Genomic DNA, 249,423 nt, shown 5'->3' with positions numbered 1-249,423 from the left:
TCTTGGCCTGGATAGACAGGTCTTGAAAATATTTTTCTATAATTTACTGCTCATTTCACCTCCCATATACAGTGATTTTGTATTGTTTTGCTGCTCTGCATCCTCTCGAGCTCAGTCAGACCATTCAATAACATGAGATGTTTCAATTTCTCCATCCTCTCCTCAAGATGAGGAAAAGGCCTGTCCTCCACATTCACCTCACTGTTCGTGAAAGCACCCAAGTGGAAAAGGGGATGAAAATCCTTCACTGCTGCCTTTCCAACTTGTTCCACTCTGGAGGGGACATACAAGTGCTTGGGTCATTTGGGAAGGAAAAAAATCAGATTTTGTCATCTTGGCCTTTGTCCTTAGAGGTTCACATGTATCTTTTCGCCTCTAATACAGCAGAAGTATAGTCAATAATCGCAAATACACGGGAGTCAGCATTTAAATAGGCCAATGCCATACTCTCCAATTCAGCTCATATGGCTTAAATGCACACCTGCAATGGTATTTGGTTGTGGCTGCCCAATCTTGACACCTCTTGCTCACCACCCCAACATCCACAAGTAGTTGAGATGATAAATCTGAACTGATCAAACTCTCTATAAGGAAGTTTTAATGCACATGCAATACCAGCCTGTCATCAATGCTGCAGTCGGAGAATATAATGGAGAACAGTAACTGGCCATGCGACCCCTGGCGGGAATCACTGCTTACCACCCCAGCTGTACTTTATAAGCTTCCAGGGTGCAGGTTTAATTAAAAAAAAAAAAGTTACTGTTTACACTTACAAGTATTAACTTCTCATAATTTACTGGAACTGGAAAAAGGTATAACAAAATGTATACAATTTAGTAATTGTACAAAACATTAATTGAGCAAGATGATATTGGTTATTCACCAAAACGAAGACTCAACATGTTTTCCACTGCCACTTCTCTGGAAAGTTCAGGTAAGTAAGAAGTCACTGGCTGAAAAGTCACAACAGAAGCAAGTTCAAGTTTACAGACAGCTTCCACCAAGAGACTGCAGGCGTGGCCACTCGGAGGCACTCATGCTGCCGTGACAGCCACTGCTGGAATGTTCTCCAGAGTCCATCTTCCACACGAGCCATCGGCCCTCCAAGACCAACAGTTGAAGCATCAGATGTAATACAAAATAAGAACTTCTTTTATTACTTATACAAAACTTGTACATTAAAAAAAATGAAGATCCAACAACTCCACCGACCCCCTGAGAAAGCTGAGCGCTTCTATGGATCCACCAAAGAGCCGTACGTGCGGGTCTCAGTCACCAGCCTCCTGGCCACAGGAACAAGGCACACTCCTCAGGGCCATTCACACAGCGCCTTCACTGGCGCTCACCCCGACACACCCTTTCACTGGGCTCCTCCAGCGAGCCAGGGCTTCCTGGACAGCACTAAAGAACACTATCGTCTCTGGTCTAAGCACAGAGTGTTTTTATCAGTATACAGTTTGATTTTTATTTATTCCTTGAACACTTTCAATAAACTGTCAAAAGCTTACAACATACACAGATTTGATACAGTCCTTTACAAAAATCTGTCTAGATTTTTCAGCTAAATAATAAATTTAAGCGTCATTTAAGAAATTAAAGTTGATTTAGAGAAATGGCATTTTTCTGTCAAACCTAATTTTCTATCCTCTGAATTCCGAGAGGGGTCACAGACTTGTGTGTTCTTGAGAAACAGAGTCACCTTTGTCTAAGCCAGCGATTTTCAACTTGGTGTGCCACAAGAATTTTTAAAGCATGCAGTACCTATTGAGTCAGGGATACTGACCTCTTTTCCCTTAGAGAGTCAAATGAAAAAATGACAACAGCCAACACAACAACAGCCATCTGGAGTGAGCGACTCAAAGTTATACCTGTTTTTTTGTCAGATTGGCAAAAAATATATTTTTTGGTGTACAGCAGAATTTTAGTAATGTTTATATATGCCACAAGATGAAAAAGGTTGAAAATTGCTGGTCTAAGCAGTATTAAGAGCTCTGGTATCTTTAATAAAGAACACAAACTCTGTTTCTTAAAGCCTTATACTGAAAGATATGTTATAGCCAACTAGACATACATTTACATTTCGACAAGAGGCCTCTCTGAACAAACAGCCTGCAGAGATAAATGTAGTGATTTGTTTTCCTGATAGAGAACTATTCTGCACTGCACAGCACATTATTCTGTGGTTGGTAATAAGAGGAATTCTTTGCTTGAAGAAAGGTTCTCTTCTGAAGAATCACATTGGCTACCCCAAAAAAGACCAGCACCAAATAAAGTATCAGTTTACAAAAAATAAACATATTTCTTAAAGTTCTACAATCAAGGCTTAATAAATTACTAAGAAATCAGGAGTTTTGTCAGCTACAGTATAATTTAAAAATCCATTTTCAACCCAGGGTGGTGGGGGTGTGGGAGAAGGGTCAACTCATACTGATCACCATGAACTCCATAAATTTCATCAAAAGAAAACACTTTTTCCCCCACGTGTTTTCTCTTTCAGAGGTGAGCTGTCGGTTACCATCTGTGACGCTTGAAAGCATAATAGCCATGTTGAGATCTTTCCAAAGAGCACAGCACCTAACGCACTAAGCTGTCTTCAGAGCTGAGGAACATGCATGGAGAGAAGGCCCTCAGACCCTCCTGAAAGAGCCAAACACCACGCAGTCGTCTCACTGATCACATCTATTCATCCTCAACAAGACACAGCCTTGAGCTTTTTAATTCACAGATTTTATGTTAGTCCTTTAGAACACAACACCCGTATTTCAGTTCAGAACTGTCAGGCTATTCAAGCGGCCTGCTTGGTGCAAGTTCCTTGGAGGTCTTGTAAATTTATCTTTGACCTGTGGGAAAAAAAGACAGTGAGAAATACAAAATATCAATACTGCAGAATTTTAATTGGGGCTATTGTATGTGAACACTAGGTTTTTATACTGCCTATTTTAAGAACAAACTACGTGCTAAATAAATCGTTCTGTCTTACCTGTTGTGAATCATGTGACTTTTGACAAGATGTCCTGCTGCCAACGCTGCAATCAGTGACAATTCCCCAGCCATCACCGTACCACACACAATTCTGGCGAGCTGCCGGGCGTTCTCCCCAGGATTGTCTTTGCACGCTCCTTGGACACCAAGCATCTGCAGCCAGAGGGAGACACAGCAGGATTCACCCTTAAAGTCATGGCAGCCATTTCCTACTCAGTCAACAAAAGTGAGGGCAACTACATGACATTAGAATAGAGCTAGACTCCCCTTAATTTCCCAAGATTTGATGGCCAGTACTGACAATGTATGCACCACACATAGTTAACACACACCCACTGCCTAGCTGGCAGCACTTAGAGTACATGACCATTCCTCTGCATTTGTAACCTACTTGCTCAATTTACCAAGCATATGCCTGAAGGTGCTGACTTGGACTAGGCTGATGGGAAACAAAAGAATGAAAAGACAGCTAAAATACAGAGGTGAGTCACATGCCATGTCAGGCAGAAACAGATCTCTAGCCCTAGAGAACTAGGCTCGAGGTCACCGACGCTTCATACCTGCAGACAGGCTTGCTGAGGGAGCAGGTTGGTCCCGCCACCCACAGTTCCTATTTCTATAGAGGGCATGGTGCAACTGATATACAGATCTTCATTGGTGGGACCACTTGCTTCCATCAAAGTGATACAGTTTGAACTACCAACATTCTGTGCTGCATCCTGGGGAAAGGAAAAAAGGAAAACTATAAAACTGCTCTTACTTAGAACAACAGAAGAGAGAAGTGGAGGCTGGGGCCCTCACCTGGCCACAGGCAATGTAGATGGCAGTGACAATGTTGGCTGCATGGGCATTGTAACCTCCAATGCTCCCGGCCATGGCAGAACCCACCAGGTTCTTATTAATATTCACCTCAACCATAGCTTCTGTAGTAGTCTTCAACACCTAGAAAAGAGAGGTGCACACACCTTACATTTCCCCCCAGAAGACCCAGGGGTGCGTTACTCCTATCTGTCTGTACCTCCAGAAAACAAGGTAGTTCAGGTGTGGCCCCCGTGTCAGCCCTGTCCTCAGTAAAGAGCCCATCAGTTAAGTCTGTTCCTGTGAACACCACAGACGGACAGGGGGCGAGACATGACCAACAGTCATCTTTAATGCAAACATACACCCTTATATTAAACTTCACTTAAAATGTTAATGCTCTTTTCTCCAATTTTTTAATCGAATTAAAGATTAATACAATAAAATATTTATCCAGTCACTCACTTCTCTGACAACCTTGGCCGGAATGACAGCTTCACAAACAACAGACTTTCCTCTCCCCTCGATCCAGTTTATAGCAGCAGGTTTCTTGTCGGTACAGTAGTTACCACTAACCGCAAGAACCTGCATTTCAGGGAAATACTCATGGAGTTTCAGAAGTGCTTTCTCTGTACCCTGAAAACAACAACAACAAAACATTACATTAAAATGCAGTTATTCACAGATCAGAGGCTTTATTTGTATCTAATAGTAATACTTTTAAGTACAGTAACTACAATAATCTTAGCTTCTAATACAATAACTATACTTGAAATAAACTGAGCACAAAAGTAACAACTTAGGTGTAGATTCCTAATGGTTCTTTCTAGGTATGAGAACAAACGTCTTTCTAGTGAATGATGAATAGAATGTACTTATGAATATTAAAAAATACTCAATGAGAGTATAATAATTATATTCATGCCACTGGGGAGGGTGTTACCCAACCTATGATCAACATTTAATAAATTCCTTCTTCTGGTTATTAAATTATTATCAAAAGCCCAATTTACAAAGCCTGGAAGGAGAGGTTACATATGAAAGTAAATCTCATTGTTAATAGAAAGTTGACGGGGTTTATAGTACATGAAATATAAACAAGGCCTCTAAATAATTTCTAATTAAGTGAAATTAATTCAGTTAACTCACACCTCAATAACCCAAAACATACTTACAAGAAATTAAAAAATATTTTTAAATTGTGGTAAAATACACATAACATAGAATTTACCATCTTAACTATTTTCAAGTTTATAGTGAAGTAGTTTTAAGTGTGTCCACCTTGTTGTACATCGAATCTCCAGAACTCTTTCTATCTCGCAGAATTGAAACTCCATACCCATTAAATAACTCCCCATCCCCCTTTCTCCTTAGCCCCTGGCAACCACTATGCCACTTTCCATCTCAATGAATTTTACTAACCTAAGTATCTCTTAAGTGGGAACCATACAATATTTATTTTTTTGTAACCAGAGTATTTCACTTACCAAGTGAACCTCAAGGTTCATCAACATTTAGCATGTCAGAATTTTCTTTATTTTCAGGGTTAAATAATATTCCATTGTATATACACACCACATTTTGTTTATCCATTCACCCATCAATAGACACTTGGGCTGCTTCAACCTTTTGGTTATTGTGCATAATGCTGCTATAAATGAGGGTGCACAAATATCTCTTTGAGACCTCCCTTTCGATTCTTTTGGATATACACCCAGAAGTGAGATTGCTGGATAATAGTAAATATATTTTTAATTTTTTGAAGAACCACTGTACTACTGTTTATTGGCAATTTTTAAAGCTTATGCATTCATCCCTCACTGGAGTACTGGTGTGGCTCAGTGGGTTGGTGTCATCCTGCAAACAGCAAAGTCACTGGTTCGATTCCTGGTCAGGGCACGTACCTGGGTTATGGGCCATGATCCTGGCTGGGGGCGTGCTGCTTCTCGCACACATCAGTATTTCTCTCCCTATCTTTCTCCCTCCTTCCCCACTCTCCAAAAAATAAATAAATAAAATCTTAAAAAAAAAAAAACTTTTCATTTAATCACTATGCTCTCTCTTTCCAAAAAGTTTTATAAACGGGTAAACCAAAAAATAAATGTTGCTAGCCTAATTGACTTTAACGTTTTGTATTTGTGCCTGGTAAATAACAAATATCAGTAGAATAAAATGTAAGCCATAAACAATCTTTTTATAAAGGAGATAAATAAAATAAATGGACTACACACAGAAGGGTGGCCTCTTAAACACAAGTCTTAAAGTTCCTGAAAGAGGTCAACTTTCAAGGTTTATAGGGCAAAGTTCTGAAGTGGGAACCCCAAGATTCTTCCCATCCCCTCTGAGCAGACCCAGAACACGTATAATGCCAAGTCTAAATTAAATGTATCAAATCCAAACACCACCAATCGACAAATGCCTGATTTACATAATGAGTTATATGAAAAACCTTTCAATCAATGAACTCTTTGAGTAAACAGATGCACGTGATATAATATGAAAAGTACAGGAGGGCACTAAGTGGATAGCAAGTCTGCACCCGACTCCTGTCTCCCTGACACTGAGGTCCCCTTTCCTGGGACACCTTTGCAAGCTCTGGTGGAGCATATCTTGACTTACCTTGGAAATCATGTTCATCCCCATGGCGTCACCTGACCGGGACTGGAAACGAATATACAGGTTGCGCCCAGCCATACTCATATGGAGCTTCTGCAGACGTGCAAACCTGTAGACAAAAGAAGCAAAGATTTTTTTTAAGAAGATGGATGTTATCTTAAAATCTAATTTAGTGGGTTCATCTTATTCATAAGAGAAATCCCACGGAGATTCTTTATTAATGTGTTTTCTTCTTTATGCATGATATTAGAATACTGTATCAACTCTCTCATTCTTAGAGCTGCAAGGAGGGAGGGCTACAGACAGTCACTTCATCATAGATGAAGTTTAAAAAGCCAAATAAAGGCAAGCATATATGCTTGAACTATACTGGGGTTATCATTTGTATTGCTTATTCAAAGTAAATCAACTATACTAATATTTACTCCTCCTTCTATCCTGCTTCCAAGATCTTTTTCTCAGGCAATTCTGCCCCTTGACAATCTACATTAAAACATTTTTAGAGCAAAGTTAACAGTCTAATCAAAGTGAGCCTTATAAAAACCCCCCACACAAACTTACTAGCTCACACTATAGTTTTCTAATTCCCTTCTACGGAGGTATTCATTTAGATTAACATTCTGCTCCCCCACCCCAAACCAAGCATTAACATTACTAACTCTGAATAATTTGATTTGAAGTTGATATTTTATGTCATTTTAAGCTGGCAATATGTTACATTTAGTGGTCAAAGAAGATGGCACTGGTTCTGAAACAGACATAAATGCACTTACAACACTCCCCCCCACACACACCTGCTGGTGCTGTCGAATGCTTCCTTTATCACTGTGAACCCTTCAGGTGTCTCAAGCCAGGCCTTCACTTCTGCAGAGTCAGAAGCACGGGGGAGACGCACCACCGGGCCACGCGTCATCCCATCGGCAAGGATTCGGCTGCTGGCGCCCCCACCGAGCTATGCAGAGCATGTTAGAGAAGCACACATTAATGTTGAAAATACTTATGCTCATTGCAATAGGCGTGTCCCCGATGGTCCCCCGCTTCCTCCCATCGCCTGGCCTACAGTGCTTCCTAAAGCAGGCAACTATGAAAAATGCCAACGTACGCCTATCGCTCTGCAGCCTCTGTTGGTGCTGGCCACAAGGCAGCCTTCTGTTGTTGCCATTGGAACCTGAAACTCTCTTCCATCCAGGCACAGAGGCCCCGCCACTCCAACAGGGATGGGCATGTACCCAATGACGTTTTCGCAGCAAGCGCCCATAACCTAAGAGAGAAAGTCAGGAACCGAGTGAAAATCTGTATTGCAAAAACACAGTTCTTGTCACTAAAAACTTTCTTCAACTTTACCCTTTAGTGTATTTTTCAAAAAAATTTTTATTTACTCTTTAAAAGTATTTAAGATACTAAATATCTGAGTAATGACTAAAACAACAGGAAGAATATTTTGAATTTCTATGACCTATATCATAAGCAGAATACAAAATTACAGTGAGACGACTTTAAAAGGAAAGTATTTTATAAAACTACGTACTCATGTAAAAGACCAGTCGGGGAGAGTGGGAGAAGCTAAAGACTAAAACTACAACAGTAATAAGTTACAAAGCAAACCTTCTAAAATCAGTAAAATAACATACCAAGGAGTAATTATAGTCCCTATAAGGTAGATACTGGAGAGAAGAAGGCTCTGGAAGTTTTCTGGAAAGTAACTGTCGGCGAATAGATACACCTCGCTCGTGGCTTTCCATCAGAGTCTCCAATTTGTACGCTGGGATGTGCTTAGCATTGACTAACTGGATGATCTCAGCATCACTAAGGAATTTTGCACCTTTCTAAAGAAATGGGGAAAAAATGGAAGGGAGTTGAGGGAGAGAGATGACAAAAGACTCCAAAGAACTGTACTTCACAGTATTCATATTAAATACACCATTTAATACAAATAATGCTCTCAACAGAGCTAAACACAACAGTAGAACCTAATCATATTCAAAGCATATGATTTGAGAAGAAATAAGAATATCAAAATGAAAGCAAATTCTTCATGCAAATGTGACAATTAAACAAATATAAGACCAAAACACTAAATTTTGCAAGTAAGGTTCATAGGAAAAAAACTCCTAATTGAAATTCTGACACCCACCCTACAGATTTTGATAACCCTAAACGTAGCAGGACAGCTGAGATACTGCTGCACACGTTAACAGGATGAGGGAGAGTGAGAGAGAAAACAGACACAACTCTATTCTCACTCCCACGTGCAGAAATTAAAAATGAACCAGATGGAGCAGATATGGACAGAACACAGCATCACACTAAAGCAGGAGCGAACTCTTACAATCACATAGGCAGGAATCCTGTTCAAATCTCAGAAAGGAAAATAAACTTCTTCATGAGCATTAAGCTTACTTTAAAGAAAAACAAAAACAAAACCTTGTATCTCTGAGGCTCGTTTCTATGTTAAACCTTCTCTAGGCCTCAACACACATACGAGAGTAAAGCAGCTGCTCTTCCCCGCGATAAACTAATAAAATAGAAAGAGCACTGACTCTGGAGCCAGTAAATCTTGGACACCACTTGGTCCCAGCTTTACCATTTTCTAGATGTATTTCTTTGGGAAACATTTAAACTGCCTGGCGCCTCAGCTTGCTCATCTCAAAAAGGGGTAATTCCACCCAACAAGGCAGTGCAGAATAAACAAGACCAGTACCTGTAAACCATGTAACACAGTGCCTAGAACTTAGTAGGTGCTCAGTAACTATAACTTCCTTTCTTCCTTCACTAAAAAAGCTCCTTTTCTTAAGAAAGTTACCAAGTCTGAGTGTATTTCTTTTTCCTCACCTGTGCATTCCCAAGGATCTGTAGACATTCTTCATTAGGCCGAGGCTCCTTGGGAAGTTCAACTTCAGGCTCCTGGGCCTCTGGTTCTGGTGGAGCACTGATGGAGGAGGAGTCGCCGACCACAAATGTAGCTCTGTTTGAGGCGTCAGTTTCTGCCACTAAGGGTTTTATAACCTCAGCTGTTCAAAAAATCAAACAAAATCTCACAACTCTGAGCGTTAAGTTTTAACACTGACTCCACTTCTTAACAAATTAGCATTTAAGAAAGCAAAATGAAGAGAACAAGAAATCACCTTTTCTTTCCCTGTTTGCCTTTGCCTCCTCCTCCACTGCCTGGAATTTCTGGTTATTTCTGACCACAATAGGGTCACGCCTACAACAATCGTCTGGGACTTTCTTTTGGGCCATTACAGGAGATGTGATAGGGTTTTTTAATGAAAGTGTAGATTCCGTCTCTGCTTGTTCAAAGAAGATGTACTTGACAGCCAGAAGGAGAGCTAAACTTAGGGTGATAACTTGTTCAATATCCATGCTGATCATTCTAAATAAAAGAAAGCAAATTAAAATGTTATTACTCGAAAATGCAAAAGGCACAACCTAAACTTTTAGTAGCACAGAGTAGTACCAAGATTAATATGCAACAAAGTAGGTCTCAGGTAACTTACTTAGAGAGATAAAATTGCCAGAGGGAAACACTTGGTTCAATTCTCTTGGACACATTTTCATCCAATCCTAAGGGAACCTTAGAATTTTCTGCTGTACTGTTTTGAGGAGAAGGATCAGCTATCCAGCGACTGTGAGCATGAACAAGAACCAAACCTAGGGACTGAAATAAAATTTTTAAAAGATTATGTATTTTCTGCATATCAGTGAAACCTAAACTTCTCATCCTTAGCAACTGGATAACCAGATACTATTCCTTGGCCTCCCCTTAGCGTGAAAAGGCCCAGGCTTGCTGTGTGACTTAAGGACTGGCCTCACTGGGTGACTGAACACATTCCAAAGAACAAGTTTTCAGTGAGAGAAAGTGGAGGAACCTGAAAAATCTGTTTAGGTGAGAGACACTAAGAAAGACCAGGAGCTTCTAAGAAATGAGAAACAACAGAAAAGGGGAAGAGAAATACCGGTAAAAGAGCCAAAAATTAAAGAAAGATGGCAAAAGAAGAAGAAAAATCAAAACTGAAAAATGGAGTATGATATTGGAACAGAAGCTACTGAAGGGAGAAGAAAACTATGTAATTACCATAATCATCTTAACCCTCTGAGTAACAGGATTCGGTTTATTTTCCTCTTCTTCTAAAACTCGGGCAAAATGGCTGAGCTGCCAAATTGGACGACCCTCGCGGCTCTCCCGAGAAAGCTACAAAGTAAGTCAGTGTTGCATTAGAAGATATTGCTTTTATTTAAGTAAACTCACATAATGAGAAATATTACTCTTCTATTAACGTTGCCATAAGAACTGCTCTTACCTCCAAAACCAAGGACACACACGCGGGGAAGAAAGTCATGAACACGAAGTAGTTGGCAAGAACTGACATACAGCCAAAGCAGCACATAATTTCAAGCTGACGCACCCCTGGTAAGATAAAAATCAAATATACAATTATTAAAGTAAGTGTATTTTTGATGCTGTATCTATATCACAAGACTCTTCCCGCAGGTATAAAAACATATGAGAATATTAGTGTATCACTCTCTCTGTCATCCCCTGGAAAGAGAATCAGGAACTCAGTGGTGATCTCAAGCCTGAGAGCACAGATGATCATCTCCTGTGTCACCAAAATCACAGTGCCAGGCAGTATGGCAGTATTTAATATATATTTAATAATTGACATTTTAAAATTCTATTTTGACATAATGATATCTAATGAAGCAAACCTTCCATAGTTTTATACTATTGATCCAATTCCACTTGTTATCACAAAAGCAATTCACCTGTGGACACAGGACTTTTTATACAAGTAAAACATATTGCCAGTTACACCTTTCCTGATATAATGATGTAGTAAATATTTTATGTCTACTACTAAACTCTAATTTCAACATAACCTCTATGGTACCTATTGATGTCCTTATATTTTTGGTGAAATTCATTGCTCTGTTTGAAAAATGACATAAAGCAAAAAGACAACTCAAGGTACAAAAATAACAACTGTCCCACTAGAAAATGGTTAAGGTATCATTTAGTAATCTTCTCAAATAGAAAGTAACAGAATTATAGAGCTGGGAAAGACTTCAGATAACCAAATCCTACTCCTTCACTTTCCAAATAAACTTGAATATAAAACATATTTCTGATGTCACTAATATTAAATGTAAAAATATTTTAAAATGCAAAAATGATTTTTTTAATAAAAACTGCCAAACAGAATACAAAAAACTTGGTTTTATTTTCTGTATTGTAATAAACCATTGGACTAATTAATAGAATAAGAGTATAAACTGTATTTTCTAAAATTCCATAGCAATTCCTCTCAAACATGGAAATTTGGGAGACTATAAAATTATAATAACAAAAGCATTAGAAAGAGCTTACATTTTAAATGGCAGTCAAATATAACCTTTTCATCCCTGAGATCATGGAAACTATACTTAACCAGTGCTTTTTACAACCTGCAACCTCCCGTTTCCCCTGGACAATAGCAACTCCTGTTGCCCCGTGTGCTCCGTGCACTCTTCCCTACAGGCAGCGTCTCTGAGCCACTTCGCTACTGTGCAAAGAGCATTAATCTATATACTTCCAGAGTTAAGGCTTTTTCCTTTTTTATTGGTTCCCCAAAGGGTTACACTTCCTAGTTAAAATGTGTTAAATCTGTCCTTAAAAAATTTTTTTTACCTTAATCCAAATCCCTAACAATTACACCTTTTCTATACAGCTATGCATGTCTCCTGACTGGCTTCTCCAACTACAATCTAATGGCTTCACTTGTCCACTTCTCTGACCTCCCACGACAAAACTCATCCCCCTACTTTCCACATCAGCTTCAAAAGATTAATCCTGGGTTTCATGGCCTACTACTAGTTTCTGGCTGATCTTCCTCTCATCCTCTTACATATTCCTTTGCTTGAATAAAACCAACAGGTACATTCTCACCTAATCAAAGCATTTTTCTTGATTGTCATGGTAGTTACATGACTATATCTTTGTCAAAACACAGAACTTTATCCAAAAGGAGATTTTAAATAATGTACATTTATAAAATTGTTTAAAAAATATCTTCTTTACTAAAACACTGACCCTCAGAAAGTTTTAATTAATGTTATATATATCTCAATATGATATACTACCTAGTGAAAAGACCTCAACTAATAGACAACTAACCACTGTCTTAAAAGTATTTTGCTTCTGAAAGAATGAATCCCCTTGATATTTAACATCTAATTCTCTACTGTCGAACTGAGGATATACCACAGACTATCTAATTAAATCTTCTCAAACATCCTATTAGGAGGATCTAGCTTAGTTTTACCCGACTCCTAACTCTCGTGCCATCTTCTACGTGACGCAACATGAGCAACCGAGTCAGTAACTTATTACAGTGTAGGTGGCAGCAGGGTCTGGAAGGAGCTTTCCAGAAAAGCCCTGGAGCACACTCTTTCAAAACCAAAGAACAAAAACACCACAGACAAACTCATCAGAAAGTGGTGCACTGTAAAAGATGGCAAGAGGAAACAATAAATCAGTAATCTACTACTAAGTTTATATTAAAACAAACAGATATAACCACATACTCACACAATCAAAACATTTTAAGAGTCAGGATTTAAGAATAACCAATGCAATCTAACATGTTCTTTTTTTCTCTGTATTACAAACTTATTTTAAAATATACTACAAATTGCTCACAAACCTGACATGGTACCAACTCCAATCACAAGACATTCTACGAGAGCATCAAGAGTGAACGTAGGGCCTAAAATGGCCATTCCACGAGCAATGTTTTCCCGTACTTCATCCTGAAACACAGACCAAACATATCAATGAAGGTAAGACAAAAAACAACTTTTAAAAATGTTAAAGAGCATGTTAGCAATCTAACTTACTATGTGAAGAATAAAATATACAATATGACAAGACTAACAGGCATTCTAAATGCAAAGTACACCAACAAAATAATGGACTTAAAAGAAAAACATATACGGTACTCTGTTCTTCCTTTATACCCAGCAAGATATTTCTTGGAAAGATTCCTTTGAGGTGGTGCATTAATTCTGCCATATAAACCTCACATAATTAAATTTTACAATATTTTATATTTTTGCTACCATTGACAAAAGTTTAGTTGCAAAAATTTTGAGACCATGTTACTGTTATGAACCTAAATCATATCCTTCTCAAATGGTCATAACTATTCATCAGATACATAATCAAGGCAGAAGTACATGCTATTTTATACTCAGATACTCTCATGGAATATTGTTTAAAATGTTAGATTCTTTAAAGAGACTAAAGAACACCAAGATAAAACTTTAGGTGGGAAATAATGCTAGTGTTTTCAAAGGGTTTAGAAATAAATCTATCCTGAGGCATCTTTTTATTAGATCATATCCTGTGTTTCACTAGGTAGATAGTCATATTTACCCAAAAGTCCAAAATATAACCTTTATTTTTGAAACCTTCAAAAAAGTAAATGGAAAAGATTCCAAATTCCAGAGGCTATGGAACTATAATTGAGTTTTCAAATAAATAGGACAGTTCCTAGGACACTTAGGAAGGCCAGTCTTAGGACTTTATAAATTAAATTCACAATTATAGAAAGACTTCTGGTCAAGATGGCGGTGTAAGCAGACATGGCTACCTCTTCAGACAACTACAACAAAATTACAAATAAAATTTAAAATAACCATCACAAATTGAGTCTGAATAAAAGTCTGATGACTACAGAATTAAAGAAACCACATCCATCCAGACCACAGCGGGGACACACAGGTAAAATGGGATGGTCCCGCACCCACATATGGCGGATAAAAATCGGAAAGGAATATCTCAGGAGCAAGGAGTTCCAGCCCCACGCCAGGCCCCCCAGCCCAGGATTCCAGTGCCAGGAAGGTAAGTCCCTTTTGGCTGCAAAAACCAATGGGGATTGAGTCCATGGAAGAAACTGCTGGGACCCCAAGCAGTTCCTCTTACAGAATCCACACATAGATTCACCTGTTCAGACTCACTCCCTCTAAGCTCCAGCACTGGGCTAGCAGCTTGGAAGGCACCGGTGGCATACAGGGAAGAATTGAAGTGTCTGGCATCAAGGTATACAAAGGACACTGTCCTTTCTCTGGACCCTCCCCTGAAACAGCTGGCAACCTAATGCCATATCTGAAACTCTATCAACCTGACTAACACCCTTTGACCAGCCTTGGACATCAGCAGAGACTCCACCCCACCCAACTAACAGACCCACCCAAGCTGCTTTTCCATATGAATGGCTGGTCTTGGCTCATGTTGCATAACTTCCTAGATCTTATCAAATGGGCAATAGCTGGCCTCAGTGAGCCCCAGGCCTGGCACTAGCAGCAGCCAGCCTAGATTCACAGCTTGGCTTTGCCTGGGAGTCTTCAAACCTAGCACAAGTGGCAGCCATCTCAGATTGCTTTATAGCTCAGGCAGGGTGGCCCTGGGCAGCACACAAGCTGGGGCTTCCCTTGGCCTGCATCACCCAGGAAACCCCAGGGCCAGCGCACCCAGCAGACAGCTACAGACCATGTCGGAGTACCACCACCCTGCCCCTACACAGCTGATCCTCCACAGAGGACAGAGGTTGTTGATCAGTTGGTCACAGCCAATCCTTAGAGCTGACCAGCCTGGGTAAATCTCTCCCACTGATCTGCCAACAGCAACCAAGGCTCAACTACAAGAGGAGGGTGTACTCAGCCCACACAAAGGGCACACCTTGATTACCCACCTAGGGTGATGAGGGAGGCTATGCCACTGGGCCCTACAGGACACCTACTATATTTGGCCACACTACCAAGACATGGAGTCAAAGCAGCTCTACCTAATACATAGAAACAAACACAGGGAGGCTGCTAAATGAGACAAAGAGACACAGCTCAAAGTAAAGGACAGATCAAAACTCCAGAAAAAGAACTAAATGAAATGGAGATAAGCAATCTATCAGATACAGAGTTCAAAGCACTGGTTATAATAATGCTCAAGGAACTCAGTGAGGACCTCAACAGCACAGAAAAGATTCAGTCGGAAATGATAGATACAGTAATTGAAATAAAGAACAAATTTTAGGGAAATAGCAGAGTGGATGAAGCTGAGAATCAAATCAATGGCTGGGAACATAAAGAAATAAAAAACAACCAATCAGAAAAACCAGAAGAAAAAAGAAATTACAAAAAAATTAGGAAAGTATAAGCAGCTTCTGGAACAACTTCAAGAGATCCAACATTCACATCATCAAGATGCCAGAAGGAGAAGAGAAAGAGCAAGAAACTGGAAATCTATTTGGAAAAAATAATGAAAGAAATCTTCCCTAATTTGATGAAGGAAATAGACACATAAGTCCAGGAAACAGAGAGACTGCCAACAAGATGGATGCAAAGAGGCCCACTTCAAGACACATCATAATTAACATGCCAAAGGTTAAAGATAAAGAGAGAATCTTAAAAGCAACAAGAGCCAAGTAGTTAGTTACCTACAGAGGAGTTCCCACAAGACTGTCAGCTGATTTCTCAAAAGAAACTATGCAGACTAGAAAGGATTGGCAAGAAATATTCCAAGTCATCAAAAGCAGGGACCTATAGCCAAGATTGCTCTACTCAGCAAAGCTATCATTTGGAATCAAAGGGCAGATAAAGAGCTTCCCAGACAAGAAACTAAAGGAGGTCCCCATCACAAAACTACTATTATATGAAGTGGTAAAGAGACTTATTTATAAAAAAGATCAAAACTATAAACAAGAAAATGGCAAAAAATACGTATTTATCAAAATTGAATGTAAAAAACAAACTAAACAAACAAGAACAGAGGCAGAATTATGGATATAATGAGTGTTTTGATGGTTGCCAGATGGAAGGACAGTGTGGGGAAATGGGTGAAGAGGTGAGGGGATTAAGAAGTACAAACAGGTAGTTACAGAATAGCTGTGGGGATGTAAAGGACAGTACAGGAAATGGAGTAGCCAAAGAACTTACACACATGACCCGTGGACATGAACAAAGGTGAAGGGATTGCCTGAGGGAGTGTAAGGTGATGGGTGGAGGGGGGCAAAGGGGGAAAAATTAGGACAACTGTAATAGCGTAATAAATAAAATATAATTTTAAAAATAAAGTAAAATAAATTTACAATTATAGGTGATTCCTAAATTTTGGACTACAAAGAAACTCTATTATATCCTTCTTATTAATGTAAACAAATTGAACAAAAAAGAGTGCTATTAATATATATGTCTTATGGCCCTGGCTGGCATAGCTCGGGATTGAGCACGGGCTGCGAACCAAAGTGTCGCAGGTTCGATTCCCAGTCACGGCACATGCCTGGGTTGCAGGCCATGGCCTCCAGCAACCGGACATTGATGTTTCTCTCTCTTTCTCCCTCCCTAAAAATAAATAATCTAAAAAAATAAATAAAATATATATATATCTTATAAATAATATTTACCTGTGAGTTGGAGCTGAGGGCAAACTTTGCTAGTGCACTTGCTCTGGAAAGGTCAATCAGAAGAAGGAAAAAAGGCAAAGCTTCACTGGAAAAAAAAACGAGATGATGAGGTACATTTAACAGAGGAAAACATATAGCTTTAAAATTCTTTCTAAAACAAAACTTTCCCCTGCTTACTCTGTATGATTCTCTAATGTGTGTGCCTTTTTGTAGATCAAAAGGTCTACACCCTATATTCCTCTGACATCCTCAAAGGTATTAATGTTTTAGTTGTTCAAAACATTTGTTAAAAATGTAAATGTATTTATACAGAAACACTTTTTGATAATTTTATACCAAAATATCACTTAGTAAATAATGTCTCCTTGAATTAGCATGAGGAAAAAAGAATATGCATAATTTTCTCTTATTCATCATTACTTCTGAGAGGATAAAGTAAACAACCTTACTGCAGAGTAAACTGGCAAAAATGGCACTCGAAAATCCTACTTACTGTACACAACCACTGTCTCATTCCTAAAAATGTATCTTAACAACTATGAATATGAATAAAAATTTATCTGCAAAAACACTCTTGTTATTAATGGAGGAAATTAAATAACCTAACAATCCAATTCTATATGATTAAATAAATAAACCACAATATATACATACATAGCTATTAATACTAGGCAGCCACAACAAATAACTTAGTTTAGCATTACGGACATGCAAAGATGTTGATAAACTATTATTTGGTGAAAAGAAGTTATAAAGCAGTATATATAGTATGATCTCAGAAGTTTTCTTGAAGTATTAAAAAAATGGCAAAGGATATATACCAAAATGTTAACAGTTTTTAAAAATAGCTAAATGATTACATAAAAACTTCCCTCATATTTTCTAAAACTTCTGAAAATTTATATATTACAACTTTGTAAGTTCTTAATATTGAAAAAATACATATAAATGTATAATATATAAAAATATTTTGAAAAAAGTATACCTCTGCTTTCAATACTTACTTCAAGCCTGTCAATTCTTTATCTAGGAAATGAATGACAACTGTACTGAATACAAAACTTGAGAAAATTGTGAAGAGGCCAGCAATACCTAAAACAACAAAATTCAACAAACTGAAAATTTTCATCCTTTATTACACAAGTACCAACATATAGTCCTATCAATATTCTGAAATATTATTTTCTCCAGATTCTTAAGGTCTCAAATATCAGAATGTTTCACTCCCACTAATGACAAAGTAAACTACTGAATGCATGCAGCACACTGTAAGCAGTACACACATTTCCAGACATGTGATTTGAATAGACAGGTGTACGGCCACAGCAAATAAAAAAATATGATGGCACACAAAAGTCAAATGTATAATCCTGACAGGTGTGGCTAGTGGACTGGGTGTCTTCCCACAAACTCAGGGTCGCCAGTTCAATTCCTGTCCAGGGCACATGCCTGAATTATGAGCCCAATCCGGTTGCAGTGTGTGAGAGGCAATCGATTGATGTTTCTCTCCGCTTTCTCCCTCCCTTCCCCTCGCTCTAAAAATAAATAAATATCTTTTAAAAAAGAAGTTAAATATATAAAAGGATTACCCAAAATATATTTTGATCCAAGCTGACGCAAATTCTGGAACTGGAAGTAAATATACAGGATTGCTATGCATCGCGTTATTGTCAGAATTATAATGTCACTGCTCAGAACATCCTATAGGGAGAGACAGGAAAAAAAATCGTAATAGTTATAGCTTTTAAAATAAGCAATCAAAAACAAAAATTTTTATTTTGTATGCATCCTTAGTATACATACTATGATAATATTATAGGCATATTGTAGGCATAATACAAGTCAAGTAAAAATATTAAATATGCAAATCAAAAATTAAATCCAATTTTTATATAATCCATTGTTTAAGCCAATCACTTTCCCTGTTAATTATAAAAACTATATTTCTCAAGTCAATTACACTCATTTCAGTAGAAAAAGGCAAAAGAAGTGTTTCTAGTGCATTTCTATACTATATAAATACATGATAATTTGAAGTAAATTTATAAATACTATAATATTTTAGTCATAACTTTTTTGGTAATATAGTCTTTAAAAAAGATACTCTTTAGAAATTGAAAATTTAATTTGCTTGAGCTAATATTAAATTAATTTCACAAACCTCTTCAAACTTTGGACACTCATAATTCCAACCACAGATCTTATTGTTGCCGGTAAACATGTTCATGGACATCATACAGATGGTCAGTGTCACCGTCCCCACTATGACTTCCCAGGGGTGGGAGGCCACAAAGAGGCCATGCATTCGGAAAAGTCTTGACAACATTGTTAACTACAGAATCCTTGGATCCTGGAAGGAATACCAAGTATGAGCAATTAGTATACAGCTCCCTGTATTTTTAGGAAAAATGTTGTAAACCCTGCTATAGTATGCACAGTGTCTTGTACATATGAATAGTGTTCCTTATAGTGTACATATTTGATAGTGTTCCTTATAATTGTTTACTCACAACACTTACATCCTCTATTATTCATTAGCAACCAACTTAAAAGCAGGTATTTCTTATAAATTGTATGAATTCAGGCATTTAAAATCAAACCAAATAAATATCTCAGCCCTTGATATTATCTGAGCCAAGGAAGAAAGCAATAAAGTAGAAAACAAAAGTCAGAAACAACTCTTCATATTTCTTTTCTAATTACCCTGATGTAAAATGTATACAAGCACCCTGTTCATTCTCCACATTCTGGCTATGCAAAATGTAAATGCCAAAGAACCTACTCTTTGACACCTATAAATTATCTTAGTTTATAAAGCTCCTCAAGGGAGGGGCCCATGACACTTTAACATTCCACCCAACATATGGCATAATGTCACCAGCCAAATGATGTTTAATAAACTTTCTTAATGTTGCAGTCACCAGAGAAAAGCCTTTTCCCACAGTTTTACTGCTCATCAAAACACTAGAGCATTACTAAAAGAAGATGGCTGACCCAAGGAGGTGTCTACAGCATCCAAAAATTCCCTACTGAACATAAAGTAACTTTGATCTAGACTACTATGACTAAAGTTCCCCACATTTGCTGGCTAAGTAGTAATAATAATTTTGATATTCTGGTTTTTTAAAAATCGAATACAGTCATTGATCCCTAACATAAGAACTTGCAATTCTTACTTCTTACTCTAAAATTAATGCTTATGATAAAGCATATAAACTACCCATAAAAATCAATTAAAAATAAGATGTAAAAAGTAAGTTGACTGACACACTAGCACACTAACAAGAATTCAAATGAATTTCACATTTATGACAATAACTAAGAAGGTGATTCATTCATTGAAGACAGAAAGTAAAAAGGGAACAAACTGAGATAAAGAAAGCATTAATCAGTCTAAAGGGACCAAATCTATCTAAAGAAACCAAAGCAGTCACTCTCACTACATTCCTCTATGTTCTTTATATTTCAACCATACCAGGCCACCGGCCAGGTATCTGGTTTTCAAAGTTCAGGGCGCTGGGTCAATTAGATTATGAAATCAATTTAGAGTCAGGAAAAATAAACTTTTTAAAAATAAAATAAAATAGAAAACACCTGTGGGTAAGAAATTACTTCTTGAAACTTTCTGTTTCATGAAACTCTACATACGTGAGTGTGTGTATATAACATGTACACACCCCCCACACACATAGATTTCACACTATGGGCCTCAATATTAAATGTCTGGTGGTCACTAAAGTATATAAATGTGCCATGCATCTGCCTGTGTTTATTCATGCTTTTTCAACCTTCCCCCCGGCCCCGAGTCTTACGCTTTTATCCTCAGCACTTGCACTAATATATAGCAGTTGCTCAACAAATACCTGCTTAATTAAAAATATATTCTTAAACAGTAGCATGTGTTTTGCTACTGAAACAGACCTGAAGATTTCTTTTTAAAAAATCTTCACCCTAGGATATGTTTATTGATTTTAGATAGAAAAGGGGGGCGGGAAGAGATCAATGTGAGAGAGAAACACTGATCAGTTGCCTCCTGTATATACCCTGATGGGAGATTGAACCTGCACCCTAGGTATGTGCTCTGACAGGGGATCAAATTCACAACCTTTTGGTGTATGGGACAATGCTCCAACCAGCTGGGCCACCCAGCCAGGACAAGATTACTTTTTTTTTTAAGTCACCAAAATATAAAGATAACCCTAACCCCCTTCTTGTTCCCCAATTAAAGGCTGAATGCACAGCATTCAGGGAATATATTAAAGGGAGACGAGGTAGGGAAGAGAGGAAACATTTTATATATCAATAGTATTCTGGAAAATAAGCAGTAACAACAACACTTTCTATTAAATTAGCAGGGACTTGGCCTTAAAGTATTAGAGAGTATTAATCATATCTTAGACTTGAACCCCACTTCATTACAATCAAAAGCCTCACAGAAGACTAGCTTTTTGTGATGGTCTTCTGTCACATAATTTCTTTCTTGTATTAAAAAACATGCAAAACAAAAACGAAACTGTCTAAAGAACCAAATTAAGTCAATGTTTCAGAAAATGTGCTAAAAACACATTTCAAAACTAGGTTAAAATGAGTTCTAACACTTCCTCTCCGAAAACCCCTCAATTAGGTTAATCCCTATTGAGTCAACATATCCTTCACTATTAAAAAATTAATTCAGTTGAATTAAAATCTGACCTGCTAGCATGAAGGTACCCCAATTTGATCACATATCAGTTTAACATTATTAACCTATAATTATATATTAGGCACTTATATATTAATTATATATTTTCCCTCAAAAAGATTTCACAGTAGCACTTTCAATTCTGTGTTCCTGAGATCCTGTGAACTATACCCAAGGCACAGAGAATCTGACTTATTTGGAAACAGAAACTAAGTAATGGAATGTACAAAGGTGCATCAAAATAATCATAACTGTAAACTCATTTCTCATGAGCAAGCACTCTCCCCATTTCACTGTGATTATGCTGTAAAGCACTTAAATGCCATGGACTCAAATCCTCCACCTTCATCAGCAGTTGCAAGTGGCACTGGCAGGCTACAGGAGGGCTCATGCAAATTCAATCGGGCAGTTATTTATGCCATGCTGCAATAAAAATAAAATTTACTTTAAAAATCAGGTTAAACAGGCAATGCATGCCTTGCTTATTCAGAATGAAGTATGATATAAACATTTCACAACACTTTTCAAAAAAATGGATAATTTAAATACAATGGAATCCTCAAACTCTAATCTAGTATGCTATAGAAACCACCTACCATGGCTGATTGCAGAAAAGGATGCTTTCACATCCTACTCTAATTCTTTCCTTTGACTCAGCACCACTCCTGTGCTACACATTCCAGTATTTGATTAAACACTTGTTTACAATGCTCTCAAATCAATTGCTGTGTATATTATATTAATTGAAGGCAAGCACCTTGCCTTATGCTGAGCCATTTTTAATTCCAACAGAATTTAACATCTGTTGTTCAACCTACCATCCTGGGGAAAAGATAATTTCTTGAACTGAAAATCAGGAAACCTGGATTTTTACATCCAATTCTATTACATGCTACCTGCTTGTAAGTCACATCTCTTCTTCATTCACTTATAAAGCTAGAGGTCCAAACACTTAACCAAGTGTTAAGTGGAACTATATGAAACTAGGTAAGAAACAGTCAAATTTCAAATATCATCCATTTCATATGGGTAAAAGGATATCCATATACAGGATATGGCAAAAGTAGATTTACAGTTGTGAGTACGCAAGAGTTTATTGTTGCGTACTCATTTATCATTGTATTTATCATTGATATTTTTTTCATTGTATTATTTTCCAAAAGAACTGTAAACCTGCTTTTGCCTCACCCTGAAGATGGATTATCCATGGTCTATAAACTATATCATACAAGATTAAAAAAAGCAAACACAGCCATCCCCACACAAACTTTATCTTGAAATAATCATGCCACACATCAGTTGGATGTAATGATGTAACCTTCGAACAATTTTTTTAAACCTTCATATTCCTAATCCCCATTTGTCCTTACCAGCAAGTTTATCATAAATTCTGGAAAGACACTACAACAAAGCGGGTCCTTAAAATCCAATCTACCTACACGCCAATGTACACTAGGCCTTTGCTAGATCACCTCTAAATTACAAAATGTCTTTCTTTGGAGGGAAAAATAAATTCACAAGCAAACAAAAAATACATTCTCTACATTGTGAGATGCTGACATTATTTAGCATGGCCCGGAAACAAATGTTTCCTATAACTTTTCCGGCACCAAGTCTAAGAAGTCACGTCCTCAAGCCCTGAAACATTTCAACAGACCACTTAAGATGGAGTACACATCAACTTTCTCCTACCGCAGAAAACTGTCCGTATTTGAATCTCCAAGGTAGGTTTTTCCCTAACTAAAACCAAGTAGTTCCGAAAAAACGTGAAGTTCTGGACTAAAGGACATCAGCACCAAAGAAACTACACCCCTTACAAAAAAAGAAAGAAAGAAAAGAAAAAGAAGACTCCTTTAAGTTCCTGGGCGACTTCCTACATTGGATTCCGCATCCTTTCAACCCGTTTATCCTAGCCATCACCGGACACAGCTATGCAGATCCACGGTTTTCTCACGGCTCTGAGTGAGTTCGTTGCATCATTTATAGACCTCTTCCACATCACTTTAAAGAAAGGTGCTGACGAACAGCACCGCCTGGGCGTGGAAGACTGCACAGAAAAGACCTCGCGTGCTCTCGACGAGCTGTGGCTGGGTCATCCTCCAGCCGCCCAGTACTTCTCGAAACAAGGGTCCTCCAAAATCACCCTCCTGGGACCCTTTCCGCCCAGATGATAGTGACCGCGCAGCCAGCACTGTTTAGATCGAACAGAGACGGCAAAGGCTGCTCCACCCCGCCGCCCACCGCTCGGGCCCAACCTAGCTCCCAGGCTCCCCGCGCTTTGGTGTCAGCCACCTCTCCGCCAGCCCCGCATCAGGGTCGTCAAACCGAAGTCCCTGCGGGACAGGGCTGCCACACCCGCAAATCCACCACCGCAGCTCCCGCCAGGTCCGCAGGAGATGCCTGCTGCCCCTTCCCAAGGCCTAGTGGAGATTGAGAACCGCCGCCAACACAGCCCAAATCCCGCTGCCACCCACCGCTGCCCGGCTCCCGCCGACGGATTCCCCTTCGCGGCCACTGTCCGCCTCACCTCCTGATCTCACTAGAGGTCACCGAACACCGGCACCGCCGGCGCTCCCCTTGTCTCTAGTCAACAGAGACGCCGAGCGGAAGGAACCTTCAGCTGACGCACTCTTGGAGCCAGCCGAGCCTGAGACCAATGAGAAAGGATCGTCCGATCATATAGCCAATCATCTGGAGGCTACTCGGCCTGGTGGCTCTACGTCACGAACGGTCGCCTTAACAACCTCCCATAGCTCTCACCCTCGCAGAGATCCGGCACCGCACCATCTCTCACCACGGCTCGGCCAACCAATAGCGAGTCGAGTACTAGCAGTAGGGCCGGCCTATTGGTCGAAGAGCCGAGAGGCGCAAGCCTCGAAGCTGCTCGGGCGAAGATGGGTGGAGTAATTCAGGTGGAGTGTTCTATAGCCCAGGACCTGAACTGTGTCATCCTGGCAATGAGAGTACTGTGAGAAGAAATAGCGAAGTGTGAAGATAAACGCAGGTCAGGCTGACGGTAGAAAGCTGCATGACTTAGAAGGGAGAGATGGAAGGAAGTGGAGGTGGCCCTGAAAAAGGGATATAAAAAGGGGAAGATGGCAGCGAGGTGCAACCCAAACCTCAAATGTACCAATATCCAAAACCTAAACCAACATTATGCTGGGACTTAACCATTCGTGTAAAGACCTTGTCTGCCCGGTCATTGACTAGTCTCTTGGTTTCTCTCCCTACCCCACCACGTCCACTGCCAGTGTGAGGCAGTCGTCACGTACTGTCAGTTCTCTATGAAATGTGCCTCTCCCGCATCTTTGCATTCCCTCTGCCCTCCCTCTGATGCAGGCCTTTATTATCTCTTACCTGAAATAATGCAATAGCCTCTCCTAACTGGTCTCTCCACTCCTGGCGCTTCCACCTTCCAATCCTATTACAGTATCCCACAGGCCTGCCTCCTAACCATCAAGAGTTACCCATTGTCTGCTAGGTTGAAGTAACTGGCACCGCCAGTATGGCCCCACCCACATTTCTTGCGTATCTCTCACTGTTTCCCTGTGTCAACCCTACATTGCTGCGAGAAGAGTCACACTCAGTACCTTTTATTCAGTCACACTCAGAACCTTTTTTCTCCCTGCATATGATTCTGTGTGTAATATGGGTATGTCTATGCATTTTAATTGTTGAAATCTTAACTATCCTTCAAGGACCATTTCACATGCCACCTCCTTTCCTGATTTCCTCAAGAACACTCCATCTTTCCCTACTTTGAACACCCATAAGATTTTGTGACTTGTCTTATTGTCTTATGTGGAAATTTATTAAGAACAAGAATTGTAATCCATTCGATTTTTGAAGCCGGGTATTTTGAAACACAGCACCTAGGAAATACTATATATACACACAGTTTTCACTATTATATTGATACATTCTTATAATCCTTATAAAATAGACATTACCTCCATTTACCAAAAAATATGGTTGATTAAGCAACTTGCTGTAAATCACACAGATAAAATTGGAAAAACTAGGATTTGAATCCAAATCTAAAACTTTTGCTGGTTCTATAATGCTCCACTGCTTTAGTATGAAACCTTTATTCATATCCCTTTACCAGATACTTTCAGAATGCCCATTGTGTGAAATGTACCATACTTGACACTGAGATAATAATGATAATAATGACAATATGAAAACTGCCTTTATGAACCTTACATCCCTTCACAAAATAGATGATTATTAAACACTTGTTGAATTGATTACCATGAAAGGAGCTTTCACAGTGAAAAAGACCAAGGTGAACTAAAGATCACAATATTCTATTATTAATCTTATCCAAAGGAAGAAGAAAAGAAAAATCTGTAAGTACTAAAAGCCTAGAAAATTTGTCATACTTTTAATGTTCCTAGAAGTTTAAAGGGTCAGATATCTCAGAATCAGAGTCATAGAATATGTAGATGCTTACTGATATAAATTCAAATAAGGATTATGAAGGTGTTTCCACAAAAGGCCTTAGACCAAGATTTGGAAACTTCTATTCCTAAACTTTGCTTAATTGAGAACTCCAGTGAGCATATAAGTTTAAAAGCAAGCAATAAATAAATTCTAATTGTTCTTAAAACAACTTCTATATAATTTCCAAAATGTATTTCAAAAGAATCTTCATTGCACTTAACTAGTAATTTCTATTTAATGATAAATCACAAAATTTGGCCTGGACATGACATACAGGGATCGGTAAGGGGCAGGGCCAACAGAATCTGCGTCTTCTTCTCTTGTGGGCTTATCCTCAGAGCAAAGAGTTTATAAAAGTATAATTTTCAGAGCCTCTTCTAAAGTAGTGAGTGACCCACCCTGCAACCTCACATTGCCCTTAGCATTTACTTGTATAAATGTACTAGACCTGCAACCTTCACTTGTCCTTCTTTTTGTGGTCAAGGATCCTACTTTAAGAAGGGAAATTACAACAATAACAATAATAAATAAGACTTATATTGCTATTCTTATGTACCAGCCCCTTTTCTAAGTGCTTTATTTATACTTACTCCTTTAATTCTCATAACAGTTCCATGAGGAAAGTATTAGTAGCATTTGTATTTTACAAATGATGAAGCTACAGAAACAGAGAAATTAAATAACCTGCCTAAATTCACACGGCTTGGAAGTGGCAGAGCTAGAATATGAACTTGGAAATGTGACTCCTAGACATGCTCTAAACTACTCCACTGTACCATCTTTTTGCATTAGCATAAAGTGCAATACTTTATATTAGCACATATCAGGATGATTTAATCTTCTGACCCTCCATTGTAAAAAACCTTTCATAATATCGAGTTTTACTTATCTATTTCCCATTCACAGCTCACAGCTGTGTTCAAATTTATATCTTCCAGTCTTAGGTAGTTTTCTCTCTTTTTCTGGCACAATCTTTCTTTTATTTTTTTTTTATTTCAGGGACAATTTTTTTAACTAGTATGTTTCAAGCAATTAATTCATCACGTAGCTTTTGGCAGATACTGTGATTGATTATCACGTCCTTCCCAAAGTCAAAAAAAAATTCACTGAGAAACAACTCTGTGCTAGTCAAATGGCTAGGCACTCAAGGTACATAGTTAAATAAGAAAACTTACGTGAATAGATCCTTTCCAGATAACATGGTAAGTGTTCTGAGTGAGGTGTGGAGAGGGTCCACCGAGAAAAGAGGTCGTGGAGTTTGGAGTGTGGAATGTTTTGAACAACAGGAGGAAGTGCTTCAGCAAAAGGCTATTCCAGCCATAGAGCCAAGATTGTGAGCATGAGAGTGGGGGTAACATAGATACAGGAGCCGAGAAGCTAATTGCACAAAACTCTTAAAGTACTGTAGAGTGTGAGAGATCTGAAAGGCGAGGAACTCCTGAGTAGGCTGGCAATGATCTCCAGTTTCTACTGGTGACATCTCACATGGGCTAAAAGTCTTGGCCATTCCCCTTCTTTTTGCTACTTTACTTCAATATCAAAACTTAAAATTCTGCTTCTTCTTGTTCCTAAAACTTTCAAAACTGAAATCAGCAGCTGGAGCCTCTCTTGAAGTTAGGAGCAAAGGTCCCTATGGGGGATGGTACACACAGTGAAAGATTTCTTATGTCCAGAGATTGCTTTCACTGTTTAACTGTGTTTTTGTTTTCTTCTTCACAGTTCCCTATTCCTCTCTTTAGGTCTTTCCCAAGCTTTGTAGAATCAGTTGGGGAGTAGGTATGAACTGTACTGGAATACATTTTTTTTTCTTTTAAAGGGATTTACTGTCCTCATGGAAAAAAGAATACTCACACAACATAGAAACAGCCTATCTATAATTGGAAGTGAGAGTCCATCCCTAAGATTCTCGGGGATTCTTGGCTAAGGTGACTCATTCTCAAAGGAGTCAATGAAAGACCAGAAAAGGAGGTAAAGAAAAAAAATTCTGACCCAAGTACGAGCACTATTTTTTTTTCTCTCAATAGCAAACCTGGTCCTGGTTTCAGTCGATAAGAGTGAAGTGAACCATTTACTACAAGGCTGGATCCAGCTCAGTTGTCAGGTACCAATTCCCTTCCTCCATTTGCTTTCATCCTCCCAGTTCCAGCTTCTCCCTCAAGCTTTGTTTAGCTCCCAGCTGAGAGAGACCAGAGGAAATTATAATTGGAGGGGGGTGGGGGGGGTCTGAGGAAGCCTGGAAGAAGGTAACTAAGATTTTACCAGTCAAAAGTGAGAGAAAATGAAGGAAAATGGCCCAAGGGGGCTCTCCTTAGTCTTCCTGAGCAACCCCATTGAAGCAGAAGCCGAAGGCCAATTCCTCAAGACTGCACACTGTAGGCAATCTTTTGATACAGAAGAACTGTCACAGGTAAAAGTGGCCCAGACAGGGTACAAGACCCTAACTCTATCTGCTACAGATTGCAATGAATTTGGCTACAAGTAACAGAAAACCTAAAATAAAAGTGGCTTAAACAAGGAAAGCATTTCTTTCTTTCTCGGATAAGGGACACTGGAGATAGGCAGTCTAGGATTAGCATGGCAGCCCAGGATGCTCTCGAGGACCCTCTCTCAGTCCCTCTGTTCCACTATCCTCTGCATGTGTCTTCTACACTCAAGGTCACCTTACTGTCCAAGATGGCCTCTGAAGCTCCTGCCTTCATATCTGCTTTTCAATCTTTCCAAAAACAAAAAAGAACAAAAGGGCAAAAAAGGGCCCTTCCCAGTTGAGTCAGCTCCATTCTCATAGTTTATTTTTTCAAGGCCAGAAGTGCAAGGCTGTACCTAGCAACAAGGGAGCTGGGGAATGTGTTCTTTATTTTTGGCAACAATGGGTCCAGCTTAAAACTGAAGAAAAGCTCTCACTTATATATCTTCCATGGTGTCCCCATACTGGGTGAGCACACAATAAGTACCCAATACAGTTGTTGATCACTTAATTCAAAAATAGGAAACAATCTTAATATCAAGATTTTAGGGTCATAAGAAATGACATAAACCTGAGATCAAAGATCTGTATTTTATAAACATTAGCTTCGAAGTCTCATTAACACCTACATTTGACTTAGCTAAATTCACCAAAAATATATAATGTTATAAATGGTCCAACATAAGGAAGCCATTTGGGAACTTAGCAAAGTGGGCTGGATTTTTAGAATAAAGGGCTTCACTGATCTTACTCATTTCTCTGTCTCCAACACCTGTAACATTAAATACATGAGTTACAGCAACTTCCCACCAGACTGTGGTCTTGATTTCCAGATACGCTGCTTATTCCTCAGCATTTTTAATACCTAGCAGGATTTCAGTTGCCTCCTCTTGCTCTGAAATTTATTAGGCCTGTGAGTTTTGCCTCCCTGGAAAGGTTTCCAGCTCCTTCCACATTTCTCTCAGCGTGACTGAACTAAAGATACAGTTACTGCCCTGACCAGTGTGACATGGTTGGGCGGTCATCCCACGATTCCTGGTTGGGGCTAATGCCTAGGTTGCCGGTTTGGTCCCTGGTCAGGCTGTGTACTGGAGATGGCCAATCGATGTTTCTCTCTTACATCCATGTTTCTCTTCCTCTCCTTCTCCCTCCCTTACCCTCAATAAAATAAAATAAAATAAAATAAAATAAAATAAAATAAAATAAAGAGACAATTATTGATGCTTCTAAAGCCCATGTCTTTGGAGGCTCAGCAAGCACTGATAAGTCTTCTGGCTTTGGCTCATCCCTAAAATCTTACTTTTTAACTTTCACTTTGCACTTTACAGGCTTTGGGTAACTAGTTATTACAAAGACAAATTACTTCATTGGTACTTCTTGTAACTTCAATGACAGCATGTTCCTAGCAGGGTGCTAACATCCCTAACTTACTTTTCCTTCTCATGGACAGTGAAAGGGATTAGTAAGCTACCCACCTTTCTCAAGACAGGCATTGCCAAGGTCTCTGTGCTTCCTGCAGAAATATAGATTGCTCATCTTTCCCAAGGGAGGACACAGAACATCTGTGCAGACTCTGCTTAATACCTGTTTGCACAGAACACCCACTTTCTTGTTTTTTTTTTAATATGTGTCACTATAAATAATTTAGGAAGAAATTTGACCCACGTACCCCAAGGAAATTGTAATTTATGTCACCGTGGGCTGATAATTTTTGCTTTAAAGAAGGTAGTGAAAGCAGTCAGGACAACCCCTCCCCTTGCCCAGCCCTGTATTGAAACAATTGCCCTGGGAATTCTACCAGGGCTGGGCTGTGGGCTGTGGGCTGTGGGCAAAACCATGTGCCTCTACCCCATTCCTTGCCAAGGGAACTATCTTTCTTTTGGAATCTAGGACTGACTGGACCACCGATAATCCCAATGTCCATAAAGAGCTCAAACCTTGTATTCTAATATTTGACCATTGCTTGCCATTGTATTTCATAGGGGATAAAGGGAGAATGAAACCGTTTGGCTGGTCTCTGTCTTTAGGTGCCCTTCTCATTCCAATAAAAAAGAAAAAGATAGAAGTGTAGTCTGGCACAGAGAAGAAAGACATCCTGATATTGGCAGGCCTTAAATATAGGAGACGCTCTCCTTTCCCCCCTCTTCCTGCATAAGTGTTAGAGACTACTCTGGTTTCCGAGACTGTAGCCCTGTGAGAGCAAGCTCTGAAAGGGGCAAATCTCCCTGGAAAACCAGGCAAAAACGCAGGTGGCAGACATGACCCAACTCCAACACCGAGGGTTCCCGTAGGAATCAGGCCCGATAAGTACATTTATCCTTTGAAGCTTGCTTTGCTTAGTATAGCCCTGCCCATATAAACTGGATGTTTAAGTTCAATGCATAAGGAATAAACTCCTTCTCTCATGAAATATGTCTTACAGACACTCTGGCATCAGCATGACTAACAGACCCTGACCTATGACAAATCTCTGTGTTCCTTCAACTGTTATCTATAGATAGTGCCTGGTTTTGTATGACTATAGTCTTTTGACATTGATTGATGAGCTATGCACGTATGCTGTGTACACCTACACATACCATTCCCAATAAAAGCTGCCTGGGAGAAGGGCTTGAGGCATTCTCCACTAGAGGGAATTGCCAACCCCTTTCCTGCCAGAACAGCAAGATTGTGTCCGGGACGACTTATTTCTCATCCATGGCAGACAGGAGGATTCTGTGGGCCAGAGTTAATCCCATACATAAGTATGATAGTCTTACTTTTTTCTGACCCACTCTTCTTTTCAAGCAAGCCAAACTGAGTCTAAAACTTCAACCTGTTTCTTCCATTGATCCTGTTACTCCTTTACCATGAGTAGGACCATATTGGTTTGGGTTCTGCCCAAGGCAAAGACTGAGATAAAAACCAGGGCGCAATAGCTCGTCTTGGGGATGACACTAGGGTGTCAGAATGTGAGTGCAAAGTGTAACAGGGAGGAAGGAAAGGTGAGTGTACAGTTAGTTACCATTGTGGGGAACTGGCCTCAATCTTGCTGGGGACCCACTGAAGAACCCTATAGGAAGCACCTGTGAAGGATGGCGGGGCGGGGGAGGTGGGACCACTTATCTACCAGCTCCAGTCACTCTTTGGTTGAGAAATGTCTGCTGGGGCATACTTCCAGCTGCATGTGTGGAAGGGCTGGTAAACAGAGGCTTTGGAAAAGCCCAGAGGCAAAAAAGAGTTGAAAGACTGGATGGTAGGCACTCGAGAGGGAAGGCTTCAGCCTGCCAGGAGCAGTCTGCCTTACTTGGCAGGTTAAGGTACTGAACACATAAGCAGAAGATGTGGCAAAGGGTAGCTTTCTGCTGTGAGGATGGTATTATGGGTCACTCTATCAGCCTTTTCAGTCCTTTTCCTTTCCCATTGGGCCTCTTTTAATTACACACCTTAAACAGTTTTAGAAGCTGGCCCTGTTCCACCTGAAACTTTTATAATGCCTTGCCAGTGCCGGGGCAGTAGGGTTCCACACACAAACCGCATTCTAGAGACCTCTTATTTTCTCACTCTGGGTGTCCTTGGTCTCTGAATAGGACTGGTTCTCATAACTGGTGGCCATCAACATTTTTAAGCTTACAAATACTCTAGTTTACACCCGGAAAGTGGTCAATATATGTTTGTTGATGATTCTAACAATAGTGAAAACCTGACTGATAAATACTGTTAGTCAGGAACTTGTCTGGTCAAATGAAGTCAACAAATGTTTCTTGCAAAAAAGTATTTCAAAGAAAGGATGAGAAAGCTGATGGCAGTTAGGTAGGAATTTGAGAAGCTAATACATACAGGTAGAGTTACAATGTTTCTGATATCTAAAAATCTCATGTTTGTCATACAGAAGAGGCATCTTATTTGTTAGGATCTAAAATGTAAAAAAAGGAACTCCGGCAGGATCTCAAGGTAGGGAGGGAAAATGTCAGAATCAAAAGTATTCTTGAAATCTCTTTGTGTTTCATAAAAATAGTGTGCATATTTTATTTTACGCTGACAGAAATTCCTGTGCATACCATGTTCTGAGGCCCCTGACAGAAGAGCTGATCTATAGACACTTGAGCATTCCAACATTTCTACCCATGAGATTGAACTATTAAATTCTAAAATGAGTGGGAGTTAGGCAGCAAATGCTAATGTGTTTCTGCTTGCCTACAAGGTTGCTCTAATCCAGCAATTTCCAACCAGTGAGCCACAGAATTTTTAAAACATGCGATACTTGACTATTTAGTCAGAGGCACTGATCTTTTTCCCCTTAAATTGTCAAATAAAAAGATTGCAACAGCCAAAGCAACATAGCTGTCCAGTGTGAATGAATCAAAATTATACCTATTTTTTGTCAGATCAGCAAAAAATATATTTTTGGGTGTGCTTCAGAATTTTAGTAATTTTATGTGTGCCATGAATGAACAATGTTGAAAATTACTGCTCTAATCTCTGTCTCTGTTACTCCTCTTCTATGCTATTAGATTTGAAATGTGCTTCTTGTTAAGACTATCAGTCCATTATTTGTGACATAATGGCACAAATAATGCCCCTTTTTTATTACAAAATCATAAGCATGTAATTCTGTAACATAACAATATCACACTCAAGCACACCATATGACATTTTAGGTGTAATGTTCAAATTAAAATTAGAAATTATTACACCCATGTTACTACCCTACCAACCACACACATACAGGCATTACTTCTGCCAGACCCTGTATTTAGCAAGTTTTTTCTTCCAGTTTCTCATTCGATTTGGCTTCTGGTGATTTTTGCTGCACCAGAAGTTTTTTTTTTTTTTTTAATGTAGTCTTTTATTACATCTGGATTTTGAATTATAGTTCAAAAGCCTTACCCACACCAAGGTTATAAAGGAATTCATCTGTGTTTTCTTTTAGCACTTGTTTGGTTTTGTTCTTTACATTAAGATCCCTGATCCTTTGGACTCTATTCTTGGGTGGAGTGTGAGGTGTACATCCGATTTAATCTTTTGAGCAGTGGTTATATTCTCGACAGCCACACACCTATGGGCTCTTTCTTAGGGTGAGCCACTTCTGCATATAGTGAATCACATTATGTTTACTATGCGTTAGTTGCATGTATACTCTTGAAGGCCTCATAGAACTAGTAGGATTTCCATTCTGGGTTACTGCCTAAATGCCAGCCGGTATTTCGCTGCACTAGGACAATCAACCTTTATGGAGGAGTTGTTTTTGAATTATTCATTTCTATTTTTTCTTTTTATTAAATTTATTGTGGTAACCTTGGTTAATAAGATTATATGGGTTTCAAGTGTACATTGAAATGTACTATGATACATTTCAGCTACAGGTAATGAAGAACTTGACTCACAGAGACTTAAACATTTTTTCCCCTTCTCATATCAAGAAATCCAGGAGTAGGTGGTTACTAGCACTGGTTCAGCAGCTGGACATTGTTAGGGAAGCACCTTTACTGTTCTGTCAGCCTTTGACACATGTGAGCATTTGCTGCCTAACTCCCACTCACTTTAGAATTTAATAGTTCAATAGTTCCAACATGGCTGCTGAAGCTCCAGGTATTCCATCTGGCTTCTGAAGAATAGCAGAATATACTACCCCAAAACATGCCACTTTGGCATAGGACTACTTTGAGCTACAGGCATTTAAAGAATAGCAGATGCAAAAGGGCACTCTAACTTCTCCTTTTCCTCCTGAACGAAAGAGTTAAAATTCCCTTCTAAAAGATGTCCTCCCCATACCAAGAGAAGAGCTTTATCATCAGAGATGGGGAGCTGAGGCCAGGAGAAACCTGTAGAGACTTTGTTAAAAATAACCCTTATCTTCCTTTAGCTTCCCCATATATTTTAGTTACATTTTCACAATTACTACTACTCTTTGTTCAACCTGGTATAATAAGTGCCTTAAGTCTAAATGCTTTTTGGGTCTTCACTTTCCTGTGAAGGTTTTCATGTAAAAGTAACATTTGAATGCTTTTCTCCCTTAATCTGTCTTATGGCAATTTAATTCTTAGGCCCAGCCAGAGGCCTTTGGAAGGCTGAGAAAAGTTTTGCCTTCCTTATGGTTCAAAGGAAGAGTAAGGCGAAGGGGCATACCAGCTGCATCTGTCTCTTTTATCAGGAAAAAACTTTTCCTAGACTTCTTCAGAAGACTTATGTTTCCTTGCCCAGGACTCTATCACAGGCCAGCCCTAGATGCAAGAGAAGCAGGGAAACAGAACACTTGTGTTTTTAAATTTCTATCAAGAGAAACAGCAAGGGAGAGAAGGTTGGGAAGCTACTCAGTAAGCCAACCAATGGACTTGGCCACAGTGAAGTATCTCATTTCAGCTTGCTGAAAACAATGTCTAGTATGGTATAAATCTGAATATGTAGGGCCAGATCTTAACAAATCTCTTTAAATAGGGCAATTGCATGTGCTATTAGGTAGGAATATCTTGATTCCCAGTTTCAGAAACTTAGTAGGTGATGAGCTTGTTAGTGTTCATTTTGTTTGGGATACTGTGATATAATATTTTTTTAAAAAAGCAAACATTTGGCCTTTGTTCCTCGTTTCTGTCACAGAGCTACTAAAAACCTTGGAATCTCTGGAGTGATGAAAGTATGTTTAGTATGCTAATGAGATGACCAGTGCTGGGGGCTCCTAGGTAACATCAGGACGCTTTCTGTCACCAGAAAGACCAAGGCATGATTAGAGGGTGGAATTTTTAGCTCCCCTCCCACCTCCAAGAAGGAAAGAGGAGCTAGAGATTAAGCTAATCACGCATGGCTGATGATTTAGTCAATCATATCTATGTAATGGAAACTCCAGGGGAATCCTTAAATGATGAGGCTCCGAGGCTTCTGGGTTGGTGAACAGATGAAGGTGCTGGGAGGGTGGCGCACCCAGGGAGGTCGTGGGAACTCTGCGACTCTCCCCTCACACCTTGCCCTATGCACCTCTTCCATTTGGCTATTCCTGAGTTGCAGGCTTTCTAGTAAATCAGGTCATGCAAGTATTTTCCTGAGTTCTCTCAGTTATTCTAGTGAATTTTTAAACCTGAGGAAAGGTTTATGGGAACCCCCAAATTTATAGCCAGTGGATTAGAAGCACCTGTAACAACCTGGGACTTGAGACTAAGATCTGAAGTGGGGTGGTCTTATGGGACTGAGCCCTTAACTTGAACTGACTCTGATTCCAGGTAGATCATATCAGAATTAAATTGAATTGTAGGAAAGCCAGCCGATGTTGGGGAGTTGGAGAACTGGTGTTGGAACAGACACCACACATTTGGTGTCAGAAGTGTTGTGAATAAAAATAGCTCGGAAGTACCAACAGACAAAAAAGTAGATAACATGAGGTAGAATAACTCTGGAGGCCTCCCACTCTAACAAATTTGAGCCAGCTTACTCAGCCAGAGGGTAGTGGCCTTGACCTGTAATAGTGCGTCAAAAGGACAGATGGTGGTGGAGTTAAGAAAGAGAGACAATGCTTCAGAGAGATCAAGGATAATAGCTACTGATAAAAAGGCGTTGAAAAGACTTAAGGCATGTGATGCAAGTTGATTCATGGCTCTGAGGTAGATATTTTTGACAAACTATGGGGCTGAGGTCAGAGGCTTGAAAAGTAGACCAGGAATAGTAGGCTGGCCATGTCAGAGCCCAGAATGGGTGACATACTAAGGGCCAGAGTAGGTGGTGAGGAACCAGTGTCAAGGAGGGAAATGAGCTCTAAGTCATGTCCCTGAAAATAATTTCTTAAAAAGCCAGCTTGTCAAATGATCAATTTGCAGTAAGCCATCAAACACTATAAATGAGTCTGCAACAATGTCAGGTTCCTATCTTTCAGAAACCAGAGCAAACTGCAGGAATATTGTGGATTTGGCCATCTTATTGGGTCAGATGTCCTCAGCCTACCCCAAGTGGGTTAGCCACTGTTTGAACTCCAAGAAACACATAACTGCAAAATTATTTTCCCATCAATTAATGGTAGCTAATGCAGGTATGGAATTAAACAGATGAAGAAATTCACAAAATTTCTTGCATACTTCAGGGCCTTCTAGGACCATTAGCATTTGGGTGGCAGCTATAGAGAAAACTGCTCTTGTATATCTGCCTTTTTATTTTCCACTCCTTTGGCCCACATCTCAGAAGTGGTTCCCAGATGGTCTAGGCCAGCTTTTTGTTCTCTCATGAACTACCACTGTGCAAGAAAAACCTGCTGGCAGATATAAACAGCATTTGTGGAGATGACCCTCTCCTGGCTGTGAGAAATGAGTGTTTGTGTCTCACCGATAGCTCTGTGGTTACTCAGTCTAGCAAACTGCAGAGAAGTCCCAAATGCAGCACTTACAGGGAGTGTAGTGTTTTTGTGGCTCCTTCCCTGCCACAGTATTTTGGCTCTTGACTGGACTGTTCTTGTGGAGACATCTCTCTCGTCTCAGCCTTCTTCCTTGGGGTGTTGTTAAGATGAAAAGACTGTGTCTATTTGTTGCAGATGGAGATGGGGTCCAGGCAACTGCACTTGAACAACAACAACAACAACAACAACAAAGAATTGGACTCACCACACATATTTTATAAAGCAAAGCAAGTGGGAAATTTATTCAGGAAAGTATACTTCCCAAGACAGTGGAGCGAGTCATCTCTGACCAGGGAATGGCTCCCTTCTATTGAAGGGGTACAGGATTTATAGAGTTTTTACTTAAGCTTCTATATATGTGATTTTCTACAATCCTCCTCTATTGTCCACTCAGAGAGAAAAACCACAATGCTAATTATTATCAGGTGTCACAAGGCAATTCTCAGAAATGAGATGCTGACTGATGACAGCTGCTGTGTCTCAGGGTTTCCTATTCTTGCTCCTGCATCAAATTCACTCTGAGAGACACGGTTTTCAAAAATTCTTTTTTGTGGTTGCTGAGGAAGGATGGTCAATCTTCTGTATCGAGTTCCTGCTGGAATGGAACAGTAGACCCTGAAACTCTTGCCCTGTCTTATCTAGTGATTGGGAAGGAATTTCTGAGTTCGGCATGGATGCTGGGTGCTGTAAGGTGTTGGTGTCAGATTCCTTAGGGACTGGTTGAAAACCCTGGAGCATCATCATCTGGATATGGCAAGTCTGGAAGATATAAATTTAACCAACAGGTTAAAGATGCAAGGGCCAAAGATTAATAAGTCCCAACACAAGTAGAAACCAAGTTACTGAGAAAATGTATCCCTTAATGCAATTCCAGGTAGTTTTGGGGTTCCTGGGATATAATCCTTTTAGTCACGTTGCTTGCTGTAATATTTTGTCAACACTTGTTTCCATTTACCCTGATGAGATAATAAAGAAATATTAGCTAGGGTACCCTCATAAGCCAATAAGTAATCTACTTAAAAGTCCGCTTGGGTTTATGGGCTGGCAAGAGTACTTTGAGGCTTGGATTGTGTGTTAGTTCATTTGGCCCAAAGAACTGTTAGGAATATTCCTCCTAATGCTGCCCAGATTCTCTGTCTTTGCCCAGGTCTGGGTGCTGAAGTTGGCATGACTGACTAGTTTCTCTGTCAGGTTGCCCACTATATTGTGGTTGGCAACAGCAAATGCAGCAATTGTTAAAAGTATTGCCCCAGAGCAAATCCCGGGTAATTTGGAAAAGAGAGTTATTGACCCAAGGAGTAGCAAAGGTGCAGATTGTTAGCAAGAAGAGGTTTCATATTGACTTATCTTTAAGGCCTCTTCTTCTTGAACAGGTATTTGAGGGCTTCTAAGAATTCACAGGTGTAGGCGGAGTCCAGATTCTTCTGGTCTGGGAGAGGACCTGCTGATTTTACTCTAGAAATATGGACCCAACTACATATCCCTAGCAGCTTCACAGCCATTGGGGTACTTAGAACATCCTAGTAGGGTCCGTCTTCACTGAATAAGCTCTAACAGTGAGGATTAAAATAATAATAATAATAATAATAATAATACTATAAATTAAATAAAACAAAAGTTTAAAGATTAGATGGTAAAAAAGAATGTACTAAAAAAGGAAATTGCAGTGTTTCAGAAATGAATCAAGTTCTAAAATAATACCACTATAGAATTAATAAATTATAAATATCAAAGAACTGACTAGACAGGGTTAAATATAGAATCACTGATAAAGAGAAAGGCTTGAGAGACCATAGAAAATAGAGAGCACCCTGGCTAGTGTGGCTCAGTGGATTGAGTTCCGGCCTGCGAACCAAAGGGTCACCAGTTTGATTCCTGGTCAGGGCACATGCCTGGGTTGCAGACCAGGTCTCCAGTAGGAGGCTTATGAGAGGCAACCACACATTGATGTTTCTCTCCTTCTCTTTCTCCCTCCTTTCCCCTCTCTATAAAAATAAATAAATCTTTTAAAAAATTTTTGAAAAGAAAATATAGAATAAAAAATCAATTAAAGCAATTAGATAATAGAATATAAATGTGTATTAGCTAAAATGAGGATAAGTTGCTATCCTTAAAGTAAACAACTTTCCAAATAAAATGAAATGAGTATTCAGAAACAAAATAGTAGGATGATGATAGTGATGCTGGATGATGGATAGATGGGATACCATTATCATTCCCTCTACATCTGTGTAAGTTTTTAAAAACATCCAAAGACAGTAGAAAAATATATTTATAAACTCAGCCTATTGATTTGCCAGATGAAAGGGCATGCAATGGATTAGAAAAAAATAAAAGAAAGAATGGTTGTAATCAAGACATTGGTTTAGTTGCTAAAATTTATTTTATTTTATTTTATTTTTTTAAAGACTTTATTTATTTATTTTTAGAGAAAGGGGTTGGGAGGGAAAAAGGGAGAGAAACATCAATGTGTGGTTGCCTCTTACACACTCCCAACTGGGGACTTGGCATATGCCCTTGACTAGAAATTGACCTGGCGACCCTTTGGTTCACAGGCCTGTGCTCAGTCCACTCAGCCACACCAGCCAGGGCTAGTTGCTAAACTTTACATATAAAGAAAGAACTCTTCGGATCCAAGGCACAAAAACATAAGAGGAAAAAATGTTTACCTCAGATTTCTTCTGTTCCATTGATCTATATGTCTGCTTTTATGCCAGTACCATGGTGTTTTGATTACTATGGTCTTGTAGTATAGTTTGATATCAGGTAGTATGATTCCTCCAGTTTTGTTCTTTCTCAAGATCACTGTGGCTATTTTGGGTCTTCTGTAGTTTCGCATACATTTTTGGGTTATTTGTTCTAGTTCTGTGAAATATGCCATTGTTATCTCAATGGGAACCCACACATTTTTAAAAGATAAACAATAGCAAGCATTGGCAAAGCTTTAAAACAATGGGAACTCTGATATGATGTCACTGGGAACATAAATTGGTACAATTTTTCTGAAAAACTATTTGGTACTATCTACCAAAGCTTAACATATGCATATTTTATAACCAGGCAATCCTACATATGTGTGTAACAGAAGTTTGGAATCTGTACAACAAAATATAAGCATGAGAATATATTTAATAATCGAAAGTTGGAAACTACCCAAATTTTCACAAATAGTAAGATGGAGAAATAATTTGTAAATGATATGTACACAATAAAATACTATATAGCAATAAGAATGAATGAGCTACAATACAGGCAACAATGTAAATAAATTTGACAAACATAATTCTGAACTCAAAGTAGCCAACACAAAATAGTATACTGTATGACTTAACTTACATGAAGTTTCAAAACAATCAAACAAATCTCTGTTGTCAGAAGTCACAACACTGCTTTTATGAGAGTCAGGGAGGGACTAGGGTATGAGAAGGGGCTCCTGGACCCTGGAAAATTCCATCTCTTAAGTTGGTTTCTAAGATGTCATTTTGTGAAGCTTTCTATATCTGTGATTTGTGCACTTTTCTTCAATGATAAAACAATTTTTAAACTATACTGAGGTACTATTGTTCAGCTATTAGATTGGTAAAAATCTAAAAGTTAGACAAAACTGTATAACAGCAAGGCAATGGAGAAACAGGCACTCTCCTATGTTGGTGGTGGTGTAAAGTACATTGGTGTAAATTGTGGTAACTCTTATGGAGAGCAACTTGATAATATATGTCAAAATTATAAATGCATGTACCCTTTTACCCAGAAGTTCTACCACTGGGAATCTACTCAAAGTTAGACAGTGGTACCTCGGTACTTGTCAGCTTCAGAACTCATCAAACTTGGTACCTGTTGCATTTTGACAAGAAAAATGTTTCGGCACTTGGTGCTTGCTCGCCACTCATCGCACTTGCTAGAACTTGTATGAGTCACAGTGCCACCCCTCAAGAGAAAATGCTTCATCAATCCTTGCTTGCTCACCACTCATCAGGATGAATTAATGATGAGTACGAGGTACCATTGTATCTGCATATAAAATGATTGATGTACGAGATTATGCATTGCATGTTTTTTGTAATAGTAAATTATTGACAATAACCCATTTCCAGGAATTGTTTATCAGTAATATATCATGTTACATTCACACTAAAGAATACTATGTAACTGTTAAAAGAAGGTTCCTATGTGCTACAGAATATTACCATCTATTAAGCAGGGTGAATTAGTCCCTAAATTCTGGGGTTTGGTTACCTGCTTTTACATCCAGCCTCACTACCTATTTTTCTATGCCTTAGTGTCCTCATCTATAAAATGAGGATATTAATAAGTACCTATCAGTAGAATCAATGTGATAGTAATTAAATAATTAATTAATTTATATAAAGCATTTAAGAACAGTCCTTGGCACAAAGTAAGCACTGTATTGTTTTTTTTTTATTGTTACTAATATGGCAAGATACACTATATGTATACATATATATATATTTATTTTAATTTATTTTCAGAGGCAGAGAGGGGATGGAGAAAGAGAGGGAGAGAAACACTCATGTATGAGAAACATCAAATGGTTGTCTCTTCCATGCCCACAACCAGGAACCTGGCTTGCAACCCAGGCATGTGCTCTGACAGGGAATTGAACCAGTGACCTTTTGGTTTGCAAGCCAGTGCTCAATTCACTGAGCCACACCAGCCAGGACTACAGTATATATTAAGGTTTTAAAAAGTGCTGAACATAGTATTTAACATCCTTTTTTTGTGTCTAAAAAGGGAGTATATAAATATATATGTACAATATATATATGAGAGATACATAAGAAACCCCCAAATGGGGAGCAGGGAACAGTGCAGATGGAACAGATTGTTAAACTTTTTATGCATTATAAGTTTTGAACCATAATTGTATTACCCATTCAGATAATTTACAGAAAAAAGAGGGAGCATTAGCTACGGAGTCACAAGGTTTATGTGCCATTTCAGCTCCACCAACCAACAGTATTTCATTTCACAATTTTTTTAAAACTTTTCTGAGGCTTAAGTTCCTATGAGTCACTGAGAAGCAGTGATCATAGTGAAAACAAATTTATAAAACATATATCTGCTGGGACTCTGGGTTGTTAAATTCAGTGCAAACTGGCTTGCCTCAAAAAAGGAATTTGTTGATTCACTTTACTGAAAAGTTCAGGAGGTAGATCTGACTTCAACTCAGCTACGTTCAGGCCTCCAAAGATATCCCAGTCTTCACTTATCCCTAATTCTCTGCTCTGCCTTCTGCTATGCTGGCCTCTTTTTTTTTTTTTTTTTTTTTTTTTTTGCAGTGGGGAGGAGTGCTCCAAGTAGAGCCCCAACCATCTCCAGATGTTTCCTAATGGTGACAAGATAGTTGTGGGTACTCTATCCTCAAAAGCTCTCAGGTTCAAGTTTAGCAAGAAGAGTAAGAGAAGCTACTTGTAGCTTCCATCCAAGTGTTGAGATTTACTCCAGTGGGCTCAAGTCATGTTCTGAGGGAGGGTGCAGGGCTTTGATTCCCTGGGCTTGATCCCTGAAGGTGATAAGGGCTGCTCTCTAGGAAAATAACCTTTGTCAACAATATGCACTGGACAGCAATGTGGAGAGTGCTGGAGGGAGTGATGGTGGGGGAAGGTGGAGGAGGGTATGGGGACAATAAATGGTGATGGATGGAGACTTGCTTTGGGGTAGTGGACACATAATACAGTGTACAGATGGTGTGGTTGGTGGTCTAATCTTCAAATCTTCCCAGGAGGTGAGGTGTAAATATTTTAATTCCATTTTTATTGTCTAGAAAGGGGAAAAGCATATAAAAATTATGTTTCACATTTTAAAAGTCTGAATATTCATATTGTGGGAGAGAAAAAACTCCTTTCCCTCTACCCTTCTAGGTTTCTGAGGCCCTGTAAATTAGACTGACAAAAGACAGACTAACAAACAGAAGCTCATTAGCATGTGCATTGAGCATCCATGTGAGAACTCAATAATGAGTAACTCAAAGGGGTGGTTACTGCTTGAATTTTAATAGCATCTTAACAAAAGAACAATAAATATTTAGAGAAATGGTAAGTCAAAGGGGAAAATTGCATTTCTAGAGCAGCAAACTGTGGGAAGGTAAATATTGGGGGAACTAATGGAAGATAAGGACTAGTTAGTCAAGTTTGTTATGTAGATTTCTCTCCAAGTCTCTAAGCTGATAAGGGTCTAGAGTTGTCTGTGATGTTCATTCCTGTCCTTCCAGGTAGAAAGATGTGATACTGTGACATAATAAACAATATATATATATATATATATATTTTGGTCTTTGTCCACAGCTCCTGGGTCACAGCTCCCAAAATCCTTACAATTTCTTAAATTATTAGAGTAATGGGAGCATCTTTTGTTATAATGTTTGGTCTTTTGTCCTCAAATAGCTCTAGTTCCTGAAATAGTTATTTTGTTATTCATAACATGTCCCTGGACTACACATGAGTTTATGTTAATAAAGTAACTTTTGGAAAGCCACTAGATAGGGGCTGATTGCTGGAGGAACCAATTATGTGACTAGTGGATTGGAACTCTCAGCTCCATCCCCAAATTATAGGGAGGGGAGAGAGTCTGGAGGTTGACTCAATCACCAAAGGCCAATGTAGTAATTAATGATGGGAATGACTCTTACATGATAGAATTCAGAGAGCCTCTAGCTTGTCGGTGAACACCTGGAGGTGCTGACAGGGTGGCACACCTGGACAGGGCATGGGGGCTCTGCACTCCTTCCCACATACCTTGCCCTGTGCTCTCTTCCACGTAGCTGTTTCTGAGTTGTATTCTTTCATAATAAACAGTAATCTAGTAAGCAAACTGTTTTCCTGAGTTCTATAAGCCATACTAGTAAATGATCACACCTGAGGAAGGGGTCCTGGGAACCTCCGATTTATAGCCTGTTGGTTAAAAGCACAGGCGACAACCTGGACTTGCGAGTAGCGTCTAAAGGGGCAGTTTTACAGGACTGAGCCTTACTTGACCTGGGGGACCAGTGTCAGAATTGAGTTAAACTGTAGGACACCAGCTGGTGTCTGAGAATTGTGTTGTGGGAAACCCCACACACACATCTGGTGTCCGAGTATTCTTAAAGTAGAATGTGAGAATAAAGAAGAAACGTGAGAATTTTTCCTCTTCAAGAGGAGAGGGGAGCACCTTTGTAAATTTATGTCCTGCTTTTAAGCAAATGAGGGAGGACAGAGCTTTTTTGTATCTGCTTTTTTTCGGTTGCCTTCAGCTCAGAATAATCCTTAGGCCAATGTGGAATATTTTGGGGTGCCACATTTCAATATTTTGACACAAGGTTTATCAGAATCTTGGATTATAATAATTCAGAGCTCTTCTCAATTTTGATATACTACTCAATTCTCAGTATTATAAATGTTTTCTTAAAAAGTGTATCCTAGCTTTTAGATGATCACTTTTATAAAAGAGAATGTTCTTTCACTGTTAGATGGACTCAAACATTACTTGTGTTTAATTTCAGATCAGTTTAAATTTATTGAAAAGGTCTGCGGTCCACAGACACAGAAATTTAAGACATGATTATTAATCAGCATTTTAATTTTGGATTTTCAGAAATGGTAACTTAATTATTTCCACCCAATAGCTATGCAGTATATCAGTCTGTGATTTCATTGAACTAATGGTAACTAAGCAAAGAGAAAGATTCATATGTTCAATTTCTTCTTTAATAATCCATCTGTCTGATTTGAATACCCACATTCCTTCAAGCAGCACTCTTGATCCCAAGGGGATCCAATGGTATAACAGTCAGTGCTGAGCTTCAGGCACTGACTGTTAAGCTGGAACTGGGAGCAGATCTGTTCTACGCCTCTTCATTGCCCTTCACTCACTTACTATTTCTATGATTTGGGGCGAATTGACTCACTGCTCTGAACCCCCTCTTCACCTGTAACATCAGGCGACTTACGACATGATGCGGTCCGGCTGCAGCTGGGTCCAGGGGCTCCTGAAAGGTGGGTAAGGCGTCGGCGATGGGAGACAGACGACAACACAACTCAGAGGACGGTGAAGCTCTGTTCCGTTTATTGCAAGTACAGCAGGTTTTTATATTTTCATTTTTGGTAGTGATTAACATTTGCAGTTAGGCAAAGCAGGAAATTTTCTACCCGGATATTGGGTCATGCCAGTCTAGTGACCTCAGACAATTAGAAATAGCTGTATGTACAGAGTTTGAATGTCTTATTGTTTATTAAAGTTCTTAGAAAAAGGATACGCTAGATTGAGTAGAGGTTATAGGAAATTCATTATAAGGCCTTTGTGATGTCTAACTTAGCTATCTATTTTTTCTATTTAAAATGTTTCTCTATATACTACGGACTCTGACTCCCTGGTAATTGTTTCTACATGCTTAGTTTGTAATAGCTAACCAGCTTCTCTTATTTCTTTGCCTGTATAATTCTAATTGATATATATTCCTATTCAAGATAAAGGAGGGGCTGTTACTCCAACAACTTTTAGACATTCAGGGGCTATTTCATTAGAGGGGATTTTATTCTCTGGTCAAGAAATTATTTTGTACAACTTCATTGGAATTATGCGAATCAATAAACCTGAAATACAGGTGTCTAACAATCCCACCACCTTTTGATCACCAAAACAAACAGGTAAGGAGAGATAAACAGGAAATCCAGCCACAGTAAATTCTTTTATGGGAACAGTCAGGGATAATTTCTTACTCAGGTTTATAAACACCTTATTTAAACAATTTGGGTATGATTCAATAGTCTGGAGATAACTAGTTGTCCCTTCAGAATTTCTCTCAAAGTTACTTATTGACTCACTTTGAGCCTCTTTCTCCTCATGGCCTGTTCTTAAAGTAAGACCATGATTAATATCAGCAAGGAAATTATTAAGAGCAATCCCCAGGAAAATTACCACTCCCCTTTGTATGCCACATTCTCTTCCAGGAAGATGGATTCCTTGAATTCCTTCTTTCCACATTCGGACCTTGTCAGACAACATGGTTGGAAGAGGATGTGGCAACGATGTAGCAGGGCTTTTGTGAGGTTGAGTGTATACATAGTAATTGGCATGTTCTTGCTCAGTAAATGGTTATGACTATAACTCTATCTTAGAACATTCCCAAACAATATTTCCCAGATTTTCTACAACCTAGCCATTTGACAACATTCAACATTTGGCAAACTATACCTCCACTCTTTGCTTTAACTGCTTTAGAATATTCCATGTAGTGCTGGCCTCAGAGTGGGAGCATCTTTATACCACTGGTTCAAGCAAGTCTTAATGTGGTGAAGCAGAGGGCCTTGTGAACTGAAGAAATTCCTGGGAAAAAGTTGTTCTTAACCTCAGGAGTTAGGCCACTAGAGGTTGGTCAGAAAGAATTAGGCCCTGTGGGAAGGGGTAATCATGAAGTTGGTAGGATATGTGCTGACCTTACCCCTTAGAAGGACTTGAAGAAAAGTGAAAAGGAAAAGAATCGGTGCCACTTTCACCTCAGTGCTACTCTGCAGTCTGGGAACTATACATAGGGTGAAGTGTAGAAGACAGAGGACAGGCCACCATGGTTGTGGGGTCTGTGCAGCCAACACCAGGAGCCTGAGAAGGCCCCAGAAACCAGGAGTGGAACCACACAATGGCAGGCAATGTCAAGTAATGGCCAAGTGTCCTTCAACCAATTGCACAGGCAGATTAAGAGAACAGAGAAGCACCCTAGATGACTTCCTGTAGTGTGTTGAAAGGTATCTGAATTGATGGAGGAAGGGCATTCACCCAATTTATCATGGATAGTTGAACAGAGGACTCTTGTTTGAAATTACTTTAGCCCTGCTCTGAGCTGGCATGACTTGGAAAAGGTGGGTTTCATAATCAGCTGATCCCAGATAGATACGCAAATGACACAATCACAGCCACTTTTTTTATCATGCAATAAATCTGACTTGCAAAATTTGCACAAACTGTACAAATGAGTGGTGCAATGGCAGCTTAGACACCTACCTGCACTTTGACCTGAATAAATGTTGAAATTAAGACAAACATTATTGCTTATTCTCTTGAGCAACTTTGCCACGTTTAGACTAGTTTTATACAAAATCATATGGGATGCTTACTAAAAATACTGTTGAGTCTTTCTCCTGGATGATTAGGCCTTATCAGTTAACATATGAGAGCTAATTATATATTTTTACATGCTCTACCAGAAAACTTAAGGTATGTGCCATAACTGAGGTGGGTCATGCAAGCTCTGCTGATACAAGGCATCAGGAACCCAATGAAAGGACTCTAAAAATACCTTCCTCCATCATCACCCTCTGATCAAGACGCAAAATTACATTCAGACACGTGATGTCTGGACATGGAAAGGGGGAGAGAGAATGTCTCTCTTTCATCCTTCTTTGTTCCAGCATGGGATTGTCTGCATTTCTCACCATGTTTGCTTGGCCAAGAAAACCTGCTTTTGGTTAAGAGAACAATGACTGGAGTGCTATTATCATAAACCTGCCACCCTTCTCTTCTTCCTGTGTTCCCTCCCACATCCCTTCCCTTTTGTTCTCTCTTCTTTCTTCCTCCCTGCTTATATTCCTGGAAACTTCTGTTCTTACAGATGCCATTCTACCCAAGTTCTTATTTTTTGCTTTTGAGGTTTTGACACTGCTCTGGTCTCTTGCTTAGGGCCTGTTATATGGTTCTCCATGATAATGCTCATTATATAATGTAGTAATGACTGTTTTTTAAGCTTACAGCAGGCTAGATGGGGAAATGCCAGATATATTTGAAGGGCTTATATACACACCCATGTATGCAAAGTGATTTAATCACAGGAGATATCATATTTCTCTTGAGGATTTAAGACCTTTTCTTTGCTAAGTCAGATTTGTTGTCAAAGCTGTTGCTCTTTAAATTACGTAGGAAAATGTTTGCCTTGTCCTTATCTTTGAATACCCACTAGATGTTGCTAAAGAGTTATGGAAAAGGCAACCTTCATTTTTTCATCCAAGGTTTCTGAGCTACTAAATTAGAGCTCAAAGGAACCTTAGAGCTGTCAGAAATAGTTAAGATAAAAGCCTAAACACAGAAAATGGAAATATATCTTTAAAAGATAGACAAAGTAAAACTGACTAAGGAGGACTGAATATTAAAGGCACCGTTGGCAGAGTTGAAACTTGTGTGTTAGCATTTTGACATATATTTTTCAGCTAAATGACAATGTTAACTCTTTAGAGATTATTCCTCCCAGAGCATCTAAAACTTGGCTGAAGTTTCCAGTCAGGTTTCAAAAAACAATACAGACATCCTAGAGATCCTAAAATTTTTTAATCTTTAAAGTTGCCTTTTTTTCTGATTATAAAAAATACTACATGACCATTTAAGCAGTTCAGAAAATGTAGAAAAGTATAATGAAGAAAATTTCCCAGAACTGTACCACTCAGGATTAGCATTTTAGCAGATTTTTTCCTAACCTTTTAAAACTATAAAATATTTCATAATATGGTGTGTATATATATATATACTTTTGATTATATATTGTATATGTTCCACATGTATACACATATACATCTTGTGGCAGCTACAAAACATAATAACAAAATAGACATCTGTGGTGCACTACACAATTCAAGACAGAACATTACCAATTCTTCTGCATTTCCTGTGAACTCTTTCCTATACTGTTCCTCTGCTTCTCCCAGAAAGGTAATTACGACCCTGTGTTTTCTTTTTAAATTATTCCTTTGAGTTTTACTACATGTGAATGGGTCCTACATAATGTATTGTTTAGTTTTCTTTGTTTTTAAACTTTGAAAGACTGGTTTCCAAAACTCATCCATGTTGACATGTTCATTCTTTTTGTCAGTGTGTAAGATAGCCCGTTATACAATACACACAAATTATCTATCTTTTCTCCTGACGAACATTTATGTCTGTTCTCTCATGGAAGGGTAATTAGGTTGTCTACACTTTGGGGCTATTATGAATGATGTACACGTGCCTGGTACCAATACACCGATACTTCTCACTAGGAGTAGAATTGCTGAAGTATAGAATTCTTGTTCTGTGATTTACCTCAAATTACTTTTTGTCCATGTAATGAGGGAGGGAACAAGGTTCATCTTGTTTCTCCATACAAATATCCTGTTGTTCCAGTACATTGTGTTGAAAAGGTCAGACTTTATTCTGACTTGGCACTTCCACTTATTTTTAAAACAGTCATGGCATGTTCCCTCATGTATGACAGCTGCCAGAGTTAAATATTGATGAAGCATATTTACACTATTAGGTGAGGGTTGGTCTCTTCTTCTACCATCTGTATTACAAAAAAATGTGAATGTGCGTCCTTTAGTTTAAAATATCACAGTGTAAACCATGATTATGAAGGGGGACGTATGGCTCGGTAGAGGAAAGCATTAAATGAGATGAGGGAAGATGGAGCAGTTTTCCAGACAGAGAAAAGGGAAGAGACATTCCAAGTAGAAAGACTGGACATCATAGCACAGGCCCAAAATGCCATAATGCATTTGGATCTTCAGTTGCAGTGCATCCTAATAAAGAAAAAATAACATGATTTCTTTATGGCAGTTCAAAACTGACATCTAGTTAGTCACTAAACAAGCCAGTTACATGATTAAAGATGTAACAGTCAACCAGCGTTGGCAAGCCTTGGCTGAGGTGCATCATGCACAGTAAATGCGATCACAATTAATATAAACCCAAGTAGAGTGGCCATTATTTTGTTTTGTCACCTTTCTCCTTCAATATTCATTTTACCTTGTTTTTCTTTCTTACCTGCCACCCTGCAGCCTTCCTCTTTTTACACAGTCTTCCTAATATAGTGTTCATATTGTTAAGTGAAGGACAAACTCACTTCCCCCAAGTAGGAAACTCAAAGAACGGAGAGTTCCAAAACGTATTCTACATATTATTATTTATTTTCTGGTTCTCCTTGTCCCCTTAGCTAAGGGCAAAGTTTAACCCTCCAGGATTGCAGTGTGAGGCAGACAGGAAGACTGGGGGTGGAGGGCAAGGCAGGAAAGTCCTTACTAGAGTAGCGTCAAAGGTGTACTGGAGCCAGCTTCTACTAGGTTGTAAGAGCCGATTGTTAAATTTTCAAGAATTTGTAAGTCAATTTTTAAATGCAGTCACTATTTAAAATTAAAGTATATGAAGTTATTATTGAACAAATCACATTAAAAATGGCAATAGATACAAAAACTTATCAGTTACTAATTATTCTTTTATATTTCACCAAGAATTGTCAGCAAAACCAGAAGCTAAGAAAAAGATATGGAATAGATTCTCTTCTAGAACCTTCAGAGAGAGCATGGCCTAGCCAGAATTGTGAAATAATAAATTTCTGTTATTTTAAGCCACCCAGTGTGTGATAATTTGTATGGCAGCCCTAGGAAACTAACATAAACACTAACCATAAAATAAAAAATTAATAAACTGGACATCATCCTTTTTGCTGATCAAAAAAATCACTAAGAAAATGAGTACACAAACCAGAAACTAATAAAAAATATTTATAATACATATATCTGACACAGCCTCATATCCAGAATATGTAAAGGACTCCTACTAATCAACAACAGAAACATAAAGAGCCCAGTTGAAAAGTGGGGAAAAAATCTTGGATACTTCATAAAAGATATACAAAGAGCCAAAAAGCACACAGAAGTCTGGCATCATTAGCCAGTAGGATGAGATACTATTTCATACCCACCAGAATGGTTAACACATTAAAGATTGACAATATCAAATGTTTGTGAAGATATGAAGCAAATGGAGCTTCCATACATTGCTGGTGGGAGTGATACTCCTTTTAGAGTACTGAAAATCAGCTTTTTATAAAGTAAAACATACATCCACCATGTGACCCAGCAGTTTCTTCTTTAGATATTTACCTAAGAGAAATGAAAACATGCATCCACAAAAACACTTCAACTAGAGTGTTTATGACAGCCTTTTTTATAATAGCCTCCAAACTGGACAGAACTCAAATGTCTATCAACAGGAAAATTGACTAAGCAAAGCTGGTATGTTTATACAATGAAATAGTACTTAGCAACAAAGAGGAATGAATTGATACAGTGACATGGGTTAATCTGAAAAACTTGTATCAGTAAAAGAAGGCAGTTTAAAAAGATGCATACAGTATGATTCCAGTGGTGATTGAAAAACTACTTTACATGATAAAAAAAATCAGAAAATGTTTGCTAGGGGTAAATATTGAGGAAAGGCAGGAAAGATGGAAATTATCTTGTTTTAAGTGGTGGTTACACACACACACACACACACACACATACACAACATGAAATCTGTCTGTGAAAAGTCCAACCATTGTTAATATAATGGGATGGTTTGAACAACATTGATGTAACCTGGCAGCCAAGGAGAGTGGACTGGAATGCATGTGCATGAACAATGATAACCTCACTGTACTAAGTGGGTGTGGTAGACACTGTTGAGTAAGCAGTGTACTGTGTGGCCATTCCATTCAAAATGACTGAACAAGTAGAACAATGAATCTGCATCAGATATTGCATTAAGCTTGAACAGTCCTCTGCTGGGAACTACTGGATGACTCAGAAGGCTGCAGCTATGGGGAACTGGTGATTGGCAACTTCATCACAACAATACACCCACTCATATGCATCACGTCTCGTGCAGAGATTTTTGGTGAAACATCAAATCACCCAGGTGACTGAGCCCCAAAACAAATCTGTAGGCCCAGATTTGGCGACCTGCAACTTCTGGCCTTTCCCAAAACAAAAATCACCTTTTAAAGGGAAGAGATTTCAGACCATTGATGAGATTCAGGGAAATATGACAGGGCAGCTGATGGAGATTGGGAGAACTGTGTGAGATCCCAAGGTTCCTACTCTGAAGGGGACTGAGATGTCATTGTCCTACGTGCAATGTTTCCTATATTTTGTATCTTCAATAATGTTTCTATTTTTCATAGTACATGGCTGGATACTTTCTGGACAGACCTCACATATATTCAAAATTATCGAATTGTATTTACTACATTAAAATTCTGATTAATCTCGGTGGCTAGGATTTTTGTGTCTTTTTTTTCTACATTGACATAACTGCTAATACATTAGCCTAAACATGTTCAGAACGCCATTTTAGTTGTGCATAAAGATGATCCCATTACCATGTGTAAATCTAGCAATCCCATCAGTCCCAAATCAATTTAAATTTGTATTTTTATTATGTATTTATTTATGTAAATTATACATTAGTGATTTGAGGTACTGCTTGTACATTACCTTTTCTCCACCTATAGCTCCCATTTTAAGGGCCCTTCCTTTATTGGCCCTGCCATCTAATGGATGAGGCAGACAATAAACAAGTATATGAATGAATGAAATAATTCAGAGAGTGATGTGCGCCTGAAAGGAAAAAAACAGGTTGCTGAGATAGAGAACACAGTTAAAAGATGGCCTCTCTGAGGAGGTGATGTTTGACCTTAGACCTAAAGCGTGAACATCAGTGCAAACGCTCTGAGACATCCTAGAAGAACAAGAAGGAGGCCTATGTGCCTGGAGTTGGGGAGAAACAGGAGAGTGATATGAAATGAAGCTTAAGCACTAGAAAGTAGAATGTACACACTGAATGTAATCAGACTTGTTTAAAAGAGTGGATTTTGGAAAACAAGTCTTACTGGTTATACGATACATATTGCTTTTTAATTAAAAAGATTTCCTGCCTATAGCTTCAAATCATTTATATACCCTCAAGGTTATTTTAGATCCCAGAATTGTGAGAGACGAGACTTTCATAGAAGATCTGAATTATCATAAATATCACACAACATGAACCTCCGATAGTATTATTTAGATTTTCCATCTAAATAATATCCCCCAAATAGTTATATAAAGTGTTTTACCAAATATTCTATAAGTATTTTAAAATACCTTTCCCCAAAAGACCCTCCATTTTCTCAAAAATGTAAACATTCTTTTAAAAAAAAAATATGACCTAAGTAGTAAAATGGTAATAATAATGGTAAAACCGCTTCATGTGTTTAAGAGTAGTGAATGAGGGAGTCAGCCCCAGTTCCACCCATTTTCTCACAAATCTTTAAAGACCCAATATGTGCTAGACACTGGGGATTCCAAGGCGAATATTATATAAACACTTGTTATATCCATAAGAGGTTCTGTCTTATCCTGAATCTTTCTCTCATATGGCAGGTGGAGCTCACTTGGCTTTGTTTTCAACAGTTTCAATTAAAAACTTCCAAACAGATTGAAATTAGACAAATACACAAAGACTTAGAGATTCATTTAAAAATAATAATTGGCTAGGCACCACTATTATTCTAAAAATTAATACATAGGGAAAAGAAAGCATTTATCCTGCCTTTCCTACACAATTTATATTACAGAGTGACCGAAGAGTTGAAGTTAAAATACAAATACTACAATACACCTCAAATGGATTGGTTGATGACCTAAAAACTTCTGACAAATGTTCTTGTTTTGCCTACCTCAGATTACAGTTGGGGAAGGGATGTCACAGGGATTAAGGACAAAAGCAGTTTTTCGTGGACTGCAAAAACACTTTGGGGTCTCAGGTAACACCCTGGCTTCCGAATGTCGGATTCCGAGCCGGGGTGCTGGGTCCCGCAGGAGCTGGCGGTTATTTCCGGGTCTGGGTCTCCAGCATCTGGTGCGCCGCAAGAGCTCTGACCCGGGACTCCCTCCCTGCCGAAGGCTCTAAGAGAGGCCGGCGGTGTGTCCTCCGCACTTCCGCTTTTCTGGTCCTCGGGGCCCCACACTGCCGAGCCTTCTGAGAAGATGCAAGTGATCTCCTAAAGCAGCGCTACCGCGAGCCACACCCAACACGACCCGGAAAGCCAAAGCGGGGGGGGGGGGGGGGGGTGGGGCGCGCGGCCGGCGACGTCCGGCGGCGACTCAGGCCCCGCCTAGGGAGTTGTGGGGGCGGGGGCGGGCCTCTACCAGCGCGCGACTATGGCGCAGCTCGCGGCTCCCCCTGCCGGCGACGGCGTGCATCGTCGTGCGGCGAGACCTGTGTGCGGCGAGGCCGCCGTGTGGGGCCGCCTACTCAACGACGACCTTCGAGGTCCACTACCCCTTCAGCTCCCAGTGTAACGTCGGGCCTTTGCTGCGAATTTTATTTTTAACTCACAACTTATTCCAGCGCTCAGAGCGTTTTGTTTGTTTTCGCGCCAAGGGGAGAGTTAGAGATGGAGAATAGGAAGATAGCCACGTGTGACGTGAAGATGGAGGAAGGCGCCCAGGCTTCAGACTGGGACAGCGATGAAACTGTGATCGAGGGGTCGGTGACAGAGAGTGACCTGGAAGAAGAGGAGCTGCCCTGGAGAAGGTGATCACCGTTACCGCTGGGAGAAAGTGACCACCGTTAGGCCTGGACATAGGCATCAGTGGCCCTCTCAGATATGCGTAGAAATTATTACCGGTCTAACGTAGATCTTGTGAGGCAGCCAGGCCCAAGCTAAGAACTTGTAAATAAACAAGGCCGCAAACCCTCAGTTTAGGACAAAATGAGCTTTATAGTAGCTGGCTTTATGACATTAAAAAAAAAAAAAAAGCCTTTACCCATAGCCTGGGTATGCACATCTTTTTGGATGGACCAAAACGTGTTGTTAGGTCTAACTCAAGTGCATCTTGTTTCAGACAGCTTGTAACTCAGGTCTAGGAGATGGCCTGCCTTTGAGAAACCTGCAGGCCAGGAAGGACACGTAAAGAGATAATGTCAATGTAATGTGGGGAGTCCAGGCATGGAAGTGTGCCCAGGCTGGCTTAGCACAGAAGGTCTTTTATCCCAACCTGGGTGGCCTTCAGAGTTTGTTAGGGTCGACTTCTGAGTAGAGCCTTGAAGATGGGTTGGAAATTAGCCAGGCGAGGAACAGGTACTCTAGGCCTAGGGAATTGCGTGGGTAAAGGTGTAGCTGTGGAACATACTGTGATACCTGTGTTGAACATACGGTTTAAGTCTTAAGTAAGTGAAGTGCTAAATGACGAGATGGGGAGGGGTGAAAGATGGGCCTGGAGAGGAACGTAGGGAGAGGTCTTGTAGGGCCTCCTGTGTCCTGCTTTTGTCTAGGTAGGGTGCTTGTGAGGTATTAAGTGGAGGAGCAGCATAACTAGGTTTTTGTTCATTTTAGCATGCCCTAGGCTAGACTTTTCAAATTTTAATGCCCTTATAAATCACTGTAGAATCCTGTTAAAATGTGGGTTCCAATTCAGGAGTTCTGTGGTGAGGTTTGCGATTTGGCATTTCTAGCAAGTTCCAGGTTAAAGTTCAGAGAAAGGGTCACCTTTCGCAAAGCAAGGCTACAGAGGTTAGTTTTGGGATCAGAGTAGTGGCAGACTGGGATGATGAAAGCTCAGCTAGGAAGACACAATGTGAATGGAGGGAAAAGGGAAAACTTGAGAAATCTTTAGAAAGTATATTTGGCAAGAGATGGTGGTTAATTAAATATAGAGGATGATACCCAGGTTTCTGGCATAGTTATGTATGTATGCGTATACAGTAATATTTGCTCTAGTTGGTGTCCAGGGAACATTTTGACTAATACGTGGAATCTTATAACAAACACCACAGTCAAGGTCCAGAACAGTAGTTTCATCACGCAAAAAAAAACTCCCTTGTGCTGCCTCTTGGTAGTCAAGCCCCCCCCCAATTTAAATAATTGTTTCTATATTTGTATATATTATCTTTGGTTCTTAGCAGTTTGATTATATGATCTGTCTGGGCATGATTTTCTTTGTGTTTTTCCTGTTTAGGGTGCACTGATCTTGAATCTACAAATGTATGTCTTTCACCAAACTTGGAAAGTTTTTGGTCATAATTTCTTCGTATATATTTTTTCTGTACCAATTTCTTCTTCTGGGACATAAAATGACATAAGTGTTTGACTTTTTGATATGGCCTCCCAGATACCTAAGGCTTTATTAATTATTTTAATTCTTCAGACTGTATAATTTCTATTTCTCTGTCTTCAGGTTTACTTACTCTGTCCTTGGTCATCTCCATTCTGTTGTTGACCCCATCCAGTGAAATTTGCATTTCCATCTGATTCTCTTATACTTTTTATTTCTCTACTGAGAACAATGTTTTCATCCATTTGATGCATATTCAACTTTATCTCAAAAATAATGATTATAAAAGCTGCTTTAAAGTCTTTGTAATTGCAACATTTGAGGGGGCGGGAGACATCTGTTAATTATATTTTCTCTGAAGAATTACTCAGGTTTTCCTATTCTTTGCATGTTGAATTATTCTGGATTATATCCTATATATTTTGAATATTATGTTCTTGGATTTTGGTTTTTGTTTGTTTTGACAGGCAGTCAATCTGACTAGGTTCTGACTGCACATTCTGTTTTGCCTTCTGTAGGTGGTGGTTATATCAATCCATTTTCAGAGCCCTGCCTATGCTGATAGATCTCTTTGACTCGTGTGCCACTCAGGAGTTAATCTGGAATGTGGGCAGTAGTTATTATCATTGTTCAGTTCTCTAAGCCTTTGTTATGCTTCTTTGAATCTGCCGTGCATGTGGACAGCTCAGGGTTGATCCTGGGACTTAGTGTTGGATCATATACAGAGTTAGATTATTCCCCTTTGGTGCTGTCTGTTCTCCAGGATTCTCATGCACCCTTTCCTCTCTCTACCCACATGCTGGTTCATGTGACCAGAAAGGCAGATTTCTCTAAGAGTGTTAGCCTTCTCACTGTGGAGCAGGTACCCACAATGGGGGCCGGTACCTTCAGGGCAAAGTGATAAGGCAGAGAAAAAAATAAAAGAGATTTTCTCCATACTGTTCCGTGTGTAGGTATGGTTACTCTAGCTAGAGAGGCAGGTTTTCTCTTGGGTTTTAAGTGCCCAAGCTTCCACAGTTGGTAGCAGTATAGCTCTGAGGCCAAAGAGAGAAAACTAATAAAGAAAACCCAGGATTTCCCCCCACACTTTCTGGCATTCAGGGCTTCCTTTCCTAGTCTTCTGGATAGAGATAGAAAGTTTCTTCTGGAGTTTTTGCTCTCTGTATTCACTGTACAGTTCTGGAATTAGACCTTGGATTAAAGCTATAGGCCAAAAACCAAACAAAACAAACTTGAAACTCAGTAATACAAGATGGTTTTATAAATTTTTACTTCAGTCACCAATCTACCTTTTATCAGTTACTCAGGTAGCTTTTAAAAACTTTCCTACCAGTTTTTAGTTGTAATGAGTGGAGAAATAAGCTCAGTCTGTCTTGGCTGGCCAATCTTTTGGTTTTCCCTCTGATTTATTTTAAAATGCTTCTTTGCAATGCCATAGAAACATCATTCTTTCAGACCTCATAAACTGAGTTTAAAAATTAGTGCTCTTTTTATTGGAGCTGTTATTGCCATTGCTGGTTTTTTGGTTTTTGGTTTTTGGTTTTGCTTCCTTCCCCCCTTTATCCTCTTTGATTACTTGTATGCAGTGCATTCTGGCTGTTTTTCATGTACAAGCTTCCAATTTAGATGGGAATGAGGAGAACATCTGGTAGAGCAGAGATCCCCAACAGGTAAAACATGATACAGTTTCACATCACTAAGTAATCCTTAAATGTTACAACTATCCAAGGTCATTTTGCTAAGCACTGAGAAAGGGTTTGGTAACCTTTGGGACTAGAAAAGGCAAGGCTGTCAAAGAATCAGGATGCCAGGATCTCACTCTTTGAGAGCCTGGACTTGGTCCTAGCCCCACCTCTGGAAACAGTGTCCTAAAATGCATCCAGTCCTTTTTTGTGGCTCAGTAGGTGTGCTACTAATCTCTAAATAGTCAGGTTGCTGATGATAAGGCTTTGTTTGCTTGTAATTTGTTTTCTAAGTGGCAAGACTCTTTTTTTAAAATTATGTGTCATTGGGAACTTTTAATCCTTATTTTCTGTTTCAGCCTCTGGTAATATTAACAAACTGTTCAATACCATTGAGGGATGTATCTCAAATACTATTCAGCACATTTAAACAGAACCACCTTCTAAAACAGTTCATTGTTACATGGATTTGTGCATTTGTTCAGGTCAAATCATGTACTCTGAACATTATAATTGCATGTAGTAAAAGGCTAATTCAGCATAATTACTCTGTAAGGTGGGTGTTAATTCTAACACTGATTGCATGTGAATTGTCTAGATAGAATATACTCACCTTATAATTCCATTTTAATATTGAAGATGGAAGAAAACAAGCAACATTTTTGGCATATTATACTTTATTATTTCAGGAAAAGTAAAAATGCAACTAAAATGCAAAAAAAAGATTTGTGCAGTATATGGAGGAGGTGGTGTGACTGATCGGAGGTGTCAGAAGTGGTTTGCAAAGATTTGTGCTGGAGATTTTTCACTGGACACTCCCAGTAGACCAGTGAAATTGAAGCAGTCAAAATTGAGACATTAATTGAGAACAATTAACATTCCATCATGCAGGAAATAGCTGAAATTCTCAAAATATCCAAATCAATATTGGTGAAAATGAAGAAGGTGTCTTTTATTTTATAGAAAAAACTAAAAGGACTTTTTGGCCAACCCACAGATTATTAGATACCAGTCATATTAGATTAGGTTCCCACCCTTATAATTTCATTTAACTTTAATTGCCTCATTTTAAGGCCCTGTTTCCATGTGTAGTCACATTGGGGGTTAAGGCTACAACATAGGAATATGGGGGGAGGGACACAATTTAGTCAATAACAAGTGATTTCAGGTCAAACAACACCTGAGCCACTTTAACCAGGCTCCCACTAGCTAAAAATGGGGCAGTTTGAGCATTGATAAGAACAGTAACAGCAGTAGATTTAAATCTATGAGTTTGCAATGGTTTTTAAAAACTTATTTCAATATTCTGAAAACCAATAAGGAAAGAGAAAGAAACAGACATTAATCTTGCCTTTCCTTTGCAAACTGTACCTAAGTTATCTGACTGAGTTAGCATGGCTTGATGGAAAGTAATTGTATAGTTGATGAGCAAAAATTTTTTAAAAGTATGTATCTCTATTAATCATTGAAGACAGTGATAAAGAAGAATATTGCTATTTTATATAATCCCAATAATGAATGTCCTAGGCAGTGGTTATCAGTGGTCACTAACATGACAAAATGAGTTACAACCATTTTGTTGAGCAAGCAGCATGTTGCCTATCACCAGGAGTGGAATCCAGACACCTCTGTCCACTGCATTTTGGTATCAGCGTCACCAATGCAAACACAGTGCAGTAAAGCACTGGCCAGAACAACACTTTATCATAGAGAAGAAACAGAGCAAGATTAGCTTCAATAGTGGACATTGGTCCCCCAAGGCTAGCAGCTGATGATGCAGAGCCATCGGCTTGCACACTCCCCTCTTGTGCCACAGAATGAAGAACTTCATCCTCTCCTCACAGGAGACAGATATAGTAGTGGGGTTGGCTAGATGCAATATGACACTTAAATAGAGCAAAGGAGTACAAATTCTGTCTGAAACAGTGAAAGGCATTCCCACACAAGGTAATAGGTCCAGCACAGCCTGGGGGAGGACTCTTTATCTCTTGTTAAGAAAGTGTTCCTGGCCCAAGGTGGTTGATAGCATACACAAGACTGCCTTTCCCAACACACACCATTTTTTTTAATCTCCTATAGAAAGTACACATATGCTTCTCCAAGTGGTACCTGAATAAGATGAATAAGCAGTTTACAGGAAATATACAGGACAGAGGACCATGTTAATTGACATGCAATCAGTAAATCCAAAATATAGAAAACCCTACAGGAAAAACAACCCAGTTTCCTAAAACAAATAAATTGCAAAGGAGTCAGGGAGATTGGGGGTATTTTGTAGATTTAAGAAGAGACTTAAGAGACATAGCAACTAAATTCAATGTGTATACCTTGTTTGGATCCTGATTGAACAAAATAACTATAAATAGAGACAGTTGGGGAAATGTGACTACCATCTGTTTATTAGTTTTTCATTGCTGTGTAACAACTTCAAAACTTGGCATCTTAAAACAATAAGCATTTGCCTTCTTGGTTTCTGAGGGTCAGGAATCCAGGAGTTGCTTAAGTCATGCTCAGAGACTTCCAAGGGTGCATTCATCTCAAGGCTGCCTGAGAAGGATCCACTTTCTATATGGTGGTTTCAAGAATCAGTACCTTTCTGGCCTTAGTTCACCTCTGTTAGTTGGAGGCCTCTTTTACCTTCTTGCCACAGAGGCTTCTCCACATGGTGAAGGGCATTTCACAACATGGTGAGCCAGCCTCCATGAGAGGGAAGAAGTAAGAGATTGGGAGAGGGAGACAAGATGGAAGCCATTGTCTTTTTGTAACCTAATCTCAGAAATAACATTCCAACATATTAACAGTGGTATGACTAAGAATTATAGCAAGTTTAGATATTATCAAAATGACAGTTAAAGGTTTCATATTTTTATGGCCAAGTTGTATTCCATTGTATGTATGTGCCACCACTTTTTCATCCACTCATCTATTGATGGGCACTTGGCAGGTTTTCAGATCTTGGCTACTGTAAATAACACTATAGTGAACCCAGAGTGCATATATCCTTTCAAATTAATGTTTCATGTTTCTTCAGATAAATCCTCAGAAGTGAAATCGCTGGGTCATAAGGCAGTTCCATTTTTAATTTTTTGAAGAAATTTCATGATGTTTTCCATAGTGGCTGCACCAATCTGCCTTCCCACCAACAGTGCATGAGGGTTCCCTTTTCTTTACATCTTCACCAACACCTATCATTTGTGGATTTATTTTATTTCATTTTTATTTTATTTTATTGATTATGCTGTTACAGTTGTCCTATTTTTCTCCCCTGTATTCCCTTCCACTCTGCACCCACATCTCTCCAACACCTCTACCACCCTTAGTTCATGTCCATGGGTCATGCATATTAAGTTCTTTGGCTTCTCTATTTCCTATACTATTCTTAACCTCCCCCTGTCTATTTTGTACCTACTAATTATGCTTCTTAATCCCTGTACCTTTCCTCCCATTCTCCCCCTCGCCACTGATAGCCCTCCAGGTGATCTCCATTTCTGTGATTCTGTTCCTATTCTAGTTGTTTACTTAGTTTGTTTTTGTTTTTACTCTTTTAGGTTCAGTTGATAATTATGAGTTTGTTGCCATTTTACTCTTCATAGTTTTGGTCTTCTGTTTTTTAGGTAAGTCATTTTAACAATTCATACAGTGAGGGCGTGGTGATGATAAACTCCTTTAACTTGACCTTATCTGGGAAGCACTTATCTGTCCTCCCATTGTAAATGAAAGCTTTGCTGGATAGAGTCATCTTGGATGTAGGTCTTTGCCTTTCATGACTTTGAATACTTCTTTCCAGCCTCTTCTTGCCTGTAAGGTTTCTTTTGAGAAATCAGCTGATAGTCTTCTGGGAACTCCTTTGTAGGTAACTGTCTCCTTTTCTCTTGATTCTTTTAGGATTCTCTATTTATATTTAATCTTGGGTAACTTAATGATGATGTGCCTTGGTGTGTTCCTCTTTGGGTCCAACTTCTTTGGGACTCTCTGAGTGTCCTGGACTTGCATGTCTAGTTCCTTCATCAGATTGGGGGAGTTTTCCTTCATTATTTTTTCAAATAAGTTTTCAATTTCTTGCTCTTCCTCTTCTCCTTCTGGCACCTCTATGATTTAGATGTTGGAAGGTTTAAAATTGTCCCAGAGGTTCCTAAGCCTCTCCTCATCTTTTTGAATTCTTGTTTCTTCATTCTATCCTGTTTGAATGTTTATTTCTTCCTTTTGTTCCAAATCATTGATTTGAGTCCTGGTTTTCTTCCCTACACTATTGGTTCCCTGTATATTTTTTCTTTATTTCACTTTGTATAGCCTTCACTTCTTCCTTAATTTTGTGTCCACATTCAATCATTTCTGTGAGCATCCTGACTACTAGTGTTTTGAGCTCTGCATCTGATGGGTTGGCTTTCTTGTTGTCACTTAGTTCTTTCTCTGGAGTTTTGATCTATTCTTTCATTTGGGCCATATTTCTTTGTCTTGGTGCACCTGTTACATTGTGAGGAGCAGAGTGTTAGGTACTCGTCAAGGTGGGGCAACCCATGTCACTGCATTGTGGCTACATGTGGGGGAGGGGTCAGAGAGGGGATAATGCCCTCTCTGCTTGGCTCTCACCCTACTTTCAGTCACTTCCCCTGCTACCAAAAGCGAATTGTGCTCTTCTGGTGCTGATTCTTGGGTGGGTGGGTTTGTGTATGTTCTAGGATTCTGTGGGCCTCTTTAACAGACTCTTCTGTGAGACTGGGAGTTTCTCCCACTCCCATAGCCCCTACATGTTTTTACAGTCAGAGATTTTGAGGCTTTATTTCCCTGTGCTGGAACCCTTGGTTGTGTGGTCTGTCTCACTTCCCAGTTGTTCCTCCTGGTTTATCCACACATGAATGTGGGACCGTCTGGTCTGCCAGCCGCCACCTCACCCACCAGGTCCACCAACTGCTGCCTTGCCAAACATTCTCTCCGCCCCTTCTCCACCCCTCCTACCAGTCTGGATGAATGTTTCTTCTTTAACTCCTTGGTTGTTGGGCTTGCATTCAGTTCAATTTTCTGGCAGTTCTGGTAGTTTTTTGTTTTTAAATTGGTTGTTTCCTTCTTTTGGTTGTGTGAGGAGCAAAGTGTATCTACCTACACGTCATCTTGGCTGGAAGCTGTGTTTTATATTTCTCAGGGCATACATACATCAAACTGCTGCTGGGTGACAGCTAGACTGGTTACTAGTTTTGAGCACACAACATTCCTTTTTCCAGGTTCTTAACCACATTATTCCTAAGCACAGATTTTCTGAAAGGAGGCAGAAAAGTAGAGAAGTGACAGTAAGAAGCTAATGAGCCACACTTCATTTTGCTGTAAGGCTCAAAGTGGATTTGTGGATTTATTGATGATAGCCAGTCTGACAAGTATGGTGGTATCTCATTATGGTGTTAATTTTCATTTCTTTGATAATTAGTGATGTTGAGCATCTTTTCATATGTCTATTGGCCATCTGTGTGGCCACTTTGGAGAAGTGTCTGCTCAGATCCTCTGCTCATTTTTTAATTAGATTGTTTGTTGTTGTGACAGCATCATTGGACCTAGAGGGTATTATGCTCAGTGAAATATGTCAGTCAAAGAAAGATAAATACCATATGATTTCACTTATACGTGGAATCGAAAGAACAAAATGAATGAACAAACAAAATTGAAACAGACTTATAGACACAGATGGATGCCAGAGGTGAGGGAGTTTAGGGGACTGGGTAAAAAAGGTGAAGGGATTAAGAAGTATACATTGGTGGTTACAAAATAGTCGTGGGGATATAAAGTAAAGCATAGAGAACATGGTCAATAATATTGCAATAACTATGTGTGGTGCCAGGTAGGCACTGGAAATATGGAGGGGAACACTTTGTAAAGTATGTGATTGTCTAACTAGTAAACCATACACCTGAAACCACTATAAAATAAAACTGATAGTAACTTGTAAAAAAAAAAAACCCTGACAGTTAAATTCTTAATCTTTGTTTAGGAAACATGATAACAATCTGTACCTTCATTTTGGTATTTGAAAGGTTGCTCTTTGATCAAGACACATCTCTTAGATCTGAGTTCAGTCTCCATCCTGATATAAATGGAACATGCAAAGGTGAGGAATAATTCTTTTCACCAATAGTCCCTTTTATTTCCCTGGTGGTGTTATTCCATTACTATCTCCTTTTATATTTAGTCTTGTTCTTTAACTTTACAGAGTTAGTTTCTTTTAGGTATCTGTAATAGACCCTAAAGCCTATTACTATGAGGACAACAATGGGGATCATAACTTCTGGAAGATGTTTGCAGCTCCTAGAGAGGCAACAGAGATATGGAAGTGGTGCTCAGATAACTCTTCTCCCTGCCTCACCACACCCCCAGTTTAACCCTAGAAGCTGCCTATTTGCAAAAGTAAATTGTACTTTTTAATAACCAGTCTGATTCTTTTAGACAAAATTAAGTTTCAAATATCCTTGGTGTATATTTTTATTTATTTTTATTTTATAGTATTATTTTTATTGAAGTATAATTGACACATAACATTTTTAGGTGTACAAAATAATGATTCAATATTTATATATATTGTGAAATGATCACTACAGTAAGTCTAGTTAACATAGTCTATTATATTAATCTAGTTAACCTAGGCACACAATAAGTCTAATTATATATCTCTTTTTAAAAAGTGCCTTTTACCTACCTATAATCCATATTTCCTGAGTCCACTTCTAGATCAACTAAAAAATGCATCTACAAAAGTCTATCACTAATTGTTACTGTTCAAGAAAGATCAGTTATGCAGTAGTTGTTTAAATGGTAGATTATTTCCATTTATTATTTCTTCCTGTGATCATTTTCATTTTGGAGGATGTCTGGAAATAGGTGTAGAATAGAAGAAAATTTTCCTAAACATCATGAAGATCTTTTTGTTGTGATTTACAAAGTTTCTTCAGTGCACACTACCTTACCTGATACCCCAGTGGCAAGTTACAGTTTCATCTTGGAGTGATTTTTCTTACTTGTAATTGGAAAGAACAGTGTAATATTGGTCTCCAGAATGTATTCTTTGATGTGTAAAATGCCACAAGGAAAAAGCTAGAGGTCTGTTTTAATATTCCGGCCAAGTTTTTTCTTTCCTTTTCCAAAAAGATAGACCTTTATTATTTTTGCTAAGTATTTAAAAAGTATAAATATTTAGAAAATACATAATTGTATGGAAAATGAAAGGTGCTATCTAATATTCTTTCCTATAATTCCACTCCCAACAATGCCAGTGTTTAGTATTTGTATATCCTTCTAGATTTTCATATGCCAACATAAACATTTCTTTTCATAATTGTCATTGTACTACATAATATATTTCTTTCCTTGTTATATTGATCTACCTCAACCTTTTAAATTGCTAAATATTATTTTGTATGAGTATACCCTTACTTAATGAATCGATTACCTTTTTGATGTTCCTCAATACTACAACAAATATAAATACTCTAATGCTTATACCTTGCCTAGTTTTTAATTATTTCTTTAGAATAAATAACTAGCTAACATTAGATTTGTCTTTAAAGAATGTATTCTAATTTTAAAGGATCTGACATGTGTCAGATATTGACATATGAGGTCTGTCCAGAAGGTACCCAGCCATGTAATGTGAAAAATAGAGACATTTATTGAAAAAGATGTAAGATACAAGAAACATTGTACACAGGACAATGATGCCTCAGTCCTCTTCAAAGTAGGCCTCTTGGGACCTCACACAGTTCTTCCAATAGCCATCAACTGCCCCTTCATAGTTTCCTGAATCTCACTGATGGTCTGAAATCTCTTCCCTTTCAAAGGTAATTTTAGTTTTGGGAAGAGTCAGAAATTGCAGGTCACCAAATCTGGGCTGTGTCACCTGGGTGATTTGATATTTCGCCAAAAAACTCTGCACAAGACATGATGCATGAGCAGGCACATTGTCATGATGAAGCTGCCAACCGCCAGTTGCCCATAGCTGAGGCCTTCTGAATCATCTAAATAGTTTCCACAGAAGAATGTTCAAGCTTAACACAAAAGCTGATGTACATTTATTGCTCTACTCATACAGTCATTTTGAATGTGATAGCCACACAGTATACATACTCTACACATACTCAATGGCATCTGCTGACCCCACTGACTAGTACAGTGAAGTCATCATTGTTCATGCATGTACATTTTAGTCCACTCTCCTCGACTGCCAGGTTACATCAGTGTCGTGCAAACCATTCTCATTACATTAACAATGTCTGAACTTTTTCTCCATAGACCTCATATACAGCTCCCTAAAAAAGATTGCTTTTTCCTCTCTAGATCCAACACAGGATATATTCAGTCTTTGCAAAACTGGTAAATAAAAAGGATCTGAATATTTTAATTTGCATTTTTGAGAATATACATTTTAATATTGACTATTCATAGGGTTTTTTAATGATTTTCCTTATATATCTCCTAATTTTTCTCATTTTATTATTGATTTATAAGAGCATTTTGCATAATAAAGATAACAAAAGTTTTGTCATATGTGTTGCAAATAGTTGTATGCAGTTTCCAAGTTATATTTTAATGTTATTAATGATATATTTTGTATTGCAGTACTTTTAAGTTTTTATCAATATATAGTAAAATCTCTTGGTCTTTTAGGGTTTATTAGTTTTTTCAAATTTAGAAATAGTTTACCTACCTCAAGACCATAAAGATATTTTCTTTTATCTTTATTTCTACTTATTATATTTATAACTTTTACAAATTATTTTTGAAATATTTTAGCATATAGGGGAACATAGTTCTCTAAATTCATTTTTTCAAATAGTTAACCAACTTTTCGATATTATTTATTGAATACTCATCTCAGTGCCCCTGTATAAAATACCATTATTGTTACATATTAAATTCCTGGGTATATATACTTTTTTTTGTTTCATTGATCTTTTTGAGTATTTCTACTTCTGTTCCATTATTATATTATTTTACCAACTTCAGCATTTAGTACATTTCGATATCTGGTCAGGAAGATATCCTCCCACACAGATTAGCTGGCTATAACATTCATCCTAAACATCTTTGCTACAAACAGCAAGCTCAGTGAAGTATGAAACTATCCACTGTGAACTTATAATTTACCCTCTTCCATCTTTTGTTGGTGAGATTTGCTCTGAACTGGGTGGTTCTCAACAATTCTGATTCCATCAGAATTTCTTCCGAAATCCATGTAATTACTTCTGAAGGACCTACTCCTTTTCCTATGTTGAGTGGCAAGCTGTTTACTAAGTTTTGATTTCTCTGTAATCCATTTTTTCTTTTTTTATAGAATATCTACTTTATTCTTTTTTTAAGATTTTATTTATTTATTTTTAGAGAGGGAAGATTTTATTTATTTATTTTTAGAGGGGGAGAGAGAGAGAGAGAGGAGAGAGAGAAACATCAACGTGTGGTTGCTGGGGGCCGTGGCCTGCAACCCAGGCATGTGCCCTGACTGGGAATTGAAACTGCGACACTTTGGTTCGCAGCCCACGCTCAATCCACTGAGCTACGCCAGCCAGGGCTCTCTGTAATCCATTTTAATCTTCTAATCTATAAAGGATATATTTCCTTTTTTACCATTGCTGCTTCAGATTTTAAAAACTAATCATTTCTTTGGATTCTTGATAGGAACTGGGAAGGGGAGAAAGTTAAAATATGAGCTAAATTTGCCATCTTTCAACAGAAACTTTGAATTTTCTTGAATTATATATTAGCATGGTGGGTTTTTAAAAAGACCTAAAATGAATTTTTAAAAAGAAGTATTCTTTCTAGTGTGATTTAAGTCTGTATAAAAATATATATATAATATATATCCTTTTCATCATTCATCCTGAAAAAGGAAATATCAAGTATTAATTTATTCAATGTAATGTATATGTTTCTTCCTAGTTAATAAGTTAAAAATCATAACACATAAAAGTGACAGGAAATTATAATTTACAAAATGATCTTTAAACACATTTTTACTATCTTTAAATCCTTAGGTCATTGTCAAAGCAGAGCAGTAAAGCTGTTATGAATGACTTATGATTATATCTCATTTTAGGCACACGTTCTCCTGAGATTCAACTTAGGTTCAAGCTCAGAGAGGATCCACAAGAGCAAGTAAGTAAAAAGAAGATGATGCCTGTCCTTAGAGAGGATGCAGTCTTACAGGTGATAAGCATATTGATTAAATATATACTTATTGAAAATTGGAAATGCTATTAAAAGAGTACAAACTACTAATGATTACTTCTTTCGTCTATTATTTTGCTTCTTCTTTCTTCTCATATTCAGTTTTTTTCTCTTTTCTTAGCTAACCATTCTATTTCCTTGCTGCAAATTTGTTGAAAGACAGTTGTTTTAGGAGGAGGTGTTTAATATCTTCCCTTTCCCTCTTTCCTTTTTTTTTCTCTCTTTCTGGTATAGATTTGAAAATGAGAGAAACAGTGTTAAAATAGGTAAAATTGGGATATAATAATTATAGTTTTCATCTGCATTGTATGTCAGAGGTCATTTTAAATTTGTGAAGAGGATACTACTCAATGTGATATATAGTATGGACCACTGAAAGGCATTTCTGTTGTCCTATATATGTGAGTACGTGTTTGTGTATACACACTTATATACACAAATTTTTGTTTCTTTGTTATGTAATCACTTGGGGGAAAGGTAAGGGGTAATTTAGTTAGGACCTTGGCATAAATAAGCTAGCTAACCAGATACCTACAAAGTCTTGAGGAATGGAAAGGAAGATACATTTTAATAGCAGAAATTGACAAAAATTCCAAAGAGTTGACCATGAGGATCTATTTAATATTGTACTTAGGGACGTGTATCACTTGAATGATCTCTGATTAAAAGTAAATGTTAATATCAAATATTTTTTCTTGAAGCTGAAATGTCTATATTTAATTTCTAATCATGAGAAATTAAAAATCAGTTCTGCAATATTTGAGTTAAGAAAAAAGAACATATTTTCCTTTAGTTTCAGTAACTGAAATGGGAGATAATATTTTTAGTTTATTTCAGAAGCATTTGCTACATGAATATTGTAATTCAGAACAGTGATATTGAATGTTTATTATTAGACTCATTTGGATAGCTATTAAAAAATGTATAGACTCTTGGACTGGACTTGAGTGAAACTTAGGAATCTCTGCTTTTTGAAAGCTCTTGAGTAATTTCTGATGATTAACCGTCTTGGAACAGTTGCCTTACAGGACTTTAGGAATTAATGAATGTATATTTCAAAGACTGGACATCAGATAGTAAATCAGCCATTTGCTGGTTCTGGGCTTATAAAATTAAGATAAGAAGGAAAAATGAATTATTTGTCCCTCTTTTTTCACCTTCATGGGAATTCATTGGTAATAAAATAGATACCTCCTTTAACTTCTCCCTGCCCCTCTTTTTTTTTGTCTACAATAAAAGTTAGACCATATAATCAAAGTATTTAAAAATCTATAGTGAATTGTAATATTTAAAAAATTGACATACGTTGCTCTTACAATTTTTACTTTTATTCTATGAAAATATGCCTTTAGGGGGAGGGAAATATTCTTTTCTCCCTCTTGAAAAAACAGACCCCAACATTTTCCCACTGTTATTCTTTATATCCCAACACTCAGAATTCTTATGACATTAGCCTGTGGGGGCTTGTGGTTGTGTAAACCACATATGGAAATCCAGGTGGGCTTCGGCCAAGGAGACAGACTTGAGTCTCTTTCCTTCAGCCTTGACATATGGTCAGCTTGAAATAAAAAGTCCACTCTGGAAGGAAAAAAAAAGAAAACAAACTTTTAGTAATTTAACTATATGAGAAAAACTGATTTTATCAAATAAAGAGATAGAGAGAACAGAAAAGATGCTTTCCCAGAAGTATTTTAAAAGAATAAAATATATTGCTTTATACCTTGACTATAGTTTCTAAATAAATTCTAAGTAATTACTAAATGGATTTCTAAATAAATTCCTCCTTAGTACTCAGATACAACATTGACATTTCAATTCAAAACAGGCTATTTTAGAAATGATGGGCTATTTTAAATAAGGAGAAACTATGTAGAAATAGAGGAACTTCAGTTTGTTATACACCATACTAATTTTTACTTTTTTATTTTTCATTGTTATTCAAGTGCAGTTGTCTCCATTTTACCGGCACTACTCCCCCTCACCCCATCCACCACCACCTCCCATCCCTGATTCCACCACACCTTGGTTTGGTCCATGTGCCCTTAATTTTTAAAAATAAAGGTAGCATCTTTTAAAATATTTCATATTCACCATTTTTGTTGGGTCTTGTTGCAATACCTTATTACTTACAGGTGCTGTAAGGCAAGCAGCTTTTATTTTTTAATTTTTATTTTATTTGAACATTTATTTTCATTGGTATATACAAGGTGAGGAATAGTAGGTTTACAGTTGAGAGTATGTGAAAAATTTATTCTTGTATTATTATTTATTAATTATTGTATTATTTTTCATATGAACAAATGCAAACCTACTTTTACCCCACCCTGTGTAGTACCTTATATTTCTGGCTGACTTTTTTTTTTTTTTTTTTTTTGGCAAGCACCTTTTAAACTTTACATGGAAAACTTATTTTGTTTGGAGAGTTTAGTTTGGAGAACTAATATGTTTGGAGAATAATTTGAGATGTTGGTGTCTATCAAAATTAGGAGGTGCAATGGTTAATTTTATGTGTCAGCTTGGCTGGACCATGGGGTGCCCAGATATTTGATCAGACATTATTCTGGAAATTTCTATGAAGACGTTTTTGCATGAGATCAACATTTAAATCATGGATATGAGTAGAGCAGATTGCCCTCAATAATGTGGGTGGGCCTCATCCAACCAGTTGAAGGCTTTATTAGAACAAAAACACCAGCCTCTATGTGCAAGAGATGATTCTCCAGTAGGTAGCCTTTGGACTTCATCTGCATTATCAGCTTACCTGAGTCTTGAGACTCGTGGCCTGCACTGTACATTTGGACTTGCCAGTCCATAAAACCGATTCCTTATAATAAATCTCTTTCAGTATATATGTGCATATTCTATAGTTTTGTTTCTTTGAAGAACTGTGATTAATGCAAGGGCATCACTGGTCTTATTATCATCAGTTTTTGATCATCTGGAAAATCCTTGTTTAATAGGGAGTAATGATTAATTCATTCTTAGGGATATTTCTGTGGTGGATACCATCCAGCAGTATCCATCTCAGCCGCAGATGTTCATCGAAACACGAGAAAAAATATACACAGAGACAACCAGGTCCTGTGGGGAAATAGGAACAGAAGGGCCACTCTCTCTAGTGGAGAGAGCCCCGACTCCTTTCCCAAGCAGATTTTTATTGAGAATACAGACTTAGTTTGTGGATTCACAGTCTGGCAGAAAAGATCAAAAGAAGTAGGTGACTTACAAAGGTGCAGACAGAACTCCTGCTGTGATTCTGGGCAGAAATTGGAGTTTTAACATATGAAAGGACTACAGGTTCCAAAGGTTTCCTGTCTGTGCCTTTAAATTCCAAGTTAATAACATCTTCCAGCAAACAGATCTCACAGGATCTTGCATATTCTATGTCCTAGGCCTGATTACTCCGGGGGTCTGCCGTTTCTGGTCTGGGCTGCACCATCCCTGCAGGCCTGAGTTAACAGAGAAGACAAAGGCATCCAGGAGTCTTGGATTTCTCACAAGGACTCAGGCTTTGACAAAGCCAAGGGGGAAGGGGTTGATGTCCATCACCCCTTCATATCCACAGCCCTGAGTCTCTTCCCTTAGGGCATTCCCACGTGATCACGTCTGTCTTAGATTCATTCTCTTTCTTAGAGAATTGTTACCCATCATTGACTGCTGATCATGCAAAAGGGAAGCCAGGCATTAGAACAGGCAGCATTCATGCCAGGGAAATAAGTTTTGTCTCCTTAGTGACTCCTGGTCTGGAGGTCTTTCAGCCTAAGTCACGGGGGGTTACAGCTCCCTGAGACCAGGCAGGGTGGTCCCCAACATATTTCCAGCACACTGCTTCTTCTAACTTCTGCTCTCTGAAATGTGGTACTCTTTATCTGAGTGGTGTGAATCCAGGTTGAATATCACTTTTCTTCTTTTACCTTCCATCCTTACCCATATGTAAAGGTGAAAGCAGTTAAAATGAACATTAATGAGAGCCCTGAAGGAAATGAACAACCACAGGCTTGTTTGTTGATCATATAATAGAAGAAGGATTGTGGTTGGCAAGTCCAGAGCTCATGGGGAGATTTATATGTATACATAGTACCTGTTTTATTATATATCTAGCTGACATATGTGTGTGTATCAGTCTTTTTAAGCCCCAGTATGCAGGTAACATTCTTTCTTACTAGCTACCTCTCTGGGGCATAAATTGCTGGACCATCTAAATGCAGGATGATCAGAATTCTTGCTTATTGCTGGTGGGCATTTTAGAATGGGTCCAGTCTCTATGGAAAATGTATGGTGACTCCTCAAAAAATTACACATAGAATTACCATGTGATCCAGAAATTCCACTTCTGGGTTTACGAGGTCTGTCAGAAAAAAGTTCAACCATTGTTAATATAATGAGGATGGTTCGAACAACATCAATATAACCTGGCAGCCAAGGAGAGAGGACTGGAATGCACATGTGTGAACAATGACGACTTCACTGTATTAGTGGGGGCACTGGATGCCATTGAGTGAGTATGTGTACTGTGTAGCCATCACATTCAAAATGACTGGGCAAGTAGAACAATGAATCTGCATCAGATTTTGCATTAAGCTTGAACATTCTTCTGCGGAAACTATTAGATGATTCAGAAGGCTGCAGCTATGGACATCTCGTGACTGGGACCTTCACCATGACAGTGCACTTGCTCATGCATCATGTCTCGTGCAGAGTTTTTTGGCAAAACATAAAATCACCCAGGTGACTCAGCCCCACTACAAATCTGTAGGCCCAGATTTGGCAACCTGCAACTTCTGGCCTTTCCCAAAACAAAAGTCACCTTTGAAAGGGAAGAGATTTCAGACCATTGATAAAATTCAGGAAAATACAATGGGGCAGTTGATGGCTATTGGAAGAACTGTGTGAGGTCCCAAAGGTGCCAGCTTTGAAGGGGACTGAGTCATTATTGTCCTGTGTACAATGTTTCTTGTATCTGGTATCTTCTTCAATAAATGTCTCTTATTTCTCATACTATATGGCTGAATACTTTCTGGACAGACCTTTGTGTACCTAATATAAATGGAAACAGGGACTTGAAAATATATTTGTTTACCCATATTCATAGAAGCATTATTTACAACAGCCAAAAGGTGGAAGTAACCTAAGTGTCTACTGACAGAAGAGTGGTTAAACAAAATGTGGTAGATACAATGGAATATTCTTCAGCCTTAAAAAGGAAGTAAATACAGGTACATGCTGCAACATGGATGAACCTTGACTACATTCTACTAAGTGAAATAAACCAGTCATAAGAGGACAAATATAGTATAATTTTTTAATAAGATACTTAGAGCCAGAAAGTAGAAGGGTAGATATTGAATGTTGGGAGAGGGGTGAGTGCACAATTAGTGTTTAATTGGTATGTAGCTTTGGTTAGGGAATATGGACAGATTCTGGAGATGGATGGTGGTGATGAGTGTACATCATTGTAAATGTGTACCATACCATAGAACTGTTTGTGGTTAAAATGGTAAATTTTATGTATGTTTTACCACAAAAAATGCTAAGTTTTAAAAAAGATGCTAAGAGAGATTACCATTTGAACTACCTCAAATGTTAAAGTTTTAGTGTGTTGTGTTGGGTTAGCATTCATCAGTTGGAAAAAAATCTACTATTTTTTTTTTCTAGGAACCTCAAGATGAAATGGAACAAAGTCAAGTTCTATTACAGTAAGCATTCTAATTTTTGGATTTTTATTTTTTGCACATCTGAAATGAATCTTCATTTTCTTAAGAGTTTTGGAATTATGTTTTTGAAAAATTACCCCTTTATAAGCAACATAAATCTATAGTATTTTACAAACATTCTCAATAAGTTTTATTTCACAAGAGAGATTGATCAGATTAAGTTGATTCTGTGTATTAATATTATTAAAAAATTTAAAGCATAGCATGAAATAAGAATTTGTAGAGCTTATTGAAATTGGACTTCATACAACTATTGTACTTGAGGAGACTTTATCCTTTCAGTTCTTTTAAAACAATGATTTGCAAAATATGGTCTATGAGCCCCCTAGGAATCTTTGAGACTCTTTCCTGAGGGTATGTATGTAAGGTCAAAATTATTTTCATAATACATACCAACACGTGATTACCTATTTCATGGTATTGACATTTGCACTTACAGTGCTAAAAGCAAATGGGTAAGATTCTGGAGCCTTAGATAGGAGTCAGGACAGTGGCACCAAATAGCACTAGTAGTCACTGTGTTTTTCACTGCCATGTACTAGCAGTTAAAGAAAAAATAGTTTCACTTAATGCATTTGTTGAAGTAGAAAAGTTATTAGTTTTATTAAATCTAATGAAGTGGGAAGTATGCTTAAAGTACTTTTGTGCATACCGAAGTGTTATGGTTGTATACAGGACAACACTTGTTTGAGTTGTAAGCATTGTATGAAAACTAGCCTCACTTTATTTATTAAATTGAAAAAAATGATAACAGACAAACTAGTATTCACACTTGGGTATATGGCAGACATTTTCTTGAAAATGAATGAAGTAAGCCAGTTACTTCAAGGAAAATAGCTAATAGTTTTTGTTGCCAATGAAAATATTCAGGCTTTCAACAGAAAATTAGAGTTTAGAAAAACCTGTTTATCACTTTGACTTTAGTGGCTTTCTAATACTTAAATTTTTCTGGTGAGATCAGTGGTAATATTTTCTGAGGGTGATATTTTTGATATTTTATAACTGAGATATACATAAATTTACTATAATTTCAGTATTTTTTAAAAGACCAGTGCATGTTGCCACAAAATCAGGCCCAGATAAAAGATCTGTTCAAGGTGCAAGTAGATCAAAGGGTTGTAATGTAACAGGATACAAAAAGTTCATTGACTTTTCATTTCAGATTTTACATTTTCAATAACCTTTATGGAAGTTACTGCTTTGAGAGTTTTGGTGGGATATCAAAAAAGAATATCTACAATTATCCAAAAAGGCTACTAAAGAACTATTTTCTTTTCCAAGTGCATATCTTTGTTAGACCAGATTTCCATTATATATGTCAAACAAAATATGTGGCAAAAGATCAAAAGCAGTGGCACATATGAGATGATAGCTGTCTTCTATTAAGCCATGAAGAGATTTGTAAAAATATGAAACATTTTGAAAATATAGTAATTTTGATAAAATATATTAGTGTGTTACTAAATTATTATTGTTACTTTTAAATTGATTATTTAAAATTTTTCTCCATTTTAATTTCTAATATGTAAATGTATAAATATAAGCCACACAAACAAAAACTTTTTAAGAGTACAAAGGAGTCCAAAATCAAAAGGTTTGAGAATTGCTGTTTTAAAAAGACCCTTTTACTGGTTATATCAGCAATATAAATTCATCTGTAGAATAGAAAAAAGAAAAGACTAAGGAAGACTAACAAAGCATCCATAATCTCACTGCCTGGGGAGAATCATTGTTAACATTTTGTTACATTTGGTTTTAGGCTTTCTGTATATTTTTGTTTTTGTTCATATTTTCTACAAAATCAGGATCATTCTGCAGATAATTTTATTTCTTGTTTTTAAGTATTAAGTAATGGTTTATCATAATTATTTTCTTTATAAACATGGATTTTAACGGCCTCATGTTTTACTGTATAACCTGATTATACTGTAATTTATTTAATCATTCTCTGTCAGACTTGTACACTGTTTGCAGTTTTGCCTAATATAAATAATTATTTTAATAATTTAGATGAAAATTTGCTGTATTTTTAGACTTATGCCTTAAATTCTCCTTTCTCATTAAGGAAAAAATCTGTTACTGACTCAAACTATGATTTTATTTTGTTGTCAATCAGCTTATTCTAAAAAAATTACCATGGTTAGGGGGAAAAAACAACATTCAGTTCTGTTTGCCTCATAGCAAATTATTTTACATGAGCAGTTGTCTTTCCAAGATAGCATATATTGGTTACATCTATTTTTAGAAAGGAGAGAATGTTCAATTTATTATTCTTGCTTAGGATTGAAGTAAATATGCCTGGTGCATAACAACTCTTAAACCAACTGAAAATAGAGGCTTTTCTTTTTTGTAAAGGAAGATATCTTGATTGCATTTGTGTAGTACATTAAACTGAGAAAAAGTTAACTGATTGATTTTCTTCAATGAACTTTTAATATCTTAAGGCAGATGATCAAATTGCAGATTAGGCATGACTCTTATTTTGCCTTCACAGCCTCCCCTTCAATATTTCCTGCCTTTGCCTACTGTGAAATACAAGAATGATAATGTCATTAGTTACTTTCACTTACATCTTCAACTATAATGACAAACTTTCAAAGTAGTTGAAGATTTAGATAGCCAAACTATGTCAGAGCAAACTTTTTTCCTGACCCCACCACACATATTTGGCAGATAGTCATCTCCAAAGTTACTTTCAGAACTAATGTGGTTAAGCATGTTTATACCCCTGAAGTTCATCCATTCATTTTTAAGCCGCATCCTTCATTTTTGCAACCACTTGAAATAATGTTAACAAATTGGTAGTAATTGTAAAAGTAATTAGAATGATGTAGCAATAAAAACAACTTATCCTATTTTGAAATTCCATTAAATGAAAGGAAAAGTTTAAATTGTATGAGTGAGAAAGTGTTTTTTTTTCTTTCCATTTAAAAATTTTATTTATTTATTAATTGGTTTATGTTTTAGAACTGGAAAATGTCCAATGTTCACTGTGTCATTTCCCCAGTCTGACCTTTCACTGAACCACAAAAGCATTCAAGGTATGTTTTCATGGGTAAAGTCATTGAAAATAAATTTGTCTTGGTCTAAAAATACAAGGCCTAATTAGATATACATTTGTTTAGAACTGGGCTAGTCTGCTACACATTGCTATAATACATTTTTACATATGAAGTCAATGTTGCTGTTGACCTTGGATCATGCTGCATAGTCTCCCATATGAGAAGCAGCTCAGGTGCAGTCAATGCCTGCTACTGCAAAAGTCTACTCTTTTGACTTATAATTTTGGGATTCCAATTGAAAACAAGGTTTGTTTTCTCTGTTCATAGCATTTTTAATTTTATGTTTGTCATCTCTTTCTTGACAGGCAATCATGCAGGCCATTTAACTGAGATTCAGATGTATTAGAGAATGGCTGTCATTGTCTCTGAGGTGTCTCTTAGTGACTCCTCCAGAGTGAATATTATGTATGTTGTGTGGCAGTGTAGTAAATATTCTTGGTGGCCAGTGAAACCTGGTATTATAATAAAAGGACACCAGAACATGGTAACTTGAAATTGAAAAAGTTAAATCTTAAAAGCTCTGTCTTCTCTTACTTTGTTGCTACTACAAAAAATAGCCATTTATGCCCATCACCACATTCTTCCTTACACTCTTAGTGCCTAGATTTTGGTCTGTAGTATTTATTCATATTTTTAACAGATATTTATTGAGGTCTACTGTGTACTAGGTATATGGGTGCTGTGAGTGTATGGAATGCTGAATAGACCAGGAATCCTTACAGGACAGCCGACCTGTCTCGGAACATGAAGATATTAGAATGGGTCTGAAACATCCCACTGTTGTTGGAAAGCAAGAATGCTTTTGTAACACTGGCCAAGAATGCTTTCCAACATGTCCAGAAGTGCAAAATGGAGAAAGAGCTAGGTCACTGGTGCTCCAACTGGCCAAGCTATGACAAATTAAGTAGAGAAAAAAATCCAGCAGTAATTTTAGTTCATGGAAATAAGTGTGGACAAAAAAAACATGAGTTAATAATGATACTCATAAATGTTAATAGTGTTCAAAAGGTAGTCTCAGTGCAAAAATAAAAGCCACTATAGTGGAGTGTTTAAAACATTTTAATGACTTTAAGAAAGAGAGGCCTGTTAATACATGTGCATTGTATTTTCTCTATTAAATACCTATCTGTTTATAAAGCATAGGATATTTTTGTTTATCACTGTGTAAGTAGAGAAGAAAGAAAACAGACTTGTTCAATAGGTCAGGTAATCCGGGATAAGAATTGTAACAAGAAAAAGAAGACCGTATAGCATCAGCGGTTCATACATAAAAACATGTAAGCAATTGGGTCTAATTATGTCCCAAGATGGCAGATTAACTTTATATACAATTAAGGAGGCTTTCTGCACAGATTAGATCCCCCATCTCTAAGGAAATTAAAGTGATGGCCACTGCTAATCATGATAAGATTTTTTAAAATTTGAGTGTCAAAAGATACTCAATAAATTAAAAGAAAGCTTTTTAATTTATTGCTGTTCAGTTTACAGTTATCTCACCTTTTTCCTCATTGCTCAACCCTACCTGGTCCCCCGCACTCCCACAGTCAATGCCTCCCATGTTCATGCCCATGAGCCCTCTCTTCGTGTTCCTTTCCTTGATATTAAAAGAGCAGGCGTAAGCTCACAACAATGCTAATAGAACACGTCAGTATATAATCAGCACAAAAGCTTTTGTAACACTGGCCATGTAAAAAAACATAAAGATAGCATTCTTGGGCAAAACATTAGATTTCACAAAAAAATAACCTTTGTAAAGTTTAAGGCAGTTACTTATTATTAAGTAAAGCCAGATAACTGGCTGTACTTTGAATTTCCTTGGAGGAAGCTGGTACCATGACCCAACAAAAATCAGTTGGTCAGCCCATGTTTCTCTTTCACATCAATGTTTCTCTTTCTCTCTCTCCCTCCCCCCCTTCCCTTCTCCCTTTTCTCCTTTCCTCTCTATCTCTAAAATCAATAAAGCATTTTTGGATCTCATACAATTTCTTAATCCTGTAGAGGTACCAAAATAAATATGATTTTAATCTTAAGAAAACATAGGAACAAGTATAGAAATAATGTAGAATAAATTACACCAATGTATTTTTATTTTAGAGTTATATTAAGAGCAATAAGTTTTCATAACTATCATATTTGTGTGTGTTTTGTCTAATAGGGTAATATGTTTGAAGAGGTAAAATGTTAAATTTGTAGTTTTAAATTATTTAAGGGAATGTAAGTTTGTAATTAATGTTCAAGTGTTAAAGAACAGTAGTTTCAAGTTTTCCTGTATTAGATATAGTAGTTTTAAAAAGTTGACATTGAAAAAATATAATATGAATAATAATGGGTGTTTCCAAGTGAAAAGCTTTGTGGTTTTTTAAGTTGCCTAATCAATAGTAAATAGGCTAATATATTCAAAGTATGCCAAACATACCTCCAAATGTGGTGAAACCTATTTAGCATCTTTTACAAGATGCAGTTTATAGGTCTAGTGTAACAATCATGAAGCTATAGAGGTACCATCTATAGCTTAGAGGTTTGAAGTCCTTTTTTTGAAAGTGTGTCTTGAACAGTTGAGACAGAGGTGATACAAGTGACAGCATGCCTTGGGCATTTCACTTTTTTGAGTTTTGATCATGATAACAGGTGTCAGCAACAGTTAGAAGTTCTATTCTCATTTTTCTCATAGTCAATCCAGGGAAAACAGGGATCCCACTCTGTTCTGCATTTCCTACACTTCCAACCTCCTATCCATTTGATCTTCCTAGGGCCATCAGTACCTTATGATACTATAGGTATCCGTGCACTGTTGCCCCACCAGTCGCATCATAAGGCACTCATTGAAGTCCTAGTCACAAATCTTACTGGCTGTTCCTTTAAAACTACCATGGACACCAGAATTATAACTTTGTGGTATTTCTGCTACCCATGAAGCTTTTGTAACTGAGACCCAAGAAATGGTAATTCCTTTCCCTTCTAGCCATTCCTTACAGCCCTCTTGCCTTAACCCTTTCAGAGAGTTGAGAACCGGAAGCTAATTTTGTTACATCCTAGACATGGGTTGATTTACATATAAAGAAACTATTAAATTGTTAGCTAGTATAACTGACTCTGTTCTAATACAGTTCTATCTTCTCCCTCTCATTTCAGAGTAATTCCAACCAAATGTAGGCTGATCAAATTAAGTAAATATCTTTACCAAGTATAACGTTGGCCGTAAAATAGTTTGTCTAGAAGTTAAAGTTCAGCTCCTCTGAATATTTTCTTTTCATTTGGCACTTTAGAATTATTTCCCATACGGTTACATTTTATCTCTTTCAAGTGGTAAGTAGAAAATGTACAAAATCTTTTAATAATTTATTAAAGGACGGGACAAGGATTCAAGGAAAAATGCTTTTTTTTTAATTTGTAAGAACTGTTTTAAGTAAATTTTGTAGCCAGAAAATGAGCGTTCTTCTAATATGTTTTTAAGTATAGTAATCAAATTCTATAATATACTTTATATAGTACATTTTTACCAAGTTTTAAAATAGAAACTATTTAGCATAGGAAGAATGTATCTTTTTATGTTGAGGTGGTTAAACACAACATAGAAAAAGGGACTTTAAGGTTCTTTCTTTACACATTCACAGAGAAGTAGGAAGAGGATAAAATGTTTTTTTTTTTTTTTTACTTTAACACCACCAGGATCTGAGAGTTTGTTAAATTACAAAAATTCTACTTGCAAAGTAATTGACGATGTATCTATTGTTTTAAAATGTTCCTTTATGGTATTAAATTTTAAGAAAACCAGAGATATAAAAATCAGATAGAGTGTAATATATCATTATTGCTTGGCACAAAGGACTGTAGTGCAAGAATAAGAAATGTTTTATTCTTATCACTTATTGCTTATCATCCTGTGAGGGACTGGAATACTGTGATACTATTAATCCTTCTAGCCGATCTTCATAGCTTTTCATTATCAAATGGTAAAAGTGAAGCAAAATAATAATAATAATAATAATGTTTTTTTGCAGGATATAAAGCTCAGTAAGCTTATAAGCTCAGTATGCTTATCTTTTTCCCTGAGAAACCTGTCTTACGAGGATGCATTCTGAGGTTCAGAAGATAATTACTTGCTTATACTTTAGTTGTAGACATTGTGTAATAAAAAAAAAACCAAAATAATGACTCAAACATATGCCAGTGAGCCCTGAATTCCTACCTAAGTATGTTAGAGTGCCAGGGCCTTGATGGTGAAGGTAGAAGGCAAGGGGAATGGAATAGGAGAAATACCTTCTTTCTTGACCCTCGTTAACTTTGTGGGAATTGCTGTCAGCCGGCTCACTTTAGAGGCAGCAGACCAGGTAAGGAATCGTTGGTGAAGGTGAAGTCACATTTAAGACAAATCTCCTGACTCCTTTTGGCTCCTGTATGGGGCACTCCTTTTCATGCCTAACTCAACAGCATAAATTGATTTAAATTCTATTACCTATAATGGAAGAGATAATAACACTGTGAAAGTAGGCATGGTTTTTCCTCATGTAGTTATTTTTTTAAACAATTCTTCTTTTTCTTAAAAAATATTTTATTTTATTTAGTTTTAGAGAGAGGGGAAGGGAGGGAGAATAGGAGAGAAATATCAATGTGTGGTTGCCTCTCATGTGGTCTTCACTGGGTACCTGGCCTGCAGTCCAGGCATGTGCCCTGACTGGGAATTGAACCGGCAACCCTTTGGTTCACAGCCCACGCTCAAGCCACTGAGCTACACCAGCCAGGGCTCTCATGTAGTTATAAATAATTAGAATATCTCAGCCAAAATAGTAAGGTTGGCTTTTAGCTAAACTCATCTCAAATAATTAGAATTTTTCTTGGCTTCATGTAAAATATTTTAAGAAATGGCAAATTTATTTTATGCCAACATAATGATATTTTAATATCAAATTGGTATTATATTTATAAATATTTGAAATGTTACATGAATATCTGAGGAAATCTTTTCAAGTTATGAGATTAAGCAATGCCAAGTGAGAAGGTATGTATGTTTTTAGTATTTTAAGAAAACTGGAATGTAAACATACGCTATTATCTTCTAGGGCCTAAGGCTGAAATTCCTGACCTTTTGCCAAACCCAGAAAAGGTTAGTATATATAATTGAGATTAGCTATGAAGATCATAGGTTTATATATATATATATTTAAAATTATGTTTATTAAAGTCAAGCCCGTTTAGACTCTTTTTTTAGGCAGGAATATGACTAAACCATTTCAATAGGTAGAAATCTAATCTTGTCTAACAACCTCTTCCAGTATTTATTCTTCCTATCTCTAACAACAATAGTATTTTCTGACTATGTTCCTTCACTTGATCTTAGCCAAAAGACCGAGAAGTGATTGACTGTTTCTTATCTAACATTTAAGTCTGTTATTCTTTATCTAGAGGAAAAAGATATAACTTATTATAAGACTAGTTGCTGAGATGATTGTAGCAGAAATGCCTGATGAAATGCTGTTCTTTTAATATTTCCTTGTACATACCACTTTCCCATCTTCTACTTGCTAATGGTAACCATTGTATTGAGTTGTTTAGGCTTTGCTTTCTTCTTGGTGCTATGAGTAATCAGAGGATTGTAAGACTGGCTCTGCCCACAGTGGACTCATGCAGTCAAGGATCACCCCAGGTCAACACTACTATACCTTTACCTTACTTTACATCAGTTGTACCTTACACATTCCTGGCTCCATGATTTTATTCAGCTCAAGAACCAGAAACCAAGGGAAAGAGCATAAAATTTGGAACCAGATAGGTGTGTTCCAAGAGCAGATGTGTCATTTACATGTGTAAAATGCCACTAGTACTATTCATTTCACAGGATTATTGAGAGGACTGAGAGCAATGATAGTTCATCGTTCCTGGCCCTAGTTGGTGCTTAATAAATATGTGTTTCTCCCTTATTTCATTCATTCACAAGTCATTGATTTTTAGCTCAAGTCCTTTTTTTTCTGTGACTCTGTCTCAGATAACTCTGGTGATTTCTTTTTTATTGTTCAAGTACAGTTGCCTCCATTACTCTGGTGATCTTTGTTTTTGCAATCATTTTTTAAAATATATTTTATTGATTATGCTATTACAGTTGTCCCATTTTCCCTTCACTCCCCTCCACCCTGCCCCCCCCCTCCCACCCACATTCCCCCCTTTAGTTCATGTCTATGTGTCATAAGTTCTTTAGCTTCTACATTTCCCATACTATTCTTGCCCTCCCCCTGTCTAATTTCTACCTACCATCTATGCTACTTATTCTCTATACCTTTTCCCCCTCTCTCCTCCTCCCACTGCCTTGTTGGTAACCTTCCATGTGATCTCCTTTTCTGTGGTTCTGTTCCTGTTCTGTTTGTTTGCTTTGTTTGCTTTTGTTTTAGGTATGGTTGTTACTAACTGTGAGTTTGATGTCTTTTTTTACTGTTCATATTTTTTATCTTCTTTTCTTAGATAAGTCCTTTTAACATTTCATATAACAAGGGCTTGGTGATGATGAACTCCTTTAACTTGGCCTTATCTGAGAAGCACTTTATCTGCCCTTCCATTCTAAATGAAAGCTTTGCTGGATAGAGCAATCTGGGATGTAGGTCCTTGTCTTTCATGACTTGGAATACTTCTTGCCTGCCCCTTCTTGCCTGCAAGGTCTCTTTTGAGAAATCAGCTGACATTCTGATGGGAACTCCTTTGTAGGTAACTGTCCCTTTATCTTTTGCTGCTTCTAGAATTCTCTCCTTCATTTTTACCTTGGGTAATGTAATTATGATGTGCCTTGGTGTGTACCTCCTTGGTTCCAACTTCTTTGGGATTCTCTGAGTTTCCTAGACTTCCTGGAAGTCTATTTCCTTTGCCAGATTGGGGAAGTTCTCCTTTATTATTTGTTCAAATAACTTTTCTACTTGTTGTTTTTCCTCTTCCCCTTCTGGTACCCCTATAATTTGGATGTTGAACATTTAAAGATGTCCTGGAGGTTCCTAAGCCTCTCCTCATTTTTTTGAATTATTTCTTCATTCTTTTCTGTTTGGTTGTTTCTTTCTTCTTTCTGGTCCATCACTATTGGTTCCATGTGCATTTTTCTTCATTTCACTTACTGTAGCCTTCATTTGTTCATCTAATTTACGACCAAAATCAACCAATTCTGTGAGCATCCTGATCGCCAGTGCTTTGAATTGTGCATCTGATAGGTTGGCTAGCTCTCAGTCACTTAAAAGTACTGGCTGTGGGGCTTTTAATTCTGTTTGAGCTATCTTTTTTTTTTTTTTTTCCTTTGGTCTGGTCATGCCTGTTACGTATGAAGGGCGGAGCCTTAGGTGTTCACCAGGGCAGGGCATGCCAGTTGCTGGGCTGTGGCATTGTATGTGGGGGCAGGGTCCAAGAGGGAACAATGTCGCCTGCTCCGCTCTCTCTAGGACTTCAGTCCCTTCTGCCACTTCCCACAAGCAGATTGGGCCCTTCTGGTGCTGGCTCCTGGGCGGGTGGGCTTGTGTACTTTCTAGGACTCTGTGGGTCTCCCCAAGGAGCTCTCCTGTGAGGCTGGGAGAGTCTCCTGGCCTCAACCCCACAGGTGTTTTCAATCAGTGCTTTTAGGCTTTATTTCCCGGTGTTGGGTCCCTGGGTTGCACGATATGTGTCGCTGCCCATTTTCACCTAGTTTATCTGTGCGAGAATGTGTGACTGCAGACAGCCAGCTGCCTGGTGCACCTCACTGGGTCTGCTCATTGCCTCCCACACCCAGGGTCTGCCACTGGGTCCACCAACTGCTGCCTGGGCCCTGCGTGCCCGCATCTGTCAGCCACGGCTTTTTCCTGCCAGGACCCCTCAACCCCTCTCTGTAGGCCTCCGACTCCGCCCCTCCTTACTGGTCTGGATGAATGGTTGTCAGACTTCCGTTCAGTTCATTTCTCTCTGTTCTGGTTGGTTTTTTTTTGTTTCTAAATTTTTGTTGTCCTTAGTTTTGGTTGTGCGAGGAGGCACAGTGTGTCTGCCTATGCCTCCATCTTGGCCAGAAGTCTACTCTGGTGATCTTAACCAAAGTAATTGCTTCCCTTCTAGCATTCATTATTCACTGACTATATCAGTATTTCCCAATCACTTACATCCTATAATATTAATAGATCATTAGAAAAAAAGGATTTTTTTGAATAAAGAAGTTTGGAGAACGCTGTATCCTAACGTTTCTCAGATTTATAATGTGCAAGCTGTGAAAATTCTTGTAAAGAAATCTGTTTAACTTCATTTAACTGAGCATTTTTAAAGCAATCATGAAAGCTCACAACATACTCCCCTTTCTGCGCCGCCCCCAAAACCGTCTTGTAACACACTAGGCTCTATGGTTTATGCCATTCATTTGAGTTCATACAGTGTTTTTGACATTATTTACACTTTATTTAATGTCATATATTCATGCTTTAAATCTTCAGTTAGAAATAGAATTTCTTTAGGGTAGTGACCAAGGTATATACTTGATTACATCTATGGCCTTGAATTAATAGATAGAAGGACTTCAAATAGAAGGGAGACCTTGACCTATGACTTAAAGAATGGATAGGATCTGGTGTTTTTAATTCCTTCTAAATTCCTTTTATCTTTCAGAGCAAATAACAGTTTGCATTACTGCTAAATAAGTATATCTTTTTAGGCTTTATGTATTATGTATGGAGAAGATAATTGATGGCAGGTAGAAAAGGAAGAGGGAGAATAAAATAGTTTTCACCTCTCTTATTCAGATCAAATCAGAATATTAGAGGCTTACAATTTACAGTTCATTGTGTTGGAGTGGTGAGTCGATGGAAGGTGGATTTGATTTTAGAGACAGACAAGTCATTGAGACCCATTCAGTTATTTAAGGTCAAGCAAATAAACAGTTTTTATTGTTGAAAAGAAGTTCAATGCCTTTAAAATACTGAGACTGATTTTCTTGAATGGCTTATAAAAAGATATGAAAACACTTTAAAAAGAGGAAGTCTAATAACTTTGAGCATTAGAAATATTGTGAGAATAAGTATAACCTATTAAGATTATGTCTTTGAAAAATAATAGTCATTTAGAAATACAGGTTTTGTGTTTTTTTGTTTAAAAGAAGCACAACCCAGAACCATTTATTTGCAGCCAGTGCTCATAATATTTACAAAGAACTGTGTCCTCATTTCTTCTCTTTTTCCTTCTGACCTTCTTCTCTTTTGTCCTTTTTACTTCACATTAACATATTCATACAGAGGTGGGAAATAAAAAGGTGAAACTATACAGATTTTATTCCTGGTTAATAATTTTTATAAAATTCAATAGATTTTTGAAGCCCTGGCTGGCGTAGCTCAGTTGATTGAGTGCAGGCTGCGAACCAAAGTGTCACAGGTTTGATTCCCAGTCAGGGTACATGCCTGTGTTGCAGGCCATGACCCCCAGCAACCACACATTGATGTTTCTCTCTCTCTCTATCTCCCCCTCTTCCCTCTCTAAAATAAATAAATAAATAAATATCTTTTAAAAAATTCAATAGATTTTTAACTAGGTTTTTGAGAACCATTTACTGCAGGGAGGTCTTGAGATCATTGGTTAACTCCCCATGCCATCTCTGCTTCTATTAGCACATTAATTTAAGCTTAGCTGAACAGATAATTTGCCATTTGTAATAACAGTCCAGCCAATTTTGCTCTTGGTCCACTATTCTATATTTAGCCATATGTTTAGAGTCATCAGTTATTTGGTATAGGAAAGTAGTAAAGGGTATTTTTATTTATAGAAGAGGAGGAAAATTGATAAAACTTTTTGGTGATAACTTAGCAGCATGATAAACTGGAAAACTATAACATTTTCATTTTAAATACTTCTTTGTATGTGCTATACTGATGGAATTTCTTTTTGGAATACACAGGAACTAAATGCAGACAGAGATGCTCCTGAAATTAGTCTTCTTTCAGATACTGGTATTAAAGTATGTGATGTGGTTGCTGAAAAGGAGAAATCTTTAATAGAGCCACAGATCATGGCAACACCAAATACATTTTCTGAGTCTGGAAAAGAAGTCACATTGACCATGACTTCTGAAGAAACCAAAGATGAAGAAAGTTCTCTTGAAACTTTTGTGTCTGCCTTAGAAAAGTTACTAACACCACCAGAAAGCACCCAGGAGGAAAGATTGTTTGAAATAATGAGTGATTTTGAACCTAGAGAGTTGATGAACCTATCAAGCAACTCTCCGAATTCCACATCAATACCATTGACTTGCCACAGGGATTTACTAGAAAAAACAGAGGATGATTCATTGCCAGCTGAGTTGTTAGCAGCCCTGAACACATTGTCAGAAGCCAAGGGGGAACCCATCTGTCACAGAAAAGAGGGAGGCAGCAGTCTCAGTGCTGGAAATGAATGTTTAGGGATAGAGCTCAACATGTCTCAGACTGATGAAGATTGTACACAAGTAGCAGAGGTGAATATTGAGTCTCACTCTTCTACTCCACCATTTAAACAAGATTCCAAATTAGCTGAGCTACAGGACAAGCATCTTTCAGTGCAGCAAGTAAGTGCAAGTATGAATCTATGATTTTTGCCTCTTATAGTGACCTTTAACAAGTCTTCATTTCCCATATACTTGACTTTAAATTCAAACCTTCTATACAAATATCAATGCTCAGAAATTACATTTTGACTTGGAAGCATACAGTGATCTTTTAGATATTCTTAGGGTAGAGTTCTCAAGGTGTAGAAGTTAAAGTAGATAAGTTTCTCCCCAGAATACCTGAGCATTGTTAGATTGCTCATATATGGGAAAGAAAGAATTTTTTTACCAGAATTTTACCTATTAGCTTGAAAATCACTATGTCTACCCAAGTCAGAATAGAGATGAGATACCCCACATTAATTTCTAGTTGGACATATAATATATGCAGTTGGGCTGCTGAGAGAGGGAAAAATTATGTATGGCTTCAGCAGAACTTTGCATTCTGTGTCTGAGGATACTGCCAAGGGCACAGTTCCTATAGTACAATGCCTGGAGACCCTGCAGTGGCCCGCTTGCCAAGTCCCTTTTTCATGTTGACAATTAAACAATAATAATCTTTATTGTTTTTTCTTATTAAAATAGTAATACATCCTTGCCCTGGTCAGTGTGACTCAGTTGGTTAGAGTGCTATCCTATGATCAAAAGGTTGCAGTTCAATTCCCAGTCAGGGCACATGCCTAGGTTGCAGGTTTGATTCCTGGTCCAGGTGCATACGATCTTCAGTCCAGGCAAGAGGCAGCCAATTGATGATTCTCTCATTGATGTTTCTCTCTCTCTAAAAGCAGCAAAAATATATCCTCAGGTAATGATTTAAAAAAAGTAATACATCCTCATTATAAAAAATTTAAACACTACAGTGATAAACAATAATATATATAGTTTCCCACAATTCCACTTTCCAGGGTAATCACTGTTAACAGCTTGGTGTATCTATCTCCATTTTTTTCTGTGAATTTTCTGTGTAATTTTATTTTATGCAAATAGGATTATAATACATATAATATAAACATATAACTGGTTTTTTTAATTTATCAATAATCTTGGTTATCTTTCTGTGTCAGCAAATGTAGCAGTACTTAAATATTTTTTCTTACTGCATGGTATTTCATTATATGGATTTTTTTATGTGTGTGCATGCATATAGTTTATTTGACCAATTTATTAATTATGGTTATTTGGATTATTTTTCTTTCTTTTTGTGTGTGTGTGTGTGTATTACTAAAATGCTTCTGTGAACATCCCTGGGAAGATTTAAATAACATTATACTAAGGTCATATTGTAACACACACACATCTAGAATCATAATATTATATGTAATTCTGGTAAAATTTTTCAAAACAGACATAATAGGACTAAAAATATTCAGAAAAATAGAAACTAATCACAGAAATAGGGCATGATGATTAAACATTTGGGTGTTGTATCTGAAATGAGGCGATATAAGTAAAGTATAGGAAATTATGATAGAGTAGGCATGAATTTAGCAAGTCTTCCAGAAAAAAAACATTTTTTAAGAAAAAGAGCTGACAGCTCAGCAGGGGCTGGGGAGTATGGATAGGGGGTGGAGGGATTGAGCAAAAAAGAAAATGAACCCATGGACAACAATGTGGTGATTGTAGGGGTGGGTAGGGGTTGGAGGTGGAAGAAGATATAAGGGGGATAAATGGTAATGGAAAAATTCAATAAAAAATAAATTTTAGGAAAGTAGAAAGAACAAATTCTTTTACATATTGCTAGAGTTTGCTGATTTACTTTTGATAGATAGAACCTCTTTGTGCAGTGAGTTTTGTCTCAGTGACATTAAATAATCATAGTTGATTATTGGTTGTTTATTGAATATTGTATTTAATAATTATAACCAATACCATATAAACTATTACCAATAAAAAGTGTTAATGTTAAAAGAAACCATGATTAAAACAGATATCACTCAAAAAATAAATGAAATTAGAAAGATTGATTTAGAACAAATCCAATGCTCTTTTACACAGCTATAATAAAAGTATGGACCTTGTTACCTTGAGAAGCTTTGCAACTGGATATATAAATAATTCAGGAAAGGTTTACATGGTATTTATTCAAAAATATGTCATTATAAAAATTAAATCTATAATGATTTATTAAGGGGAAGTTAGAGCTATTTATATCATACTGTTAACCTTTTAAAATCAATATAATAGAGGTTATATATTATCTTGTTCCTGCTGCTGTCAAATTAGAAAACACTAGGCTTAATAGAACATAGATCTGGCCTAGTGTGACATCTCTACCCTTTGTATGTGTCTCTCATCATCCTATGCTGCCCTTCTCCTGTGAAATTAAAGTACCCAAAGTTACATTTACCATTGAGTTCTAAGTAATGAATATTGATAAAAATAATTTTTACTTAGGTTCTGCTTGCCTTAGGCTTTTAAATGTACATTGTCCTTTATTATATTGATTATACAGTTTTTCATTATATTCACATATGTCTGGGTTTTTGTACTTTCATCTTGTAAGAGACATTTTTATGTAATCAAAAAACAAGATAAAACTTAATTTCTCTTAGTTTTAATATTTTTGTATTTTTTTCTATATGTATTTATATTGTATTACAGACTCTAGAAGGTCCAAATCCATTTGGATTGCAGACTTTGGTTTACCAAAATGCAATCTGTTGTAATGCACTAAATAGTAAGAGAAATTCAAATCCAGTGGAAAGTAGCTCTGACCAGCACACTCCATGTGTATTGAGGAGATCATCCAGAATGAAAGTAGGCAGATATACAAAGGACACAGATGACATGTATAAGATGCCAGAAGAGATTTTACCAAAAATACTTGGCTGTGAGAATCAAACAAATAATAACTCTTCAACTGAGACTTTCAGGTATGCTATGAAATTATACTTTTCTACCCAGGTATGCTGCAGAACTTATAAATAATTCTGTGTTTGGGACATTTATAAGAGTCAGTGTATAGTTAACCCTAGGTAAAGAACTTTACTTTTTAGTGTTGTTAAATTTTTATTTGGCAGTTGCTTTTTTTAAAACTAGAAAACTTACTTTTTTATTTTTAAGACAAAATAATGGAGATTTGTTGTATTTCAGCCTAATGTTAATTTTGTATCATTTTAAAAATAAGTTTTAGATAACATTCATCAACACACAGTTAGTTTTTTTTAACCTGATAAGATCTTTCAAGATTTACTGTCTTAGCAACATTCAGATATACAATACAGTATTGTTAACTGTAGCCACCATGCTGTACATTTTATCCCTCGGTCTCATTTATGTTTTTAAAAAATTTTATTAAATTTACTGGGGATGACATTAGTTAATGAAATTATGTAGATTTTAAGTGCACAATCTAAAATACATCATCTGTGTATTGCGTTGTGTGTTTACCACCCAAAGTCAAGTCTCCTTCCATCACTATATAGTTGACCCCCTTTCTCTTTTATGATTCCCCCAACTCCCTTCCTTCTGGTTACCACCATACTGTTGTCTGTGCCTATGAGTTTTTGTTTTTTTTCTTGTTTGTTCATTTGTTGCTCTCAGTTTTTATATCCCACATATGAGTAAAAATCATATCATTTTTAACTATTTGTGTCTGACTCATTTCGCTTAGCATGATAGTCTCAAGATCCATTTATATTGTCATAAATGGCAATATTTCATCTTACAGCTGAGCAGTATTCCATTATACATACGAGTATGTGTCACATCTATTTTTTTTTAAATCCTCACCCGAGGATATGTTTAGAGAGAGGAAGAGACAGAGAGAGACAGACAGACAGACATCCATGTGAGAAAGAAACATTGATTGGTTGCCCAGACTAAGAACTGAACCCACAACATAGATTATGTGCCCTGACTGAGAATTGAACCCACAACCTTTTGGTGTAGGGGACAACACTCTAACCAACTGAGCCACCAGCTAGGGCTTTGCCACATCTTCTTTACCCAGTCACCCATCTAAGGACTCCTCAGTTGTTTCCATGTTTTGGCCACCATGAATAATGTTGCAATGAGCATAAGGGTGCATATATGTTTGTGAATAAATGTTTTCAAGTTTTCAGGTAATACCCAAAAGAGGGATTGCTGGGTCATATGGTAACTCTACCCTCACTTTTTTTAGAAACGACCATACTGTTTTCCTTAGTGGCTGTACTAGTTTACATTCCTACCAGCAGTGAATGAAGGTCCCTTTTTCTCTACAATCTCCCCAACTCATGTTATTATTTGTTTTGTTGATAATAGTAATTCTAACAGGTGTGAAGTGGTATCTCATTGTGCTTTGGATTTGCATTTCCCTAATACCTAGTAAAGTTGAGCATCTTTTCATATATCTGTTGGCCATTTGTGTATCTTGGGAGAAGTGTATGTTCAGGTCCTCTGCCCATTTCTTAATTGGATTATTTGTTTTTTTGTTGTTGAGTTGTATGAGTTCTTTATATATTTTGAATATTAAACCCTATTGGAGGTGATGTTTGCAAATATTTTTTCCCATTCTGTTGGCTGCCTTCATGTTTTGTTGACAGTTTCTTTTGCTATGCAGCAGCTTTTTAGTATTATATGGCACCGTTTGTTTATTTTTGCTTTACTTACCTTGTCTTTGAAATCAAATTCATAAAATCCTAAGACCAAGGTTTATAAATTTAGCATGTATATTTCCTTTTATGTAATTTATTGTTTCAGGTCTTGTATTTATGTCTTTGATCCGTTTTGAAGTAATTTTTGTATATGGTGACAAACAATAAACAAATACATAAAGTTGCAGGATGCAAAATTGATGTACAGAAATCCATTGCATTCTTATATATTAACAATGAAGTTTCAGAAAAAGAAGTGAAAAAAACAGTTGCTTTTGCAATTGCAACAAAAATAATAAAATATCTAGGAATAAACTTAACAAAGGATTTGAAGGACCTATACACTGAAACTATAAAACATTATTAAAAGAAATTAAAGAACACACAAAGAAATGGACAAATATTTTATGTTCATGGGTTGGAAGAGTCAAGATAATTAAAATGGCCCTATTACCCAAAGCAATATACATATTAAATATAATCTCCATCAAAATCCCAAAGGCATTTTTTAAAAAAATAAATAAAACAAAAAATAATCACACTTGTATGGAACCACAAAAGACCCCAAATAGCCAAAGGAATTCTGAGAAAAAAGTACAAAGCCAGAGGCATCACACTCCCTAACCTCCAATTATACTACAAAAGGCACTAATCAAAACAGCATGGTATTGGCAGAAAAAACACACACACAGAGGAATGGAACAGAATTGAGAGCCCAGAAACAAACCCATTATATAAACAAATAATTTTTGACAAAGAAGCCAAAAATATATAATGAAGAAAATAAAGCCATTTCAATAAGTGGTACTGAGAAAATTGAAAAGCCACATGCAAAAAATCAAACTGTACTACTATTTGTCATCATATACAAGGACTTATTTATCGTGTAACTGGAAGTTTGTCCCTTGTTACCACCTTTACCCATTTTACCCATCAACCTCTGGCAACCACCAGTCTGTTCTCTGTACCTATGAGTTGTATGTTTGTTTGTTTTTTTTTAATTTCACATATGAGGAGATTACACAGCATTTGTCTTTGTCTGACTTATTTCACTTAGCATACTACCCTGAGGTCCATTTATGCTGTCAAAAACTGGCAGGATTTCCTTCCTTTCTATGTCTAAATAATATTACTATGTATGTATACCATGTTTTCTTTATTCATCCATCCATCAATATAGGTTGTTTCCATGTCTTAGCTATTATAAATAATGCTGCAAAGAACATGGGTGCATCTGTCTTTTTGAGATAGTGATTTTGTTTCCTTTGGATAAATACCCAGAAGTGGAATTGCTGGAACATGTGGTAGTTCCATTTTTAATTTTTTTGAGGAACCTCTATAATGTTTTCCAGAGTGGCTGCACCAATTTATATTCTCAGCAGTACACAAGGGCTTCCTTTTCCACATCCCCACCAACATTTGTTATTTCTTGTCTTCGATAATAGCTAAACAGGTGTGACGTGTTATCTCATTGTGGTTTTGATTTGCATTTCCTTGATGGTAGTGATGTTGAGCACCTTTTTATGTACATCCATTGGCCATATGGATGTCTTTTTTGGAAAAATGTCTTTTTAGTTCCTCTCCAATTTTTTAATCATGTTTTTGTTTGCTATTGAGTTATATGAGTTCTTTATATATTTTGGATTTTAACCCCTTATCCGATATTGCATGGTTTGCAAATATTTTCTTCCATTCAGTAAGTTACCTTGGCTCTGCAGAAGGTTTTTAGTTTGATGTAGTTTCAGTTGTTTGTTTTTGCTTTTGTTGCCTTTGCTTTTGGTGTCAAATTCAAAAAATAATTGCCAAGTATGGCAATTGAAAGACCAGTATGACCAGTATGAAAGTGCTAACCCTCTATGTTTTTTCCTATGAATTTTATGGTTTTAGGTCTTACCTTCAGATCTTTCATGCATTTTGAGTTAATTTTTTTATATGGTGTATGATCACGATCCAGTTTCACTCTTTTGAAGGTGGCTGTCCAGTTTTCTCAATACCATTTATTAAAAAGACTCTTCTTTCTTCATTGTATATACTTGGCTCCTTCATCATAAATTAATTGATCATATATGCATAGTTTTATTTTCTGGCTCTCTATTCTGTTCCTGTGAACCATGTTTCTGTTTTTGTGCCAGTATTTTGCAGTTTTTCATCAGTACCTTGCCACATGGCAAGTTCTTTTCTTCTTGCAAAGTGTCTTCCTCGTTTTCCCTAGAAGGTGAATAGAGTGGATAGTCACATGTCAACTTGGAGAGTTGAGGGGCAAGAGACTCAGAATACATTTGTAGGCAACTGCCCCTAAAGGAGAGAAGTACACAGGTGGCACAAAGAAAAGACTAGCAACCATAGTGACTAGCATGACTGTGACAGGTTTATCTGCTGTTTACTCAAGAGCCATCTCTATATTTTAAACTGCTATGCTGTTTGAGAACAGTTCAGTAAAATACTTTTGAGTTTCAAAAATTTAGTCAAAATTTGCTGTGGCTCTCTGTGAATGGTTGTAGAGAACATAAGAGTAATTTAAAAACATTTATTTTTCAAGAATGCAGGGTCCTGGTTTGATTGAAGGTAAAAGGAAGAATATACATTCATCCAGATCCAAGACTGGAGAACAAATAAGGAAAAATAGAAAAATTGCAAGAAAAAATGGTGAGACATATTTTTTTTTAATTTTAATCATTGTTCAAGTACAGTTTTCTCCCCCCTACTCCCATTCCAGCCCACCCACCCAACCCTCCCCCGAGACATGTATTTTTTTAAGTAAGTAACTTATAGAAACATGGAATTCTGGTGCTAAAAAGGATTCAGAGATTATCTATCTCAGCTTTGTCATTTTACTGATGAGGAAGTTCAAGGAGGTTAAGGATTTTTCCCAGCATTGCACAGCTCATCAGTGGCATAACTAGGACTTGATCCTGAACTTTTGGCTTTTGGGCTGATATTTTTTTTCTATCCTTGTATTTTGGAGTGAATACTTATAGAACCCTTTTAAAATTTACATGTCTGATCTATTTGTTGAGTGACCAACATAGAATGAGGCTTTGAGAAATCATACCATGAGGAATAAAATGGCAGAAAGGAGAAGACAAAATTTATTATTCTTAGTCCTAGATATTATTTCTGTATTCTTATAAAGCCTCAAAGAATGAGCTAAAAAACTATCAGAAAGAAACAATAAGAATCTAGAAAGACTGGTTAAAAACAATAGATAGTGGGGCAGTTGGTAAAATTGAAATACGGACTGTAGATTAAATAATAATGTTTATCAGTGTTAAATTTCCCTGAATTTAATAATAATTTGGTTATGTAAAAGGATGTCTTTGTTTTTGGAAAATGTACACTTAAATATTAGCAAGTAATGGGGCATGGTGTATGCATGTTATTTGTTATGTATATGTGTGTCTGTATGCATGTGTATGTGTATGTAGAGAGGGCAATAGAAAGGTTTAAAAGGGGTGGCAAAATATTAACAATGGGCAAATCCTTTGTTCTATATTTACAACTTTTTGTCAGTCTGAAATTATATCCAAACAAAAAATTTTTAAAAATTCAATAAACAAAAGAAGACAGCCCTGGCTGGCATAGCTCAGTGGATTGAGCGCGGGCTGGGAACCAAAGTGTCCCAGGTTCAATTCCCAGCCAGGGTACATTCCTGGGTTGCAGGCCATAACCCCCAGCAACCGCACATTGATGTTTCTCTCTATCTCTCTATCTCTATCTCTATCTCCCTCCCTTCCCTCTCTAAAAATAAATAAATAAAATCTTAAAAACGAAAAACAAAAAACAAAAGAAGACAAAGTAAATAGCTTTCATGTATAAAATATCACCTAGTAAGAAAATAGAACATCGTATTTATAGTCACAAAAAAGAGAAAAATATCTGCTTACATACCTAATAAAAAATGGGCCATACCTATAAGAAGAGGGTTTAAAAATTGTACTGAGGGACATAAAAAATTGAATAAATGGAAAGAACAACCTTATTCTTGACCATAAAGATTCAATGTTATGAGAAACTTACTTTTCCCTAAATTTTTCTATAAATGCATGAGAGCTCAATCAGAAACAAATTTTTATTTGTTAATTATTTTATTTTATTTTATTTTGCTTTATAAGGCTGGAGGTTAGCTATGAGAATGAGGTTAGCTGGAGATTATATGATACCAAATTTCAACTGGAAAAATAAATATGAAAAACTAACCAAGAAAATTCTGAAAAGTAAAACCCAAGGGAGAATGGGGTAGGAACCTACTCTACATAAAATGAAAGTAATTAGGAAGTCAGAAATTAAAATAATGTGGTACTGGAACAGGAGCAGACAGACAAATCAGTGAAACAATAAAGAGTTTAGGTGTAGAAGCCAGATAAAGTGGGAGTATGGGGGCAGGTATGTGATTAAGATGGAATGTTAAATTGGTAGCAAAAAGGGACTAAACAATAAGTAGTGAAAAATATAAAATTGCATCCTTATAACATTTCTTTCTTTTTATTTCTTTATCCTTACCCAGGGTCATGCTTATTCATTTTAGAGAGAGGGCAAGGGAGTGGGGGAGAGAGAGAGAGGGAGAGAAACAATGATTTGAGAGAGAAACATGGATCAGTTGCCTCTTGTACATGCCCTGACTAGGGACCAAACCCACAACCTAGGCCTGTGCTCTGACTGGGAGTACAACTACAACCTTTTGGTTTATGGGACAATGCTCCAACCAACTGAATCACACCAGCCAGGGCATAACATTCTTATGGTACTAAATTTAGTTCTAGTTTGCCCAAAGATTTAAAAGAAAAGAAAAAATTCTAGAATAAAACATAAATGAATTTTTTGTGATCTTGAAGTAGAAAAAGACTCTTTAAAAAGTGGTTCAGCCCTGGCTGCTATAGCTCAGTGGATTGGGCATGGGTCTGTGAACCAAAGGGTTGCTGGTTCGATTCCCAGTCAGGGCACATGCCTGGATTTCAGGCCAAGTCCCCAGTGAGAGGCACATGAAAGGTAACCACACATTGATGTTTCTCTTCCTCTCTCCTTCCTTTCCCCTCTCTCTAAAAATAAAGAAATACATTTTTTAAAACGAAATGATTCAAACTCAGAATCTAAGAGGGAGAAGAATGTTAAAATTTAGTACATATCATACATTTTTAAAGATTGCTTGGGAAAATACACTAAAGAAAACCAAACATCAAACACAGAAAAAGTATGAGTAATATATGTCTGGGGTTAATTTCATTAGCATGCAAAGAGCTTTTAGAAAACAGGGTAAAGGATAAAGAAAAATAGGTAAGGGACATGAACAAGCAGTTCACAGGAAATATATATATGTGTACCATATATATATATATAAAGATTAACTTCTCATTCATAATTAAAGAAATGCAAATTAAGAAGTATAATCTTAACCTAAGAGAATTCTAAACATTTGAGAATTCCCAGTGGTGAGAATGTAGAAAAAGTAAACATTCTAATGTGTTGTCAAGAAGAATTTAAGTTTGTTCAGTCTTTTTACAGAACAGTTTATTTACATCTATCACAATTTAAGTTACAATTCTTTTCTAACAGCAGTTCTTATAGTGAGTATTTATATAACTGCACTTGCTTAGATACATAAAGATATTTTATAACCATATTTCTCACTGCCTTGTTAATTGTAATAACAAGAAACAATCTAAAGTAGGTGAATAGTTAGTAAATTATAATATAACCAATGAAATAATATTTAGACATTTAAGAAATCAGAAGAATATGTGATATGAAAGGTCTATCTGGAAAAAGACGAGCCATTGTTAATATAATAAAAACGGTTTGTGTAACATCAGTGTAACCTGGCAGCCAAGGAGAGTGGACTGGAATGCGCATATGTGAACAATGACAACTTCAGTGTACTGGTCATTGAGGGGAGTAGATGCCATTGAGTGAGCATATATACTATGTGGCCATCACATTCAGAATGACTGAGCAAATAAAGCAATGAAACTGCATCGGATTTTGCACTAAGCTTAAACATTCCTCCACTGAAACTATTTGGATGATTCAGAAAGCCACAGCTATGGGGAACTAGTGATTGGCAGCTTCATCATGATAACGTGCCTGCTCATGCATCATGTCTTATGCAGAGCTTTATGTTTCTTGTATCTTGTGTCTTCTATAATAATTGTCTCCATTTTTCACATTACGTGGCTGGGTACCTTCTGGACAGACCTCATATATGTGCTGATAAGGAAAAAAGGCATGTTATGTATAGAACAGAGATAAGAATGATATCAAAGTTCTTGTTGGAAACAATGCAAGCAGTAAGATTGCTGAGCAGCAACTAAAAGTTCTAAAAGAAATTTTATTCCTAGTATTCTGTAACTAGAACCTAGAATTTAATATCCAGAAAAATATCTTTCAAAAATAAAGGTGAAAGAAAGCTTCAGACATACAAAAGCTGGAAGAATTCATCACTATGTATAGTATTTAACATACTATAGGAAATGTTAAAGGACATTCTTCTGGCAGAAGAAAGATGATACTTGATAGAAATCTGAGTCTACATGAAGGAATTAGGATTACTAGAAATGGTAACTAAATTGATAAAAATACACAATTCTTATTTATAAGTCAACTTTAAAGGGAAGTTGACTTAAACAAAGATAACAACAGTGGATTATGAGGTTTTAACATATAAAAGTAAAATTTGTGACAACAAAGAAATAAAGAGAAATGGAAATAAAATATTGTAAAATATATCTGAAGATGCTATTTGAAGACAGACTGTAATAACTGAAAAGTATATACTATAAAACCTAAAGGAACCATTATAACAAAGGAAACCAGTTACAGCTAGTAAACCACCAAAGAAAATAAAATAGAATAACAAAAAATATTCAGTGTTAACCCAAAAGAAGGAATAAGAAGAAGGGAAGGGGAACAAAGAGCAGGTAGAAAGGGCAGAAAACAAATAGCAAGGTGATACAACTAAGCCTACCATATTTTGCCATGTATAATGTGCATCCATGTTTCTGTGTGCATTGTGCACAGGATTATTATACCCATGGTATGTAATCATTATACTCATGTATAATGCACATCCTTATTTTTCCCTCAAAAATTTGGGCAAAAAAGTGTGCATTTTACATGGCAAAATATGGTAACCACATCAACAATTACTTGAAATGTAAATGGTCAAGATACTTCCAATTAAGAGGCAGAGATTGTCAGAGATTGGCTGAAAAAGCAAGACTCAACTACATGCTGACTTTAAGAAACATACATGGAATAAATAAAGACACAAATAGGTTCAAATTAAAAGGATGAGGAAAATATACTTTGCAAACATCAATTGCATTAGTTTTCTATTGTGGTAATAATTTACCACAGAATTAGTGACATAAAACAACACAACTTTGTTCCTCGTACAGTCCTTAGGTTAAAAGTCCAAATGAATAAGGGGTTAAAATCAAGGTGTCAACAGCAGGGGTTCCTTTTGCGGACTCCAGGAGAAAATCTGTTTCTTACCTCTTCTAGCTTCTAAAAGCTGTGGCATTCCTTTGGTGCTGCCCACATACAAGCCTCTGCTTCTGTGGTCACAGTGCCTTCTGCTCTTTTGATCTTCTTGCTTCTCTCTTGCTTTCTCAAGATCCATAACATAACCATATTACAAAGTTGCTTTTGTTATATTGGGTAGCATTCTCATGTTCTGAGGATTTAAGATATAAACATCTTTGGAGAACCACTATTTACTTACCGTACTACACCAATCAAAAGAAATTTGTTTACAATGGGAAGGCAAGTCACAGTAGTTATTTAGTCATGACTGGAAGTGAACGTCTTCCACAACTTAGTTTTCATTTCAAATTTTATATGGTTAATTTATTTTATTTTAACTTAATCTTTATTGTATTTTATTCCATTACCATTTAGTCCCCTTATACCTCTTTCCCCTCAGTAATCACCACATCGTTGAGTCCTTTTCCCTTTTTGCTCAATCCCTGCACCCCTAACCTCCTTCTTACAGCTGTGATCCTGCTCTTCATCTATAAGTCTGTCCCCATTTTCCTTGTTAGTTCACTTTGTTCATTAGATTGCACATACAAGTGAAATCATATACTATTTGTCTTTCTCTGATAGGCTTATTTCACTTAGCATAAATCCATATCCATCTCCATCTCCATCCAAAATGTGGCAAAGTGTGAAATTTTCTTCTTTTTATGGCCTAGTAGTATTCCTTTGTATAAATGTCCCATAGTTGTTTATCCACTCAGCTACTGATGGACACTTGGGCTGCTTCCATATCTTGGTGTTTTTAAATAGGGCTGCAGTCAACATAGGGCTGCTGTGTTCTTTCAAATTAGTGTTGAGGGTTTTTTCAGGTATATTCTCAGAAGGAGAATAACTAGGTTGAAAGGCAGATCCATTTTTAATTTTTTGAGTATCTTCATACTGCTTTTCACAATGGCTGCACCAGTCTACATTCCCACCAACCATGCAAAAGGGTTCCCCTTTCTCCGCATGCATCCCAGCACTTGTTGTTTGTTGATTTATTGGTGCTAGCCATTCTGACAGGTGTGAAATGATGTCTCACTGTGGTTTTAATTTGCATTTCTCTGATGATTAGTGGCATTAAGTAAGAAAAGATTATGAACAACTGTATGCCAACAAATGAATCCTAGGTGACATGGATAAATTCCTAGAAACATACAAGCTTCCAAAACTAAACCAGGAAGGATTAGAGCATCTGAATAGATAGATTATGCATAGTAAAACTAAAGCAATGTTAAAAAAAAAAAAAACCTAACAGGGAAAAGCTCTGGACCAGATGGCTTCACAGGTGAATTTTACCAAACATTCCTAGAATTACCTCTCCTCAAACTATATCATAAAATTCAAGAGGAGGAAATGTTCCCAAACTCATTTTACAAGGCTAGCATTATCCTAATTCCAAAACCAGATAAAGACACTACAAAGAAAGAAAATTATAGGCCAATACCTCTGATGAACATAGATGGTAAAATCCTCAACAAAATATTAGCAAACTGCATACAACAATGCATCAAAAAGATCATAACCAAGGATCCAAGATGGTGGAGGAGTAAGTGAAAGCTACACTAATCTCCTCTCAGGACCAGTCTGGAATTACAACTAAATTGTAGAGAAATCATCCAGAATAAACAACTGAACAATAGTAGGAGGGAAACCTCATAACCACAGACATACAAAGAAACAGCTTCGCCATAATGTGACTAGTGTGGAGAGCAGAGGAGACGCAAGAGTTTTGGCTGAATGGCAGCTGAAGTGCTGGAGGAATATTCAGCAATTGGGGGGTTCCCCCTGAGAAGTATGGTGTCTAAACTCCAAGCTGCCCAGAACCTAAGCCTACAGAACCAGAGCCCAAAAAGAACCCAGATAACCCAGACAGCTGAAGTCACAGAAAGCCTTTTAAAGGGTAATGCATAAAATTTCATTTGCGCTCGTTTATCCTGGGCTCCAGCAAAGAGGGGTCAGAGTAGACTAGAGATGCTTGAGGAGAGACTGGGGGTGGTGGCTTTATGGAGAGAACTGAGGGAGCAGCTGCCAGGATCCTGGTGCTGAGTCATCCCCTACACTCCAGGAGCCATCTCAACATACAGTTTATCTGGTGGGGACAAAATACTTTGTAGTCCGGGATAGAGGAAGGTAGGCTCAAATGTTCAGCAGTTAGTTTGTTTTACAGTGGAACTGAGTGGAAGAAATCAAATAAAAGGCAAATCATGATCTGCTAAGAAGTCTGCTGCAGCACTCAATTACCTTTGTAAGGTTTTAGGATGAGGCAGGTTAGGTAACTTAAAATGGGAAAAGCTGTCATCAAAGCTATTCTGAAATTCAAGGAAACCAAATGAATATTATCCACAAAAATTGACAGGATTTGGAGTATCTAAATGAGGAGTTACCGTATTTTAGGAAGCACAGTGGAAAAATGATGCATAACCTGGTAAACTGTTTTGACTGTATATTTCCTGGCTTAGGAAATCAAAACTGTTACACAAATTAAGATCATAGTTCTTTAATGACAGTTACTTTTAGCAAAGAAAAAAAATTTAGCATTCTCCTTTCTGGTTTCACTGGGGTTAATTTTTGTATTTTGTACCTTTTGTAATTATGTACTTTTAAATTTTCTTTTTATGGTTTTTATAAGACATTTTGGTGTACAAGAATGATATTATACAACATTTTGTTGGGTTTAATAGCATTTAATTCTAGATTTAAATAATCTTTTTCACTGGAATTTTTAAGAAAATAATCTGTTAATCTCATATATGCACCTTTCATGGGGTTTCAGTCAACATAAACTGCTCAGATGATTTATAACTTCTACAAATATTTTCCAACTAACAAAATTTGTCTCTTTCATCCTATTATATGGAGATACTATGGTTGGATCAATGGATAAAATACTCTTTTATAATGTAGTGTACCTCTATTCCAGAATGTTGACTGGGTTCACCCTGTTACCTGTATTCTTCCTGATTTTCAATAAGGATTATTTTTTTGACCCTTCCCTCATTTCAGAAAAAATGAAGATCAATAAAATATCTCTTTCTGTCATTAACCGGAGAAACATTTTTGGAGAGAACCTACTGTATAAGGCTGCACTGCACAATGATATTCATCTTGTTCATTACTGTATTGAAAAAGGAGGAAATGTTAATCAACCAAGTTATGCTGGTAAGTTGGGGTTACCACCCACAGTTATCTTGAAAGTGATTTGTAGTTTTAGAAGAGTCCTTCCAGTGGATGTATGGCAAACTGGGCCTAAGGCAAGTCTCAAAGCTTCCACGCAAAGCTTCCACGCAATTTTCCTACAAGGTAGCCCTTCACCATCATCTCCCAGGGAAATGTTAAGGGCAGAGGGAACAAAAGAAGAGCATTATATTTCTCCTTCAGTGATTATGCCTGCCTGTGGGCTGTGTGCAATGGCATTACACAGGAGGGTGGGGTTCCTGAGGCTGGCTTGCTCCCTGTGCCCTGGGCACCTCAGCTTTGAATGGAAGAGAAATGAGGTCAAAAGCTGAAAGAAGCTAATGATACATTGAACTTGAGGGAAACTGATGATAAAATGGTAGATGTACAGAAATAGCAATGGCCAGGGAAATGGAGAGAAGAGAGTATGAGGTAGAGAGGGTTGGACAGAGAAGTCAGAAAGAAGAGTCTCCCTGGTATCTCTGGTACAGTTTTCTTTGTGGGGAGAACCTGACATGTTCTCCTGGAAATGAATGATTCTTTGAAAGGATTTAAGTAACTATGCTACACTGAGCTGGCCTGGATAGGACTTTTTGTGTCCATACTTTTACTATTATGTCTAGACTTCCTCAGCTTATGAAACAGTACAAAAAGTCTTATGGTGTGCTGAGATCAATACCATAGTCCGTGGACAGGCAGGTGATTACTAGTGCCTCCTCAATACTTAACTTTAGCAAGGTCTGGGTTTCTCCTGTAATCAAGTTTTAACAGGTTGTAATTCCCAACCTTATACCCAGATGAACCACCATCTTCCTCTTACCCTCAATCTTTGCTCCTTATTTGCTAGATAAAGCACTTGTTCCCTTGATTTTGAGAAATATGTGGTTCTTTCTGTTAGTGTCTGTCTATTCCTTACATTTAGGAGTAGCCCTACATGCAGCTAACTGGACTTTGTGGATTTCCCAAGCATCTCTTGACCTGTGTTTTCTCATTAGCCCCCACCCTTTTTTCTGTGCCATTGTTAACATGCTTGGAGGCTGTGCCCTGCTTGTGTTCAGCCAGTTAATGTACACCTTTTCCTCACAGGTACTTCTGTGACCTTCATGAATTCTTTATCTTTCCCATATTCTCCAGGCTTTTTGAACTCTTATTTATTTTTTTAAGTTTATAAATGATTCTTTAAAAAAATTTTTCTGTTGTATTTTTTTCATTGCCATTTATCCCCCCTGTGAACTCTCTTGTTTTCTACTTTCCTTCTCTCTTTGCATCTTAGCTCAGATCATTATACTTCTGGCTATTACCTCCCACAGGTTGCAGAGGGCAGTGTTTCCAAGGGCTGTCTCCAAACCATTTCCATCAATCACCTGCAACGTTTTGTTTAAAATGAACCTTTAATTCCACCCCCAAAACACACACACAGACACACACACACACACACACTCCCTCTCTCTCTCTCTCTCTCGATAAAAATCTTTAGGTTAAAACCTGGAAATCTTCATTTTTAACAAGTTCCCCAGGTGATTTTTATTCTCATTAAAGCTCAAGAACTACTGGCAAGAGGTGTATGATCTCCACATAACATACCAGTTCAAAGTTGTGAACTTTCCCAGTGTGCCTCCTATGTGCCAGCTACTCTGAAAACAAATATAAATAATATCTATTAGAAAGCCTTAAATATATTTTGTGATACAATATAAAAAAGGCTTAAGTGCTTTTTGAGAAATTACAAAATGTACAATAACAAACCAATGGTTTTTTTAATAGGTGCCATTTATATTTAATGTCTTCATATACATTTTCATATTTTTGGTTTTAAAAATCAATTGGAATAATTTTTTACCTATCAAAAGCAATAGATGTTCCTTGGTGACAACCAGGAAGTAGGCTGAAGAAACTCTTAATACCCAACATAGATCTCAAAGCTTCTTTGCTAAAACCCTCTCAGACAAAGGCCTCGAGCATTATTTTTCATAGAATTCTGATTCCTATGCCTATGACACATTAGAACTGAGAAGAAAATTTGGTATGGACCAGAATATCGACAATAGTAAGAAGTTTAAACCAACATCAAGGCAAGTGACAGATAAAAACATAAATGAGAGGCAAAATTGTTGAGGACTATATATTTGGGAAGAAGTACACTTCGTACCTCTGTAGGTGTTAGCAATTGCTGCATGAGGACATAAAACTAACATTATGATCTTGAATCTTTATTAAGCATGTATTAATTATATTCTCTTTATAGGAAATTCATAACCCTATAAAGCTTTAAAGAGATTTGCTCCAAAATGGTTAAATATTTGGAAAGAAAAAATATTACTTAAGGATCTGCCAACCTGCAGATTCAGGAGTTAATAAAAGATCTGTTGTAAATTATACTCTACCTTTACTTTGGAGGCATGGAATCACAGAAGGAATAACTCTAGGGAAAGGGAAATTCTTGGTTACATTTGATTTCTTTCTATAATATGTAGCTCTTTCTATGGTCTACAGTGGCCCTATCTGCAGAATAAAGGTCCTTTTGGGTTTACTGATGCTGAAAATTTCTTTCAGCCCTGAGACTGCTCATTACTGGATCATTCTTGCTTAGGTCTTACTTAAAGTAGTATTCTCTGTCTCCTTTTTTAAAATCCTCACCCAAGGATATGTTTATTGATTTTTGTCTTTGAGAGAGAGAGGAACATCAATGTGAGAAACATTGATTGGCTGCCATCTCACGTGCTCCGACTGGATATTGAACCTGCAACTTGGATATGTGCCCTGACCAGGGATGATCGAACCTGCATACTTTTGGTGTGCAAGATGATGCTCCAACCAACTGAGCCACCTGGCCAGGGCAGCAGTAACATTCATTTTTAACCTCCCCTTCCCCACAGGCTCCACCATTTACTCTGAATTACTCACATGCACCTTGTCTTCTTGGGGAATTTTTTGTAGTAAATTTAAAATACGAGATTGGGTTTCCTTGGAAAACAAACCATTGTTTTACATTTATCTTATCTTTCTGTCAATCTGGGCTCAGGGAAAACAATCTTTTGTTGCGGTTATTTTCTCATGCCTATAGCAGCCATTTTGTCCCCTTTAGGAAATCAGTTTTTATTGTAGTTTATGGAAACCTAAATGAAGAAAGGAGATTTCTAAAAAGATCATCATCTGCATTCCAAAATTAATAACTTTTGGATTTCTGATACTTCATTTTTCATCCAACAAGCCTTGACCTATGGCAGATAATCAAGTTAATCAGTGGACACATCAATAAGCAAATTTCCAGTCGTCTGCAGGTCTCAATACTCAAATACCCATGAATTCACATTTTGTATCAGAAACAGTACTTTGAGGGAGATAGTTTTATATTATTAAAAAAAACAGGCAGTTCTTAAATGTAGGTATTCCAAAGGTTCACATGTAAGTTGTTTATTTAAATATTTTTATGAAATTGTGAAAATTTTCAAACATAGAAAAGTTGAAAGGATTATACAGTAAACATCCATATACCTAATACCTAGATTCTACGTATTTGTTTTCATCACATACTTACTGTAAAGGAGAAACACTCATGTGTTTTTCTTCTACTCACACTCACATCAGTACTTCCGACACCAGGTGTCTGGGTTTTCAACCTGTTAAGCAGTTCTCTGACACCAACTGAGTGTCAGTTCAGTTCAATTCTGACACTAACCCACATTAGCACAGACCCTACAGATTAAGGGCTCCGTTCCACAAAACTGCCTCCCATTTAAATGCCAAATAGTAAGACCCCAGGTTACCTATAACTTCTGTTCAACTTCTGTGCCCATGGAATAGGGGGTATGCTACCTCCCAGCAAATAAATGTGTCCACCAGCCTGGAAAAGCTCTCCAAATCCCATACTTTTGGGAATTTTATGGAGGCTCCATCATGTAGGCAAGATCAATTATGAAATTCATTTCCAGCCGCTCTCTTCTCTCCAAAGAATTAGGGTGGGAGGGGGAGCTGAAAGTTCCAAGTTTCTAATCATGGTTTGGTCTTCTGGTGACCAGCTCCCATCTGTCAAAAGTTGCCTCATTAGAACAAAAGACACTTCCGCCACCCAGGAAATTCCAAGAGGTTTAGGAGTTCTGTGTCAGATGCTCCTGCTACTCAGGAAATTACAAAGATCTTGGAGGTTCTGTATCAAGAACTGGGGTCAGAAGCTAAATACTAGAACAAAATGTTCTCCTAGTATCCCTGTTTACATGGGTTTTAGGAGCTCCATGTCAGAAACCATGAAGTAAAGACCATTATATATTTCTTATTGTTTTATACCTATCCATCTATAAATCTCTGTTCATCCATCAATCCATCTGTATGTTGAAATATTTCAAAGAAAGTTACAGAGATAAGTATATTTCACCACTAAATAGAGTTCAATAGTTTTTTTTCTTTGAGGTAAAAGTTTCATACAATAAAATGCCAATTCTTAGATGTGCCATTTGATGAATTTTGACATACTCACCTGTGTAATCCAAACCTTGATTAAGAGATAGAATATTACCAAAATTATACAAAAATCCATCATACCTTTCCTCAGTTGTTCCCCACACCCACTCTCTGGAAGCCACTACTATTCTGATATTATTCACTCTACATTAGTTTTGCCTCTTTAATATTTAGTAATAAGCATGATGTTAGCTGTAGGCTTTTGTAACTGCTCCTTATATTGAGGAATCCATTTCCAATTTGCTGAGGGTTTTTATGAGGAATAGATGCTTGGTCATGACATATTACTATTTTTTTATATTGCTGGATTCAATTTGCTAATAACGCTATGTTAAAGATATTTTGTATCAATGTTGATAAGTAATATTGGTCTATAATTTTCTTGTAATGTCTTTGGTTTTGGTATTAAGGTTTTGTAGACCTCATAAAATGAGTTAAGTAGTATTCTCCCTTCTAGTTTGTGTAAGATTGAGGTATTTTTCTTGCTTAAATGTTTGACAGAATTTAAGAGTAAAACTATCTGAGCTTGTAGTTTCCTTTGTGAGAAGATTCTGATAATAAATTAAAATTCTTTAATAGGTGTGGGCTATTCAGTTTTCTGTTTCAGTTTAGGTAAATTGTATTTTTAAAGGAATTTGTCTTCATCTAAGTTATAGAATTTATTTATGAAGTTATTTATAATAGTCTCCTGTAATCCTTTTAGTATCTGAAAAATTTTAGGAATACTTTATCTTTTATTTCTTATGCTTTCATTTATCTTTCATTATCTTCCTCCCTACTCAGCTCCCTTTCTTCTCTCCCTTCCTCCATTTTTCTCTTTTTCTTCCATCCTTCCTAAGCTAGAGGATTATCAGTTTTTTCTCTATTATCTGTTTTGTATTTCATTTCTACTCTTTTTCTGACTTCTACTTATTTTTGGTTTTCTTTGTTCTTTTTCTAGTTTCTTAGGGTTGAAAATGAGGTCACAAATTTTTGTACCTTTTTTCCTACTGTAAGCATTTAAAGCTTTAAATTTTCCTCTAAACGCTGTTTCTGCTGCATCCCACAGATTTTGGTATATTGAATTTTCATTATCACTCAGTTTGAAATATTTTTCATTTCTTGTATTATTACTTCTTTGACCCCAGGATTAATTATATTGGAAGTTATTTAATTTTTAAATAGTTGAAGATTGTCCAGATGTCTTTCTGTTATTGATTTCTAACTTAATCCCATTATGGTTGAAGGATACACTTTCTATGAATTTGATCCTTTTACACTTATTGAGAATTGGTGTATCGTCTAGTATATGGTTTTTCTTGGGGAATAACCCTGTGCACTTGAATGTTTGTTCTTCACTTGTATGTGATGTTCTGTAAATGTCAGTAAGATGAAGGTGGCTGGTAATGTTCAGAACATCCTATCTATACTGATGTCTAGTTGACCTATCATTTCCTGAGAGGGGTATTAAAATGTTCATAACTGTGATTGTGGACTTGTCTATTCATCCCTTTAATTCTGTCAAATTTTGCTTCTAATATTTTGAATCTCTGTTATTAGATACATACATAGTTATAATTGTCATATCTTCTGATAAAATGACCATTTAATTTTTATGAAATATCTCTCTTTATATCTGGTAAAACTTTGTCTTAAAGTTTATATGTTAATATATACATTACAGTCTTATGTTTCTTGTCTATTTGCTATGTCTTTTTAATCATTTATTTTGAACTTATGTCTTTATATTTTAAATATATTTCTCGTGTCATGCTATTTTATCCATTCTGCCAGTCTCTGCCTTTCATAATTTTATTTTTATTTTTCATTTTTTTTCCTCACCCAAGGACATGGTTATTGATTTTCAAGAGAGGGGAGGGGAAGGAGAGAGAGAGGGAGAGAAACATCGATGTGAGAGAGAAACATCGATTGATTGCCTCTTGTGTGCACCCTGACCAGGAACCAAACCTACAACCCAGACATGTGCCCTGACTAGGAATCAAACCCATGACGTCTTGGTTTACAGGATGATACCCAGCCAAATGAGCCACACCAGCCTGGGCAATCTCTGCCTTTTAAGTAGGGAGACTATTCAAGTTTCACAGAATATAAATAGTCAAATTTAGGATTACCATTTTACTAATTGTTTCTTGTGAGCTTCATCTGTTTTTTTGTTTGTTTGTTTCCTTGTCTATGTTATTTTGTAGTGGATAGTATAGGAATTACAATATACATCTTTAATGTTTTACAGTCTTTTTAAAGTTAATATTGTAATTCTTCACATAAAATGTATTAATATTGAACATATTTCCCTTATCCTTTGTGTAATAGATGTCACATATATGTATGTACCTTTGTAAACCCCCAAATATAATGTTATAATTATGGGCCAATATTATTTATCAATTACTTTAAATAGCCATGTGCATTTTAAGGAAATTTATAGGAAGAACCTTTATTAACTACATATTTACCATTTTTGGTGCTCTTCATTTTTTCCTCTAGGCTTTCTATTTAATACTAAAAGAGAAACTCCTCCTATAACATTTTATGGCTACTGTTCTTGACTGGGGTGATTTTGCCTCTAAGGGGATATTTGGCAGGTTCCTGGAAACATTTTTAGCTTACAACTGGGAAGAGGGGTTGATTGATACTGGCATTTGATAGAATGCTCAGAACAATAAAAATTGTTCAGCCCAAAATATTAGTGCAGAAATTGAGAAACCCTCATTTATGGAGAAGTTTCTGGAAAGAGTGAAACATACTTTTAACATGGCTGCTTTTAGGTTTTCTTACATCAATCATATGATTTATTGGAATTTAAAAAATATGTATTACTTATAGCATTGTCTCTACCTGACAGAATATTTATTTGGATGACTTGTTTTCTTGGAGCATTTTGTGGATGTTTGTTGAACTGTAAATAGCTTTTTGCAAGTAAGGAGAAAGAACTGATTCTATGTAGTCCTGTCAGCTGGGTTACTTTAATGAAAGTACCTTGAGTTAGAAATAAAGCTCTTTTCCCCCTCTTCTCTGCAGAAGAATAGCCTGCAACAAGCATTCTTTATGAGCTGTAATGACCCCCTCCCCTTACAGCTTTTTTATTTGAAGAAGGCAGGAACGGTTTTAAATATTTTACTTTTTATATTTTTCTACAATGGAGTTGGAGGTAGATATTTGGTTTGTCTGTTAGGTTTATTGAATTCATCAAATAATACAGGTTGTTTTCATGGTGAGATTATCTTGTCGTATATAATCATATTTTTTTAAAGAAACAGCTTAGAATTTGAGTTTTTATTTTAAGGCTAAGCACAAAACATTATTAAGATGCTAGATGTAAACAAATACCATTTCCTTTTTGTGTAATAGGTTGGACAGCACTTCATGAAGCAAGTGTAAGAGGATTTTATGAGACAGCGAGTGAACTAATAAAAGGCGGAGCAGATGTAAATATCAAAGGAATGTACCAGATCACTCCCCTACATGATGCTGTGATGAATGGACATTATAAGGTACTCTAATGCTTTTGTTTACAGATTAAATACCATATTCTGCAAGTATTAAAATCTCTGGGACCAAGCAATAGGAAAATAGACAGGAATTCAGTGTCAGTTCATTCTGCTAATCAGTATTCAGAATTTATACTAAAATTTTACTGTGTGATTGTTTGTGTCTAATATGGCTGGTGACATTTTACATGTAAGTCTTAATGACTATAGAACATTTTTGTTTATACATGGTATTTTTTAAAACTTGTACTTTTTAAAAACCCTTTTTGTGTGGTGCTTTATAGACTTTAAGGGAATATCTCCTTCTGTAAAGTGTTACACAATGATGTTCAATCTCTATATAAGACATACAGTTTTATGGAGTCTAGTGTCATTTTCATAGTCAGTATCAGATAGCCTTCCAGGCTTAATGGTCAACCAGTACACACCAACACAGATGTACCATGGTTAAATATCAAAATACTGTAATTCCATATAAGTTGATAAGTAGTAACTGCAGTTATAATAATTCTCATTGAGATTAAGAATTTTAGCACATAGAGTTTATCTCAGAAGTCATATATGCTGTGAGGTTCCTAGACGTTTTTTGGTTCAGGCACCACATTACAGGACCAAGATACTTGCTGAAAATATCTTCTTTATTTCAGTATTGAGTTCCATCAGGGTTCAGAACTCCTAGGATAGGAAAGAGGGCTAATCACCTGGGCTCAGGAAGATCTGTTCTGTATATTTTCAGAACAAATGCCTGACACAGGTAGAATTGTGGAAGGCTACTGGGAGGTATGGACATAGAAAGATAGGGCATATTCCTTCTTAATGTGGAATAGTACTTTAGGAGAGTTTAGGTAGTTTTGCTTTTTTGATAATGTATCACCTGCTAGTAAGTGATTACTGCACATTATGTAGAGGGTTGGAAAGAGGGAATTCTGCTTGGGACCTAATTTAATGGCCAGGAGAATGCAGGTTTAGACAGGTAATGGTATGTGCTCTCTCTGTCCTTTATTTATCCCTTTACACCTGGGCTCCCACAGTGAAAACTTAAAGTTAGAGTACTTCTCCCCTCTCCTCTTGTCAGGACTGACCCTTCCTGGACAAGAACCTTTTCTCCCTTTAGTCTATGTGATCTCTTTACTGTTTTTTTTTTTCTTTCTCAGTTCTTCCTTTGCTTCAGCTGGTAATATGTCTCCAGCTAATTTCCACCTCATAGCTAGAACTGCCTGTCTTCCTCTAGCCTTTAAAGATACATAACCTTTTCTCGTTGCCTCAGTGAAGTAGAAGGGACCAAAGACACAGGACTCACTACCTACCACCCTCCCTTTTTGCCATCTTCTGTGTTCCTATGACTCATGGGCTCCTGGCACTGTGGCATATCCTGACTGATGGCCACAGAAAAGAGAATGACAAGGAGTAGAAGTCTGGAGAACTGTCATGAGAATTAAAAGCTAAAACCCAGTGGAATAGGGCGAAGTCATAGTCTGTCTTCTTCCTACCCTCCCTTTTAATTTACCTAGGGTGAGCCAACAAGTTACTTCACCCAGTCCAAAAGCAATTTATAAAACTCCAGGTTAGTTCTGTACTGATCTAAGAGCCAAAGCCTTGAGAATCAAAGTGGGACAGGACATGGTTTTGGAGGATAGAGTAGGAATGGTGGGAGCATCAGATGAGGATCTAGGCTTCCCTCAAGGAATCTTGTAGGTCAGGCAAAGGTGATCAGAAAAATAGCCTAGGCCCTGGGTGTTGGATTGCTCCTATATCTTAGATGTCACAGAACTAAAGATACCAGATATGGAACCCCTGGGAGCCTGATTCTGGACTCAGAACCCATAGAGTGTGAACTTCTTAAACTTCAGAGTTAAAGGAACTTGAACATTTTGTCCTACAGGCATTGACTGTATACTGGAAAGATAGTAAAAGATAGGAGATACTAAAAGATAATAATCATGTTTTTTTAAAAGTGAAAAAGCTATTAAAAACACATATTGTATGATTTCATTTATTTAAAACATCCATAATAGACCAAACCTTTGGAGACGAAGATTAAGAGTGGGAGGTAGAGGGTGGGGAAAGAAAAGTGACAGATCATGGTTAAAGGGTTCTTTTAAGAGGAATGACATTGTTCCAAAATAAGGTTGTGGTTATGTATATACAATCCTCTTAACATACTAAAAACATTGAATTGAATTCTTTAAATGCATTGTGTGGCATGTGAATTCTATATCAATAAAACAAAAATACATTTTTTAAAATGTGGAAAAGGTAGAATTTGAAATATACAGATAATCATCTCAGTGTGGTTCCTTAGAAAAATTTGGAACAAGTTATTTAACAGATGGTAGGAGAAGTTTAGACAAGAATGTAGTGGTCTTTGAAAATCTGTAGGCATCATTAAGAACAACATATATCAGACAAACTTTGATTCCTCTATTATTAGGCTTACTTTGTTAGTAGGAAAAGAAAATGGTATGGCAAATCAATGTAAGCTGTCATGATTTTAACAAAGCTTTTATTTCATGAAGTGCCCTAAGGTATATAAGTGTATGAGATTGGTTGACAATGTTACTGGGATCCATATATATTGAAAAAATATTCCTGAGACATGATGATTATTCATTCCATGTGTGTCTGGAATGAACTCTCTTATAAAGTTTGATGATATATTCTATTATGCTATAAAGAGTCAGACCAACTCTACAGGCTGGAACACAGATTGTGTTTTGTTGTTTGGAATATTTCTAAGAAATCCCAGATATCATACCATTTTACCCATAAATATTTGAGTCTACATTTCTAATGGGTAAGGACATTTTTTTTCACACCCACAATATTATTTCACTTAATAAGAATTAAAAATTTCTTAATACCATTTAATGTCCAGTTTATATTTAAATTTTCCAGCTTAGGTAAACAAATGTGTTTTTATAGAAAGATTTTGTTTGCATCAGGATCTTACAAGGTCTATATATTACATGTGACTATTGTATCTCTTAAGTATGTTTTAATCTGTCTATAACAGAATTTCCTAATTCTGAATTTGGCTAATTTTATCTTTCTGGTGTTCTATAGCTTGTTTTTTTCCTTATATTTTCTTTTTTTTTAATTTTAATTTAATCTTTATTGTATTTTTTTTCTGTTACCATTTAGTCCCCCTGACCACCACACTGTTGTCCATGTCCATGAATCCTTTCTCCTTTTTGCTCAATCTCTCCACCTGCTAACCTCCTCCCCCACGAGCTGTCATCTGCTCTCCATCTAGGAGTCTGTCTCTGTTTTGTTTGTTAGTTCCCTTTGTCCATGAGATTGCTCATATGAGTGAAATCATGTGGTGTTTACCTTTTTCTGATTGGCTTATTTCACTTAGCATAATTTTCTCCAGGTCCTCTTGCAAAGGGTAAGATTTTCTTCTTTTATATGGCTGACTAGTATTCCATTTTGTAAATGTCCCATAGTTGTTTTATCCATTCACCTGTTGATGGATGCTTAGGCTGCTTCCATATCCTGGAAATTGTAAATAATGCTGCAGTGAACATAGGAGTGCTTATGTTCTTTTGAATTAATGTTTTTGGTGCCTTTGGGTATATTTCCAGAAGTGGAATTGCTGGGTCAAAAGGCAGATCCACTTTTAATTTTTTGAGGTATCTCCTTAATGCTTTCCACAATGGCTGCACCAATGTGCGTTCCCACCAACAGTGCAAAAGTGTTCCCCTTTCTCCACATCCTTACCAGCACTTATTGTTTGTTGATTTATTGATGATAGCCAATCTGACCGGTGTGAGATACTATCTTATTGTGGTTTTAAGTTGCATTTCTCTGAGGATTACTGATGTTGAACATCTTTTTATATGTCTATTGGCCATCTGTATGTCCTCCTTGGAGAAGTGTGTGTTCAGGTCCTTTGCCCATTTTCTAATTGGGTTGTTTGTTTGTTTGTTTGTGTTTTGGTGTTGAATTTTGTAAGTACTTTATAAATTTTGGATATTAACCCCTTTTCAGATGTATGGGTGAATATATTCTCCCATTCTATGGGTTGTCTTTTTATTTGGTTGATGATTTCCTGTGCTGTGCAAAACCTTTTTAATTAGATATAATCACATTTGTTTATTTTTTCTTTTGTTTCCCTTGCCTGGGGAAATATATCTGATAAATATTGCTATGAGCAATGTCCAAGATTTTGCTGCCTTTGTTTTCTTCTAGAATGTTTATGGTTTCAGATCTAACATTTAAGTCTTTGGTCTATTTTGAATTTATTTTTGTGGGTGGTGTAAGAAGGTGATCAAGTTTCATTTTTCTGCAGTTATCTGTCCAATTTTGGCAACACTATTTATTGAATAAACTATCTTTAGCTCATTGTATGTACTAGCTTTCTCTGTCTAATATTGACTATATTTTCCAGCTCTCTATTTTGGTTCCATTGATCTATGTGCTTGTTTTTATACCAATACCATGCTGTTTTGATTACTGTGGCCTTATAGTATGGTTTGATATTAGGTAGTGTGATTCCTCTGACTTTATTCTTTTTTCTCAGGATTGCTGTTGCTATGTGGGGCCTTTTGTGGTTACATGTAAATTTTTGAAATATTTGTTCTGGTTCTGTGAAATATGTCATTGGAATCTGGATAGGAATTGTGTTGAATCTATAGATTGCTTTGGGTAATATGGACATTCCAATGATGTTAATTCTTCCTATCCATGAACACCATATATGCTTATATTCATTTGTATCTTCTTCAATTTCTTTCTTCAGCATCTTATAATTTTCCATGTACAGGTCTTTTACATCCTTGGTTATGTTTATCCCTAGGCATTTTATTCTTTTTGAAACAATTGTGAATGGGATTGTTTTCTTGTTGTTGTTTTTTTAACTACTAACCATTTTTATTTTATTTTTGAGGGAATTTTTTCATTGAGTTATTAGAGTTTTCTTATCAACTTATATGTACTTTTGTATTAAGGATAAAATTAACTGTCAGGTTTGTTATGCATGGTTCTACAGGAGGTTTTTTTTCTTTTCAAATTTTGTTCATAACATTTTTAGTTGTCAGAATTTTTAATTTTCTATGTAATCTAGTCTAATGGTCATTTCCTGTATGATTTCCCTGTTTCTTAATTTGTTTTTTCTTATTGTTATTCAAGTTTAGTTGTCTCCATTTCCCCCATCCCACCCATCCCCACCTCCCACCCTCAATCCTACCCTGCTTTGGCTTTATCCATGTGTCTTTTATACATGTTCTTTGGATTGTTTTCTTAAATTCTGTTTCTATTAGTTCATTATTGGCATACAAAAATGCAATTGATTTCTGGATATTAATTTTGTATCCTGCTACTTTGCTGAATTCATTTATCAGTTCTAGTAGTTTATTGTTGGAATCTTTGGGGTTCTCTATGTATAAATCATATCATCTGCAAATAAAGACAGTTTTACTTCTTCCTTTCCTATTTGGATGTGTTTTATTTCTCCTTGTTTGATTGCTGTGGGTAGGACTTTCAGCACTATGTTGAATAAGAGAGGTGAAAGCAGACATCCCTTTGTTGTTTCTGATCTTATGGGGAATGCTTGCAGTTTCTTAACCATTGAATATGATGCTGGCAGTGGGTTTGTCATATATGGCCTGTATTACGTTTAGGTATGTTCTCTCTAATCCTGCTTTGCTGAGAGTTTTCATCATAAATGGGTGCTGGATTTTATCAAATGCTTTTTCTGCAGCTATTGATATGATCATGTGGTTTTTATCCTTTATTTTGTTTATGTGATAAGTCACATTTATTGATTTGTGAATGTTGTACCAAGCTTACATTCCTGGAATAAATCCCATTTGTTCATGGTGTATGATCTTTTTGATGCATTGCTGTATTTGGTTTGTTTATATTTTGTTGAGGATTTTAGCATCTAAGTTCATCAGGGATATTGGCCTATAATTTTCTTTCTTTATAATGTCTTTATCTGGTTTTGAAATTAGGATAATGTTGGCCTAATAAAAAGAATTTGGGATTCTTTTCTCCTCTTGAATTTCATGAAATAGTTTGAGAAGGAGAGGTGTTAGTTCTTGGAATGTTTGGTAAAATTCACCTCTGAGGCCGTCTGGTCTAGGGCTATTGTTTGTTGGGAGTTTTTTGATTACTGTTTATATTTCATTAGGTGTAATCTGTCTATTCGGAGTCTCTTGATTCTTCCTGATTTAGTTTTGGAAGATTGTACATTTCTAGGAATTTTTCCATTTCATCAAGGTTGTCCAGCTTTTTGGCATGTAATTGTTCATAATGTTTTCTTACAATCCTTTGTATTTCTTTGGTGTCAGTTGTTATTTCTCCTCTTTCAATCATGATTTTGTTTATATAGGTCCTCTTTTTTTCTTGATGAGTATGGTTTAAGGTTTGTCAGTTTAGTTTATCTCTTTTCGAAGAACCAGCTTTTGGAGTTATTGATCTTTTTCATTTTTTTTTTTTTACTCTTTTTTTCTGCTCTGATCTTTATTATTTCCTTCCTTCTACTCACTTTGGGTTTTGTTTGTTGTTCTTTTTGAAGTTCCTTTAAGTGTAAAGTTAGGTTGTTTATTGGAGCTTTTTCTTGTTTTTTTGAGATAGGCCTGTAATGCTATGAATTTCTCTCTTAAGATTGCTTTCCCAGTTCTACAGATTTTGGATTGTTGTGTCCTCATTTTCATTTGTTTCAAGGTGTCTTTTGATTTCTTCCTTAATCTCGTTGTTGACTCATTTATAGTTTAATAATATGTTATTTAGCTTCCATGTCTTATAGAAGCCACCTCAATACCAAAAAAGAGTAACAAAAGATTTTGAACTAAATTTACTTTTTAAAGGATGTTCTTCCCTTGTTTCAAATTCCAAATGCTATTTATCATCTTTAGAGCCAGTTTTGCTTAAATGCTTTACTTCATCAATCCAGTTCCATCTTCAAGGACGTTCTCCTTTGTGATTTGTTCTATCTGCCAGCGTACATTTTCGAGCTTTTGAAAGTTGTTCTCTTTTTTATTTTTTTCTTACTTTCATGGGACTATATTAGGAGTTCCAACTAGATGATATTCCTTGTCGATGCTGCAAAATTAACGGGATAATGATTCTCCATGAACTGCTCTTCACTGTCCTTGGCATATTTGAACAATGAATAGGTCCTAGCAGTTTGAGATTAACTTCCATGCTTCCTGTAACTTGGCTAATATGCTCTGATTTTTAGCTGAGGATATGGTCCTGCTAAAAAAAAAAAGCATTCATAGATGCAATTGGAGATACCTGGGGATATGTTTCTGTCCAGGAAATCTCTATTAAGGCTTTGGGATCACCATTTTCACCCTATATTGAAATAAAACTGGACTTAACACCCAGAAACTTTCATCTCTTTCATATACAGAAAGAAATGAAAATCTCTGCTTTCCAGTTCCATCTCCTGGTTCTCATTGGCAGTCATCATGCAGGTCCCCTGCATAATGTGAATGCGCTTGTGACTATAGGTGAATGGTACTTGTGACTATGAAGAGCAGGGGCCCTGAGACCTGGCCCATTCCTGAGGCCAGGGTGTCCCTGCTCCACTCTCTCTGCTGCAGGAGACACACCATTCATACCACAGATGACAGTCATACACAGAGAGATGTACAAAAATAATATAGAGTAGCATATTAGGCACTATGATAAAATATGTACTGGAAAGAAAGGAGAGGTTATTTTTCTCTGAGGAGGAGCAGCAGCAACACAGGTGTAGACAGAAGACATAACTTCTCCTGGAGCCTGGTAAACTAACATTTACTACTACAGAATTCTATCCTCATTCTTGATTTATCTTCTGGCCCCATTTCACCAGCAGCTAAAATACAAATGTTTCCCTCCCTCCCTCCCTTCTTTCCTTCCCTCCCTCCCTCATTCCTTTTTCCCTTCCTTCCATTCGTTTCCTCCTTCCTTACCTCCCTTTCTCTATTTTTTTTTGTAAAAAAGTGATATGTATATCAACAAATTATGATTCAGTAGCAGTTACATTAAATTTTTCTGTTGGGCAAGATATTATAGGTAAACTCAAACTTTGTATTGTTGAAAGAAAATCTGATGTGTTGTTTAGAGTAGTAGTATGCTGGCACACATTTAACAATAATGTACCTTTCGTCCGGGTTCCCTCGTATGGACCTTCCTCTAGGTGGCAGAGTTACTTCTTTTGAATGGAGCTGATCCACTTCTTAGAAGTGAGGGTGAAAAGTGTGCTTGGGATGAGGCCAAAGAAGCACGTATGAAGCGTCTTCTTGAGAAATATGTTCCTAAACACCAGAAACATCTTATTTCAAGTAAGATTAAACTGTTTGTTATATCTGTTAGTGTCAGTAGAAAGTTACAGAAATTGAATTTAGAATTATATAAATTAAATTTGTTTTCCTTGTAAGTTTTGAAAAAATCCACTCAGTAGTGTCCTTGCTCCATTCCTTTAATAAAGCAGACTGACTTATTTACAAATACACATAAGTGAAGGACTCTTAAAAGAAAAAGAAAGGTAATAGCAAATGTACTTTTCCTCAGGTTGTGCACAGCAAATGGTTAAGAAAACTTCTGTAAAGTTCTGACACTCCCCATAATCCTTTGGCTGAATAGCACGATGTGATATAAATTACATTTGGCTGTATCTTCGTCAGTGAATATAGCCAAGGTTGTTTATTTCTATTCCCTAAGAATCTTTTCTAATGGCTATACTTTTGTCCTCTCATCAATTACATTTTTAAATTGAACTACAAAAAAACTTGATCTGCAGGTGTCAATAAAAAGATTATATAAGAATAATTTTTAAAAAGGAATAATTAAAAATGGCATATTCTTTATGTTCTCCAGATTGCTCTATCCAGCAAAGCTCTCATTTAGAATGGAAGGGCAGATAAAGTGCTTCTCAGATAAGGTCAAGTTAAAGGAGTTCATCATCACCAAGCCCTTATTTTATGAAATGCTAAAGGGACTTATCTAAGAAAAGAAGATAAAGAAAAGACATGTATAGTAAAAGGACAGCAAACTCACAATTATTAACAACCACACCTAAAGCAAAACCAAAAGAAACTAAGTAAACAACTAGAACAGGAACAGAACCACAGAAATGGAGGGCACATGGAGGGTTAGCAGCAGGGGGTTAGGAGGAGGAGAGAGGGGGGAGAGATATAGAGAATAAGTAGCATAGATGGTAGGTTGAAAATAGATAGGGGGAGGGCAAGAATAGTATGGGAAATGTAGAAGCTAAAGAACTCGTAAGTATGACACATGGACATGAACTAAAGGGGGAAAACGTGGGTGGGAGAAGGGGGTACAGGGTGGAGGGGAGAGAAGGGGGGAAATGGGACAACTGTAATAGCATAATCAATAAAATATATTTAAAAATATATATTTTGCAGGAGCCAACCTAACAGGCAGAATTTCTAAGAGTCTGAAAGCAAGATGAGCCTTTTATTTCCTCTCAGTTTTAAGAGTCTACATGAGCTAGTATTACTAACTTTCTTAATGCATCACTGCATTTCTCTGCTGAAAACCCTGCAGTGGCTCCCCATTTAATCTAGAAGCAATGCCAGGATCCTCCCAATGGCCTAGCAGCCAATGTGCCAGTTAACCTCTTCTCCTACCAGTCTCTACCTCTGTCACTTGACTTCAGTCACACTGGCCTCCTTGCTGTTCCTCAGATATCCTCCCCTATCTCCTCTGGTCTTAGTTTAAAAGTCATCTTCTCACCGAGGCCTGGACCATCCTACTTAATATCACAGACTGCCTTTTTCCTACCCTCACTGTATTACTTATTTGCCACTATTCAACAAAACTTAGCACCTTTAAACAACATTTAATATCTCTCACAGTTTCTGAGAGTTAGAAACCTGAAAGCAGTTCAGTTCAGTGGTTTTGTATCTGAGTCTCTCATAGGCTGCAGTCAAGCTAACAGTGAGGGTTGCAGCCATCTCAACGCTCACTATGGCAAGAAAAGCCACTTTGCAGCTCACATGATTATTGGCAGGCCTCAGTTCCTTGCTGGTTGTCAGTTGGTGGCTTCAGTTACTTGCCACATAGCTTTTCCATAAGGCTGCTCACAGCCTGATAGCTGGCTCAGAGCAAGTAATCCAGGAGAAAATGCACTCAAGACAAAGCCACAGGCTTTTTATAACTTAATCTTGGAATTGATATACAGTCTCTTTTGCCATATTTTATTTGTTAGAAGTGAGTCACTAAGTCTGGCCACACTCACAGGTAGCAAAATTAAGCTCCACCTCTTGAAAGGAAGGGTATCAAAAATTTTATGAATGTATTTTTAGAACTACCACACACCAGTCCCTCTTACCCTACTGTATTTATCCTTTTTCCATGGCACTTAACACTATCTTACACATTGGACAATTGCTTATTTTTTATTTTTGGTCTTCCCCCACTAGAATCTAAACTCTGTAAAGGAAAGGAACTTTGTTTTGTCTAGTAATAAATACTAAAGTGCCATGTACACAGTAGGCATTCAGTAAATATTTGTTGAATAAGTTGTGTGTGAGTCCTTTGAAACCAAACAAAACAAATTCTTTTCATTTAAGAGATATGTGTGCTTCATTCACTTTTACCGAACTATATATTAATAGAATTTTCCCCAAGAGGTAATTGTTTGAATGCCATGGACTGAGGCATTTGAAACTAAGAAACTAAGGACTTAGAAACTAAGGACTAAGACCTGGATCAAAACACCCTACTTTTATAATAAAGAGATAACTTCATGATAGTTAAAGCCACCAAGATTCAGTTAATAAATAGTTCTTTACAACAAAAGACTTCTTTCTGGTAGCCCAGTCTTACTGGAAAATAAGAGGAACAAACTGAACCTTATTAAGTAAACATTAGGAAATGATGGTAATTCAAATAATTTATTAAATGACTTTTGCCTTATAAAAGTGGCTTTCGTACAGTTAAATATCTGGATATATCTGTGGAGAACATAAAAATACTGAGCTCAGTGTTCATTTTTAGTATTTTTTAGGTCTATTTTGCTTTATCCACAGAAATGTTTTTAGATCCCTCACGATAATATTTGGTTTCTGATAAATATGGAAATTCTAGTAATGTTATTTGTGTAAATTTTAATAGAAAATATTTCATAATTTTACTTATTCTACCTGGTTTTCTCATGGCAAGGGACTTGGTGGGTTTAGAAGTCTAGAGACTGACCAGTGGAGGCTATTTTCTTTGATTTCCCTCTCTCTTTTTTTACAGCTCAAAAGCACAGCATTGACCCATTAGATGTAGAGGATACACACCAACACAAGGTATATATCTGTTTAGCAATAAACATTTTCATAGAATTCACCTATTTATTTTTTATACATCATCAAAGGGGAAAGAAAGATTGCTGAGACATGCATTGAGAACAGTGACTTCACCTTTGCTTTTAAGATACTTTGGAATAATTACATGAGAATCAGAGGGTTCTGGGCCATAAATTTGGGAAGCAGTAAATGTAGTGTATCTGGGTACAATGATGTATTGACAGACATTTGCTTTCTCCTGCTCTTCATGGAGCCCTGAGGTTTATCAACCATGTCAAATTTCCTCTGGCCTAAACACAGTACAAGGGTCAAAGACATTGATCTATCCCTTCAAACTTTATATGGTGGACAGTTACTCTCTGTCTGGTGCTTTAGTTGTGGTGAGTGACAGGAAGCACTGTTCTTGGTTTAATCTTAGCCCATAATAATTTTTCCATACAGACCAATTTGGGAGCATATCCATCTTCTGGTTTTTAAATCCCTTCTGCTGCTGCCCTCCCCATAGTCTCTCCCAGATAGCAGAGGAAGAAACTTCCTTAATTCAAGTTCTATTTGTATAACAATTAGGAAAGAAGAGTATTTCTAATGCATTCTTGTAAAATTTCCTTTATAAGGAAACTTTTACCTGATTATTTCAAGAGCCTATAAAAATGAAGTAGATTAAGATTTTTTATTATATTTAGTAAGGTTGCTTGAGCTAAAATACTGGCAAAAAATAGAAATTCACAGCAGAAAATAAAGATTAGTATACACTCTGAGTCTACTGTGTATGTTTTTCTTCTATTAGTCTACTTTTCTAAAGAATCAGGTTGTATATATCTCAGCAGACCCTATGGTTAAATTAAATTATAAAATTGAGTGGAATAATAGTTTAATTTATGACCAATCCAGAATAAATTGAGTATAGAACTACAGCTGAAAATTAAAGCTAACTATATATTTTGTTTCTATAGAAACCAAAATTCAGTTCTAAAAATTGCATGGGATTTGTTTGTGATGAAAATTCCAACAGACAGAAGCTAGAACATGTAAAAGATAATGACGGAAGCAAAGAAGGTTTAATTATAAAGAAAGAAGATATATATGAACATTATCCAAAAGATTCCAAAAGCATGCAATTTGATAATTCCAAGCAAAAGCAATCAGCTGTTAACCAAACATACTCTACAGGACTCAGAAAAGACAGTCTCCATAGTGTCAAAAATCCCAGCACAAATATGTCTAAATATAAAGGAAGAAAAAATGCACAACAAAAAAGCATTCAAGTGGATAATGCAATCCAAGAAAGCAACCCAAGAAAGACAGTAGCTGTCTCTTCTTCCAGAAGTTGTAGTAGATTCGTTACTCGTCAGCAACATGTTCTCCAAACCCTTGATGACATTCCAGAAGAGCTATGTGAACCTTTTAGGCCAGCTCTGTTGGGCCCGAAAAATGGATTAGAAAACAATATTGAGGCTTGTTCCACTCCCAAAGAGACACATACCCAGAGCTTGGATTTATCAGAAAATCAAGAAATTCAATCCTTTGAATTAGAATCCAGTGACCAAGCTAAAGCCATATCTTTCTCAGAACATTCTTTACATAAAGAAATCAAATTACCAATTGTTACTACAGATCAGCAGCCTCATACTCACCAAGAACAACAGCACATTAGTCCTTATAAATCTCATGAAAACAGTAACTTGGATGCAAAAAAAGAGGGCCTTAATAAGTGGGAAAATTGTACTAATGATGTTCATGGGGATTGCTGTACCTCTGAGAAGACCGCAAAGGTGATATGTTCTACAGGTTGCAAAAACCACCATAATTACAAAGAGAATATAACAACTAGAGAAGGAATGGATGTTCAACAATTTTTACCTTCTGAAGACCATTTTTCACAAGAAAATAAATTAAAGGCAGGCAGCCTAAGCATACTTCCACAACAGGAAGCTGTTAATTTTTCCAATTCAGATAATATAGCAGTTTCTGAACCACATGTGGCAAATCATGAATGCTGCATGTATGGAACTTCTTTTGATCACTCTCATGGGAATCCTGAACATACTTCCTTGGTTTGTACAAGAACACTTTCAACACATGAAGTTTCAAAGTTGACTAGTCATGTGCAGCAATTCAAAAGGCCTCAGGATTGTTGTAGCCCCCAAGTACCAACTGCTTTAATGAATCAAACAGATACACATATTGTGGAAAGAGTGAATAAGAAAGAAGATACTATAAGGAATTACAGTGACAAAGGTCAAAAAACAAATTCTTCAAGTGAGTCTTTATCCACATTTGTCCATCCTCAAGTAATAGAAACAACTAAAGTTGAAAATAGGAGACAGGACCTTCCGGGGAGTGAAATCATACATAATATAGATTTTCATTCCACTGACAATATGAATAAAGAATTGACCAACATCTCACAAGCTAGTCAAAGAGAAGAGAAGGAAATTTCTCCCAAACCAGGTATTAGTAATATTGCTAGATTTGTACACATTTCCTATAGATTTACTTATTTTATAGAAATTTCCAACTGAATTTCACTCAACTTATGATCAAACTGACAAGAATGAGGACATGTGAACTACAATTTGGGGATGCTGTTAGTAATAGTGTTTGCTTTGTCAAACCATTCTTCAAAGACAGTTGTTAAATTGATATTGACTGAAGTTAATAAATAGTATTTATATCAATTTTATGTTTATGTTTAGTATAGACTTATCTTAGGAAACTTAACATTTTCAAAGCAGGAAATTGTTAGTTCCAACGATTTTAACAATTCACTGAATTCCCATCAGAATTCCATTCAGCAAACTAATTTACATTTGTTATATAAAAACATTTTTAAAGTCTTTCATTCCCTTAAAAAGAAAATAGTCTAGCTAGGAACAGAAACTGGGAACAGTTATATGACTAGACTTTTTTCTAGACGTTTCCTTAATGTAACCATTAAGGAGAACTACCACACTGATACTGCAAAATGATTGTTTTTCAGTTGAGGAATTAACTAATAATATCACTGGAGATGAAAACACTATGAGAAATTGTGAAGGAAAAAAAGATAAAACAGATTCAGAAATTCTTATACCTGCTAACATCCAAGAACACTATGAAGTTCAGAATTTCAAGAAAAGACAAAATTTCTCGAAAGCTGCCTGCAGCCAAGGTTTGTGTTCTTGTCCTTTTATAGGTAAAGGTTTACGTGGCCAAGCCCAGAAATCCATTCTATTTCAGGATATTTCTAAACTTTCAGATTTACTTGTTTATTTTTTCAGTCATTCACTAAGTTACAAGATTATTTCAGCTTTAGTTTTAGATGGTTTTACCATAAAGCACCGCTTGAGAATCCATTAGTCTTCAGATACGTTCTTATGATATTTCTGCTCTGACTTATAATTTGTTATTTTAGCAGAGATAAATAGCACGAATATTGAGTGTGGGCAGTGGGGATGAACTGTGTCACATCTCATAGCTACAGCCATTGAGCCCTTTTAAAAAAGGCAAAAGATTTATGCGATCTGAAGAGAAACAAGAGTGTACACTGAGCCCTTTTAACATAAGGAAATATTTTAAAGCATAGCCACTAGTTTCTTTGTGTCATAGGAAGTAACTGTGTGTGTTTGACAGTATGGACAAGCTAACTACCCTTTTATACTCCTTGGAGCTAGTTGTGTGGTGAACAATATGCTGGACCACTTCAGTTAGTGTAGCTTCCGCTCGTTCTTCCGCCATCTTGAATCTCTGCAGATGTAATTTAGATCTTGAGATGAGATCATTCTAAACTATTCAGTGGGCCCTGAATGTAATTACAAGTGTCTTCATTTAAAAAAAAAACAACCTGAAAATTTGAGACACACAGGAAAGGAGACAATGATGTGAAGATGGAGTCAGGAGCAATGTAGGCAAATTCAAGGGAGTCAGAGAATGCTGATATGCATCAGAAGTTGGAACAATCAAGGAAGGATTGTTCCTTAGAGCTTCTAGAGGGAATGTGGCCCTGCTGACCTCTTGGTTTTGGACTTCTGGTCTCCAGAACTATGAGATAATAAATTTCTGTTGTGTTTCATCTCTCTCTTTTTTTTAAGAGCACAGTGCCTGAACAAGTATATTTTTTATTGAACTAATAAATTGAACTATCCAAGAGAGGAGAATCCCAAATACCCCTGGTAATTCCCTAACACAAAGGCTGGCTTACCTCTTGATCACCCAGGGGTGAATTCTACCAAACCCTGAGTTCTGCTGCACTTCCCTAACCTTCCACAGATTTCCATTTAGCATTTCAGTTTCTCTCATAGTAAAAAAATTAACATGTATTTGTAGAAAAACTCCAGCATAAAAGAGATATCAAAGTGATCTGAATAGACCAAAGGAACCCAGAAGAAACAGAAATAATGCAAGAATCAGGATATAACTAAAACTTTTTTAAAAATGCATAGAAAAAAGGAACAGAGAACAATACAGAGAGAGCCCTTAATAATATGTTAAAAATATAACAGCAGAAAGGTTTTTTAAAAATATAGATCTCTATAACAGAGTTGGAAGGCAAAACTTTCCAAGTTTCCTATTAAAAATAAATAGAAAGAAAACTGGAAAATAAGGAGAGAAAAGAAAGTTAGAAGCTCACTCCAAGATATCCAGAGAGAAAAGAACAGTGAAAATAGGAAAGAAAATCATTAAAGAAATTATACAAGAAATAAAGGACAGAAGTTTCCATATTGAAAGGACCCACTAAGTGTCTAGTACAATAAACAAGACATCTCTCTGTGAAAGCTCAGAGGAAAAATAAAGAGAAGATCTAAAAAGCATGTAGAGAGGAAAAACCAGCCCATGTAAAAAGGTACAAACAGCTGAGTATTTCTTAATGACATTACATTTATTAATAAACAATTATTAATACTTTATTAAATAAATATAAAATATGCTATTAAGAAATACTCAGCCTTAGATACAGTAGATTTTATAAAGAATTTTAGTGTACTTCCATTTTCTGCCCTATTTTGTTATTTTCGAATTTCAGTTAAATGCTGTTGAAATTTATGACAATAGTAACATTGAGCAGCTTTTTAGTTTTTACCCCAAAATGTTTATCACATGCCTACCTTTGCTACAAACATACCAGGAACCAGTTGAAAAGATTTGTGTCATTCATAGTAACAATTACTGGGAGACATTTTTCAATTACCATCTTAAGTAGACTTTATATTATCATTAAAAATATATACGTTTGTGTGTATATATGTAACATAATGTCTTTATTCTTCCAGTAAAGAATTTCTGAGTGCAAATTTCTAAAAAATATTTAGAAATTTTGCCTGAGTGGCAGTTTTCCCTATGATGCGTGTAAACAGAGGATCTATTCATTAGAGAGTAATCCTCTAATCTTTTTTCTCTTGCTCTGAAATTCTGTGCCTGGTTGCTGACATATGGGAAATAGTCCGGGTAAGGGTCTGATGGTTTCTTGCAGTGGTTCTTAAACCTTATTTTGTATCAGAGTCACCTGGAAAGCCTGTTAAAACATTGCAGTAAATAGGAGGAGGTGAGTAATTAGGAGACATCTTAAAGTCTGCCCTCCACAGTAGGCTTGGGGTGGCTGAAGAATTTGCATTTCTAAAAAGTTTCCCAAGTGATACTAATGCTGATCCGGAACTCCACTCTGAGAACTGTTGGTTTAATGAATATTCTTTTCTGTTTAATCAGCCTAATCTTCTACTGTGCCTTGTATTTCAGTCTGAAGCTTCTCTGATGCAGGTTTTACAGAAAGTAAAGCCAGATTCCTGGCTTAGGGATGGGGATCTGGGGTGACAGGAGTGGTTGCCTGGTGATTTGGGATTGGGGAAAAGGCAACTTGGAGACCCAGCTTTTCTCTATATACACTTTTTCAGCCAGTCTCCCTGTTTCCATGCTACCTTGCATGGTACCTGATGCCTTCAAGTGCTGAGTGCCTGGGTTCCAACTGGCTCCTTTCCTCAGCAAATTCCTTTGGGCGGAGCGTTCCCCATTTTGCCACTTCAGTTAACTCTTTTCCATTAGTGACTTCCCAGTTCCTCCAAATTTCTTAAAGTCTTTGTCCTCTATTTTTTCCTCTTCTATTTCTTTCATAATATTTTTCAAAAAATCTTTTACTGTCATTTTAGCATGGTTAGGGGAGGAAACGGGAAAAACATGTGGTCAGCTCATTGTTTTAAGTTCCAACTTAAGTCTGCCTAACTTGCCTTGCAAGAAATGGACTTAAAAAAGAACCTTAGAATAATGATACTGTACTTCATTTTTTATGAACTAAAAATAATAAATCCACAGTCCACAGTTTGGTTCTTGGTATCTTATGTAATCAGAAACAGACCCACCAAGATAGAGAATAGCTGTAGAAAGAATTTTTATAAAAATCACAATTTATGCCCTGGCTGGCATAGCTCAGTGGATTGAGCGCGGGCTTCGAACCAAAGTATCACAGGTTCGATTCCCAGTTAGGGCACATGCCTGGGTTGCAGGCCACAGCCCCCAGCAACTGCACATGGGTGGATGTCTGTCTGTCTGTCTGTCTGTCTCTCTCCCCCTCTTCCTCTCCCTCCCTCCCTTCCCTCTCTAAAAATAAATAAATAAAATCTTTTAAAAAATCAATTTATTTTAAGAAAATTTAGCCATTGCTAAAAGGGGTACTGAGGGTGTAATGAGTGTAGCAGTGAAACAAGTTTATTTGTTTTCGTCAATACTGTGATGGAGTGACTGAACAACTGCTAGAATGAGTTTGAAGTAATGTGTGTAGATGTCCTGTAATTTCTTCACAAGTTGAAGAACTCAGTTGTATTTTAAAATAGTAACAGTAAAGGTAATATTAATTGGTATATGTTTCTGTGTAGTGCACCCTACTTAGGATATTTTAAGGAAGTGGTTATGTATTTTCTAAGTTCCTTTATAATAATCAGCCCTTGGCTGAAAAGAAGCCTCAGTTTTGCTTGGCAAATTTACAGAAATGGAAACAGCTGGGATCAATAAGAGGAATGCCAGAGGGGAAAGCCGGCTTCATTTGGCTGCCAGAAGAGGAAATTTGTCTCTGGTGAAAGTTCTAATAGACTCTGGAGCAGATGTGAATCTAAAAGATAATGCAGGTTTGGATTCTTTTAATTTTACTTGTGTTTATAAATTGAATTTACTAAAATAATTTGAACTCACACCTACCACCCCAATTTTGAATTTGGCTGCTATGTAACAGGTAACTTTGAACACTCTTTTTTACTATTAGTTGAATAGTAAGATTAATCTTGGTCCCCACATTAAAATAAACAACTTCTTTTAAACAGTTTTTAATGTACCTCTGGGAGAATTCAATGAGAGTATACAGAATGAGGAGTAAGGGAAGCCTTATTTATTAAACCTTTTCCTTAGAGCCCTTAATACCATTCCCTAACTTGGAGAGCTTGTAACATTTTTTCCATTTTTGTTCCTTTTCCCTTTTGCCCCCATTTCTATTTTTTCTTTCTTTTTCCCTCCCTTAATTTTATTTTAAACCTCCAGTTTTAAATTGATATTTTAACATTTTGCTCAGCCCAGAACACTTTGCTCAGCCCAGAAGAATCTTGTGTAAGGAATTTCAGAGGGAAAAACTCGAAGACTGGTTGAATCACATGTCATTTTAAGGAGAAATGTGACAGTGGAAGGATGCAAGTAGAAAAGTCAGGAATGATCTTACTATATTTCATATCTTATTTGAAGCAAATTGACCTTAATATTCACTTGGGCCATTATATTTAAAGTTCTGTGAGTCTTCTGTTTTGGCATTTCTACCAAAATATTTTTTATGAGATCAATTTACTTTTTAAAATGAAACATTTCAAGGCCGTAGTTTTCACTATTATTTCTTTTCCACTAGTATATACTTTTGAATCAACATAGGTATTAATTCCATCGGGGCAAATAAACAATGGTGGATATATTACATGAATGTCAATTTGTAAGCCGCAGCTTGTTTTGTTTTTTCCTTTTTAGGCTGCACACCATTACATAAGGCTTCTCGTGAGGGATGTAATGATATAATTGCAGAGTTGTTAAAAGCTGGTGCAAATGTTGCTTGTGAAAATCTAGATGGAATTCTGCCCTTACATGCTGCTGTTATAAATAATCATTTAAAGGTATAGTACACATCAGAGTTGGTTCCCATTACTCTTTTTTTAGAAAAATGAGTGAAGAAAATGAAGGTATTTTATTATTTATTTATCCTTGCCTGAGGATACACTTATTGATTTTAGAGAGGGAGGGGAGTGGGTAGGAGAGGAAAAAGAGAAACATCAATGTGGAGAGAAATATTGATCAGTTGTTTCTGGTACGCTCCCTGATAAGGGATCAGACCTGCAACTTTTTGGTGTGTTGGACAATGCCCCCACCATCTGAGCCACTGAGTCAGTATTTTAAATTGAGAACTAAAACTATTCCTTACAAATTATTTTTGAAGGCTTAAAATTGCAAATGAAGATAAGACATTGTGTATAGATTGGAAAATCAGTATATTTACTAATGAGTCATTTTTCCATTACCTCTTTATTACATAACTCATGTAAATTGGAATAAAATGAATGGGTTGGGAGTAAACACAGGGTATAAATCTAATACATTCTATTTTGAATGGTCTTAAATAATTTCACTATTGTGCATAAAAGACTCTAATTATAGTGATGATACATATAACAGCTAGACTTTATTCTTTGAGGTCCCAAAGAAATGGGTAAAAACACAAGTAGCTTGTTACTTGGGGATTTGTTGTATATTTTTTTTCTTTATTTTTCCTAACCAAGCAAGGTGGCAAAAATATCACAAGAGAAGAAGATTACTTGGGTCACTACTTTAGTACAGTGAATTTCAAATCTGGGCTTTAAAATTCTCTAGATTTTTAAATACACCTTTTTGTTTGACAGACCTCAGGAGAAAACTTTTATTGTTATCAGTGGGCAATAAAGATTTCAGGAATAATCATAGGCTCTAAAAAATAGCTAAGAAAACTACCACCAATAACAACAATATAAAACTAGGCTTCATATATAAAATTTCTCCGATTTCCTACTAATATCTACTTAATTTTGTGAATGTATGTAACCACTATTTTCAGCCTAAATGTAATCATGTGAAAGAATAGAGTTACTGAATTTACGATCTGAGATAAAAGATATAAACTAATGATTAAGAATAATACTAGATGGGTGGGTTGATGTCCAAGGTCGTCTAACGACTAAAGAAGCTCTTTTGCCTTTAAGGCATTTACATTAAAAAAGAAGAGACAAAATCTCAAGGTTACATGATTTTGAAATGGAAGAAAGGAAACAGGAAGATTCATTAAAGTGATGAACTTGTTGGCTATTTTTACAGGGAAAAGGCCACTTAGAGTGAAACCACTTTTTTCAAGGTAGCAAGCAACGTTCTTAAGAGACATCTTTATTATAAGCTTTTTTAAAATCGTTCTCTACAGTCCTGCCCAGGTAGTCCAGTTGGTTGGAGTGTCGTCCCAATACATCAAGGTTATGGGTCCTATCACTGGGCAGGGCACATAGAAGAATCACCCAATAGAATGCATGAGTGAGTGGAACAAGCTGATGTTTCTCTCTCTCTCTCTCTAAAAAGACATCAGTTAAAAAACCCAAACAGTTCTCTATATGCACTGCAGAATGGTTATAAGTTCCATACACTGGTATAACACTGTTCTCTTCATAGTTAGCAAGTAGCATTCTTAGAGACACCTTTATTACAAGTGTGTTTACATACTTCTCTACATACATTGCAGAATGAGTATAACTTCCATTCATTGATATAACACTGTATTCATACTAGCTAGCAAATAGCCAGAACAAACTATCGATGAAATTATATGGATGAATCTCAAAATTATCATGCTAATTGAAAGAAACCAGACACAAAGACCATATACTGTATATTTTATCCATATGAAATTCTATAAAAGGCAAGATTTGTAGTGATTGAAGCAGATCACTGATTGACAAGGGCCAAAAGGTGGTGGGAAAGGATTGGCTGCAGAGGCATAACAGATTTTTTCTGATGGTGGAATGTTTCTAAGTCATGATTATAGTAGTGATTACTTCAGTAAAGCTATTAAATTAAAAAAAAGAAAGAAAGAAAAACAGGTGAGAGACCTATTTCTTGGTCACCTAATCTTTACCAAGCTCCTCGTTCCTCAGGTCCAACCCCTCATGTTACCTGGGACTCACTCCCTCCCAACTCTAGCTTTAGCCTTTCCTGTTTAGTGCCTGTCAGCCCTGTTGTCTTAGACTTTTTCCTATGAATGAGTATAATTGAAAAACAGCTACTTAGGGGCCTATTCTCTGAGCAAGTTCCCTGAGTCTTCCATACCAATATATTAAATTAATCCATGTTAATATATTAAAGTCCAAGTCCTAGAGAAAGGCCTTGTCTTAACACACAGGCAGAATAGTCATTGTTTATATGGCATAAGTTTTTTAAGAGTCTAGAAAAGCTTCCTTTTCCAAAAATAGCTCTCTCTGTCCTCCATATAGTGTAGGAAAGATAGGATAAGGAATCTGTATGTTTAAGTAATTCCACAGGTGACTTTAATGATCACTCAGGCATAGAAACTACTGGATTGAGGCACTGTTCACCCCATCTTCTTAAAAAATAAAATACTCAGACTTCACTAAGGTGTTGATATACAGGTTTCATTAAAAAAAATCTTTGCAGGAGACTTTTCCCATATGGCATTTATCTCCTGTTTTTTATTACCTCAGTTGGTCTTTTTTACAACTCTTTAAGGAAAAGAGATAGGATTAGGGGACTAGTTTCATTAAGAGCCCACTATGTGCCAAATACTTTACAAGGGCTCACATTTAATCCTCATAGGTGATAAAAATAAGGTTCAGATGGTAAGTAAGTTGCTCAAGGATATAACTAGTAATTATCAAGACTGAGTTCTGTATGCTTGACTTTAAAATAAGTGTTTTCCTTTATGCTGTGCTATCTCTAGACTGATGGAACAAATAGTGGGCTATCCCTGTCATTGCAGCTTGCCCATTTGCTCCTAAACTTCTTTATCCCTGAACACAAGCAGAAATAGAAAAGCTACTAGCACATCACATATCTCTATTTTAACAAAATTCTGATCATCTTAATTAGAAGGGTTTTTAGTGGGTTGAGTCACTTGTCTCGTGCAAATGGAATCACTGGCAAATGGCTTTTACTAATTGACTTATACCACAAACTAAGTAGTAGCCATCTTTAACTTTGATCAGTTATAAACTGACTTGTAATACATAACCTTGAGTTATTTAGAAAAACCTTATTTATACTAGAAGATTATTTTGCCCCTAAAGTGTCACAGTCTCTCACCTCAGTTCCCTTTTCTATAAAATGATGGGGCTGGAGTAGATTATTTCTGTTTCCATTTATCTATAACATTATGTGACTATAAATCAATTATTTAGGACACATATTTACATAAACATTATTAGATTGGATATTAGGTTTCCTGAAATATAATCCAAATAGAACTTTATTCAGTTCTGTCAAATGGCAATTTATAATACAGTTTATAATATACTATAGTTCTGAAGTGGTTTTTTAAAATTTTTTTAAAGATGTTTGTTTGTTTGTTTGTTTATTAGAGGGAGAGAAACATTAGTTGGTTGACTCTTGCACTCCTGCAACAGCCTGCAACCCAGGCATGTGTCCTGGTAGGGAATTGAACCAGCCACCTATCAGCTTGCAGGCTGGCACTTAATCTACTGAGCCACACCAGCCAGGACTGTCAAATGATTCTTGCTCCTCTCTCCACACATCCTCCAGCAGCTTGTGGGGAGGAGGACAAAGGGCTCTATTAAAGAAATTGAATAAAACTTGCACACAGTCCACCTATGTCTGTGTCTTACTGCTGTAAAGGCAGCGTATCTGGTACTTCCATATCATCATATTTGGTTCCTATAGGAACAAATCAAGCCAAATCAGTGGGTCCATTTGCAGTTGTTATATCAAATTTAATAAATATTCTTGACCAGAATTTGAAAACTTTTCTGATAACTTTCAACGCTTCGTAGTAGTATCTTACAATGAAGGCAGAAATTATTGATCTAAAGTGTTAATAGAAATAACTTGGAAAAATACCTTCTAGGCAGTTGAGATTCTACTGCAACATGGATCAAACCCTAATCAAAAGAGTCAAAAACAGAGGACTGCTTTAGATGAAGCAGATGATGAAAAAATGAAAGAGCTGCTAAAATCTTATGGTGCTGTTGAGAGTGATAATAGAGATGAGAATAACACTATAGCCACTGGTATGTATGTCAGTATTACTTACTGTTTCTATAGATGTGTACCTCTGCTTAGAAAAATAAAATCTTTATATTTGTAGTATAAATTGTTTTATAACTGGGAAAAGATGTTTTGTATTTTTAAGCTCTTGAAAAAACACTTTTAGAAAGTAAAGTTTATAAACTTGGTTTAATTTATAAGTCATATGATCCTATTTGACTTGGAGTACATGTTGAAATAAAACCCATACTATTCATTAAACAAACATTAATTATCCTAACATTGGTTGTGACATAAAGATGTAACTGAAACTACACAGATTGGTTTACATGTAGTGAAGATAGAAAAGAATATACTACTAAACAATCTGCAAGTAAGATTTCATTACTTCAAAGTTTATAATGATTCATATAAAAGGTGGGCTAATGCCAACTTTTAAAGAATCTAAGATTCTAATGCTAGAATATGGATTTGTTAAGCAAATATATGGGTATATGTGTAATATAATAGTGAAAAATATTTGAAGGTAATGTACAGCCAGGCAAAATTTTATGAACCATTTTTTAGCAGTGGTTTGAATTTAAATAATATAAGAAATTGCCTAGGATAATCATTGTATCATGTTTTACTAGTAAGTTAGATCACATGTAGGTCAAGGTCAAAACTGAGAGAAGGTTCCTCTTTTCATTGCCTGCTGCTGTATGGTAAACCCATAGCATCAGGGTCTTTTTTAGATCCCCATCCATGTCTCTGTCCCTCTCCACAGCCATATCTGAAGGTTCAAGCTCCATGAGTTACTCGTGTATCAGCTCAACTTAAGAGAAGCCTTGCATTTAAAGTTATTGGACACTCCGTTATGAAGTGCTGTATCTGTTCCAACTTGTCTGCACATATTTCCTTGGTCAGATACTCCCAAAGGGATGAGGGCTATAGGATACAATGGTTACATGGAGAAAGGGAATTCAGAATGGGAGGAGGGTCAGAGAGAACTTTACAATAAATAGTAGTGATAGTGATTAAGAGCACAACTTTGGGATCAGATCTGGTTTCAGTACTAGCTGTGTGACAATTAGGCAACCTCCTAAATCCCTCTAAGCTTCACTTTCCTCTTCTGTGAAATTGATATAACAAACTACTTATTTCATACGGTTTATTTGAAGATCAGATGATTCAGGAAAAGAGTTTGGTATCCAGTATGTGATAAGTATTCAGTAAATGTTAGCTGTAATTAGTCAATTGATAATTAATACCAAGGTATTAACCAACACTAAGACATTATAATTGTAGACCTAATTTATCCATTCCTGTCACCATCATAATTGATAAAATGAAGCTGAATTTTTGCACATTCTTACTGTATTTTCTAATTTTACTTTTTAAAGTAAAAATTGCTACTGTCCAGGCCAAAAGACACCAGTCATGTTATTGTGATGACTTAAAAACTGTTGATCCACCTTCTCTTTCACACCAAGAAAAAATAAGAGAAAGCCTCCCTATGGTGAGTGAAGTTGAAATCCTTTGTTCTTCAGCCTAAAAAGTGCCATTCTTTGGGCCAGCCAGACTTTCGTTATTGGCAGCACTCTTTCCCTTTTAAGGACATGCAGCTTGAAAATGTTTTTTTATCATTAAAAAAAAAAGGCTAATTGAACAGAATGAGCCAAGAAGGTATGTTGTATGGTTAATTCTCATGTATGGTTATCTGCATTGATTAAGAGTTATATATTAGCTGCTGTCTTTTACACCTATGTTTGGGTTTTTGGCTACTTCTTGTCCTACAGACACTACCAGTGTAATAGTGTGTCTTCATTCTCCCACCTCCTAAAAGTTTCTAGGATACATACTAGGTAGAAAAGACTCTGAAACTCAGACAGAAGAAAGGAAAGCAATCTGGGTTAGCCATCCTGGATCCCACATGGCTTATAGTGATAGATTGTGTTTGCCATATATGAAACCCTTCCTATAAAGGTATATTTTTGCAAATACAACAGTAGTTGCTCAATAAAATATATATTAATTGATAAGATATATATACTTAATTTGACAAAAACACAAAACATAACTAGATCTTCACTACTCACTTCTTAAGCAAAGTAGTACCCTCAGTGAAGTATTTTGAGTAAGACTGTAAGTTGATTGCATTTCTCTTACACACTTTCTGTTAGTGAAGAGAGGGAAAATGTCATTCACTGAATCCAAATTATGATTAATCATCTAATTTATATCTTAAGTATATTAAGTGGTATTCAAGCTAAATTGCATTTGCCTCAGCACTTTGAAAATATTTTGCACTGTTTCCTGGTATCTGTTGTAATAGATGAAAAGTCAACTGTCAACCAAATTGTCAGTTCCTTGTAGATAATCTGTCTTTTAATCTCACAGTTTTTAAGACTTTTCTCTTATTCTTTTATGTTCTGTAGTTTCACTGGGTTGTGTCTAAATGTGGATGTGTTTTTATTAATTATACTTAGGATTAAACATACTCCTTTAATGCGAAGACATTTCTCATTTGTATTCTGGAACCTCTCAGTCCTTATATCTTTGAATATTGCCTTTCCTCTATTCTCAGTATTCTCTTTTTTTGGAACACTTATTGAGATGTCTGTTAGACTCATCTCCATGTGTCCTAATACATTTTTCATATTTTCCATCACTTTACATACTACATTCTGGGTGATTTCCTTTGGTTTCTCTTCCAATTCATTATTTTTCTCCTCAAATCTTTTTCATCTCTTCAATCTATACATTGACTCTTTCATTTTAATGACTTTTTATTTCTAGAAATTGTCCCCTTTTCAATTTTTTGTTTAAAAAAAAACAACTTTTCTGCTCTTGCCTTACAATATTGATAGCATTAAAAAAATCTTTCCAAACATTTTAAAAGGAATTTTCAACTCTCTCTTTGACTCTTTTTCATCATAACCTGATTCTTCATGTGGTTTGTAATTTTTTTTACTGCAGTCTCACTTCAGTGATGGTTGTTTACTGTGGGAATTTTGGTGAATCTGGGCTTCCTGTTTAACATTTGCCTCTGCTGGGGCCTTAGAGGTTTGTCAGTTGCACATCAATTTTTATGATAATTTCTCAGTTTGGGTTTCTGAACGACGCATTTTGTAAATTTAGTCCCATATTCATATGTGACAAAAGTAAGTCTCTTTTACCTAAAGCCCTGGATGGGGTGACAAGAGAATTTTTCTAATTCTTATCTAATCTATAGGTACACCCACTCTGGGCCACAAGCAGCTTGCAGGAACTCCTTTATACCTCCCTCCTCATGCAGGCTTGAGGCCTTATCTCTTGTTCTTCTATGGGCATTGAAAACCTAGCCCCTAATACCTGTATTTGTTCCAAAATCCCCAGTGGGCCACTCTAGCTTTATTTCTGGCACCAGGGAATTTCCCTTTCTTTCTCCGTTTTTAGTTCTGTGTGTGTGTGCGTGCGTGTGTGTGTGTGTGTGTGTGTGTTTAAAGCTTATTGTATTTTGTCCATTGTTTCCATGTGCTGGTAGTAGGTCCTTCTATATCAGCTCAGCCCACTATATTGTATCTTACAGGTATGTTTTCATGTAAAGATTAGAATATTATGAAAAATCACTCTATTATTACTAAATCGATGGGTGTTTGCTTTAGCAATGATGTGTATCATTTTAGATGCCTAGCCTTAGAGAATGTGTAATGGAGATATAAGAGTCTAAAGAAAACCAACTTTACAAAAAAGAAAAATAAAACTAAAATGAAATATGAGGAGTTTAAATGTAAAACTGATTTTGAACATTAGGAATTTCAAACCAAATTGGGAATGAGGAGTAACTCTGGGGCCACATACAAAGGAAATGAGGTGATTTGAGTTTGGTGCTACCTTCAGGTCACAGCATGTAGGTAGCCTCCTCCTCTATCTAATATTTAAAAAATACAGAAATAATAATAATCAGCATTCACTGAGTACTTACCATATGGCAGGCTGTCCTCTAACTACTATCTTAATGCATTTAGTTCTCATAATAATCCTTCTAGGTAGGCTTTGTTATTGCCATTATTTTCCTTATTGTAGATGAGGAAGCTAAAATAAGATAGGTTAAATAATTTAATCCAAAATTACATTTCTATTAAGTACCAGTGCCAGAATTAAGCTCCAGGCAATCTGGCTCCAGAGCCTGTATTCTTTACCATTGTGCAATATTGTACAAAATTTAAAAGAGATGTCAGAGGCAAAGATGATTCTGACATAGTAAAAATAGCAAATCCGGAATACAATCACAGTGAAGTTTTATAGTAAGGAGAATATAAACTGTGTAAAACTGCTTGTTCCAAAGATACATACTAGGTTAGGGTTTTTTTGGTTTGTTTTTTAAGATACTTGAGTAGTAATGAAGGTGGAGTATGGAGGCAGTATGGGAGTGAAAGCTTATGGTCAATGGTGGCTAAGACTATATGCATCCACTATATAAGGTGAAACAGAAAAGAAAGCCAGCATCAGAAGTTGTTTTCTTTATTTGAACCTGTAGGTAGAGGCTTAGCCTGGGCCCAAATTCAGACCTTTAGTTTGCTTTTATAACCATAGCCATTCATTGTAAAAAGAAATAAATCTGGTTGTTTATTTGTTTTGAATATGTGTATTTTATAGTTTCATTTTGATTCATTTTATAAATGACAGCAATGAGATTGCTTTTCAACATAGTTGGATGGTTTTATTATGTACATTTTCCATATCCCTTCTGGGCAACAAAGTAAAATCTCAGAGTAAAATACTTAGAAGGCTTTGAGGATCTATACATTTTAAAAGTGAATGTGTATTGAGAATATGTTAAAGGGAAGATAATATGAGTCATTTTATCAGTTGTCATCTATTTAGCAACAAGTACATATCCAACAGTATGGAGACCACATGTAAATATAAAAATCATGCTTCTGCCTACAAGATCTCATTATCTTGATGGAGAAGTATAATATATATGGCATACATATTAATACTAAATACTTAATATATTTAGTGCTACTTTAGGTAGCACTAAAATTCTTAAGTAATTCTGAGAAAGGAAAAATCAGTATGGATTAGATTACTAAGAGGTTTCTTACATGAGATGGGTGTTATATAATAATAAGCAGTATTTATTGAGCTCTAACTTTGTGCTGGCACTGTCCTAACCATTTTACATAGGTTACTCAATTCAAGCAAGGAGAGTAAGCGACTTGCTGGAGTTACCAGCCCGGAAAAGATGAAGTCGGAATTTACACCCAGGCAGTCCAGTTTAAGAGTTCGCTTTCTGATTCTATTTCTCGTAACAGAGAGGGATCTGGGCAGAATAAATTGAAGACATTCCAGGAAGGAAGATTAATACTGACAGGGGAATAAAGATGTGGTCTTAAATTTCCTTTGTGAGCTTTTGAGTAGTGTTTTGTATTTCTAGTATTGTGTGCAATATTTTAATAGTGTGCAATGATAGTCATAAAGCCTTAAAGTAAACTTGTTGTATATATGTTATCTGTAAATACTATGTGCTGAGTTGTTTGGTTTTCTCCTACACCTATAATTATAACAGAAGTCAATGAAAAATTATGATCCTGTTTTCCAGAAATAGATCTGCTACTTAAGATATATTTTAAGTTTATTTTCCCCCAAACATGCAATATTTATACAGTTAAAATTAAACAAAGCAAGAGTACATTTTGAATGTAAAGGGAAATGAGTATTTTTTATTTTTTATTTTTATTTTTTAAAATATATTTTATTGATTATGCTATTACAGTTGTCCCATTTCCCCCTTCACTCCCCTCCACCCTGTGCCCCCTCTCCCACCCACCTTCCCCCCCTTTAGTCCATGTCCATATGTCATACTTATGAGTTCTTTAGCTTCTACATTTCCCGTACTATTCTTGCCCTCCCCCTATCTATTTTCAACCTACATTCTATGCTACTTATTCTCTGTACCTTTTCCCCCTCTCTCCTCCTCCCACCCCTACTGCTGGCCCCCCCTTGTGCCCTCTATTTCTGTGGTTCTGTTCCTATTCCAGTTGTTTACTTAGTTTCTTTTGGTTTTGCTTTAGGTGTGGTTGTTAATAATTGTGAGTTTGCTGTCCTTTTACTATACATGTCTTTTCTTTATCTTCTTTTCTTAGATAAGTCCCTTTAGCATTTCATAAAGTAAGGGCTTGGTGATGATGAACTCCTTTAATTTGACCTTATCTGAAAAGCACTTTATCTTCTCTTCCATTCTAAATGAGAGCTTTGCTGGATAGAGCAATCTGGGATGTAGGTCCTTGTCTTTCATGACTTGGAATATTTCTTTCCAGCCCCTTCTTGCCTGGAAGGTCTCTTTGGAGAAATCAGCTGACAGTCTGATGGGAACTCCTTTGTAGGTGACTGTCCCCTTATCTCTTGCTGCTTCTAGGATTCTCTCCTTCGTTTTTACCTTGGCTAATGTAATTATGATGTGCCTTGGTGTGTTTCTTCTTGCGTCCAACTTCTTTGGGGCTCTCTGCGCTCCTTGGATTTCTTGGAAGACTGTTCCCTTTGCCAGTTTGGGGAAGTTCTCCTTTATTATTTGTTCAAATAGCTTTTCCACTTGTTGGTCTTCCCCTTCTGGTACCCCTATAATTCAGATGTTGGAACGTTTAAGGTGTCCTCGATGGTCTTAAGCTTTTCTTCGATTTTTTTGAATTCTTATTTCATCATGCTTTCCTGCTTGGTTGATTCTATCTTCCTTCTGGTCCACTGTGTTGTTTTGAGACTCAGATTCCTTCCTTTCACAATTGGCTCTCCTCCGTATGTCTTCCTGCATCCCTTTTATGGTAATCTGCATTTTTTCATGTAATTTGGATCCAAAATCCACCAGTTCCGTGAGCTTCCTGATCACCAGTGTTTTGAACTGTGCATCTGATAGATTGGCTATTTCTTGGTCACTCAAAAGGATGAGTCCTGGGGGTCTGATCTGTTCTGCTGGAAACATGTCTTACGTCTTTCCCTGTCTCTCCTATTATTTTACTTATTTATTTATTTTTTCTCTGGTCTGGTCGCTCTTGTTACGGTGGGGGGCGGAGCCTTAGGTGTTCACCGGTGCTGGGTGCCCCAGTCGCTAGCTTGTGACGTTATATGTGGGGGCAGGGGCGGGAGCAGGGACGGGAGGGATCAATGTCAACCCTTCCGTTCTCCTGGAGTCAGACACTTCCCTGGGCTTCTGGGCCGTGAGCTCTGCCCTGGTCCCCAGTCGCTGCCCCACTGATTCCCCCAGCCACTGCTTGCGTGCTCAGGGATCACCGCTGCACTCTTGGAAATGAGTATTTTTTAAATTTAAATTATATTTTATTGTTTATGTTATTACAGTTGTCCCAATTTTCCCCCTTTGCACTCCTCCACACAGACTCCCCCCACCAACTCCCTTAGGTAATCCCCACACCATTGTCCATGTCCATGTGTCTTGCCATATATATTCTTTGGCTACTATATTCCCTATGCTGAACTTTGTATCACCATGACTGTTCTGTAACAAGCAATCTGTATTTTTTAATCCCTTCACCTCTTTTTGCCCATCCCCCTACCTCCACTCCCTTCTGGCAACCATCAAAATGTTCTCTGTATCTATGATTCTGTTTCTGTTTTGCTTTTTCATTTATTTTGTTTTTTAGATTCAATTATTTATTTTATTGCCATTTTATTGTTAATATTTTTTATCTTCTTTTTAAAGAAGACCCTTTAAGATTTCATATAATACTGGTTTGGTGGTGATGAACTCCTTTAGCTTTTTCTTGTCTGGGAGGCTCTTTATCTGTTCTTCAATTCTAAATGATAGCTTTGCTGGATAGAGTAATCTTGATCATAGGTCCTTGCTTTTCATCACTTTGAATACTTCTTGTCAATTCCTTCTAGCCTGCAAAGTTTCCTTTGAGAAATCAGCTGACAAGATTATGGGAGCTTCCTTGTGGGTCACTAACTGCTTTTCTCTTGCTGCTTTTAAGATTCTCTTTTTGTCTATAATAACCTTTGGCATTTTAATTGTGATATGTCCTGGTGATGGTCTCTTTGGGTTCATCTTATTTAGGACTTTCTGCACTTCCTGGACTTGTATGTCTATTTCTTTCACCAAGTTGGGGAAGATTTCTGTCATTATTTTTTTAGATAGGTTTCCAATTTCTTGCTTTTGCTCTCTCTCTTCTCCTTCTGGCACCCCCATGATATAAATGTTGGTACTCTTGAAGTTGTCCCAGAGGCTCCTTACCTATCCTCATTTTTTCAGGGGGGATTCTTTGTTCTTATTAATTATCCTATTGTTTGTTTTTTGCTTCCATATATTCCAAATCACTGATTTGATTCTCAGCTTCATCCACTCGACTGTTGATTCCCTGTAAATTGTTCTTTATTTCAGTTAGTGTATCCTTCATTTCTGACTGATTGTTTTTCGTGGTTTCCATGTCCTTTTTCATGCTGTTGAAGTTCTCTCTGAATTTATCTACTTTTCCCCTAAGTTCATTAAGCATCCTTGTAACCAGTGTTTTGAATTCTGCATCTAGTAGTAGATTGCTTGTCTCCATTTTATTTAGTTCTTTTTCTGGAGTTTTGTTCTGTTCTTTCATTTGGGATGTGTTTTTTTGTCTCCTCGTTTTGGAAGCCTCTCTGTGTTTGTTTCTATGTATTAGGTAAAGCTTCTACATCTCTCTGGATTGGCAGAGCAGCCTAATATAGTATACTATAAGGTCCAGTGGCACAGCCTCCCTTATCACCCAGGCTGGGTGCTTGAGGTGCGCCCACCATGTGGGCTGTGTACACCCTCCTAAGTGAGATTTGATTGCTATTGGCAAGTTAATGGGAGGGACTTACCCAGGCCAATCAGCTGCAAGAACTGGATATGACCAGTGATCACCACCCTCCTACCATTTTGGGGGGTCAGCCATGCAGGGGTCCACTCCACAGAGCAGGACTTACTTCAGCCAGGCTCTGATGCCTTCTGGATCCATGCCTTGAGTGTGTTGCTTGTGGAGGTAATAGGGTGGTGGTGCTGCAACATGGTCTGTAGCTGTCCACTGGGTGCACAGGCTCTAGGCCTCCTGAGAGGCACAGGCCAAGGTCAGTCACTACGTGTGTTCTGTCTGGAGCCATCTGGCATAAACTACAGAGCAATCTGTAGATGGCTGCTACTTGTGCTGGGCTTGAAGGTGCCCAAATAAAGCCAGGCTGCGAACCAAGGTTAGCTACTGCTATTGCCAGGCCTGGAGCCACTTAACAAGAGGTATGTGGCTCACTGAGGCCAGATGTTACTTGTTTGAGAAAATTGAGGAAAATCTGAAGCATGAGCTAAGACAGGCCTTTCATATTGAGAAGCCCCTGGAAACAGCTTGGGTGTGCCTGAAAATTGTGTGGGGTGGAGCCTCGGGGAATCACCATGGTGGGGCAAACAGTGTGAGCCAGGTTAATGGAGTCTCTGATATGGTACCCACCTGCCAGCTCTGTGAGGGGAGGGCTTAGGAAAGGTACAGTGACCTCTGCTAGCACTTCTGTCTGAAAGAAAGTTGTCCCTCAGCTTTCACCCTGATCCCAGACACTCAGTTCCTCTCCATATGCCTCTGGTGCCTGTCAGGCTGCTGCCCCAGTGCTGGATCTCAGAAGGAGTAATTTGAGTAAGTCCATGCATAGACCCTTTAAGAGGAATTTCCTGGGACTCCAGAAGTTTTCTGTCTTCCATAGCCTCAATCCCCATGGGTTTTTACAACCAGAAGTTCTAGAGACTATAAGGTCCAGTGGCACAGCCTCCCTTATCACCCATGCTGGGTACTTGAGGTGTGCTTCCTGGTACTGGAACCCTGGGCTGGGGGGCCTGGTATGGACCTGGAACCCCTCACTCCCAAGATATCCCTCCTGATTTTCATCTACCACATGTGGGTACAGGACCAGCCCATTCTCTCTGCCCCTCTTACCAGTTTCGATGTGGTTTCTTCTTTAATTCTGTAGTTGTAGGACTTCCATTCAGCTTGATTTCTGGCAGTGTTGAATAATGGTGGTTCTGCAGTTTAGTTGTAATTTTGATGTAGTTGTGTGAGGAGACAAGCATATTTACCAATGCTTCCATGTTGATAGTGAAATTTCCATCCTTGTTTGATAAATTAGTATTTTTAATAGCATTTTCTTTAGACTTTCACTGGGCATTTGTCAGTTGCCTATCAGAAACATCTAATTTCTTGTAATGAAGTTTTTAATATTTTTATTTGATAGCATCAAACCATCAGTGCCATTCTACAAGATATAGAAGAAAAACAAGAAAATTTATTGGAGTTTGAAATAAGAACCCCTGAAGATGCAGGTAAATAGGGATTCATACTGAAGTTTGAACCATTAATACCTTATCATAGTGGCTGAAAAAAATGGCCTTTTTAAAAAAAATGTGAGAGTAAAATGTCAGCAGAGAGTATTAGAAGTCAGTGATGCAAACCAGTAGTTGATGTAATTGTTGATAAAGATACCTAGATTCAAGGTATAGCATGAGACACAACTACTCAGAACTGTGATCAGAATAAGCTACTGGCCCTGGCTGGTGTGGCTCAGTTGGTCCGAGCATCCTCCTGTAACCAAAAAGTTGTGGGTTTGATCTTCAGTCGGGGCACATGTAATTCCCAGTCTAGGCATGTACGGAAGGCAGCGAATTGACATTTCTCTCTCTCCCCTTCTCTCTCTAAAAAGCAATGAAAAAAAAATGTCCCTGGGTGAGAATAAGGTAACCCTTAACAAATTAGGAAAGGAATGTATAGTAATGACACAGCAAAGCAAATCCTCATACCTTTCAAATGAGCAGTTATGTCTTACTGCGTAGATGTCTTCTTGTTTACAAAACATTAGTGATTCAAGATAGCAAATTAGACTAATTTCTGACCTAATTATCTTAATTTCTCAAAACTTCAGTAAATATTTGAAAACCTTTGGTAGTTCACAGCTACTTTTACTTTATAAAAAGATTTATTTATTTTTAGAGAGAGGGAAAGGGAGGGAGAGAGAGGGGGAGAGAAACATCGATCAGTAGCCTCTCACATGCCCTCAACCAGAGACCTGGCTGGGAATCGAACCAGAGACCTCTTGGTTTACTGGGGTTTACAGGATGACAGTCCATGGAGCAACACCAGTCAGGGCACAGCTATGTTTTCTTGAGTTATGATTTACAAGGTGGAAAGTAGCTCCTGATATATGCATATCTGAGTGTTAAAAATTAGTTAGCTAAAAATAATGTAAAGTACCTCATCAATCTTTCATGTAGCAAGATACAACTGTTAGTTCATCTCTTGTCCTAGCTTATGCTGTGAAGATTTCTAAAAATCATTTCCTTTTAAATTATACTCATTCTACTATTCGTCCTGGCCTAACACATGGTACATGTTATACTTTGAGGAAAATAATCCAAAATAATTTATACCCCCCTGAAATATGATGATTCATGTATTTTATTTAGTATTTACAATATCTTATGCATCTACCTGCCTACAGGTAGAAGCCTTCATAGGCAGGATCATAGGACAGGCCCCACATCAAGTCTTGAGGATCCTGGTCTATTGGACCCACTGTTGGAAGGGAGAACAGTTCCAACACAGCAGCAGCTTTCTCTGCCCTGCTGTGGAAACTCCTTGCTCTTTAGGGTCTCAGCCTCTAGGTGTTCAAGGAGAAAGCCAGATATGAGTCCATTATCACCTCAACTGGAAGTTATTATGCTCTCAACAACCCTTTGAGAAATGCTACCATTAGGCTTGAAATATAGGGGAGAAACCCCCACACCCCTCGCTTTTGCTGCTCAGGATGGGATTTCCCACCCACTGAAGCAATAGCCCTGTAAAGCAATAGCTCTGCAAACTCACTACCTTCATATTCTGACACCTTTTATATCTTTGGCCAAGAGGGTCCAAGAGTAAAGAAACCCATTTTGTACATTTCTTCGTAAATTTTTCTTTTAGATGTATTGCATTCACTCATATCAAATAATCTTTAGTGCAACTGAGCAGAAAAATGTTCATTTAAAATTTTTATGTTTTATTTTTTTTCCTAAGCATTTTAACTATATACTTCATCTAAAATCTCTTTTCAATGTGTGGTGTTAGATAAGGATAGAATAGAGTTCTCTCCATAGAGTTTTCCTGCATTTTTCTACTCTTTTATCTGTTGAGTAATTCCTCTCATCCTCATTGTTTTATAATGCCTTATTATCATATATATTAAAATATTATACATATTAGGGCAATTTCTAGGCTCTTTCTAAGATACTATTAATTTAATGTCTCTTTGATAAATATCACATGTATCACATCTTTATATCCTTTCTTTTTTAGAATTTTGTTCAAGTACAGTTATCTCAGTTTTCCCGCCACCACTTCCCCCACCCCACCCACCCCACCCTCAAACAGAATATTTGAGGTTACTATGATAATGTTGTTTTTACCTGTGGTTTAAAATCCATTTAGAAAACCCAATGTGACTGGATACACAGATAATGGAAATATCAGTATCAAACCTGCTAAACAAATTTATATTTAAATTCTTAATGATCATAGATGTTCCCCCACTTTGTTAGCACATGCATCACATTGTGAAACTAGCCTTTTGGGGGAGATAAAAACTACTCTGGGAAAAATGATTCTTTCCTTATCAAATCATTTGTTGGACTTGCAAAGGCAGGTTCTGGAACAAATTCCAACTCTGAACTTGTTATTTCTAACCACTCATCTTCTCTAGTTAAATTATCTAGAAAAATATGCATTGATCTGAAAAATTAGACAAAAACTTAGGGGAACAAAGCCAAAGTTAAAATGAACACAAGTAGTTTAAAAGAAATAGATAATATCTAAGTCTTTCAATTTATTTGGATATAATCAGTATTTATGTGTAAATCTTGTGGATTTGTAATGGGGCTGGGGTAGTGCATGCTGCCTTTACTTAGGAGGCAATGGAAGAAAGTAGGAAAATTTTAAGTAATTATTATACTTATTTCAGTTAAATCTATAAGTGACCTTCTGTTTCATGAAAGCCTATGTAAGTGTTAAGAACAAGAACTGGCTCTGGCTGGTGTGGCTCAGTGGATTGAGTGCTGGCCTGTGAACTGAAAGGTTGGTGGTTCAATTCCCAGTCAGGGCAAATGCCTGGGTTGTGGTCCAGGTCCCCGGCTGGGGGCATGTGAGAGGCAACCAATCAATGCTTCTCTTGCACATCTCTCCCTTTCTTTCTCCCTCCTTCCCCACTCTCTAAAAAAATAAATAAAATCTAAAAAAAGGAACAAGAACTGATAGCACAATCCTTATTTTTAAACTCATATAACATAGTTATATATATTATAAATATATAGAACAGTACATTATATAAGTATATTAATGTGCATACACAGATACATACAGTGCTATCGAAGTATTAATAGAGGTCATGTGACTCATCCAGGTTCACTGGCCTTAGTCAGTGGGGTAGCAGGATTAGAACTAGGCTGGCCTGCTTTCTTGGTTCAGCGTTCTTACTGGAACACCTCAAGGTACTTCCCTAGGGTGATATAACTTAAGTCGTAATTTTTATATCTGGGCCATCAATATTGGGGAAAAGGGAGGGAAATAATAAAATTAATAGTAAGGCTGAATTCTATGTGACCAAATTTAACGTTTGCTATCTCTTAATTAACTGACTTGTTATTTTATTACCATGTTTCTAGAACAATACACTGAAAAGATGTTAGAGATAAAAGAGGTTATGGATAATGTGCTTGCCAAACAAAAGGCAGAAAGGGATGACCTAGCTAAAAAATACAGGTGAGTGAAAAAAATAGGTGTGTTAGAGTTTTCAGATTTTTCTATTTATAACTATAATAGTAAGGCCTAGAGTTTCTTAAGAATACAGATGTCCCCCCTGGGGGGGACATCCCCCCCCCACCAAGCCACCCCTGGCTTGGTGGCTCAGTTAGTTGGAGCATCGTCCTGTACACCAAAGGCTGCCAGTTTGATCCACAGTCAGGGCACTTACCTAGATTGAGGGTTTGATCGGCTGAGTACAGGAGGCGACTGATCAGTGTTTCTCTCTCTGTCTCTGTCTCTCTCTCTCATCAATAAACATCCTCAAGTGAGAATTAAAAAAAAAAAACTACAAAAAGAAAAAGAAAACAAATGTTGCTTAGGGCCAACAATAACTTTTTGAGGTTATCTAATCTATTACCTGTGTGGTGAATTGTACTTCACAGAAGGATATTTTCTTCTTTATTACTGGAAATACTCAGAACATGACATTGTAATATCTTACAAAGTTGTATACAGCCAAGAATTTTACTAAAACCTTTCTGGTCATGAATCCCCAAACTCATTTTTTGTCTTTAGTAAACTCAAATTTTTTACATTAAAAATTTTCTTTTTGCTATTATAAATGTCCTCCTGAGCAATTTAATCTTGTATATTTTGTCATTTTGTGTACTTCTGAATTCTCAGGGTTTTTAAGAAGTTTTACCATGTTTATATTATTTATATACCACTTCTCATCCCTTTTTGAGAAAGATATTATATATACTTTTTTCTTATTTGGATATTATTTTTATTAGTTTTTCATATACTTAGCTACATATGTCCCCTATTTTTTTCTTCTGATGAAAACTTTTAAGATCTGCTCTCTCAGTAACTTTTAAATATACAGCGCAGTATTATTAACTGTAGCCACCATGCTGTACATTGCATCCCCATAACTTACTAATTTTATAACTGGAGGTTTGTGCCTTTTGACCACCTTTACCCATATTGCCCACCTCCCACACCCCAACCATGGCAACCACCAATCTCTTGTCTGTATCTATGTGATACACACACACATATACATATATGTATAAACACACACATGCATACTAAATACATATGTTTTTAGATTCGACATATAAGTGAAATCATAGAGTGTATTTTTTTGTCTGACTTATTTTACTTAGCTTAATGCCTTCATGGTCCATCTGTGTTCTCACAAATGGTAGAATTTCCTTTTTAGGGCTGAATAATATTCCACGGTGTGTGTGTGCAACATTTTATTTATCCATCATCCATTAATGGACACTTAGGTTGTTTCCATGTCTTGACTGTTGTTAATGCTGCAATGAATATGCAGATATCTTTTTGACCCTATTCTTTATTCTCATGTAACCTTTCTAATTTTTTTGTATTCTTCTCTTATAATCATTTGACATCTATTGCATATTCAAATTTTTTCTGAACTTATTTTAAAATCAGTTTTTCATTTTTATTTATAAATCTATCTTTTTCCCAATTTTGCTTTTCTCTCTAGTGAATAAGTATCACAAATTCTTTTTTATGTAGGCAGTGAGCTTATAGGATCTACAGATGGGAAATTGACTAAAGAATATTTTCTAGGGGACTTTGGAAAAGGCTAGCTTCAATTTTTCTTTACGTCTTTTGATTAACAAGTTATCTAGAATTTTGGAAAATTCCTGATCACATAGGGTTTCAAGTGTAAATCCTTATTAATATTACTATAAGATTTAAAAGCCTGTAAGCCAAAGAACACTTTTATTCTCTGTCTGAACTCTGTTTCACCTGGTTTTAACTGCATTGTTAATTTCTTTTTCCTCTATTTAGTTTCTTGCATTTTATGCTACCAGTTATTTGCTAATTTGATTCCTTCTTGCTGCTTCTTCTACTTGCCTCTACTGCTTGCTTTAACACCCAGTCTACTTGGAGTTCAGTACCAACAACTCTAAACTGGGATAGAAGAAACAGATATCTACATTACTGCTTCCCTTAAAACAGTTGCTCTTAAAGGATGGTCCCTAATGGTCCCTGACACCATTTCAAGGGGTCTGTGAAGTCAAAACTATTTTTATAAGAATATTAAGATGTTATTTGCCTTTCTTTGCTCTCATTCTCTCATGAGTGTACAATGGAATTGTCTTGAGGCCACATGATGTGTGATAACATCATCACTCTAATAGTTAATGGAATGCGTGCTTGGGTACTCTTGTGTTTTTAAGTTTTCTCAGTTTTATTTTCTAAAAACAGTAAATAATGATAGATTAAACCCATATAAACAAAGCTCTTTGGGTTTCTCAGTAATTTCTAAGAGTATAAAGTCCTGAGAACAAAAAGTTTGAGAACCACTGGAAATAAGGTGTCAAGATATCCTGAAGATAACTGTGGAATAGGTGGTATAACCGAAAGAGGGGTGAATGAGTCATTTCCTCCCACTTAGCCCTCAAGCTCCTAAGAGATTTGGTTTTGGGGAGGTACACAGGATAGTGCTTATGTAGGCAGTCCCTCTGACCTTGAAAATGCTTCAGTACAAGTTCAAAGTACAATTACAGTAATTGTTGAACTGAATGTCTCAGATCTAGCTCAAGTATAATTATTTACAAAATAATCTCACTCCTCCATAGCTAAGGGAACTTGAGTGGAACTTACTCCCAAATTTTACTTATGGACACACCTTTCCACACTAAACAGGTAGGCAAACTTCAGACATAGACAATGGTGTTCCTGCCCTGGCCCATGTGTCTTGGTTGGTTGGAGCACCATTCAGTGCACCAGAGGGTCACGGATTAGATTCCCAGTTGGGGCACATGTGTGGGTTGTGGTTCTCTCCTTCATTGGATTGGACGTGTGAAGGATGCAGCAGAGAAATGTTTCTCTCTCTTTTCTGTATATATATACTGTATATATATTCTCTAGAAGAATTCTTTATGTATATACATTAAGAATTAGTGTGTGTGTGTGTGTGTGTGTGTATGAAGAAGAATGATGTTCCTCCTTGGCCATCAGTTGCTAGCTTCCAAGTAAAGGACTAGTAGATATCTAGATAGACTACCCAAGTTTTGTTTCTTTTTTAGGGTTGACTCACAACTGCTAAATAATGATATCAATATAAATGTGGATAACGACTTTGTTACCTCCTTAAAAAGGCCAACTCAAGTACATAAAGAGTCAGCTCCCTCTCAAAGGATATAAATTGCAGAGACAGACTCATGTGTACTTTGAGGTGATCAAATTTGAATTGAGACAAAGTATCTTTAAAATGCAAATGACTGTTTTAAAAAAAGTTTTCTACTGTGTTTGTATTTTTGTCTCTTTCTATTTCTTCCCAATAGGGTATCTGTAGAATCATTTAAGCATGGTGCCCTGAGAGAACAACTGGCTAACTTGGCCACAAGACAGAAGAGCCTGTTAGTTGTGGCAAAAACACAGAAAAAAATAAGCCAGAAAATTCAAAACTATAAGAATGTTACCTCCGTGTCTGGTTGTAGTTGGAGGAAGCTGCCATCCAGCTCAGAGATCTCTTGTGAAAAGGAGGGCCAAGAGCTTACCAGTCCGGAAAATCCAGTGCAGCCCCCCTCAGGCCCCTTTTCTCTCATCAGCCCTGTTTGTGGAAGCATACAGGAAACACAGTTGTCTGTGGAATCCTGGAACGACAGCCAGAATACCAACACTTGTCTAAAATTGGAGACAGTGAGAAGGGAAGAATTTCCTGGAAATGAGCTGAATTCTAGACAAAATGTCAGTGACTGTAACTTGGATGTGTCATCAAAATCCAGACCTTCAGATGGCACTAAAAAGATTAAGTTGCCACCCCAACCTGTTGCTTTTATTGTTCCAGCAGAATATTCACAAAAAGAAAATGATCTTACAGAAAATACAGCCAAAGGTCATGAGTCCTATAGTTCTTCAGCACAAACTGGCACATTAAATACTTCAGAAATCACAAGTGTATTTGCCCAAAATGATGGCCCTCCATCAACTGTCATTTGTGGTCAGGCTCTTTCCAATTGTGAGCCAAAAAGAGGAAAAAGGAAAACACCTTCCCAGCAACCACCTAGGGGGGCATCAGAAAACCTGACACATCAAGTTATTGATAACTTAGACAGTGATATGGGGCATCAGGTGAAAACATCTCTTAAAAAATCAGCTTTTGCTGTTGTACGTGTGAATGACAGTCAGAGTACCTCCTCCTCTGGGCCTGGCCGGCAGCATTCTACAAAAAAGCCTTTAAACCACAGCACAGCTCCTAAAAAGAAATGTATGCAGATAAAGGATCTGATAGTACTAGGAAGAATTAACCCAGGAAATAACATTTTGGAATTCAAAACACAGGTATCTTATTTTTTTTTCTCTAAAATCATGTAAATTCTCTAAGTGAGTAAGTTTTGGTGGTAAGAAAAGCCTACCAAGTGTAGGCTTTTAACTCCAATTAGTGAAATGAGGTTTGACTGGGCTTCTTGAATGGAGGGACACAACCACTGTCTTCTTAGCAAGTGAAATGCTCATAGAATTGACCTGCAGATTTCAGTCACAAGCACCTTTGGGCTCTCAGACCAGAATTAGTCAATTATATTGCACCAGGAAGGATATGAGAACAACATGAAAATAAGTTGGAGCTGGCTTTGATTCCAAAGTTTTGGGAACTACCAGTGTACTGTTAAAGCTTCCCCTAATAAGAGATAAGTATAAATTCATCTTAGAAGCTCAGTTTGTGTTTACAGACAAAACTGACCTGGAGTTTGCATACATCAGACTCAATTAAAACAGTTTCACATATGCATAAAAATAGAGGAGAAAAAATGATGGTACTGGAAATGCCAATGAAAGAGGCTTTCTCTCCTCTCTCCCCACATTCACTTTTTGAAGGAGGAATTCAGAGTGGCAAAGATTGCAGGGTCCTGGAACGCTTCCTTGCTGATGGGCCAGTCCAACAGACATCAGTCCTTGCTAACTGGAACTTAATCTGAATGACTAGTCTTTCCAGCCCTTTCCATTTCCACATAATAAGGCTTTTCCTAGTAAGCTTTACTTATAAGCTAGGAGCAAAAAAATTGATTTTAAAGCTCCGAACTATAATTTAAATACCAAATTAGTAGCTTCATCTCAGATCCCTTGATAATTCCTGTTTGCTTGCCTGTTAACCAATTTCTTGCTAAGTAATACCTACCTCAGATTAGTCAAAGCAAATCATATTTTACTCAGTAAATTAGTTACATTAACTTGTATTTTTGACAGTTGTGGTTATTTCCCTGGACCAGCTATAATAAAATTTTAATACAACTTTTCATATTTCAGCTATTTTTCCTTCATAACTTTATTAAGATGTAATTGACACACTATACTAAACATACTTCAAGTGTACAGTTTGACAAGTGTTGACATAGGTATACATCCATGAGTCCATGACCACAAGCAAGATAATGAACATGTCCCTCAAACCCCAGAATCTCTTTGTGTGCTGTTGTGTACCTCCTTCATCTGCTCCCTTCCCATGCCACTCTCTAGACAGTTACCTGGTCTGCTTGCTGTCCCTGTACGCTAGTTGCATTCCTAAAAATTCTGTGTGAGTGGAATTATACCATATGTATTTATTTTTGTCTGGCTTCTTTCCTAGCGTAATTATTTGATATTCATCCTTGTTGTAGCATGTATCAATGGTTTATTCTTTTTTATTGCTGAGTAGTAGTTTATTGTATGTATATACTAGTTTATCTGTTCACTTGTGGTAAGCGTTTAGATTATTTCAAGTTATTGCCTACTACAAATAAAGCTACTGTGAACATTGATAGACAGTTTTGATATGACATAGGTTTTCATTTTTCTTGAGTAAATACTTATGAGTGGGGTGGCTGAATTGTATATGGTAAGTGTATATTTAACATTTTAAGAAACTGCCAAAGTTGTTTGTAACATTTTACATTCCTACCAGCTCTGTATGAGAGTTGTGATTCCTCTGCATCCTTACTTAGCCAACACTTAACATGATGAGCCTTTTAACTTTAGCTGTGTTAACATGCAGTGTAGATATATGTATATATATGTAGTAGTACATGTGTTGTGGTTTCAATTTGCATTTCATAATAATTAGGGTGAGCATCTTTTCATGTGCTATTTGTCTTCATATTTATTCTTTGGTGAAGTGTCTGTTCAAATCTCTTGTCCAATTTTTATTCTTGTTTTCTTATTGAGTTTTGAGGATTGATAATTATTGTTTTATATATTCTGTCTTTTGGGTTGTGTCAGATGCTACGGTAAATCTGGTTCCTATTACTTCTTCATGGCCAGAAGTAGAAGTTTACATATTTCATCTTTTTTTTTAATATTTTTTTCTTCAGGGGACTACCCACAAAGCCAGTGTTTTATTGAGTGGTAAAATTAAGGTAGAAAGTGGTCAGATTTATCAAAACCCAGTCACCTGGCTCAAGGATCTTCTAGGAAGTGACAGTTGTGTGACCTGGAATTATGCTTGGAGTAAGGTGAGTCATTCTTAAGTTTATCTTTAACTTCTTATTAAAATGGAAAGGTACCATTTTTTATGATAAAACTACTTACTTCTTTTTAAAAAAAGAAATCTGAAAGTCCTCCAAGCTTGTTTTTGTCCCCATGTGTCCCTTCTGCAATATGCTGCATGCTTTTCCCCACAACTCCTATGGCAAGAGCTCCCCGGGGGCAAGGTTGCACAGCTGACTGAACATCTCCTTCCTTGTTCTTCACTTAGTCTCAAAAATTTGAATGCCCCAATTTTCTTGAACCCAAGTGATTTCAGTTCTTTGTGATTCCACATAGAAAATTTGTAACCACTGATACATTAATAATTTATTAATATGTTATCAGTATTCTGACCAAATCTTCTCCTAAAGACAGAAGGAATGAGCAAGGGATATAAGACCCATAGAAATTATGGTCCACCTTTATGTTTGAACATAGTCTTATCTATGAATTGCTAGCCTTCTCAAATAAATATTTCTTTTCATTCAGAATTCCCCAACTTAGTAGCCTCCCCCTCAGTCTGTCTTTTGACTTGTAAATCCAGTCTGTCTACCACTTTGAAGACTACTAATGACTGACACCCTTGAGGTCCAGTGCTCAGCCACCTCCAGATGTCTGTGTCACCACTTAAAGGAAGTCTTGCAATGAATCACCCAGGAAAGTGTGAATAATTGGACATCTACCATGACTGTTTCATAGCACTGCAGATGCCTCTGCTAGCTCTTATACTAAGCCTCAGTCCAGCACTAATAGAAGGCACAGCTTCCTCTCTCCTTTTGTGCCCAATTTAGCTCTGCCCACCTTTTCCCCTAACCCCTGCTCTTCATCTGTATCCTTAAACTCTGCATTCTGGTCTCCTCCACCTTTGTGGCAGGTGCTTCCAGAACTGTATTTCAATTCCTTCACTTATATCAGCACGTTTTGAATTTTCTTACTTTATAGTCTGTCCTTTTTTTTGTCTCCTAAAGTTTTGTGTGTTTTTTTTTAAACTTCCAACCCTTGGCATCAGCAGACCACTTGCTTTCAATTTATCTTGCCCAGTCCTTTCCATGGATTCATAAATCATGTTTGCATATTAGTAATTAATACTTAATCCATGGGAATTCCTTTTTCTACAGAGTTTCTTAAACTTATGATAGATTATATCATTTTGCTAAAACTGAATTTATGCTCACAGTGTGAATATGGTACTGACTGCTATAGCTTAGGTTCTTTTGAGATTGTCATACCTCTGCTACCATTTGCCTGGTGATGACTCAAGTCTCCCCCGCCTTTTTCTCACTGGAACTACTGCATTTCCTGCTTTTGAATAGCTGGTTGTGACATCATTTAGCCCTTACTGTGTACTTCATTTACATTTCACATTGCTTCTGGTCTTTCCTCACCAGCCATGTCAATTGTATTGTTTAACACCTATATGATAGTGAAGCCAAATGCAAGGTTGGGAACCAATATTAGAGCAATTCTTGGATATAAGATATTCATACAGATTATCTGAGAGGTAGTATATATTTTTTAAATTATCCTAAAAACAGAAACAGTTTTTAAATTTCCGTAGGCCATGCATGTACTTGTAGTAAATACTCCAGGATGAAAAACACTACCCCAGTGAGTTTCTGTATTAAAATACAGAGTTTACAAGATTTAAAAGCCTCTTTTAAAGTTTACCACAGAAACAGCCTGTACCTTTCCTTGTCTTGGAGTAACTCCTGAATTCAGTCACTTCTTGATGAAAGGAGCTTTTGTTACATTGCTAAATGTGAACATTTCAACTGACTAGTTTTAAGAATGCTGGTGGAGCTACAGGCCAGGAATGGTTGGTTGTCAGGCAAGAGATGCCGAAAAATTAGGTCTTGTCTTGCATAAGACAGAACGACAGAGCCACTAGACACAGAGATGACTCATACTTACCACCCCAGCAGCTGGGCCTGATGCTTACTCCCACTGGGCGTCCCTGTTTGCAGTCACTGACACCGTCTCCTAGGCATCATCCTGATGTGGTAGACTGATCTCTCTCTGGGAGACAGGAGACTGTGGTTGTTCCTGATAGCACCCTTGATAAGTTACATGATGTAGGCAACAGTTGTCAACCCTGCCTACACATTAGAATCATTTAGGGAGCTTTTAAAACCTACCAGTTTTTAAAACTAGTGGACTCCAGTTCCATAGCTTCTGATCTAATAGTCTGGGTTAGAAACCAAGTGGTAGCATTTTTTAAAAAGCTTTCCAGGGATTCTAATGTGTAGCCTGAGTGAGAATCACTGATCTAAGTCAAGTCATTTTAAGTCTTCAGAACCTGTTTTCTTATGTGTAAAAATAAGTAGTAGTGCTAAATGATCTCTAAAGACCTTTCCAATTGGAAATGCTAGGGCTTGCATAGCACTGTGTGGTTTATAAAATTCTTCTGTGCATATTCTATCACAAAAACCCCATGAGTTCAGAAGGTCAACCATAATCTTTATTTACACATGAGAAAACAGGGTTGCAGGCAGTTAAGTGACCTGATTGGCCTCAAGGCCAGTAAGTAGCAGAACCAGGACTAGAACCTGAGCTCACACTGATTCCCTGTCCACTATTTTTTACATTTGCAACAACCACACACAAGGGAGGCCCACTTCCTTTCATTGGACACAGGATGCCCTAAACGCAAAACACACAGAATCATTTTGCTTCATTTATGACTTTCTGCAAAGCCTTATTCTTGTGCAGCAAAAATTGCCCACTTCCACAGGAAACATGCCTGTCTGTGATATAATAACAGTAAGAGAATCATAAGAAAGGGAATGACAGTTCATTTTTGTGAATGTCGAGAACTAGAGTCATGCAGATGAAAAGTAGACTGCCATCTTGGGCAGTAACTCAAGGAGCAGAGTAGGCCTCTTTGCGAACATACTTCTCATTCGAGTGCTTTCGGGTCTGAATTTCTACCCTTATACTCCTTTGGATGTAGTATTGCCTTTTCTCTAAGGTTTCCCCCTCACCCTACACACTTTCTAAAAAAATTTCTCCCACAACCATGATTAGGGATATCAAGATATGGAAAAGTTGAGTGGGAATGTAGAAAGTGATGGAAACTGTTGATCTGGACAGACAGCCTCATTCAGTCCATTAATTACTCTCCCAATGTGTTGTAACTTAAACCTCCTGTGAGCCCAGCTTCTACTCAGAGGAGAGGGTTAGAGATGTGGGTCCGTTTGAAATACAAATGTCCAGGAAGTATGAATCCTGAAGACATAAATAATGTGAGAAGCCTACTGCCCTTCTCTTGCCTCTGACTGCATAGGGCGTCTGGGGGAAGCAGAGAAAGGGCGGCTCTAGGATGGTGGTTGGGGGAAGGTGAGTAGTGGAAAGATACCTATCATTTCTCTAGGATCAGCTCTTCCAAGGCAGCTATTACACTTTGATACTACTTTTTATCTTGCCTTCTGAATTCCTTAAGAAGTATTTTAATTTTCTTAGCCCCCAGTGTGTTTTTATGTTGCAATGAACTTAAACAAATGAACTTTGCCCATTTACTCTCCCCTGAGATACAAAACTATCATCCTTTCCTCTTTCTTGCTCTTGGAATAGTGAAAATTTGTTAACTTTTTAAAACTTGAAATGGAATTAAAACAGTCATTTATCATCTGCGAGCAAATTCTCATTAGTCAATACCAATAACTGTTTTTTCTAAAGACATGAAAAATGGACTGGTACTTTCAAATAAAATGAAGGCCCAGCAAGAAAACAAATTCTTAGGCACTTCTTTAATATTCAAAGGAAGGTTGTGTTTTATATTATTTTCTTGATGCATGTTGGTACATAAGGTATAGAGAAACATTTATTACTGCAATTAAGGACAATTAATACTATATTTTAATTTCTCCAGTGACCTAACCAAGATAAAATTAAGTGATCATTTCACTCGGCTCATTCACTACATTTCTAGAATAGTGGTTAACTGAATCATCCATCTACCCCAAATATGCACACATACACACACCCCATACCCCACTTTTTCCCTAAATATGATATCAAGGAATCAGCATAGTCTGGTTTCTGAGGAATTATGGATCGTCTGTTATTAAGAGCTTCAGGGAAAGCATCAGTGGCCTCAGGGTGAAGCATCCCTTTAGTTTTACCTTTCAGAAAGGCAAGAACACAACCACCTACCGGTATCTTCACAGAATACACTTTACCCTGAGCTACGCCTCTCTTACTTATCCTCATCTGGGGGAAGGTAGCATCCTACCAGGTGCCCTTCATCAAAATGGGTTTTGGGTTGGTGAAGTTGCTGCAACTGCTGGAGAGTATTAGTCTGAGACCCTAAGAACCTAGCCTCTGTCTTAGCAGGCATGTGAGCTAGATTTGTATCTAATGAGATTTAGTCCAGGAATCAGAGTTTGAGTCATAGGCAGATGTGAGGACTGTTTGCTCTTATTCTTTATTTTTTTATAGAATAGCAAATACACAAACCAATAATATAGTAGTTTATCATAAAGTATTATGTACTGTACCTGGCTGGCGTAGCTCAGTGGATTGAGCGTGGGCTGAGAACCAAAGCATCGCAGGTTCGATTCCCAGTCAGGGCACATGCCTGGGTTGTAGGCCACGGCCCCCAGCAACCGCACATTGATGTTCCTCTCTCTCTCTCTCTTTCTCCCCACCTTCCCTCTCTAAAAATAAATAAATAAAAATTTTTTAAAAAGTATTATTTACTGTACATAATTGTATGTGCTATACTTTTATACTACTGACAATGCAGTAGGTTTATTTACACCAGCATCACCACAAACATGAGCAATGTGTTGCATTATTACGTTAGGGTGGGATGGTACCCTTATACTTTACCCAACTGGAGCACGGGTGCTATTATGAGATAGACCATTTCCAGAAGTGACCTAGTGCCTGTTCATTTAGAGATCTATTACTACCCTTGTTCAATAAATCACTTCTGTCTTGTGGAAAACAGATTTTTAACTCAGTGGATTTTCTTTTTTTTTTTTTAATTTTTAAAATTCTCACCTGAGGCTATGTTAATTGGTTTTAGAGAGAGAGGAAAGGAGAGAGAGAAAGAAAAAGAAACATTGATATGAGAGAGAAACATCAATAGGTTGCTTCCCATACACGCCCCGACTGGGGAGTGAACCTGCAAGCTAGGTGTGTGCCCTGACTAGGGATCGAACCTGCAGCTTTTTGGTGTGTGGGACAACATTCCAACTGACTGAAACATCCAGCCAGGGCTCAGTGCATTTTCTTAATGTTGTGTTCTTTGTGTGTCTGGATTTACCCCATTGGTATGTTTAAGATCTCTAAGGCCACTGATATACAATTTTACCACCTTATATTGCCCAGCATTAACTGGTAAAAAAATGTACTTTAAATCTGAGATATAGGTGAAAACATACCAAGACTGCATATTGATGAGTGCATGAAGTGTTTTGGATATTGTCAGGGCATAAGATGAGCAAAATCCATTGTTTCTTATTGTTAGTTTTTTAAAAAAACTAACATATGGCATTCAAGGGCCTCACCTCTCCTTCTTTCATGGCTAGTAGAGGGGTTTAGCACACGGGGTAGGCCAGGTCTGTTTCATTTCCATTACCAGTCTTTGGTCATGGGATTGAGCTCAAAGGGTGCCTGACCCTTCCCGATCCCTTAGGCCTTCCTTGCTCTGTTCAATAACAAGCATTTATTGACGATGTGCTAGACAGTATGCCAAATGCTTTTCGTGTTAATCTCTTTTAATCCTTGAAACTTAATAAGCTTAATGGAGGTACTTGTTTTACAGATGAACAAACTGAGATTCAGAGAATTTAAGAATCTTGCTTAAGAGCTGGGACTTCAGAGGTTTTTTCCCAGTATTGTCAGGCACTATGTGAAATGCTAGAGTATAAAATGAATATGACATAGGCCCTGTCTTCAAGGAGCTTATAGTTTAATGGAAACAGATACATTAACACATAATTTCATTTAAATGGGAGAAGTGCCTTGACAGAAATATGAGCACAGAAGTTAGGGGAGCCTAGATGAGGGTCATTACCTGAGCTTAAAGGTTATGGGAAGGCATCTTGGAGGGGTGTACAAGTTGGGACTTGGTTTAACAGTGAACCTAAGCTTCTGGGAGTATATTATCATACTGCCCTAGAACTAAGAGTAGAGAACCCAAAGACACTTAGGCCCTAAGTATTTGCCAGTCCATTCATGTGTAGATATTTCTAAGCTCTAACCTTTTGGGCTGACAATAGTTAAGTTCACAAACAAACCATAAGAAAAACCTTAAATGTATAGACCCAAAATGTTTATTAATCTAATCAGTTAAATATCTGATTTCTTGAAAAGTACCATTACTTTTGTGGCTTAATTTTATTAATGCAACATAATTTTTTAAAGTTAAAAAGTATCAAGTGCCAAATTAATGGTTTTTGAATAAGTGAATGGATGAGAGAATTAATGATATACAACAGGGGTTAACAGATTTTTCGTGTGAAGGGCAAAATAATAAATGTATTAGTCTTCATGGGCATAGTCTGTGTTGCAACTGCTCGATCCTCTTGTAGCAGAAATGCAGCCATAGATGTAAACAAATGGGTGTCATTGTGCTCTAATAAAACTTTATTTACAAAAGAAGGTGGAAGTTTACCAATCCTTAATATACAACAGTCAATACTTTACCAAAGTTACAATTTGCTCCTTATGAAATGTATATGGTTCTTTAACTCTTTGCTTAATCATATGCAGGTAACATATCTGGGAAAGGAGCTTTTAAAGTATGTTTCTGAGGAAGTACCCATACCTCCTGAACCAGACTTGGTACCCCAGCAACATCAACCTTGTCTTCCAGGTATGTGCACACTCACACCCATTTCTTAGTTACGGGGAAAATACACCCAAACACTCTCTTTTTTTTTTTTTGTCTTCTTTTTTCCGGTGAAATTCACGTAACATTCAAATCACTATTTTGAAGTAAACAAGTCAGTGGCATTTAGTACATTCATAATGTTGTACAACCACCACTTCCATGTAGTTCCAAATACCTGTGTAGTTCCAGGTACAGGTCTCCTGTACCTGGTTTTATCACCCCAAAAAGAAATCCCACACCCATTCAGCAGTTATTCTCCATTCTCCACTCCCCCAGTCCCTGGAATCTACCAGTCTGCTTTCTGTCCGTATGGATTTGTCAGTTCTAAAGGTATCATAAAATGTATTCATACAGTGTACAGGATGGGGCAAAAGTAGATTTACAGTTGTGAGTTTGTGACACAATTTATTCTTTATTTTTTTATTAATTATTGTATTATTTTCCATATGAACAATAAACCTACTTTTGCCCCACCGTATATAACCTTTTGTGTATCTTTCTGGCATCTTTCTCTTAGCATAATGCTTTCAAGGATCATCCACATTGTAACATCTATCAGTATTTCTTTCCTTTTTATGGTTGAATAATATCCCAGTGTATCCCATATATAACACAATTTGTTAATTCATTCATCCTTTGATGGACATTTGGGTCATTCTACTTTTTGGCTATGCTATGATCGCATGTATATAGGTATTTATTTGAGTATATGTTTTCAATTATTTGGGGTATATACCCAGCAGTAAAATTGTTGTATCATATAGTAATTATATATATTGCTTTTTGTGGAACAGCCAAACTGCCCTACAACTGAACCATTTTTACATTCCCACCAGCAATGTATAAGTCTAATTTCTCCATGTCCTCACCAATACTTGTTATTATCTGTTTGTTTACAGTACTCCATTTCTAACTACAGTTGATTCTAGGATAATTTAAGAAATGATACCTTCCCCTCATAATTTCTTTCTTTGAATATATGCTGCACTTGCTTTGGGTAGATTTTTTTAAGTGTCCTATAAAAGGGAAAAAGTATTTTTCTTTTCTGTAGCCAACAGTTATGATTTATCTGATGCGATCTTAGCCTGCAAAAACTGAAAACTTAGCCTGCAAAATCTGCTGCTAACTAGTCTTCACTAGTTAGATTTTGAAATGATCTTAAAGGGGCAGCACACATTTTTGGAAAACAGACATAACTAATGTTAAGTTTACCCTTCTCTGCTGTAGCAGCCCCTCTTTCCCCCTCAGTTTCCCTGTCTCACATTAGTTGGGAACAATGTAGGCAGAGAGGAGGTACAAAATAGGAAATAATACTGTGATAACCAGAGTCATGAATGGAATCCAAATGGATTACTACCATCAAGCCCCTAATGAAGATGCTCCAGGACTTTTCCCTCCCTTACAACAAACCCCAATAATTCGAAGTACTTTCCTCTCCAAACTTGATATCTAATCTGCTGTAACCTCTTAGGCTCTTAGGACCCCCCTTTGTCTCTAACACTGGCTTAAGAATAGAATACATTTTTCTCAGCTTTCTGAAGACAGCCTGAAAAGTGCTTTTTATCATTTGTGGGGTAAACAGATCTGGTAAAACAAGAATTGTGGTGAAGTTAAAGGGCTTAACAAACTAAAAGTAGTTTTTTTAATAAGTTACGGTCTTTGTTCCTAACCCTGACTGCAGATCTATCTAATCAAATCTTGGAGTAGAGTCCAGGAACCTGAATTTTTTATTAATCCTTACCAGAGGATATGTTTATTGATTTTAGAGAGAGAGGAAAGGGGAGAGAGAAACATTGATGTGAGAGAGAAACATTAATAGGTTGCCTTTGTATGTACCCCAACCAGGGATCAAACCTGTAACCTTTTGATATATGAGACCAGGCCAAGACTAGGTACTTGAATTTTTAAAAGTGATTCTTATGTAGTCAGTCTGACCTACTACTCTAAACCTATTACTCTGAATGACTAGTAGAATGTTATTCTTATGCAGATAATAATTTGAAAACTTGGTACATTCAGCCCTTCATTTTGATTTCCAAAAGCACACCTGCTCTAGTGCCCACAGGATCTGTCAGTATCTCTCTCTCCTTCTCTCTCTCTCTCTCTCTCTCTCTCTCTCTCTCTCTCACACACACACACACACACACAGGAAGGAAAGCCAAGCAAACTCTTTCTCCTCTTAGATTCTAATCTCAAAGCAGAAATATACATTCTTCCTTATATCACAAAGGTTCTCTGCTCAGATGTTCTGGTGCTAGGCATGAATGTCCATCCCCAGCCATGCATCTCCTTCCTCACAGGGACCATAGTTCCCTGCTATGTGAGCATGAAACAAAAAAATGTCTTGTCAACTGCTGTTTCTGTCATCAACACTATAAAGTTTCTTGTTATTAAATCTTGAATTATCTTTCCTTTAGATATTTCAAAAAATATTAATGCTGATTTGAGAACTGTGGAGGTGCCAGTATGCCAACCCATTTCTTGCTACCTTGATCTAGGACTAGGAATCTACAGGCAGGTCCCTGCTGGCACTCTGCAGGCTGCTGTTGGAGTTTTGTTTGGACCTTCTTGATTTAGGGCTCTTCTGTACCTGGTTTGTGGTACCTTACAGAAATCCAAAGACATGGCAAGTTAGAAAATTGTAAAACTCTCTTATTCTATCATAAGTAAAACATTCGGGAGAGAAGCTTTGTCTCTTTTCTGCATATCAGCATGTGCTCATGGAAGGGAAGATGAGGCAGTGTGGATTGCATCAGCCTACTTCAGATCATGAACAGAAGCTGGTCTCTTACACTTTCTGATGATCACACAGTTCAGAATAGTTTTTCGGGACTAAGGGACCATGCATCCCGGTTTGACCTAGGCAGTCCTTAATCTAACAAAATTATTAGTGGCATACCCTTTCACTTTCAGACGTGCCTTGTTTAGATGACCCAGTAGAGGGACTGGGTGTTGGAATAAAAAATAGGTGTTGGAAAAGGAAAATTTGGGTAAGGTGTTTTTAAAAATGAGGGAAACTTTTAAATTTTATTTAATTTTATAAGAAGTGTATAGATTCTAACACTTGTGCAAAGAGATGTTCAAATCTTATAATATCATTATAAATAATTGCTGGTTACCTAATTACAATCCCCTGATGGACTGAGAAGATCTTTGAATTTGGAGAAACTTCTGTGTGCCCTTGCTTCCTACTATATTCCCCAATGCCTGGCACACAGTAGCATCTGGGTGAATGTTCACTGAGCAGTGTTCACTGAACGAATGAGTACATGCATGAATATGACTCAAAGCACTGCTACTTTAAGACTGGATTTACTTGTGATTGACTATGGGTTTTTTTACTTTTTTATTGAATTTATTGGGATGACACCGGTTAACAAAAGTATATAGGTTCCATGTATACAACTCTGTAACACATCATTGGTATATTGTATTGTGTGTTCACCACCCGAAGTCAAGTTTCCCTCCATCGCCATATTTGACTGTCTTAATAAGTGGACATGACTACATCTCAGCAGGCTATACTGGAATTTCTGGTAAAGAAATCAACAAATAGTAAATGGGATTTAGATTAGTTAATATTATCTCCTTTATCAGAATTTTCTGCCTCTAATTATGACATACAAGAGTGATGGACCCTCATATTTTCTGGACCAGAAATTCAAGAAAACTCTCTCTCCCTCCCACTTCTCCTCCCCTTTTTTATGAGAAATTATAAAGGAATCACTTTAGCTTTGTTAACCAACATTTCCTAAACTTTAATCAGATAATATATATTAACATTTTGTGGGACAAATAGCAGCAACCTCAATATCTACCTTTGGATCCATGGCATCAAGAAAATCCTGAGTCATGAAGATAAGTGATAAAAGTTTTTAATCTTGCCATTTAAAGATTTTCTTCTTTTAATCAGAAATGCTGGAAGAGTTTTATTCTGAGTTCCACCAAAAAAAACCAAAAACGAGTTAAATCGGTAACTCAAGTTAGTGTATTGATGGACTCAAGTGTTAAAATGTGGTATATTAACAAATTTGAGGGTACATGTTGTTTCCAACTAACAATTTTAAACAAACACCAGCCTTTAAAAATTAAATTTTGTTGATAAAATCGCTGATGTATCTATTTCTAAAGTCCTTTTAAGCTTTAAAATGGAATGAGTCTGTGGTGTATTTTTCTTTGAAATTTTACATCTTCATCCCAAGCCTCTCTCACCTCTGCTTAGTTGGTGGTAGCTCCTATTCCGTGTTATTGAGGGAATCTTCACTGATATTTCAGTACAACGTGGAAGATAAACATTCCCAAATGTCTGTACAACCTGTGATCACCGTGTATAAACACATTTGACTTTTTTTTCTTTTTTAAAAGATGTTATTTGTTTATTTTAGAGGAGGAGGGGATGGAGAAAGAGAGGGAGAGCAACATCAATGTGTGGTTGCCTCTCACATGCCCCCCAACAGGGACCTGGCCCGAAACCCAGGCATGTGTCCTGACTGGGAATCAAACCAGCAACCCTTTGATTCATAGGCCGGCACTCAATCCACAGAGACACACCAGCCAGGGCACATTGACATGTTTTTCACACAATTCTTTAAAAAAACATTGTTAAGCTAGATCACATTTTAATATTTACCTGGAAAACCAATTGTATATACTTATGTCCCCTATCACTATAGTACCAAGACACTTAAAGCACATTAAACTAAACATATTCCTCTAAGGGGTGGGGGAGGGAGAGAGAGAGAGAAGGGGGAGTGAGAAAGGGAGAGAGTGAGAGAGGGAGAGAGAGAGAGAAACATCTTCCTGAAATGTTCTCTTCCCAAGTCGTCATTTAGTGTACACTAATTACAGAATTTTCTTTCATTGGGACCTAACATCATTTCTTCATTTGAAAATAGAACATTCTTTTTCAGAAGAAAGAGACTCTCTTGTTTTTAATAAAAATGGTCCTTAACTTACTGATAATCTGTTGTAAATAAGTGACTTTAAAGAGTTTTCATCATTTCGGTGCTGTTATTGTGCTTCATTTCTCTGTAAAAGTATATGTAATAGAGCACAAACATTCACAGGTGCTTCTGTTTTATGTGGTTAAGAATTTCTTAAACCTTGAAAACGCAAGGAAGATGGGGCATGATAACAGAGCAGAGGGTTTATTTCCGCTCCTATTTACAACTCGTGATTCTTTTTCATTATTTTCATCACCATGTTTTTCATACTAGTATCATGATTAATCCTCTTTTGACCTAACTTACAAGGTTAGAAGAAAGAGAAGAAAAGTAGTTCTCTGTTTAGTGTCTGCCCTGTGCCAGGCCCTCTCCCAGATTATTTTACACACACTAGGCCATTCAGGACCTCCGTCTTCAGTAGCACTCCAGGGTTCATGACTGTACTACAAAGATGCAGAAACCCTGCAGTCTTACATGTGACATCAAGTACCTCAAACCCAATTCAGCTTAAGGAACCACCTAATGAATTCCAGTTTTCCCCAAAGAATAAAGGCGGACATAGTTTTAAACTTCAAAATATAATATTCAACTTTATTTTTTGATTCCAGTACAGTTTCAAAGATAACTTTTCATCTTATTAATGTGAATCTATATTAAATTATTAATTTAGTTTTAAATAACAAATCATATAGTAATCCACCACCATATTTGTCCTTTAGGATTATTTTTCAAAGACACTGAGCTTTTATTTAAGTAGCCATAATAGAATTTTTTTCCTCAGCACAACTAGAACAGATGTATTTTTATAATCAAAATAATTCTTAATCATTTTACCTTTGGTTGTAATTCTATTTCTAATTCAGAATGAGAATGTATATATAAGTATGTTCATTTCCATTTATAACTAGAGGAAGCAAAGTTTCATCCCATACTTCTGATGAAATGTGGAATGCTTAGTTCATATGAATAAATTATGGAAGTCTGAGTTCAGTAATTTTCAAATTAGAAGTGAGCCTTATAATAGGCTCGTCTTGAGCCTGTTTTACTGAGACAAAACAGTGCCAGAGAGGTAAAATGGGTTATATGAAGAGTTCACAGGTTAGTGGTATTTCAGAAGTAAACCATCAAATAAAATAACAAATCTGATTACTTTTGCTTTTGACCTATTAAGAGATTTTTTTAAAAAAATTAGAGGATAAAAATTAAAATTATTTTAATTTAAATAATGTGTCATTTTGAAGTGCTAATTTGGACAACTAGGTAACATGAATGGTTGTATGAGCTCATTCTTTTGCCTGGTAATGAATCTAGCAATTCAGTTTAAGTATACTTGTGCAGAATATTGAATATTTGGTGATACTAATTGTGGAAGATTTATTTGTCTCTAGCTTGTGCATAAGCAGAATGGTTTCTTAGCGTGCACTTCTTGTTGAAGATGAGGGACAACAAGAAGAGCCAAACATCCACATAAATGGCTGTTTCTTAGTTGTACTGGGCTACTAAATATGCTTCTGTTTAGAAATTTTGTTTACAGATCTTAGAGGTATTTTGCTTAGGGAAATCTACCTCAAGTGAAAGTGAACGTTAGGCCCTGGCCAGGCAGCTAAGTTGGTTAGAGCATCATCCCAACACACTAGGATGCGAGTTCGATCCCCTGTCAGGGCACGTACCAGAAGCAACCAGTGAATGCATAAGTACGTAGAATAACAAATCAGTGTTTCTCTTTCTTTCCCCTATTCCTTTGTCTCTCTAAAAATCAATAAATTAAAAAAGAAAACTTTTAAAAGTGAAAATTAAAGGGAGGAGGTCTCTGTCCCTCAGTGGAGTAGATTGCTTGTCTTCACAGTTCCCGATGGAAGAATTCTTTGTCACAAAGCTACAAGTAGATGTCTGTGGTATCATTGCAGAGAAGATGATCATTACTTGACCAGTGAAGGGATTAAATTACTTCCAGGGTTCTAATTTCTCATATACAAAAATTCTTTCAGTGATAGAGCTCTTTTTTAATCTTCTTAGTCCTTGTTTCTTCCAGGCTCAAGAGCCAGGAGATGTCTGACCCCTTAAGCAGAACTAGATGTTCGAGTGCTATTCCACTTAATCCTCCCACAGTGAGGACTGGAAGAAATAGTCAGTATGGGTGGGACTTCCGGCAAGATGGAGGAATAGGTGGATGCACCGTACCTCCTCGCACAACCAAGATTAGAAAACCAATAATTTACAACAATAATTTACTATCAGAATAACACCCAGATCCGGCAGAGGATTTATCTGAATGGAAGTCAGGCAGCCAAGAAGTTGAAGTAGACGCATTCATCCGGACTGGTAGGAAAAGACGAGCCTGGCAGGCGCGGGGCTGGCTCGGGTCTGCAGCGCGCGGAGGTCGGGGGAAGGTTTGGCGCGAAATCGGTGCAAAAGCCATCCGGCGCGCAAGAAGGCAGCGGTGATCCCTGAGTACGCAAGCTGCAGCTGGCAGACCCAGAGGGGTAGCGATTGTGAACCAGGGCAGAGCTCGCGGCCCAGAAGCCCAGACAAGGGTCTGAGCCCAGGGGAACGGAACTACCGCCATTGTTTTCTCCCGCCCCGCCCCCACATATAACGTCACAATCTAGCGACTGGGGTGCCCAGCCCCGGTGAGCACCTAAGGCTCCGCCCCCCCACCATAACTAGAGCAACCAGACCAGAAAAAAAAAGGAGAGACAAGGGGGAAAAAAAACCATGTTTTCAACAGAGCAGATCAGTCCCCCAGGACTCATCCTTTTGAGTGACCAAGAATTAGCCAGTCTATCAGATGCGCAGTTCAAAACACTGGTGATCAGAAAGCTCACGGAACTGGTTGATTTTGGTCGAAATTTAGATGAAAGAATGCAGATTACCATAAAACAGATGCAGGAAGACACGCGGAGGAGAGCCAATAGTGAAAGGAAGGAATATGAGTCTCAAAACAATACAGTGGACCAGAAGGAAGATAGAATCAACCAAGCAGGAAAGCATGATGAAATAAGAATTCAAAAAATTGAGGAAAAGATTAAGAGCATCCAAGACACCTTTAAACGTTCCAATATCCGAATTATAGGGGTACCAGAATCGGACGGGGAAAAGCAACAGATCGAGCACGTATTTGAACAAATAATAAAGGAGAACTTCCCCAAGCTGGCAAAGGGAACAGTCTTCCAAGAAATCCAAGAAGCTCAGAGAGCCCCAAAGAAGTTGGACCCAAGAAGAAACACACCAAGGCACATCATAATTACATTAGCCAAGGTAAAAACGAAGGAGAGAATCCTAGAAGCAGCAAGAGGTAAGGGGACAGTCACCTACAAAGGAGTTCCCATCAGACTGTCAGCTGATTTCTCCAAAGAGACCTTACAGGCAAGAAGGGGCTGGAAAGAAATATTCCAAGTCATGAAAGACAAGGACCTACATCCCAGATTGCTCTATCCAGCAAAGCTCTCATTTAGAATGGAAGGGCAGATAAAGTGCTTCTCAGATAAGGTCAAGTTAAAGGAGTTCATCATCACCAAGCCCTTATTTTATGAAATGCTAAAGGGACTTATCTAAGAAAAGAAGATAAAGAAAAGACATGTATAGTAAAAGGACAGCAAACTCACAAATATTAACAACCACACCTAAAGCAAAACCAAAAGAAACTAAGTAAACAACTAGAACAGGAACAGAACCACAGAAATGGAGGGCACATGGAGGGTTAGCAGCAGGGGGTTAGGAGGAGGAGAGAGGGGGAAAAGGTATAGAGAATAAGTAGCATAGAATGTAGGTTGAAAATAGATAGGGGGAGGGCAAGAATAGTATGGGAAATGTAGAAACTAAAGAACTCATAAGTATGACACATGGACATGAACTAAAGGGGGAAATGTGGGTGGGAGGGGGGTACAGGGTGGAGGGGAGAGAAGGGGGGAAATGGGACAAATGTAATAGCATAATCAATAAAATATATTAAAAAAAAAAAAGAAATAGTATGGCCAGGCCACTTACGTCTATATGTGTGTGTATGTTTCTGGTGTCACAGTGTCTTACCTGACAGTTCCTATTCATGCCGCTCCCAACAACCTAGTTTTTCTAAGATCTTTCCATGGAACAATGACAATTATTTATGGACCCCAAGTAAAATCGTCTATTAAAAGTATATTCTATAAGTGATGTGTGAATCTTGCTGCTTCACACATCAGCTCCCTGCCCCTAACATGACTGTCAGGGCTAGAAGGGAAGCACAACTTCAGTGTTCGGGAGTTGCAGTCTGGAGGCAAATCTTCCCAGTGTGCCCTTCTCATGGGCCTTTTACCTGTTCCCGTCTCTCCAGGCCCAAAGCCTGGTGGGAGTAATAGGGTCGAAGTAAGAGTGTAGGCTGGATTGGTGGGGAAACTTTTCTTTACTTTTCCTTTATATTTAAGTAAGTGTCTCTATTTTGTGTGACCTATTAAGTAACAGTGAGTATATTGAACACTATAAATTAATTATTAAATAAAGAAAATAAAATCTAAATCTTCGTTTTCTAACTAATTGAATTCTTTCCCTTTCTTATCTCTCCTGGTTGTGCAAGGATTAAAATATTGTACAGTACTGGGTGGCTGTATGATGTTATTATCAGAGCACTGAAAGAACTTACAGAAGGACATAGTGTACGTTGGTTGTTATTGTTGGTTACCTGGGCAGGAGGGGAAGGTGGGGTAAAGACCATTCCTACAGGCAACTTTCAGAATTTACACAGATAAAACATTAAAAGCTCAGCTGTATAAGCCTTGAAGCCAGAGGAGATACCCCAGAATATGCTCTAGAGTGAGCCCAGACTAGGGTCTGCAGAAAAGAATCTTGATTCTAGAATTGTACCCTTAGCTACAGTAATCACAGCTTATTTATTTCTCAGAAAACCAGTATAGAACACACAATATATTTTCACTTATTTAAAGTAGGTATACTACACTGAATGTGTTTCATGTTTAAGTAAAGAAAAGGCAAATAATTTTTAAAACATTACATACCAGTATTCATGCTTTCAGGTGGACACACACACACACACACGCACATAAATAATCTCCAAATGCTGAACTTCAGAAAAAGAAGAAAAGTTAGTGAAGTTTTTTGGCTCTAACTTTGCTTAATGTTATTTGCCTGGAATGATTCAAATAATTTTAAAGCTTGTACTATTATGTAATAAAACAAGCTGCAGGATCCTGGTAAAGTAGATAGTGTAGCACAACACTGGCTAGAATGAAATGGGCAGCAGTGCCCTGGCAGACAGAGTCCAGAGATACCCAGTGCAGTGAAGCTGGTAGAGGAGAAAAGAGAGGCAGCGGAAGGTGAGGGGTAAAGGTGATGAGAACAGGTGTATTGTAAGGAATGGTCTTCCTTTTTCCCCTTTCAGTCTAATCATTATTGAAGGGAAGCCATTCTCTAATGAACAGAAGATGGTCTTAATACTATGTTTTGTGATGTGATATGCATATTCCCAGACCATTTCCACGGATTCCCCCAGGAAATGGCTCCTGAGGAGCCACTTGAAGTTTTCCCACAGTCCCGTGGCTATACAAAATTGAGCAATGTATTATGCTGACAGTAAACTTGAGTGGAGATGGAGATGGGGGTTTAGCTGCCATGCCCTCTGTCCCTTTGAAAGAGAAGCCAGGCTACTAGCTAGAATGTCAACCAATGAAGTCTTGTGGATGTAGCATGGCTAACCTGTTGAGAAACACAGAGTAAATCAAAACCATCACACACTACTGACTTTAGTAATAAAATAGCCCTGCTAAAAAAGAGGAGGTAGGCCTAAAATGGCCCCCTTCTCTTAATTCATTACAATCTTGAAGAGAAAGGGAGCCCAGGTTCATCTCTGAGCAAACACAGAGTGCAAAGTAAGTAACACCTCACAATTTTACAGAAAGATTTCATATATGTGGTATCTTTTTTCATTCAACAAAGATGAATGATGGGAATGGGAAGGCAAAAGGAAAATATAGTTAACATTAGCATTGCTTTATTGAAAATGTTACTTCTAGGAATTACTAGGTTAACAAATATCCATCTGAAAGTGCTGTTTTCCAAACAATTTTGTTGTAGTATTTCAAGCATCCCAAGTCTGGACCACTCTATATCCAGCATATCAATTGGGAAGATGGGCAGGTTGCTTCCCCTGAAGCTGCTGCCTACCATTATGTAGTTTTGTTGGTGATCTTATGTGAATACCATGGTCCTGATTTCTCGTTGCAAATGAGGTGAAGCTCATCAGGCGCTGCTGGCCCTCTCTCACTAGTGCCTTTATATGGGTCTCTGGCTTTTGTGGGAAGGCCCACTCTTTGGAAAGAGACATTAGGTTTTTGTGCATAAGGCCTATCCTTGCTCCAGTGAAGCTAAGCTAACGTTAATGAAATTAATGTAAAGTAATATTTAAAGCCTATTTCTTTGGGGTTTTTTTCTGAAAGAAGAATGCTCCTTACCAACTTTTGTAGGATACCTTGTTGCAGAAAGTCTACCAAAAAAGGTAGGGGCACTGTAAGGGAATTATTATGTTTAGATATGGACCATGTGTAAAAAAGTTAAAATTCTTCGTGTTGTGACAGTTTAAGACCCAAATCAGACCAGCTCAACCCTCCTCCCCCACAAAAAGGAATGTTGTTGACTTGTATATGAAAAACCAGGAAGAGGTCTTCAGGCTTAAGCCAGGTTTCAAACAGCGTGGCTGGTACTCAGTTTTCTTGCTTTCTGTTTCTCAGCTCCACCTTAACAGCCTCTCCTCTATCTCAGAGCTACATGTTTTCAGGTTCAAGTTCAGAGGGGAAGAATATGGAATTCTTTCCCAGAAGACTCAACAAAGATTTCTTGCATCTCGCTTCACTCTGAATGGGTCATATTTTCATCCCTGAGTCAATGTCTATTCACTGATCGGCTTAGATCTAAATAAATTCCACTGGAAGCATATGGGCCAAGTGTGGGGAAAAGGATGGTTCTCCAGAGGCAAAATAGAGCGGAGTCAGCATAAGGATTAAGGGCTACTGGGCATCAAAAGCACCAGATGCCCACACAGATGTGTGATTATGCCAACATTTGTATTGCTTAGAATTGTGAACAAAGGACTGTGTGGTATGTCTAACCGAAACTGTTTGGCAAAGCTTATGCCCATATTGGTACTATCTGTGGAGTGAGATTCAGTGTGCTGAACGATGTGGAGCTCATATAGCCCTCTGAGAAAGGCATCTCTGTGATTGTCAGGGAGGTTGAAGAAACCAGTTTCAGGATCATTGAGCCTTAGACTGCAAACAGGCTTCTTTCGACCAAGATCAGCCAATGCTGATGACGTACAGCTTGTCTCAGACAGAAAATGAAGTGAGTGAAGAGTGAGCTGGTCAGAAAGCCTACATGTGCTCATAGACTTGACTAGGGTCTAGGATTTGCAATAAGTAAATTTAAGTCTTATTTTCAAAAGGCAGCTTTTAATTTGTTGACATTTATTTAAACAGGAACTTCTGGAGAGTCAATGCAAAGCATTCCACATTATCTACAAATAAATGAGATACTATTAATCAGCGATCAAGAATTTCTCCCATGCCATATAATGGATCAACATTGGAAGTTCTATGTGGAATGTGAAGAGCTAACATTCTAAAGCCTTTTCTTAATAATGTATTAGGTATCAGTTCATATTATTAACTAATGTTCATCTGTGATCTTTGCAATCTCGTGGGCCTATTTTAACACACACTTAAGATGTGTGTTTACTATTGTAAGAAAAAACATAAGTTTTCAACTACTGACATAAGATGAATACTTTTTTTGCCATTCAAATAAAGGCAATTTTGAAGCAAACCATTTTGACTCTTTGGCTTTCTTTTTACTAACAAATTTAAAACTAATTCTTTCAATCAACACCTCTTCTTTAGCATAAATAACAGTTATTCCTTAAGGAAAGTAAGCATACAAACAAGAGTGATGATCGGTCTGAAAAAGGCCTGGGTAAAGTGAATCTACTTCAGACAAGAACTTAAAGTCCCAATAACTTTCCCCATTTACTCTGAAATTTACCTTGAAATAAAAATTTAAAATTGTTACAGGTTCATTTTAGGTTTAATAACATATGCATAGATAGAATTGTAACTGTGCTGAGTCTTAGAAAAAAAATGAATTCAGTGTTGATTTGGGAGCCAATTATTCTAAATAGAATTGCTTCATCTTTGACTTTTGCTACATTTTCATGAAGATTTTTTAAAGAGGTATATTCAAGAGCATTATATGTTTTCCCAAGTGCCTGTCTTAATCCTTTGATAGCTGTATTATTCTTCACTTATTAATCATCACCCCAGACTCCCAAATAAGCTTCTGGCCTCTCTGGACTAATTCTGTCTCTTCTCTCTCATTTGGGTAGGGAAGTCAAAATTGCAATTAAGCCCTGGCTGGCATAGCTCAGTGGATTGAGCGTGGGCTGCGAACTAAAGCATCTCAGGTTCGATTCCTAGTCAGGGCACATGCCTGGGTTGCAGGCCATGGCCCCCACCAACCGCACATTGATGTTTCTCTCTCTCTTTCTCCCTCCCTTCCCTCTCTAAAAAATAAATAAATAAAATCTTTTAAAAAATTGCAATTAAAATCACTGTAGCAAGTACTAAAATTTTGAGGAGAGGGGAAGAGGAGATACAGTGTTGCTTTTGTTTGATATTATTTTAAATGTATAAAATTTAAAATGTCTTTATCATTAAAAGTGGCCTGTAAGGAGAAAAATGATGGAACTGAGGAACTAAGGGGAAAGGAAGACTTTGAACTACATGTACCCTTTGGCAAATTTTGAAACTGGTACTATGTATGTGTGTTGTCTATTCAGATGAAAAATTGTAAGTACCCTTTGGCAAATTTTGAAACTGGTACTATGTATGTGTGTTGTCTATTCAGATGAAAAATTGTAAGTATCTGAAAAGAAAGCACCTGGAAAGATTTGCCTATTAATAAAAGTATAAAGACATTATTATATTAAATCATTTAATTTTTCTTCCTTTGAGAGTTCCTTGGAAATGTTTAGGATATGATGACCCTTAAAGTTATAATGTTTGAGAACTGAAAAAAAAATTATTATTCCATTATAATTTTCTTAATCTTATTTTAAAAAAATTTCTTGGATAGTCTACCTGAGGTGTTGTATTAAGCTTTTATTATTTAAGGAAATATTTAAAACATGGGCCCTTAAGGACTATATGTACTAACATGAAAATTATACATATAAGTGAAAAAAAAGGCAAATTGTTAGAAAATGTTTAGTACAAATACTGTTTTAGAGAGGGTTGTTTTAAATAAACAACAATGGTATGCGTGTGAGTGCATGTATAATATATAGCCATATAAATATACATGTATTACATACGCTATATGTATTTTATATAAGCTCCAAATGTGTATTTGTATAAGTGTCTATTGGGAATGGGCCATGTTGAGCAAAAGGTCTGGAAGGCTGCAAATAAAGCTGCACTGATGGTCTCTAAAGATATTTTTAAATTTTATTTTTCAATTACAGTTGGCATTCAATATTATATTCATTTCAGCAGTACAACATTGATGCATGGGTCACCAGCCAGCAGTGATCACGGAACGCTGTGGATGGCTGGATGAAAACACGCGAGAAAAAACATGCACAGAGATAGACCACTTTCTGTGGAGAAGTAGGGACGGAATGGCCACCCCCTCTAGTGGGGAGCGTCCCGATTTACCATCCAAACCTGCTTTTATTGGGCTCATTTTACATAATAATTCAAGTACAGTACTCATTACGAGGAAGTAATGAACTATAGAAAACAAGGAACTCTGCCAGTCTATTTTGAGTCGGGGTCAAAGAGCTGTAAGACTTTGAGGAACAAACTAACTTCTTCCTTGGACCCCTCTCATTCAACTGAGAGCATTCTAAACAAAGAAGGTTTCACAGTAATTTACATGTTCTTTCTTAGGCCTGATCACCCGGGGAATCCACCCTTTTCAGCACAGAGCTGCACCACCCTGTCATTGTTTCAGGCTTAGGTGGAGCACAGGAACTAAGGCAACCCAGAGATAAGGAGATTTTCTCCCAGACGATAAGAACTCAGGCTATGTCAAAGCCGAGGAGCAAGGGTCCATCACCCCCTTTTGCTGCAGCCCCCAAAGTCCTTCTTTTGGGGGCCCCCCCAAGTGATCGTGCCTGTCTTAGGTCGTTCCCCCCTTGGGGAATCTTACCCGTCTTTGGCTAACCGACCAAGCTTTGGGGTTCAGTTATGAATGAAGCAGCAGAAGCAGCGCTCCTGCCAGGAAGATAAGCTTTTGTCTCCTTGCTGGCTTATGGTTCCAAGGGTGTTCCCTTAGCCTTAGCCTTGGCGGGGGTTTCAGCTTCTGATACCAGTTAGGGCGGTTCCCAACACAACATAGTGATTAGACATTTATATAACTTATGAAGCGATCACCCCGGTAGTCTGGTACCCACCTGGCAACATACATAGTCATTACAATATTATTGGCTACATACCCTGTGCTGTACTTTATATCCTCTTGATATAACTGCCAATTTATGCTTCATAATCACTGGTGGAAGTATACTTTTGCAATTTACTTTAAACTTTAAAAAAGCACATTTGACTTCTAGTCAAGATGGTGGCATAGGTAAACACGGCTTGCCTCCTCACACAACCACATCAAAATTGCAACTAACTATAGAACCATCAGAAATAGAGCTAAATGGAAGTCCTACAATTACAGAATTAAAGAAACAGCTACATTGAGACTGATAGAAGGGGAGGAGGCATGGAACAGCCTGGTCCCACACCCATGTGTAGTGTATAAAAATTGGGAGGGATATCTTGGGAGTGAAGGGTCCCAGCCCTCCCCAGCCCAGGATTCCAGTGCCAGGAAAGGACATTGCTGTAACTTCTGGCTGTAAAAACCAGTGGGCATTGCGACTATGGAAGACAGAAACTGCTAGGCCCCCTGGCAGTACCTCTTAAAGGGCCCATACACGGACTTACTCAGACTCACTCCCTCTGAGCTCCAGCATGGGGGCAGCAGATTGAAAAGCACCAGAGACATACAGGGAAGAACTGAATTGTCTGGCATCAGGACAAGAGCTGGGGGAAAGCTTTCTCCCAGACAGGAGTCCTGGCAGAGGCCACTGTTCCTTTTCTGAGCCCTCCCCATACAGAGCCACAGAGCCTGCAAGGGTGTCCTATATCTGAGACTTCATCAGCCTGGCTTACACTATTTGCCCCACACTGGTGATTCCCTGTGAACTTGCCCTACCCAAATTTCAGGCACACTCAAGCTGTTTCCAGTGGCTTTTCCATACAAATGGCTTATTTTGGCCCATGCTTCAGAGTTCCCTAAATTCTCTCAAACAAGCAGCACCTGGCTTTAGCAAGCATTGTACCTCTAGGTTGCTCTAGGTCCAGCACTAGTAGTGGCAGTGTTGATTCAAGCTTGGCCTCACGTGGGCACTTCCAAGCCCAGCACAAGTAGCAGCCATTGGCAGATTGCTCTTGTAGCTTACACTGTGTAACTCTGGATAGGACACGGTGACTGATCTTGGACATGCCAATAGCAATCAAAGCTCAACTACAACAGGAGGATGTACACAGCCCACAGAGTGGGCACACCTCAAGTACCCAGCTTGGTAATAGGTGAGGCTGTGCCACAGGACTCTACAGGACACCTACTACATTAGGCCACTCTACCAAGTCTGAGAAAAATAGAAGCTCTACCTAATATGTAGAAACAAACATGGGGAGGGTGCTAAAATAAGGAGATGAAGAAACATGGCTCAAATGAAAGACCAGAACAAAACTCCAGAAAAAAGAACTAAAGAAAAGAGGAGACAAGCAAGTTACAAGATGCAGAGTTCAAACACTGGTTATAAGGATGCTGAAGGAACGTAGAGAGAGCCTCAACAGCATAAAAAAATCCAGTTGGAAATGAAGGATACACTAACTGAAATAAGAACAATTTACAGGAACAATAGTAGAGTGGGTGAAGCTGAGAATCAAATCAGTGATTTGGAATATAAGGAAGCAAAAAATACCAAAAACCCCAATCTGAACAGCAAGAAGAAAAAAAATTCAAAGAAATGACGATAGTTTAAGGAGCCTCTGGGACACACTTAAACATACCAACATTCACATCGCAGGGGTGACAGAAGGAGAAGAGAGAGAGCAAGAAATTGGAAGCTATTTGAAAAAAATAGTGACAGAAAACTTCCCTAACTTAAGTCAAGGAAATAGACATACAAGTCCAGGAAGCACAGAGAGTCCCAACAAGATAAACCCAAAGAGCCCCACATCAAGACACACCATAATTAAAATGCCAGTGGTTAAAGACAAAGAGAATCTTAAGAGCAACAAGAGAAAAGCAGTTAGTTACTTGCAAGGGAGTTCCCATAAAACTGTCAGCTGATTGCTCAAAGGAAACTTTGCAGGCTAGAAGGGATTGGCAAGAAATATTCAAAGTGATGAAAGACAAGGACCTACAACCAAGATTACTGTACCCAGCAAAACAATCATTAAGAACTGAAGCGTAGATAAAGAGCATCCCAGACAAGAAAAAGCTAAAGGAGTTCATCACCACCAAACCAGTATTTTATGAAATGTTAAAGGGTCTTCTTTAAAAAGATCAAAAATATAAGCAATATAGTAGCAATAAATACATACCTATTAACAACTGAATCTAAGAGTAAAACAAATACCATATTATTTCACTCACATGTGGAATCTCAGGAATAAGCTGAATGAACAAGGAAAATGGGCACAGACTCAGATAGAGAGCAGGATGACAGCTGGTGTGGGTGTTAGGGGGTGGTGGGATTGAGCAAAAAGGAGAAAGGACTCATGGCCATGGACAACAGTGTGGTGATTGCTGGGGGGAGGGAGTGTTATGGGACTAAATAGTAATGGAAAATATAAAAATTAAAGAAAAAACAAAATAAACAAGCAGAACAGAAACAGAATCGTAGATACAAAGAACGTTTTGATAGTTGCCAGATGGAAGGGGGGCCAGGGGAATGGGCAAAAAAGGTGAAGGGATAAGAAGTACAAATTGTTTGTTACAGAATAGTCTTGGGGGTGTAAAGTACAATATAGGGAATATAATAGCCAAAGAACATGTATGCATGACCCATGGACATGGACAATGGTGTGGGGCTTGCCTGAGGGAATGGGGGGTCTGGGGGGACAAAGGGAGAAAAATTGGGACAACTGTAGTAGCATAATCAAGAAAATATAATTTACAAAAGAAAAAATTTTAAAAACATGTATTTTATTTAGTGATTATAATTTATAAAAGTCACATGTTCTAAGCCCTGGCTGGTGTAGCTCAGTGGATTGAGTGCGGGCTGCAAACCAAAGTATCGCAGGTTCGATTCCCAGCCAAGGCACACGCCAAGGTTTGCAGGCCACAGCCCCCAGCAACCCCACATTCATGTTTCTCTCTCTATTTCTCCCTCCCTTCCCTCCCTAAAAATAAATAAATAAATCTTTATTTTAAAAAGTCACACATTCTAAATTTATACCATAAGAAATCTTGCAATTCTAAGTTTTCATTTTAGTGATCAAATTCTTTTTTTAAATATATTTTATTGATTATGCTATTACATTTGTCCCATTTCCCCCCTTCTCTCCCCTCTACCCTGTACCCCTCCCACCCACATTTCCCCCTTTAGTTCATGTCCATGTGTCATACTTATGAGTTCTTTAGTTTCTACATTTCCCATACTATTCTTGCCCTCCCCCTATCTATTTTCAACCTACATTCTATGCTACTTATTCTCTATACCTTTTCCCCGTCTCTCCTCCTCCCACCCCCCTGCTGCTAGCCCTCCATGTGCCCTCCATTTCTGTGGTTCTGTTCCTATTCTAGTTGTTTACTTAGTTTCTTTTGGTTTTGCTTTAGGTGTGGTTGTTAATATTTGTGAGTTTGCTGTCCTTTTACTATACATGTCTTTTCTTTATCTTCTTTTCTTAGATAAGTCCCTTTAGCATTTCATAAAGTAAGGGCTTGGTGATGATGAACTCCTTTAACTTGACCTTATCTGAAAAGCACTTTATCTGCCCTTCCATTCTAAATGAGAGCTTTGCTGGATAGAGCAATCTGGGATGTAGGTCCTTGTCTTTCATGACTTGGAATATTTCTTTCCAGCCCTTCCTTGCCTGTAAGGTCTCTTTGGAGAAATCAGCTGACAGTCTGATGGGAACTCCTTTGTAGATTACTGTCCCCTTACCTCTTGCTGCTTCTAGAATTCTCTCCTTCGTTTTTACCTTGGCTAATGTAATTATGATGTGCCTTGGTGTGTTTCTTCTTGGGTCCAACTTCTTTGGGGCTCTCTGAGCTTCTTGGATTTCTTGGAAAACTGTTCCCTTTGCCAGATTGGGGAAGTTCTCCTTTATTATTTGTTCAAATACGTGCTCGATCTGTTGCTTTTCCCCGTTCGATTCTGGTACCCCTATAATTCGGATATTGGAACGTTTAAAGGTGTCTTGGATGCTCTTAATCTTTTCCTCAATTTTTTGAATTCTTATTTCATCATGCTTTCCTGCTTGGTTGATTCTATCTTCCTTCTGGTCCACTGTATTGTTTTGAGACTCATATTCCTTCCTTTCACTATTGGCTCTCCTCCGCGTGTCTTCCTGCATCTGTTTTATGGTAATCTGCATTCTTTCATCTAAATTTCGTCCAAAATCAACCAGTTCCGTGAGCTTTCTGATCACCAGTGTTTTGAACTGCACATCTGATAGATTGGCTAATTCTTGGTCGCTCAAAAGGATGAGTCCTGGGGGACTGATCTGCTCTGTTGAAAACATATTTTTTTTTTTCCTGTCTCTCCTTTTTTTTTTTTCCGGTCTGGTTGCTCTTGTTATGGTGGGGGGGCGGAGCCTTAGGTGCTCACCGGGGCTGGGCACCCCAGTCGCTAGATTGTGACGTTATAAGTGGGGGCGGGGCGGGAGAAAACAATGGCGGTAGTTCCGTTCCCCTGGACTCAGACCCTTGTCTGGGCTTCTGGGCCGTGAGTTCTGCCCTGGTCCACAATCGCTACCCCTCTGGGTCCGCCAGCCGCAGCTTGCGTACTCAGGGATCACCGCTGCCTTCTTGCGCGCCGGATGGCTTTTGCGCCGAGTTTGAGCCAAACCTTCCCCGACCTCCGCGCACCGCAGACCTGAGCCAGCCCCTTGCCCGCCCGCTGGTCTTCTCCTACCAGTCCGGATGAACGCGTCTACTTCAACTTCTTGGCTGCCCGACTTCCATTCAGATAAATACTCTGCCGGATCTGGGTGTTATTCTGATAGTAAATTATTGTTGTAAATTATTGGTTTTCTAATCTTGGTTGTACGAGGAGGTACGGTACGTCCACCTATTCCTCCATCTTGCCGGAAGTCTATCAGTGATCAAATTCTTAAACTTGATTTTCCAAGCTTGTTTAAAATTTTATGTACCAACTGGACACTGACATAACACCTAGTGCCCCAAGGCATGCTGAGTATTGCCCAAACTAAACAGTAGAAAGGTCAACTCCAGCTAGGGTTGAGGTACAGAGAGCTAGTTACATTACCCAACCCAGATCACGCCTTTGAGAAGACCGGGATTTGGGGTGTCTGCTAGATGTTTTGCCTATTCTGGGTTCTAAATGAACCCCTCTAAGCCATATAAGGAACTTTCAGGAATATCTAATACTCTAGTCTTCTACCTGATATTTGCATCCTTTCTATAAAACTAACTTCTTGAACACCTCCAGGATACAGAAAACCAAGGAGAGAAGCCTTAGAATGAAATCAAGCCTCTGACTTGTTGATCTTGGACTTCTACCCTCCAGAACTGGGAGAAATAATTTTCTGTTGCTCAAGTCACCCGGTGTGTGGTATTTTGTTATGGCGGCCCTAGCAGACTAATACAATCTCTAAATCCCCCTTGCATTTGTGTGTACTACCTGGAATGTTCCCTCTTCCCACTGCCCATCCATGTCCTCCTTATTCTGTGACCCTGTCTTCATGTGTGACCTCCCGAGTTGCTTTCTCAGACTACCTAAATCCAAGCCCCTAGTATTTACTTCTTGGTGTTATTAGTTTCTTCTCCTGAGTAGCTGGAAAGTGTGTCATGATCATGCTTAGGGTTTTACACTTTGTATTTCCTATAAAATACCTTGAACATAGTAGATGCTCAGGAAATATCAATTAGGGTGTCTTCAAATACAATAACAGAAAACCCTACTCAAAATGAATTTAGCAATAAGGAAAGTTCATTATTTCACAGAAGTCCAGAGGTAGGAACTTCAGGGTTGGTTAATTCTACTCCACATTGTCACTGTGTTTACCATCTTTCTTCTGGCTCCCGTTACAGTGCCAAGATGGCTCTGCTGTTACAAGCAGGTGTACATGCAGACATAGCATCATTAGAAAAAGAAATGTTTTTTTTTTTTTTTTCCCAATGCACATCTTTTGGGAAGAAACCTTTCCTGAACATTACCACCACTCTGGAAAATTGGCCAGTGTCTCAGAATTGTACCATCTGCCTCTTCCTTAATCAGTCACTAACCAGGGAAGTGGGTTAGCCTTGATTAGCTTAGAGCCTTGATTAGCTGCGAGAAGTACATCCCCATGTGAAAGAGAGTAGTTAGCTGTCCAGACTCCAGATTGCCAGTAAAGAAAAACAAACAAACACCCTGTATGTGAAGAGAAGGGGTTGAGCATTTAATGTATACCAGTCATTGTTATAAGCACTTTCAGTGTATTAACCAGATCTGTGAAGTAGAAAATATTACCACTGTCTTCAGATGAGGAAATGGAGGTACAGGATGAAGTAACGTGGCCCAAAATCACACAGCTACCAAGTGGTAGAGCTGGGATTCTAACCTGGTAATCTGGCTTCAGAATCACACTGTGAGGTACCCTATATTTTCTCTCTCTCTCAATCAAAATATATGCCTGAAAACATGTTCAATGTTAAAAACAATGTCAACATCATTCTGAGTGATGGTGACTCTTTTGGCTCCTTCCACATGAACATTCTGAGGGAATCAGTGTTTGCGCACTTTGGTGAATGACAGGCAGTCAGGGAAGACCGAGTGACTCGTTGGTGGAAAATGGCATGTAGATGTCTTAACTGGGTGAGTTTCAGTATGAACACATTGGTATCTGCTCTTGGGCTCGCTCTTTTTCAATCCAGGGAGTTCCAGGTGAAAAGAATGAGTAATACTTATTCATATGAGATATTGCCCAAACTCAATTTTCATGGGGACTATCCTGTTGTTTTTAAGTGAATGCATGTGTCCATAGGACCTGGATTTTAAGTCTCTGAATTTCCAGTACCATGAGGGCTAACAGCACGTAACTGCTCCATTTGTTTCTTTGGCCTCCCTCTCTTCTGTTTTCCTCATCCCATTTTTGTTGACGCCTATACGGAAGGAAACCAGGAGCATATCTTTCTTAAATCTGTAAAAGCCAAGAAATGTGGTAAGTTTCTGCTTAAACTTGATCATAATATTCTCACACCCCTAATTCTTTTCCCGCTGAAATAAGAGGAGCAGAATTGGAGGCCGTGTCAGGTCAACTTGCCTCGGTCTTCATTTAAGCCCCAAATACAGGCTGCATGGTCAACCTGTATATTCCTTGGACATATTTGTAAGTTCTCATTCTTTCATTTTGGCTACTTTGCCAGGGTCTTTAAAATAGTAGTGGTAGATGCAGGCCTTTGAAGCTATAATGTAAACAGTGGTAGTTTTAAAGGTAAAAGCAGTTAACATTTCTGTCTTGAGATGTTCACAAGATGCCTGGCCGAGATACGAAGCTGGGCCATGTCCCTGCCAAGCCGGAGACAGGGAAGCGCTGAGGCACGTTACCCAGCCAGTGGGGGAGCCTCGCCAGCCACCGGCATCAGCATCTCAGCACGGCTTTTTTGTTCTGTTCATTGTTGCCTACACATTATTAGTCATGTGGAAATTAAACAGAACAAAACAAACCTGTTTTTTTGTTTTAAAATGTTCCCAAAAGATATGCTGGTGATGGAAATGAAGTTTAAGAAAACATCGGTCCTTAGTGCCCGCGTTCCCAAAGAGATACCCAGGGTAAATAAAGGAGTAGACAGTTAAATTTGGAAGAGCCCAGCGCTGTGCCACAAATGGTCGCACGAGCAGTACGCAAGCCCAGGGAGCACTGAGCAGCCTGGTACTGTGGCCCTCCTTCCCCTTTAGAAGCCGAGAGGAGTGACTTGAGCCCCTCAGTCGACATACGGTGCAAAGGCCACTGAACTGCACCACTATCAGTACCCCCATTTCTCCACTTTTCCCCACATTTTCCCAAGAATAGGCTCATGCTCTCCCATTGTACCTGCTTTTCTATGAAAAATTCCATCTCCTGCTGGTCAGCTTGGTCCCTGGTCATTGCTCTCAGCCACTGGTGCCATCACCCGCCCCCATGCCTCTGCCTCCTGCTAATCTCACCCCACCTGGACCTTTCCCGGAAGCACCACGCGCCCCAGCTGTCATGGAGCAGGCTCCCCTGAAGGCCTGATGGTAGTAACAGGGAAGGAGTTACAGCACAGCACAGCAAGCAACTTAGACATGAGTGGGCATGGCCTCTCCCACAGGGACTTCTCCTTGGTGATGTTCCCTTCAGACCCCGCCTGGGTTGAGGCAGTGCAGGACAGTGGATATGAGCACAGCCTCTAGGCTGATGTCCTGGCTCCGTCACTCACTAGTCATGGAGCCTGGTGACCCTGTCTAGGTCTCATGCCATGTCTATAAATGGAGTTACCAGTGCACATACCTTCCTCTTAAGATGTGTGTGAGGATCAGATGAGATTATCTGTGTGAAGCAAGCAGTCCAGTGGCTGGCACATAGTGGTTGCTAATAAATGAGTAAATGTCGCTGTTGTGAGAATTTGCCCAGGCTCCCCTTGTTCTCCCATGGAAGTAGCTGCATGATAGCCACGAGCACAGGAGATTATATTGCATTGCTGCTTTAAACAATCCATTTTTTTTTACAGTGGTGAAGTGACTATCATTCTCCCCAAATTGGCTTTTTGTGTAAGTGCCTGTACACGTCCCTTCCAGACCAGGAGGTAAAGGGTTCCAGCCGAGGAACACCAGAAACTAGAAGCCACTGGAGCACAGCCCAGTGGTACTCAGAGCTCTGTTAAAATATTTCTGCCGATCTTAGGGGCTTACAACCTTGGCTGCACATTAGCATTCCCTGATGAGCTTTAAAACCTGGCCCCAACCCCTGCCCACCCCGAGATTCTAATTCCATTGTTCTGGAGTCTGCATCTGTGTGCCAGCATTTTTATAGATGGTTCCAGTGAGTGGCCACTCAACTCTGCAAGCTGCTCATCTCACTTCACATTTCTCTCCCGCCCACCATCATTCACTGTATCAGTCTCATGTGTCCCATGCTGCCCCAGTGAAAGAATCGCCCAGGATGCCTCTTAAAAATACAGATTCCTGGGCCTTGCTCCAGGCCTACTGAGTCAGAATCTCCAAGGAATTTTTTTGACAGATGTCTAGGTAAGTTTTATCAGGCAAATGTGGAAAACGCTGCATTAATCCAAGTGATATTAGCCCATTCTCCATTGATTAATAAATACTTCATTCACTTAACTAGTATTTAGTGAGAACCTAATAAGTGTCCAACATTGTTTTAGGTGCTAGGAATACAGCAACACGACAAATTCCATGTTGTCGAAGATATTATGTCTAGATATGTCTACAGTGAACAGCAAACGATTTAATTTCAGATAGTGATGCCATAATGACCACATATCAGGATGAAGGGCTAAAAGGTGCTATGGAGGTGGGGCAGGCTGTTGTTTTAAAGAGGGGAGCAGGGAGGGCCTGGTTTTGAGACGTTGCATCTGAACAGCCAACTGAGGGATAACAAACTGCTTAGGAATTCCATTGCAGTCCCTCTCAGATCATTTTTAATCTGTATGTCTCGTGTCTCCTAAATTAGATGCGATTATCTTTAAGGTCAGGGTCTGTCTTTTATATTTTGTATTCTCCCATAGCAACCAGTGCGGCACTTTGCACAAGTGAGAATTTGGTGACTAACACTAGACACAAAAGCATTTCCTCCTTAAATATACCTTTAAAGACTATGGAGCATGCTAAGTAAAAGAAAATCCAGAGAAACACATTCAATCATCAGACAGCCCTTGGCTGGACTTCCTTCCTGCTTGCTTCCAGTGGCTAGCTGTAGTTACAAACTCTAATCGGAAAACTCAGAAAGCATGCCAAGATCTGGTTATTATCTGCGTGACTCCACACTGGTGAGATTAGACACTGAGCTTCAATTATTAGTTTCTGCTGCTTACCATCTTGTGATGTAATTTCTTGTCCTTTGTAGTCAGTTTCCCCTCAACTTCTTACCAATGTCTCTGTGCACCTTCAACCCTCATTTCCTTAAGATAACCGGCTAAGCACTGCAGAAGCCCACTGGATCCTATGATGTTTCTGAAGGCCAAAGAAGATCCTCTCATACACTTGAAAATCCTCAAAAGATTTGGTGAAACCAATTCAGGTGTCCAGAGATGGATCACCACAGCTCCAGTTTGGGAGTCTCATGGATTTTAGGGAAGCTTTCCATTTCTTACAGGGTTACCCTGTTCACCACATGTTTTCCTTGGGCCAGGACAACACGACCAGTACTGGAAGGCTGACCCAGGAGGCCCCATCATTTGGTGGGAAAATTCCTGAATGAGGCATATTGAGACCAATGTGTTTCCTACCAGTCTACAGAAGGTTTGCTGTTTGACCTGGGTGAGTTTCTTGACCCCTTTGAGCCCCAGGATCCTTGGTTATTAAATACTCCATTCCTTTCTCTGATGACACTCAGGATTTTCATAAAGACCAAATTAATTAAAGAAGAGAGCACTTTTTAAAGCATGCTAATTGCTATGACCTTACTGCATACTATTATTATAGCTAAAGTAATTGATTGTGTTTTTATTGGGTTGGTCAAAAAGTCTGTATGCTTTTTTCTGTAAAATGAGACACATTTTTCATTTTCACCAGTAACTTTATTGATTTGGATATTTTGAGTATGTTGGCTGTCTCCCACATGGTAGAACATTGATTGGTCTCAATTTGATTTGATCGCTATAAACTTCAACTAATTTATAGGACTATGGAGCATCGTCCAGTGAGAATCTCCAGCACAAAACTTCACAAACCACTTTTGACACATTCAATCAGTCACAGCACCTTCTCCATACACTGTCTTTTTTTGTGTTTCATTTGCATTTTTACCTATCTTGAAATAATGAAGCATAATATGCTCAAAATGTGTCTTTTCTTCCATCTTCAATATTAAAGTGGCTACACAAAAATTTATCAATCTTGATGAGTTTTTTTACAGCCTAACAAAATTGTTTCAAATGAAGTTAAAGACAACTAAGCACTACTAGAGACATTTTATGGGGAAAAAAAAAACAATGAATTTTTTGGCCAACCCAAAATACTTGCTATAGTAGATGTTTGTATTCTTTCAGCTTCTCATTTCTGCAGTGGAAGTCCCCCTTGGAGCTGTGCTTTTGTTATGACCTCCTTCCTTAGCTTTCCTTTCCATACTTTCCTTCAAGGATGTGCTTGGATCACCCTCCCTTTGAGGTGAAGTCCTTTAGTTGTGTCCTCAGTGACTGTGTCACCTTGGCTGAATTTCTCAAACATGGCTGACATTTGGCCCATGAATTGTCATTTGTCCCAGTCAGTTGGCTCTTAGCATGTCCTATCTTGTTGGTTAGTTATGTTCCGGGTGCAGGGACTACCCCTGTAACTATAGGGTCTTTCTTTGAGGGCAGGGACTGTGATTTATATCTCTTTGCATTCTCAACTCAAGCAGTACATTTTCATTAACAGTGGATGACTTCTAGCCATTGTACCAGATTGAACCATATCACCGCCCCCCCAATCATGTTTTTGCATATGAAATCAAGTTAAGATGAAGTCATACTGGATTACAGTGGCCATGAAATTTGGACACAAGAGGAGACCCAGGAAAAGAAGGCCATACAATAATGGAGGCAGAAACTGGAATGATGCAGCTGTGAGCCAAGGATGCCAAGGACTGGCAGCAACCACCAGAAGCTACAAGAGGCGGAGGATTCTTTCCTTCACAAGGAGCACAGCCCTGCCAACACCTTGATTTCAGGCTTCTGGCCTCCAGAACTGTGAAAGCATACATTTCAGCTGTTTCAAGTCACCCAGATTGTGGTAATTTGTTAAGGCAGCCTTGGGAAACTACTGTATTTTGCCATGTATAATGCACATCTTTTGCCCAAATTTTTGAGGGAAAAATAAGGACATTCACTATATATGTGTAGTACTAATTCTGTATTTATATAAATGTTTTTAATTCTTTGATTTATGCTTATGTGTTAAAAATGTAACTTTAGAAAGTAGTAATAATACTTGTATGCAAATAATACCCTGCACTATGATAATTGGTTTTGTTTCTAAATATAAATAAATAAACGAATTAAAAAATTAAAATGAAAGATTTTTTCCCCCTGAAAGTCTGGGCCAAAAACGTGGGTGAGCATTTTACACAGCAGTGCATTATACACGGCAAAATACGGTAATACCCTGGAATGCTGCGCATGCTGCAGTGTTTAGTAGAGGTCTTTTGGGGCCACCCTCTAGCCTTGGGCAATTGCTTTCGGAAGACCCAGAGTGCTGATCAGAGCAAGGATTCAAGGGAAGGGACTAATGGAAGGTAGTACATGGACAGGACAGAAAAAGAGCTAGGTATGGTGTGCGTGTACAACAATGCAAAACAAAGATTACAGACTTTATGTTAAAGGCGTTTTTAAGGTCCCATCATAGAAACAGTTTGCTTTATGACAACAGGGTTGATCTGAGAGTTGGAGACAGTGGAGCAAGTGAGTCACTACTGAACAACCACTTTATGGTGTGATCTATTCAAAGTAACCAGACGGACCTATTTGGGAGGCATTGCACTTGCGGATCTCATAGCGCCCCTTCTTGAGGTAACTGGCAGCCCCGTTGTGTGAGCCGGGCCGATTACGTCTGGTGAGCCATTCGGATGCCAGTCCTGAAGCCTCAGTTTCCTGAGTTGTGAGCAGCAGGAACAACAGGACAGACCACCTGCTTCTGAGCTCTGACTCCGCCACTTAATAGCAAATTGTTTTTGCCTCGCCCCGCCTCCTCATCTGTAAAATCAGAAAACGTGGCACCTCCCTCCTTAGCGCTCTCAGGATTGAAAGCTAATTTGCGTACATTGCCTAGAACAGAACCATAGATGGATAATAGAAACCTCAGCTGTTTTTATTATCATCATCGTCACAATGTGCAAATGAGGGAGACCAGGAGGGAACTATGTGACCTTTAATGACTCCATCCAAGAAGAGTTGTTCACACTGGGAAAAAGACGAGTGCAAAACTAGCCATTTGCTTGAAAATGAGTCTGAAAAATGGATGTTACTTGCTCCATCCGAGCACAGGGAACTTTTTAAAAGGCAGGGTAGTCTCAGAGTCTCCATTACTGTGGACAGACTCTAGGTCCTAGGAGCAGAAAGTATGGGATCGCTCGCGGGGCTCCTAACCGGTTCTACGCGGTCCTGTCCAACTCCGCACCCATCGGCCAGGCACACAGCGGGCCCTCAGGCTGTGCGGACTGGCAGAGGAAGGAATGTGGAAACCAGCTGGGACTTTCTGGTGCGCTCCCTGCCGCGTTGGGCAGGCCCTGGGAGCTCAGGCCCGGAAAGGAAGCGAGCGCTGCGGGGGTCGCCTGCAAGTGCGCGAATTTCGAGCGCAACGCAGAGCATCCACTTCATGGAGTTAGCATATTCACAAGAACCCACTACAAAGGCAGAGTCGTAGATATTGCCCAGCTGGCTAAGTAGGTGTGTGCTTGCTTTCATGCAGTTTTTGGGTGAGCAGGCTTGGGACCGGATACCGCGCCCGCACGGCCCGCCGCCCTCACCCCCGCTTGGGGTTAAAGAGGAAGCTTTAGTGTCTATTTGGCACGTAGGCACTGATTGAAAAACAACTTTAGACACTATTTATTGGACATAAAGCTCCACCTTCCCACGCAGCTCCTAGATGACATGTCTCCAGGCTGCATGGGACACTGTCCGCATCTTACCAATGAGAGCGGGCGAGTCCTGCACAGCCAGGGCCTCGCGGGGTCTGGCCTTCGGAGAGAAGCAAGGAGACACAGATGTGAGTTTGCTTTGTCACCGCCCTCTGAGCGACTTGGGGCAAGCACTTAAGTCTCCAGACCTGGGATTTCTGGCCTAGCGCGGCAGGGAACGGAACCTGGATGACACTCAGGGCAGCGGCGGCGGGGCCAGAGCAGAGAGCGCCGCGCGCGCCTGGGAAGTTTGCCCCGAGCGCGGAGCCGGGATCCCGGAGTGCAGGGGCCGGGAGCTCCCTCTGCGGGAGCACGGCAGCGGCGCTCCTCCTTTCCCCTCCACGTCACGGGGGCCGCTTGGCGCTCTCCCACCCCCGGCCGAGGGAGAGCAACTCCCTAGCAGGGCGCGCCGCCGAACTGGCGAAGGAGGAGGAAGCGGGAGGAAGCCGCCGCCGCAGAGGGACCGGGAGGCCGGAGCGCAGCTTGCGGTCCCCGCAGGGGCGGCTTCTGCAGCCTCGGGGACCTGGCGTTCGGGGCTGCGCCGCTCCCTTTCGTAAGTGGACTTGGCCCCGCAGGCCGGCGAGGGACGCCGGGGCCCGAGGTGTGGGGATGTCCCGCGCTGGCGGGTGCGGAGCTCCTGTCCCAGGTGCTGGGTGGCCGGGACGCCCAGACCTTCTCCTCGCGACTCTCGCTTCCCTGCGGGAGAAAACTTGGGCGCCGCGTGCCTCTAGGGGATGGGGGTGGGGTGGGCCGGAGAGTCGCCTCCGGACTGAGGGCTGAGCCCGGGCCTGGACCCGCGCCCGCCGGCCTGCGGGTGACCCCAGGGGCTGGCGCAGGCACCCGGCAGGCGAAGGTGGACTCCGCTGTGCGCGGCAACTTCGGGGCCCTGCGCGGCGGCCGGACGCTGGAAAGTTCCCCGAAGCCAGCGCTGGGGAAGACCGTGGCAGGCTGCGGGGAAGCCCGCACGTGTCCGCGCCGGGGCGTCCTGGAGACCCAGGTGCGGGTTGGCAGCCCGGGTACCGGGGCGGAGAGGCCCGGGGTCGCGGGGCGCGTCCCAGGGTTTTCCCTGGGACTCCCCACAGCGGTGAAAGCGTGGCTGCGGGGAGGCGCCCTTTCCCGGCGGGGATCCCGCTGTGCGGGTCGCCGGGGCAGAAGGCCACCTAGACCCACCCAGGTGAGGGGAGCCGACGGACGAGGTCCCAACGCCCGTTTTTCTGGACTCACCCTCCAGCTTCCCCTCAGCCCTGGACCTGCGGGGGCCCGGCCACCCCGCCCAAGACCTGGGCGTCCCGGCCCCGGGGGGCTAGAGGCGAGTGGGCGGGAGACGGAGGCGGCGCGTGTGGGAATGGGCTGCGTCCTCGCCTTTCCCTATAGGACGCGGTGAGTGTGGCGGGGGCGGGGTGTCTCCTAATAGTTTGGGCGTCAGAGGCCGCGGGACTGACCTCCCCGCCGCGGCCTCCGCAGGGACGATCTTCTGCACTTTCTAAGGTCAAGTGTGGGTGCGGCGGAGCTGGCCGGGAATCGTCCCCCTGCGAAGCGGCGGCGCCTCTCCCGGCGGGCTCGGAGCCTCCGGAGGTCGGAGTCAAGAGGTGTGGACTCTGGAGTCAGTTTACCAGCTTAACTTGGGCTAACGGTGCGAGTGGGCGGTATTGTTTTGTTAATTTAAGAACTAAGCTTTCCGACGCGGGGGGGGGGGGGGGGGGGGGGTTTTCCGTGCGTTGTGGCTGGAGAGCTTGTGTATTGCACTCTGGCCAGGCTGTCGGAGGGGTGGCGTTAGCCTCAGGCCCTTGTCCTTTTCTCACCCTCGAAACTGAAAAGCAACAAACCAGAATATTAAGGGAGTTGGGGTAGATGATTCAAGTGTTCCCGCGGTTTGGTAGGCATAGAAGTCGCCCCCTTTTGATCTTATGTGCAGAAACATGCCCTTGCTATGAAACCACCTACCGAATACACTCTAGAGCCGGTCCTTTTCGACAGTTTGTGGACCGTGTCTTGAGGAAGTAAAATCTTTAAAAGTAAGTGAAGCACTGCGGAGAGCAGTTCGTATGCTGCACTTTCTAAGGTCTGTTTCTCTGTGAGAAATGACCAATTAAGAGGCTGTCGAATCATAATGAACTTGGATTTGCAGAAAAGCAATAGCCACAGCGGAAGAACCAGGTTGTGCGCCCCTGCATGTTTCTGGGAAAGACTGCGAAGTGTTTCCTGTGGGAGTGAAGGAGAATTGTCCCCTCTTAGGTTTTCACTTGAACTCGGTCCTTTGAGAGGCAAATATTGCCTCTTGCTGAAGTTACTTGCTAAATGCCATATAGTCTGCAGAGAGATAGTATATAGGGGTGAATGGCATAATTGGGCAATTAGTCAAAGTTGCCACTTGGTGGCACAATGCTAAGTGTCCTCAGGGTAGACAGGCAAGAAACAGTTATGAAACTAACTTTGCATGAACTTGGTCATGGGGGCAGACAGAGACCGTACAGAGAGTACCCAGTTTCTGCTGTCTTTCCCATGAAAGTCACCAACTAGTGGGGCTGCTAGTGCTGGGACTGTGGCTGGGGACCTGGGACTGACTATATAGCACACAGTCTGGAAGTAAAACTAGGTCAGCTTCAAAGGATTTCCTTCTTAGGCTGGAAGCAGGAAGAAGGCAGTAAGATTATGAAATGCAAGGATGAAAAGTCACTTCGTCCACCCAGGTTTATTGAGCACTTACTGTGTGCCAGGTCTTATTGGGTGCTGTGGGAGCACAGACTGCTGGGGTGAGGGCAAGAGGCCTTCTTGGGGAGATTTAAGGTGGAACCTGAAGGATGAATGGGAGCTGCATAAACTAAGTAGAGGGAGGAGGAGGAGAAAAGGGGGAGTATGTCCCCCCAAGGGTGTGCCCCAAGACAGAGGAGAGAACAGGCTTTGTTCCAGGCCCAGCAGGACCCAAGGGGAGCATGGCACCAGGTACCAGGACTAGACGATGCCAGGTCTCTGGGTCATTTTGTGGAATTGATCCTCAGGACTCTTTCACATCTGAAAGTATATTGGTGAGATTTAAATTCAGAACAAAATGAAGCCCCAGGGGCTGTGTGGAAAGTGGACTTGCGGAGCCCTTCAAGTTGTTGGGGCTGGCTGAGGGCTGTGAGGGGCCTGGTGGTCCAGGTGTAGCAGTGGCCGTGGGGATGACACAAGTGGGTGGACTCAAGGTGGACCCCGGAGTGCCTCGGTGACGAGTTCTGTGTAGGGTGCGAGAGTACGGAGTGACTCCCACTGACCTGGGGCTTGAGCACGTTGGGGGATGGCGCTGCCATCTACGGAGACATCCACTGGACAGCAGTGGAGGGGGCAGATTGGGGGAGGAAAGACAAGTTTGGTTTTGTGGGGTCTGAGCTGCTGTCCAGGCTCCTGAGTAGAAATACTTACAATATTTTGCCATGCATAATGCACACGTTTGTGCCCAAATTTTTGAGGGAAAAATAAGGATGCTCATGATACGTGGGTAGCACTGACTCTGTGTCTGTATAAGTGTCTTTGCTTCTTTCATTTATTTAATTAAAGTGTTGCTCTAGAAAGCAATTATGATCTCCACGTGCAAAATAATACCCTGGAATATGATTGTCGTATTGTTTTTAAACAGGGTTTTGTTTCTAAATATAAATAAATAAAAATTGAATAAAAAATTGAAATGAAAGATTCTTTCTCTTGAAAGTTTGGGCCAAAAACGTGGGTACACATTATACATGGGAGCATCTTATACACTGCAAAATACAGTAGTAAGTATTTGGATAGATCAGGCCCAAGATTACCCTCTGGTGAGCTGGGGGGTCACCAGTATTGGGCTGTTACTTTAATGCTGAGGAGGGTTGGGGGAAGGGTGTGGACCTGGCAAAGAGCCCCTGTCTTCTTGGGGAGAAGTGGGAGGAAAACCAGGGTGGTTTTTCGCTGAAGCTGTGAGAGGGAGTGAGCAAGGTCTGGTGTGTTCCTGTGTGCACAGGGGGCTGAGGCAGGGGGCGCTCTTACTTCCCTGGAAGCTGCTCCTTGAATGAGAGGTGGGACAGAGGGCTGGCTTTTTTAAGATCAGAGAGCCTGGTGATCTGTGAATGGAGTGAATGAATGGGAAGGAGTGGGTGAACATACAGGGTATCCGCAGCCCCTCCCACTCCTGAAGTATTAGGTAAAAATCTGATTGTGCTGGCATTTTGATACCAAACTCATATAACAAACTATCAATATCTTACTAAAACAGTCTTTTGAAATGTGAAGTTTTACTTCGTAGATATGTAAAGTGAATGATTAGGAGAAGCAGAGATGGAAATCAGAGAGCAGTCCTGTGGTGTGACTGAGAGAGGCCCCTGGAGTGACATTGCTGTGGCCCTGGCTGTGGCCCTGCCACTGGCTAGCTTATGACCTTGCACAAGTTTTCTGCCCTTTCTGTCTTGGTTTCCTGGTCTCTTAAATGGCACCACATCTAAGAGGTACCTGCTGTGTGGTGCCTTCTTGTGGGCTCTGGTAAGGAGTGCATGTGCACACCATGGGTGCCTCGTGTGTGCGTGCATCCTGTGTGCACAGTGCGTGTGTGTGTGCACTGTGCCTGGAACCCAGTGAGCACCCAGTGAGCCTCAGTGCTGGTGGGTTTATTGTGATGATTCATTTCCATCACTTCCAGATGCAGAATCTGAGACCTAGAGAATTTTGAGAACCTGCCCAAGTCCATAAGAGCCAAACAGTGGCAAAGCCAAAGCCAGGACCCCATTTGTCCGACTCACACACGGAGGTGTCTTCTACTTGTCATGTCAACAAGTGTCAGGTGCTGGGTGCTGTGTAAAATTAACTGTAGTGAAAGGATCTGGTGACGCTTGCCAGAGTGCAGAGAAGCGAAGCAGACATTGGTGTTGAGGCATACAGACTTTTCCTAAGCAATTTAGAGATGTATGTTTTGTATTAATTTGCATTGCTTTGCATGTCATTTTATATGCATTTCCATCTGCTGGTAATTTTCCTGAAGTCTGAAGCTTCAAATACATAAGATCAAATAAAATTAATCAGGAATTAAATGCAGCTGCTTCACAACCTAATGGGCCCCTGGGCACGTGGGCTTAGTGTGGGTGTTGGTGAAAGGACTGGATCAATATTTACTATTATAAAAGATGTGGGCAGCCAGATACCATTCGATAAAAGCAGGTCACATCCTAATGTGTAATGAAGCTTGTTCTGCTAAACATAATAGAAAAATACAGGAAAAGCGAAAAAAGACCAAAGAGAAACTGTTATATAAAATGCCAGAAAATGAAGCAACAGCAGAAACAGAAGTCTGCTTTATGAAGCTGAACTAATAAGAAATACTAAGGGTCAGAAAGCAAAGGTAGAACTTTCAAGCATAAACTTAAATACCAATGTGTGGGTTTTAAAAGCAATAAATTGTTCCTAAATTGGGCTTACTGGGAAATAGGCCATTGAGTCTTGGTAAAAACTTGGAATATATATTCCAAGTTTTTGGAACTCTAATTTTTTTCTTAGAGCAGTGGTTCTCAGTGTGGTCCCTGGGCCAGATGCATCAGTCTCCTCTGGGAACTTATTATGGTAATTTGCACCCGTGAAAAGCAGATTCGGAAACCACCAGATATGCTGAATCAGGACCTCTTGGCCCAGCAACCTGTTTCAATATTTGGAGTCAGCTTTGGTTCCTCTAATTTTCACTTCTTTGGTCTTCACCTTTCATTTCCTTCTTGTGGTCACTAGCTTCTCACTGTGCTGCTTCACTTCATCAGTCAGTATCCTTGCAGAAGGTGGTACCCAGACTCAAACCCATCCCCTCCTCCCGTCCCAAGGTCTAAACTGGTAGAAGATGCTTTCTAAGATCCCTTTAGGCTCTGAAGTGCTGCAGCTCTGTGGTTCTCACAGCACGAGATTGATTTGTTTTGAGTTTGGTTTTGCTGCCTTAAAAAAAAAATCTGGCCGTCTTCTATCAAACGGTGACACTTCCAAACATACAGTCAGCCAAAACACCAGGCTGTTCTGTACAGATGTTCCTGTTAAACCACATTTCTCCATCTGGTACAAGGGCAGTTAATTTTTTGGACCTACGTGTTAGTCTTTGTCTCTGTTAAATTCCATCTTACTAGGTCCAAGTCTGTCCAGATCTGTTTGGGTTCTATTTCTGTCCTTTTTTCATAGAAACCTTTATGTCCTCTGCCTGTTTGGCTGCTGATGTCCTGGACTGAGGAATTAATGATATGAGTATTTTTATCAGAGGCCTTCCCCACAGTTAACGAGGCTTGAGAACTTGGCATTTTTTGCAGCCCTTGTGGGCCTCACGTGGGAGCCGGGTCGACATGCCCGTTGTGGTTCGCGTGGAAACGACCGCTGTTCTGCAGTGCTCCCTCTTGCTGCTCCTCCCTCGGGGGGCGCTGTTTTTTAACTCCATCCCCCACCCCACCCCCCGCCCCGCGTCTCTCACCATGGCCCCTACAGCATGTCACCAGGAGCTGTTGGTGATGATCGCTGGCCCCTCCCTCTTAGGTTTATACTGCCAGGTGACACAATTCAGAAGTTTCAAAATCATAGGAAATAAAAATCGGGTCTCCTCATTCCTCTGCTTCACTGCACACCCCCCTCCCTCAAGCTCCGGAATGCAACAACTATGCGATCAAGTCCGTATTTAGCCAAGAGTGAAGTTATTTAATTTTTTATTGTAAAATTTTGCTCATACATGATTTTCTTTTATTTTTAGAATTTTGTAAATTAAATTTACTGAGGTAGCATGAGTTATAATAACATCCATGTATTGCATTGTGTGCTCACCATCCAGAGTTTAGTCTCCTTCCCTCTCCATATATATTTGACCCCCTTTGCTTCCTTCATCCTCCCTGGGGCCCTCTCCCCTCTGGTAACCATCGTGTTGTTAACTGTGTCTGAGACACAGTTTTGTGTGTTCATTTGCTGTATTCTGTTTTATATCCCACATCTGAGTGAAATCATATGGTTCTCATCTGTTTCTGCCTGCCTTATTTTATTTACTAAGTGTGATACTCTCAAGATGCATCCATGTTGTTGCAAATGGAAATTTTCATCATTTTTTATGGCTGAGTAATATTCCGTTGTCTCTATGAACCACCTCTCCTTTTTTTCAGTCATCCGCTGGAGGACACTTAGGTTGTTTCCAAGTCTTGGATATTGTGAACAACGCTGCAGTGAATATGGGGGAGCATATATCTTTGGGAATAAGAGTTTCCAGTTTTTTAGGTAGATACTCAGAAGAGGGATTGCTGGGTCACATGGTAGTTCTATTCTTAATTTTTTGAGGAATCTCCATGCTGTTTTCCATAGTGTCTGCACCAGTTTACATTCCCACCAGCAGTGTACAAGGTTCTTTTTTCTCCACATCCTGACCACTACTTGTTATTTCCTGTCTTACTGATAGTAGCTATTCTAACAGGTGTGAAGTAGTATCTCATTGTGGTTTTGATTTGCATTTACCTTATAGCTAATGAGGCTGAGTATCTTTTCACATGTCTGGTGGCGATCTGTCATACATGATTCTTTTTTTTTTAAGATTTAATTTATTTATTTTTAGAGAGGGAAGGGAGGGGGAGAGAGAGAGAGAGAGAGAAACATCAATGTGCAGTTGCTGGGGGTTATAGCCTGCAACCCAGGCATGTACCCTGGCTGGGAATCGAACCTGTGACACCTTGGTTCGCAGCCCGAGCTCAATCCACTGAGTTACACCAGCCAGGGTGATCTGTCATACATGATTCTTAAAGGAGTACAATTAAATAATGTAATTATACCAGGAAGAAAAAAGTTTCAAAAAGCAGAAGCAAAACAACTTCATGGCAAGAATGCGTTTGGCCAGGGTTGCCGGAGCATGAAGTGCCTGGAATTCTACACTGTTATTTATGATCCTTATCTAACCCTACTCAAACCCTCTCCTCCCTCCCTTCCCCTGCTTTGAAAGACCAGCCTGAAACCAAACTGCAAAAATCTCCAAAACATCCAAGACTGCTTTCTTCCTCCAAGACGCTACTGAACCTCTTACGATGTGATGTGATGTTCTCCCTTAGCACAGCAAGTGAGAGAGTAGGTGCTTGGTGCTAATGGAGCTCTTTGTAATCTCAAGTAAACATCCGTGAATACTCGGTACTTCTAGCTCTTCATTTGCTTTCATTCTTCCTTGGTCGCCTTTCATTGTTTTCTAATCTAGTTAAGGGGAAAGTAGGAAACATTGTCCCCTTGGAGCAGGGCTTCCTGTGCCCAGACAGGACAGTCGGCCTCTCTGCTCTTGGATAGGTTGGATGTGTTTCCAGAGGCTCCGCATACCCTGGCATTTCCCCTGGTCATCTAGAGATCCCGGTAGCCCATGACAGAGCTGCTCGCCTGGACTGCGGCAGAGGGTGGGCCAGGAGGAACAGTCTCCACGCGGCTCCTGGCTTGCCCAGGTTTCTCTTCCTTCTTCTGCTCCTCTGTGTCGCCGAGGCGTATTTGGAATTTTTGCACTGCCGTGCCCTTTCTCTGCATCCCCACATTCCACCTGGTTGCAGCAAGGAGAGGCTGTGCCTGCCAGCCACCATCTCCCACCAGGTTCTCTCTTCCTTTGGCCTTTCCGGCAGCCACACTGCCCCCCACTGAGGCAGGCAGAGGCGGACAGATCCAGTGTCAGATGGGCCGGGAGCGAGGAGTGGGACAGCACACCAGGCAGACACACTTGGCTGTAAAGACTGATCGAGACAAAACAGTGGTAGAACGATGTGGAGGCGGTGGAGCTGGAGGAAGGGATGGGGAACCACGGGAGAGATCCTAGGAAAGAGGGAACATAAAGTCAACACTATGGCAGGAAAATCCCCGAGTAAAAGGAAACATTTCCAAGTGCTAGCTTGTGACTTACCTTTTCTCAGAAACTATCTCTACAATAAAATTTAAATGCAACGAAATGATGGGGATTTCTCGAGATGGTGTCCAGGTTGTGCAGGACCTCGCTGTGCCTCTCTGCATCCCCCAGGCAGCCCAGGTTCTTGCTGTGTGTCCCTGGGATCCAGTGTCGAGTCTGCCTGGCACCCACAGGCACTCAGTACACGTTTGGTGGGGGGGTGGGTATGTATTGAACGGGGATGGAAGTAGGGTATGTGAGAATAAAGCATATATACACATGTCATATGTTTGTGTGTGTGAGGGACATACACCCAAAAGAAGTGAGAGCAGGGGCGGGGACAGATATTGTATATCCATGTCCATAGAATTATGCACAACAGACAAAAGATGGGAGTGATCAGAGCATGTTCATGGACAGACGGATGAACAAAATGCCGTGTATACATACAACGGAATATTATTCAGCCTTAAAAGGAAGAAAATGAATGAAACTTGAAGACATTGTGTTAGGTCAAATAAGCCAGTCACGAAAAGATAAGCCTTGTCTGATTCCTCCTGTATGAGGTTCCTACAGCGGCCAAATTCAGATAGTGAGAACGCAGAAGGGAGGTTGCCGGGGGAGGGAGGGGGGAGGGAGGAGTCGGTGTGCGGGGCCCTGCGTGTCAGTGGGGGAGGAAGAAAAATTCTGGGGGTGGGTGGTAGTAAAGGCTGCAAAACAGTGTGAATGTACTGACTGCCACTGAACTGCACACATACAAATGCTTAAAGTTGTACATTTTTATGTTATACATGTGATATGTTCTACCACAATATAATAATAGAAACATGTTTTTATGATCATCGCCTAATTCATAACTATGAGACAAGAAAAGAAAAGTTATTTCTATAACAAAGAAGGTAAGCAGCTAATGCAAAGTGTATATTCCAGAGAGAGGACAGCAGTGACTCCACACTCAAAAAGATGTTTAAAACTGTGCTGGTGAACCCTGGCTGGTGTGGCTCAGTGGATTGAGTGCCACCCTGGGAACCCAAGTGTCGTGGGTTGGATTCCCAGTCAGGCCCACACCTGGGTTGCAGGCCAGGTCCTCAGTAGGGGGCGAAGGAGAGGCAACCACACCTGAATGATTTTTCTCTCCCTCTCTTCCCCTCTCTCTAAAATTAAATAAATAAAATCTTTTTTAAAAACTGCAAACAAACAAAAACTTCTATTTTTGAAAAATTTAAAACCTACAGAAAAAGCTGTAAGAATATTGACCTTGAGAATGCTGAAGGCTTCAATGACGCTTCTGCATGTCCTGCCCGGTGAGACCCCGTGGCAGCCTCTGGGAGGTGGTCTCTGGGTGCAGGAGCTGGTGTTGACGATGAAGTCCAGTCCCTGACCGCAGACCAGCCCCCACTCTGTGACACCCCGAGCTCCTTCTCTGGCTGTGGCTGTCTAAGTGCTTTCCACCCCTCACCATCACGCGGGCTGTGTGCCAGCCCACTCCGCCTGCCAGAACGCAACCATGCCGGAGCTCTGCCATCTCAGAATCCGTGTGAGTCAGTGCCCTGGGCCTTCTTTCACACGAAGGAGGAGGCAGAGGCTAAAGAGATTAGCGACAGCTCTTGTGTGCAATGGGGATTTAAATTCAAAGCCATCGGCTTTAAATTACAAACCCATTCTGTCTAACAAAGTTAGAGGAGGGCAAGGTGGAGGAGGCCAGCGTTTGGCAGGGAGGAGGGGAATGGAGGCAGGCAGGCAGGGGAGGAATGAGGGAGTGACTCACAACTATTCTATGTGGCTCACCCTGTGAGTTGTTCTGATATCTTTTTCTTGATATGTAACAAGCTTGTTACAACAAGCTCTCAAGGAGGCTGCTCGTCTGTAACGTGACTTTCAGACATTACGTGGCCTACCCCCAGCTTATGGCCAGAACCAGATGCAAGGGGGTGGGGGCTGCTGTGAACTGAGCTGTGTGTACCTGAGGCAGGCCGCACAGTTGATTAAAATGTTGGAATTAATTGGATAAATCTTGGAGTCTGCTGTCCTTCAGATGTTTACCTAAAGCCTCTATAAGATCCTAAATACAGAGGGATGAGACATTAAGCATCATCTGAGACATAATTTTGAGCTTAGCTATATATGGAACCTTAATGTTCTATAAAATAGATAGTTAAGCCTGGCTTAAATTTAAGCTTAATTGTGCATGTATGTTCTAAGCATTACTATTTCTCAATGGTCATCTTTCATAGTATATCTTTGCAATGTGGCTTAAACATATATGGTCCTTATTTTTCTCATATGATGAGAATGCAGAGTGGGCATTTGCTCCTGGTGGTTCAGTGGTTTGAGGGTTTGGGGCCTGCGATCTCCTATGTTCTCTTGACCTGCTCTTCATGGTCCCAAGGTGGCTGCTGCAATGCTGGCCATCATGTCGGAGTTCTAGACAGAAAGGTGGACAAAGGGAAAAATGTAACAAAGTGGCATACTTACCTCCAAATCAGGTTCCTTAAAAGAACTTTCCCAGGTACTGACATTATATTTCATGGACAATGCTTTATAATGGAGGCTGGGAGAAAGGGTTTTCAGAGGGGCCCATTTCTGCTCCCAACAATGGAGGGGTTCTCTTACTAAAGAATAGAGGAAGGATGGATGTTGGAAGGTGACTGGCCGTTGCTACCACAGCCATATGTAAAACTTTTCCCTGCCAGGTCTGTTCCTGAATTCCACCCCGCGGCCCCCCACCCCACCCCCTTGCCATCTGTCCAGCACAGCACCATGCTGTCCTAAGGACTGCAGCATTATCATGCATGTGCCAGTCTAAGGGGCCTGGTTTTTACTTTTGTGTCCTATGCCCTCAGCATATGTTTGCATAGATGTGAACATATAGTTGTATTTTAACTAAATAATCTTTTCACTTTTTAATTCCATTAACCTAAAATAAAACCTCCATGTTGAGACCTGCCACTGTAAGTAAAACCGTTGCTAGAATGCATCCCTGTAGGAGATGCCAACTGGAGAGCTTCCTGGAGTTGTGTGTAGAATTGACTTTTGGCAAGACAGTTGACAAGAAATCACTGCTTTTGAAATTCCTATTTCAGCAGAATTTTCCTGAGCACTGCAGATATTTTTCCCACTCATTTAACTTAATTTTAAGTTCCTGGATCTTCACTTTATTGTATCTATATGCACAGGAGCTTTCAGGACAATGTATACATTTTAAACCAAAAAAATACAGGTCTTTCCTAAATGACGGCATCGTGCCAGGGTTGCCAGTCTCGAATGTTGTAGCGCAAGTGCAGAAGCACACTTGACGTCTCCAGCCCAGCTCCCCGCCACGCTGGCAGAACGCAGCAAACAGGGGAGCTGTCCTGCTGACTTAGAACTGAGTGTGTCAAATCCATTCACGAGAGTGTGGCCTGGCCTCACGCCACTTCTGCTGTGATCCACAGCTGCTGCCTTCGTGGTGCAGTCACGGGCAAGAGATTCTGTTTCAAATGCCCAGGGGGAAATTGGAGTTACCATGCCTCTGTAGCTCTATGTAACCTTTGAGGGATTAATTGTGGCAGTATAAAGTACGGACTTAGCCATATTTGTCTTTGTTGCTGCAGAATCCTCAGCACCATTTGTTACGTGGCCCTTAGGGATAGCTTGGCTGAATGGGGATGCTAGAACGGGTCATTGCAGTTTTGCACTATGCAGAAAATTGCCCCTAAGGACACTGGATGTAGGGAAGTTTGTAGCTCCTACAATGCACAGGGTTACAAGCTATTCAGCAGACTGTAAGTCTGCACAAACCCAGTTGCATTGCTCTTCTTGGATGTCTTTAAAAGAATTGTTTGACTATTAATCTTTCATAAGCTATTGAGCAGACTTGGGGAGAAAAAACTTTAAAGTTTAACCAGAAAAACTATCTTCCTGTCTTTGAAAATCCAAAACAGGTGTATGTCTCCAGGAACAATACATGCAACAGACATTAACAAAAAACAATGTTGTCAAATAGTGAAGAACGAATAGCACATCAGAAAGAAGGGAACAATCCAGGCACTATTTTAGCAAAATAAAACTAAACTGCAACGTATTGATGTTTTCCCAGTTTTCCCAAGAAATCATCTCTCTCACAGATGTCCTAGTACCCCAAATCTGCATACCAAAGTTGTTTGGTTTCTTTTGCCCCATAGACTGGGTCATAGGACTTCACAATAGCATTGTGGGATAGGAAAACCATTTCCCATTTAACACATGGGAAATAAAGACTCGCCCAAGATTAAATGACTTGCCAAGGTCAGTTGAGGAATTTTTGATGGCAGAGCCCAGACTAGAACTTGGGTCATCTGACTTAGTCGCACTGAGCAACTACCCTGCGCCTGGTAGGCTGGTACGTGGGGCCGGGGTAGAGAGTGAACAAGGGCTGTCCAAGTAGCAGAGGAACTGCCACTGTGGGGAGTGCTTTGGAGCAAACAAGGGCTTTGGTAGTCGAGAGGTTCGAGAAGGGTGGTCAGCAAGGACCCCAGGAAAGGTTTTTTCCCTTCATTGAGGGATGTGGAGGGGCCAGGACCCAGGGGGTGATGGCCTCAACATGGGGACAGCAGTGCAAAGGTCCTGAGACAAGAAAGAGACTGGTGTTCTAGGAAATTTCAGAAGGCTGGTGTTCTTAGAGTGCAGTGAGCAGAAAAACATGGAGTTGGAGAGGAGGGCAGGCACAGGAACTGGCAGGGCCTCACGTGGCCATGGAAAGAAGTCCTGATTTTATTCTAAGTGCAATGAAACCCCAGTGGAGGGTTTTAAGTGGAGGGAGTTGCACTAGCGAGGCGAGGGGGGTGGTAATCTGATTTATGTTTAAAAGGTCCTTTTGGCTACCATACAGAGAATGGATTAGACAGAAGCAAAGGAAGCTAGTGAGGAGGTTATTTCATGTGCAGGCAAGAGCTGATGCTGGCTTGGAGTAGAGGGGCTCCTTTTGGAGTAGAAAGGGTGGGTGGATTCAGAATACATTCTGGATGGGTCTTACTACTGCCAAGAGATTGGAGAGGCCTCCTCACATCGTGGTTATAAGTGCAGGCTCTAAAGTTGGGCCATAATTGAAAATCCTGCCTCCTTCACATACTATCCTCAGTGACTCAATTTCCTAATCCGAAAAATGAGAATAATGATAGCATCTTTTTCCTAGGTTTATTGAATAGAGTAAATAAGATAATGCAAAATTGTTCTGGTGCTTGGTATAAACCATTAGGAGGGGACAGGTATGTGTCCAGTGACTTGGGCAGGATGAAGATTTGTGTTGACTTTGGCCAGAACCATCTAAGGGGAAAGGGCAGTGGAGCCAGGACAGACAGAGTGCTACCATGAGGGGCCTGGATGCGGGGAGTAGAAGCCCCCTGCCCCATGGTCCAACCCCTGCAGGGGAGGCAGTTGGATATACAAACATGTGTGCAGTGGGGAAAACATCCCAAGAACGGAACACTGTTAAATCCTGGTTCAGCCTGCCTCCTCGTTCAGAGGAGGAGGAATTTGGATTCAGTCACCGTTAAAGTCCTTGTCCATTTTAAATTTTTGGATTTATGGATTAATTAAGCTTTGGCAGAGAAGGCTCTGAAACATAAACTCTAGTATTTAAATGTTTTCTTCCTATAGAAAAGTATGTTGAGCCCTGGCTGGTGTGGCTCAACGGATTGAGCACTGGCCTGCAAACCAAAGGGTTGCTGGTTTGATTCCCAGTCAGGGCACATGTCTGGGTTGCAGAGCGGGTCCCCAGTTGGGCATATGAGAGGCAACCACACATTGATGTTCTCTCCCTCTCTTTCTCCTTCCCTTCCCCTCTCTCTAAAAATAAATACAATCTTAAAAAAAAAAAAAGAAAGAAAAGTATGTTGACCTCTGCTTGAAATCATTTACCTGGTAACAACTTCAAGACCCAGTTTAAAATAGGACTGTTTATAGTACTTTGTGAAGTGAAAGAAACATGAGATGGTGCTACGTAGTGAGACTCCTTGTTAAAAAGCAAGCCAGCAAAAGGCTCGGGGAGACCGGTCTGGACGGACCCGCCGTCCGCAGGATGGCGTTCTCCTAGCTGGTGGTTTGCTGGGGAGCTTTGTTTTCCTTTTTACACTTTTCTGACTTTCTGACTTTTTTTAACTTAATGAAAGTATTTACTTTTATAAGTAGAGAATGACAAACATTTTCCTTTTTAAAACTATCCCCTCTTATTATTTAAGGACTGCTTTTTCCCAGCTTGTGTCATCTTGCTGACCCTGAAGCGTTCTTGTTGTATCTGCTGGCTATTCCCGCTCACAGTCCGAGAACTGTTTGCCATTGCCACCTCTCCTGTACATCTGGGCCAGAAGCCTGCCCTCCGGCTCCTTTGGAGACTTTGCTTGGGCTGCTGGGGGAGGAGGGGTGGGGCGGGATGAGGAAATTCGCCTCGCTGAGTCATCTTCCTGCTTGCTAGAGGTCGTACTCCAGAATTTTCTCTGGGTTCAGTGATGAGCACGTCATCAAAGAGAATCAAAGGCTTTATTGAAATCAAGGAGCTACATACAGTAGAAGGACCTTAGCCTATTCAACTAGATGAGGTTTTTTTTTTTAAGATTTTATTTATTTATTTTTAGAGAGGGAAGGGAGGGAGAAAGAGAGAGAGAGAGAGAGAATCATCAATGTGCGGTTGCTGGGAGTCATGGCCTGCAACCCAGGAATGTACCCTGACTGGAAATCAAACCTGTGACACTTTGGTTCCCAGCCCATGCTCAATCCACTGAGCTACACCAGCCAGGGCCGAGCATTTTTTTTTTTTTTTTTTAATGAGCTCATCTTTATATTAGTGTTCTTCAGTAATGATTCTTCTTTGCAAAACCTTAGCGAGAAAATGTTGACACTTCTAAATCAATAAACTCTTCAAATGCTGTTTTTCACACTGACATATAATGATATAAAGGTTAAGAAGGTAAAGGTGGCCCACAAGGAAATAGTCTCCATACAGAGAGCTACTTCACCCAGAAAGTTTTCTGAAATAGTTAGCAGTTCTCAGAGAGCGCCAGTTGCGTCACTGGTCACTGCAAAAACAAGTGAGTCCGCACGCAAGGAAGCAGTGACAGGATGTGAGATGAGGCAGGGATGACGAATGTCTTAGGATGAGCTTTCCTTTCCTTTAGTGGCTGCCCTCTGCTCGGGGATTGCCTCAGCTCTGCCCTAGCACTGGGTTGGCCCACGGCTGACTGCCGGAGGGTGTTCCTCACCCAGCATTCCTCCAGGCTGACTGACCGTTGAAATAAAAGCCCCTAAATGGGGTGGAAGGGCTCAGGACCTCAAACCTGGTTTGCCATTCATTTCCGTTCCAGCTTCGGGACAGTTAGATAAGGCAGAGCAATGAGAAATTTTAGTCAAAGACCAAAACTGTTGTGGGAAATATATTTTTTCTTTAGATTCCAAGAGACAGTATTGGCTAAAGTGTCAAGAGCACATCTCTGGAGCAAACCCTTCGGTTTCAAGTTCCGACTAAAACACTTTCTAGCGCCATAGCCTTGGGCAATTTCTCAATCCCCCTGGGCCTCAGTTTCCTGTCTTGTAAGAAGATTAAAGGTGGTGCCTGCCTTGCTGATTGGTTGAGGGGGTTGAATCCTTCAATTCCAAGTATTTAGAACAGTGTCCCGAGTCTCCACTCTGAATTGAAGAGTTCTCCATTATAATAATGGTATTATTAGATTAATAAGGAACATTACATGGAGGCATTCAGGCATTATTAATTCTAAAATATTGAATTTGTATTGAGACTTTTGGGGAGAATAGAAAGTATGTTGAAAATAAGACAATAAGCCAAAAGTCTGGGCAAGATCTTTAAAAAAGGGGGGGACAGTAGTACCTAGGCTTGAGGGTGGAAGTGATGGGGATGAGGACAATAATGACAATGTGCACGAAGCCACAGCTGGTATTTACCAGGTGGCCATGATGGACGTGGCATGCTTCACCTCGTTTAGCCTCAAACTGCCTTAGGTAGTTACTGTTGGGAACGTCCTATTACCAATGAGGATTCAGAGGTGTGGAGAAGTTGAGGAACTTGTCCAAGGTCCCGGGAGATCGCCATTCCTGAGCTGGGTGCAGGGGCCTCCCTGGAGCTGAAGCTCCAATGTCTACAGGAACCCGTGTGGCTTCCTCCTTTCCCACCCAGCCCCCGAGTGAGCTCTTAGCTCTCTGAAACTTTCTCCTTCCTTAAAACATTTCCATCTCCCACTTTGGTCAGAAAAGTAAAAGTTATTTCCTTAACATTGTTTGCATAAAATTATCTAGTGGATTTTTTTCATAAATACACACCCACACAAAATCAGCACATTGCCCATGCCTTGGAGTCAGGCAAGCATGGGGAAGAAAAGGCCTGTCCGTGTGTGCTGAGCATCTTTGTGGGGTGACCCTCAAAGACAGGGTCATAGACAGGGTCTCCTGAGCCCTCACAGCAGCTGGGGGTAGGGGTCCTAATCCCCATTCTGAGATGGAAAAAAACAGGCTTCAGAGGTTAGTTTGATCAATCTCACAGCTACCAAGTGTTTCTCCAGGGGACAAGCTCAGGTCTGGCATCCTGAAGCCCATACAACTTCTTTCCTTCCTCTCCCCCAAGGGCCCCCCTCCACCCCGCCACCTGTGGTGGTTACAGGAAAGAATTGCAGGCGTGCAGGGAAGCAACAGGAGGAGGGACTGGGGAGCACTGAGGCCACCTAATCTGCAAATATGGCCCGTGGGTCTCTTGTTCTTGGTGCCCAAGCCAGACATTCAGTACTTTCCTCCCACTCTCCTTCCTCCCATTCTTGATTTATCATGCCCTGCCTTCCTTGGGAAGGGAAGCATGCTCTCTGTTGATATGCCTGGACTTTGAAATTGCTGACTTAAGGAGGGTTCACTGAGGAGCTGCTAATGGCTGTGGCCATTTGGCCCTGAATGCAATTATAACCACTTAGCCGGGTGTACCGATGTGTGTCTGCTATTTCCTTTAAGGCTGTAAACAGCACCTGGTAGGGTTGGGAAAAAGGCTTCGTTCAACGTCCTGTCAGGTGTTTATTGAATTATCGAAATAGACCCCATTTCAGCTGAGCTCTAGTGATCAGACCTTGCCATTATTTCCTTCTCGTTCTGCCATCTTCGCTAGGCTCCTGGACCCACGTGGGGACAAACGCTACAGCAGGTCAGGTTTTCTTCTCTGTCCGGGCAGGTGCACGGAGAAATACCCTTCTCCCGTGGATGGGAAATTATTGGTAATGTGATAATAAGACTACTTCAGGGCAGCAAAACACCTGCCTGCTTCCCGTTACCCAGCCTTTGGTCCATCATAATGGAGCCTTTAAGAGGGAAAGAGCCCAGGTGGAGTGTTTGCAGAAGATGGCTTTGCTGCCCTGGTCTCCTAAGAACGGCGGGGCCAGCCTCAGACCAGCCCACTCTAGTCAGAGCTGGGTCAGGCCTCAGGAGTTCCTTTCCTGTCTCCAAACCTGGCGTCCTGGGGTTTCCTCAGGCCTGGGCTGCGGGTGGCAGGGAAGGGAGGCAGTGCTACAACAGGCAGGTGGCTGCACCCAGCTCCCCTCTGCCCCCTGCAGCTCCTGGCCCCTGAAGCTGCTGCTGGGTATTCTTTAAGCAGGTCTCAGGCCCTGCTGGGCCGGGGCGGGGTGGGGGCGGGCGGGGGGTGGGGGGGCATGCAGTGGTGTCCCAAAGCAGAGCCGCATTGGGTCTCTAACCTCCTGCAGGCTTCAGAGCCCGGGATGACCTGCTAACTTTTCCCCAGAGGGAAGGGGTCGGAAACCCCTTTCAGGATTTGACAGAAGCTCACCCTGCACTGGCAGCTCTTCTAACCTGGGGAAAGGAATGCTTGTTCCATGAAAGGAATTTCTGTGCAGGGGCTTTGCTTTGACTCGGGACAGAGTGGCCTGTTAGAGCTGCTTCTTTCCCCTGATGTCAAAGGTTAGCTCACAGACAGACAAGGTGTCCCCTTTAAAGACACCTGGGTGGAAGAAGGATCAAAAGCCGGGTGCCTGGGCTGTCCAACTCCCTTGCCGTCTTCTTTTAAAATGAACTTTCCCATCCCAAGCCGATGAAGCTCAGACATGGGACTCAGAGTGACTTTTCACAGCATGACTGCCATCTCTCCCTTCCCGGGGCCCTGTGACCGTCCCTGTCTGGGCAGGCAGTCACCGTCTCCCAGCCCCGCTCAGAGCCGCCAGGCGCCAGGTGGGAGTCAGAAGTGTGTGCTCCAGGCAGCCTGTTCTCAGGAAGGTGCAAGGGAAGCGTGGGTGCAGAGGAGGCCTGGGGAGAGGGTGATGGGACCAGGAGCCAGCCTTTGCCTTTTTACATAAGTGTGAAGGTGATAATTAAATGGTACATTGTAAATGACATGACAGCTCTAGAAGACACCTTAAACCTCTTTAGAAATGTGAGATCTTCTCATTTTGTGACTGTGCTATCAGGGGAACTATTCACTGATGCTCACTGAAATTCCATGGGCCAACAGAGTAACAAAAGAAAAAGCAAAAATTCACTTTGGGTAAAATTCATTCTAATTCTATCCATTTATGCAAGTTGTTTCCAATTTATGCCTAATTAGTTTGAATTAGGGCAATGACAAGACTGATTGATTTGGGATTAATAAATCTTCTAAGTTTATTTTATCACAACCCCTAATTTCTAAATGTGTGCTCAAGTTTCCGGGGCTGTAGTTTGTGTCTCCTTGGTCATTGAGAGCCAGTCTTCCCACACTTTCCAACAACTGGCAGCACCTTTGGCCTTGAGACTGAGCTGACAGAACCCTGTTCAGGAGGAGCCGAAGGCTGAGGCCTGCCAAGGGGCTCAGCCCTGAGCCCAAGTGGGATTCCCTCCGCCTGGGTTCCCATTCAGCAAAGATGTTGTCTGGACAAAGATGTTGGCAGGCATGGAGAAGAAAGCATGGATCTGAGGCGTGTTTGTGAGGTGGTTTGTTGACATGGGTATGGGGACAACCGAAGGGCTGGATGACCCTCGAGTCTCCAGCTTGGGTCATCGAGTGGATGGGCTCACTATAAGCTGAGCCAGAAGACACAGGAGAGGTGGGGACATCAGGTTCGGCTCTGGACTCACTGACATTGAGTGCCCATGAGACCTCTGATGGATGCGTCCGTCAGGCAGTCAGATGTTCACTTGGGAAGCTCTGGCAAGAGGTGAGGGTTAGAGGTGAAGCGGTTGATGATGTGTACATGGAAGGTGGAGTCCAAAGACCCAGGAAGAGTGTGATGAAAAGAGTGGTGAGCTGACAGCAGGACCCTGGGGAGACCCACAGGGGAGACACTGGGATGTGGCCGGAGAGGACACGGGTTCTGCGGGACAGCTCGCTGTCCATAAGGAGTCCTTGAGGGGAGAGTGATTCAGGTGAAGGCGAATGAGTATGTGTTCTTCCCAGCAGAGCTGTACAATCTTGCAAAATAAATCCGGTTCAAAAAGTTCTTGCTAAGTCTAAGGAAACCGGCACAAGTTTACACTCTCATTTAAGATTTATTGGGGTGTGTTAGGAAATTGCATATGGGCCCCTCAGACCTCCCCAGTTTTCAGCATTTGGACCTCCTTGACCAGCCCTAGGAGCTCAGCCAATGCTCCTGTCCCTCAAACCTTGGGGTGGTGCTCCCGGGATCCCCGCCTCCTGCTGCTCCCAAAATAAGCACATCTATGTCCTCCCCCTTATTAGGCTGCTGTTACCTAATAAAGTAATATAATCATTGTTTAAGTTCCAGTAGCTCAAAGGCTATTCAGTGATAAGTAATTCCCTCCTACCCAGGCCTCTAATCCTCAGTCTTCCCCCACCCCGCATTGCACAGAACTCCATTTCCAGTGTCGAGTCTCTACAGTACCCAACAGGAAATTCTGACCCATGGACCAGATTCAGCCAGTTTTCTGTTTTTGTAAGTAAAGTTTTATTGAAACACAGCCATGCCCACTCACTCACACACTGTCTGCGTTCCCACTACAGCAGCAGAGTTGAGTTGTTGTGACGGAGAAAGGAAAGCTTCGCCAGCCTGTGCTGTGTGCAGACACCCGTGTGTGTAGTGGTTTGTTGTTTTTTTGTTTTTTTTTTTTTTGACGCACATGAGCACCCTACACACAGTTCTGCATTTTTCTCATTTCCAGTTCACAGTGTCTCATGGAACTTGTTCCACATGGGCATATCGAGATTTGTCCCAGAATTTTTCACCCAGTGTGGGTGTAATTAATCCACCCCTGTTGAAGGACGTTTTAGTGCTTTTTAGTCTTCAGCCTGAACGAGTAACACTGCCGGGAGCCTTCTCGTGCACACGCCTCCCTCGCACACCGGAGCTCTCCGGGACGGGCACCTGTAAGACCAGGAGACCATGCCTGACCGCCCCCTGGTGGTTTTTCTCCCCCACCCTCCATGAGAGTCGTGTTCTCACCACAAGGGCTACATTGCTAATCCCTGTGAGGAAATGGAGGCTAACAAAGTAAAAAAAAAAATGTGTAGGATTATCAAATTTGTATAATCTTTACAAAATTTTACATTCTCTGATACCTGCTATAGATCCTTTGGGTGTCTTCCCACTGCTCTTATTTCTGAAGGTGGTCTTAGTCTCTACCCGCTGCTGTAACAAAATACCACAGGCAGAGTGGCTTGTGAACAACAGAAAAGTATTTCTCCCAGTTCTGGAGGCTGTGAGTCCGAGATCAGATAATGGGGCTCAGGGGAAGGCCCTCTGCCAGGTGCAGACTGCATACCTCTTGCTCTGTCCTCGCTGGGCGGAAGGGACGAGGGAGCTGTCTGTGCTCTCTCCTCAGGAAGGCACTGGTCCCATTCATGGGGGCTCCACCCGCAGGCCCTAATCACCTTTGTGACTCAAAGACTCCACCTCCAAATACCGTCACATTTAGGAATTAAACAAACACATTTTGGAGGGGATACACTCAGTCCATAGCAGCAGTGGGATGCACTGGGTTTTCCCCATCTGGCTTCAGACATCGACCTAGTCAGGATCTGAAGGTAGATTCCAGATGGGTATTTCTTTCAGTCTCAGGTAGGCCATCTGCATCTCCAAAGATCTCTTAGTGACATCCACTTCTCCAGACCTGCGCCCAAACCACAGTACTCTCTCCCCAAATGTGCTAAGCAGACAATATAAAATTACATAGAACCTATTTTTTTGTAGTTTACATTATTTTCCATTCTATTTGGTAAGCAACCTCTCTCAAAATTAGAAGGTAACAGAATACCACAAAACACCACCATTTAGTTTCATTTCCTTTTTTCTGGATTCTCTAAGGGCGAGAACTTGGTTTCATTCATCCGTGGGCCCAGCATTCTGCCAGCACGGGGTAGGTATCCAGTGGACTTTGGTTGAACTGAACTAATTTCAACTGAGTCATTCCTTTTGCCTCTTACAGAATGAAGATATTCAGATGTTGCTTTAAATACCCCCTACAGCAGAAAGTTTTCATCCTGTGTTTAACCCTGTGGCTGCTCTCCTTGTTGAAGCTTCTAAACGTAGGAAAACTTCTCTTCCCTCAGAGAGGCGTTTATTTGGTCGAATACGCCCTAAGCACCTCCCCTTTTGTGAGGAACAGATACACCCACGTTAAGGATGAAGTCCAGCATGAAGTCAGCTGTTCCGGTGTCTACGAGCAGGAGCCTTTGGAAATTGGCAAGACCCTGGAAATAAGAAGAAGAGACATCATCGACTTGGATGATGAAGATGTTGTGGCAATGACCAGCGACTGTGACATTTATCAGACCCTAAGAAGGTACCGTCAAAAGCTTGTTTCAAGAGAGGAGAAAAGCTTCCCAATAGCCTATTCTTTGGTTGTTCACAAAGATGCAATTATGGTTGAAAGGCTGATCCACACTATATACAACCAGCACAATATTTACTGCATCCATTATGACCTGAAGTCACCTGACACCTTCAAAGTTGCCATGAACAATTTAGCTAAGTGCTTCTCCAATATTTTCATTGCTTCTAAACTAGAGACTGTGCAATATGCCCACATTTCCAGACTCCAAGCTGATTTAAATTGTTTGTCAGACCTTCTCAAGTCTTCAGTTCAATGGAAATATGTTATCAACCTGTGTGGGCAAGACTTTCCTTTGAAGTCAAACTTTGAATTAGTGTCAGAGCTGAAGAAACTCAATGGAGCAAATATGTTAGAGACGGTGAAACCCACTAACAGTAAAATGGAAAGATTCACTTATCACCATGAACTCAGACAGGTGCCTTATGAGTATGTGAAGCTACCAGTCAGGACAAACATCTCCAAAGAAGCACCCCCTCATAACATTGAGATATTTGTTGGTAGCGCTTATTTTGTTTTAAGTCGAGCATTTGTTAAATATATTTTCAACAGCTCCCTCGTTAAAGACTTTTTTGCCTGGTCTGAAGACACATACTCGCCTGATGAGCATTTTTGGGCTACCTTAGTTCGGGTCCCAGGAATACCTGGGGAGATTTCTCGGTCCGCTCAGGATGTGTCTGACCTACAGAGTAAGACTCGCCTTGTCAAGTGGAATTATCATGAAGGCCTCTTCTATCCCAGTTGTACGGGCTCTCACCTCCGAAGTGTGTGTATCTTTGGGGCAGCTGAATTAAGGTGGCTTATGAAAGATGGACATTGGTTTGCTAATAAATTTGATTCTAAGGTGGACCCTGTCTTGATTAAATGCTTGGCAGAAAAACTTGAAGAACAACAGAGAGAGTGGATCACTTTGTCTTCAACAAAGCTATTTATGGGTAAAAATCCCACAGTCACAACATGATAAAGTCACGAAGGAAACAAGGTGGAGTTAATATGGAGTTGTAGACTCTGCCGTGTCCAGGACCAGCTGAGCTTAACCGTCTCATCTTTTGAAAGGTATCTGAGATTCCATGCACAAGGGAACATGACTTAGCCTTTGGTGACGATTAGCCTGCAGTGGGTTGAGTACTTTTGTTTGTTTCTGCCTGTAATCTCACTGAGCTAAATCAGCGATCTTAAACAGTCATCAGATATTTATTGAGCTCCTACTGTATGTCGGGTACTTTTCTAGAAATAGGCAGCGATTAAATCCAAGTTTTAATGAGTTACACAATGCCCTCAGGGGACTGTGTCTTGCCCTGCTCATTCAGCAACCTTAATGTCTTGAGTTCTCCATGGAACCATCAGGATCCTGCTGAGGAGGTTTTGGAGTGTGTGGTAATCACCCCATAAACCACCCACTTCAGAACAACAGTGCAGTACAGCGACCAGCACTCCACTTGCCTTGCAATTCAACCCACTCGACTTTGTCTAACCAATAGAATATTAGAAGGAAAGACTTCACTACCTCAGAAAGAGCTCAAAGAATTTTCCAGATTCCTGCTTGCCAAAGCATAAGTTACCTTTGGGCACCTCACCCATTCAGTTCAGGTTCGGGAGACTCTGCGGGTGTGGCGGTCCCAGTGTCCGAATCTCAGGGAGGTGGTGGGGGTAAGTAGGGGGGTCTGGACACACGGTGCCTGAAGAGGAATGAAGGGATTTATATGACTGTGGCATCATGTTACACAGCGGTGTCGTGACAGCCTCCTTTTTAATTCAGCTGTTTCTTTAAAGCACATTTACTGACTACAAATGAGAACTGATTAATACTCAAGGCATTATATTCCAGAACATTGAACCTGAGTCATCCCCTTCGTAGATGATCATTAGGTGTAAGTTTCCCAAAATGAAATTATGCTACTTCCACAGTAACCCATCCAGGGTGAGACTCCCTGGAAGACTGAAGTATTCACGTACTTTTTAAAACCTCTGTGACCTAAATGTCTGTGAAGTGGACTTGGCTTGTTTTAGAGTTTGTGAAACCAGCTGCCAAGTGGCGCCGATGTCTCCCTTTCTTGTCTTCAACTTGTTTTTCTTGCTTCCTTTTTCCTGCCCCCTTCACATTACTTTATTCTTCAGAAAGCGACAATTACCAAGCCCTTGTTCTTAAAAATAAGGGAACTGTTGGGCAGGTAGAGCTGAGTCCTGCAGAAATCCTTCCTGGGTGTCACTGTGTGTGGCCATGCCCAGCTGTCACTTTGGTCTGCAGGAGCCCGTGTCCCTGGCCTTTGGACTGAGCACGTGGCTGCCTAGCCCAGTTTCTTCACAAGTGGTGTGTGTAAGTGTGCGTGTGTGCACGCAAGAATCACGTGAATAGTGTATGAAGTGTTTTTAAAACAGGGACAAACTATTGAAATGTCAGCAGACAGTTTTACAATGAGGCTAAGGTCGATCCAGTGCCATTGTGAGACTTCACCATTTACCTTTTCTGAAAAACCTTTGAAACATAAAAAGAAACCACAATTGCAGGAGCAACTTCTATAACCAAATCTAAGTATGAAGAAACTCCAGTCACCACCCCGGGGTTCTTCCTGCGGGACTGGCAAGTTGGTCCCGTGGCTAGACTAGGAAGAAGGGTGGATGGAAGCGCTTTTCCTGCCGTGCAGACTGGAGCACACTGGGTCCTGCCGAAATTGGGGGTTTCGTGCCTTTGGCCATCCGAGTACATGCAGATGCTGAAAAATAGATGTCCGCCTCGTGAACCAGTGTGTTGCCTCTGATGGGGAATGATCCTATTCCTTGTTTATTGAGAAGTCTGCCAGTTCTTAATCAGTCTAAGTCCGTGTTCAAACGACACAGGGAACCGTGAAGAGGTGGCGGCGCCTTTTCTTCCCACCCACAGACACATTCTTAAAAGTCAGGGCCCCACTTTGCAGGGGGCTGGTCAGAACAGCCCTTGCCTGGGAATCCTGCAGAATCCCTGCACGCCTTCCTACCCAATCCTTCCCTAAAACCTTTTGGCATGACTCCCTCTGGTCTGGAGAATGTTCTGCTGTCTGTATTTTATAATTATTCTTTGGATAGTATTTATAGAATCTACACTCTAAGTCATTTGGTGATGAGACCAGGACCTTGGAGTTTCTAAATTGTATGAGATGATATTAATAACAAAAGAGCTACAAAATTATATATATTATGTGAACAAACTACTGTAATGTAATAAAAATACCATGTTGCTGCTGTTTTTAATGTTTTGGTTATTTTAAGTGAAGTATTTATATAAGTGTTCAAATTTGTAGAGTTAAATCTGAAGATGTCTCTTGCCTTCCAGAATGTGACTATTTTAGATGTATCTATGAAATGACAATCTTCTTTGGGAATGTAAGGTGTATGTACTGATGCATGTTACAGCTGTTTTTGTTGTGGTTGATGACAATAGAATGAACGTTTTGATTTTGTAAAACATTTTTATCAACTGATCTCTGTCTCCCACTGTGTGTATGTTACCATTTTCAAAAGACATTTCTCATTATGTGAGTTTTAAATAGATCGGTATTGCATTTTATATTTGCTGCTACCAGATGTTAATTCTCCAGTATTGTAAAATAAATTGTGCTCCAAAAACCAACCCCCAGGAATTTATGATGCAGAGAACAAATAGAATCTGAGAAAAAGTCACGGTCAGTGATCTGGGTAAATTTATTTTACTTTTTTATTGTTGTTGCTGCTGTTGTTTCTTATAGAACAATAAAGGAAATTTAAACAGAAACACTTTGTATTCATAATTCTAACATCCTGACAAACACGTCATAGCTCTTTGAATGCTCTTCGAATCTTACCCATGTCCACATCCCTTTTTTTGCCTCTCTTCCCACTGCCTATATGTTTGCAACCACTTTCCTGTGTTGCTCTGTGATCTTTATGGCTATCTGCCAGTCATACTGTAATTCACCCTGATTTTTAAGCTACTATTTTTTTGTTTTGTTGTCATAAATAACAATGCTGTCAACAGTTTTATACATAAAGCTTCTTCTGTCCTTGAATCAGTTCCTTATGATGCATTTTCAAGACTATAATGCTTTTCAGGGATTACAATCCTGAAAAGAATGCGATTTTTATTTTATCTTATTTTTTACTGATTGCTTTTCATATATGTTACAAATCATGTACCCGAGGAATTATATAGGACACTTGGTATAAATCAACCACAGCCTCAACCTATGGGAAATTAATTGATTTTATTTATTCTGATAAATGGCTGTTCTGCTTCTCAAGGTGAGAAAGACCTTTTGCCTAAAGTAAGAATGTAGCCATACTTCTAACAGATCAAAGAATGTGTTTAATGCATGGTTACTGTAGAGCTCTTTCAGAATAATATGCTCAAAAGTGTAACTTTGATCACTGACTCCATTCCAGGAAGGATCTAAAAGTTGCTAGTTTCTACTAGTATCCATTCTCCATGGCTTTTGTGTTTTTATTCTGGGCAAGAATATAACCAACTATTCTCAGCCTTCATTTCAACTAGGAGTGGCAAAGAGAAAAAGCAGAAGTCATTGGGTGGGGCATCTGAGAATGCACTTAACACATGGCTTACCTAGCTTGTCTTCCACCCATCTCCCTTACTTTTTTCCTGCTGCCTGGAATGTGTTTGTAATGGCTGGAATTTCAGCAGCCACTTTGAAACCATGAAGATGGAAGTTATATGGTAAGAACAGAGTAAAAATATAACATTTGAACCATTCAAGACTACCTACTTCCTGGCTTCTTTTATGGGAGGAAAAAAAATGGACACGTACCTTAAACTACTGTTATTTCAGGTCTCTATTACTGACAGCAGAACATAATCCCTAACTCACACAATGTTTTCCTAGGACAACAGTTTTCAAACTTTAGTCTACATCATAATCTTGGCTTGTTAAACACAAAGATTATTCTCCTTTCCCCACAGCTTTCTCATTAAGTTGGGTGGATGTGGGGAGAAGAGAATTTGCATGTTTAACAAGTTCCTAGGTGAGGCGGATGCTGTTCTGGACTACATGTTGAGAACCACTGTTAGGATATCTTTCCCGAAAATTATTTCTTCAGCGTTGTAAACATTAGACCAATTTAGCATTTAGAAAGCACCAAATGTTGCAATAAGCGTGCATACTTTTAGATAGTAAAATGCTGTGGTCAGAAGTTCAGGAATATTTTATATGCTCTGCCTTACATGTTCTTTTTACATTGTCGGCTAACTGTATTTTCTGAATAATGACTCAAGTTGGTACACTTCCATAACTATAGGTCCCCCAAACATATTTCCAACCAAATTGCTGCCTTATTTAGAACTATTTTATAAAATGCAATAAAACCAAATGAATTTGAAGACTGCAGTTAACCTGAAATCACAGTGGTGAAGTCTCAAGTTCAGACCTACGTGTTAATTCTGTTAAGCAAAAATATATGCCGGTGAGACAAACTCTACCCGCATAGAATTTTTTCGTGAGCATTTTAATGCAATGGTCCTAAAAACAAGTTGTAAAAAGTTGAAATGAATCAGGGAGCCATATATCATTCTAACTCTTCAGTTTTTCAAATCATCACAGGAATGCCACTGTGAAATAGAGAATCATGTGTCATCTCACAGACACTTCCGAGCGTCCACTTCAACCATGGGTGGATACTGAAAGAAAAAAAAAAACAACTTGGACCAAGAAAATTCCACAAATGTGTCTGCCTAAGGGGACTTTATTTTCATCTTTTAAAGATTTTCAATTAGTATGTTTTAAGTAGCTACATGGAACAGGTAAGTTTCATTGCAATAATTTCACCTGTGATTTAATCTAGTTTTAATGGCTATTAAGTGTTTTATATTCAGGTTATTGTTCCAGTTTACAGGCAGTTTCACTGATTGCTGCTGGAATACCACTTCTTCAGGGAACTAGGACAGAGGGTCCCTACTGCAGTGGCGAGGGAAATGCCAGGATGAGAGCTGGGTACTGACGGCGGCGACCAGGCTGAGCTGGTGGCCTCGGAGGCTTCTTCAGCCTGGTGAGCTTGTAGAACGCCTCATAAATCTGCATGTGTCTTGTTAGAGGGAAATGAGACCACTGGAGAACTGGGACTGAGTGTCAATGGGAAAAACATGTGAATTCAAAGGAGCACAAAAAGTTCTGCAGCTGCGGCTGAGCTGGAGACAGTGTTTACATAGTCATAATCATGGCATGTTAGAACAAGTCTAACATGGAAGGGTTAATATTGATCGAATCAGTATGATACTTTAGGGAGCTTGGGGGCATAGGAAGGATAAATAAGTGGGGTGGGGGTGTGTGTGAAAGCCATCAGGATCACTCCCCATGGTGGAAATCCATGGATAATGCCCCAAACCAAAAAATCGAGTGTAGCAATAGAAGGATATCGTTTAGATATGTGGAAGTGGGACTAAAAGAACCAGTTCAGAGGGTTGAAACTAGTTGCTGCCAAGGAAGGAAAATGGGGAAAAGATAGAAACTACTAATTTTTTTCAACAAGCCTTGCAATCAGTTCTATAAACTTTAAAATAAAAAATGGGAAAGAGCAAAAAGAACTGGGAAGGGAAAAGTCATGATCTGTGATCAAAGACTGCTCGTAATCTAAGAGCTCATGCAAACGACCCGAAACCTTGTAAGGGCGGCTATTGTTTCTGTCTGCTCGGCCCTTCTCCCTCCCGAGTCTCCAGAAAACAGCCCCTCTGGCTCCCGAGGTGGTCAGGTGACCCTGGTGCGGGCCAGTTACAGACTCACAACCGCAGCCACAATGATTGATTTAAAGGGTGGATGCATGACCTAAAGGAGGCTAGTCAGGGTTCCTGGGGCTATTCAAATTGCTGTCAGGTGATAAGGACCTCTTGTTCCTCTCTGATTGCAAAACCCAAGAATATGGGTCTACTAGCTGTGGGCAGCTCTCTGCCCCGCCACCTGAACACGTTGGTATCAGCCAAAGAAGTGAATGCAACAACAGCAATAGAGAAGAAATAGAGGACAGAAGAATCTCCAAGGTGGTATTTGGGCAGTGAAGCCAGTCTTTCCCAAGACCAGCTCCACCCTTCCCTCTGGTCTGTTTCACAGCCCAGTTACAATACATCCTTCCTTTGGCTTAAGCAAGATTGAATTGGGTTTCTGCCACAGTCATAAACACTAATACACAATTGAAAAGCACAAACAAAACTTTAAAAATAAACTATTTTATTATGGAAAATTTCAAACAAACACAAAAGTACAGAGAATGGCATTTAAAAAAAACCCACATTCTCATCCCCCAGCCTCACAATGATTAATATTTTGACAATCTTGTTTCATCTGTCTCTCCTCCTTTTTGTGTCTCAGAAATATTTAAAAAGAAAATCCCACACATCACATTATTTTGCAGAGCCCCTGCACTCTATCCGAGCTTTACGAGGGAGGACCCCGAGGAGGTCAGCTGACGTGCCCAGAGTGACCAGCTAGCAAGTGGCAGAGCTGAGGTTGGAACTCAGGCTGTGTGGCTGCAAAGCCCAAGTTCTTAGCCGCTGCACTCGAGCTGTGCTTTATGCACCATCCTGGTGAGCAGTGAAGTGCCTGACGCCTGCCTGTTACTGTTTTACTCCACAGAGTACTGACATCTTGTAGGGAGGGGGGCTCTTGGAAACAGTAAGCCGGGGATGAGTAGCTGTACCCCTGCAGTTCAGGGGGAGTTGGTGTTGGGGACTATTCTCCAACTCTTCAATTGTAATTTATTTGATCAGAGCGTTTTTTACTCTTGTGAACCCTGAAGCCAATGAACCGAGCATTGTTTCAGATGAAAGGACCCTACTGCTTACAGGATCATCTAATTCTCTCTATTTTTCATATAGTGCCCATGGGAGATCACAGCAGGTACACCGGCTCTGCTGCCCACTTTGGACTTCTCCACTGTCGTCATGAGGTCACCAGGGAGTCTGGCTCACAGAGCACCTTCCAGGGAGCTCTCTGCTTCCTGGGGGCCAAAGGGATAGGAAGATCATCTGGTCAGTACTTCTCGAACGTTAGTGTGCATAGAAATCACCCATGGGCCTTATTACAATGCAGATTTGAATTTGGCAGTAGGTCTGGGCTAGGGCCCAAGAAGTGGCCTTTCTAACAAGCCCAGGTGGTACCAATGCTACTGGTCAATGAGCCCCCCTTTGAGTAGCCCTAGACTGACCACTGGTCCTCAACAGCTATTGTGCATTAGACCCCCTCAGGTGCTTCTAATTAGGCAGTACCTAGGTGCAGGGAGTTATAAAGGCTACCCAGCAGATTCTAATGAACAGAGCAGAAAACCGCTATTCCGTAGGCTGAAGGGGCAGCAGCAGTTGAGTGGCGGCCAGACAGAAGGAGTGGGGTGGCCGGAGGAAGGTGGAGCTGCTGGCTCCTGTCTTTGCAGGGGAGCTTCCTGCCTCTCACGTTTCCCTCTTTTATGTTCCCCCTACCATTCTATCCTTTTTCCTAAATGGTTGTATCAATAAGAAAAAGGTTGAACAGACTAAATATCAACAAGTCTTCTCAGATCCCTCAGAGAACTGAGATCACAGGGCAACGGTTGCCTTGAGAATTGAAGAGCCGGGCAAATGCAGAATATCACCTGACCAGGAACATGAGGCCACAGCAGGGGCCAGGCCAGTGGGAACAGTGCAACTGTAAGTGACAAGTTGTTGGCAGCCCAGTGTGAACAACCTCAGGAATGAAAAATTCTGGGGGTGGGGGTGGTACCCTCCTAGGGAACCACTACACTTTTGTTCATGTCCAGGAGACTCATCAGGTTCTCAGGATGAAGTCCCCTCATGCTTCCAGCAAGTGGAGGGGAAAAGGTGTGGCTTCTAGGAAATGCCTTTCTGAAAAAAAAAAAAAGTTGGAATTAAAAACAATCTTGCATTTGAGCAAGTGTGCATGCAAGTCAGCACATAATCAGCGATGAGTTATTATATGTTAGGTGCTGGGGATTTAAGATGTACAAGACTGGCCCCTCTCCTTCAGGATCTTGGGGTCCAGTGGGAAATGCTTAAGTGCACATGATAACGCCAGAGATTGATAGCTGCAGATGCTCACAGCTCATCTTGGCATCTTCCATGGTAAGAGAACCCTCCTTTCGAGCTGAGCACATGATTCCCAGAATAAAGACGGTATTTTCCAGCCTCCCTGCAGGACAGGTGTGGCCATAGACAAAGTACTGGCCCACAGCTGTAGTGGAAGTTTTACAGATATAATTCAGTTAAGGATTTTGAGGTGAGGCCACCCTGGATCTGAGGGGCAACAGCTCTCTATCTCCCCTTCTCTTTCTTCTGCTAGCCGACAAGCAGGTGTAGTAGCTGGACTGAAGGAGACATCTTACATAATAGGAAGAAACCCCAGTCAAGAGCCGGGTTCCTGATTACTGTGGAGTCACCATGGCAGCCTACACTCCTGTAAACAGAAATAGAAATAGATTTCTAATTTAGTGAAACCTTTGTGATGTTGGATTTCTGTCTCTTGTAGCAGAACTTTTTTACTAACAAATATACCAACTAGCCACAAAACATTTGTTTCTTTTTAGGCCTCACATAAAAATTCAAAACACAAAACAACCTATTAGTCAAGTTCTGTTTTACTTAGAATAAAATATAAACTGCTTCAAATGGTCAGTAATGTCCTGTGTGATTTGGCCCCTGTCTACTTGTCCAGTTTCATTTTATGCCACTCTCCTCTAGCTTGGCATGTGAGCACTTGAAATGCAGCTTGTGTGCCTGAGTGTAACCGAGCAGACGGGGGCCTGGCCACGTGGCACCTTGGTGAATGACTGAACAATTAATGCTGGCAGGAACAGGTCTTTATTTACAATATTCCAGCCTTGGGGGGGAGGTGCGGGGGGCTCTGAGCACTTATGCTCAAGTGCTTATGCATAAGTGCTCAGAGCCCCCCTTTTCCACAAGACCCAGCACTTCCCTTGTTCCCCAAAAGGCTATAAGCCAAAAGCCCCAAAAGTTCCCCATCTCCTTGTCTGAATTTAAACCAGCTGTGCAGTCTCGCAGTCGCTGTCCCCTTCAGAATCTGGGGTATGTTGTCATCAGCCTCCATGTAATGGTGCAGGAAAGCATGTGCCATGGTGCACTAGGTCATGGTGAAGTTCAGGAAGGACATACCCAGAATGCAGATAGAGTCCAGGTGTGCAAGATCAGCGTCTTGCAAGGCAGTCCTTGATGGGTTTGGAGTCAGGGCAGGCACAACCAGGGCAGCATGCCCACTTTCTTCCTACACCTGGCAGACCAGCTCCTACCGCCCGTGTGGCTCCTGTCTCACTACCGGCAGCGTGGCCCTTCTACACCCTTCTAAGCCACATGGCTGAATCCCTCATGGCTGCCTGCCCTCAGTTTACATCCTGACTGGGAGCCTCCTGCGTGATCTCAACTCTACCTCCTCCCACAATGATCTACGTACTTGTGCCAGTTCTCCTGCACTGTTTACATTTATTCAGCTGCTATCCCCAGTCAAGAGTGACTCAGTGATCCAGGGGCATGCATCTCATTGCTGCATCATGAGTCAGGATATATCCTGAGAGTCATGCCCACCTCCCCCCAAGGCAATAGCACAGCTGTTGTCTTGCCTTTGTTATGAAAAGTATCTTAAGCCATATTGCCCACTCCCCCCCAACCAAGGTTTGTGGGGATTTTCTCCTATTTTCCCCGGCACCCCTTTCCCTGTACCCCATTACATAAGAAACTGAATTTCTAATTTTATTTAATTTAAAAATAATTTACATGTAAATAGCGCCATGACTAGTGGCTGCCGCATGGGTAGTACCGATTGTGCCCACTCTACCCCCTGCCACAAAGGGCCCGCTCCTTGAGGTGTTTCAGAGCATGGTCACAACTTCTTCGACATGCTTCTCCCTCTCCGTGAATCTGGGCGGGCTTGTGACTGTGACGGAACTGATTTTCATGTGTCTTCCGAGCTGAGGGAAGAAGCCCGCCCTGGCCTCCTGACAGCTGAGCTCTTGGGCCACTTGCTTCCAGGAACCTCTGTCTCAGAACCTGGCCACCACACTAGGAGAAGCTGAGAACAATAAGGAGGCCACCTTGAGCTGCTTCCTCCTTTGAATCATTTCAGTCTACAAACCTGTATTAGTTTCCTGTGGCTGCTGTAATGAGTTACCACAGACTTGGTGGCTTAAAACAACAGAAATTCATTCACTCGCAGTTCTGAAATGGGCCAGAGGTCTGAAATCAAGGTGTCAGCTAGTGCTGCCTGCTTCTGGGTCTTGGAGGGAGAGTCTGTTCCACTCCCCGCCCCCCCCCTCCCCGTTTCTGTGGTAGCCAGTAATCCTGCACATTCCCCAGCCCGTGGACACTGCAGTCTCTGCCTCCCTCTTCACTGTGCCCTCTCCTGTGTTTCCAACTCTTCCCAACTCTTCTCGCTCTTACAAGAACACAGGTTTTTGGCACTGAGGCCCTCTCTCAATTCAGGATGGTTTCACCCAAGACCCCTAACTAGATCACATCTACAAATACCCTTTTTGCAAATAAGGTCCTCTTTACAGGTGCTGGGGATTAGGACTTATCTCTTTGGAGCCACTATTCAGCCCAGGAGTGTGCCAGCCAAGGGTGTGAGGAAGCTGAGAGATGACTCTAGCCCCCAGCTGTTTGAGTTACTCCCAGACATTCACACTTTCCTTAACATCATGGAGCAGGAGCGGGCCATTACCGCAGTGTGCTGTTTGAAATCCTGACCTATGGAATTTGGGGGCATGATGAAATGGTATTCTATGCCACTAAATTGGACATTCATATTCATCTTACAAGTCCCTGATCTCATAACCTGTCATCAAAGAGGACTCCTTCACAGTCTAAACCATATCCTCCTCTTTTTACTTTCCCTTTATGGCATGTATCACGGCTTTAATTATATATGTAATTGGCTTTTTTCTTTTCCTTTAAAAAATATTTATTTTTTTAGAGAGAGGAGAAGGAGGGAGAAAGAGAGGGAGAGAAATATCAGTTGGTTGCATCTCTTACACTCCTGACCTGGGACCAAGCCTTCTACCCAGGCAGGTGCCCTGACCTGGGATTGAACCTGTGACCTTTCACTTTGCTGGACAACACTCAACCACTGAGCCACACAGTCAGGGTTGCTTTTCTTTTTTAAATGTCTGTTTCCCCCACTAGACTTAAGTTCTTTAAGGGCAGAGACCAAGTTTGTTTCATTTAGCACTATTTTCTCAGCACTAAATTTGCACACAGCAAACACCCAGTAAATATTTGCCAAATGAATGAAATTCTGAGCTTTCTCTGACTGAATCTACAACTGATGTTTCTTTGTCATCTGAACTAAAGCAGCTCTTGGAAAACATTATTTATTTTGCTTTATTGCTCTCAGCACATCAAATAAATTAGAATGCGGCAAGTAGAAAGCAAAATGTTTATTTTCCAAGATTCAAACATTCGCTCTTGCAATTTCAGTTCTTTGCATTTGAATAATTGCTGTGGTTTTTAATTGCAGTGGAAACAAATGGACACAAAAGACAGCCGACCAGACAGCCAGGCTGTGAGAGAACCTCTGCAATTTTTATAAAAGCGTCTGTAAAGTTCGCAGAATGAGTTTTATTACTTGTCCTTGTGTGCAAGTAATAATCTCAGGAAACATTCTTCCATGAAATGAAAACTTAATGACAAATCAAAATGAATAGGCTCTTCCTCACATCTGAGCCACCATCCATCTTGTTCTAGAAAGCCCGTTGCTATAAATTTCTGCTCTTATTTTCTTGAAACAGAAACAAAAATAGGACTTGAATGAAAAATCAAAACATACTAGATAACACCAGGAATGGTCAGATAAAACTTATAACCAGTTTTACAAATTAACACAGGGCTAGTGCCTGAAAGAAATCAGGAACTAGATAGCCATCTTAACTGAAAACCTGAGTACAAGCAGCTGGCGCTCACCTTTGTGACTGTCACCTGGTCACTGTGGTTGGCGGACGGGTCCTTGGGAGTGGAAGGATTCCTGCTGCTCCCAGATACACCCAGCTTGCGCCCTGTAGGAATTTTAACCTGATGTGCCACATTCTACGTGATCAGTTCTGTGTTTTCTTAGAGTCTGTATTTGTCTGTTTGGCATCCACCCATCACAGGGCCAAACTAACACTCAAAGGTGCTTCCATCTTCCCGGGGGACTGCAGCCCATGCTCTGAACCACCTCTGCATCTACCTCTCCCATACCCCACCAATATTCCCCTGCCCTAAACCAGCCCAGGGCCAGGTACCAAGCAACACAGAGCACCTTCATAGCCACAGTACACCAATATCACTCAAACTAGCCAGTCAACTGTTTCTTCTGCCCTGCCTCCCTTTCCTTCCGACACCCTGGTGGAGGAGGCTCTGGGCTGGGCATTCACTTCACTCCACTTCTGCTCCCAGACCAAACCTGTTTTCTCCCCATGTGGCCCTGCATGGCATGTATCATCCTCAGGAACTGTAAGCAATCAATTCTGCTTCCAATGACATTCATGTTTCCATGTCATCACGTAGTCACCTTCATAGATTGTATCCATGGGTGCAGTTGAGACTGGTCAGCCCTCAGAGCCTTGTAGTCCCTGTTTCCTTTGCCTGGAACACTCTTCCCCCTGTATGCACATGGCTTCCTCTCTCACTCCATTTAAGTCTTTGCTTAAATATCACTGCTTCCAAGAAGGCTTCCCTGACCACCCCACCTCACTAACACACCAACCCCTCCCAACTAAAAGTCTCTACCCCTTTGTTCTACTTTATTGTTCTCAATAGCTCTCATCACCTCCTGGCTCATTATATATTTGTTTACTTTGTGTGTCTCCTCGCTCTGCATCCCAGGCAACCCAAGTTCCATTCGAGCAAGGCACAGATTTTAACAGCACAGCTCCTACCACTTAGAACAATGCATAGCACACATTGAGTATAAAATAGATATTTCTTAAATGGCGTTTTATTTTCCCGGAGCACCTGGCTAGTTACAGAGTACATGAGTGCTGTAAATCCCCTTCAGATTTGCACGTCTCACTGGGCCCAGAGATCCATGAGAAGCCAGTCCTCAGGATCAATGGAATATGAATTTCTATGAGGGAGTCTGGTTAAAACATATCCTGAGTAATCCCAGGATCAAACCCCAGGTAGTTTTGCAAAATTAATCCTGGGGATTAGGAAGAGTGAGCAATTACTATTCCTGAGTTCTGTGGCCCTGGGCCCTTTCTCCGACAGTGCATTTTGGACTTGGCTAGTCTGCGGGAGTAAAGAAATAGTTTCATTTAGGGTGTGGGAGCAGCGCCGCGCCCTCTCACGAGGCAAGGCAGAGTCTGGGAAGCAGAGTCCAGGAAGCGCGGTAGCAGGTGTTGGCCCAGGCACGGTCCGTGTGCGCAGGGTGCGTTCCCTACGCGCAGAGCTTAGAGCACTCATCTCTGTGGATGCAGCTCCCAAGCTGTACGTTTTATATGTTCCAGCTCAGTTCTAGTTCACGCTTGATACGGGCAGTCTTCTTCTCCCAGTGATCACAAACACTGCAAGTGCTTTCCTCAAAGTGCCATGATGACGTACGTCGAAGGTATACCACTTGGGTAAAGACCAAGAGGGTATAACAGTGGTGACCAAAACCACAGAGGCTGGGGAAGGAAGGAATTTCTGCTCTTCGGCAAGGCACGGGACTTACACTCCCCGCTGGGATGCCCCACTGACTCTGAAACAACATCCCCCAAATGCATTTTTATGCCGCTGATTTGGGGGCTGGTGAGCTGTTGACTTTAAGAGGCTGCCATTTTGCCTAACCCAGATGCTATCATTTACAGCTAAAATTAGATCAATTTTTCTCTAGTCTCAGAGTTTAAAGACATTATAAAAAAATTACTGAAATAAAGTTAGAGAAAGGAGTCAGAACATTTACACAGGGGACTCTGGTTTTCAGGGGGTCTAGCATCCCTGGACACTAGGTCCAAACCTGCAGGACTGGAGGACCAGGCTCTGGGCCTGGGCTGACCCCTCAGGGTCGGCGCCCCGTGCTCTGGCCTCACACATAGTCACATGCTTATCCCTTGAGGAGTCAGAAAGAATTTGTGCCAGGAATGTGTCTGGTGTTTGTGGCCTCTTCATTCATATATATATATATATATATATATATATATATATATTATATATATATTTATGTGGATAAAGTTTTTAAAATGAAATAGGAATACAGGGTTAAAACAAAAAGTAACAATTACTTCCCCAACACCTCTCTGATCTCCACATCCCACTATCCAAAAGCAACCATTTTCAAATCTTTTCATTTTATTTTTAAATATTTGCCCCCATGATTCTAAACAACATGGTAATTAATACTCTTTGAAAATACAGCATAACAGGTAAATAATGAGATCCTCTGTCCCCTTCGTCCACTTTCCCTAGTCCTCCCTGGGGTTTTTAAACTTCACTTTGAACAGAGGGAAGGTCTGGCCATTGCGGCCATGGACTTCACGCTGCAGGGCTGCTAGCAGAGCACTGGCCTGAGTGCCCAGCCAGTGGGGAGACCACTCTCTCACTTGTGAATGTGGGCACTGGGCCACTTCCCTGAGCCTCTGGTTTTATGAAATAAAGCAGTGGTTGCCCTGGCTGGGTAGCTCGGTTGGTTAGTGCATCATCCTGATATGCCAAGGTTGCAGGTTGGATTCCTGGTCAGGGCATATACAAGAATCAACCAATGAGTCCATAAGCAAGTGGCATAACAAACTGACGTCTCTCAGTCTCCCTCCCCAGCCCCTTCCTCTCCCCCCCTCTCTCAAATCAATAAATAATTTTTTAAAAATAAAATAAGGGTGATTCAGATAACTTATCTGGGTCTTTCCAGCTCCACAATCACTAAATCCATATCAATACGTACTGACAGTAAATGTCCCCAGAGGGATGTAGAAATACAACCTGCTCCTATGGAGAAACGACGTCTGTGGAGAGCTAGGCATAGCTCTCCATGGTGTCCTGAGGGTCGTGATCACTGCCGGCATTTCAGTGCTTACATAAGGTTGGCACAGATACCGACTCCCTCTTCTCAGGGATCCCAGCCGAGGGCTGCCGGGTGTTCCTTTGTGCCTTGATGCCAGCTTCCAGGCCCTGGAGATTATGGCCAGTGGGTTGCTTTGTTTAAATCCCCAAACAAAAGAAAACGTAATGGTTGTATTTGGACTCAGGATCATTTCTGAGATCCTGTGGACTCCCTCCTCTGACAGCAAAGGCAAGTTCTGTGGGTGGAGGAAGCAAAGGACCCACCTGATAGACTGGTCACAGGAAGCTGCAGAGACCAGCTGCAATCTACTGGGTCCAGCTGGTTGTAGGGCAGTGCATGCACACTGTATGAAATGAGAAATGCTTGCAGGATGCTATGTATTGAATTGTGTCTCCAAAAAAGGTATATTAGGGTCCTAACCCCCAGTACCTTTCCTTATTTGGAAATTGGTCTTTGGTCTCTGCCGAGGCAATTAGTTAAAATTTGGTCATATTGGAGTAGGGCAGTCCCTTAGTCAAACACGACTGATGTCCTTAAAAGAAGACCAGTGAGGAAACAGCACTGCGAGTTTAGAGCAGAGGCTGGAGTTACTCAATTGCAGACCACATTAGGAAACTAGTACACAGGGTTTGCCTGTGCAGACAGCCAGGCTGAAAATCGCCTCTGGCCCTCCCTAGCTATCTTCTAATTAAAAAGCCATCCAAGAAATGTTTAAGCCCAGTAAACTTCAGAACATAATGAAATGAACATCAATATGTAAATCCTCATGGTAGGCAGCCCAATTCGTGAAAGGGAAAATTTCATACTGTCCTCGGATCCCTGCCATCAATCCATCTGTATGTAAAATGTTGGCATTTGCTTCTTGGGCCAGGTTGACAATCTGGCAACAAAATTATTAGGAATTTACTGTGTGTGAAGAACAGTGCTAGGTACTGGGAATACAAAAATCAATAGGAAACAAGTACCCCGTGCCTCCTTCATAGGGTTCACATTCTCGTGAGAAATACAGACTTCCAGCATGCTATTTCAAATGATAAATCAAAAGATTATAAACATGGAAAGACCAAACAGAAAAGCTTGGCAGGTAATGGGAGATGGGATGGCGGGGTGCTGGTGAATGGTAGTGCCTACTCTCCAAAATACGCTTGAGTTGTAGCCTTTGCTCAACTCAGCTTTACTCTCCTGCCATGACTGATTTCAGGTACTTCCATCAGCAAAGCAAGAGTTGCAACAAGACGCACAACAGCAGACCAGTGTCTTGTACTTACAGATGGCCTCATGGGAGTGGATAACAGTACAGTGGAATAACTTAATTAGGATGCACTGTGTTTCAAGTGTTTATTATATTTGTTTTAATGTAATGTCTTAATTGTGTTTTTATCATTTAATTTCTAATAATGGCTATTAAACATCCAGCTTGCAAAACTATACTTCTCACCAGCTGGAATAGGTTAGGGGCTGGGGGTTAAGGGAGGTTCCCAAGGAGGTGACACTTAACCTGCAGGATGAATTGGAATGAGCTTTAATGCAGAAGAGGTGAGGATGACCCTTCCAGGCAGGAACAATGACGTGTAAGAAGATCCTGGTGTAACAGGGTGCAGCCAAGAGGGGGGCCCCAAACAGGGATTTGGAATGGGCTCCAGAACTCAAGGTGTCCAGGAAATATTAGAAAAATATATAGGATGTGTTCCCCCTCCCCCGCTACAGGTTTGAGTTGGGAGAAGGGACACGTGCAGTAGGGCCATTGAGAGCTATTTTGCATAGCAACAGCTTTGTAGCTAACTGGTTTCATAAATATGTTAAATAGCTGTGACCATGCTTTGAGCCAGGGGGATGGAAGTGACTTCCACCCAAGATGTAACTGGGGGGCAGCTCCCCCTGGTTACAGCGCCTGAGTGAGAGGTTGGAGATGATTGGCTCCATGCCATGGGGCCACACCTGCCCAGACTCATGATGGTAGCCCAGTAAAGCTGCAAGTATGCAGGAATGCTGGCAGGTATAACCAAGTGTAGGAGGAGTGGGAAATGAGGCTGCAGAGGAAGATTGGCTCGGGATTTAAACCCAGATGTGGCAGCCATTGGAGAGAGAACCACGTGGCTTTGGCAGAGTGGGGAGCCCCACAGCTTTGGTGAGGGTGAAGACTCTCACTCTTTGGGGTGCTCCCTTTTGCCACGTGGCTTAGGAAGCAGGAGAGACTTTGCCTGGAAGAAAAGGGGTGAAAGGACTCTTGCTGGTGGGCCATGAGAAGGTGCCACATGGCTTTGGATTAACTGGAGATCCTGGCGGCGACACAGCTGATGGTGCTGGGAGTCTGAATCACAGACGTCTACTTCTTTTCCTGAGGTACGGTACCCCAGATTAGGGCAGAGGGAGAAGGACGGACTGTGTGTGTCTGTGGATATCCTAAAGGACTTTAATATTTTAATGAAGACATTAAGTCATTACTCTAACTCTGTATAGCTTTAAATAAATGTTTCCTTTTCACAAATTTCTGGCATTGAGAGACATCTTTCCTCTGGTGGCGGGCATAGCAAACCTAGTGGGGGGATCCTTTTGGTAATAGTATATTGTTCACTCCCCTTGGGTCTGTTCTGTAATACCAGGATTAAAGAGAGCCCGGCATGCTTGAGAAACCAAGGGCAAAAAAAGTCAAAGAAAAGGTGGAAAAATGAGGCCAAAGAGAAAGACAAGGGTCAAATTATGCAGAACCTTGTAGTCCACAGAGATGATTTTAGACTTTATTCTATGTGCAATGGGAAATTATTGAGGGCATTAAGTAAGGGACTGATAATCAGGCTTGAATACTTAAATTGTTCTGTTCTGCAATGAATTAAACATGAATGCAAGATGCCAAAAGTATGTGCAACAAAAGAAAAAAATTGACACATTGGACTTCATCAAAATGAAAAATTTTGTTTATCAAAGGACACTACCAAAAGGGCCAAAAGCCCACCCACAGAATAGAGAAAATATTCACAAAGCATGTATCTGAGGAGTCCAGTATCCAGATATATAAAGAACTCTTCCAGCTTAGCAACAAGAAACCAAACAAGTCCATTACACAGTGGACAAAAACCATGAATAGCCGTTTCTCCAAAGAAGGTATAAAAATGATCAACAAGCTCTTGAAAACAGACTCAATGTCAGTAGTCATGATGGACATGTAAGTCAAAGCCACAGTGAGATACCACTCCCTCATTAGGATACCTTTAATTAAAATAACAAACGTAATGAGGATGTGGAAAACTTAGAACCCTCCAGTTTTGGGTGGGAATGTAACATTGTGTAGCTGCTATTGAAAATTTTTGGCAGTTCCTTAGAAAGTGAAATGTAGATTTACCATAGGACTCAGCAATTCCACACTCGTAAGTGTCCCCCAAAAGTGAAAAAGGGAGTTCAAACAAAAGCCTGTACACAAAGGTTCATAGCAGCATCATTTACAATCACCAAAAGGTAGAAACAATTCAAATATCTCTTAACTGATGAATGGATAAAGAAAATAGGGTACATTCACATAGTGGAATATTATTTGGCCATAAAAGGAAATAAAATATTAATACATGCTACAGCATAGGTGAACCTTGAAAATATTGTGTTAAGTGACAGAAGCCAGACATAAAAAGCCACGTATTGTATGAAATGAAATACCCAGACTAGACAAGTTCACAGGGACGGACAACAACGACTGGTTGCCAGAAGGCAGGGGGAGGGAAGAACAACAAGCACCACTTAACGGGCATGGAGTCTTTTGGGGGGGGTGATGAAAATATTTTAGAACAAGAAAGTGGTAATGTTTGCACAACATTGTGAATGTTCTAAATGTTACCAAATTTACACATTAAAACAGTAAATTTTGCCACGTGCATGTTACCACAGTAAGAAAAAGTGAATGCAAGGGGTCTGTAAAGAAGTGTGGGGCTGGTAGGATATTGAGGACTTGAAAGTGTGGGAAGTGGGTCAGGATATGTTCCAAGTTTTCAACAAGTTTTAGATGCCATTTACCAAAATAGGAAATTCTCAATATAGAAATGGGAAGATCCTGAGTTCCCTTCTGGACATGTGATAGAGATGCCTGAGAGACAAACAGAATTTCAGAAGCATAGTTGGTCCTTGGTATGCCTTTCTCATACTTCTTACTCATAACTCAGGGGACTGTGGCACCCCAGGCTTCCTGTCCCTGTGACAGAAAAGAAGAAGGTGTGGAGGAGGGGTGCAGGAAGAAGGGGGAAGAGCTTTCCCAGGAACTCAGCCTGCATCTCATTGGTCAGATGAGTGTGAGTGGCCAGCCTTTGCTGCAAGGGACTGTGGGAAAGTAATCATGCCAGGCCCACTGCCACTCCTAACAAAACTGTGATCCTGTTTGTGAGGAAGACACTGGGATGGATATCGGGTAGGCAAACCCCACTGTCTGCCGTGTGGTGTAATTGATGTCATGAACAATTCCAGCAGAATTTGGACAAAAAGCCTGGAAAATAATACTGGGTAGAGAGTAGATATCCTCTTACCTTGTCTTTGAGGCTAAGTGATTTCAGTCCATCTCATCTTTCCTCACAGCTCATTTGTATTTTTCAAAATTGAATCACACCAGTAACTTTTCTTCAAGTCGCTCTGACTTTCCAACATCCCCTGTGAGCCCTGTACAGGAAGAATAGTAGCAATTAGCCTCTTTCACCTGGGAAGTTCTCTGTAAGGTATATGTGTTGGTGCCACGCTCTAGAAAAATAGACCACCACACAGATGGAAGCTATTGGGTTGGCCAAAAAGTCTGTTCAGTTTTTTCCATAAAATAAAATACACATTTTTCATATTTACCAATAACTTTATTGATTTGAATATTTTGAGTATGTCAGCTATCTCCCACTATTGACTGCTAATGGGCAGAGGCCAGGGGTACTGCTAAACATCTTCCAATGCGTAAGACAGCCCCACAGCAAAGAATTATTTGGCCAAAATGTCAATAGTACCAAGAAACTTTGCAAACCACTTTTGACACATTCAATCGGTCACAGCACCTTCTCCATATACCACACAATCTTTTTTTTTTGCATTTCAGTTGTGTTTTTACCTTTCTTGAAATAATAAAGCATAAAACACCAAAAATGTTGCATATCTTCTTCCATCTTCAATAATAAAATGGCTGCACAAAAATTCACCAATTCTGATACTTCTTTTTCAAATGCATACTGATATGACAGCTGTCACAATATAATCTACCAAATTGTTTAGAATAAAGTTAAAGACAACTAGGTGCTACTAGAACCATCTTACAGAGAAAACTAAATGAACTTTTCGGCCAACCTAGTACATTCCTAACTTTTGTTTGGCACATTGGCTATTGATAGCATGCGAACTCATTACGGTTTTCAGTCACCCATGAACTTGGTGCAATACTCATTTTCTCATTCAGCCTCAGGTAGGATTTTTATTGTTCAGCTTTTGCTCAAAGATGAGAACTTGTGTGGAATAAAACAAACTTCCAGCTCTTCATGACTAAGCCTGATCTAAAATAAATTTAGTTTTAAGTTAGAGAAAAAGTCATGCCATTTAAAAAGTGTCAACTAGCACAAGATGACTGAATTTTTACACTTCAATTTTAACATATAAATACCCTTGGAAACATCAGGATTGAAATGTCCGATGCTATTCCAGGCTCGTGCGCTCAGAGGAGCAGTGAGCAGAGGCAGAGGCTGGCTCCTGCAAAGAAGTCTACGTCTGAGAATTATTTAGGGCAAGTGGTATCATTTTCCTGTGCTTGCCTCAAGAGACCAGTGTTTAATGTTTGCTTTGTGACTCTAGGAGAAAATATCACCTTTCTCTCCTGTACCACAGGGCTCTGTTGCCTCATTTATAAAACATACAATTGCTCCTCTAGGTAATTCCACTTGTAAGCATAAAATTCCACTCTGCATTTTTTCTCCTTGTTGTTCTAAGGAAATGAAATTGAAAATTGAAAAGGCAGGCTGCGGGATGCTCTAGTGTAAAGAGCCCTGCTCTGGGAGTCAGGGCTTAGGGGGTCCAGGAGTTGTCCTGGGCAAGTCCCTCCACTTTTCTAGGTTCTTGTGTCCTCATCTGTTAAAAAAAATTGAAGTGGTAAAAGTGGTGGGTAGGTGGAGGAGAGTTTAAACAGCTAATCCCCAAGGTCCCTTCAAGATTAACTTTTCTGTGATTTTATTATGTGAGCCAAGGTATTGAACAGAGGTGGCAGCAAATTTTGTTTCCAGCTGCAAATATGGGGAAAATGACTTCCTGTAGTATAATTACTAGATTTTTTCATAATCAATATTTAGTGATGTTATTATATAAAGCTATATATAAAGCTAGCAATTGATTGGTTAAATGGTTCAACAATGTGAAAGATAACATTTTTTATTTTCTACAGATTTATAGCAGTCTATAGACACCAAATAAATGCCACATAATTAAAGTGAACAGTCTGAGGAATTCTGACACATGTACACACCGATGAAACCATCACAACACTCGACATAGTGAACATGTCCATTGCCCTCCGAGGTTTTCTCATCCCCTTTATGATTCCTCCCTCCCTTCTCTCTCCACCCTCCTCAGGCAACCGCTCACTGACCTGCTTCCTGCCACTATAGTTTGCATTTTCTAGAATTTTATATAAATAGAATCAACAGCATACTCTCATTTTGTCTGACTTCTTTCATTCAGTATAATCCTTTTGAGATCCGTGTTGCAGCATGTATCAATTGTTTATGCTCTTTCATTAGTAAGTGGTATTCCACTGTGCAGATACATCACAGGTCATCCATTCACATATAAGGGCATTTGGGTTGTTTCCAGTTTTTGACTATTACAACTGAAGTTGCTATGAACATTTGTGTAAAAATCTCTGTATGGAATATATTTCCTTTTCTCTTGGGTAAATGTTCTAGGAATACAATGGCTTGGGCATTCTATTGGTAATGTAAATGTTCTGTTTTTGTTTTGTTTTGTTTTTTTAAAGGAAATTGCTGAACTGTTTCCAACATGGCTTCACCATTTTGTCTTCCCACCGGCAGTGTCTGGGAGTTCCAGTTTTGCTGCATTCTTGTCAACACTTGGTGTGGTCATACCCCTGCCCCCGCACCTTTTTTTTTTTGCATTAGCTAGTCTAATAGGTATATAGTGGTATCACATTATTGTTTCAATTTTTTTTCTAATGTTTTTTTCTCTGTAATTATTTACATATATTTTCTTTGTGAAGTGCCTGTCCAAAATTTTGCCCATTTCTTTATTGGGTTGTTTGTTTTCTTATTATCAAGTTTAGACAATTATTTATGTATTCTGGAACTGCCTTTTATCAGATACATTATGTGCAAATATTTTCTTCTAGTATGTGGCTTGCCTATTCATTCTCTTGACTGTGTTATTCAAAAAAGCAGTTTTTTATTTTTATAAAATTTAACTCGTCAGTTATTTATTTGATGGGTTATGCCTTTAGTGTTGTGTCTAAGAAATCTTGGTGTGACCTAATGTCACAAAGGTTTCCCATGTTTTCTTCTAGAAGCTTTTTTAAAAAAATGTTTTAGATTTTACATTTAGGTTTGTAATCCATTTTGAGTTAAATTTTGTATATGAAGATGATGTGAAGTATAAACCAGTTTCTTTCATTTTGCATATGGATATTCAATTGTTCAAACATCATTTGTTGAAAAGACTATCTCTACTAAATTCTTTTTGCCATTTTGTGAAAAATAAGTTGTCAATTATGTATGGGTATATTTCTGACCTTTCCATTCTGTTCTATTTAACTATTTGTCTAGATTTGTATCATCCTGTCTTGATTATTGTAGTTTTGTGAGTCTTGAAATTGGGTAATATAAGCCCTGTAATTTTTTTTTCAAAGATAGCTGGCTACTTGCGGGGGCAGAATTGCATTACAATATGAATTTTAGAATCAGTTTGTCAATTTCTATAAAAAAAAAGCCTTCTGGGATTTTGGTTGAAATTTATCAAATCTAAAGATTGGGGAGGAATGGTGTTGAAACTATAATGAGTCTTCAGGCCCATGAACACAGTTTCTGTCTATTTATTTGCATTAATTTTTCTTTTAATAATGTTTGCAGTGTGGGTTGAACATTTTTGTTAGATTGATCCTTAAGTATGTCATATATTTTATGCTATTGTAATTGGTATTGTTTTAAAATTTTTTAATATGTGGTTGTCCATTGCTAGTATATAGAAATACAATTAATTTCATATGTTATGTGCATCTTCTGCAACCTTGCCAAACTCACTTATTAATTCTAACAGCTTTTTTTGTAGATTTCACTGTAATTTCTACAGATCATATGGTTTATAGACACTTCAATGTCTTTCCAGTCTAGATGCTTATATATGTATATATGTATGTATGTATGTACATATGTATTGCCTGATTGCACTGGCTAAGACCTTAAAGGCAATGTTGAATAGGTGTGTTGAGAGTGGTCATCCTTGTCTTTTTCCTGATCTTAAGAGGAAAGCATTCAGTCTTTCATCATTATGATGCTAGCTACACATTTTTGTAAATGACTTAATTTTTTTACTCCTCACATGAGGATATGTTTATTGATTTGAGACAGAGAGAGAGAGAGAAACATTAATGTGAGAGAGAAACATCAGTTTCCTCCCATATGCACCCTGACAGGGGATTGAACCCACAACCTAGGTATGTGCCCTGAATGGGACTCGAACCTGCAATCTTTTGGTGCACAGGACAATGCTCCAATCAACTGAGCCACCCAGCTAGGGCTAAATGACATTTATAAAGTTAAGGAAAATTCCTTCTATTCCTAGTTTTCTGAGAGTTTATATGAGGAATAGATGGTGAATTGTGTTAAATTGTTTTTTTCTGCATTTATTGAGAGTTTATAGAGTTGTTTTGTTTTTCATTTGTTTACATAGTGAATTACATTGATAGATTTTTCCAATGTTAAACCAATCTCATTTCTATTATCTGTTTAGAATTTAGCATCTTATGTTCATGGGGGATGGATAATGAGATGTAGTTTTCTTTTCTTGTAATGGCTTTGTCTGGTTTTAGTCTCAGGATAATGATGGCTGTATAGAATGAGTTAGGAAATATTTTCCTCATCTTCAGTTCCTTGGGGAAGGATTTCTATAGGATTAATATTATCTCTTTCTTAAATTTGGGTTGAATTTGTGAGCAAAGCTATCTGGACTGAAGTTTCATTTATTGGACCCTGTTTAACCTCAAGTTCTCGAATAGACAAAAAGCTCTTCAGGTCATCTGTTTCTTGAGTGAGCTTCGGCACTTTGTGTCTTCCAAAACATTTCTCCATTTTATCTAAGCAATGAAATTTATTGTATAAAAATATTAATAGTATTATATATTATCTTAGAATCTGTAGTGGTATCACTCCTATCACTCCTGATATTGGTGACTTGTGTCTTTCCTTTTTTTTTCCTAATATGACTTAGCAATTATATTGTTCTTCCAAAGAGCTGGTTTTGGTTTCATTGATCTTCTGTATTTCTTTTTCTGTTTTCTATTTCATTGATTTCTGCTTAGATGTTTATTATTTTCTTTCTTCTATTTACTTTGGGTTTCATTGAGTCTTTTTCCAATTTTTTTTAATATATTTTATTGATTATGCTATTACAGTTGTCCCATTTCCCCCTTCACTCCCCTCCCCCCTGTGCCCCCTCTCCCACCCACCGTCCCCCCCTTTAGTCCATGTCCATATGTAATACTTATAAGTTCTTTAGCTTCTACATTTCCCGTACTATTCTTGCCCTCCCCCGATCTATTTTCAACCTACATTCTATGCTACTTATTCTCTATACCTTTTCCCCCTCTCTCCTCCTCCCACCCCTACTGCTAGCCCCCCCTTGTGCCCTCTATTTCTGTGGTTCTGTTCCTATTCTAGTTGTTTACTTAGTTTCTTTTGGTTTTGCTTTAGGTGTGGTTGTTAATAATTGTGAGTTTGCTGTCCTTTTACTATACATGTCTTTTCTTTATCTTCTTTTTTTAGATAAGTCCCTTTAGCATTTCATAAAGTAAGGGCTTGGTGATGATGAACTCCTTTAATTTGACCTTATCTGAAAAGCACTTTATCTTCTCTTCCATTCTAAATGAGAGCTTTGCTGGATAGAGCAATCTGGGATGTAGGTCCTTGTCTTTCATGACTTGGAATATTTCTTTCCAGCCCCTTCTTGCCTGTAAGGTCTCTTTTGAGAAATCAGCTGACAGTCTGATGGGAACTCCTTTGTAGGTTACTGTCCCCTTATCTCTTGCTGCTTCTAGGATTCTCTCCTTCGTTTTTACCTTGGCTAATGTAATGATGATGTGCCTTGGTGTGTTTCTTCTTGGGTCCAACTTCTTTGGGGCTCTCTGCGCTCCTTGGATTTCTTGGAAGACTGTTCCCTTTGCCAGTTTGGGGAAGTTCTCCTTTATTATTTGTTCAAATAGCTGTTCCACTTGTTGGTCTTCCCCTTCTGGTACCCCTATAATTTGGATGTTGGAACGTTTAAAGGTGTCCTCGATGGTCTTAAGCTTTTCTTCAATTTTTTGAATTCTTATTTCATCATGCTCTCCTGCTTGGTTGATTCTATCTTCCTTCTGGTCCACTGTGTTGTTTTGAGATTCAGATTCCTTCCTTTCACAATTGGCTCTTCTCCGTGTGTCTTCCTGCATCCCTTTTATGGTAATCTGCATTTTTTCATGTAATTTGGATCCAAAATCCACCAGTTCCATGAGCTTCCTGATCACCAGTGTTTTGAACTGTGCATCTGATAGATTGGCTATTTCTTGGTCACTCAAAAGGATGAGTTCTGGGGGACTGTTCTGTTCTGCTGGAAACATGTCTTATGTCTTTCCCTATCTCTCCTATTATTTTACTTATTTATTTATTTTTTCTCTGGTCTGGTCGCTCTTGTTACGGTGGGGGGCCGAGCCTTAGCTGTTCACCAGTGCTGGGCGCCCCAGTCGCTAGCTTGTGACGTTATATGTGGGGGCAGGGGCGGGAGTGGGGACAGGAGGGATCAATGGCGACCCTTCCGTTCTCCTGGAGTCAGACACTTCCCTGGGCTTCTGGGCTGTGAGCTCTGCCCTGATCCCCAGTCGCTGCCCCACTGATTCCCCCAGCCGCCGCTTGCGTACTCAGGGATCACCGCTATACCGCTGCGCTCGCTCCTGCGTCCCGGATTGCTGTCGCGCCGATTCTGCGCCAAATTTCCCCCGACCTCCGCGCGCCTGCGACCCGCGCCAGCCCCACGCCTGCTCGCTCGGCTCATAGTCCCCTACCAGTCTGGATGTACGGGTCTACTTCAACTTCTAGGCTGTACGTCTTCCATTTAGATAAATCCTCTGACAGTTCTGATATTATGACTGCAAATCATTGTTGTAAATTATTGTTGCTCTGTTCTTGGTTGTGCGAGGAGGTACGGTGCACCCACCTATTCCTCCATCTTTCCGGAAGTCCCCAATTTTTTTAAGATGAAAGCTTGGACTACTGATTTGCAGCCATTGGTTGTAAGATCTCTCGTCTTCACTGATACAGGTGTTTAGTGCCGTGATTTCCCCCTCAGTACTGCTTTAGTGGCATCCTCTAACATTAAATATGTTGTTGTTGTTGTTGTTTTCAGTTTAAACTACATTCTCATTTTCTTTTTGATTTCTTTGATCATGGTTATTCAGAAAAGTGTTTAGTTTCCACATATTTGGGATTTTTCAGAGATCTTTCTGTTATTAATTTCTAATTTAATCCATACATTCAGGCAAAATGCTTTAATTTATCCAGTTGGTTGTTTTCTTGGCCTTAGGTGATTTTCATAAATGCATGTGCGGATCCATACTTGGCTGAAAAGCCCTCCTCAGATCTCTGGATTTCCATGCGCGGCTCTCTCTTCTCCCGGACTCTGTCCTATGAACTCTAGCTGCTGTGATCTCCTCAGACACTTGGCTCTATCACCTCAACTCAGAGAGTCTGCTGGGCTCTGCCCGGATTCCTCCTCCCTGCTTCAGCCTGGAAACTCTGTCAAGTCTGTATCCTTGGAGTAACCACAGGAGTTACTTTTTTATTCCAAGCCTCTTATATATCATTGTTTTTCATTGCCTAATGTTCCAGGGTCTTAGTACAGTATTTGTCATTCCATATATTTTGTCTTATTTTACATTCATTTCCAGTAAAAGCGTAAATCTGGTCCCTGTTGCTCCATATAGCCAGAAGAAGTCCCAGGAGAGTGGGGTCTAGCCGCTTCACCTTTCTCCTGAGACTTTCCCTCACTCTTGGGGCCTAATGATCACAGAATGGCTACCATATCAGTGAGCATTATCTTTACATTTAATGCAGGATTTAATGCCAGCAATGCTTGTCCATTTCATTACAAATGGAAAATATAGAGTCCAGTACAAATAATGCCCCTCTTTATTATAAAAATCTTTTATACAAAATCATAAGCATGTAATTTTGTAACATACAATAAATATCACACTCAAGCACAGCATATGACATTTTAGGTGAGATACTAAAATTAAAACTGTAAGTTATTAAGCCCATATTATTACCTGTCCAACCACACTCAAGCAGGCCTTCTGCCAGACCCTGTATTCTCCCAAAAGTTCCCCTCCCAAGCTGACCCTTACATCTTATTGGCCATAGAGAAGCTGTTAGTATCTGAAAGTGAATCTGAGAAAGCAGGAAACAGTATTGTCCTGATTGGCTTATATGTCGGTGGGATTTATCACCCAACATATGGCCACCCCAAAATAATTAGAGAAGGAAGGGATAGGGACATAGGATATTAGACAGGTAACCAACAGGACATGCCACTAAGGCAACTCACAGTGTTTTCTACAGAAGGTGAGCTCATCTTTGTCTCTGTCCTGGGGCCTTTTTGCCTGAAGAGACTTTTCTGGTAATTACCTGCTTTCCAATCTCTCTCTAGCTGCTGAAGAGTCCTGTACCCCAAGGACAAGGGAGGGGGAAGGGAGGGGAGGGTAACATTCTAGTGCTTTCTGAGAGCTACTACTTCTCATCTTCAGAGTGGTCTTTGAAGCTCAAACATAGCAAGCCCAGGAGAAATCATCAAATTGCTCATTGTTTAAGCTCCAGTAGTGAGATTTTCTATGGTTTCCTTCTAATTAAGTTAAAACAGCAAGTGGACATAGCATTCAAGTGACATCTACTTCACTAACTTCAAAGGTCACCTGAGTAGATTTCTGAAAGGATCCATTGTTCCGCTTATCTTGTTGGACACAGCTCAGAGGTAATTAGGGAGAATGAAGATCCAGCTAAGTTCCTAGTGTTCTTCCCAGCAGTCACTGCACCTAAGTGGGAAGTTTCAGACAGACTAATGCAGCAAGTCACAAGACAGCAGACCATTTTATCTGGCCATTTTCAGGCAATTGATTGGCAGTACAAGTTTGGGTCACTGGCAGAGCCTTCAGGTGCTTAGGTGTTAACTTCACAGAAAAGGAAAGAGCAACCATGACTTTTACACTAACATTTTTAGCCCTAAGGTTGATTTATAGGTGTCAGGGAAAAGAGGACAGTCGTTCTTTTCTTCACCTAGTAAAAACAGACTTGACCTACTTCACAGTTTAGTCAGGTAAAAAATACTTATTCAGTAAAGAGAGTCAAATATTCCCTCTTCTCTGGATACTAAAATTAATTCTCCATGGGGCTTAAAATTTGTTTCATGAAACAATTGGATGAGTTTTCAGCAGGATTTCCTGCTTAGGCTAATGTGGCAGAGGAAGATTCTTGGGTCTGCAGTGTCCTCAGGTTCGAGTGGTTAAGCATAAACTCCGCACTGAACAGGATCTGAGGATGGTTTGGCTGTGGAAGAAAGGCCTGGGAGGGGCGTCCAGCTTGGACTGGAGAGGGCTGGCTGGAAAAGAGAGGCCTAGCTTGGAAAATAGTACTTGGCTAAAAGACAGAATGGATGGAATCAGAGGAATTAACAGTCACTCCATTGAATGTTACTTTTTATATTAGTAAGGATGATCTAAGTTATGCTGCAGTAATAAACAACCCCCCAAATCTTAGAGGCTGAGTACAATAACAGAAGTATATTTCTCTCTCATGCAAAGTCCTACGTGGTCCAGCCTGCTCTCTAGGGCAGTTGTCTTCTGTGTGGTAACTGAGTTATCCAGGCTGCTTCAATCTTTGGGCCTTCTATTCCAGCATAAGGCTTTCTCCACGATTGCCTCACTGGGGCAATAAAGAGCCTGGAGAATCACACTTGGGCATTTCACAGTCTCATCCTGGAAGTGAAGTGTGTCATTACATTATCCATCACAGGCAGTCACTCAGTCCTGACCAACTGCAAGGACCGAGACTGAGAAGTACAGTTGTTCATATGCCTGGAATAGAAAAAACAAACAAACAGATATTGGCATGTGCATTAATGTCAAACACTACTCTGATTCATAAGATTTCTCTTAGGGAAGAATACTGTGCCATTTTGGCCCCTGAGTCAGAAATTCTTTCCAGAAGCCATATTTACATAGCAAGAAACAAGTATTTATATAGACTGAATGTTTATTTCAGGAAGATTTGCTGATGGAGGCCATGAGTGAGCAGAATCCCCCAGTCCTTTCTCTCTTCCTCTCCCCTGCCTTGTCACTTAAAAGCGCCAAGCTTCTTCAAGTGCAGTGAGCACATGCACTTTGGGTGCCAGCCAGAACCCCAACCGGCAGACCACCGAGGGCAGGAAGTACGGAGGAAGTGGTGGCAGGCACCTATGAGACACTGGCTCCCCACAACAGGGTACCTCAGCCTGGGCTGATATCTTTCTGCAATCTCTGTTTCCTACAAAGATCAGCATCTTCCACACCTTGCAACACAGTAATGTGTCTTTAGAAAAGCACAACTGACAGATTAAATCAGCAATTTTCAACCGGTATGCCACAAGTTTTTTTAAAACATGCAGTACCTAACTGTGTAGTCAGGGGCACTGACCTCTTTTCCCTTAGATTGTCAAAGAAAAAAATGACAACAGCCAACACAACAATAACTGTCCTGTGTGAATGCCCTGTCTTGAACAATGAATATGAGACCAATAATAGAGTTAATGCTTGCAGAGGCTTTTAGAGTTGCATCTTATTGGTTATGGTGCATAATAAATTTACATCTGATTGATTAATTCTAGGTATCTGAAATCCTTATATATGAGTATAGGTCCCTGATCTTTTAAAAAGTCACTTTGAAGCAAAAAGGATAGGTAATGACTATTACTTTTTTGGTAAATCAATCAAAATTACACCTATTTTTTGTCACATCGGCAAAAAATATATTTTTTTGGTGTGCCGCAGAATTTCAGTAATTAGTTCTGTGTGCTGTGAGATGAAAATGAAAATCGCTGGATCAGATGAACGCCACGAGTCCTGGAGCTCATCTGTTAGAACGGAGTCTGTGCACTCGTGTCTGAAAGGGCAGAAGAGCAAAGAGCGGTACTTAGGCAGTTGGCTCCGCAGGAGTGTCAGGGCTGAGCACTCAGCCCAATCAATGCACTGGGAGCAAGGCAGACAGGAAGCCGTGTAGCCGGATGATTCACAGCCCTCCATCCTGAGACGCTCTTCTTAGTCTAGGGAATCAGAAATCAAGTCACACGGGAGCAGGGACAGTGAGAGTGTTATCATCTGAAACAGCTACGTTGGCCCTTCAAGTGACGTCCGCAGCCATTTTCTGACCTGCCAAGTGCGGTAACCAGATGCTGGTGTGTTCGGCGTTTGCTCAAGGCTCAGTCTACCTTGCACACAAAACTGTGATATTTTACAGGTCTGCCCAAGGGATACCAAGAGGAAATAAACTTTTCTTTCTAAATGTTTCTTTTCTAAATGTTCCCTTTGTGCTCCTCTTCAGAGAAGCAGCTCTTCCTTCCTCCTCTGTGCTAAATCAACCAGGACAGCCCTCTCTGGTTATAGTGCCCAGTCTTATAATTCCTCTAAATTTTCCTGTCTTAGTTCCCTGTCCTTAAAGGATTTTTTGCTGTTCGGCAAACTGTTCTAACAAGTGGATAATTAACAAATCTTATGCATTATCAATTAGTGAATTTTATTCAAATCAATTATTTTTAATTCTTCAAGTACATTAATCCATCCACTTATCTATTCTATTTAATAAACTCCCTTTGACTACACAGAGACGGCAGCACGCAGGTTCCTCATGCCGCTGCAGGGGCGCATGGGCCGGTGCCTTCAGCACGAGTTCGAGCCTGCGAAGGACACGTTCCTGCTTTTCTGGATGCTCTCGAGGGGCCGGTGGCCAAGCTCGCAGGAACGAAAATATTGCTTGAAGTGGGGTCAGGGTCTCAGGGTCAGGGTCTCAGGGTCCGGAGTGCTTTCCACATTCCTGGGCTCTGATAGGTTCTCTAGCTTTGTACATGTGCACAGATATCAACCCTAAGGCAGCAGTTTATAACCCGGAGACAGGACACAGTAAATTCACATACAACCGTAATTACAGATTTGGTCAAAGACTTTCTACTAAGATTGAAGGGAAAAGCCGATCTTCTGTTGTTCAGTCCCCGTCCCCGGAGAGGCAGGAAGTCACAGAATAGGGGCAGTTTAGCCTGACGGCAGAAATGGTAGCCAAGTCATAGACAGTTTCTTTCCACTGGTGCCAGATCTCCTTCCGCCAAGAGGACTCTTCTGTTTCATTCCCATTCAAGAAAACAACCCAGAAGACATTGTGAAAACAGTGAAGGCGAAAGGTCTAAGAGGGACTACTGCAGTTCCCTGGCAAGCCCACCTAGAAACCCTTCCAGCCCCAGAGTTCCTAAGTCCTAGCATACAGTGTGTGCTCTATATTATACTGGATAATATATATTACACTGAGTATACATATGAATACATATTATATGGAATATAGGCATTATATGTGAATGTATATGGGAACTGAATGTATTCACCATATTTTGAAACTGAAGTCATTTCTTGGTCAACAAGTAAAATTGTTAGAAATTTGCCTCATAGAAAAAGGCAGAAGGGCAGGGCCCTCTCTTTTCCTAGAAATCAAGCCTATAGAAATATTTGCATAAGTGCAAGTAAATATACACATTACATATAATTTGCATTTTACATATTAAAGATATTTGTATTATATACGAATTCAGCATTTCTTATAATAGCAAAACAAGAAAGTCAACCTACTTGTCCATCATTAAACAGATTAGTAAAGACATTATGGTATATCTGTGACACTGAACGCGAGTGAAATCCAGCCATTACATAGGAGTTGGGTCTGTATATATTGAACCAGAACAGGGTCATGATGTACACTAGAGTGGGAAAAGCAAAGCAAATTAAAAAACTACAGGTGGGGATGGATGGGGTGGGGGGAAGAGAAGGAGGGAAAAGGCAGAAAACTCTACTTGAACAACAATAAAATAAAAAAACAGTATTTATCCTATATGTATAGTTTTTAAAGACCAATAGGTTTGTATGTGTCTATAATTCAGTCTTAGAAGAGACCACCAGGTAGGGACGGAGGAACCTTCACTCTTTTGCAGTAGCATTTGTATGTACAATGATAATGTATGATGTACAATTTTTTAAAGATTTTTATTTAAAATATTTTTCAATTTACTTTCAAAAAATTTCTTTTGAGAAAAATACCATATATATATATATATATATATATATATATATATATATATAAAGTATTCTGTTGGTGCCATTGGGGTGTGGGGGAAGACAGGGAGTGCGGAAACAGGACTAGTAGAAGACACCCATGGGTTTCTGGGCAGGACACCAACACTGACCTCTCCAGGAGGTGACATGAAACTAACGTTGGAGTTACACACACACACACACACACACACACACAGAACTGGTCATGCCAATTAAAGAGGAAGAGTGAGCTTGGTGGGTCCAGGGCCTAGAGAAGGTCACCAGGCCTGGACGAGAGGGGAGGAGGCAGAGAGCATGGTTTGGGGGAACGCGATCACGCAGCACTTTGCCGGCTGGGAAAGGCATTTGGAAGGCATTGGTTATTTTAAGCAGGGAGCACATGACTGAATTCTGGGGTTTTCTCATGTGGGTTTATCCCTGACTTTCCATTCATAATGTGATAGTAGTGTACCCACTTAAGATGATATAAACTTTTCTTTTAAAGTAAACGTATTTAAGGAAACAGTAAGACCTCATAAAAAATACTGAGTGAATATAGATAGAACTAAACCATAAGGATGGAAGTGACTAAAATTAGGGAAACCCTTTCTCAGGCAGAGCGCAATGGAAGAATCTGTGTGTGTCTCCCCCAAACTGTCTAGGAGATCAGATGCCTGGTACCCAGCAAGGATTTGAGACTGCGGCAGCCTGGAGAGAGAGATGTGGCATTACCTGAGGCACAATCAGAGTTCAATAAATGTTAGATGGAGCCAAACGAAGCTGTAGCTTTCGTAGATTAAAAAAAATAGTTAAATATTAGCAGTTACTTTTTAGTTCAGTCTAATATTTGTTGAATAAATGAAATTTTTCCCCATAAAGTATCGATTTCTAAAGAAGCCACTCCCATCAATATATTTGTATTGTGATCCACTGCAAATATAATAAAATCTGCTTTTGAATATTTCTGATTTGTTTCACCCAGAGTTTTCATAAACTGTAAGAGGCCTCCAAGAATTTCTTTTTGTCATTTACACCACTTTTCATATTACTAGAGTTATTGAAGCTTATCCTACCCAAATTGCACTGTCTCTAATGGCAACATAAGTCTGTTTTCTCTCACTCTGTCATGCCTGAAATTGGGAATCTGGCCACCATTCTATACCTTCTATTGAATTCATCAAGGAAGCATTTCACATGTATCATAAGCCAGGACTGTGGTAGATGCTATCAGGCATATAAAAGAGAATAAGGCGTGATGTTCACTGCCCAGGAGCTCACAGTCTAGTAGGAGAGTTAATACTTGACACCAGTTTAGCATTCCAGGCAGAAGGGGAAGGAAGGGGATAAATTCCGTAAATGAGGCACAAAGTGTTATAGGATATCTTTATGGGAGAAAATAATTAGATCCCTAATTATCTGAGTGAACAGTTTGAAATCCATATATATTAAAAGTGCGTGTGTACAGTCAAACCTCGGTTCTCAAACATCTGGTTCTTAAACAATTCATTTCTCAACCAAGTTGTTCATGGAAAACCTGCCTAAGTTGTCTAGCAAAACTTCTGGTCTTGATTCTCTACCTGACAACCCATTTATGCTGATACCTATATTATTAGCTATGTATCTCTCAGGTGACAAACACAGGAGATTTGGGTTCTGAACAAGTGCTCTTGAACAATTTTCCAGAATTAAGTTTGGGAATGAAGGTTCTACTGTATTTGTGTGTGTCCATAAGCATTTTGGGAGAAAATAGAAAAGAATACTGTTATAACCTAGGCTCAGAACACATTCTGCCAAGGAAGTCATGACAAAATCCAAAAGCATTAAATAGAAAAAAATTACCTGGCTGGTGTAGCTTAGTGGATTGAGTGCGGGCTGCGAACCAAAGTGTCGCAGGTTCAATTCCCAGTCAGGGTACATGCCTGGGTTGCAGGCCATGGCCCCCAGCAACTGCACATTGGTGTTTCTCTCTCTCTCTCTCTTTCTCCCTCCCTTCCTTCTCTAAAAATAAATAAATAAAATCTTTTTTAAAAATTAAAAACTTACAATGAAAGATATTATAACAAAGTTAGAAGACAAGTAACAGTCTTTTGACCCATCAATTACATTTCTAGGAATCTCTCCTACCAATATGCTGTGCAAATACAAAGTGAGATGTGTAAAAGATGATTCATTTCAGTGTTGTTTATAATCGTAAATAATTGAAAACAACCCCATTGTCCACATAAACCATGATCCATCCACACAATAGAGTGCTTGGCAGCTGAAAACCAGGATGAGGAAGACCCTAGGTACTGACCTGGAATGATCTCCAAATACATTAAGTGAAATATTAAGTAAAAAAAACTAAGGCCAGAACATTCTTTATTGTTAACTACATGTTATGTAAGAAAAAAGAGGGAAAGACTATATAGACATTTTGCTTATTTTTAAAAAATAAAGAACAGGGAAAAATGGATTAAAGGGGGGAATAAAGAAGAAAATGTAATGAAATAAAAAAAGTAAATGTCAGTCTAGAGAAACTACATAAATGATTAAGAGGCATGTTACGGACTGTATGTTTATGTTCCCCCCCCCCCCCACCCCCGCAAATTCATGTGTTGAAATCCTAACCCCTAATGTGGATATTGGGTGGTGGGGCCTTTGGAGGTGATAAAGTTGAGGGTGGAGCCCCCATGATGGGATTAGTGCCCGTGTGGGAGAGGCAAGAAGGCTCTCTCTGCCCTTCACCATGTGACGGTGCAATGAGACGGTTGCCACGTACAAACCAGGACCAGATCTGCCAGCCTCTTGATCCTAGATTCTCCAGCCTCCAGAACAGTAAGAAATAAATTTTTGTTGCATAAGCCATCTAGTCTTAAAGCAGCTGGAACTAAGACAAGCCACAGTAAATAGAAAGCCTACACCACTCAATAAGAAAATTTAATCTAATAGAAAAATTAGCAAAGGAGACTGTTGTAGAAAAACACACTCCTGTGTGTCTCCTCTGCTCTCAGCACTCTACTTCACACCCGCCTTCTTGATTACCGAATTCATGGTCGTTTTTCCTGCTGCAAGCCATTCTCTAATACCAGCTGGGTGTTTTAACTCAATCCCACTATCTACCTTAAAGAAAGAGTGAAAATAGGGAAAATATTAAATAGAGTCATTTTAACCAAGCTGCTAAATTATTTAAATTATTTACATTATAGAGGCATGAGGAAACATTCTTTTTCTTGTCTTAACTAGCCTAGGAACTTAAACTTTTGAACTTTCCAGTCCTTTGTCAAAACCTAGATGCACACCAGTTCACTGTGTGTCAGTGCCTGCTGATAACCCTCTGACTGTGCCCTAAAGGACTCAGGTCACGAGCAACCCTGCTGGAGCCCCTCCTCCAGACTATTGAGAAATTAGCTCCGGAAACTGAGAACCATGGAATTTGGCCAAAGAAGCATATTCAGCTAGGGTGGCCATCTGGAAGAGACAATAGACATGTTCTCTTCTGCTCCTGAAGGGCAAGGTCACTTAGTGGCAGTTATGGAAAGAGAGATTGTGAGTGAATATAAACATAATTTCTTTATCTCTGGCACAGAATTTCTTCCCTGGAGACAACTGTCAATGATTGGCAGAAATGCCTTAAAAAGTCTAATTTGTGTTGGTGAGATTGATTGCTGGAGCAGAAGTGTCAGACTTGAAAGGATTAGAGGACATAAGGAAAA

General features: G+C 39.3%; 3 protein-coding genes and 2 pseudogenes across 8 annotated transcripts; 3 read left to right on the top strand and 2 right to left on the bottom strand.

Annotated features, from left to right (window-relative positions):
- Window positions 1-778: 778 nt before the first annotated feature.
- HMGCR (3-hydroxy-3-methylglutaryl-CoA reductase) lies at window positions 779-24,192 on the bottom strand. 3 transcript variants are annotated; one of them, XM_028509189.2, is made up of 20 exons: window positions 24,044-24,192; window positions 18,997-19,185; window positions 18,425-18,536; window positions 17,840-17,927; window positions 16,836-16,920; window positions 13,080-13,185; window positions 10,698-10,804; window positions 10,472-10,588; window positions 9,894-10,054; window positions 9,522-9,769; window positions 9,229-9,407; window positions 8,028-8,222; window positions 7,499-7,657; window positions 7,191-7,348; window positions 6,400-6,505; window positions 4,246-4,416; window positions 3,784-3,924; window positions 3,543-3,701; window positions 2,981-3,135; window positions 779-2,840 (listed from the first exon to the last, which is right to left on the bottom strand). In XM_028509189.2, exons 2-20 carry the CDS (start codon window positions 19,159-19,161, stop codon window positions 2,786-2,788), a joined length of 2,667 nt encoding a protein of 888 aa, XP_028364990.1. In that variant the 5' UTR covers window positions 19,162-19,185; window positions 24,044-24,192; the 3' UTR covers window positions 779-2,785. The 3 variants fall into 3 exon arrangements, with proteins under 3 accessions (XP_028364990.1, XP_028365009.1, XP_035876321.1); XM_028509208.2 differs by having other exon boundaries at window positions 1,440-2,840; window positions 23,991-24,165; XM_036020428.1 differs by lacking the exon at window positions 24,044-24,192 and adding an exon at window positions 21,860-21,934 and having other exon boundaries at window positions 1,440-2,840.
- Window positions 24,193-53,733: 29,541 nt separating this feature from the next.
- ANKRD31 (ankyrin repeat domain 31) lies at window positions 53,734-173,557 on the top strand. 4 transcript variants are annotated; one of them, XM_028517576.2, is made up of 25 exons: window positions 53,734-54,131; window positions 63,354-63,427; window positions 67,403-67,461; window positions 73,189-73,229; window positions 76,215-76,288; window positions 81,370-81,413; window positions 86,181-86,825; window positions 89,406-89,677; window positions 93,921-94,027; window positions 101,900-102,055; window positions 109,877-110,019; window positions 118,151-118,295; window positions 121,219-121,271; window positions 122,225-123,722; window positions 124,252-124,422; window positions 128,225-128,362; window positions 129,240-129,382; window positions 133,375-133,537; window positions 134,897-135,012; window positions 143,712-143,799; window positions 147,166-147,262; window positions 150,577-151,576; window positions 153,580-153,720; window positions 160,454-160,556; window positions 172,981-173,557. In XM_028517576.2, exons 1-25 carry the CDS (start codon window positions 53,992-53,994, stop codon window positions 173,124-173,126), a joined length of 5,757 nt encoding a protein of 1,918 aa, XP_028373377.1. In that variant the 5' UTR covers window positions 53,734-53,991; the 3' UTR covers window positions 173,127-173,557. The 4 variants fall into 4 exon arrangements, with proteins under 4 accessions (XP_028373377.1, XP_035876318.1, XP_035876320.1 ...); XM_036020425.1 differs by lacking the exon at window positions 128,225-128,362; XM_036020427.1 differs by lacking the exon at window positions 86,181-86,825 and having other exon boundaries at window positions 53,836-54,131.
- On the bottom strand, window positions 116,643-117,433 carry LOC114500804 (annotated as a pseudogene).
- Window positions 173,558-189,944: 16,387 nt separating the features above from the next.
- GCNT4 (glucosaminyl (N-acetyl) transferase 4) lies at window positions 189,945-216,009 on the top strand. The gene is made up of 2 exons (XM_028532609.2): window positions 189,945-190,135; window positions 211,793-216,009. Exon 2 carries the CDS (start codon window positions 211,794-211,796, stop codon window positions 213,156-213,158), a length of 1,365 nt encoding a protein of 454 aa, XP_028388410.1. The 5' UTR covers window positions 189,945-190,135; window position 211,793; the 3' UTR covers window positions 213,159-216,009.
- Window positions 216,010-244,283: 28,274 nt separating this feature from the next.
- On the top strand, window positions 244,284-249,110 carry LOC114492286 (annotated as a pseudogene).
- Window positions 249,111-249,423: the final 313 nt, after the last annotated feature.

Source organism: Phyllostomus discolor, chromosome 3 (assembly GCF_004126475.2).
Source record: "Phyllostomus discolor isolate MPI-MPIP mPhyDis1 chromosome 3, mPhyDis1.pri.v3, whole genome shotgun sequence".
In the NCBI taxonomy this organism is placed as follows: Eukaryota; Metazoa; Chordata; class Mammalia; order Chiroptera; family Phyllostomidae; genus Phyllostomus; species Phyllostomus discolor.
The sequence above is the reverse complement of the archived record's forward strand: the minus strand, read 5'-3'. Positions and strand labels throughout refer to the sequence as shown.

What these genes read in the sequence shown, in the direction of transcription:
- HMGCR (XM_028509189.2), bottom strand. Translation starts at nt 19,161, where the DNA reads ATGTTGTCAAGACTTTTCCGAATGCATGGCCTCTTTGTGGCCTCCCAC. An exon ending in GAGGCTGCAGAGCGATAGGC is followed by an intron (nt 7,349 to 7,498) that starts GTACGTTGGCAT and finishes TGCTCTGCATAG; the next exon opens with CTCGGTGGGGGCGCCAGCAG. An exon ending in AGTCACATGATTCACAACAG is followed by an intron (nt 2,841 to 2,980) that starts GTAAGACAGAAC and finishes TTTTTCCCACAG; the next exon opens with GTCAAAGATAAATTTACAAG.
- ANKRD31 (XM_028517576.2), top strand. Translation starts at nt 53,992, where the DNA reads ATGGAGAATAGGAAGATAGCCACGTGTGACGTGAAGATGGAGGAAGGC. An exon ending in GAGAGGATCCACAAGAGCAA is followed by an intron (nt 67,462 to 73,188) that starts GTAAGTAAAAAG and finishes TTTTTTTTCTAG; the next exon opens with GAACCTCAAGATGAAATGGA. An exon ending in TGATGAATGGACATTATAAG is followed by an intron (nt 110,020 to 118,150) that starts GTACTCTAATGC and finishes ACCTTCCTCTAG; the next exon opens with GTGGCAGAGTTACTTCTTTT.
- GCNT4 (XM_028532609.2), top strand. Translation starts at nt 211,794, where the DNA reads ATGAAGATATTCAGATGTTGCTTTAAATACCCCCTACAGCAGAAAGTT.